General features: G+C 28.4%; 23 protein-coding genes across 35 annotated transcripts; 15 read left to right on the plus strand and 8 right to left on the minus strand.

The window, feature by feature from the left end:
- The first annotated feature begins 43,718 nt into the window (after nucleotides 1-43,718).
- On the plus strand, nucleotides 43,719-64,520 carry LOC103569791 (LON peptidase N-terminal domain and RING finger protein 3). Its single transcript, XM_008547289.3, has 9 exons — nucleotides 43,719-44,850; nucleotides 59,130-59,248; nucleotides 60,476-60,598; nucleotides 60,703-60,945; nucleotides 61,218-61,314; nucleotides 61,661-61,869; nucleotides 61,975-62,282; nucleotides 62,470-62,677; nucleotides 63,114-64,520. Exons 1-9 carry the CDS (start codon nucleotides 44,250-44,252, stop codon nucleotides 63,471-63,473), a joined length of 2,268 nt encoding a protein of 755 aa, XP_008545511.1. The 5' UTR covers nucleotides 43,719-44,249; the 3' UTR covers nucleotides 63,474-64,520.
- Nucleotides 64,521-70,823: 6,303 nt separating this feature from the next.
- LOC103569770 (circadian locomoter output cycles protein kaput) lies at nucleotides 70,824-74,768 on the plus strand. The gene is made up of 4 exons (XM_008547251.3): nucleotides 70,824-71,216; nucleotides 71,636-71,680; nucleotides 71,839-71,987; nucleotides 72,237-74,768. The coding sequence occupies exons 1-4, from the start codon at nucleotides 71,176-71,178 to the stop codon at nucleotides 74,402-74,404; spliced, it is 2,403 nt and encodes an 800-aa protein (XP_008545473.1). The 5' UTR covers nucleotides 70,824-71,175; the 3' UTR covers nucleotides 74,405-74,768.
- A 476-nt stretch (nucleotides 74,769-75,244) lies between these two features.
- Nucleotides 75,245-82,308, minus strand: LOC103569754 (protein henna). Of its 2 annotated transcripts, none has more exons than XM_008547230.2 (8): nucleotides 82,101-82,308; nucleotides 79,149-79,277; nucleotides 78,612-78,766; nucleotides 78,123-78,305; nucleotides 77,737-77,933; nucleotides 76,575-76,837; nucleotides 76,101-76,330; nucleotides 75,245-75,537 (listed from the first exon to the last, which is right to left on the minus strand). In XM_008547230.2, the coding sequence occupies exons 1-8, from the start codon at nucleotides 82,185-82,187 to the stop codon at nucleotides 75,375-75,377; spliced, it is 1,407 nt and encodes a 468-aa protein (XP_008545452.1). In that variant the 5' UTR covers nucleotides 82,188-82,308; the 3' UTR covers nucleotides 75,245-75,374. The 2 variants fall into 2 exon arrangements, with proteins under 2 accessions (XP_008545452.1, XP_053596006.1); XM_053740031.1 differs by lacking the exon at nucleotides 82,101-82,308 and adding an exon at nucleotides 80,570-80,680.
- A 578-nt stretch (nucleotides 82,309-82,886) lies between these two features.
- On the plus strand, nucleotides 82,887-99,131 carry LOC103569739 (signal peptide, CUB and EGF-like domain-containing protein 3). 3 transcript variants are annotated; one of them, XM_053739330.1, is made up of 14 exons: nucleotides 82,887-83,113; nucleotides 90,990-91,074; nucleotides 91,425-91,555; nucleotides 91,640-92,057; nucleotides 92,127-92,386; nucleotides 92,473-92,595; nucleotides 92,927-93,184; nucleotides 93,263-93,436; nucleotides 94,248-94,373; nucleotides 95,147-95,374; nucleotides 95,837-96,076; nucleotides 96,249-96,361; nucleotides 97,524-97,661; nucleotides 97,795-99,131. In XM_053739330.1, exons 1-13 carry the CDS (start codon nucleotides 83,032-83,034, stop codon nucleotides 97,632-97,634), a joined length of 2,349 nt encoding a protein of 782 aa, XP_053595305.1. In that variant the 5' UTR covers nucleotides 82,887-83,031; the 3' UTR covers nucleotides 97,635-97,661; nucleotides 97,795-99,131. The 3 variants fall into 3 exon arrangements, with proteins under 3 accessions (XP_053595305.1, XP_014296231.2, XP_053595309.1); XM_014440745.2 differs by having other exon boundaries at nucleotides 97,524-99,131; XM_053739334.1 differs by lacking the exons at nucleotides 95,837-96,076; nucleotides 96,249-96,361; nucleotides 97,524-97,661; nucleotides 97,795-99,131 and adding an exon at nucleotides 95,450-95,830.
- A 3,434-nt stretch (nucleotides 99,132-102,565) lies between these two features.
- LOC103569719 (guanine nucleotide-binding protein G(o) subunit alpha) lies at nucleotides 102,566-118,098 on the minus strand. Of its 3 annotated transcripts, XM_008547192.2 has the most exons (10): nucleotides 117,299-118,098; nucleotides 116,227-116,403; nucleotides 115,890-116,099; nucleotides 114,421-114,463; nucleotides 113,761-113,902; nucleotides 112,453-112,613; nucleotides 111,171-111,299; nucleotides 110,546-110,675; nucleotides 108,491-108,644; nucleotides 102,566-107,689 (listed from the first exon to the last, which is right to left on the minus strand). In XM_008547192.2, the coding sequence occupies exons 3-10, from the start codon at nucleotides 116,005-116,007 to the stop codon at nucleotides 107,502-107,504; spliced, it is 1,065 nt and encodes a 354-aa protein (XP_008545414.1). In that variant the 5' UTR covers nucleotides 116,008-116,099; nucleotides 116,227-116,403; nucleotides 117,299-118,098; the 3' UTR covers nucleotides 102,566-107,501. The 3 variants fall into 3 exon arrangements, with proteins under 3 accessions (XP_008545414.1, XP_008545420.1, XP_053592923.1); XM_008547198.2 differs by having other exon boundaries at nucleotides 115,890-116,403; nucleotides 117,722-118,098; XM_053736948.1 differs by lacking the exon at nucleotides 117,299-118,098 and adding an exon at nucleotides 116,497-116,605 and having other exon boundaries at nucleotides 115,890-116,403.
- An 865-nt stretch (nucleotides 118,099-118,963) lies between these two features.
- On the minus strand, nucleotides 118,964-127,781 carry LOC103569710 (uncharacterized). Its single transcript, XM_008547172.3, has 5 exons — nucleotides 127,380-127,781; nucleotides 121,047-121,285; nucleotides 120,082-120,424; nucleotides 119,873-120,010; nucleotides 118,964-119,472 (listed from the first exon to the last, which is right to left on the minus strand). The coding sequence occupies exons 2-5, from the start codon at nucleotides 121,279-121,281 to the stop codon at nucleotides 119,349-119,351; spliced, it is 840 nt and encodes a 279-aa protein (XP_008545394.1). The 5' UTR covers nucleotides 121,282-121,285; nucleotides 127,380-127,781; the 3' UTR covers nucleotides 118,964-119,348.
- Nucleotides 127,782-131,544: 3,763 nt separating this feature from the next.
- Nucleotides 131,545-147,501, minus strand: LOC103569700 (homeobox protein PKNOX2). 2 transcript variants are annotated; one of them, XM_008547160.3, is made up of 6 exons: nucleotides 146,197-147,501; nucleotides 136,291-136,559; nucleotides 135,429-135,670; nucleotides 134,997-135,173; nucleotides 134,460-134,692; nucleotides 131,545-134,410 (listed from the first exon to the last, which is right to left on the minus strand). In XM_008547160.3, the coding sequence occupies exons 1-6, from the start codon at nucleotides 146,249-146,251 to the stop codon at nucleotides 134,394-134,396; spliced, it is 993 nt and encodes a 330-aa protein (XP_008545382.1). In that variant the 5' UTR covers nucleotides 146,252-147,501; the 3' UTR covers nucleotides 131,545-134,393. The 2 variants fall into 2 exon arrangements, with proteins under 2 accessions (XP_008545382.1, XP_014296217.1); XM_014440731.2 differs by having other exon boundaries at nucleotides 131,545-134,692; nucleotides 146,197-147,500.
- A 6,617-nt stretch (nucleotides 147,502-154,118) lies between these two features.
- On the plus strand, nucleotides 154,119-158,597 carry LOC103569684 (uncharacterized). Its single transcript, XM_008547120.2, has 10 exons — nucleotides 154,119-154,328; nucleotides 154,570-154,719; nucleotides 155,161-155,427; nucleotides 155,492-155,710; nucleotides 155,781-155,885; nucleotides 155,953-156,168; nucleotides 156,466-156,919; nucleotides 156,981-157,224; nucleotides 157,289-158,371; nucleotides 158,440-158,597. The coding sequence occupies exons 1-10, from the start codon at nucleotides 154,119-154,121 to the stop codon at nucleotides 158,486-158,488; spliced, it is 2,997 nt and encodes a 998-aa protein (XP_008545342.2). The 3' UTR covers nucleotides 158,489-158,597.
- Nucleotides 158,598-158,834: 237 nt separating this feature from the next.
- On the minus strand, nucleotides 158,835-162,650 carry LOC103569681 (bestrophin-4). The gene is made up of 7 exons (XM_008547093.2): nucleotides 162,321-162,650; nucleotides 161,302-161,955; nucleotides 161,090-161,224; nucleotides 160,263-160,818; nucleotides 159,957-160,189; nucleotides 159,741-159,878; nucleotides 158,835-159,672 (listed from the first exon to the last, which is right to left on the minus strand). The coding sequence occupies exons 2-7, from the start codon at nucleotides 161,478-161,480 to the stop codon at nucleotides 158,919-158,921; spliced, it is 1,995 nt and encodes a 664-aa protein (XP_008545315.1). The 5' UTR covers nucleotides 161,481-161,955; nucleotides 162,321-162,650; the 3' UTR covers nucleotides 158,835-158,918.
- A 1,580-nt stretch (nucleotides 162,651-164,230) lies between these two features.
- Nucleotides 164,231-167,424, plus strand: LOC103569673 (RNA polymerase II-associated protein 3). Its single transcript, XM_053739779.1, has 5 exons — nucleotides 164,231-164,567; nucleotides 164,629-164,748; nucleotides 164,819-165,063; nucleotides 165,795-166,729; nucleotides 167,036-167,424. The coding sequence occupies exons 1-5, from the start codon at nucleotides 164,421-164,423 to the stop codon at nucleotides 167,119-167,121; spliced, it is 1,533 nt and encodes a 510-aa protein (XP_053595754.1). The 5' UTR covers nucleotides 164,231-164,420; the 3' UTR covers nucleotides 167,122-167,424.
- A 94-nt stretch (nucleotides 167,425-167,518) lies between these two features.
- On the plus strand, nucleotides 167,519-171,504 carry LOC103569667 (putative glycerol kinase 5). Its single transcript, XM_008547068.2, has 11 exons — nucleotides 167,519-167,793; nucleotides 167,960-168,053; nucleotides 168,643-168,742; nucleotides 168,884-169,043; nucleotides 169,179-169,293; nucleotides 169,546-169,739; nucleotides 169,926-170,157; nucleotides 170,220-170,311; nucleotides 170,376-170,539; nucleotides 170,701-170,834; nucleotides 170,923-171,504. The coding sequence occupies exons 1-11, from the start codon at nucleotides 167,698-167,700 to the stop codon at nucleotides 171,063-171,065; spliced, it is 1,524 nt and encodes a 507-aa protein (XP_008545290.1). The 5' UTR covers nucleotides 167,519-167,697; the 3' UTR covers nucleotides 171,066-171,504.
- Nucleotides 171,505-172,525: 1,021 nt separating this feature from the next.
- On the plus strand, nucleotides 172,526-182,576 carry LOC103569646 (aldehyde dehydrogenase, dimeric NADP-preferring). 5 transcript variants are annotated; one of them, XM_008547039.3, is made up of 14 exons: nucleotides 172,567-172,593; nucleotides 172,676-172,767; nucleotides 173,103-173,217; nucleotides 176,766-176,806; nucleotides 177,073-177,216; nucleotides 177,757-177,852; nucleotides 177,995-178,216; nucleotides 178,750-178,913; nucleotides 178,988-179,218; nucleotides 179,298-179,498; nucleotides 180,040-180,155; nucleotides 180,879-181,014; nucleotides 181,089-181,242; nucleotides 182,313-182,576. In XM_008547039.3, exons 2-14 carry the CDS (start codon nucleotides 172,765-172,767, stop codon nucleotides 182,340-182,342), a joined length of 1,653 nt encoding a protein of 550 aa, XP_008545261.1. In that variant the 5' UTR covers nucleotides 172,567-172,593; nucleotides 172,676-172,764; the 3' UTR covers nucleotides 182,343-182,576. The 5 variants fall into 5 exon arrangements, with proteins under 5 accessions (XP_008545252.1, XP_008545261.1, XP_008545270.1 ...); XM_008547030.3 differs by having other exon boundaries at nucleotides 172,526-172,767; XM_008547048.3 differs by lacking the exons at nucleotides 172,567-172,593; nucleotides 172,676-172,767 and adding an exon at nucleotides 172,861-173,025.
- A 252-nt stretch (nucleotides 182,577-182,828) lies between these two features.
- LOC103569638 (ejaculatory bulb-specific protein 3) lies at nucleotides 182,829-183,626 on the plus strand. Its single transcript, XM_008547017.2, has 2 exons — nucleotides 182,829-183,081; nucleotides 183,149-183,626. Exons 1-2 carry the CDS (start codon nucleotides 182,880-182,882, stop codon nucleotides 183,328-183,330), a joined length of 384 nt encoding a protein of 127 aa, XP_008545239.1. The 5' UTR covers nucleotides 182,829-182,879; the 3' UTR covers nucleotides 183,331-183,626.
- A 47-nt stretch (nucleotides 183,627-183,673) lies between these two features.
- On the minus strand, nucleotides 183,674-184,907 carry LOC103569631 (putative odorant-binding protein A10). Its single transcript, XM_008547005.2, has 2 exons — nucleotides 184,442-184,907; nucleotides 183,674-183,828 (listed from the first exon to the last, which is right to left on the minus strand). Exons 1-2 carry the CDS (start codon nucleotides 184,632-184,634, stop codon nucleotides 183,674-183,676), a joined length of 348 nt encoding a protein of 115 aa, XP_008545227.1. The 5' UTR covers nucleotides 184,635-184,907.
- A 706-nt stretch (nucleotides 184,908-185,613) lies between these two features.
- LOC103569623 (ejaculatory bulb-specific protein 3-like) lies at nucleotides 185,614-186,839 on the minus strand. Its single transcript, XM_008546992.1, has 2 exons — nucleotides 186,445-186,839; nucleotides 185,614-185,887 (listed from the first exon to the last, which is right to left on the minus strand). Exons 1-2 carry the CDS (start codon nucleotides 186,629-186,631, stop codon nucleotides 185,712-185,714), a joined length of 363 nt encoding a protein of 120 aa, XP_008545214.1. The 5' UTR covers nucleotides 186,632-186,839; the 3' UTR covers nucleotides 185,614-185,711.
- Nucleotides 186,840-189,257: 2,418 nt separating this feature from the next.
- Nucleotides 189,258-202,065, plus strand: LOC103570290 (uncharacterized). The gene is made up of 17 exons (XM_053737842.1): nucleotides 189,258-189,531; nucleotides 191,139-191,221; nucleotides 191,505-191,629; nucleotides 191,697-192,100; nucleotides 192,382-192,593; nucleotides 192,713-192,877; nucleotides 193,263-193,378; nucleotides 193,445-193,762; nucleotides 198,485-198,638; nucleotides 198,768-199,079; nucleotides 199,158-199,282; nucleotides 199,886-200,053; nucleotides 200,121-200,359; nucleotides 201,003-201,214; nucleotides 201,306-201,470; nucleotides 201,557-201,672; nucleotides 201,744-202,065. The coding sequence occupies exons 1-17, from the start codon at nucleotides 189,309-189,311 to the stop codon at nucleotides 202,063-202,065; spliced, it is 3,459 nt and encodes a 1,152-aa protein (XP_053593817.1). The 5' UTR covers nucleotides 189,258-189,308.
- LOC103569614 (ejaculatory bulb-specific protein 3) lies at nucleotides 195,703-196,158 on the plus strand. Its single transcript, XM_014440824.2, has 2 exons — nucleotides 195,703-195,982; nucleotides 196,044-196,158. The coding sequence occupies exons 1-2, from the start codon at nucleotides 195,748-195,750 to the stop codon at nucleotides 196,133-196,135; spliced, it is 327 nt and encodes a 108-aa protein (XP_014296310.2). The 5' UTR covers nucleotides 195,703-195,747; the 3' UTR covers nucleotides 196,136-196,158.
- Nucleotides 202,066-205,329: 3,264 nt separating the features above from the next.
- Nucleotides 205,330-208,823, plus strand: LOC103570271 (glutamate [NMDA] receptor subunit 1-like). The gene is made up of 7 exons (XM_053737849.1): nucleotides 205,330-205,467; nucleotides 205,994-206,070; nucleotides 206,910-207,077; nucleotides 207,256-207,494; nucleotides 208,138-208,349; nucleotides 208,447-208,611; nucleotides 208,704-208,823. The coding sequence occupies exons 1-7, from the start codon at nucleotides 205,330-205,332 to the stop codon at nucleotides 208,821-208,823; spliced, it is 1,119 nt and encodes a 372-aa protein (XP_053593824.1).
- Nucleotides 208,824-217,964: 9,141 nt separating this feature from the next.
- On the plus strand, nucleotides 217,965-219,425 carry LOC103570260 (uncharacterized). The gene is made up of 2 exons (XM_008547956.1): nucleotides 217,965-219,371; nucleotides 219,420-219,425. The coding sequence occupies exons 1-2, from the start codon at nucleotides 217,965-217,967 to the stop codon at nucleotides 219,423-219,425; spliced, it is 1,413 nt and encodes a 470-aa protein (XP_008546178.1).
- A 15,078-nt stretch (nucleotides 219,426-234,503) lies between these two features.
- On the plus strand, nucleotides 234,504-259,590 carry LOC103569606 (sodium channel protein 60E). Of its 2 annotated transcripts, none has more exons than XM_014439748.2 (21): nucleotides 234,504-234,594; nucleotides 237,409-237,629; nucleotides 241,122-241,302; nucleotides 243,848-243,925; nucleotides 245,310-245,451; nucleotides 246,013-246,147; nucleotides 246,256-246,470; nucleotides 246,650-247,125; nucleotides 247,303-247,391; nucleotides 248,025-249,230; nucleotides 249,315-249,481; nucleotides 250,171-250,486; nucleotides 251,800-251,916; nucleotides 252,398-252,556; nucleotides 252,719-253,015; nucleotides 253,426-253,580; nucleotides 253,754-254,240; nucleotides 255,243-255,562; nucleotides 255,632-255,991; nucleotides 256,373-256,744; nucleotides 258,256-259,590. In XM_014439748.2, the coding sequence occupies exons 1-21, from the start codon at nucleotides 234,527-234,529 to the stop codon at nucleotides 258,641-258,643; spliced, it is 5,949 nt and encodes a 1,982-aa protein (XP_014295234.1). In that variant the 5' UTR covers nucleotides 234,504-234,526; the 3' UTR covers nucleotides 258,644-259,590. The 2 variants fall into 2 exon arrangements, with proteins under 2 accessions (XP_014295234.1, XP_053598439.1); XM_053742464.1 differs by having other exon boundaries at nucleotides 248,025-249,219; nucleotides 249,301-249,481.
- An 8,114-nt stretch (nucleotides 259,591-267,704) lies between these two features.
- LOC103569598 (NADH dehydrogenase [ubiquinone] iron-sulfur protein 4, mitochondrial) lies at nucleotides 267,705-268,995 on the minus strand. Its single transcript, XM_008546957.2, has 3 exons — nucleotides 268,898-268,995; nucleotides 268,189-268,518; nucleotides 267,705-267,984 (listed from the first exon to the last, which is right to left on the minus strand). The coding sequence occupies exons 1-3, from the start codon at nucleotides 268,993-268,995 to the stop codon at nucleotides 267,807-267,809; spliced, it is 606 nt and encodes a 201-aa protein (XP_008545179.1). The 3' UTR covers nucleotides 267,705-267,806.
- Nucleotides 268,996-269,737: 742 nt separating this feature from the next.
- LOC103570255 (uncharacterized) lies at nucleotides 269,738-270,809 on the plus strand. Its single transcript, XM_014440012.1, has 3 exons — nucleotides 269,738-269,928; nucleotides 270,273-270,398; nucleotides 270,551-270,809. Exons 1-3 carry the CDS (start codon nucleotides 269,917-269,919, stop codon nucleotides 270,731-270,733), a joined length of 321 nt encoding a protein of 106 aa, XP_014295498.1. The 5' UTR covers nucleotides 269,738-269,916; the 3' UTR covers nucleotides 270,734-270,809.
- Nucleotides 270,810-271,974: 1,165 nt separating this feature from the next.
- On the plus strand, nucleotides 271,975-275,085 carry LOC103569578 (peptidyl-alpha-hydroxyglycine alpha-amidating lyase 2). Of its 2 annotated transcripts, none has more exons than XM_008546938.2 (8): nucleotides 271,975-272,180; nucleotides 272,263-272,808; nucleotides 272,883-273,043; nucleotides 273,131-273,329; nucleotides 273,666-273,867; nucleotides 273,991-274,191; nucleotides 274,378-274,490; nucleotides 274,573-275,085. In XM_008546938.2, exons 2-8 carry the CDS (start codon nucleotides 272,668-272,670, stop codon nucleotides 274,705-274,707), a joined length of 1,152 nt encoding a protein of 383 aa, XP_008545160.1. In that variant the 5' UTR covers nucleotides 271,975-272,180; nucleotides 272,263-272,667; the 3' UTR covers nucleotides 274,708-275,085. The 2 variants fall into 2 exon arrangements, with proteins under 2 accessions (XP_008545160.1, XP_008545169.1); XM_008546947.2 differs by having other exon boundaries at nucleotides 272,471-272,808.
- The last annotated feature ends 7,643 nt before the right edge of the window (nucleotides 275,086-282,728 follow it).

The raw sequence follows: 282,728 nt of genomic DNA on the forward strand, positions 1-282,728 counted from the left end.
CCACAAGTTTTCCGACTTAAATTTATGCGAGTTTATCGACGCGTAAAACCCGCAGAGACGGAGCCCGCGAGCAACAGTATGAATATAACCCAGGGAAAAGTTGTGAGCGCGAGTATGGCGATGACGATTAAATTTTTGAGTTATTGTATTTTATATCTGAAGGGTAAAGAGTGATAGACATATATAATCATGTTTATATATAGGATATATTAGTAGATATTTTGGTCAGTTTGAACCATAAAGGATTTAACCGGCAGAGAAACAATTTCTCGATTGGATTATCTACTATGTCGTCATGGCCACAGCGGAAATGCCATTGGCACTTGTATCTATTTATCTTTATATATATATATATATATATATATATATATATATATATATATATATATATATATATAGTGTGACCTCATTTAAAGCAAGTACGTTTTGCACGACTGCACTAGTTCTCAACGACAAGGGATTTCAGTGGCTCTGGTTCCTCCTTTATATTATACACATCCAACTGTTTCGTTTACTCCATGGGGAAATGCTACTGGGACTTTCTCACCGACTATTACTTCTCTTGATAAGTCTTACTGAAATCTTATCTCCGATCGTATACTAACCACTGAAAAGATCGATAAGTATTTGCACTCGACGAGACATAAAAAAAAATTTATAAATGAAATACAGACTTGGCCTTAAAAAAATTCCGATAAATTTTTTTCACGGGATTTTTTTTTTTTTATCGATGAAACTTATTTCGATATGATAAAAATGAAAAATATATTTTTCGATTGATTTAACTTTGAAATTTAAATAATTTACGACAATAACCGAAAAATTTATTTTTCGACTATTACTCGTGTTTAATCATGTACCTGAAGATCGGAAAATTTTCGCGCATCAAAATGAAAAAATTTTTGATTCGGCTGTTGAAAAGTGACTTAAGGAATAATTCGAGGTCGGCTGAAATTTTCAGCTGACGTGCAGAACATTTCAGAAATCTAGATCTAGATTTTTTTTTCTTTTTATTTCATTTTTGCAAAAACATGGAATGCAGCAAATACATGTATTTTTGTTTTGGAAAAACGTTGCGTTCTTCAGGCACATGTTTAATCACTAATTTAATGAAATATCAGACAGCAAATATTAAATACTCTTTAGTTATTAATTAATATTAATTAGCTATTCAATATTCTGATGAAAAAAAAATTTTCGGAGAAAATAAATTAAAATAGAGACTAATAATAGAGTAATTTAAAAAAATACCGGCATATGCTTGACATAAATTTATTGGACGAAGACATGAACAGAACATTGATCTGTACACAATATAACAAGCGTACAGTCTACGGAGTAATCAACGTGAATGCTGTGGGTATTATGCAACCTTAATTAAATCGCTGGCAGTAGAAATGAAGCCGGTGACGTCGGATGACCCGTGCGAAATCGAGAGAACTCCCGAGGGAGCTCCTTCTAACCGTGATCGCCACCCACCCGCACTACTATCGCTAACCAACGTCAACTCAGTCTTATATCTCTATGAGAAGCGATAAGGAAGTAAATAAAGAATAATTTATGGTGTAGTAACTTTTTCAATTACAAGCAGATAAAAAAAAGTTTAATCATAAAACCCGAAATTTCAACAGATAACTTTTTATTGGGCTTTGAAATTGGAAATAAATAAAAGTAAAAATAAAATTTAGTGACTGGTCAGGTGGAATAAAGTTATATGGTCATGATCAATCTTTGAAAAAATAAATTTTCTAGGTCTTATGGAGTGCAAAGGAACGTATAGTTAAACTTTGGTAAAGTGCACTTAAGGTGCTTGACCTCAATGAAACCTATGAATAGCCGTGAAGGGAATCATTTAAAGTTTTTCCGTTAGAAATATTTCTTTCACCAAATAAAAAATAAAAAAAAAAACAAGTTTGTATATGGGAATAAAAGTTTGGATGTATGTCTGGCTTCGTGAAATTAATGAATAGATAGTTGTACTTTTTTTTTTCTGGATAAATTTTATTTTTTATTTATTTCCATGAGAGATTAATTAACATGAATAAGAGAATAACAATTGGGCAGGGTAATAAAAAATAAATCACATTTTGTGATGCTCTAAATTCCAATTTACTTGAGCTTAACTTTCCTAACAAAATCAACAGGGATGAAGTCATTTATATATATGTATATAAAGCTGAAGAGGAGTAAGTGAAAATAAAGTAAGATAATCCTCGCATCATTTTAACGGATTACCGTTAGCCAATTTCGAAATGAAAACGAATAGGTATTAAGTTAAATGTTTTATATATATATATAAATATTTCATTTGAAAAAATGAATAAGATCCAAGCTATCGATATTTTTTGCAGAAAAAAAATTATGTGACGAGAAAACGATTAGGAAAAGGCTGAGCTCAAATAGCGAACTCGAAAAAATGATGAAATTGTTTTTAGTTGTTATTAGACAAAATTTTTTTTTCTAATCATATTTTGATTTTCATTCCCGGGTCGAAAATAAAACTTGATTTGGATTTGGTTTACCAGCTCGAAATTTCGAGCCGTTTTTCAGAAGACAAACTCAACTTTTTTACGGATACATGGAAAATGCATTGTTTTCGCATTGGTTTAGACTTAACTGACTTTCTTAGTCGAGATTTAAGACGAAAAAGTCGAAAATGAGTTGGGTGAGACGTATTCGATTTAAATTATAAGGCGGGAAAGTCAAAACTAAGATTAGACGTGAATAACAAATTTTAGAGTAAAAAATTCCGAGTCAAAAATAAAACGATTTAGGAGTGTTTCATATTTTTTTATGAAGTTGTCGATTATATAAAAATTTTTTCGAACATTTCCAATTATCCCAATTTGGCCGACTATTCTCTAATAAATAATGAGTCATTGATATTAATTACTAATACGGCTGTCAAAATCTAACAGAAATTAATCAATTTCACTTTGCAGACAATTATATATGCAAGTATCCAATCAATCTGAAAATAGCCACTAGCAACCGATGAATAATATATCAAGTTTCGTCTAAAGTTGACGAAAATAGTTAATTGTATTTATAACTGAACAAAAGCTTTAATTAATTTTCCGTGAAACCCGTCAGAAGTTGACGGAAATAAAGTTATTAAAAATGCTTACTCTTTTAAAGAGTCATGTTAATTAACTGACAGTGATAACATTATTTAAACTCACTGGAAAAGATATCCGACAACAAAAAATTATTCACATACTGTCTTAAAAAAATTTAATTTCATTTCGTTCCACTGAAGTTCCGTCTCAAATTAGCTATCATAATCATATTTAAATTTACTTTGTCTGCGAACGTTAATGACAAAAAATTTAATCCTAATTATAAAGATACACAATTTAATATCTAATTATCAAAAATTCAATATTCATTTTAATTAAATTTTACGTTGAAGCTTTGATTACACGAATGGCTTTTGTTCTCAATAGTTCACGATACAAAAGAACTTCATTTTTTTTCATTAACTTCTGCATCTGCATTTTCTACTTTGTAGATTTTTTTTTTTTTTAAAGCGATATTCACTTATGTGACCTCATTAGACTTTCATACAATTGAGAGTGGTACAAAAAAGCAATCGATGTTGTAATTAAGTAGGAGATGTTAGAGCGGAAAAGGTTTTATATTTGCGGAAGTTGATTTCTTACTCGTAAAGTAGAAATGAGAGCGAATTACGACTAAGTTTCAGTTTATTACATTAGAATTTAAAATAAAAATAAAAATTAGTTTTTAACTAGTGTACTGTCTGCAATAATTTGTTTATATACAGAATAAGAGAGACAAAAAGTGATAATTGTTAATAACTTTACAATTTCCTTGGCACTTTGTATGAATTGAGTCAAATTTTAACGTTAACCTTAAGGCAAATTTGCTTTTTGTACTTAGTTATATTGTATATACAAATATATACCTGTGTATATACACATTTATGTGGGTATATATAATCTGGAAAAGTTATAACGTGAGTGTAAATATAATTATATAAATTTCATGTTGACTCTCACAAAGTTAAATATTTCTAAAAGTTAAATTCTGTGATGGTTAATTATTCAATCAACTGTAAATTTGTTATTAAATATAACTTTGCCGGTAATTTTATATAAACTGTAAACATATTTGCTACTTAACATTTCATGACTAAAAAAAAAAAAGATGTCAATTTATAAAAATTATTTTGATAAAATTATAATCATATTTGGGATTTTAATAATTACTAAATTAATTTGATATTAAAAATAGTAAAGGCTTTGAAAATATATAAAGTTATATTTAAATAGGAAAAAAAATTCATTTCAGTATAATTGGAAAATTATTTTTATACTTTATAAGGTCAGTTGAATAAAAATATTTAAATTTTTATGAGAATGCTATTTTTAAATGAAAATAAGTTTTTTTTTTTCTTATATATTTATTGCAGATTTACTGGGATATATATTCTGCTAAAATTAAGTCGCAAGGACTTTAATTATCTAGATTATATTATAGTTTACAACAGGAATACTTGAATAATGTATATAATTATTTAGTGTATTCGAAATGAAGATATTTGTCTCTTGAAATGGTTGCACAGTGATAGAGCGATAACAGTTACTATTTTAATTAGATAGTAACAGATGCAGATTAAAGTTAGATGAGCATTAAATGGTACTAAGAGTAATCTCGATACACTTAGTAACGATACTCAGATCGCTTACGATACTGTGGCTATACAATAAGCATAAGTATTTTCCACTCGAGTACACTAATTAACTAATTTCATCGTTCATCCGTTAATGGATTTTCCTACAGCTCGACTGGCTTAAGAAATTATTTCCATACAAGAAAAATCGATAGAAAATATACACAAGGTCTCTTTTGGATTTTTTTGGGGGACCCCCCTCTCTCCCGTTTATTAATGTATGAATTTATTAAAAATGGTTGGAGATATATATATAATAGTAGGATTTAGTAGTATTATCTTTGTTTAATCACGATCGGGCATAAATCTCTCCCCCGGATACTATTCGAATGCTCCTCAGGATATATGTACATATATTTATGTATATATATATTTATGTGATCGTTATTATGATTATGATTGTGATTGTGACTGCATTTATATGTATATATATAAATATATATATATATATTTAAAGCTTTAGATGTATCGTATTTGGTGTAGATTCCAATAGAGGGAAAATGCAAATATTTGTTGGGTATATTTGGAATTGTCGAGAAATGTGACGGTTACAGATTATAGACAATAATACATGCTCAGCGTTTATGGAAAAATGGATTTTTTTTTTTTAATGTAACAATATTTAATGCTACTTGTTATCATTATTATTATTGGTTATAGATATTGTTATTATTGAAATAAATATAGAGATTCTAGCTGAATGGTGACTACAGAAAAATGACGTTTTGATTACATGAAAAATTTGACATCCAAAAAAAATAGTTTATTTTCTGTTGTCAAAATTTTTTTTTTCGTTTGCAGCCCAAATGGAGCAACTCAAAAAATAGATCAAAATTTGAGAATAAATCTGTTAAATTATTTTTGAATTTTAAGAATAGACGTAATTTTGAAAAAATTGTTTTTTGGTTTCATTTTAGCTTACCTCTGTCTTTTTATTAATTAATTACTTTTAAAAAAAATAAATTATTTTTCAAAAAAATTTAATCAGTAAAAAAAATCAGTTTGATATTTTTTTATAGCCTGGTTTTGATATTAAATTATAAATTTACAATTAACCTGAAGCTACGAAAACAAAGTCTTTAAATATTGTTTTTATTGTTCACTCGTTAAAAAAAAACAAGTCAATATTTTCTTATAATTTTGCTACTGTGTAAATATCTATGGATTAGCAAATCTAAATTTTATTATTTTACACAACATTTTCTTTATAGTCCTTCTATAATTTGAAAAAAATTTTCTTTTAGTCACCAGACAATTCAAGTTTAAAAAATAATTAAAGCTTTTTTTTTTCAATACAAAAAAATTCACGTCAATCAGAAAATTTTTCTATAAAAATAGACTTGTAAGTCCATTATTTATTATTTATTGACTGAACCGTATATGAATTTGTGTTTAAATCAATTTCTATTTAAAACGTATTAGCGGGTTTTTTTTAATCACCAGCTTTAATTCCGTAACCAGAGGTCACACCGATGAAAATGCAAATACACGTGTTAGCTGTTAATTTAAAACAGCCAACAGTCTTTACATAACTGGTAAATGCAATAACATGCTAAACTACTTCTATACATATATACATTTATATATACATGTATATATTAATTTATTTAATATATAATGCACACAATACAGAAACAGTTTGAATGCATATGCAACAAATAAATTAATGTACTAACACAAGACCGTGCAACAAGTATTCAAAAGTAACTTTTAATAATAAACAATACCTGGTAAACTTTATTGTATGTTAAAAAACTCGTTGAAAATTTTCGTTACTCGTTTGTTCAAAAAGTCAATTGTTTAGATTTTTTGTCCAATTTAGCTCTTAGTATTTTATTGTATGTATAGTTGGTTAAAAAACGCGGCTTTTTTTTTTGTAATTACTATAAATATCGTCTAATAAACTAAAGCCTATTGTTTATAAATTTTTATAAAATATGTTTTTTTCTCATTCAAAAATGGCCCCAGAGTCTAAAGATATGTAATCAAATATTTATGATTTTTCTGATATATATATTTGTATAGTTGTTTATTTAATGTATTTTTGGTCCGGATTTGATAATTGGTAAGTAATTGTACAATAATGAAGAAGCGGGAGACAATTATTTTAATTAAATGTATATGGTGTATTTATTCGGCGAGTAATTTCTTATTGTGCTTCTTGAAGATTTTTCCTCCAATAATAGCAGTACTGTATATATTGTATAGTACAGTGCAGTGAAGCTAATGATACTTTGCTACTACGGTTCGAGGATAATGTCGAGAGCTTTGTGCTTATGAAATAGACATTCATGGCGCCCTCTTATGATTCAATTGCCTGTAGTATACAGAAAAAAAAAATGAATAAAAAAAGCTTATCCTTTTAACTTTGATAATCACAATTTTTATATGCTGTTACGTCGAGTATTTATTAAAATTTTATTTTATTAAAAAAAAATTTATGTCAACTTATTTTTTTTAAGAGCCAAAATGGCGACCAAAAAATTTTAATATTTTATTCATGCTTAGAATTTTAAAAAATCTTTCGAATTTTGGAACGACCATTTTGCCCCCTATTACAAGGAACTGATTAAGCTATGATATTTCATTTATTAATCGTAAAAATAATTTACAGCAGAGATTTCGCCATTTTTCTCTTAGTTTTCATTTCCTCACTTATGGCGCGAAAAATTCAAATTTTAAAAAATTACTATTGCGGCATAAGTAATTTTCTACTGGCATAATTTTTTTTTCTATTGTCCCGTGAGAAATAAAAATAAATTTGAATAAGAAAATAAAAATAATATAAAAAACGAGATATTGAGAAGTTATTAAATCAAGAACGAGGACGGAAAAAATATATTGATATGAACAGAGAATAAAAAATCGCAATAAGTCTGTCAAAATCTATGATACGTTTGTCAATAAATTTGACACGGACTTGATGAAATATGTCAGCATTGAACAAGAAGATATATTCACTGGATTCCACGCGTTATTGACTCGCAGACTTTTAAAAGAATCTCAACCCATCTACCAAAAAAATAAAATATATTTTTTTTTCTTTTTTAGTTATATATTTTTTTGCTTTCTGTATTTTATTGTTATGAAAAATAAATGTAGAGAAAATGGCTGTTGTCATAGATCGTATAGATATATGTGATTTTATACTTTTTTCATCTATCACTATTATGAAGAACATGGAAAATGCCAATATCCAATTTTAGATGAAAGTACAGTCCTTTTTCGGTTACGTTCACAATCGATTTCCGATCAACTACATTTAAGCTACAAATTCGTTATCAGCAACTCTATAGATACTGAAGTCACTCGAAGTAGTTTCTGATAGCGCCGAGTAATTGAAATAGAGACTCGAGTATCCTAATTGTTAATTAGTCTGGGAAAACTAAAACTGTAAAACTCTACTCAACATTTCATACCAATTCACTTAGTTATATATTTTATTTCATCACTCATAACAATTATTGATTTAATTATATTTTAATTGAAAGTATTTCCACACTCTTTAATTATTTTCTTTCAGGTCATGTGTCGCCGTTCATCAAAGGTCAGCCGATTGATTTTTTTAAGAAAGTTCATGATTATTACTTATTTATATGTTATTCATATTAATCAAGTTAGCGACTTAATTATTTATGAGTTGATCAAATATGGATGAGCAATTGAATATAATTTATTCATAGAGCTGAATTGAAAAAAAAAATTAAAAAAAAAAATCAATTAGTAGTTTCACTGTCGAATCCGTGTTTTTGGGTCACGGGTAATAAATAAAGGTCAAGTAATTTATTTGTGACCTTTTAAAAAAAAAAATTGAGGTTTATTATTTAGGGTTGGGTGAAACAGGTGGATATTTATAAAAATTTTCATTTTGACATTCCCGGGCAAAATAAAAATTTATTTTCAGCAGGTTTTCTTTTTTATAAATTAAATTAACAAAATTTGTTTTCATTAATTAGTAAAAAGTACTAATTTCGAGCAAAAAACAAAAAGTTTATCATGGTCCATTTTACCCAGGTCACATTATCTATCAATTTTCCATTGACTCACAAAATATTTAAAAAAAAAATTTGAATGAGTAATTTGCGCGCCTTTTTTTAAAAACCGTAATTTGATATTTTTTAGAAAAAACAAATTTTCTCAAAAATTATGTCCCATTTCACCCCTGATTCTTTTACTGTCACATTTAAAAATTTTTTAATTTAATAAAAGGAATTTTTTGTAATTTGACGACCGAGTAAAGTAAAAAAAAAAAAAAATCAAAGCCTTCGAAGAATAATGACTTTTTAATTGGTACGTTATTAATGTTATCTCGATTTATTAAAACCTCCCCTAAATGATTCGTGAAATGAAACCTGTCTTATGAAACTTTTTGTTAAGATTAATATCTCAGTAATTTGTAACAATAATAATAATAATAATACCAACTATGATTTTCGAATGATTAATCAAAGCGAAATAAGGTCAATTGTAAATAAAATTAGTGCTATTTAACAGGAGGACTCGACAGAATCCGAGTATACACTCACGTACACGTATATTTAGTATGCAACCTGTTTACTGATTCCCTTTCGCAGAATCTCTGATGAAAAAAAAGACCAAGGAACGTTACTTGGTTACATAATTCAAGGAAAAGAACATTTATTTATTCGAGCTCGATTTTGTCACAAGACAAACAAAAAATTACGTCCCGACAAATGAAGAAAAGTTTAAAGGTTTAAAATAAAAAATTTATATGTACACAAGAAATAGAATTATATATATATATATATATATATATTGGGCAATAAAAGTCTAATGAAAATTACTTGACAATTGAATAAAAAATAATTAAAGTATCAAAGCTGCAATGAAATTTAATTAGCTTTGACCTGTTTTTACTTTCACCCTCATCTTAAATTTAAAAAGAAAAAAAAGTCGAAGAAAAAAAATCTTTGGCTCAAACAAACAAAAAATATTGAGAAAGAACGTTACTCTTTAATTTTTTATTTTTATCATCCCCACTAATGAACTATCATTATTAGTTCCCATAAAATTGACACAAATTGATAGAAACCTTGTATGTTCTTGTTCAATTCAATAAATTGTTGTAATGACTCAGAGATAAAAATAGAAGAAGTGAATAAGAAAAAGTGACTAATGAAAAGCTTTACGACAATTTTAATTTTACAATCTCACGGGATCTTTACTTGTGATTATTACGTGATCTCAAGACTTGAAGGCTGTGACGTCACAGTTTTTTTTTTATTTTTTTAATTAAATATCGGAGTGATAATCAAAAAGCATCGAAGTTATCTTTGATTTCTTATCGTTAAAACTTTTCTTTTCTTATTTCCTTGTGATAATTATTTTTATGTCTTAATTAATTTCTTACTGACAGTCGCAATGAGCGGTGAGTAGTGAGAAGCAAGTGGTGAATATTAAGACTGGGGATTTATCTGTGAAAAAAAAAAAAATAAAAAAAATAAGGTAAAGAAAATGCTGACAATAGTCTTCCGGACAAGTTTCTATTATCGATGTCATCATCGATGATGCTTCAATAATGAAGAAGGAAATTGAGAGATATCGGCTTGCGGCTTGAGATCTTTGAAGCCTGTCTCCTGATAATATTATAAATCGATAATATTCAATAGGTCATTTTTTTTTATTATTTTGTGATAAATATTACGAATGGACAGAGAGTATTTTTAGTGAAAATCATTTTATTTTCTTCAAAATATATTTATTATTATTGTTTTTTAATTCTCAAAAAATTATAGAATTTATACAAATCTATAAAGCCTTATATCTTTGACTTTTGTCAAAAAAAATATTTTATTTTTAGAAAAAATGGGGGTGGCTTTGAAAAAAATAATTGAATTTAAAAAAAAAAATTTGGAAAATAATTTCTCTGTATGTAAAAAATTTTCAAAATTAATTTTTGACGTTTGTAATAAATTCATATTAAAAACTATTAATTTTGATAATGAAAAAAAATGTATCAAAAATTTTTGGATTCAACTTTTGGCCAGCATATTTTTAAAATTATTTCTCAATGAATCGATACTTGAAATAATAAATTATTAATTTCAATAATATTTAGAACGCGAATAAAATAAAAAAAAAAGTTGATATTGTTAATGAAGTTAATTTGAATTATAATAATGAATATAATGATAATAATTTATTAAGATAAAAGAGAGGAAATTCACCTGTTGAATTGAATAAATCAAAATGTCAATGTATGTATACATGATAGTGTTTATTCACTTCCATCAAAATACCGCATGATCGTCAATTTTATTGTGGCAATAAATCGACAGTGATATATATTTTTGAATCTATACAAAATATCTAAGCATTGAGTTGTAAATAAACCGAAATCAATTTGCAATCTATGTGTGATTTACTTTTCAAAATTTATCTCACTAAGTTCACTTTTTTAGTCGATTTTTACCTTTGTTTAGAAATAAATTACTAATCTCGAAGGTAGAGAGACATATTTCTTGTTTTATTGACAAAAAAAGCCGCAGATAAAATATGGTAGACGAACATTGACACCGCAACTTTTTTTTAGTTTTATTTACTTTCAGGGTAAGTGACTTGTCGATTTATTGACACTTTGATGCTCGTAAAGTCGACAGAATGTCATTCAATGAACAAATTTTAACCCAATCAAAGATTAATTTTTAAAAATCATTACAGTCAACCTGAGTTATTTTTTTCCAACCAAAATAATTTGGGCTTCTTTCAAAATTATGTTCAAATTTTTTTACTCGAAATTTCGGTAAATTTGGGTTCTAAACGATCAGTCGATTACGTATAAAAAAAAAAGTATGTGTCATGTCTAGATATTATTTTTTTTTTTGACGGATAATGTTACCCTGACAGGCCGAAATTACCCAGATTGCCTGTATATTGATTCATTAAGACGTTGATAACAAAGAAAATAATAATTATTACTTTCTAATGTGAACGAGGGGAGAATTTAGGGTTCCGATGTCAAAGTAATAAAAGTCATTTTTTTTTTATCACGAATTTATCGTGATAATTTGCTACGTGATAATTACAGTTATTATATAAAATTCCGAAGATTAATAACTGTAATAAAAATTTTTTTTTTCGGTGATAATGTTTCGACTTAATGTAAGGTATCAAGTATTTTCAATTTTCGTGTTCTTTATTTTTAGTAATTATAATCACGAGTTAAGTACTAGAGCATTTATAAAATTTTATAGGTCTGACTTAAATCTGATACTGAATAATGGAGTGAAAAGTATTATGTGAAAGGTCGGGCAAAATGGAGATCCTGTTCTCTTTAAATTAATTTGTGAATATTCACTAATTCATTTTAAGCGAGTAAGTAAAAAATTTAAGTTAATTTTGAATACTCTAATTTTGTGATAATTATGATAACGTTACTGCTACATACGGCAAAAAATTCGCGGTGGATGACTTTTTATTTATTTACTCCCCTTTGGAGTGAAATTTACTCCGAATGGGAGTAAACGCAGGTTGAAATAAAATCTATGTCACTCCGAAATCACTTTGCTCATAAAAAAAATCCCTATTTACTTCACATGATTTTTTTTTGAAACACCGGAACTCCGAGTGACGGAGTGAATTTTGATCGAAATAGAATCCGAATGTAATTCCGATTTTTTTTAATACCCATGAAAGAATTGTTATTTATGGGACTTAAACTGAACGACTCGGGTAACTTTTACTTGTCAGCATAATGGTGCCACTACAAAAATTAATATCCAGCAATGACTTAAATAATTTTCTTCTACAATTGTAATCTGACGATCTAGATTCTAGAGAAATTTGATTAAGATATAAAAGAAAGTAAGTATACTTCTAACACGGAATACTTTTCTTACAGGGCTAAAGTTACCCAAGGACTTTATTTATTTTTTTTTTTTCCACAGATTAGAGAGCAGAGAATTTTCTATTTCCTTTGGCTCAATAGCGTCATCTGATTGTACATTGATCATAAAGTAGGGATATGAACGCTTGTCTGATAGTAAATTTCATGAGGTGATTGCTCGCGATTAATAGCTCAGGGGTGAGATAACTTTATCAGTATATAAAGTATGTATTTATAAATATATATATATATATTGATAATAGAGAAAAAGAGGGCAAAACATGCTCCCTAAAATTTTTCATATATCTAAATATTTTTCTTCAGTCGTACGAGGGAGCGAAACAGAATCTGAGGTAAGTTGAACCGGCATAAATTTCCAATAGAATATAAAATTTTATAAAAAAAAAATATAAAATTATTTAATTTGAATTTTTTCCAAAACTTGACAATTTTATTAAAATATTTATGTCAAATTTTTTTTTAAATCTTACGTCTCATATTAAAATTTTCCGACCCGAGATATGTAAAAAAAATGTTTTTGTCAAATAAAATCCGTTATAAATAATAATGAAAATAAATAAAAAAAAAAAAAAATAACAAGATGAAATATCAAAAAAAATATGATACTGTCAATAGACTCCACGTAACATGAGTACATTTATAACAATAATGATCGAAGAAATGAATAAAAAAAATTTTTGTACCACGGTAAATTTTTCACATCAAATACATCTCTATTTTCTCAATGTAAATTGAATAACCATGAATATGTAACAAACATACATTTATATCCCTATACTGAATAGATAAATAAAACCTAAAATTTTTTTAGTTTAAAAATAAAAATAATTAAAAATTGTCAGATAAGAGTATCAATTAATTTTAATTAATAGATTGATTACGAAACCACTCGACGTACAGCATATATATTGTTATATTTAATAAATGTGATTATGTAAGTTGATTATTTAGTTACCATTTAACTTCCCTCGATGTTTGTCTCTATTCGCAATTCGAATAATTGATAAATAGGTCGATTATATTTACTGATTTTTAAAAATAAAATGAAGAAATAGTAAATTATTAATTAGCGTCTTCGTTAACAGTCTATACACTATCATTAATTTATTTAAAGCCTTTCTACCATAAGCATCGTCCGTTATTTATTTTCACGGTACACTTAAAAGTTAATATGTTTTTTTACACACGTATACGTTAATTAATCTAATTTAATACACACATATCAATTACACGTACAAAACTATAATTTACTTTGGAAATAGGATACATGAAAATATGTGTCTATTAATAAATTTTAAAAATGCCTTTGCTGTAAATTTTTTTTTTAATAAGAAACTAAATTTTCCCTTCCCTTGGGTTTATTTTTTCCGGCTAGCAAATAAGATCTCGAGTGAATTTAAGCTGCGCAGACACTTTGTTATTTAGACAGCAATGTGTTAAAAAAAAAAAAATATAAAATTTAAAAAAATAACGAGTAATATAAAGGCTGAGTAAAAAGTAAGACCGAATAGAACGTGACACAAGATGGCGCACTCGTCACGAAGTCGTATAAATGCCCACAGGTGATTTTTTTTTATCAGAACTTTTTCTCAGATTCGTACCCTATACTCATTTATTTTGTGCAGTCCACCTCAGACTATCATTCTTTTACCCCACATTTAACATGGATACATAAATTTATATTTCTCATTCAGCCTCTATTCTTATATTTTTTTTCCTAGTCCTTAATTTATCTCATCCCACAGTCACGTAGAAATTTTTCACGAAAAATTCAACAAAAATACCCTAATTTTATTTTTATCCCAGGTACCTTGTGATCGATGTCTTGTTCCTTTTTTCCTCAGTATATAAAACCTTTTTCTTGACTTTGCCATATGACACCTTAATTATTTATTTAAATTCAATATAAGAATTTCCGGGTTCTTGTTTGATAAATATTTTTTTAAAATTTTCACTTTGGTTTTTTTTAAATTTATTGACTTAAAATTGCCATTGAAATTCTATATTATCATTTCAAATTATTATTATTATATATATGATCTTAAACTTGATAACGTTGTGCTCACGTGCTACTGCGCGCGTCGTCATCGAACGTATGTGATCACAATTATTCTTTTAAAATTTTTACCGGCAATATTTTTTAAAAAATTAAATAAAGTTAATAAATTATTATTATCAAACAATTGTAAACAATTAGAGTCAAGAGTTTGAAAAATAAATTGTTTTAAGTCAGGTACAAAACTACAAGGAAGACAATTTTTTTAGAGGAAGCGTCGTTATGTCCATAGGGATGACCGTTACAAGAAAAAGGCTAAAATAATTTGTCTGTTATTATAATTAATGCTGATGTCTGATATGAAAATTGTTTATGTTGTTGTTATTTTTATAATGGTAGTTGTTGTTATTGTTGTTGTTGTTGTTGTGATAAATATTAATAAGAATAAACGTGGAAACGGGGGTAGCGGGTGGCGGGTGTCGAGGTATTCGCATCTCGACGACACGAAGCTTCGGGGACGACTGGCTCATAGCGCGTTGGTACCCACGATGAGCAGTAGATCCGCCTCCTGGTCCTTTACTCAACTGAGTATTCCGGCGCAGACGCCTGTCCAAAACAAATCTCGCGGTTCAGGGCACGACACTGGTTGCCTGATGCCGACTCACTCACAACTACGACTGATAGCTTTCCTTCATTATTATTATTTTTTATATTTTTTCATATTTGTCAGAGGTAAACTTTGCGAAATTGCCGGAATATCATTGGACATGTATGTTATTTACAAAAAAAAAAAATATTTAAAAAAGTTTATAAATGTTTTACCCTCGATATTCAAACATGGGTTTGTACATTTTTTTTTTTACTGGTGCACGAAATTTGTTATTTGATTTATTTTTAGGTAATTACTTATTTTTTGTACGAGAGCAAATGAAAGGTAGTTATTAATTTTTTTTTTTTTTTTTTTTTTTTTTAATTGAATAGAAATGGTAAAAATTTTAGTGGGTATAAAAATGTCAGTTTTTATATTTATTGCTGGAGATATAAATAAGAAGAGGTGAAAATGAAGACAAACATTTTTTAAGTATTGAATTACATGAAAAAGCTTTTCAACTGTAAATTACACTTTTTCAGATTAAAAATTGAAACTCCCAAGACCGTAAAAATCGACACTGAAAATTTTTGTTACGATGCATTTGTAGATTAAATTTTTATACCTACTTTTATGATCCTAATACTGTCGGATTCGATACAAATATAAATCACTTTTAAATGGTGAGAAAAAAAAAATTAGTCGTGTTTTAATTTTTTGAAAGAATGATTAAGTAAAATATGTACTCAAGTTTTTTAATTAAAAAATGAATTTAAATTTTTCAGCGGCTTCCTTGTGAATAATTATGATAATTGTTTTCTTAACTGATTTACCGAAAATTTTTACGAGTTTGTTAACTAAATAAGTAGTTATATTTAATTAATGCGTTTTTTTAATGACCCGGCGGATTTGTGAAGTTTGCGAAAGGATGTAATGTGAAATTAGTGCGGCCGGAGTCACTAACTTGATAATAAAGTTAACGCGAAATTCGATGGAGCTAAAAGTCTTGTTTGTTCAGAAAATCACAGTGAACGTGAGATAAAAGTGAATTTTACAAGAAAACTTTTTTTTTAAATTTTGTTTACTTTACTTTTTATCTTTTCTGCCAGTCGGGTTTTAAATTCTCAAGAATCAAATCTCGTATATTTAGAAAAAATAAAAAATCCAAAGAATAAGTTTAGATGCATTGCTACTTTGAACCTAAATGAGCATTGAAAACTTACGATAGACTTTTTCGGACATCATTGTAAAAGCTTGAAATGAACCAACTTACTATCAAGGGCATTAATTAGACCTACAAAGACATGTATCATAAAACGAGCGAACGGAATTTTTAAAATCGACCCTCTGTTAGTCCCAGGCCTTTGGGACCCAATCCACCCTTGGGTATCATTAGCCTACGGGAGAAACGGCTGGATCGCATCAATTCTCCAGTCCGCGAATTTAGCAATCTAACTTTTTTGTAGTATTCCTGCAAGTCCGATCTGTTAAATCTAGGTACGTTCGTTTCACGATTTATGTTTATACAGGTCTAATTCACGCCTCCATAAGTCCTGGTAGGTTCAATTCAAGCCTTTGTAAGTCTAAGTAGGTCTATTTCAAACTTTTATAATTATTATGTTCTGAAAAGTCTAATTTAGGTTTTTGATGTTTGTTTAGGTTCAAAAAATGCCTTAGATATCGACTCGGGCATGTATTTTAAAAATGAGTTTTAATTTCACTGAGAGGACGGATCTCAAATTTCGATGACTTTTGAAATCGTTCAACCTAACCAGTTTTCAAATTATTTAACAAAAATGAAAAATATTGTTAACTTATAAATTTTTCGTTCGTGATATGTGCCAAAGTATTAAACCGATCGGAATGATTCTCCCAGAAATTCAAAGAGTTTGGTGAAATGGAATTGATAATCAACAAATTTACCGATTGAGATATTTCCCACAACAAATGAAAACGTTAACTAAGCATTGGAGCTGAATAGATTTTGATATCAATCGATTGATTATATTCAGTGTAATGAAAAAAAAAAAAAAAAATATATTTCCAAATTGAATTTTCCGAATAACTTAGAATTCACTTATCAACGATGTCAATTTATCGTTAAATCTAAGTTGAGATAGACCCATTTGATTCCCGCACAAGCCATATAAATCGGTTGATTTTTTCAAGAGACTTTTTTCACACGCAGACTCACGGATGTCGACATTATCCTAAAAATAGCGATAATATTTTCTTAAGACCTCAAAATATTGAAATCTGTTGAACTCTTCTCGAATTAAGAAGATCAGACTCTAGCGTTTTTTGAAATTTTCAATGAAAAATTCAAAAGAAGAAGATATGAAGATAATTATGATATATAAATATATAGATTGAGATTGAATTCGCAATGGTATATCAAGTGTTTTATGTCTGCAATAACTCAATGTTTGTAAGATCCAATTACTTCATATATTTAGCAAGTTACAGGCTATAGGATCTCTAATATTATTATATGATGTTGCTAGCATTTCGACCTACCATCATTTTACGGTGGATAAGACTGCCTAAATGAAGATTTTATTACCCAGGGGTTCTACAGCGAATAATTTAGCGTCGAGCTTAACCCTCCGGTCGGGTGTTGGATACCACATAAGACTCTGTTAATAAATCGTTAAAATCTATATAAATAATGTACTGAAACATTTTATAAAAAAAAGTTTATACTGATGAGAGATTTCAGAGTAATGCTTAAAGTTCGCTCATTAATTTTAATAGGCAGTTCTAATTTCATTATTTTTTTGGTTTTTTTGAGCCGTGGTTTGAAGTAATAAAAAAGAACGCTCATGATAATTAATTATGATAAAATAATCCGCACTTGTGGAATTAAATTCTTTTCTTTGGAACCCAGCAACCCGATGCTAAATATTTTGACAAAATTTTTACTATTTGCTGCAACATCGTTCGAAGATTGTTCAGAATACTGTTAACATATAATTTGTAGTAATTTTAATTTCAGTTTAACCTTTTTCAGTCTGAAATAAAAAGTATCGTAGTCTAAACTATTAAAGCAGTCTAGAGACGTCTCTTTTAAGACATGTGCTCTGTAACGTTTTTTTTTTCAAACTTAAATCCCACAAAATCAATAAGAATTTTTGAAAAATCACGAGATTTCACTATTTCTGAAGAATGCATTTTTTCAAAAAATCTCTGGCGAATTTTCAAACTGTACATTTATATTGTTTGAAAAATGAACTACAGTAATTATTAAATCAAAGTGTAGATAACACAATATTTAATTATTTTTAAAACTGATAAAGTTGATAAAATTTTTTTTGCTTTATAATAAAAGGAAAAAAAATTAAACTATTGTTGTTTGCTCTACATCTGTCAAAATAATAATAGGAAATAGATAAAAGATCGTGCGACTAAACGAATGTTCTGAAAACGCTTTTCAATCAAAAAAACATGGAATGATAATATAAAAGTTAATAAAAACTAGTCAATGGAAATTAAAATTTTTTTTTTTGCAACTGTGAGAGACTTGTGATATCATAAAATTTATTCATATTTACGATATTTACTTAGGATTGGTAACTTTTCCCGGTCGTGTAATTTATATTTAACTTTTAGTTTTTTTTTTATTTTCAAGAGCTTTCAGTTTACTTAGTACAGGATTTGAAAAAAATTTCTATCTATTTTATAATTTTATTTTTGTACCCAGGATTGAGAGATTTTAAACTTCCAAGCGTAATATTTTAATGGAGCCAACATATTATATCCTAAAAATACGGATTAAATGTACTCAGAGGTTTTGAAGCCTTCAAGATAAAATATAATAATAATAATAATATAAATTTGAATAATTTATATTTGTCTTATTTTTTGACTTTTCAATGAAATTTCATGCGAAATATAATATCGTGAATTTGAATAATTGTAAAAAATTTAAAAAAAAAGTTTTTCGCGTTTCTTTCATCTTTGTCATGAAATTTAAACTCGTATAAATAAGAATGCTTTTTAAACTATAACATTTACAAAAAATTTATATTTATTACGAATTCAAGGAGGTCACGTGTTCAATTTTATTTTCTCAAGGTAAAAATGTGAAAAATATAAATCATTCATTTTTTATTATATATATTTTGTATCTTTCGCACAATTCCCAATAGATTTCTGACACCTAACATTCGATATGTAAATAAGACTTAAATTTGAATATTATTTTCGCAGGTATTACTATAAACGCATTTTTTTTTTCTTCTACTAAAAAATTTATGAATAATTTATAATAAAAAATTACAAAAGATTGATAGTGAAATAATTGAATTCACCATTCAAATTATTTTTTTTCCTTTACAGAGAAAACCTCAACCCGCAACCGCAAAATTCCAGTAATTCGTCGACGATAACCAATAGGTAAATAATCCACAGAAATTTGATATTTTAAATAGTTGTGAAGTAGCCAGTAGCTTACAATTATCAATTTGGATAAATTACTGATGTTTGGTTTAGTGGAATCGGATATAAATACGGGTTAAATATATCAGCTATTAAATTATTTACTTTGACAACAAGCACCTGTGAGAAATCTGACGAACATAATAGCAGTCCCGCTTGTACAAATGCCCAGTCGATAAGCCGAGAAAAATTTTTCCACCCGACTACTGTAGAGCTTCTACTCATGGTATCCTTTCATCCTTAGCGCGACGTTTGATCTACTTTATCAACAATTTCCTCCCTGTACGATTAAGGGTGTAATGTTATATCGACCAGTAAATACAGAGTCCGGTTTACTTTTTCTCCTCAATGGATAAAAAAATATATCCAGATACCTATTGCCCGTTTTTTAAATTATTCTGATACTTTTTCTTTACCACTCATTTTCAACTGTCATATTTTGTACTTAATACTTATTTATTTTATTTTACAATTATCAGAAATTTGAAAAATTTGAATTTTAGTATACTAGATTTCTAATTAATTTTTTTAATAAATATATTTACTCACATTAAAAGTACAAAAGTCCACTCACCTGAAACAAAAAATATTATTCATTAGAAATTTATTTATAAATTTTATTTTAATTAAATAGATAGTAAATTTCTTTCATTAATTTGTCTACTTTTTTCTTATTCTTAGTTTATAAATTTGAAAATTTTAACGGAGGCTTACAAGGAGCTACTTGGGCCAAATCTCAATAAAGTAGTGAAGTAGGGGAAGTTTTCCACCCGGTAACTGCTGATTGATGAAAACAGGCTTATAACGAGTCGACTGTGTATAATATATGTATACATATATTTATTAAGTAATTATATTTTATAAATTACAGTTAAAATTTGTAACTTGTATACATTATTTTTTCAAATTAAATATGATGTTAAGTATTTCGCTTGAAAATTAATTTCGCTCTGAAACTAACAGAGTTCAAAACTCCTTCATACATTCACTTAGATTTTCCCATTCATGAATAGCCCAAGTTTTGCATAATACTATTCAAATTCAGCGGAATGGATTCAGTACATAATTGTGCATATGAATTGACTTAATGTATCGAGTTTCTCAAAGTTATTTCTGACAGATATCTAAAGGTCTGATGACCACAATTATTTAATAGATTTTCAGAATAAATTTCATCAATGAAAATGTAATTCATATATTTGAGCCTTTTGATTCTTATAAAAAGATTAACCCGGGACTTTTTTAATTCGAATTTAATTATATTATGCAAAACTGTTAAGAACAGCTGAAGATTACTCTCTATAAAGAAGGATTAGGAATAAAAAAGGGAGCTGTAAATCTTTTGAACTTTGGTTTTCGAAACGAAAGTAGTTGTCATTTAATTTTATGCTTCATTCAAGTAGTCAACTATCGCCTCTATTACTACCCAGTTTATAAATTATTAGTACACTTGTCAAATACTTTTTTTTTTTTTAATAAAAATTATAAGGATTTTTTCGATTTTTTCAATACTTTCAGACTATCCCTAGACGATCGTGACATTTTCCGCACGCATAAATTTTTTTCCACTTCGATTCAATGGGTTTCCCATTTCGATAAACTTAAATTGCTGAGTCGTTACACAGGAACGATAGTCCGAACTTTTAACAACTTAGAACACCCGAAAAGTTAAAAAAAAAAATTTATTTTTCCGCTCCAACTTTTTGATTTCATCAGAAATTACATTTTCAACTCCAGTCTAATAAATATATTATTACTCTATAAATTTTTAAAAACAAAATACCAAACTTCCGAAATATATGACAGGGTGATGTATTTTTATTCAATACCCAATTTTTAATTCAAAGCTCTACACTAAAAAAATATGCAACAAAAGGCAATTTCTGTAGGTCAAGAAAAAAGTTTTTAAATTAATTTGCATGAAACAAAGTCCATACTTTATTGATGACAAGTTTGGTTATTATTATTATTATTATTTTTTTAATAAATAGTCGATCTCTGATTGGTGAATCTTTAAAATCAGCGAGCTATTATATGCAGATGATAAATAACGAGCGCGTTATGAAAAAGCAGGTGAAATATAATGGAATAATAAATCAATCATGACGAAATGAAAAAAAATGTTTATTGTAGAATAAATTATTACATTGTGTTGCCCGATTGGAGGAGGAACAACTCAAGTTTGCCATTGTTGCATACCTTCCAACCTCATCCACACTAGGATTACAGCTTTTGTAATCGATGTCTACTCATTCAGCAAAGTATGTATCGAAAACCGATGCTCTAGCCAAATGTCAAATGCACATATTTTTTTTTAAAACTATTTTTTCACATGAGCGCACTCTTAAATATATTTACATTCATAAGAAATCGAATATTTTCATACAATATCTTCAGCATATATTTTTTCAAGCGTAAAAAATAATTTATACAGGTAAGGTAAGAGACCCTTTACCCGATCAGGGAGCTGCTACCCGATCATTTATATATTTTTATATTTATATTTAGTAAATATATTTGTACAAATACATGGAGTGATCTAGATCTTTTACTTTACTTGTGAAATTTTTCACTGAAAATTATAAATTAATTTTTTTCGATAACAGGAAAAATAAAATTATTAAAAAAAAAATTTTTTTTTTTAATTTAATGATACAAAAGAATTCAAAAGTGAATGACATGAGTAATTAGAAAAAAATTTCTGTTAAATATTACTCCAAATTTTTTAAATTTTTTATCTCGAAATTTCGGGCGCGAGTTTCTCATTAATCTCGATCTAGACTACAGCGGATCATAGTAATCTTCGATGTTTTTTGTCATTACTTATGCGATAATTAATGAATTCAAAGATTTATTTTTTTATTCCTTATGACAAATGAAATAAAAGAAACTAAAGAAATGGTTTACGTGGCCCCATTTGTCCATTAAAAAAAAATTGATTGTCAAAACAAAATTGTTTAAAAATTAAAAATTCATTAAATTCAAGGACTGGAATATGTTTGTAGAAGCAGATCATTAAACTCGTTCTATTTTTTCGAACCCTCTTAATTTTTAGGGTCAAGAGCCTGAAAGCTTTTGGATGTAAATTTACCGGAATACAAATCCTCAAAAATCCATTTTTTATTTCGTTAATTTCAAATTTCTATGCAATTACTTTTGGATTTGATTCAACTTTAGTTTTTTTTTTTTTTTTTTTTGAGAGTTTTAAAATGTGCAAAAAATAACTATTCAGTATTTTCGTTTAGATAAAAGTTACCGGAAACCGTTTAAAATAAATTAAAAATTTATAAAAAAGTTAATTTATTTTCTTTCACTAATTTTCCAATTAGTTAATTTCCGACTATTATTACTTTGAATAAAATTTTTTAATTATACTCTTCATTAAAAATAAGATAGAAGTAAATTATATTTAATTACACCCTCTGCTTTATTAGAAAGTCTTTTCATTGACATTTTGAAAATGAAATTTTTAAGACAACATTTGGTATTCAAATTTACTGCACATTAATTATTTTCCACTTTTGAAATGAATTTTTTTTTTTCGTACCAAAAGTAATTTTTCCTCGATTTAATAAAAATGACAAATTGCTATAAAAGTACAAAAAATGTACCTTTCATCAAGTCGAAATGAGCATCGTGACAAATCACCCCAAGCACTCATACTCCTACTGCGTCTCCTCATGGAAGTGAGTCTGCTGCTGCTGCGTCTTCGTGTCATTTCAAGATTTTCTGGTTCAAAGCAAACTCTCGGAGCAGAGTGGACCTTTTGAGGAAGCTCTTTGGGTGGTGTAGATGACGGAGTGACACCACCTGTCGGTGTATGGATATCCGACAATGCTTCGTACTCCCACCCCATGGTTGACATTTCAAGCAGCGGCTCCGAGGACGCATTAGATCCGCAAAGTGGGTCCCGAGGTCTTCGATGATTAAGCAACGAGTACTCAGTACCATTTGATTCACCATAGTCTTCCATTATTCAAATCTTTGTCACTCGCCGCCACTTTGCATTTCATCCCATTTTATTTTATAAATATTTGAATATATATAACCACCCTCTATATTTATTTTTCCTTCTCCTCCATCTTCATCTTACATTACCACCACAAATTAACACACAAATAGTACTCGTACACCTTCAGCAGCATAGTACTTTGATATTATGTATCTCGAGGGAGAATTGGAGCGAAAAGATCTTATCATACAGTCCAAAGTACATACAATGGTAATGTATATATAAGTACAATTATCTGAGGTTGCTTGAAACTTGTCCAAGTACACTTCACTAATTGTTATTAATTTAATTATTTAACAAATTCATTTGTTTCAATAACGACTTAACGAACTTGACATTTTAAATTTAATTAAAGCTAACAAACAATTTTTTTTTATTTTAATCAACAAACTAACGGTTAATAAACAAGTTTAAGTAGCAACAATTAACAAATATCAGTGCAACAATAAATGCTATCAAACTATCGAACGTCAAGTTTGGAAGCTCCCGCATTTTATTTATTTTTCAAGGCTAATTAAAATTATATATTGCAAATAAATGTTTGAGCATTTTAGTAACAACCTTTGATATATTTTTACAACCTTTCATTTTTATTATTTATTTTAAATTGTAAAAAATTGCTTTTGATTGATAACAGTTTTAAAGTGTGATAAAGATTTTATTTGTTTGTGATAATTGATGAGGTAGACGAATCCAGGAGTAAATTGACACGTGGATATTAACGGTTGTATAAAAAACAAAAAAACACATGTTTTCGAGTACTGTAAAATTACTATTGACTCGCGTTTCTAGTGACCTTCAATACAAGCTAGAAGACACGAGTCTGTCGTGCGCACCTTCATACCAAGGTCGCTAAACACCGCGATTTACATGTCACTGAGTCCTCGAAAATTATTTCGATACAAAATGTCACATTTTATAAAAGTCTTCATTCATTCGTTGAATTTAATTTTCTTTTTTTTTTTTTATAAGAAAAAAAAATTAATTAATTATACGTTGATCTTAATTTTATTAAATAATTTATTGTCCCAGCTGATCTCGAGTATGTCGGTCTAATGAACAACATCGCGTGTCTGTAACTGCAGTACATTTTCAACAAGGGTTTTTTTAATTCAACCTTGAAACCAACACTTCAATTATTATTTTAATAATAATTATATTTATAGTGCCATTTTTTTTAATCACTTATTTAATTTCATTAATAATCAGTCCTCGATTTTTTTAATTGCAATTTCAATTATTAATATAATTTTTTTACATCACTTAATTTTTTTTTTATTTAATTAATTAGTTAATTAAATATTTTAATTGGAAATAAAAATAATAAAAATCACAAACTGATCACACATGGTGTTATAAATAAATAAACCGTATAATTAAATTTATCACGCGACATTTAATAGATGATAGCCACTATTTATTAGTTTGGAGGGACGTCGAGTTAAGATAAACATAATAGGATAATAAATGATCTAATGGTAAGTGATAAAGTGATGTGTTGAGTCGATGAAGACATAAACTCTATTAATGAACAAATAATAGAGTAATAACGCGTGACATTTTCATGATGACACACACGAAGATGAGGACGACAAGTAAAGGAGCCAGTTGGCCCCGAGCTCGACACTACTGCGGTACAGCAGTTTCCTCATGAAATCCAGTTTCCCCTCGCGTCTCACACTAGAAAACCCCAGCCGCACCGCACCCATGATTCGCTCTCACACGCCATGGTCCACATCTTTTTCCACTTAAACTTCCATCTCACTTATAACTATTCCATGTCCATTCCACCCCTCTCTATTTAACATACATACATTCTCTGTCATTGTCGCTCGGGCTATACTTACCCCCAAGTAGATACGCGCACACATGCACGTGGCGCAGTTGCTGGTTCCGCGACTGCGCCAATAGATACCGGGACAAGAACCCGCGCTCTTTATTATTTTTTTTTTTTTTCATATTTTTTTTATCAGCACTATCGCGAATATCTTATCGACATAATTAATTGCATAGGATATTTATAGAAAAATATGTCGGTTGTTATTTGCTAATGGATGGAAATTAAACTTTATGTGTCCATTAAAATTAAAATTTATCGATTGTAATTTTAATGAGTAATTTTTTTAAGTGGAAGGTAGTGGTAGAGCTCGATTGAATTTTTAGCGATTGATTTATGATTAGATAGGCCGAGATAATGAGGGACGAGAGATATGGGACTGATAAGTATAAAAAAAAGGTTGAATGAAGCTCTGGAGCACAAATCATCGATTTATGCTATATCAGCAGAAGGGAGCTGCTGCAGAAGGAGTCTGCGCATTAATGGGCTTATCTACTAGCGCGAAAAAGCTTTCAAGTGGTCACGGCCACGTGTTATTCATGTCATGTGTCACGCAGCATAATGCGATCGGAGTAACATCACTATTTTTTTTTCTTTTCTTTATATCCTTTTTTTACTGATTATTTAATATGATACATTTTTTTTTTTAAATTGTCGTCATATTTTATTTTATAAATATGAAGGTGACTTTCATATTTTTTACTATAAATTATTGAATTAATTTATATTAATAATTAGTATTATTGGCGTATCGAAAATTTGATACAGAGGGCTCCGGAGTCCTGATAATCTTAAAAAATTTTTTTTTTATATTTAACAATATTTCAATTTTTTTAACAAAAAAATAAATATTAAAAAAAATTTTTTGAAAAATTGCACGTATAGTTTATCAAATTTTCTACATGTGCATTTTTTTAGAAACGTTTTTTTTTTATTATTTATCTGGTAAAAAATTTGTTTAAATTTCAAATGTCTGCTAACTTTACTGTCATACTGAGAATTCAAATTTTGATTGGAATTTACGGAATCACAAGTGATTTTATGCGAAAAAAATTAAGGACCGAATTACAGAAAAGCTGAAAATTGTTTGAATGACGTAATTTTTTTAATTGGATACTTTTTTGTTTGAAAAAAAATTGAATACAATGGAGTGATTGTAAGAAGGAGATCTAATTGATAAGAGAAAGCGAAAATAGAGCGACCTCTCTATCTAATAGCTGACCTGTAAAGCTCAGATCTGAAACAAAGAAATGCTTTTGGTCGTTCTGCGCACTCTGTTGTGCCTGTTGAGCACTCGGAACTTGATAACCACTTACTTTTTACCTGCTGTGTTAAAATCTCTGCTGGTATATACTCTACTACAGAGTAACAAAGTACTGTCTATATATCGTTCTCTTTGAATTGATTTTGCTCTGATAATAGACGACTCGAGACTGGAAGATGATTAGTAGCGATAATTTAATTATGTAACGAAAAATATCATTTTAGTTTATAATTAAATTCATTATCACCAACTTATTTTATCATCAATTATATTCGCGTACCTCCAGTTTTTAATTAAAAAATAATTTACTGTCAGTTTTAATAAATTAAAAGTTAATAAAATGTTTACTGGAAAAAATTCACGGGTTTTTAAATTTCCGAGCAAGATCACTGGGGATTTTGAGATTAAAAAAATGGGGAAAAATGGGCATTGATATTAATATTTTGCGTTGGCAACAAAGCGGCTAAAAAATGATGCATATATTTTTTATCTTTTGTTTTATCTGACAGCTTGTTTCACTTCTTTGACTACAAAACTCGCGAAATAAAAATAAAAATTTTTTTTCATCAAAATCATAAATAAAAAAATAAAAAAATAGAGGAAAAATTTTTAGATGCGGATTTATCAGCATCAATTCAATAAAAATCAAAGTTGATTGCTGATGGAATTCGACTTTTTGCTAACGCGAAAGTTAAATGATGGAATGCTTTGTGCTGTTTGAATCCCGCGGGATAAAAATAAATGTCCTATATTTCCTTTTACACTCGGTGACAGAATAGGTGAAAAAAATTTTTCTCACCGTGAAATCTATTTTAAATAGTTGCTCTATTTACTCATATTTTTATTAACGTTTATTGACAATCGAAATTTTTCTTTTTTAATTAAAAATAAAAAAAAAAAATTCGTTTATCTGAAATTAAAAGCTAATATTTGAAGGTAATAATTTTGCGAGCTCTAAGGAAGGTCTGGTAACGCAGGTATGTAAATATATAAACACAGTGACGAGATAAAAAAAAACAACACTTTAATCCTAGGATAATTTTACACATATCCTAAAGCTACATGTGTATCAAAAATAGAAACTACGGTCGATATTAATTGTGTCAAGTGTAAAACACTCGGGCTTCTGCGCGAAATATAAAAGACAATGCCTGAGGAGCGTGTCAACATCTCAGTGACATGCTGACATTAAAATTAACCGCGACAATTAAAAAAATGATTATTTTGCGGTAACTCATTATATTTTATTCAGCAAAGTAGCCAATGAATAAATAAATAAAGAGACTTGATGGGAGGTAAATGAGTGATTGAGAGATAGATAAATACTGATTGGAAACTGATGAAGAAAAAATGACTGATCGATATGAACGAGAGACGATGTTAATTGAAATGATGAGAGCTTAACATTCATCAATTTTCATCTCAATAGACGAGAGTCCTCGGTCAATTTTGAGAGCGAATGATACCGGCATTTGATGAATTGATTAATACTCGATGCTTTATTATTTTACAAATTTATATATTTCATATCGAATCATTCTGATGTTATTATTATTCAAATAATGACAATAGTTTTAATCAATTGATGCATTTAAAATTTCAACAGAAAAACTGGAACGATTGGTTAGAAAATAATTAATGACACTAAGAGCGTAAGGAAATTAAAATTTAAAGTTTATGTCTGTCCTAAAAATACGCTACGGAAAAAAACAGACACGATTTTTAATAATACAAATTTTTGTTCCTTAAGAAATTTTTTATTACTGTTCAAAAATCTAAACGAGGTAAATTGACATGGAGTAAAATGGATGAAAAAATTGTAAAGTGAAAATTCTACTGGATGACCAGATTTCTGAGATGTTTCGCATATAGATCCTGGTATGTCACCCTTAAACCGGAACTACCTCTTAAGCTGTCAAGTTACAAATTTTTAAATTTTAGTCCCGCGAAAAAGTCTCGATTTTCAAGAACATAAAAATACACCCCGAAATTTTCAGTACATTTTTTTTTTTTTTTTTTTGGCAAGTGAAAACGAGTAAATATCGCTCTAGTATATTGTCAAGTGTTTGCAAGTGTCCTGCTATTAAAAAAATAGAAAAATTCTGCTTAATCTCTAACCTGAGATTTTAAAATAAATTTTCAGAATTTTCATTTCGAATAAAAAAAAATTCTAGTATAAAAAAAAAATTTATATGCATCTCAGGATAGTAAGACATCGCAACCTGAGTTTTGTCATTCAACCCCGATGTTATGTCCTACTTTCTTCCCTAAGTACGTATTGTACTCTGGTAAAATTTTAGAATGACCTAATCTCGATCGATACGACGGTGAGAATGAAAATTAGGATGAAAATAGTATTTTCCAAACATGTGTACGTCTTATTTGACTCGATGATTTCACCCGGTCTCATCGATTCATACTCAGGAGTAATTAATAAAAAATGAAATTCGGATTTTAATATCGATAGTATAAAAATAAAAATAATATATTTAGTTTATTTTTTAATACTTTTAATATCCTCGTAAAAATAATAGCTACTCATATAAATATAGTCTTTTGATGTTTCTTGATGGAAAAAATTTATGAAGCGTAATATAATACGTGGTTATAAAATAAAAAAAACAATAAATATAAAAGCCAGTAAATTGTGACGACTTCACCACCCATAGCAAAATAGTTTTCATACTCATACAATTTAATATCACTCTAAATTAAATTTTTTTTTAATGGCATTAACGAAGAACAATAGAACTGTATTTAAATACAGAGTAGTAATGAGAAATATTTGAAAATAGTTTTTACAAGTAAATAAATTACTGCCTCATATTCAGTTAAATTAAAATAATTATATATGAGTTGCCTACACTGTAATAAGAAGGGAGTGAATATATGGAAGGGGAACTCCCCTTTAGTGAAATTCACTCCGAGGAAGTTAAATAAATAGTCATCCACTTCGCGGTTTTTTTTCTCCCTGTAAATTTTGGACTGTGCATCAATAAGTTTATTCAAAATATTTACCTTTCACCATCGTCATTGAATGCATAATCACCGAGGATGAGATCTCTCAATCGGTACCTCGGTGGCAAGAGTAATGGCAAGCATGGTTCCGGCTCGTTAACACCGTAATTCATGGTGTAGAAAGCTTCTCTAGTACCGGAAGTATTCGTAGTTGGTATTCTTTCGTGCAATTAATTATGTCTTTGAAGCTTTCACGTCACTGCCAAACCATTTCCACTAAACACTACCACTATTATTTCTAACCGATCACGCGATTTCATTTTACTCTTTTTCCGGCCTTTTTATTTTTCATTCAGTTACAGAAAAATAAATATTAGCATTCAGAATTCAAAAAATAAATTCCATGTCGATATTTTTTTTTTTTTAATTTACTATTTTAAAACTTAGTTCTTACTTTTTAATCTTCAGTCTTTAAATACTTTGTACAGACACATTATCGCGTTAGAAAATCACGAATGAGAAACACGAAAATGCTCTCATGACTATGACGTGCTCTATTTTATTTTAAAAGGTACCCTAATTTTCTTTGACGTATTAAGGGCCAGTTTTATTTTAAAAAATATTTTTTAACTTTTTACTAAGAAAAAAAAAAAAAAAGAAAATGATAAGAAAAATTTAAATCGCGGAAAATAAAAAAAACAAAAGAGTTTAATAGGATTATTAAAATTAATAACAAACTAGTAATAAAAATATATGAATAGGATTAAATCTGAGTGGTAGATTCAATTTAATTCAATACTTTTTTTTTTAGTAAAAAAATTTAATGACTTAAATAAAATGTTGTTTGAGATAAAACGAAAATATTTAAAGTAATTGAAAATATTATAATTTATTTTTTCAACGTAAAATATCTGAACCCCAGAGGAAATTAATTTTATCGGAAAGTGTCACGAGAGATGTTTCGAGTCCTTTGATCATAACGTCAATACAAAACTTGTAAAAAAAATTTTCTTAAAAGTCAACATGACGTATTTTCGGTAATACGGAATTTCGGATTTTAAATCTAACTTCAGTATACGAAAAAAATTCATGAAAAAAAGTATGACAATTGATTGTTGCTCCAAATAACTTTTTATTCTTTTTGAGAGGGCGGATTGAAATAATTTGACAGATTCAAGAGACATAGAAAAAGTTTAAATTTGATATTTTTATCAGCTATTCTATCATAGACTCAATCAAAGTTCGCTCGCGGGACGCGTCTTTGAACGAGTTATTCATTCAGTGCACTATGCCCTGAATAAATAATGATTAAGGATAAGCCATGTTTTCTGTACTTTAAATTTATATTTATCGTTTTATATTAAATTTTAATTTAAATCCAATGATAACAGAGATCTCAAGTGAATGTGGAGTTCAGTCAAATAATTATTTCGCGCGAAATAAATCAACGAAATAGAATTCCGCGAAAAATTATCATAAATAATAATTTTATCATTCGTAATTATTTTATAGAAGCGGGAATATATTTTGAAATTTTTGATCGTATTGAAAATAAAAATTCGCGATTTCTACGGAAAAAAAAAAATAAATTTCAATTATTTCGGTGTAGATTAACTATCTGATCGTAATAATCAAAATAAATATAGTGAATTTTTTTTTTTATGTGAGAAATTTTTTATCGAAAAGAAAACATATTTTAATTCAAAATAAATTGATCCTATATTTTTACGAAATGGAAGTAAATATTGAAATTTGCTGAGAAAATAATTTCCAAATTAAAAATCAGTCGTAAAAATCAAGTGTAATTTTTTTTATAAATTATGTAAATTACTATAATTATCAAAAATCAATTTTTTTCCTTTTTCCAAACTACAATAGAAAAATTTTTTGAGTAGCTCTGGAATATTTCCACTGTAATGACACTTCAAGCTTGATTACCGTCCACAGTAATAACAAAAAAATTTTTTTTTTCAACATGATTTTGTCTACAACTATAAAATAATTCAATTACAAGTCTATTAAAAAAAAAATTCAGAAAAATTTAAAGTAGATAAATTTAAAAAAATTTTCACAATCAGTAAATTTGAATACGTTACCGGATAGTTAATCACCAATAGTTATTTATAAAAAAAAAATAAAATACCGATAATTAAATAAAAAAATAAAAACCATCTGTGTAATTTAAAAAATTGCGTTAATAACCATAATAATAATAAGAGATATTATGAACACATGCATTATCATAATTATGAAAACACACAACACGTGTACATGACGATTCTTCCGGACGACAAAAAAATCACGAGGTGAACTCACCGGTGTCTCGCGTTCTAATGACGCGTCGGCCGGTTCCAACATCACTAACCCCTTATCCGTAAAATCCCGCCCACCCTCTACAGTCTTACACCCCGTATATACCCTCAGTTTTTACTCTTTCTTTTTCTCTTTCTCTCCTTATCTCTCACACATCACTAATTCACTTTATTTCTATTCTCTCAGAGTTTATAAATCCCTACACGTATGAATTATATAATTCGTCAAAAAAGCTTCTCAGGTTTTACTCTCTTTGCTACACAAACTTTCTCTGCCTGTGTTTTTACCCGTAAATTAAACAAATTCTCAAATAAACGCAAACATACGACCCACGCATTTAAATTCATATATGATAATTTTCACGGCGCGATTGAAACCTGAATATATTTTAATCTGTAAATGACTTTCCGTTTATTAATATATTAATAATAATAATTATTTAAATATAAAATTCCATACAATGAAAATTTAATTTTCGTTAAAACCCACTCATATTATGTCGGCCTATATAAATAACGAAATTTAATTTTAATAATTAATAATACTGGGACCAAGTATGGAGTTCAGTATTAATATTAAATATGTAAGAGAATGTAATAGCCAACTTGTAAGATAAGCCTTGTTACGTACTTGGAGCTAATCCCAAATTAATATTCATGGAAATTATAGTTTCAATATAACGACTTATCAACTGTAATCATTACCAATTTAGTTAATTATTGTCCTCTTGGGTAGTTGTAATTTCTTAGTTAATTAGGAAATTAATTAGATAAAAAATTATATTTATTATTCATCACACCCTGGTTCAGAGTGAAATTGACTTCGAAGGGAAGTTTATTTTAATATCAAAAGTCCGAATCGGAGTGAAATAAAATCGAAATCACTCTGATGGAAATTTACTCCGTATGCCGAGTGATTTTTTGTAAAAACAAGACTCCGATTGACAAAGTGAGTTCAAATTCAAATAGAATCCGTAATCACAATTTTTTACAGAGTTATAAATAATTTTCAGTAAATAAATTTACGAAAAAGTATTGAGTTCATTTATTGAACAGAGATGAAAATAAAAATAATATCCACAGTTGAGTTTAATGAATCCCATTTATTTATTACGGAATCTCAGTGATTTACTGAGGAATCTTCTTGATTTAAAGCAGAATCTCAGTGATTAAATTAGCGGCTATCATTCGGTTAAAATTAACTGTAAGATCAGTATATAAGCTCGATTCTAAATCAGTTACTTTGCTTAATCTTATCTTGACAGCACTAATCAATTTATCAGTAACCGACTTTTGAGTCGGACTTATTTTTTAGGGGTCTCTAAAAATACGTAGGCTCTGTTTTAAATTTCAAGAGAAGACGATAATAAATTAATTTAAATGTTTTAACAGACAGTAAATTCGAATGATTTACAAATAATTTTATTCATTTAAATTGAAATGAAATTTTTTATGTGCACTAGACGTCATCGAGATGTCAAATGTTTTATATCAATTTTTGAGTTAAAATGTTGTTGACAAGTTGCGGCTAACTTGGCTATCAAGGTAAACATCAAATACCTGCCCGAGAAACCAAAGTTTTAGCTTAAAAATTAAAACTAAACTTTTGACATCTCAATGATGTACAATGTATATAAAAAATTTCAGTTTAAACTTTTTAGCTCTCTTACACATAAATTAATATTAAAATTTTCGTTTACTAGACGTCACCGAGATGTCAAATGTTTTATGTCAATTTTCGAGTTAAAATGTTGATCATCTAGTGAGCTCTCATCAAAGTCGATTTTTGATTTCACGTATACGTCGGCTACCGATCGTCGACTACAAGTACATTTAGTAAAATCTCTATATTATTAACAGCTGATTTAAAATAATTGAACCGCCTTCTCTCTTTCCATCAACCAGTAAAATAAAATTACATAAGATTTCACAAAAAATATTATAAAATCATTTTTATCATTATTCATCGATTCAAGATAACAATTATCACATAAACCCATTTTTTCAATGTTACTTATATTTAAAACACTACGTCATGCAATAGGTAACTCATAGCTTAACAATAAAAAAATTAAAAAAAAATACTATACTTTATGTACTTAATCTTACTCGAATGAAAATATTTACTCATGATTTGAAACAATAATATAAATATTTAATAACATATTTATAGACCCAAAAATATCAGGCAATAAAATTTTTTAAGTTAAAAATTAAGATTCCATTTCACCCAAATATATCTTTTGATAAATTACTAATTAGAGTTCAAATTCCCCCGTATATATTTTTGTTAACAAATAAAACCAAACATCAAAATTTATATGATTATTCTGGTATCCGTCGCAATTGCTCGTTCGCGCATATAAAAATGTTACATAAACGTTTTAGCATTTGCCCTGAGTTTGCGTCTTACTTACATAATTCGTATAATACTTCTCGAGGCATCGAGAACATTTGACGTTGCAGCTAAATAATAATATTACAATATTGTTGTTTTTATTACTCAATACCAATTCACCTATTAATCTTTAATCCGTAAACTATTTTATTGCCTACACATATATTCATATATATATATATATATATATATATATATATATATATATATATATATATATATATATATATATATATATACTACAGCAATTTTTGATTTCATGGCACGTAAAAAATAAATAACAATAATTACTGCAGCTGGAAACTGCTTCATATAAATTTGAAAAAAAAAAAAGAAAAGAAATTATTTATGTATATTTGTACATTGTATTGAGATAAGTGGTAACGGTAATGTTGTGTATCATGTCCCTTGCGATTGAGCCCACATGGGATATACACGACAGCAGAGTAGAGTAGAGGGATTTCGTCACAACATTACTCCGATATACCGACAATAGAAATGCGCATGAACGGTTACGTATTTCTTCCACCGAGAGTTATGAAATATCGGGGCAGGGCTTGATTCCCTATCATATATGTATATATTTTTCTCTATGTAGTTTTTTTTATCTGAGTGTACGGATAATAGGGAACAAGCAATCTCTGGCTCAATTTATTCGAGTACGTCGCTCTAGAGTAACATAGTAACCAATAACAGTAAAATTTGAATTCAAGACGGAATATAGACATGGAAAACTAAGTACTAAATAAAATATTACTGTTGATCAAATGCTTCATCTCTTTATCGATCATCATAAATTTATAGCCTTCACGAGCAATGACCTCTTCACTTCTATTGTTCAATTTTTTTTTTTTATTTGAATGAAATTTTTTTTTTTTTAACAATAGACGATAATTTCATATGTCAAAAATTTTTTAATTTTTTAAAAATTTAAATTTCCCGCGTTGAAAAAAATTTTTTGATTTATTGAGTAATTAAATATACTGTTATTATAGATTGGAAAAATAACAATAATAATGAAATATTTTATTGATTACTCAATTAAGGTCACATGTTATGACCTTTTAAATATAAAACACTAAGAATGTTTATCTTTTACAGTTTGACAATATTTACCGAGACAACTCTCATGCAGTCAGTGTACATATACCGTAAAGACTCAAAGGACTTATTAAGACTCTTTTTATGTCATCCTTTATATATTATTATTTACTTTAATATCAAAACTCTTGAGAAATACATACATTACTCTACACAATATATTTTTTTACGCAACCAAAAGTAAATTACACAATTAAGGTACGAAATTATAATAAATTAACCATTTACGGTGTAGATTAAAAACATTTCTTGAGTAACGTGTCATAGTTTGTTTTTAATTACCGAAAATACGTTTGAAAGACGATAAGTATTTTCACGGCTGTAATTTCTTTGTTTGAATTTATAGCGCGATACAAACTTGCCAGCGTGACGAGTCAGCAAGGTTAACTAGTTTCAGAATGAAAAAAGATTTTTAAAAATAACAATAATAGTGAGAGTAAAAATAAGGAAGAAAAAAAAAAAAAAAATTGAAATTAAAATAAGAATGAAAGTAGAAAAAAAGTAATAAAAATTTGTTGATGGAATAATATTTATTTGAATTTGTTTTTTTTTTTTTTTAAGTCGTCTGACTGGTAACACACGTGTGGGGAGTTTTCACTTGGATTTATACTCCCACTTTGTTCCGTTTCCTTTTCGCGTAAATCTACTTTTAGACTAAACTATAATTCCATACTGTACACAAATACTAAATACTCTATATTAAATCCTTTGTGTATAATTAACAAATCAATTCAATTAAGTAATTAATTATTAATCAATTACGCGAAATTTTTTAATAATTATAATTTAATTTAATTTTAAAATAATTAAAAACAAAAATTACATTAACTAAGATTGGATTTTAAATATATTTTTAATAATTTTTTTTTTTTTTTTTTTTTTTTTTTTGATAAAAAAATTAAATAAATTTTTAATTTTTTTTTTAAATAAAAAATGTTTGCATTGATATTGCGATAAACATAATTATATAATAAAAAAACGTTTACGTAAAAAAAAGATAAAAATATAAACTTGACTGAAAAAAAATATAAATGATGTATCGATATATTTGTATAAATATATAGATATATATATATGAACATTAGATATTAAATTTGATAGATAAAACTAAAATCACACGAAATCTCAAAGCGTCTCGAGATTCCCTCGCACACGTGTCAAGTGGGTCGCACACGTAATAGCGTGGATCTTATATAACTTTATTATAACTATATATATATATATACATATATACATATATATAACACTAAACAGCTCGGTAAAGTTCGCGTAACCAAATATCCAGCGTTCTATCATGTCACTGTACTATAACATCGCATAGCTCTTCAGCTCAATACACATGTATAGTAGATTTATATATATATATACATACATATTAAATAGCTCTAAGCTTTACTCAGTATCCTACTCCAGTTAGTGAATTTAAGTTTGCGCATATGTAGGTTACCAAAAATTATTAGATTACAACAAGTATAAATTTGTGTACTGCTTTTTTTACACTCTACTTTTAACCTCCACTAAAATAAAAAATAATTATAATAATAAATATGTAATGTTTACGTATTCAAATTTATTTAAATAATGATTATTAGAAATTTAACGTTTCATAATAAAAAAAATAAAATCTCGAAAAATACCTTTACACAATAGATAAATAACTTACGTGGCAATACGGTAGTTGTACCTTTTTTATAATACTTATATACTAACTTATACAATGTACACTCGATAATTCTGCTTTAAATCACGTAAGTTAACTCGTACCTCTTATATACACCTACGACTTTTTGATTACCGCACCAGTCTTTCGACTGTTCCCAACCGAGTATTTATTTATTTTTACTTTATTTTGTATTCGTCTTTGTCAATTGTTTAATGATATATCTTGTACGCTCATTAAATTAATTTTTTATTTATTTACTTTCGTAAAATTTTTTTTTTTTTTATTTAAATGTATTGTAAATATGACGGATATTTAAGTGAAAAAAATTTTATCAGAAAAATAATATTTTGGTAAAAATAAGAATACATTTTTTTTTTCCTCCTTCAAAAATAATATTTTTAAAAATGTTTTTACAAAAAAAAGAGTTTAATAGTATTTTAATTTTTGTAATATTGATTTTTAAAAAATTAGTTTATGCAACTGACCATGTGCTAGTATTTTACATAACCGCTGCGTATTGTCGGCATAAGTCAAGTAAAAAAAAAAAGTCGTGGCAATTTAATTGAACTCATCTCTTACTATGTCTTCTGAAGACTCGATCATACCAATTCAGGATTTTCATTTAATTTAACAAGTCCTGTCCAATTTAAGATCTCCCAACATGTATTGCCTTGTCATTTTTTTTTCACTTGTCCTCAACTATTTTATTTATATTTTTTCAAGATGTATTGACACATCGTGTGTAGTCTTCGATGACAGAGTTTAGCTCCCACAGATCGGGAATCAGTTGAGTGCTTTATGTAACACTGGAGATTGTATTAAACGTTCTCTTTGCCTTCGTGCGCTGTATATCCCCCCTATTTTATATTTGTTGATCTCTATACCCACTATTACCACAGCGTACGTTTGATATCGCGATATACACACACAGATTTATCAATTTTTTTTTTTAAATTAATTTTCATTTATTGATTAAACTAAACTAGTTATGTCACTGTCGGGTGTTTTAGCCTGGATCGTAAATTGTCTAGATAAAATTTAAATATTTTTCATAAATTAAATACCTGGAGATTTTTATTTAGGGTAACAGCTAAATATATTGGGGACTTGACTGAGTTGTCATTAAAAAAAATTATGATGATTTAACAGCGACGCTGTGATCATGTAAGTATATCTTGGATGGTATAAAAGACTATTTACTTACGACGTTACGACGTAACAAAATAACCCAGGGGGAGGAGAGAGATTCTTAAAGCTTGCACAACGACACTGAGTACCTTCGTAATAATGCAATTACGAAAATAGCGCGATTACGCCTTCTTAAGCGTGCGTCTTTTGCTACAATCTATATATATATGTGTAAATATATAAATATACTGATATACAACATTTTAATATGAAATTTGCACGATATCAACATCAGTTTGTTTTCCATCTCGATTGCAGTTAATTATTTTTTTTTTTTTTTTTTTTTTCATAATTAATACGTCATTAAAATTTTAATTTACATTTGATTTATCTATCAACATTATTTCAATCAAGATTGATTAAATCTTTATTGTTTCATTAAATTAAAAAATTTTACGGTTAATTAATTTGACGTTGACTTTTAATTTTTTGAATATTATTATTTAATATAAAAATTTTATTTAAAAAAAAAAAAAAAATAGAAAATTGTAAATAAGGAAAAATTTTAATGATAAAAAAAATATCAAGTATAAATATCACTTATCAGTTTTATCAAAATAATCGTGAATAGAATTAGAAGAGCTAATTAAAATTTTAAGAAAAAAATTTTATATTAATAAAAAAAATTTTTTGAAATTTTATATATGAGGCTTTCACTCGAAAATTGAAATGCAAATATTTCAAAATTCAATTAATCCATAAATTATATTTTTAAAATTTGTCAAAAATAAAAATTTTTTTTTTTACTGGACCCTCTATAGATTTATAAATAATTTTATCCTCCAACAAAAAAAAAAAAAAAAAAAAAAAAAAAAAAAAAAAAAAAACAATTCTCAGAGTATTTTAAAATAGATTAAAATAAAAAAAAATGTAAATTGAAATTAGTGATTGACCTGAGGTTTACGCAACAGAATGATTGAAATATAATTATTTATACGTCTATATAAATATCAGTTATTTATAAAGTTTTATAAATAATTTAAATAACTTTTATTATTAGTTAATAAATATATTTAAATAATAAAGCGTCGTGCTGCTCCACGTGCTGTTAAATCGCCAAGTATATTAGTAAGTATTACAACTACTTATGAGCGACATCAGTATCAGTATCAGTATCAGTATCAGCCTTAGCAATGCAAGTATTAATACAAGTACATGTTCATCGTGAGAATTATGTAATGAAATTCTATGTAATAAAATTTTGTCTGACCGGCTTGGAAGCACGTGTTGTACTGTCAGTGCGTGAATGTGAATGTTTAGTTATTAAGCACGTGCGTGCGTGACAAAAAATCTTTCATCTAAAAAATAATTCCGCGTAATTTTAAATTTGCTTAATACTCTAATTTAATTATTTTCACCAAGTAATTAAGTTAAAAATTTTTAATGACAATAATAGTAACTGTGACAATAACATATAAAGATTAACATTTAGATAATAAGATATTAATAAAGCTGCCAACAGGTTCAATTGAATGGATAATATGACGATTATTATTTACTATTTATTGTTTTAAACTAAAACGCATATTAAAGACAAGATATTCATACTCATTCATTATATAAATGCTTGAGCTGTGTTTACCGAGACCGGCTGTATTTTTAGTCATACGACACGTTGCTTTATTGTACGTTGCTAACTATTTAAAAGCCAATTTAAGTTATTGCATTTAATACAGATGACATTACACTGATTCATGCAATATGACTATTAAACATTTTATTTTTTATTTTTATTAACTTTTTTTTTTTTTAATTAATTTAACAATGGAAAAAAAATTAAAAAATTTTTAATTATGACTTTAAAAAATTAATGTAAAATAATCTGCCAAATATTAATTAAGAACGGATAAACATTTTTTTTTTTTAAATAATAAAAAAAAAGTATTTATCTGTAATTGCATAAAAGAGTTACATAAATGTTTGCACAGTGATATTATATATATTTATTTTTTTTTTTTTTTTTTAATATATTTGTTATTTACAATTGGAAATGAATGATTGTTATTTTTAAAATGCATAAGATGGTGATTGTGGGGTCTAACAAATAGATTAACGGATTAACGTATTGTTAATATATAAATAAAATAAAATAAAATAAAATAAGTTGCAGAAAATAATATGAATTAGTAACAACAAAAGTTGTAACTTATCCTGTGAGAATGTGTCATTTACGTAACTGAGATACGCCTTATTTCGATGATTAACAATTTGTTTTGCGATCAGCAAAGGTGACTCTTTGTAAGAGACAAATAGCTTATATAAGAACCAAAGATAAATTCTCATTCCTACCATACGTACCCCAGCATATGCATTTACTCAGATTAAATACATTTTTTTTTTTAAATCCCAATGTCTATATTTGAGTTTAAATTTTTTTAATTATTTGGTAACTATTTTATTTTATCTGAAAAATTTATTATCTTGCTTATAAAAAGAAAAAAAATGTCAATTGAATTATTTTTCAGTAGTTATTAAAATAATTAATGTTCTTATTAATGGTTAGCCGATTAATAATTTTTGGATTTTTTAAAAAATAATAAATTTACAAAAAAAAAATATTTCAAAAAATTGCACCTGTAGTTTTTTAAATTTTCTACATGTGTATTTTTTTAGTTTTTTTTTTTTTTTAATGAAGTTGTTGAAAATAAAATTTGAAAATTTTTAATTGTTTGCTAACGGGATCATATTTCAATGATACTCAAGTTATCTGACGTCTATTAAATTTTGAATTTTTGAAAAATTGATAAATCAAAAAAATTGCACCTATAGTCTTTTAAATTTTCTACAAGTGCATATTTTTTTTTTTTTTAATTTTAATGTTAAAAAAAAATCCAAAAAAATTTTAATAATCTGCTCACTCCAGAATCATTTTTATTAATTATGTCAATTATTTTATTCCTTTTAAAAATATTTTATTAAAAATTAATAATAATAATGATTTTTTGTTCGTAATTGTATTAATTATTTTTAATTAAGCAATTTATGTAACAAAAAAATTAATTAAGAAAAAATAGTTCATTATTTAATTAAAAAAAAAAAAAATGTATATTTATATATAATTATTTAATATGAGTATTATTTATACTTGAATGAACAATGTATGTAAAAAATATATAAAAAAAAAACATATGTAACAAGTAACTGCACATGCGTAAGCCCGGGAACTGAGGGCGAAGGCTCGTTGCTCGAGTAATTGATCCGAGTGGCACGCGAGTTCGCACTCCAATACAATTTTTTTTTAATCCTAAACATTGCTTTGTAAAATAAATATATGACTGATTGATTATCGCATTCATACAATAAATCCTGACACCCAACTCCTGAGTCCTGAGTTCAATTATTTGCAATCCACGCGAATAAAAATTCAAATTTTTAAAAAAAGAAGGAATTTATGTCAGACCGCAGCTTCGTATTTATTTAATTACATTTAAAATTTTTTTTTTTTTCAGATAATTTAAAATAAATTAAGTAATTATTTATTTTTAATTACTTGCGAGTGATCTTAAAATTTTTTTATTACATAACAGCTATTACTTCACTTAATAATGATAATAATAATTATAATAAGTGATAAAAAGATTATTAAAATATCAAAGTACGGCATTAAGATTTATCGATAAGTTATTATTAATAATTACATTACAAATGAATTACCTAAAAAAAAATAATTATTTAAATTCATGGCGTTCTTATATACACTAGCCCTGGGTACGATAAACACAGTACAGTATATAGTATAGTAATATAATGTTGCGATCACGAAACTACGGGTTACAACATCAAGTGAGGAAACACAATGATTACATAAATATACAAAAAGTGCATATTACCACCAAACTAATGTCAAACGTTAAGTTTTAAATAATTTTTTATCGCGGCTACTTAAATATTTTTTTTTTATTTTTAGTTACCAAGACAATAGAAATAATTAAATTCACAGTAAACTTAAATATCGGGCAAGATTGTATGTAATAAAATTTATTGAACCGCGTTTTTATAATTAATTAATTAAGTGAGTATTTTAGTTGAGAAATAATTATATATATAATTCGTCATATAATAATTTCAATCTACTATAAATACATAAAGACACAAAGTGTCAAATAAATAGAATTATTACGTGAAAATTCGTTACGAACATACTCTCCTAATCATCTTAAAAGACGTCACATTATCTTTGTTCATAATTTTGGCGTCGGCTATCACTTACGTCTTTATCCCATTAATTTAATTTTTTTTTTTTCAATAACAATTAAATTTTTTTTATTTTTGGAAGGTTAAATTTTTAAGATTTTAATTTGAAGTAAAACCAATAATATATATGTATGACACATACTCATAAGTTTCAGTAGGATAAAAGACGCTCGTTTAAATTTGAACCCTTATCATTAATATTAAGGACTCCCTAATTGGGATTTTCTATTTCCCATTCAAATACCATGATACAAAAAATTTCAAATTTGGAATTTTATATCGCAGTGGCGTGTTGTAAAAATAAGGTTAGGGTATAATTTTATAGAGAATTTAATGCTCTACAAAAAAAGTCTCTTATCATTTTTTGATAAATCCATTTATTCAAAAGTTATTTGATGTTAAAGTCAAATTTTCAGCAAACTTCGAGATCTTTTTACTTTTACCCCGAAACTATCAGACTTATCACAAAATATCATAGATTATTTTTTGTAAAGAATTTTATCCTCTACAAATATTTTCTGATAAAATTTTCTAAAATTCCTCATTTTTTTCTAGTTATTTTCATTTTAATGTCCAGCTCTTGAAATTGATCAGAAAACTATTTTTTTTAAGAGCTTGACATAAAAATGAAAATAACTAGAAAGCAATGCAGAATTTGAAAAAACTTTATCAGAGATAATTTGTAAAGAATAAAATTTTCTACAAAAAAGATCTTATGATATTTTGTCATAAGTCTGATAGTTTCGCTGTAAAAGTAAAGAGATCTCAAAATTTCCTATAAATTTGACTTCAACAATAAACTTATTGATCTATTGTTGTTATCTCATATATTTATACTCATAATTATTATATATTTTTAATTCCTGTTCATAAAAGATGACAACTCGCATTACCTTTTTCTACTTTGTTTTTCATATATTTTATAAATATACAAAAAATCAACATCTGGATTAATTTCAATGATCAGGAAAGTTTAGGAAAAAAACCTAATTAGATATATATTTTGATATTTATATACATATATTTATATATATATAAAGAAATAAGCCGTTCACTTGGCGCGTCTCATCCCTCGAAGTTACCAAAATCGCCACACGAAATCTACCATAAAAACCGCGGCGAGAAGTACGCAGCGGTGGCGCTGAAATCGACTAGTAGTCACGCCGTTACTCGCTCGCGAGTTGTACTACCTCCAATTCCTCCGATCCGGTCAGCAAGCCGTCAGTGCGCCTCTGACAGCCGAGACGTCAGTGAGCAATATTCACCACGAGTATTTAACTATTTTTTTTTTCACAATATTTTTTTATTCTACCTAACATTACGCCCACCGTACTACTAAACCGCGTGGCGCGTTCAACTGTCAAACGTTACTCATATTTTTTTTTATTACTCCAATAATAAAAATTTTTTCTATACATTTTATTTATAATAGTTATTTTTAAACTTGTCATCAAACTGGATTACTCTTTTAATTTAACAGTTACGTAAAAAAGTGCAAGTGATAATTTAATAATAAATATATAAAATCGTTATGGATTTTTATTAATTAAATTTCTTTTTTTTGTTAATTAAAAATGTCTAGAGGGTTTAATTTAATGAAATGTGCTGGGAGTGGATTTTATCGTGAAGATTTTAATTTTAAAAGTTGAAGTTATTTTTTTCTTTTTCTATTTTTTACTCAAAATTTGGTATTTTTATACAAATTAATTGTTAGTAATAATAATAATAATAATAATTATAATGATGGAGGCAGCAAAAGAAGCATTCGCGTCATGCAATTACGGTCTTGCTGTTGAAATGTACGAGCGTAGTATGAAGCAGCAGTCGCCGAATCTGGAGCTTTTGATTGGATATGGAGACGCATTGGCGCGATGTGGTCGAATTCGGGATGCAGTTGACGTGTTCGCACGATGTGTGACCCTGGCACCGTTACCCCTAGAACGGCTGAAGCATTTAACCTTAGCTCTGCTGGAAGATATAACGGGGGCCACACCGATCACCACGGGGACGACGATGGCCGCGGCGACAGTGATGGGCAAGCGACTTTTGTACGAGACATCCTTTTCCTGTCCCACGTGTGAGGGTACTCTTAGCCAGCCGGTGACCAGCGGATGTGGTCATACCTACTGTAGAAACTGCTACGAAACTGGGAAATCCTGTCGCGCGTGCGGACAAAAGCTCGGTCCGGTCGCAGAGACCAATGTACTTGTGCAGAGACTTGTGGAAAAGTGGTGGCCAAGGGAGGCCGAGGCCACCAGGGCGAGGCACGAAGGTGATCTCCTTTTAAAGGATGGACATCCGGCTCAAGCTCTCGAACGTTACGATCTTGCAGTGAGACTCGGTAAATATTTATTTATTACCATCACTAAAATTTACTTTTATCAATCAAATTTTATCAGTATTTTATCAAATTTACTGATTTTGGGTAAACAAAAATTAATTAAAAATATATCGCGTATCTGATCTGAATTTAAAAAAAAAATATATTTCAATGTCAAGAGCAGTGAGATATTTATATAAATATACAAATGTTTTTTTTTTTTTTTTTTTTTTTTTAAACCAGTACAATAAAATGTAAATGTTATTTTTTTATACGTCTGATTAATTCGAGGTCGTTAGGCCAGCGTTTTTTGTACCGCGGAGGTCGTGGACCTCGATGCACAACGCATAGTTCTTTGTCTTAGTACATCGCGTTTTATACTACTTACATTTAAGCGGGCGTATGCTACTACTACTTACTACTTGATCTATGCACCACCTACTCTACTAAGCGATGAAAAATTAAACTCTGCAAAATTATTTGTTTTTAAGTACACAAGTAAATAAGATCAAGTTGAAGTTGAAGAAAAAAAAATAAATATCGGAGTGAGTAACTGACGTTTAACATGCGCATGGGCAATAAACCACGTGGATATTGTGATTTAGATTAGACAATCACACATTGCTTGATAGGATTTTATATATTTTATTTATTATTATTAATATTGATATTTATATTTCGTTATTATATATCTTATCGTAACAAATAAATTATACATATATTGTATGCATTAAATATACAGATATATATTAATTTATTAATTTATCGAGACATCATACGTTGTAATTTATATTAATGAAAGTGCATTCTTTGATACTGATATCATAATTTAAAAATATTATTTTGTTAAATAAATATTTTTTTATCTCATTTTTTAATAAAATTAATTTAATTTTTTTTTCACCGAATCGTTTACAAAAAAAAAAAAAACCCAAAAAATGCACATGTAGAAAATTAAAAAAACTACAAGTGCAATTTTTTCAAATATTTTTTTTATTATAATTTATCGTTTTGAAAAAGAATCAAAAAATTATAAGTCGGCTAACTTCAGTATCATGATTTTTAAAAAATGAAAACGGACTTTATATATATATATATATATATAATATATATAAAATAGTGTGTAAAGCAAGTTCAATGCACTCTGCAATGTATTACACCTGATAATCATTAAAACGCTATTAATAAATAAATCGCACGGTGCATTAAATATTTCAACGGAACTAAAAAATTTCCATTGGGAAATTTTTTTTATTATTTTTTTTAATACTTTAAAATATGCTGAAAAAATTTCACAATAAATCTTTTGTAATTTTTTTCAACTTCTAAAAAGCATGAAAGAGAATGTGAAAGAAAAATATTTCGACGTCTCGAGACGTCGGATTGGAATAGCGAAAAAAGTTAAAAGAACGAAAATACCGGGTTGCAATCCAGTCTTTCTGAAATAGTGCAGCCGACTTAAAATATATAGCTGTGTAATTTGGTGTGTGGTGTAGAGGTATGGGTGAGAGTGATGGTATAGAGAAGTTTGAGCACGGGGATAAAAAAAGTAATTTTTAAAATAAAAATAAATAAAGAAAAAGGGCTGCAGCTGCTCTTAACTCGTCGTTCGGTCGGCGCTTAAGTTCACGGCCAGTCTGACTAGCGAGCCAGTCTTATGTAACATGACGGGAGAGACTATACAACTCACATCAGTATAGATATAAAATACAATACCAAGCGAATGGAGTAGTGTATATATATTTATATATAATAGTAGCAGTAGAAGTGGTAGTAGTAGTAGTAGTATATTATGTAGATAGCTCAGTAAGAGTAGAGAGTAAAAGACCGGATAGCGAGAGATGAAACTTTGGATCCCCAATCTCCAGTCCTCAATTCCCGATCCCGTCCCTCAATTCCCTTATGATACACAGACAGACATTGTATAAAGAGCGCATACTTATAACTTGTATTGCATTAACATTAACTGCTATGGATATTACGCTACATTGTAAGTAACAAGACACGGTTGGTCGCGCACCAAAGAACAAAGAGGTTCGTCCAACGAACTCGGTATTTTCTTGTCTTGAGAATTCATCTCGTGTATATGACCAAGTCTTTGTCTGTGTAATTAATTATTGCATTGCGATTAATAGTTGATGTCAGACACTGAAACAATAGGTGGCATGCATTAATTGCGTAAATATTTAATGCAGACACGTCAGAAATTATTTTGTCATGACTAGTACACCTGCATCATCGGATTTCTCGAGTTTCATTTCTTGTTATGATTATAATTAGTCATCAAATTTTCGACTATTAAATCATTGCTTATTTATATTATATGATATTTATATTACATGTTTTTTTAAGTGCTCTATAAATCAAAGTTTTGATTTTTTGAATGGATGCTAGTTATTTATAATTTTTTTTTTACTACCTTGGACTTGACAATGAAATTTTAATTTTTTCGAAATAATTATTTATTACACTCAGATATAATAATTTTTTTAAAAACCATACACTTAAAAAAAAATTATTTTAAAAAATTGCACATGTAGATTTTTTAATTTACTACAGGTGCATTTTTTTAGTTTTTTAATTAAATTGGTAAAAAAATTGTTAATTGTCTGCTAACTCAAGATCATAATTAAAGTGGCTGAAGTTAGCCGTCTAATTAAAAAAAAATTTTTTTCGAAAAATTGCACCTATAGTTTTTCAAATTTTCTACACGTGCATTTTTTCATTTTTTTTTTTATTTTTAAATTAAATAGCCGAAAAGAGAATTGAAAAATTGTCAATGGTCTGCTAACTTCAGTATGATTAAAACCTAATTAAAAATAATTATCAAACAATTAAATAAAAATTCCATACGACAATTATAAAAAAATGTCTCAGTACTCAGGATAACGGATTACTCATTGAAGTATGACGTTTCACGTCATCGTCCTCTAACGTATATTATTATCTTTATTCTCAGAACCTAACGACTCATATCGCTCATACACCTCCACAATAAATAAAATAAAAAAAAAAGTTATCAATCACATTCTCAATATAAATTATCTATAGATAAAAAATATGAATATTAATATATTATTAAAATCCTTGAATAACAATATATCAAATAAATAAATATATAAATATATAATAAAGTAATATTATAACAAATCGACCTTTTTAACAATCAGGGCATTTAATTAACCCACTTTGTTTCATAACAAACTTAACATGACCTTCGAATACCCGATTATATCACTAGTTTCTTTTATTAACAAATTTTTTCTTCAATTTTAATATCACAACTCTCATACATTGCACACATATGAATATCCATCTTCGTCAATTCTTTTCATCTCACATCATGTAATTCTTTATCGGTGACCATATTAAAACTTATGTAACACATTCTTCTCTTTCTTTCTCTCTTTTTTTCAACTCCATTATTATACATATATATATATATATATATATATATATATATATACATATATATGGTATGTAAAAATACCTTGCTTCGAAAATTCTTCATAAAAAAGAATACAAAGGGTTTCAATACGTAATAAATTATCAAAGTATTCTTACATAAGAATTAAAAAAAAAAAAAAAAAAAAAAAAAAAAAAAAATTAAGTGCATCTGCATTGAAAGCTTTACTTTAAAAACACCTGCGTTTATGTAATGAAAAAAAAAGTGATTACATACTCACTACAATTTAAGTTAATTGTTTAAATAAATTAAATTAATTGATAAATAAAATGAAGATCGATAATTGTTATGTAAATTAAATAAAAAAAATTGATTACATAAAAGAATGTTTAAATTTTAAAGATACTTAAAACACTTGCGATTGTGATAAAATACCGGCGTGTTGTCTCTGAGCGCCAACGGGTTGCTTTTAAATACGATATACACGGATATAATTAACTTGGCGCATGAAACACTAAACTTTGATGATGATGACAAAGAAAATTAACTAATGATTCAACCTTTTAATTTATTTTCATTAATTAACTTAAATATTTTTTATTATTATTTTTTTTTATTGTCTAAATAAATTAATAAATTTATTTTGGGTTTGAAAAATTAAATTTGAATTATATAAATTTTTTTAACGTTACATAATTTTATATATCGTAAGGTCCCTATGTGAGATCATATATCTTAGTTTTCATTGAGGCTTTGTTACGTAGGATATTACGAAAAAAAAAAAAAAAAAAAAAAAAATACAACCTTGATTTAGGATCGATATTGAAGAAAATATTTAAAAAGTTACATAATATTTATTTTTTTAATGTATTCTGTGACTCAAACATGATTCGTTTACTTTATTTTAAAAATCAATAACTAATTTTTTTATTTTTTTATTTAAAATAAATTAGTTATGTAAAATTGTTGATGTTTTATAAATCAAGAGAGCAGATAATAAGTTTAATCAGAACACGTCAGTTAAAGGATGTATGTATATATATATATATATATATGGATGTAAGAGTACTGAGTATTGAAGAGTTACTGGGTAATGTATCAAGTGCATGCATAATATAATAGTGGTAATGTTTCACGGATAAAATGAGCATGGAAAACAAGAAACACTGGGAGCTTTAATTTATTTGCGAGAGGAAAGAGAGTAACGTGTCATGGCCACGAAAACAGAGGTGGAGGTCATTTTGGTCTTATTCTTTGTCATTATTTATTTTTCCATTTTAAATAGATTTTAGTTTAATTTTAAGCTCTTTAAAATAACAATAATAATATCGTGATATTTTTAGAATATATATGATCCTGAAGTTAAAAGACAATCGGCAATTTTTGGGATTTTTTTTTCAACAATGAAATTTAAATAATAAATAAAAGGAAAAAAAATAACTAAAAATATGCACATGTAGAAAATTAACAAAGTTATCGGTGCAATTTTTCAAAAAAATTTTTTTTTGTAATTTATCATTTTTTTTTTAAATTCAAAACTTATTAGACGTCGGGTAACTTCAGTATCATAAGACAATTAGAAATTTTCGGATTATTTTTTCAACAATGAAATTTAAATAAAAAATTAAAAAAAAAAAAAAAACTAAAAATATGCACATGTAGAAAATTGAAAAAGCCATAAGTGCAATTTTTTGAAATATTGTTTTTTTTATAATTCAGCGTTTCTATGAAAATCCAAAAATTATTAGTCGGCTAACTTCAGAATCATAAATATTACGTCATAAAAAAATGTATATCCATAATTAGTTTTTTTGTAACAAAAATATTCCGTGACTTATATTTGAGTTAATGGCTGACCTACATATTTTTTTATTAAATTATTATAATTATTATTATTATTGTATGCACACAAAGAAAGTTTCCGCATCTCATTTTCTTGGGTTAGTACTTAAATGTCTTGGAAGTTTTTAATACAAAGTACATGAGATATATAAACATGAACTGACCTACTAGCCTCGGACAACCGAGTTAAACTTGCTGCAACAATTAATCAAAACGTGTATAATACCGTCGCCAATTTACCGCATTTCTACACTTTTTTTTATTACATATTTTTCTGGCTGTTTTATTTTTTCGAAATTAAATCTTACAATCCAATTTATTACTTAACGACGTCCAATAATTTATATTCAATTATTCTTACTCATAATACAAGTTAATTAATCGAGTCTGATTAAGATTATAAAATTAATTATTTATTTCTTATATTTTTAAGCAGAGGCATGACATAAAAATATCGGAATGTTAATGTGACAGTTGTTAATAGATTGAATTTTAATCCGAGGAATGTCCGTGACTACCACATTGTAAATTCGCGGTTAGCTTTGATTTTACATATATATATATATATTTATACATGTGTAAATTACGTAAGAAAATAACCTAAACAAAATCCGATGGTTTTATAGACGATTCACACAATATATGTCACGGTAAAAACTCGGACCCAGCTTTTGCGCAAAATCCATACCGCCCCTCAACTCCAGGACTTTGAATCAAGGACAGTGTCTACATTCTGTGAAATCAATGAGCCATGTTCGAAGGCCAGTTAAATATTTGTTTAACTAACAAATATTAAATAAATTATTTTTAGTATTTTATCAAGCTGTCAAAAATTACAAGTGAATTCGAAGTGATAAGAATCCGTATACGGATTTTATTGAAATTTTAATTCACTCGGAGTTCTGGAGTTTTGAAAAAAATCAGTCTGCATACGGAGTAAATAGGGAGTTTGCTTTTTTAGCTCAATGATTTTGGAGTGATCTAGATTTTATTTAAAACTGCATTTGCTCCCATTCAGAGTAAATTTCACTTCGATTCAGAGTTTTAATTAAAATAAACTCTTTTTCGGGGTAAATTTCACTCCAATTTTGTTTCATATTTAAAAAACTGCCCTTTGGAGTAAATTTCACTTCGATTTACAGTTTTAATATTAAAATACTTCCCTTCGGAGTAAATTTTACTCCGAGAGAATTAAATAAATAGTTTCGTATTCACTCTAGATTTACTCCGCATTCACTCTGCTAATTTTTTAGTGTTAAAAATTAATTTAATTATTATAAAGAAAAAAATTTATTCCTGATAAAAAAAACGATTTTATTGAAAAATATTTTTTTAAGATAAAAAGGCTAAAAAATGGATTCGAACCGCGAATTTTTTGTTTTTACTAGACGAATGTTTTTGATCACTAAGTTGCCGCGGTCATATGTTTTTCCATAATAATAATAATGATTTATAGAGATTAATGACTAAGAACAAGATGTTAAAATGACTCAATGGTGTAAAAAAAAAAATCTGTTCGAATTTTACTGTTTAGTATTTTTGGTTTTATTTAGCGGGTTCTGAGAAGCAGAATAATGTCTTTAGAAATAAATAACCAAATTTATAGTACATTGTTATAAAGTTAGTTTGGGCAGATGCCAAGGAGAGCAGTTTTAATAGTCCAATAAATAAAATTGTTTACAATGACAGATAATTTAAATAATGACAGAAAACTTACGCAGTTAAGTTATAACTTACCACAAAGTTACGTTATTTATTTCTACATACGGAATTAACCAAAAATATATATTTTTATCTGTAATAATTATCAACAATATTAATCATCAATTATCATAAATAAAAAAAATGATGTAATAAAAGTATTTCAATAAATATTACGTATAAATTCATTGAAGGACGTGTAATAATTACGAAATTATAAATACGTAACTGTCTGAGAAAAGTAAGACACAAAAATTACCTAAAAATATATATATAAATTTATCAATGTATCATATACTAATGTATCTAATTATATAAAAATAAACTACTAATTTATTTGATAAACTCTTGGGTTATATAAATGATACTCGAATTCATATGAGCCCTAATTGATTCAATCGATATGAGATGTGACTTAAGGCAGATATAAAACTCGTTAAAAATATATACATATATATAGATATATGTTTAATACAAGAAGATTCTAAATGAAAAGTAACTTGGAGTTAATGCAGATAAGATAAGAGTCACGTGTTTCTTATACTCACTGTCAAACTCTGTTATGTAAACTATGTTAGGTCCTGGCAAAGTGCCATCTATCACACTCAGATCTAGTTCCTTTTTGCACTCTATAAAATATATCGTATTTTCTTTCGTATATTTATTTTTTATATTTATTCATTCAATATTTTTTTTTATTCTATTAAATTTTTAATAAAAATAAATAATGATTCGGAATTATCAGACAACTAACAGTTTTCAGATTTTTTTTTCAGCAATTAAAATTTAAAAAAAAAAAACTAAAAATATGCACATGTAGAAAATTCTAAAAAGTCTAGGTGCAATTTTTTCAAATATTTTTTTTTTTTTTAATTTATCAGTTTTAATAAAATCCAAAAATTATTATTGCAATTAACAGATCGCTGACAATTTTCGGATTTTTTTTTCAACAAATCAATGACGAAAAAAAAAAAAAAGAAACAAAATGCACATGTAAAAAATTAAAAAAACTATAAGTGCAATTTTTCAAAATCTTTTTTTTTTCATGATTTATCTTTTAAAAACGTATCTAAAAATTAATGGACGTCGGCTATCTTCAGTATCATAATAAATAAATTTAAATAAAATTCAAAAATGACAAATTTTTAGTGAGATGGACAGGACATTAAAATTTATAATTTTGACAATAAATTCATCATCTTGTTGGCAGCTCAAAAAATTATTACCATTATTATTTAAGTGAAAATAATTTATTTAAAAAATAATTAGTAATAACCCTTAAGTAGTTTAGTCATATGGTCTACATAAATTGTTAGATATCAATTGCGATGCTTAATATAGTACGGCGTTTATAATAATATGTGTATACATATAATATTCTAACTCAGGAGAATTAGCAGCATGTACAAAAGAGAATAATAAAGACTCACAGAGCAAAAGCAAGATGAAAATAATAGATATATATGACAACATCAGAAGAGTAATTCGGAGCGCGTGAAATTGAATTTAAGCTGGATATATAATAAGTCAACTCGAGATTGTATAAACGCCGGACCGGGACTCCGGACTTATGAATCATACTCCAATCATTCTCGATTCAGTTATGCAATCTCTGTACTGCCTATTTATATCTTGCCCAACAATGCTTTCAATTGTTAATTTATGTTAAATTTAACAAAAATCTATTTCTCTCAAACGAGTCTCAAAAATCGTGCCGAGATAGGGTAGAGGTCGCGATTTTGAGCGCCTGGACCACTTTTGGACACTTGAAAAATTAAAATAAAATAAATTTCTAATTACGCATTGACGTAATTAATTTTTAAAATTAGTGCCGAGACACTTTTATCCACCTCGCGATATAAATTTTATATTTTACTGTTTCGTTAATTGAAATAAAGTATTAAATGTTAAAAAATGTAACAGCGACCACAAATGGCACTTCTACCCCCTTCTAACAGCGAATTAAGTGAGCAAAAATGAATTTAAAATTTTTTATTTTCCCGGTTTATCTACCAGACACAAAATATCGTAATACCAAGCTACTATTAACCAAATCTATCTTCTCAGCGATCACGCTAGTATATATATATATTGCGTAACGATAGATTTATATAAATGGTTACGTTGACACTAAAGTCCCAGCCGAGCGAATAGAAGCGCGTGCTGAGTAGTCACTCGTCCACGCCGCTCTGCTATGCTTGTTATTATCTAACGAAACATCCATAAAACTTAAATTCAATAATAAAAAAAATTATTAAATTATTCCGACATTATATCACTATCAATATATACGTTTATTTTATAACTAGACATAAAAAGTTTTATTTTATGATGTTAAAATTAATTCCAAACGATGAAAAATTTTTGATAAAAAATAAACGGATGTAAATTTGAAATTGAAAGTTTTTAAATTAAAAATGGAGTTTAAGCTGAACAAATAAAGTTATGGGTTGACCAATCAGAGTTGCTGGAGATTTCGTCTAATAAACGGTCCTTCGGATGGTCCGTATTAGCAGCCGTGGTCTCAATTACATAATAAAAACTGATTATGTAAGATTCGAGTAGTATAGACTGTAGTGTATAAAGTAGTATATATATGTATATGTATATAGTTAAGTATATAGTCGAATAGAAGGTATATGAAATAGAGAATAGAAGGCAAACGTCGCCACACATAAACGCTTTGTGTGGTGGCCGATGGCCCGTAACTACAACTCGTCACTTGGATAAACATTTGATCTATTATGTTATGTTACACTCTGGCTTCGTCACTTGTACACGTCAATTGTCTTTAAAAATAAACTGATATCAATAAGATTTATCTATTTTCATTATAAAACCGTGAATAATTATTTCACTTTTTTTTTATGGAAAATTTTTTCCAGTTTTGGACACTTTGATAATTTAAATAAATCAATTTATAAAAGACGCAGTGACATAATTAATTTTTAAAAGACTACAAAGATACTTTTATCACACTGTTAAACTGGAAATTTTATTTCATACTTTTTTATTAATTGAAACAAAGTATTAAATGATACTATAGGTAACAGACACTTTTAAATTTTCGGATTTCTTTTTTTTTTATTAAATATGTTACAAAAATTTAAAAAAAAAAATTGCACATGTAGAAAATTTAAAAAACTATAGGTGCAATTTTTTCAAAAAAGTTTTTTTTTATAATTTATTGCTTGAAAAAAAATTCAAAAATTATTAACTGTCCGTTAACTTAAGTATCATAATCTAACCACGCGGTGTTAAAATACCGGTGTTAATCGGGGTAAAAAATTTGAAAAATCGACCCTGCGGGAAAATCCCAAAACTTCCTGCTCTTTTCGAACTCAGAAAGCTGAGTCTAGATTTTCCGTAGCATTTCTATAGAATTTCTTAGACAGCGATTCTAAAGTTAAATTTTTTAACACTAGTAAAGACTATTAACACCGAAAATTTTAACACCTACACCACCTGGACTTACACCATTTTTTAGTGTTTTCGTACCCGTATTTATTTTAAAAGAAATAATTTTTATCATGTAACAATAAGTAATGATAGAACGTAACAAAAATTCCGGCATTTGAAATTAAAAAGCCAAAACATGAAGTAGGAAGTCAGACTCGAGGAGAGTTTATGTAATTACAGTCGGTAATTTTTTAAAAATATTAATTGAGATTCATGTGAACTCGACTGATAAGAAGCTTCTTGTGAATTGTAAAAAAAACTATTTCAACGGAGATTAAAGTGATTAAGAGCCGATAGTAATAAATGGAAGGAATATTAATATAAAAGTATATAAGTAAATAATATAAAGGCAAGAAACTTGAACGAGATTCGAGAAATATTGAGGTCAAGGAGCAGACGAGTGTCATCGAGAAAGCTGGTGGACGTGCTCGTGAGTAGAATAGATCAACGAGTGGGGCCTTCATGGAACTAAGGCTGAGGTACTTGACCGTGAAAAAAAAATCATGACTAAACAAAGCTGGGCACTGTTTTTTTTTTTTTTTTTTTTTTTCTTAATATCTACCATTCAATTCCTTTTTAATTTATAAGTATATAATTTATAAATTACTGAGTTGTATTATTATTTAATTATTTCGTTAATTTATTGTTTATTGTTATTAAATTGCTGTTTACTTTTTTTTTTTACGTCAGAAAAAGTTGTGAATACTTTTTTAATTTAATCACGTCCGGTTTCCTGCCGTGATAAAAATTCTAGTATATCAATGTGACTAAAGGAGACAAATAAAAATAGTTTTAATAATAATAATATACCCTCTGCTAATATGGAAATTAGTTTTGTTTCTAGGACTTGAGTTTTTTTTTTTATTTACTGACGTTTATAAAAAAGTAGGTAATGATAATATTTTAGCAATGCAAATTTATAGTGGAAAGAAAAAATAAATATATATATTTATAAGATATTGGACTAAATAACTGACTTTTTTAATTATGAATAAATTTTAAAAAATTAACGGATCAAAAAAAAATTTTTATATTTTTTATTCTATTGAAGATTGTCATTAATTTTCAATTACTATATTTGAGGAAATGAAATAGTTTGACAATAAATTTAACTTTACTACGAAGTTTTGATACAGAAAATAATATTTATTGCCAATAGAATACAAAAAAAAATATTATTATTAAATATAATGGATTTATTTTTTTCATAGTAAAAAAATAAAATTCAAACTCACAAAATTTCATTAAAAAAAAAATAAAAAAAAAAAAAAAAGTCCCATTTCCAGTCATTAATTAATCAAAATATTAATAAGAAAAAATTAAATTTAACAAAAAAAAATAAAAATAAAATTTTTTAATGGGAGATAAAAATGAAAAAATGTTTAATAGTTAGAATGTAGTTATTGCAGCTGCAATGATACAGATCGCATCGTGATTCGGTGTAAAAGCAAGTGGAAGAAGCATATATAGTATCATATAATATAAATACTTATAATAGTATACGTGAGTACAAACAGACTAACGTTACGTAAAGGTCGGTTACCCGGCCACGTACATTCTGATGGCATGCCTACTCTTCTCACTTGCTCATCCAATCATTCTCTACATTTTATTACTCTTCACATAAAATAATAATAATAATAATAATAATAATAATAATCCACCAGTTAAGTGTAATATAGACTATCCCTTCTTTACACGAATTACTGGGCCGTAGACTTACGAAGGTCGAATGAACTTTCATACTACCCGTCTTTTCAGTCCAATAATAATACATAGTAGTATAGTACTTGATGTGATAATAGTAAAAGACATCAAAGATACTACTTGCAACACTTTACTACTAAACTTTTAATCACCACTTGCACTAAAGTATTTACTATAAGAGTTTGAGCTTTTCTTTTATAGATTTACGGTAGCTCGTCACATAAATCTTATTCTTTGGGACAAGAATGCTCCTTGTTACTTTACGAGTCGCAGACAAATTAATTTTAACTCAGACATTAATTAAATTTTTAATCTTAATATTGCATTTCAATTGTTTGGAATTTCATTTTAAAAATTAAAATAAATCTGAAAATTTTTTGAGATAAGTTATGATTAATTAATTAATTAATTCATAGGAATAATGGGTTTATTTAAATTGTATCAATAAAAAAGGTTTTTTTTTTATTTAAATGATTAAAAAAAATGCAATATTAAGTAATAAAATAAATATATGTTTGAGCAACATGTCTAATAATATAACACGATAGAATTAAATATAGAATAGTGTGTATGTTGTACTAAGAGAGTATAAAATAATGACACGTATAATTTGCACGAGAACGTCAATTTAACGCTTCGATAATATCGACCTCGACATTCGCGCGAAAGCTACTTAGGTTCGATGTACTCCGGTCAATGTAGTTTTAATGTCACTATTTCTTACAATCTCTTTGTGTGAATTAACCAAAAAATATATATATACATATTCATATATGTATGATACTTAAGTTAGTCGACATTTAATAATTATTTGACTTTTTTTTTAAACAATAAATTATAAAAAAAAAAAATTTGAAAAATTGCACTTTTAGTTTTTTGAATTTCCTACATGTGCATATTTTTAGTTTTTTTTTTTCTTTCAATTAAATTGGAGAAAACGAAATTTGAAAATATCATACTGAAGATAGCCGACGTTTAGTAATTTTTTGATTTTTTTTTAAATAATTAATTATGAAAAAAAAAATATTTGAAAAAAATGCACTTTTAGTTTTTTAAATTTCCTACATGTGCATATTTTTATTATTTTTTTTTTTTAATTAAATTGGAGAAAAAAAACCAAAAAATTTGTAAATGTTAACTTCAAAATCATTACATATGTAGGAATATTTTGGGAGCGAATTTTTTTTTTTTTTTTTTTTTCATTTGATCAATCAATAAACTGCTGAAAGTAATGAATTTTGAACAATTAGATTTAATGAAATCCAAAGAGTTTATGACGAAATATTGTGATTGGTATATAACAGTTAATGTAATTGGTAACCAGTTATATATTAGTAGATAAAAGTATCTTGTGAAATACCTGGACCAAGTGGAACGATAAGTAACAGTTTGTTACGCAAAGTTACAAGAGATATTATGAAAGTTGGTTTAGTATTAAAACCAAACAGGATAATAATAAAACAATGCATTGTATTGCACAGATATCGCCCCCATCAATTCTCTTTTATTGTACTGCTGTTAAATTTAAATTTTATATTTATACTTTTCAATCAACTCTTGAGTTGCTGCAATACCCATTAGATATTTATATATTTATTTAACAAATATAATAAATATGGTAATTATGCTGTAAAAAATTTCTGTCATTTCCCTTCCCGGTGACATTTTAGATGATAATTTTTTTTAATTACCCATGTAAATATTTATTTTCTCATCATAGAAACAAAAGCGAAATTAGTTGAATAATTAATTCAAATTTTTATCTATTTTTTTTTTTATTAAAATTCATTCCATTTCATTTTTTCGACTCATCATTGGATCAATAAAAAAAAATTCAAATTTTGATTAAAAATACCGATTTTTTAAAAATAAGCGTCGTTGCAAATTTCAAAATTTCGAATTTGAAATTAACCGCGATTATGGAGGTGTTATAATTTTTTTAACAAATCCGCGGAAGGGTCAATGGGATTTGAAAAAAAAAAATATTTAAAAAATTGCACCTGTAGTTTTTTTAATTTCCCACATGTGCATATTTTTAGTTTTTTTTTTTTTTTTTCGTAATTAATTTGTTGAAAAAAAAAATCAAAAAAAAAATAACAAACCTCCCAAAATTACCGAATTATTAAATTTAATTAATAAAGTAATTGATAACTGATTAATTGTCATTCGTAAATTTTTTTTTCAGCGCCCAACAGTCCACTGCACTTTAGCAATCGAGCCAACGTCCTACTCATCTTAAACAGGCCGCAGGCATCACTAAACGATGCCGATCACGCCGTACGTCTCCGACCCGACTGGGGAAAGGTAAATTAAACGCAAAAAAAAAAAAAACCTTTACTTGAACCTCTAAATTTTTCCTCTTAATTGATTAACTAAAGTGCAATACATAAGTGTCTTTAATATTTATAGCAGAATTAAAGATATCCGGTTTTATAACTGTTATACAACTTCCGTCATCATAATCAGTACCGCGTAACCTTAGTCATACTCTATTGACGCGATTAATTTGAAGCTGTACATGTAATTGAAGATATTTATTGCCATATGAATTTATAATTTATCAAACATATTTATTTAATATTTTATAATTCAATTTAAATCCACAACTTGCTCGTTAACATAAAAACAAATTTTATTTTCACTGCATTCATTTATATTGCAACTGTTCTACAAATCTATTCGTTATTTTTTCACACTTCAAGTATTTCAAACATTACCAACTTCAGGAAAATAATTATTAAAAAAAAAAATAGTAATAATAATTCTTTCATCATCTAAATAAATCGTAACTCACTCAAGATTAAAATCAATAAATGACGTAATGAGTGTATATGAAGCAATAACATTTGCGTGGTAACGACAATAGTGTACTATATTATAAAGTACATATGTAGTTATGTATATATATTTAACGATTCCGTACTGTTACACCATATTTTATCAATATCACGATTTTTAAAATTATATAGATCTTGTGACCTGTTACATATTACGCTGTACAAAATCGGGAGTAAGTTCGGAGTGATACGGATTTTATTCAAATTCGAATCCACTCTCACTCGAAATTCCGCAGTAAAAAAACCACTCCGAAAACGGAGTAAATAAGGAGTTTGTTTTTTTACTGGAGTGATTTGGATTTTATTTAAATCCGCATTTACTCCGAACCAGTGTTTCAGTTTTAAAATCAACTCCCTTTTGGAGTAAATTTCATTCCAAGGAGACTAAATGAATAAACAGCCGTATGGAGTACGGAAACGGAGCTTATTTTAAACTGAAACTCCGGTTCGGAGTAAATGCGAATTAAAATAAAATCCAGATCACTCCAAAATTACTCCGCTGAAAAGATAAACTCTTTATTTACTCTATTTGCGGAGTAATTTATTTTTAAACTCCAAAACTTTGATCGATGGAGTGAGTTCGGATTTAAATAAAATTCATAGTCACTCCGAATTTACTCCTGATTATTTACAATATATTATTATTATTATTATTATTATTATTATTATTAATTTGATATTTATTATTATTTAGGGTCACTATAGAAGAGGAGTAGCCTTATCAGCTCTTGGAAGGCATGAAGAAGCTTTTGTAGCTTTTTGTACTAGTGTAGCTATTGATAAAAATGCTCAGAATATTCGTCACGAAATAACAAGAGTAAGTATATCAAATTTTTCTATATATTTATTAATACTTTAATTAATAACCGATAATTAAAATTGATTATTAAATAAATAATAAAAAAATGAATTTATTAATAGGTATTACATCGTGTGTTATTAAAATTACGTCAAAGTACAGTAGCGACGCGAGGACCATACGTTTTTACTGAAAGTAGTGTAAGATTAAGAAGAACTCGTGATTATCACCATCATCATAATCACCACTACCACAATAATTATCGCGCATCACGAGCTTTAAATTCAAGTCAACGACACCGACGTCCGGCCCTTAATTCATCGGACTGTGAAGATAATAGTAGTAGCGAAGAAGAATTTACTCAGGTAATTAATTATATTTATCATGTTTATTAATAGAAACAATAAAATATTATTAATTGTTTAATGATTAACAATCATGTCAATTATTAATAAAGTTAAGTCTCGTGCGCGGCTGCGAGATTATCGATTTCACTAGAGCATACCATGTCATACTGTCTTTGTCACCTTTTTTCCTTTGCTCTCTGATATTAATCAACCTTTCATAATTATTATTATTATTATTTTTTTTTTTTTTACTAATAGCAATAATAACTACAGTATTTTTTTTATTACAGGCAATATGCCGGAGGGTAAACAACAATATACCTCAAGGCAACGTTAAATTACATATTTTACTAGACCGTATTTATCAGGAAGTCGAAAAATTAAAAAGTAAGTTAATAAAATAAAATTTTAACTCCGTCGGAGTTTCGGAATTTTTTAAAAAAATCACTCTGCATACAGAGTAAATCGAGACTTTTGAATTTTATTTAAATCCGCAACCACTCTGGATTTAATCCGCGTTTACTTCTCAATTCAGAGTGATTACGGATTTTATTCAAGTCCGCATTTACTCCGATTTTGAATTTAAATATTAAAATAAACTCCCTTCGGAGTAAATTTCACTCCAGATTTAATTCGCATTCACTTGGCAATTTTTTTACAGTGTAATAAAAAATAAAAAATTTAAATAGAATAATTGAAATATATATTTATAGATATTTGAAATTTGTTATAGGAATTGAACCGATGCCAGCTGAAATTTTACTTCCGCCATTGTCAGGAAGTAATGCCGTAGCTACAGGTGATTTGGATTGCATTTTGTGTTGTCGTTTATTATGGAAACCTGTTACAACACCTTGCGGACATACATATTGTTGGATGTGTTTAGATCGATGTCTTGATTACTCATCAGCATGTCCGCTGTGTGTTACATCTCTCGCTGATGTAATATTCACTCATTTACTTACTTATTAATTAAATAATTAATAATAATAATTATTTCTATGAGTAAATATTTGAATAATAAAATCTAAATTTATAAAATTTCAGTACTTGGCAAGCAATCAAAAGACAGTAACAGAGTTTATAGAGAAAGCATTGAAGACAATAGCGCCAACGGAATATTCATCGCGGGCGACAAATCATAGACTTGAATTGATCCAGGACTTGGGACTTTTAGGCAACAATCAGCACAACATCGCGGTCTTTGTCTGCACAACAGCATTTCCGTGTGTCGCATGCCCGTTGTTTGTTTACGAGCCGCGATACAGACTGATGGTACGACGTTGTGTTGAGAGTGGGGTCAGGCACTTTGGCATTGCCGCTTGCCTCAATCGCGAAGCCACAGGTAGCAAAAGGTCAGTAATTATTTTTAACTACTTTATTTTATTATAAGATCTTACTTTTTATTCATCAACTAATTATATAAATACTATAATTATTATTATTATTAGTATTAAATATAATTAATTATAATAATTTATGAAAATTATTTTTTTTGCGGTTGAAAAAAAATTTTCTGAGTTAATTTTTTAAATTTTACAGATACGCGGAGTATGGAACGGTTTTGGAGATAAGAGATAGAGTTTTAATGAAAGATGGATGTAGTATTTTAAGCACCATGGGCGGAAGAAGATTCCGAGTGCTATCTGGCGGTGAGAGAGACGGTTATGATACTGCGGAAGTTGAACTAATTCGTGATTCACCTATTCCATCAGAATCTTTGTCGACTGTTAGAGAACTTCATGATAAGGTTTTTTGATAATTTACACTTTTGACTATTCATAATTAAAATGCATCATTAAAAATCTAATAAATCAAAACTCAAAAAAAAATTAAAGCCAGTAAAATTTTTAACTAGACTTCAAAGCTGATTATTCATCGTCTAATTAGTGACTATTTAGAGCATGATATAAAACATCAATAATCCATTAAATTGTTTTTTTGATAAATTGACAATTAGTCCAAAAATTTTATTTGAGTTTTTGAGAAGCCTAAAAAATTCAAAAGCTCACAGATTTTATTTTATTACCTCCTAAGTAATAAAATTTATTTTTAACTTTAAAAAAATTTAATTCGAAAACTTTTTAAAATAAAAAATATCAAATTTCGAAAAATATTTTTTTAATCGATGTATTATAATTGATTTTTTTTTTTTTGTTAAATTAATTAATTAATGTTGATTAAAGGTATGGTCAAAAGGTAAAAAGTGGTGGTCAAGTGTATCACCAGTCCAACAAGAAGAAATAGAACGAGTATTTGGCGTGATGCCAGGACCCGAAGAAGACTGGATTCGTTTACCAGACGGTCCCTCGTGGACGTGGTGGATACTGGCGATATTGCCCCTCGGACCGCAACTGCAGGTCGGTATTCTGGGTACCACCAGCCTGGAGAAACGTCTCAGGGCCATTGAAAAGACTTTGAACCACATGGAGAAGAGACAGTTAACAATAACAGCAGCTCCTGCTGAAGACACCACCACGTCTTCGAGTATTTGCCAAGACGACAATGATCTTACTCACTCTTCTGTTTCAGTCATGCACTCCTAATGCCCAATAATAACTAATTACTCTCTTCACAATCATTACTCTTAACTAATTACCGTAATTTTTATTCTGTACTATTTAACAGAATTAATTTTTTGTCACATTTATACAAGCGATAATCAGACTGACAATAGCTTCGATATTTAATTAAAATTTATTAAATTATTTTATCTATCTCGCCATAAAAAATAACGACTACTCTTTTATTCTCTTAAATAATTATAATAATAATTAAACAAATTGCTATCTTTCTCATTAGAAATATTAAACACTCGATAAAACAATAATATATTTATTATTATAATAAATGTTTTAAAAATAAATTTATAAAAAGAAAAATTAAATGGAATGACAATTGTCGATAATTAATATGTTAATTAATTAATAAGATTAATAAACAAAAAAAAATAATTAAATAAATGAATGGTACAAATTTAGTGAGACATATCGAAAATATAAATTGAAAATTTATTTATTTTTAAAACATTTACTATAAAAAAAAAAAAGAAAAAATAATAAACTGCTAATGCAATATGCAAATCTGTTCTTCCATAATTACATATTTACATTTACAATTTATTATTATACTCAATATCTTTATTACGTCTATAAGATATTAATAATAATTATGATTATTATTATTATATATTATATGTATATACATATTTCTATGTATACAAGAACATGCGCTTAATGCAACTACCACTAAACTGGAAGTAATTTAATTGGTAATGACACAGTTTTTTTTTTTTTTCTATACATAAATTTATTTTTAATAATGACATTCGATGAAAGTTTAGCCAAGTAATTAATTAATAATAAATTACTTTTTTTTTCACTTTATTTAGTAAATAGTTCTGACAATTGAACAAAATAATTGAATAAGACTTATGATTCGTTTGATATAAAAATGAAAATAAGAAAAAAAAAGCCAGTAATTAATGTCTACTATTAAAAATAATTTTAAAAAATTGTAAATAATTCCAATGAAAATACAACGATTTGCTTTATGAAAGCATTTTAATTTTTATTAATTATTATATATAATTAATAAATAAATAAGTTACTAAACAAATATTTTATATCCAATGAATTTAAACTAAAATAATTCCATCTCTCAATAAGACTTTGCATGTACACTTAGTGCATAGTATTTATTTTTCATTATTATAATCAATCACATTTTAGCACACGTTAGATAACAAAACGTCATATCAGTTTATTTTAATATAATTTGGTCAATTTTTTTTTTCATTAAAAAAAGAGATGTGCGAATAATATTTGTACTGATGATTAAAAAAAATTGATTGTTTTTAAAGATTCAAAATTTGCGATTATTAAAAAATGTTGATTTTTTCTATTGATTCAAATTTTGAATATTTAATTTTTATAAAAATTTTCCAGTCCGAATGATTCGCGTATCTCTAATTTAAATAAAAATAAAAATTCAATTTAATTTAACTAAACTCAATCAATAATAAACCTGCAATGTCTTTACCTAATTTTTAAAAAATTAATATAAAGTAATTGCACATAATAATAATATGTGCATTCGTCCAAGTTTTTGCCAAAAATATATAAACTCAGCAATTTGAAATAGAAAATAAAATAAATACTCTTTCACATCTGAGGCAAGTCTCAGACAATGTCTCACTTTTTAAATACTTTCAATGACATCAGCGTATCAAAATTTTATCAATTAATTTTAAAAAAATTTCTAACAGTTGATATCAATTGTGAGCGAAATGAAATTTGTGTAGTAAATTTTACCTTACACAATTTTAAAATTCTAATTATAAAATTTATATGAGGATTTTACTCTTAGCTCCTAATTGATGTCAACTGTAATTTTTTTTTTTAATCTACATCTCGGCCAAATTGTCCTTTTTTCAATTAGTGCTTCATTTTTTCTTCAATTAATTGATCGAATGGTACGCTTATGATAGTTGGGTCATTGAAAATTTTTAAAAAGTGGCGGGATTTTTCGAGAATGCCTTTAATAAATAATGTAGACGCACTTGACATTTTTCATACTATTTAAAAAAAAACCAATTTACAAAGTTACGAATCATGCATTGTGATATTACTCAATAGCCTTCCTTGTATATTGTTACGATTATTATTATAATATATCATATTATATTATATATGTATATTAATATTAACTATTATTATTATAATTATATAGACATTATTATATGATGCCATTTGACTTTCCATTTTTACTTCGAAAAAACATTTATATATTTATCTTCATCTCTTCATATCGATTGTAATAAAAATATATGAAACCAACATTCTTTTATTTGTTTATTTTTGAAAAATCTAACCGATCGTCATTTATTTTTTTATATATATATTTATATATAATAATAGTGTAAACCTCAATGTCCATTATTTATTTAGAAAAATATACCGTCGCTCCCGCGCCTTCAAGAGATTATTGCGGTATTAAAATATTCGCTAATGAGGTATTTAAGAAAAAAATATTTATTTGTGGTAATTAGTAATTTTTATGTAATTTTTTAAAGATTAAAATTTATCACTGGCGTATTTCTTATGGCCCGCATAAATATCCGTCAATAAATTCTTATAAATTTAACGAGTGGAGTAATAATTTATCACAAGATATTGAAATTATTTTTGGTAACTTTAAAGTACTTTAAAAAATATTTCAAAATTTCAAATTTAATTTAATTTTAGGTAAATCAGTGGTACGGAGTATTGATAATATAATAAATAAAAAATATTTATTGACATTACCACAAAATTTTATTTATAATTTACTAAAATATTTATCAATTAATGATATTAAAAATTTTTGTTTATTATCACGTGCTGCTTATCAGGTATTTTTTTTTTTAATTAAAGCAAAAATATCAAATATTGAATTTCCAGTAATTGTAATTTTTAAATAAATAAATTTTTATATTAAATTATATTTTATTTTATAGATAATAAAAGATAAAGTAGTCAAAGAATTGATACTAAAAAAATTAAAAATTGATAACAACAAAACGAATAAATCGATATCCAAAGAAATGACTTACAATTGGAATCGATTATTAGCGGAAACGAATGATATCGATAAGAAATTATTTAAAAATTCAAGGATTAAAGGATTAAATACTGAAATTATTAAAAGTCCTTATCAAAAATTGTTATCAAATCCTCAAGTAGATCTCACACGGACAGTCTCTTGGAATAAAAATTTAAAAGTTACAGTCGGAGGTTCAGTGTCTGATGATTTAATAATAAAAAATAATTCAGCTAATTTGCCAATACGGCGGGTCAATATTATCAACGTCCCATCCACGGAAGAAATAGTCAATAAAGATATTTTAGTTGATGTAAATAAAGAAAAAAGACGAACAGAGCAGCCGACAAAATTGAGAGGAAGTGGAGGGAAGAGTAAAATACAAGCTGGAGGGGATTACAAATTTTTAAAAAGTAATAAGAAAGTTATCAAAGCAGATTTGAACCCTGATTTATCAGCATTGAAAACTAACGACATTAATTTGGATGAGCTGGTCAAAAAAACTATTGATGAGTATAAAAAATCCAAAGAATTAATAGACTGCAAGTTCAGTTGGACAGATGATTTGGAGACTAGGGAACAAAGTCCTAGAACTCCAAAGAGCAGACCAGGTAGCTATGATTCAAAGGAGAGGAAATTTTTAGACCATATACCAGAAATTTCAAGATCTTCAGTCAACTTTACATTAAATGGATTGTCTTCATTAATAAGCGGTAGAGATGATAAACTTGATAGAGTGACACCTTGGGAACTGGCTAAATTACGTGGCTTTAAATCACGCGAGAGTTATTCTCTAAAAAAATCACGAGATCTAGACAAGATTTTATCTTACATCGAAGTACCAACAAACAAAGTCACAAGAACTCGTAAGAAAAATTAAATATGAAAAATATGTTATTTATTTATTGTATAGTAAATAAATATTTGAAAAATTTTAAATTTGTATAAAAAATAAATTAAGTGAACTCTGTGTGGTTCTAGCAAAGTTTGAATTTTTCCCGCTTTAATATTTGGCGCCAAGTAGATAGAAAATGACTTACAACGCAAGTGATGATAAGAAACAAAGCTAAGTTTGAATTCATAATTATTATAAAATTAAATAGTTATATAGATCGTATTGGATATCATTTTTTATAAAATATTTTTAAAAACATGCAATTGATGACTTACCACCAGCAAATGTCGCAAAGGTCCATCTTGATGAATTCCTGAAAAAAAAAAATAAAAAATAAAAATAAGCTGACATGACAGAGAAAAATTTTCAATTAAAAAATCAATATGGAGTTTAGATTAACCTCGATGGAGAACAGGAACATCAGTATCAGGATCAGGAACCAGCTTTAGATCTCCAACCACAAAAACTTCACTAAACACTACACTTGTCACTATCACTGACTACACTTTGTTTTTAATATAACTGTGAATGTAGCAGATATCATATTTAAAATTATAAATAAATAGAGTATATAATTAATAAAACGAAATGTTTTAAAAATGCACTAATTAATTTTTAAATTTTTTTAAATGCGCATTTTTTAAAAATTCTATTTTATTTATTATTTACTCTATTTATTTATAATTTTAAATTTAATGTCTGCTAATTCCAGTCATTTTTTTTTTTTATCACTAATTAAACTTGTCACTATCACCAACTTCACTCACCACAATCACTAACTAAACTTTTCACTATTATTTAACTGACAATCAATTTTTTTTAAAAATCACTCGTTAAAAATTTAAACATCGCGCCATTAAACAGTTAAATGCAATAATTGAATCGCTATATTTAAAACATTGATTATAAAAAATTTTTGAAAATAATTATTTATTAATTCATTTTGAATAAAATTCAACACAGAAATAATGAAAAAATTATTTATTTACTGAGTATTTAAATTATCCGACACACGAACTCCCGCTCAGACTCGAGAGATAACCACAAAAAATTTAAATGGATTCTAACGCGATGGCACACAATAATTTATAGTAATTATGATTTAAAAAATTCCTGACAATTTATGAGATTAATTTTGAGGATTAATAAATAAATATCGACGATGATAAACGTTTAAAAATAAATAATGCTACGGATTAGACGCTGAACGTTCTAGTGTTAAACTGTGTAGTCGAACTGTAGGTATGAAAGATAGAAGCTGGCGTCGAGAGCGCACTCTTACGGACGAGTTCTCGTACATACCGCGCACGAGTTAATAAATTAAACATACATAAAGAATAAACTAATACAAAAAACTAATTACTACATCACAACAATCACTTGAGAATATTAATTTTAATAAAACACATTTAAATACTTTTATTCCCGTTTCAAAATTTCGACAACCAATATGGCGTAAAATAACACGAGAGCTAAGCCGGCACTGAATTTAATTTATTTTAAAACTGACACTCACTAACACACAATTTAATATTTAAAAATATTCCTCATTGAAAAAATAATTATTTAAAAGTTATATGAGATTTATAACAAAGCGATACAATAATTAAACGAATTATTTTAACGAGATTAAATGAGAACGACACCGAGACGCTTGATTTAGCGGGAGACTGGCACCGAGTACTTTGAAATAAGCTCAAGGCGCACGCGCAACCCAATTTTATCAGTACTACGCAAGTCGTTCCAACGGACGCCACACTACACAACTGTTGTGTATCCAACTTCACGCCGCCACCATCTCAGTAATTCGGAATCTTTTTAGCTCGTGAATAAATAATTATAATTTACGGTTTTTTCGTTTAAATAAATTATAACTCGTGTTTCTAAATGATTTTGACCACTCATTGGTCATTTTGTAATAATAATTTAATCGGTACTCGAAACATAAATAGTCAAGAAAATAATTTAAATAATTCGCTACATCTTTTCCATTGACCAGCTACCGGTGGTCGTTGTCGTTCGCTACATAAATTTATAATCCGTGTAAATGACTTTTATTAATTATTATTTATAAACAAAAGTGTTAAAAAGTTATCAGTGATCATTAGTGTACAGTTTCAAATTTTTTTTATCAAGTGATTAGTGTAAAAATAATTTTTTTTTTCACATTTTTTTGTCAAGTGATTAGTGTAAAAATAATTTAATTTATTTCACATTTTTTCATGCCGCCATTTTGAAAAAATTTATTCAAATTATTTTTTAAATTGTGGGTGATAAATTATGTTAATATAATGATTGACAAATAATTTTTAATAAAATCATTAAATTTAAATTTTGAAATTTCGCGCCAAGTTGCCGCTACTGCGCGGCGCTGTAGTCGACGTTCAAATTTTTGCTAGAGTGGGGGCGGTCGATGAGTCGTAAAATCGATTGCGTTGTAGCAACTGACGGTTCGATAGCGGCAGTCAGTATCATAGAAAATGGCAGCAGTAGTCCAGATTCTTCTTTACGTTTAAATTAAAACTCAGTATCGCAGTTACGTCGTGTAATTATCCATTAAATTTGTTGCTCATTATTCTTTAATTAAATTGTGCAGTGCTTGTAAAATGAAAATTGTGCAAAGTGTTGAGTGAGTGTAAAGTGTCAAGTGTTGAGTGCTAGTGTGAAGTGTTGCTGATGGCTGATGCTGATGCTGACAACTTCCATGTTCCTGATCCTAATCATCTGGCATCGTCTGGTGGGGAAATAGCAGTTAAGTGACGTTTTTTAGCTGCAATACACTTGGAGCAATTTAATTCAAATCTCCAGGTGTATTAGGACACCCTTCTGCATATTATTTCCCCGCCAAGGTTTGTTCAAACACTCAAGTGTTTTTTTTTTAATTTTAAATATTTTTCTATCATATTCGCCGCCATTTTATTTTGACATACGATTTATAAATTTTCTCATTTCTAATAATTTATTATTCAAATATTTAAATTTACCACTTAAGTAATGAGAATAATTAATAAAAATAGAAAATTTTAAGTATACTTTCTAGTCTAGGTGCATTCGAAAATGCTCAAGCTCTGGCTCTTTTTTCGATTTGATTTTTCGATTTTTCAGTTTCCAGTTTTTTATTCGAACTTCTATTAATCCACGAAATCGTAATTTTTCTCGTTTTCTTTTTTCCGTGCAACTGCGCTGCAAGTAATTTCTTACCACAGCCTGAATATGCGCTCACTTCAAAGACCACAGCATCCACCCACATACCGAACGCGCTTTTTAAATCTTAAAAAATACCTATACCCCATCTAGTGACTTTGAAATCCCTGAAGTTTAATCCATCTCTGTTATCCTGTATTGCACTGTCAAAGTACCTCTATATATATATATATATATATATATATATGTACAATTTTAACAAGTGTCTAGTCAAGAACGTACTCTATCTACTAGCAATGCATTTGTCGGTATTTTTTTGTATTGCATCACTGAAATTTCGTCAGTAGTCCACGCCGTCTGACTAAATTAAATTTAACTTCTAAGTTGATTTAAAATATATATGCAATGCAAACAACGCATATATATATTTATATATAATATGACTTAAAAAAAATTGTTTAACATAATTATTAAATTACATAATGACTGTAAATAAAAAATCGGTATCTAAGTATTCTAGAGTGTTCAATAATTAGTTATTTAAATATAACAAAACGTGTGTAACATTACCGCCGCCATTGCGCATTTTAATATAATTACGCAAGTACTCTGTTATTAAAAAGTCAACAATGGCTAGTTATGTCACAATGGATTCAACACGACAGTCTGAGTAAGTGTTATCTAAGAAATTTTTTAAATAAATTTATTATTATTATTTTTAATTAATTATTTAAAACAAAAGTTCGTTTATTTCTTAAATGGAGTTTTTCATTTTTTTAACCCGGGGTCTTGACATTCTCGTATTTATTGATTAGGACGAGACCATTTTATATTTATTTTGTTATTTTTTAAATTTATTCATTTATTTTGTATGGAAAATTTAATTATAAAAATTAGTAATCAGTTTTCAAAAATAAAAAAAAAAATAAATACAAAAATAAAATCCACGTGACTTAGAATCGTGTCAGTAATAAACATGCGCGCGTTTTTTTTTTTTTTTTTTTTTTTTTCAACTTTTATTTGGATATTTTTTTAAAAATTGTATTTTTAAAATATTCCAATAGATATAATTTTTTTAAATTTTTTTAGTGAAACAATGGAGGATGATAATGATGATAAAGATGATACGAAGAGGTAAGTAATTATTTTTAAATTAAATGCCACGAAAATTCTCGTAACTTCCGGGTTTAATTGAAGATTTTTTTTTTTTTATTGATTGGGGAGTTTTTTATTTTTATTTTAATTTTGAAAAGTTAAAAGTTAAATTAATTATTGTGGGAATTTATTTTCAGGAAATCACGAAATTTAAGTGAAAAGAAAAGACGAGATCAGTTCAATATGCTGGTCAATGAGTTGGGTAGTATGGTCAGTACCAATACACGTAAAATGGACAAATCAACGGTTTTAAAATCAACAATATTATTTTTAAAAAATCATAATGGTAATTATTCATCTGTTATTATCATAAATCATGATTATTAATTATTTTTTTTTTATTATTATGCCCTTAAATTTTCTATTAAAAATCTATACCATTATCTCTTCATTAAATTGAATCCTTAGATGTCTTGACGAAATATTCTTATAACAAAAACTACAAGAAAAATTTTAATTGATCAAAAAAATGAAGTTCAAAAACTGCCCAAATACTAGAATATATTTTTTATCTAAAATAAAAAAAAATTTGCAGAAATTGCTGTACGTTCACGGGCCCACGAGATCCAAGAAGACTGGAAGCCGTCATTCCTCTCAAACGAAGAGTTCACTCACCTGATACTCGAAGCATTGGACGGATTTATAATGATATTTTCATCGAACGGTCGCATTTACTACGCATCTGAAAGTGTGAGCTCGCTGCTGGGCTACCTGCCTAGTGAGCTAACCAACTCAAGCATTTACGAGATAACTTACGAAGAGGACCAATCGCTTCTTTACAACATTCTACTCAACCCCAGCCCGGTTCTCGACCACCACCAAATAAAAGAAGAGCACCAGGTCTCCTTTACCTGTCACATAAAACGTGGAAGCCTTGATCTCCAAGAAGAGCCGACCTATGAACGGGTTCGTTTCGTCGGTTACTTCCGTTCGAACTCAGACATCGAGTCCCTTTTACCCAGCAATCGTTACTCCTCGAGCACCAGCGACTCTAAAGTCATTTTCGTCGGCACCGGTCGTCTACTTACCCCCCATTTAATTCAATACATGTCACTAGTGGACAGTACCAAGCTAGAATTTACCTCAAGACACAGTCTCGAGTGGAAGTTTTTATTTCTAGACCATCGGGCGCCTCCAATAATCGGGTACCTGCCCTTCGAAGTTCTCGGCACTTCTGGCTACGATTATTACCACGTTGATGATCTAGATAAAGTCGTCTCTTGCCACGAATCTCTGATGAAAAAAGGCGAAGGGACTTCCTGTCACTATCGTTTTTTAACGAAAGGCCAGCAGTGGATTTGGCTTCAAACCCGATTCTATATTGACTACAATCAATGGAACTCAAAACCTGAGTTCATTGTCTGTACCCACAAAGTTGTGAGCTACACTGAAGTACTTAAACAATTAAAAAAACTCAAAGATGGACCTAATCAAGAGACAACTGAATCAATAACTGCAGCAGTGATAACACCTACTGCAACTAAACAAACACGTTCATCATGGTCACCAAAATCTAGCCGCACTAAAATTACTTCACAAAATATTTACCGAGGTACTGAAGCAGATACTGCGTCTTTATCGGTTAGTCCACAAAGTTTACGACAATCTGTATCGACAACACAAAGTCCTAAATCTAAAATAATTCAAAATACTGTGAAATCTGGACCAGGACTTAATGGACAAAGACTCGGACTAAATGGACAAGGAACGATAGTTAATGGACAAGTACCACCTAGTAGACGGGAACCAGGAGCTTGTGGACAAGGTCCAGAGTCTAATGAACAAAATCTAGGCTCTGGTGGACAAGGTCTTGTATCTAGTGTACAAGGTCTTGGATCTAGTGGACAAGGGTCAAGATCAAATGGACTAGGGCCAGAGCTTAGTGGACAGAGACCAGGTCCTAGTGGACAAATATCTAGACCAAGAAGACAATTAGCTATTGAATTAGGGCCTGATGAAGTCTGTAATAATTATATTGAACCAAATTATACAGAATCAATAATATCTGCAGTTCCAGCTACAAATTTTTTATCACCAGCTCCACCAGTTACCGTAACATTACCCAGTACGATGGTTGTTAATCCTCAGTCAATAACAGCAATTTCACAAAATCAAATGCAGTCGGAGTTGCAGCGAAAGCATGAAGAGTTACAGCAACTGATAGTGCACCAGCAAGAAGAACTGAGACGTGTATCAGAACAATTATTGATAGCGCGTTATGGTATTTTATCACCGCTTATAAATACCAATTTGCCGCAATACAACGGGGCTGCTGGGATTGGTAGTGTCGGGAGTGTCAGTGTGACTGGTGCGTGTCAAGGTAATGAGGAAAGAACTGAACCCACTAGTGTCAATGATGTGAGCATCAATATTTTGCCAGTACCAGTTAGCATCCCAGTTCCAGTTAGTGTCCCAGTACCCATTTTACCCATACCTACTTTCCCGCATTCCCCGACAGTGATCCCGGTCGCGCCGATAGTCATTCCAGCCCAGGTTACTGATAATTCAGCGACGGTGCCATTTATTAGCCAGCAGAGACTTCTACAAGAGCCACGAAGACACGAAGGGATCCAACATTCCCAGCAGGCCCAGGGTCAAGGACTGATTGATGGGGAAATGATTAATTACTCAATTGGCCAACAAGATATTATTTACAACAACGCCGAAGCTAGAAATACCCATAGATCGATGATTAATCAATAGCTGGTTAATTAATTAAATTTATTTGGCCAAGTAAATTTCTTATTCCGGTATGAAAAGGTTGATAATTATCGTGGCCTTAGTGAGTGAAGATAAAAAATTTTAAATGAGATTTATAAATATTATTTTACACATATATAGACAATACTTAAATAAATTTAACAAGTAGTTAATTAAATTTTGTGCTGATTAATTTTTAATTACTGTTAATTATCCAATCAATAAACTAGAAATTGATATTAATCAATTATAATATAGAAATTGATAGTTTTGAAATTTGAATTTTTTAATTTAAAAAAAAAAAATTTCAAAAAAGTTGATCTATTTTAATCTGATTAAATGTCATTAGATATAAATTATTTTTTTCAAGACGAAAGAGAATCTTTTGGCTTACAATTAAAAATAAAATAAATTGGGACCAAAGTATGTGCAATTTTTTTATTTTTTAAATTTATTTATAATTTTTTTTAGGATAAAATGATAAATATTTTATAACTTGTAACGACATAGAGATGAATTCCATAATTAGTACAAATGTTTATATATTTAATATGATCTCTGACTATTAGAATAATTAAAAAATATATGTGTAATATATACATAAGTGTAAATATATATATTTGTATAAGTATTTATATATTTTGAAATTTATACTGTACTCATATTTAAAATGTTATTTATAGCAAAATATTTTTCTTTTGCTTAAAAATATTTGTGAAGAAAAAAAAAATTTCTTTTGTAAATAATTTATGTGTTAATTAATTTAATTATATAATAATTACTATTGATAAATATATAAATGTATATATACGAAAAATAAATTTATAAACAAAGTATTAATAAAATTGTTTTTTTATTTCTCTATATCACCAACAAATGACTTCTTTAATAATAATTATAAAAAATTTTTTAACTATAAACGATTTACGATAAAACTTAATCAATAATTTTAAATAAATGCAAGTAAAAAATATTAATTTTTTAATTTTTTAAACGCGTCCATTAATATTTCCATTTCTTGATTAACATTAATAATTAATTCCTCGATCTGATATTTGCTGTCAATTATATTTATACTCTGGGTGTACGGGTCGTATCTTACTCCAAACTTTTTAGGTATCGTTTGTGCAAATTTCCTTGAAAAAAAAATTATAAATTATTTTCATTTTTTTATATGAACAGAAAAAAAAAGTATTGCTGATATTTATCGAATTTTTTAATTTTATTTCTGTAAAATTCTAGAAATACTAAAATACTTAAAAAATAAAATTTAAACATTCAAGTCTCAGTTGAAATTTAAAAAATTCAAAGTCAAAAAAATACCCGCCTATTTTAAAATCTAGTCATTTGCTAATAAATTCAATTATTCACCCCCCCCCATACTTTGTTAAAAAAAACTTCTTATTTACTCCGTACTGAAGTTAACCAACGTCTAATAATTTTTGAATTTTTTTTAAACAATAAATTATAAAAAAAAAAAAATATTTTAAAAAATTGCACCTGTAGTTTATTAAATTTTCTACATGTGCATTTTTTTAGTTTTTGTTTTTTTGTAATTGATTCGTTGAAAAATAATCCAAAAATTGTTGATTGTCTGCTAACTTCAGGATCATACTCCATACGCGATTTTTTTTTTCAAAACCCAGAACTTTGAGTCTTTGAGTGACTCCTTCCCGAATTTCTACCAGTTTATACTTACAAGATTTTTTCTTTCCCATCCTCGAAGTCTTCAGCGACATAATAAACAGGCTGGTACTCGGTTATCGGATATTTCTGTAATGCAGTTTTAGCTGGATCAAAAGCTCGAAGTTCTGGTTTCCCACTGATGGCCCACTCGAGCTCGCCAAAAGACGACAGAAGGCCTGCTCCGTAAGCTTTCAGTTCCCCTTGTTGTCGACACAATCCGAACTCAACCGTGAACCAAAAGCACTATAAATAAAATAAATAACGCAAATATTTACTGCAAATAATGTTTACAATGAAAATTGTTTCAAAGAAAACTGAATTATGATAAAGTTCAAAGATCAATCGATAAATCATCATTGCTTGTCTGTTCAAAGGCATGATAACAATAATAAAAATAATAAAAAAATACGATAGCAAATTTGTTGATATCTCGAGCAGTAATAATGATAACAATAAATAGAGAGAAACGAAATAATCGATAACGTACAGTGGCAAGTTTTTCAATGTACTCATCTGGGGCTCCCAGAGATGCCAATCCAATAACTTGAGAAAATTGAGCAAATGCCGGATCAGCGAGCATTGGCGCGTGACCTAGAACTTCATGACAGACATCAGGCTCCGGAGTATACAATGGCTTACTGCTGTGTCTGATATATTGGGTACTATGGAACACTCTGAATGCTAGTCCGGCTAGAAAGTCACGTGAAGACAATAATCCAGCTACTGGTCGTAAAGTAAATCCGGTGCAATCTATATTTCAGCAAAAAAAAAAAAACAACAATAATAAATTCGTGATATATAAATATGTATATGACTATTAAGCACTTTAAGTGTACGAACTTTGGCACTATTTTTGAATACTATTTATTTAAATAGTGGTTTTGCAGCCATTAATTGTGAAGGTTGAATAGAATTCGCAATTATTTTCATGGGGAAAAAAAATTATGAGGATTTTTAATTTATTGTACGTCGGAAGGGAGTGTCAGAAAAATCTGCCGAGATTTAGACACTGGGTATTTAGGTTTTACAATTTTATTTTAAATATTTTCAGTTACTTGATACGTCAGATTATTTTTTATAAATATTTTTTCAAGCTTAGGTCCATAAATATCAAGTTATTAAACTTGTAAATAAATAATAACATGACTTAAAATTACGACGGTTAAAAAAAAGTATTTTTATGGTGTGTTGTTATTAATTTTCCTGGGTAATAAAAGCTCTAGATTATTTTATTCCTGCAGTAGATGTTTTAAGATTATAGAAATTAAAGCGTCACGCGGTTGCTCGTACACCGATTTAGATTTATTTAATCCCTACTTGGGTAATTAGTTAGCAAAGAGTAGACAAAATGTCCATATAAATATTTATAAATAATAAAACCCTCAAAGGAAGAAAGTCAGCAAATATTTAAGCATATTTTTTGGCGAGGAGAAATACCTCAGCCCTAAATAAAATAATAAAATAAATTACTGTCTAATAAAATCCATAAAATAAAAAATAAAACGTTATTACGCTCAAAAAAAGTTAAATTTATTGTTTAAAAATTTGAGGTCCAAGCTCTAGTTCCAGCCCTTGCCCACTTGGAATCTCGAATCCGATAATTAAAAGTTTTCCCAACTTATTATAAAATATTTAATTAAATAAATTACCTTTCAAAAAATCAGATATGTCTTGAAGCTGGGGTATATTATCAGCCCGGTATCCACAATTTTCAATCAACAACGGAAACACATGATTATGTTCACGACACGCATATTTCGGATACAATTCAGTCAGTTTATTAAAGACAACTCCCCATGTCGCTATTTCTTCTTGCGTATAATCAACGCGCGGAATTTTTTCCCCGCTGTAATTATTAATGATAAAAGTTATTTATGATGACAAGTATAACTCTCCTTTTATTAATATTTAAATTTCATATTTAAATTTACATATCGTGTGCATTTAATTAATGGATACCAAGCAGCTTATTAATTATTGTGAAGTAAATAATTACACGTGTCATAAATATATGGATTAGAAAAATAAAACTTACTGTTTGTAGTTGAAGGCTATATCTGCAAAATACTTTCTCCGTGATCGGTAAACAGGATCTGTAAAACCGGGATGATCTGCATCTAATTCAGCTCCATAAGTCAATATTTGATTTGCGAATTTATCGAGATCGCGAATTCTTCGCGGAAACCAGGGCACTGAATCCATATTATTCTTATGATTCCTTCAATAAAAAAAGTTTAATCAGCATGACAGTAATCTTCTTGGTTAAAAAATATAAAAAATTATATTGAATATCGCAATTTCAAGATAGAAAAATTTTAATTACATTTCATCTTTTCTTTTATTTTCTACGATAAATTTACATGAAAAATTTATTCACATTGTAAATTAATTTGTTAATTAATTTTCGGAATCGCGTATAAATTTGCTGTTAAGTCAATAAATATTAATAAAGTATTTTTTTAAAAAATATTTATTTTTAATTTTATAAAAAAAAGTCATTGCTTATTTTTGTTCTTACAAATACCTCGATATGATGGAAAAATATCCAGATTGTGCCTTAACAGCTTCGATAGCGGCACCGAGATTTCCCCCAGGTGTACATTCGACCACGAATTCATAGCCGTTAACTTTACGCAAAGAGCTGCGCGACTCAATGTACGACAAGTTAACTTTATGTTCCTGTAAAATATTTATAATTAATAATACATAAATGAAATCCATCTGTGGAAAAATAAAGAAACGTATAGTCTGGGTCTTGCGTGAAAATAAACATGAAAATATTATATTGCACGCAATAAAAAAAATTTTTAATAACCCGCGAGTTCTTGCTGAATGTTTCAAATTAAACAGAGAAAAAAAAATTTTAATTAGTAAAAAAATTCAATAGAACGGAATTGAAATAAAATAAAATACATATTGAAAACGTGGAGTGAAAAACGCCGTAGGGCTTAAACCCGCAGAGATGATGTATAGAATATATAAAAATAAATATATAAATAAAATGAGTGTAGAAAAAATATTGAAATAAAGTGTACATTAAATATATATCGGGAGTACATACACTAAATATCTGTAAATATTTCCCAAGAGCGCCGACTTCGTCTTCTTCTTTTGGTGAAAATATTAAACACGTACTGCGAGCTGAATCTCGCCCTTCTTTTATGTAATTCCCTCCTTCCATTAGTTTTGGCTGTAAATTCAATTATTATTATCATTATTTCATTTTTTTATTTTAACCATCATTAAATCAGTATTTTTTAATCGTGACCCAAATATACAGTCACCCTTTTTACAATCATATATATTTATTGACAATTTTTGTATAAAAAAAATTATCCGTATGACAAATTATCTATTTAGATCATCCAATTTTAAATTTATTTTCGGGGTCAATGCAATTATTTAAAAAGTAGTTATCAATATTCCCATCCGATGCAGTAATTAAATTATAAATAAAATTGTTTGTTATATTGCGATGCGAGTTCATTCTAGTTTTAGTCGAATCGCTCGGTTAATTTACTTGAATTCATGCTTTTCTACGATCTCAGATTTTTTTAGCGTAGCTCAATTTAAATTTCGCGCCAAAAAATTATTTTTTTCTCTAAAAATATATCTAAATGAAATTGTTAGTTGTGATTTATTTTTGTTTAGAAAAATCAAATCTGACCCAAGTAAAGTACAAAAAAAATTAAATTCAAAAATTTTTATGGTTTAAATAATTTTATGACTGTTATTATATTTTTTTAAAATTTGATAAAAAAATTAGTATTTGATGCCATAAGATTATTTAATTAGTGTCGAAATGATCTACGGTGGTTAAAGTTATGGTTCGAATCTAGAGTTTGGTCAAATTGGGTTAGAAATCCAGAAGTTTAGTTCTTCAGAGCATGGGTTCGAGCCCAGTGCTGTGCACACCCACCAAGTGACTGATTACGAGTAAAATTTCAATGTTAATTTTTTTTAACTTCCCTCTAGAAAAATTGAAAATTTTTTTTTATGAAAATGTATCTTTTAAATTCCACCATTTATTAAAGATTCAAATAAAAAAAAATGAACGGCAAAAGATACTGTGAAAAATTCCCATTAAATTTTACTATGGGTGCATTGTAACCCCGGACCATAAGAAAACTGGTACAAAATTTACAAGTATCCCATAGTAAACGTATGCGCAGACGACACAATTGGGACCTATGCGCATACGTTTACTATGGGACACTTAAATTTTGTATCAGTTTTCTTACGGTCCGGGGTTACATTGCACCCATAGTAAAATTTGTTGGAAATTTTTCACAGTGTAGTAGATAAGTTTTCATATCGAGAAAATTCTCGAAAACTCTTCGATATTTTAAAATCTACACCTCGAGATGTTTTTACACAGGCAATTTTTTTTGTTATTTATTATTATTATTTGTTGTTATTGTTATCATTAGAGTCCCTGTTGTAAATCCATAAATATTCTGTTTCATAAAAATTATTTCTTACTTCAAAAGTATCTACAGACATCATTACTTATAGAGAGTTTAAAAAATAAAATCCAAAATAAATAACAAATTATCACTCACAACTTTTTTCTTAACAACATATACTTAAAAAAAAATTTATTTTCTCGCGATAGATTAATAATTTATCACGAATAATATATAAACTAATCTTGTAATCATGTTTTACCAGCTAATTTATAGACCAATATCCCTACCATTATTATATTTACCCACTCTAACTACATCACTCTTTTCCCACTTGTTTAACTTTTTTTTTAAAACTATTTATTTAAACATCCAGTTGACTTTCATCAGCTCTTTTCGACATCGAGATCACGAGATTGATGTGTAATATAATTACTTTTGACATAACATGTGTTATTTTTCATTACCATAAATATACGCTCGATAAGGAAAACTCAATCAAGGTTAACATATTTTCTACATGTACTTTGCCATCAACATCAAAATAACATCATATAAGACTGGGAATTATACTGCTAATTATTTATTTATCTATTCTGGAAAAAAATAATTATCCGTATTACCTTGTTTTACATTATTTCGTAATTTTACCTAAAGTGATTATGTGACCTTGATATTTTTTCTTATCTCTTTTTAGTGAAATCTGCTGATGTAATTTCACAATTTTATTGAGTCAGAAAAATTAACTTTACCAGAATGGAAGTTTTTTTTTTTTAGAAATTTTTTCTTTCATTTAAATAATTTATCACTTATTTTTTTATTATACTGTATAAAATTTAGGAAGTGGACGTGAATTTAAATCCGGAGTGAATGTGAAACAGATGACTTTATTTATTTAATTCTCTTGCAGTAAAATTTACTCCGAAAGGGAATTTATTTTAATATGAAACTCCAAACCAAAGTGAAATTTACTCCGAAGTGGAGTTTACGAAGTGAAATTTACTCCTATGGGGAGTATTCAAATATTAAAACTCTTAGTTGGAGTGAAAATTACTCCGAAGGAGAGTATTTTAATACAAAACTCAAAATCGAAGTTAAATTTACTCCGAAGGGAAGTTTATTTTAATATAAAACTCAAAATCGGAGTGAATGCGAATTTAAATAAAATCCAAATTACTCCAATTAAAAGACAAACTCCCTATTTACTCCATATGCAGAGTGATTTTTTTGTAAAAACTCCGACGGAGTAAATTTAGATTCAAATAAAATCCGTAATCACTCCCGATTTCTTATACAGTATAAATATAAAAAAAAAAACAATAATAACAATGATAAGTATTTATTTATTGATTTCAATGTCAATAACGAGAAAATATTTAATTGATTTTCTTCATACAGAAAGAATAATAAAAAAATTTTATATAATTCATAACAATTTTCCTTCGAGGAAAACATAATGATGCAAATTTATAAAATAACATCCGAACAAATAAACAGAAAATGATTGTGTAACAATAAAATTCATCGAATAGATAATTAATTCCAAGTCGTATTAGAAATAATAAACAACAGCAAGAAATAACAGCAAGAAAATAATTTGTACTCACTTTATCAGGTGGTGAACTACTGAGTAATTCTTCACCATTTCCATTATTTTTAGCTCGAATAATATTTTTCCCATAACTTGAATTCATTTTCACAAATGAAATTTAAACCAACAAAAAAAAAGAAAGAAATTTTTTGGTGCAATTAAAAAAAATTGGGAACGTGTAACTGATGCCAAGTCAATAACAACTAATCCCATTCATCAGGGAGTCAATTTATTTTATTCATAACGAAACAAGAACTCATTGTCAAAACTTGCGAAATGTGATATTATATCTTTCATATTAATATGATGATAATATATTGCGTTATAAGGTTAAAGATACACTATTAAAGTTATCAACTTAAATAAAATAAACATTTTTTGTTATTTAATGCAGCGGCTTGACAATTTATTATATAAAAAATATAAAAAAGCTCTTGATAAAAAATTTTTTAATTAAAAAAAATAATCTGGATGAGTGTATGAGTATATTTTCAACATTTAACATCTCAAAAAAAAAATGTATATATATATATATATGTATGTATTTTTTTGAATATTTAATGAACGCAAGGGCTGTGTTGTCAGAAGATGAGAAGTGGAGCAGAAGGAGAAGCTGTTGTTGACCAGGAAGTGGATGTTGCCAGATACGATGATGCTGCTGGAGAAGGGACTTGATATGAGCATTGAGCAGGCGCCTGGAATACCAACAAATATCTTCCTATATATATGTATGTATATATATTGTAATCTCGGTGCTGGAGAAATATCTCGAGATTCTAAACTGTTCAGAGCCACGCGAGTGGCCGCGCGATACGTTTCGCGAATACTTTATATACTAATATATATTATTACATATATATTCTTGAAAAATTATGATATAAATTATTATTATTATTATGAATTAATTAATATGAAAAATAATAATTAATCGTGTTTAAATAAATAAAATGGTTAAAAAAAATCCACTCGGTATTTTGAGGATTAATTTATTATTATTGTTTATTATACTAGTTTTTTCTATCACGTGTGGTAAGTTGATTTTTAGTTGTTAATTTATAAAGTAATTAAATATTTATGAGTAATTAGTTTTTAAATAAATATTCGTGACAACTGTTTATGAGTTTGAAGTTAGCAGACAATTAGTAATTTTCAGATTTTTTTTTCAACAAATCAATTACAAAAAATGAAAAACTAAAAAAATGCACTTGTAGAAAATTTAAAAAACTACAAGTGCAATTTTTTCAAATATTTTTTTTTTTTCGTAATTTGAGTTTAAAAAAAATATTAGACGAGCTTTAGTATCGCAAATTTAATATTATTAATAAATAGAGTTAATAATTAATAAAATAAAATTTTGAAAAAATGGGCATTTAAAAAATTAAAAAATTAAAAAGTGCATTTTTTATAAATATTTTTTTTTAATTATTTACTGTATTTATTTATAATTTTAAATTTATTTGATGTCTGCTATATTTACACTCATCAACAGTTTTTATAAAATAATTATTTATGATTAATTAATATGTGTCATGATATTTTTTTATTAAATAATTGATAAAAATAAAATGTATTAATTATATAATAGTGGAATTTGTTTATTTAATTTCGGTGATAATTAAAAAAATTAATGATAAAAAATTTTTCGATTAAATTAGCAATTAAATTATTAATAGAAAATTTATTAAAATTTATTACAGTTTCAAAATTTAATTATAAGTAAATTAAAAAATTAATTGGCTAATTACTTTTATTGAAAATTATTTATCAATATTTTTTAATTGTGATTATTTAATTAACTATTAATTTTAAGATAATTCAATTAAGCGGTACAAAAAAATTGATTAAATTTTTTTTTAAAGTATGCAATTTATCGAGTACTTGAAAACATAAATTTTGTTAAGTAATTGATAAAAAAAAAATATTTCATTGAGTATTTTAAAAAATAAAATACTGCGATTAATAAATTGCATAATTAAAAAAAAAAAAATTTAATAAAATAAAAATTGATAAAAAAAAAATTTTGAAAGTCTAGTATCAATAGATTATCTGTAATTCTAGTAATTAAATTGATTGGGTGTAAAAATAAAAGAATTTTTCAAAGTTGAATTGAATGGTTCATCATTTAATTTGATTCAACTTCCAAAAGTTTAAACTTGACAATTAAACTCAACAAAAGATAGTTTAGTTTTAGTTTTTAGTAAAAAAATTTTTGAGTTAACGAAAAAAAATATAAAAAATAAAAAAGAAACAAAAGGTTTTTAATGAAGTTCGGAGGATTATTGTAGAGGAATAAAATGAGTGAGTTTAGTCTTTGTCATTAAAGTTAAAATGGACTCGGGTCATAGTCAAAAAGGCCAGTTTGAGTATCGCTCTGTAGTGTGTGAATGTGTGGGCGGGCTGAGGAAGGACAAGAGTCGCAATAAGGGATGAGAGGGAGAAGAATAAGAGAAGGGTTGGAAAGGCAGAGTGAGATGCACTTGGCGTGAAACGACCACTTTATATCAAGTTTACACGTGCAGCGGTGCATCACCAATGTCCGGTGCAGAAGCACCTTTAGCTTCGCTTAAACATATTCAAAATTCTAAAGTATCGGACAAACGTCTGTATAACGTTCGTCCATTATTGAATATACAAAAAAGTCCATTTGTATTTCAATGGACATTTTATTTGTGCTGGAGCCTTTTCTTGGATAAACTCAAAGCACTTTTTTCGATGGAAAAATAAAAAATAACTAAAGATATGGTATTTTAAAATAAAAATATGAATAAAATAAAAACCGAGCATTTATATATATAGTTTTTGCTTGAATATTAAAATTTAAAAACGAGTCAAAGCACACAAATGACAAAGAATACGTTTTATAGACTGAATATATTATAATATATCCATATAAATATGAAATTTATATTGTAGTAATAAATATCGATAAAAATAATATTTAATTAACGAAATCATTTTTTTTTAAATATACAGTGAGGGAAAATGGGCAGGGTGAAAAAATCATTAACATAAAAGTATTCAAATTTGAATATTTTCATTTCAATGACGATTTCAAGACCTTTCTTCATACTTTCTATTGAAATTTTATTTTTTACCCATAGATGAGGTAGAAATTTATTAATAATTCAAAATTTTGTCTTACAAAATTCAAAACACATTTTTTTCACTTTTTAGTCCTGATTATTTTTTTAAAAATTTTTTAGTTCCCATTATTTACTGACTTATTAATTAATTTCTTCAATGATAAAAACATTGGCAATATTACCCCTGAAAAATGAATTATGTGATCACATATGAAAATTGGTCATATATATGATCCTTATATGAATAGGGGAGGAACAAAGCCTGTTTAAGAAAAAAAAATGAGTATGCGAATTTCGGGCCCCCCCCTCCCTCTTTTATATGTTTAATATATGGGCACATACGATTCATTTTTCACGGGTATGCAACGATTTTGTTAAAAAAATGTAACTTTTTTTTTTTTACATAAATTTCAAAGTACTCAATTCTATTGAAATTCACCTTTCACCAGTAATTGTGATTGATAAAGCAACAATATATCTGAACATGTGGTTTCGAAACCATCAGTTTTAATGTTACGACAGCTGGTACTTTACTCCAGTAATTTTAACAACCGATTTAATGCACAACTATTTGTGCATTATTCGTTATTCAGCATCGTTATTAACAGCAGCTATTTTTTTACGTCAAGTAAACCCCCAGCACAAGTGAAACTATTTTTTTTCATTTTAAAATCCTTTTAAATATCGCACTGTAAAAAATCGGAAGTGAATTCGGAGAGGTTTAATTTTATTTAAATTCAAACTTACTCCGTCACTCGGAGTTTAAAAAAAAACTCAATCTGAATACGGAGTAAATAGGAGTTTATTTTCTATCTGAGAGATTCGGATTTTATTTCACTCAGGATTTAATCCACTTCCACTCCGTATTTTTTTTTTTATGGTGTAATATGAATATCAATATGGAGGAAAATTAATCTGTTGATGTTGTTTATATTTATGTATTTGTAATTGTGATTGAAGATTTGTGTACATTTACACATGACAGAATTAAACCGAAACCTCAAAGAGAATGATGATGGAAAATGGAATCGAGAAGACGAAGGCAATTTCTAAATCCACCGGAACAATCTAAACTAGAATACTAGTATATAATAGTAGTATATACATATAGATATGTATATATGTATATATTTAACAGTATATAAGGTATATAGAGTTGTAGTTGTAGTTATCACCTCCGGAGAATAAATATCGGAGATTGAATCGTGGATTACAAGTACTGTCGTTAACTCAACTGAAAGCGCTCACTTGAATAAAATTACTTTCCTACTGGACTAAGATCACGTAACACAATAGATATACATAATATATTTCATCATTAATTAATTTATTTCACTGAATTAAATATTATATTTTTCACAGAATAATATTATTTAAATATTTACACAAAAAAAATTTTTTGACCCAAAGTGTGAATGAAAATTTACACCGAGAGAATTTTACACCATTATTTCACACTGTAAGGTGGTGTAAAATTCCCCGGAACGATTTTTACACCGAAATTTCTGACAGTGTAGTAAAAAAAAAATTTCCACGTAATTTTACGAGCGAATTTTTAATATAAAATGAGTATAAAAAAATTATTGATCGTTAAATAGAATAATGAAGTCTATATTATGAATATCTGGTGTTAAAAAATATTCATGACGTGTTATGACCTCGTAATTTATTTCTCTACTTTAATGTTCTTCTTTTTTTTGTATAATTTATTTGAGGGTGAGAGTGAGGATGAGGAAGAGGATGAAAAAAGTTTATAAGACGGTCTCTATTGAATTAAAATGAAAAGTTTGCGTAATTGTTCTGATTGTATATAAAAGAATTTGATAAGATCGTTTATTTGAATGGTAAAAGTCTTTTCAATTAAAATTAAAGTTTATTAAATCCATTAAGAGCAAAGAGACTGATAATTTATTTTTACTATTTGTTTGTTTTTATTTCTGTTGTTGAAAGAAAAAAATACAAACGCGTTGAGATTTAATAATGGCACTTGATAGCGTGAAATGAAATATTTTTAAGAGAACTTTAAATCCATAATGAATTTTTAATTAACAAATAAAAGTTAATGAATAATAAAATTAACCAGATATTTTTTTCGCTGATATGTAAATATAGTATCATTAGAACAGCTGTTGCTTAATTAAAATTTCTTAATGAAAAATTGATTATGAAAATTAATTTTAAAAATTTAAAAATAGTCAGGTGTCATAAATTAAAATTTTATTGAAATACTTGAAATTTTTAATTAATCTTTGGAAAGTATTTAAGTTTGTGAAATTCTCTAGTGTACAGAAAATATAATCCTATGATTTAGAAGCTTTAAAATGAATTGTCAGTTTGTTTTCGGAGGGTCTAGAGCTGTAATAACTTCTCGAAATTAGTAACGAGCTTCAAGTATCCTTTGAGGGTACATTCCACTGAGCGTAAAAAATCAAGAATTCAAAGAATTCTCTGTTGACTAAACTAAAAAAAAACTCACATTGTTAATTGATTTTACGTAAAAAATTTATTATCATTTAATAAAAAAAATTTTATGTCAACTAATTTTTAAAGTTCTCATTAAATAGCAATTAAAGTCATAGTAAAAAAATTCGAAATTTTAATTTTAAAATTAACGTAAGGATTCGGCAAAATGGAATTCTCTCGAAAAGATAATAATAAAAGTGTAAAAAAAAAAATTCTGTAAAAATAACTTCAACATATCTTATATTAATTGAAAATAGTTGTAATTAATACACTGTAAAAAATTATCGGGGTAAATTGGGACTGAATGCGGAGCGGATGACTGTTTATTCATTTAATTCCCTCGGAGTGAAATTCACTTCAAAGGGGAATTTATTTAGACATTAAAATTCCAAATGGGAGTGAAAAAATTTAAATAAAATCCGTAATCACTTGGGATTCATTCGAAATTTTTCACAGAGTAAGTTACAATTTTAAATAATTTTTTTTCTAAATTTTCAAATCCTTTATTTTTTTCCCGCTAAAATTTTTTTCGTAGTTGACATTTAACTTGCAATTAATCCAGCTGACTTAACAAGTGATTTCGGTCAGTGTTTAAAATAACACAATCAATAGACCACATTTGTTAACTTAGTACATTTGAATTGTGCAAAGCTAATGTGTCGATCTTTCCGGTGGAGTTTCAAAACCACTCTCAAATGTTATATATCCATATGTATATAGTGTTTCAGTATACTAGCCTCATGTGGTTTATCGATTTATTCGACATTGTAAGCAGCCTCCTCAGAGACTTGCTATCAGTGCGATCCTCCAATAAAACATTATACTTTATTCCACATCTTAACACATATAAATATATAACCATGCACTAAGTGTACAGGTATAAATGTTTAATTACCTGTCAAATAATTTAAAATATTTTATTCGCTTATCAAGTTATTTGGTAAAAACTAAAGGGACGGAAAAATGTAATTCTTGGTAAAATAATAAAAAATAAAAATAGTTTATGTTCAGACGCATGAAAAGCTCCAATGAGATAACAGAAACACGGATAAACGACTTAGTTCTCATGTGGAAAAAAGATCTTGATGGAAAAGTTCCATTATGTGTTGTCAACCTATTATTTTTATTATTTTCGAGATAAATTACATTTATTTTTTTTTCTGCCCTTTTTTTATTTAACTCTGACACATTTATTTAGTTTCACTATTATCATTATTAATTTTTTATTTTTAGTCAAAAGACAGAGGTGCGCCCATAACTCAAGGAATTATTGAAGCGAAATTTGGTAACTTTTGTCCTTTTTTTTTATCCAACCCCAGAGAATATATTGGAAAAACATAATTTTAAAGTAAACGATACACTGCACTCGTTATTTTAGAATATAAGTCGATAAGCTCAAATGTTTTCCGATCTCCCTGTTCTCTACTACTGTTACAGTTACCAGCACTGCTACTCATGATTGACTGCCCGAATAGACACATGTCTATCGCTCCTATCACTTTTTTTATTTCTCCCCAAAAACATTTGTTACTTTTTTTTATCCGAACGACAAGAGCCTGATAAAAATATTGCGCGCTTTTTTTTTACAAAAAAATGTATAGATTTTTTGAAGGCTGTTGAAGGAAAAAATTTATTTTTAAGAATTTCGATAATCTTTTTAAAAAATGAATTTATTTTATAGGATAATTTTAATTTGAAATTTTATGAAAATTTAAAATCCGATAAGTTTCGAGCTATTTTAGTTTACGAACGTACAGAAAATTAATTAATAAGTTTGTTAATTTAATTAATTAAAATTTTAATCCGAAATTGTCGTAAAATCTTAACTAATTATCGGACATGCGCTAATGGACAAGTTATTAAATTGTTCAGAAATTGTTTTCTAAAAAGTAACAAAACAAAATAAAATACTGGGTAAAATAGGATCTCAAAAATTTGAATTTATTTTTTTTTTGGATAAAAGTAATTAATCAAAATTTTTTACTTGCATAATTATTTTTCTAAAAAATATTTTCAACTAACATGAATTTTTTTCCAAAAAAAACAATTTGATGACAATTTGTCGCATTTCATTTGAATCTGAGTAAAAAAAAAATAAAAAGACTATTCAGGATAAAAACCTTTTTTTTTCTGAGGTTCCCATTTCACCCAGCCCTTATTTCAGTTAATAACAAATTTTCCGGAAGTTAAATATAAGAAAAGTCTTTTAAGTTAAATATACCCCCACTTTCAATTTTTTTTCATGTAGCAGTCGGTCTTATTAAAATAAATAATGGAAATAAAAATATTTTTACGTTGAAGTAAATCCTGACTAAATAAAATGATGTCAAGTAACGTAAAAAAAGACACAAATGAAATAAAAAAAAAGGTCGGTGACTGAAAGAGGATAAACTTAACCACTAGATTTTTTTACAGCATTAAAATGCTTAAAAAGTCATGCTTTTAACAGAGCTTAAAACTATTCGTCGAAAGTTTATCCTTAGGACGGCGTGTGTTAAAGAGGAAACCCGTTTTAGAAGAAAAATTGCCTCGTTAGTAAAAAGAAAATCCTAAAAAAAAAAAAATAACATTAAGAAAAGAAAAGAGTAAAAGAAAGGGAGTAAAAAATATTACTTTGTTAGTAAAAAAAGATTACGTGTCTTTTATAATTCAAAAAGTATTTGTAATTTAGCCTGCGCCGACGTCGCCTATTATTCACGGCAAGCTTTCGGCAATTGCTAAACTTTTTAATGATATTGATCTTTGTCTGGAAACCGACGTAATAAAATTACACCGTGACACAGTTAATCTCGTAAGGATCTTTTTTAAATCTACATTGCATCAGAAAATTAACTTGCGTATGAAATCGAGTAATACCAAGTTCCGTTTAAACTTCAACAAGAGCTAAAGTGAATAAACTCTAGTATATAACTATATCTATATCTATATATATTAAGTATAAAAGGTGTTTTACGTCATCATGACAGCCCTTATAGAAAGCAATGGTTATATTACTGAGATTCTATTCTCTTCAATCGAACGGACTTGAGAAACTTAAACTTGTAACTCCGGAATGTAAGAAAACTTGTACGAGGAACGATGAGAGCAAGATGGAGAAGACCGAGAACATGGAGACCAAGAACAAGACCGAGAACAAGATGGAGAAAGAGGGGAATAGGAAGAAGTGAAGCCAGAACTAGAATAAGTAAAATAAGAACAAGTAAATGAAGAAGGAAAACTTTGGAATTGTTGTCAGCAGGATCTTGACTACCAGAAGACTTTTTTTTTATTATTATTTTCAATGCTTCTCGTTACTAACAGCGATCACTTAAGAATAAGTAGCATAAAAATAACTTCAAATTCATTTTTTTATTTTACAGGTTTTACTCAGCAGCCCAAGTACCGAGATCGCGAGAGCATTTCTAGTCAAAAGTTTAAGCGCCTCGAAGATTTCGATGAACCGACGTAAACTATATTTTTTTGATACTTATCTACTTTTGGGTTTTATTGTTATTACGTGTCTGTATCTTATCATTTTTTTGTTTTTATTGTTATTGATGTTATAACTTTTTTTTTTTATTTTTCAAAGAAACAAATAAATTTTTTTTTAAATTTATTTTTTGTTTTCTTTATTATTTTTAAAAATTGGGGCATCGGAGTTACCTCAGCAAATACTTAAAAATATTTTTTACAAAATTTCTGAGGCACTCCATCATGTCCCGGACTTGAGAGTTTTTTATCTCTCTTATTTTTATTACTTGTTAATTACTATTATTTACTAATTAATTAATATTAACACTAATAATAAATTTTAGTTGGAAATTAATTCTATCAGATGAAAAAAAACTAAAATTAAAAAATGACACAAATAAATATATAGATTTGGTAATAAAAAACTATACAGTAGCGCCAAAAATAAAAACAACAAATGATACAATTAAATTAAGTGAGTACTAGAATCCATGTATTCTATAATTATCTTCACTGAAGTAAATTAAAAAATCTAAAAAAAAAAAAAAAAACTTTCCAGTGTCAAGTGCAGCGCGCGGTAACATTAAAAGAAAATCTAAAACGAGAAGTCACAAAAAGTCACGGGGAAAAATACGTCGTCTGAAAAAAGGCAGGAAGAAAATGAAAGATGAATTGAAAGGGGAAAATTACCAGGAGATTTTCAAATCCGTCGATATTAAAAATTACGAGGATGAAAATTTCGAGCAGCAGCTGCTCAAGGATTTGCACGAGCAAGTTATTAAATCCAGGGGTTCAATCATTTCTAATCAGAGTCAACTAAACAATAATTATAATAATAATAATAATAATAATAATTTAATTAAAAAAAAAAAATTGTTTGAATATATGGATAATTTAAATGAAGGCGACTTATCATGTATGCAAGGTGATTTTATTCCAGCGCCACTTGTTCCTCATGCTTTAATAAAATATGTTAAGTAAGTTAATTAATAAATAATTCATAAAATATATAATAAATAATTTATGAATTAAATCAAAAACAAAAGGTCATCGAAACCACACCAGGAATATCTCGAGGCAAATTATGAGTGTATTGAAGGTTTTGTATTGTCGTCAAATACAACGCGACTGTTGTGCAAAAATCGAGAATGGGTTGGAGCCGCAGTGCCTTCATGTACACCCAAGAATAATAACTACCATGAAATATGTTCTCGTTCATCTTGCGATCAGATTTGCAAGCAAGTTAACAATAAACCGACTTGTTTTTGTTACGAGGGCTTTTATCTCGAGGACAATAAGTGCATTGGTATGCAAAAAAAGCAGGTTAACTTAATTTTACTTTAAATAATAAATCCCAATTAAAAAAGGTTTTTTATTTGTTTAAATATTCAGACATCAATGAATGCAGCGACACGAATGGTGGCTGTCAGTATAAATGTGTAAACACGCCGGGCAGCTATCGATGCGAGTGTCCAAAGGGGATGAAATATGCACAAGACAAGTCTAGATGCGAAGGTAAAAATAATTGCTGATGGGTAATTATTTATGGGAAAATTGTATGATTCTCAAGTTAGCAGACGATTAGTAATTTTTGAGTTTTATTTTTTAACAGACCAATTACAAAAAAACAAAAACTAAAAAAATGCACATGTAGGAAATTTAATAAACTACAGGTGCAATTTTTTAAAATATTTTTTTTTTTATAATTTATCATTTTTACAAAAGTCCTAAAATAAGAGGAATTTTTTTTTAAACTCCGGAATTCCAAGTGAGGGAATGAAATAAAGTCCGGATTCGCTCTTGATTTTTCTCGTGTACTGATATTTAAGATAATTTATTATTAAAGATGTGAATGAATGCTTGGAGAATAATGGACGAGGGCCGTGTCAAGATATCTGTCAAAACTTGGAGCCTGGATATTTGTGTGGGTGTGATGGGTTACCGGGTACGAGCCTTTCAGCTGACAATCATACATGTCTAAACACAAGTCCTTGTGCTATAAACAATGCAGGATGCTCTCACACTTGTCTTTCAACAGTTGGACGTGTTTTTTGTCTCTGTCCGGATGGATTTATGTTGCAAGATGACTGGAAAACTTGCCAAGGTTTACTATTTATTGGTCTGGTAATTTAATTGTCGGTTTAGATTCTGATTGAGACAAAGACGGGAATATTTGTTGCAGATATTGACGAGTGCGCTGTCCCAGATTTGCAGAATGAAGTTTGCAAGTTCGGGTGTGTTAACACCCCGGGTTCTTACCATTGTGTTGAGCAGGGTCTGGTTAATGATCAGCCTGACGATAAAATTGATTCATGTCCTAAAGGATATCACCCGTCGACAAGATCAACTTGTGTTGGTAAATTTATTTGTTTATTTTATTTTTATTTTTTTTTGCGCAGGTCAGTAGTAAAATATTTATATTAAATCAAAATTATGACAATTTTTTATTTTTTATTTTAATTTTGATTTTTTATCAGGGTACAAAAATTTTTCATGCGGTAGGGGTAAAATGGATCTCAAAATTTTTTTAATTGCAGATAAAATAATACAGACATCATGGGGTAAATTAGGCATCATGGGATTTATATTGATTTTTTTTTTTGGGAGCCATTTTGAAAATTTTTTGTAGTGTAATTTAATTATAAATAAATTTGAAATTCTCACAATAGATCGATATTTATTATCTATTTATTAGAAAAAAAAAAAATGAAATAAATTTTCCCACAACAAGAAATGATTTATGATGTAATAATAGAGAGTATAGAGTTTTGTTGAAAGAAATTGAAGAAAGATTATTGTAGCTGATGGTTAGAGGACTAAGCGTCGAATGTAATAATGGGGAAGAAAAATCAGTTGTGTGGAAAAAGCTTTGTCAGAAAAATCACTTTTTATTTTATTTAACTTTATTCTTTTTCGTTCGCGAGTCTACCAGCGATTACAGTGACAGTAACAGTTTGTATTGAAAGGGATTCAATTGAAAGCTCTCTAAATAACAAAACAAATAAATAAAAATAAAATAAAGGCTTTTAATTTTTTAGTCCGGCGGAATAAAATAAAATAAAATGTATAGGATGTAAATGAAAAATGAAATTAACGTTAAAGCTTTTGTTTAGATGTAAACGAGCTTGGGTGAAAAAATTTAATTAACGCTTAAATCTTTTGTTTAGATGTAAACGAGTGCGAGGATAACAACGGAGGGTGCAGCGAGGTGTGTGAAAACACAAATGGTAGTTATTTTTGCGCCTGCAACGGTGATGAAAGGATTTTATCGCCTGATGGAAAATCTTGCACGGGTAAGTGGACGACAGGTTATTACCTTCACAAATTATTTTAATTGAGTTTCGGTAATAACTCTATTTAACAGATTGTCTTTCAAATACACTCTTTACTCTAGCTCATGTACCAAATAATTAAATACCACTTTCATTATTTTATAACTTCATTGTGTCCGTTAAATTTATTAACTGTAAAAAATTTGGATTTTATTCAGAGCGATTACGGATTTTATTTAAATAAAAAAACTCCGTTTTGAATTTTCAGTCAACCGAAAATTTTAATTTATTATTTTTTCATCAAAAAAATTTTTAAATAAATTGTTTATGTCCCTGCTGAATAAATAAAATTCAAAACGCAGTAGCTTTTATTCAAATTGGCGTATTGAAAAAAAAACCTAATTATTTATTTTTTTTTTTTTATTAAAATTTTTTTGGTAAAATCTGCTGATTAAAATTTAAAGCTAGAGCTTAAACTGTGAAATGAGTTTTTCATGTCGTACTATTATTTCTCGCTGAGTTGTGATAATTTTTTTATCAAAGTCCGTTCTTTGTTTTATCGATCAGTAAAACGGACAAATTGCAGATAAAATTTGAAATAAAAAAAAGTTAATTTAAGATCGAAAATAAAGTTCAGATAAAATTATCACTACGTAGCTATAAAAAATTTTTTTTACTCAAGTATCACGAAAAAAATATAAATTTCATAAATATAAAGTCTAAAAACTGTAATTTTATTGCCAATGAAAATTTAATAGACCTGAGAAAATCAAGTGTTGACTTTTTTTTTTAAGATATAAATGAAGTTTCATGTTCGTCTTTGGATGTACCAAAAAGGGGCACATTAATCTGCTCGCGTCAGTCATCCCGTAGTGTGTGGTCAGCAAACAAAGCACTTAATAATCTTCCCGGTACTAAATGCTCCTTGAGATGTCCACCAGGGTATTATATCCTCGGAGAATACGAGCTCACGTGTCGTGAAAATGGAAACTGGGACGGCATTAAAACCGGCCAGTGCACAAGTAAGCATCTATTTCTCACTACACTGCAAACTACTTCATTCAATTATCGTCCACCCAACCACCCCCTTTTTTTAGTTACTCATTTACGAAAAAAACTACTGAACACCTAGACATTTTTTTTCAATAATTATCACCCACTAATCAAGTAAAGAAGGCCGGCAACGACAGCGTATATCCGGAAGTAAAAAACGAAAGTTGAAAATTTTTCTAGTATTTAATTTTTTATTTTTTTACTTTATAGAATTATACAGCCATCAATTTTTTTTTTAGCCTTTGATGCTGAAAAAATTTATTAAATTTTTAGCCAAATTGGCGCAGTCAGTTGTGAAAATTTTTTTTTGCTCGGAAATTAATTGAACGAAGCAGCGGAAAATATTAAGGGTCTTAGTTTTTAATATCCAACATATTCACAAAGTATAAAAAAAAAAAATTGTTCATAAATAATGATAAAAAAAAATTTAGGATGTCCGACGGACATAAGAATAATAGAAGAGGAAATTTTCCTAAAAATAAACAAACCAACGACAAGTATTGTATTGACTCAACAATTAAAGCCATTGGAGCAGCGGCGTATGCGTTTGTCGGTAAATTTGGACCGCGGACTCCACAAGATTATTTTCTTCAAAAATCCGTCATCTCCATCTTCAAGTTCAACGTCAATTAATAAGCAATTAAACTGCACAATCCACACTAATATCAAAGGTACAACTTTGCGTAATGAACTTTGGTAATATCTATTAATTAAACATTCAATTAAAACATTCCATCTCTATAGAATTCAGGTCAACTTGATTTTAAACCGTTTAAAATTTCACTTTCTCTCTCTCAAATTAATTTTAAACAATTACTAAATTTAAATATTTTATTATTTAAGACGGCGAGTCTCCAAAAATTTACAATTGTCCAAATAATAATAATAGTCCACTAATTAAATGGAGTAAAGAAGTATTTGCTGATAGTATTGAAATCACTTATATTAATAATGAGGTAAAGTATATTTTGTATTTCATATTTACTACCACGGAAATTAATATTGATAATGAAAAAAAAAAAAAAATAATTTATGTAACGGAAATTACAAGCGATAATTTAAATGTAAAAATAAAATAGACTATAGACTAAGAATGTCACTTTTATCGACATCAAAAAAACTTTCTTTATTGTAAGGTATGCACTATAAAAAATGGTATACATGAAAGTAAATTAACTCGAAGCAGAATATTAGGATGTGAGTATGAGTGTTTTTAAATTTACAAAACAGAAAAAAATTATATTTCGTTTAAATTACGAAATTATCGTCAATGAGATAAAGAAACTTTTTTTACTTATAAAGTAAGAAATGTCACTTTTATTTAGCTGACCACTAATGAAATTTTTTATCGCTTATCAAAAATATTTATGAGCATTATAATTATTTTTATCATCTGTCAAGCTTTTGAAAAAAAGTAGTGTACTGATTTCAAGAGCTTGACATTAAAATTCAAATAACTAGGAAACAATGCGGAATTTAGAAAAACTTTACTAGAGACAATTTGTAGGGAATGAAATTGTCTACAAAAAAGACCTTATGATATTTTGTGATAAGTCTGATAGTTTCGGCGTAAAAGTAAAAAGAACTTGAAATTTTCTAAAAATTTCCTTCAAGCTCCAATAACTTTTGAATACATGGATTTATCAAAAAATGATAAGAGACTTTTTTTGTAGAGCATTAAATTCCCTATAAGAATATGCCCTAAACTTATTTTTACAACATGCCACTGCCGAGGTATAAAAGTTTTCTTTTCCCATGTTTAAATGGGAAATAAAAAATCGCGATACGCGACCTCTAAATATATGAAGAGCTCATTTTTTAAAAGACATCTTATTTTACCTACCTGGAAATATAGTGCGTTGAAAAAAAGGCCTTAAAATGACGGCCCTAATATATTTATATATACTTAGCTATTCATAGTAATTTATGTTTATGAAAATGAATGTTCAGATCGATAATTTGCTGACGGAGTTATTTAATAATGCTTTCGTTAACTAGAATGGCATTTGTGTTGTCGTGATATATATCCATAAATTATTTGATAAGATATATATGAATGTATAGGTATATCGGGCAATAGATGTCGGAAATTAATGAGCATTTCTCTAATGCCCGCAGAGTCTTGATGAAAGGTCCTTTGATGTCGACTGGAATACCACTTACAAGCCAATTGACGAGGATACTTGGTCATCTAATTGCACCTTTACTGTTATTATTAACGAAGATTAAATTATTTCTTTTTTTTTTTTTTTAATGGTAAGGAAATTTAATTAATAGTGAGGTAAATGGCTCGCTTACTTACCTTTTAAGATAATAAATGTGTTAGTCTAATAAGTATGGTGGTAACTTGGTTACGATAATTGAGGGTTGAAATTTTTTTTTTTTATAGTCCAGTGATTTTGACCCAGAGGATTAGTAGGATCAGTTTCAAAATTTTTTAATGGGAGTTTAGGTCAGCAGACATTTAATATTCATGCGAAGCCAAATTTCGAATTGTTAGAAAAATTTTTATTTTTATATTTGTAGTTAAATTTAAATTTCCGAGATTGTAAAGTAGAAGTATCAAAAAAATTTTTTTTTATTTTCTGGAATCTCGAATACGTGAAAAATAATTGTGATAAATTACAATTACAAAAAATTGAATTTTACTTTCAATATATATTCATATCTATGAAGGCGGTCTTAAAAAACTGACAATTTTTTTTTCTCATTTAAAAATTTTTCGATTTTTGGGATTTGGAGATTTTCAAAAAATTGTTACAACTGAAAAGTTTTCATTGTCGAAAGAAAAATTTGAAAATTTTTCACGATACTTTGAATACTTGCTATCAACTTTTTCATATAAATATTTAATTATTTGCCAAATATTGAAATGTAACTTTTTCAGTTTGAAAAAATAATTTTCAATTTTAAACAATAGTAAAATAATTTTCAGCGGTGAAATTTCACCATAACCATTAATTTTTAATGCAGAGATTTTTTGCAACAAAAAAATTTGACAAAGAAAATTAAAATTTTTGAATATTTAAAAATAATAAATTGTAAGGCAGAATATTGCTTACCTAAACACGTGATATAGACGTAACACTCTGTCCTGTCGAGCGAGAAATTAATCACGAATTAATCTGCGGTATCAGCGATCACAGAACGCAATTAGCAACAGGTGTAATTGATTAAATTCAAGCTCGACATCCGATAGATTGTAGTAAAATATAAGTAAAATTGACACAAGAGAAGAAAAATGAATGAATGAATGAATGAGCAAACGAACGAACGATAAATAAAAAATAATTGTCATGTTCCGTCTCGTTCTTTTCGCTCTTCAATTTACCATCGACTTTTATATTTTTAATTGCTGCAGTAATTATTTTATTGCTCGCTAATTATTTTATCTCATGTCGCTCGAGATGGAAGATTGCAGCCGAGGAAATCTGAAGAAATATATTAAATTTTTTATTTTTAATTAAAAAATAAAAACGAAGCGAATGAGTTAGAATACTCGGTACTTAGTCTTCAATGTACTAGACAGCCTGAATGAGCTAATTGGTAATTAGCGAAGCTATTTCGTTAATTAGGAAACTCTGACAGTATTAACGTCATTCGATTGACTGATTCTCAGCATCAATTATTAACCGACGTCCAAATGGAAATTTCGAGTATCGAATCCCGAATTCCGTTTCATTTTTTTTATTTTTATTCATTGTAATTAACTGTCATTTATTTATTTATATTGTAATTAATATTTATTAACAAATAATAATAGTTATAGATTTTAGAGTATTTAAAATATGAAATGCTTTATAAATAAGTATGTAAAAAAAATTTTAAAATAAAAATAAAATAGATTCTTGGTCAAAAAAAAAAAAAAAAATTTTGTAGCTCAATTGAATTTCCTCGCCCACACATGTAATCCAATAATTCGTTGACGTCCACAAAAAAAATACGTCAGCAAAAAAATAGACTTGAGTACTCGTGTGGTTATTGCTCTCGATTTCGTCTTTCTATTTTTATCTCTTACTTTTTTTGGACTCTCGACAGCATTAATATCACTGGTCCGGCGATCATTTATTACTTATAAATAAAATTATATATATATGAAAAAAAATCCTTTCCTCTAGAGAAAATAAAATAACCCATAAATATAAATATATATGAAATAAGACTGAGTTGCAAAAAATACAAGAGTGGGCGTCCTCATATCAAATCGCCGTGGGGTTATTAGTTTTGCAGTTGCAGGTTAAAGTTTTAATAGACAATCAAAGTCAATATGCATTTCGGACACATTGTTTGATGATAACTTTTTAACTGATGGACTGAGGGTAATTTTGCTCAGGACCTTTTTTGTAGAGCATAAAATTTCCAACAAAAAACTATTGAAATTTTTTTTTGTAGCACTGATAGTTTAGTCGTATCGAGCGTTTAAAGATTTTATGCAAAAAAAAATCGGTTCAAGTTTTTAAAAATTTTATTAAAATTGAACTATTTTTTACTTTTGAATTTAGTAACTTTCAATACTGAATATTTTCCAGATCTTGATCTCAAAAAAGGTTTCTTCTGTGACAAATTATCTTGACTTACTAATTTATCAGGTTTAATTTTTCTACTGACCGATTTCCCGACTTTACTCTTATTATTTTTAATTTTACCTTTACCCCCACTGTCATCCCCATTTAAATTATCACTGACAGAATGTTTTAGCTCCAACGGGGGATTTTTGTCTTCCCCTTTGGCCTGACAGTCGGCACTAAACGGATCCAGCATGTCAGCCGTCATGTCAAAAGTCAAATCAATAATGCTCTCAAGGACCGGCAGCACGGGGTCTGATTTCTTTCGATAAATCTGCGGGTTCGCGGATCTCGGTCTTCTCATCCGCGTCGGAGTTGTAGGAGTTTTACTTTCATTTTTATTCTCTTGAGAATTATCATCCGACCATACTTTACCTGAGATATCAGGAACTTCCCAAGCGAATCCGCCGCCCGATGAGCGCGGTCTTGAGTTAACTTTTGGCGTCAGATGTTTAAAAGCTCTTGTGAGCACACCACTCGACGTGTTGGGTCGCGAACGTTTTTCAATTTCTCTTTGCCCTCCATATCCGATTCCACTCCCACTTCCAGCCCCAACCCCATCCCGAGCTCCGACTCTCGTCACAGTTCCAGTCACAGTCGCAGTTCCTGTCACACCTGAACTCCCGTAGTAACTTTGCGAACTCAATACATCACTTACTGCCGCCAAACATTTTTCTACTTCCACATCCTTCTTTACTTTTTCTTCTACTTCTTCATTTAAACTGCATTCGAAATTTTTTCCACTCTTACTTCCACCCCCACCCTCAACTTCACATCCATTTCCCGTGAGATTTAATTTATCATCCCCGTTAATATCATCCCCCAAATTATTCTTCGAGCCAACATTCAATTGAATTGTCATTGAACTTATTTTTCTCTCGAAACTTTTTAACTCGACCTCTGAATTATTCAAATTACCACCGACTCCACTATTCTCTTCGATAATCAACGAGTCATATTGCCCACCATTATTACCATCATCACCTTTAATTAAATTTTTATCTGAACTAATTTCTTTAAAATTATCAATTCCCGCCTTTATTTCCCGCCTCTGCTTTCGAATCTTCTTAACTTTCCCTTCATTTAAATTCTTGGCAATTTTTCCCGAACTGGATCTCGGACTCGAATCGCCATCAGGACTTTTACCCTCTTTAAACGGACTCATAGGCCGTGAATTGAATTCATTTGAATCAATTTTAAATTTAAATACTTTGACGTTGTCATTTGATGACCTGTCTTTTTTTATTCGATAGTTTTTTATTTGTCGCGGGCTCGGAAGTCGCTCCTTGAGTTCGCTGTCATCTGTATCATTATTGTAATTATAATTAACATTGCTAATAAAAAGAGTCTCAGTGGATTTATCAACAGACTCGTGCCTCCGAGCCCCTTTCCTCAGAAAATGATCCCGCGGATGAATGATCGTGACCAATTGATCCCGTTTTTCTTGGTACGGATCCGCGGGTTCGGGAATAAGTTCAAAAAAACTGTGATTATATTTTTCGCTCAACCGTAAGTCCGTTTGAGAGTCGATTGAACTGAGATGCAGGGAATTGAGAACAACATTTCCGGGTGCCTGGTTACCGTAATGTTGTTTTAAATTTGTCTCTATCAATTTGTGTCTGTAGTAACCGTAGTCGTATGCGACTGAAATAGGATAGTCGGTAGAATTGTAATTGTGGCCGTGGTGATAAGAAGGATTTATGTCCATGGTAAAAGTACTTAAATAAGAATTTTTAATGTCCGGTGATGAGTTTACATGACGTAGGGGGTAACGGCTTAGGCTTTCGTTGGATCCTGATGTTGACGAGGATATCGGCTCGTGGATGTGACGTCGGGGGTTGTAGGGATCAAAGGAAGCGAGTGGCTCTTCTACATAACCCTGATTTAAATATATTATTATTATTATTATAATTATTATAATTATAATTATTATTATTATTTGATACGTACGAGGAAGTACTGAAGCCGGGTGATCAAAGGGATTGATAAGAGGAGCGCTATTGTGATAGCGAGAATTATTTCAAGGAGAAACGGGGGTGAAGATTGAAGTGTCAAAACTATTTGCTTTGGTACTGAGTTCAACATCACGGTGATTTTTATATTTATACTGTGATAAATTTTTTGATAAAGAAAATACTGACTTCATTATGATCTATGCATTTAATTTATAACTGATATTTTTTTTTTTTTTTTTTAAGAAAAAAATTATGAATGAGGTTACAGATAATTTATTTATTTGACTGAATATTGTCTTTTGTTTTTAATTTTTTTTTTTGTGAATTTAAAAAACGGGGTAATTAGAATTTTTGAATAGCGAATAATCGATTAGGAAATTTGAAGTCTGGTATTATGTAGTTCTGGTGATATTTTGACAAGTGAAAAAAAATATATATGTAGGACATATAAATCAGTAGATATATGTAACATATATATTTTTTTATCCGGGGAAAAATTAGAACCAGTTTCCCATACTATAAAAAATCGGAGTAAATTTGAAAAAAAAAAAAATTTCAGGAAATTTTTTTTAATCTGACAGTTTCTGAAAAAAAAACTATGGATAGATATTTTTAATTTTTTTTTTATTAGTTTATTCTGACATTTTTAGGATGTATGGACAATTATTACATAATTTTCATATAATGAGAGATTTATTTATTTTTATTTCAATAATTTATTTATTATTTCTTAGTGGTACTTCGTAAGATTCGACTTGTGTTTTAATTCAACATTTAATCATTTTATTTATTTAGTTTTTTTTTTTCTTACTCCTCTTTTAAAATTCTTACACAACACTCTTTCACAAGATAATTAAAACAAGATGTCAATACAATGAGTTCTAAAGTAATAAACATTATCATCATCATCATCATCATTATCATCATCATCATCATCATGAAGTAATAAATGAATTAATTAAATACGTGCGCTTCAGATTCATCAATAATCAATTAAACATTTATCTTTAATATTACGATCATTATATTATTATCATTAATCATTAATCATTACAATTACAATTACGATATAACGCTATAATTTTTTTATATCATCATTTTTTTTTTTTTTTTTCATTTTTATTTTTTTTTTAAATATTAATATTATTATTATAATTATTTTAATTACTGATTTAATTGTATTTTTTTCATTCATTAATGATAGAAATTACGTTACAATGCAGTGTATGTATGGCGAATATTCACAAAAAAATGAAATTTTTAAACTTTACCGCGAAAAATTTGACACCGCGTGAGACGTAAGTCTTTGTCGTTAATAATAAATTATTTGATTAATTAGGTAAACAAAAATAGTAATTAGACCGCGGAATGTTAAATTAAAAAAAAAAAATTGCTGAAAAAAATTTAATTAGTAAGCTGCCTATTTATTTAGAGTAATTAAAAATAAATAGATATTTATATTACGGAATGCTGTAAATATAAATTAAAAATGGAAGCATATAATTATTGTATAAAATAGCAAATGTGAAAAAAATTTTTTTTTTATAGATTTTTAAATTAATTGTTAATTAACTTGCGCACAATTTTACTATCACGTTGCAATTGTGCAATTGAATAATAAATTTTTCCATTCAATTAGAGTCAATTAATTAATTACTTAATTTAAAAAAAGGCGTGTGCGTTAATGGTATGCGTGTCGTAATAACAATTTAATGTGACTAGAAACACGAAATATGACAATTATTTTAAATAATAAAAAATAATTATTATTGATTAATATTTATTTTGTTAAAGTGTCAAAAGTTATTTTCATATATGACAATTATAATTAACAATTAAAATTAATAATACTAAGTTTTTAGATTCAAAAAATATATATATTTAAATTAAACTTTTTTTTATGAGAGTGAGTGTAGCAGACATCAGATTAATTTAAAATTATAAATAAATAAAGTAAATAATTAAAAAAAAAATATTTACAAAAAATGCACTTGTTAATTTTTTAATTTTATAAATGTGCATTTTTTTAAAATTTCATTCTATTAATTACTTACTCTATTAATTAATTATTTAAATTTTGTCTGTCTGCTACTGTCATACTCATTTTTTTTAAGAATGTTTGTAGTGAAATGCATTTTTTTTTTTGACAACTCAAGTAAAAAAAGTTGTGACCCTATTTTGGGACAAGAAAATTCTTATACTCGAAATTTAAAAAAAATTTAATTTAATATTTTAAATTATTTATTAAAAATTTGTGACCTATGGCACGAAAATCATCAATGAATGTTTTAGACAAATTTAAAATTATAAATAACTAGTGTAAATAATTAAAAAAATAAAATTTACAAAAAATGCACTTATTGATTTTTAAATTTGGTAAATGTGCATTTTTTCAAAATTTTATTTTATTAATTATTTAGTCTATTTATCAATAATCATAAATTTGTCTGATGCTATATTCGCACTCATTAAATATAGCAGACATTAGACAAATTTAAAATTATAAATAATTAGAAAAAAAATATTTTTAAAAAAACGCACTTATTAATTTTCAAATTTTGTAAATGTGCATTTTTTTTAAATTTTATTTTTTTAATTATTTACTCTATTTATTAATAATTGTAAATTTGTCTGTCTGCTACATTCGCACTCATGATCATCAACTTCTCAGACATTAATATTAATAATAATAAACTTAATGCGTATATTAAATGCTCTATAAATTTTTTTTAGTAAAAATATTTGTCTGCAATTGCAATTTAAAAATAAAACTAACGGTAACTGATATTAATTTATTTAATAAATTAAAAATTAATGTCACAATTATTTCAGTAGAATGGTAACTTGCAAAAAAAAAAAAAAATAGTTAGACTAGATAGAAATTGTAAGCATTGGCGTAACGTAAATCTCAAAACCTCATATATATTTATATTTATATTAATAAACCCCAAAGGTCGCTTATTAATTTAAAAAAAAATTCCAAGGCTTAATTATAGAACACCCTCAAGAATTTATAAATAAAAAACTTATTATTAAAATTTTTATTTAATTCGCAACCTTCAGGTCTCCATTAAATTTAAATTTAAAAAAAGCGCGGGATAAATCGACGATTCAGCAGACTTACGACTTACGACTCGCGACCGCAATTTTTTAAATAATTGTCTAATAATAATAATTATTTAAAGTTCTTCTCCACCGATCTAGCAAATGATGGCACATTTACATCTCACACTTAAATAACCACTCATACATTTTACAATTTAAACTAGTGTAATTAATAATATATTTTTTCTCATGTATACAGAGACATCACTTACTCAATTTTTTTTTTTTTAATATTAATTAATCAATTAATTATATATTTATATATTTATATATATTTATATATAAGTAAATAACGCAATGATCGGTAGATTCTTACAAATATATTTTTATACTTCGCCTGTTATAATTATTATTATTATTTGGAAACAACGTAGTTTTTTTTCCTGTCTGATATTTTTTTGGTATTCCTTAAAATCCATATTTTATTATTTTAATTTTTTTACCCACCATTTTATCCGCGACGTTTACGCGTCTATTCATTAGTTTAATTTTTAATTATTTTAATTAAAGATCCATTATAATTAGACAAAGGCATGGATCAAAATCTTCCATTGAAATGCAGGCTTATTGTTTTTAAATTACTTATTTTTTTCGAGATACCTTAGTGGTCATAATTTCGGTAAATCGGCAAGCGTGGCAGTTTTTTCTATTCAAATTTTTAAATAAAATAATAAATCAATGTAATTAATTATTTAATTAATTAACAAATTAAATTTATAATTTTATTAAACTTTAGCCCGCACTTAGTACTCAGTATAATTCAGTTCGTTTCCGTTTTAATAATTTAAGTTAGTGCATTTTTATAATTGTGCTTTTCAACCATAAATTTAACCGACATTCGAGTTTATTATTTGTACGTTTATTCAATTAATTTAATTTAGTTTTAAATAAATTTAATGAAGCCTTTTATTACTCAATATAATTCAATATAATAATAATAATAATTTCATGCTCATTGGCACGTTTTTTTTTCATTCTTTTATCACGTGAATTCAAAAAAATAATTATTAGTATTCAATTAATAATCAATCAATTAAATTTACTAGAAAAAAATTTGTGCATTGTGTGCGTTAATTGCATAAATAAATAGTAAAACAAAAATCTGTACTTTTTTTTGTGTATTCAGCACTGAAATTGGAGTTTCAATGCCTATTTAACCAAATTCTCACCGAAAATTTCATCCCCAGGGTAGAAAACATCAAATTTCTGTCGCTTAATTAAATTCTTTCATTTCGGTCTCGTGAAAATTAAATTTTTTTACAAACCTTAGAACAATTATAATTATAATTAGTATTCTTAATTAAAAACTTGGATTGAAACCGACTGAAATCATAAAAAAATTTCAAAGGGGTTCAATCGTAATTTTCAATGGGAAAATGCGCTATCGGTCTGAAATTTTTTCTTTTAACCGACTCTAGATGTTTGATTGCAAGTAATTATTTTAAAAAATACAGAGAATAAAAAATTTGTGTAAAAATCAACAAAACTCGCGTGTAAAATCGGTCAGCAATTTTTTTTTATGTGTGATACTGACCAGTGTTAATTTTCTAGAATCTAACCTCAAATTTTTCATCCATTCAAATTCTGCCACAAAAATTACCCACTAATTTTACCACAATATTGTGTTAAATTTACACACATATGTTAAATATTTAACTAAAAATTTTTGAGTCATGTGGCGCGCAATAAAACACAAATTCAAATTCGGTGGCAGCAGTCGCCTTCGGCTCAAGCTAACCTCGCTTATAAAATCGTGTGGTTTTATCCTTCAGCATACAATTTTCTGTTTTATTATTAGAAATAATTAAGAAATAGAACAAAGCGTCAATATAAATACATAAAAATAAAAATAGTAAATGACAAGAGATAAATAAATATAACCCGATGTCGGTGTGCCCTTTGTATTAATTAATTAGCGTTTGTTCGACGCGGATAACAAACTTATCCATCACGATTGGATCAAGGCGTGTTTATTATTATTATTATTAATTAAATAAATAAATTTTATTTATTTTATTTATTCCGTACAAAGCAACGGTAAAACTCGGCTTCGATAAATAAAATATTTAATGCGATTGTCCTGTATGTTTTATTTTTATAAAATAAAAATATAAATAAAAATTTTAATTTAAAGCATTTTAAGTCCTTGTTAAATCTTTTTTTTTTTATTTCATTTCTTTATTGTTAATATCATTATTTATTTTTATTTACTGAGAATTAGAAGCACGAGTTACACGTGCGATACTGATTGCAAGTAATTAAATTAATTACTCGCGTGATGACAATTAATCGATTAGCACGCAGATAAACCGTAGCTGCTAGACGATCGATGTTTTCTTTTTTTAAAAAACATACGTCTGTATTTTTCTCGCGCTTACTGTTTTATTACCAAATAATAGTTGTGATAGTAATAGTTCATTATTATTATTAATAATAATAGTTATAGTAATTATAATAATTATAATAAATTTCTAATAAAGACCGCAACCACGAAGATTATTGGCGATAATTACGTCTGTTACTGCGTCAAACACAAATTGAATGTTGTTTGTGTCCGTAGCGCAGGTCATGTGGCAGTAGATCTCCTTTGTGGTCGACTTATTTTTCGCTTCAAATTGCGCCTGAATGTACGCCGCAGCTTCACTGTACTCTTGAGCTCCTGTTTATTAAATAAAATTAATAATAAATTTTGTTTTCGTGATACCAGCAATGGAACTTTAAGTTTCAGTGTCAATGCCACGAATTAGTACACAGAAAAATAGTAGATTACATACCTAGGGAGAAAAGTCAGACATTCTAACCCACGTGTAATTGCCTACCTTAACCGAAGGCATTCCTACCTTTTTCCATGGTGTGCATACAATTTTTCACCAGATCTACACTTTAAAGTTCAAATTTTTGCCTCTGTTCGTGGGAAAAATAGCGCATGCGCTAATTTTAATCATTAGTTTTCTTATAAAAAGAAAAAAATGACTTTCTTCTCTATAAACAGGGCGTTAATTCAAACTTGCGGTACAGGTATGGTGAGAAATTGTATACAAGGTGTGTAATCTACTAATTCTGCGTGAAGACTAGACATTCGTAATTTAAACTTTGACACTTGTCATGCATTTAATAGTAATTTCAGAGCATGAATTTCATTTACGTATGTGACAGTTATAACTTTTAGTGTGAAAATAGTATTTATTATTTCTGCTTAATCATAAATTACACATGACAATTAACGATTGTGTAAATTAACTTGGAACTGACTGGCTGCTAACACTAAAACTTTAAGTTCCAATGCAGGTAATTAGGAAAAATATTCTGTCTAACTCGGGATGAAAGACAATTTCAGCGGGTGATGTCAGCAATTCTGGTCTGAAATCGTCTTGTTTCATCCCTTGTCACATAATTTACTATTAAATAATTTATATTGTAAATTATTTAACAAAAATACATAATGAGGAAGTAAACTCACCGTTGTATTCGGGGAAGCAGATAGTAAGCGATGACTTACGAATCTTTTCTTCAAACAAATCTTTTTTATTCAAAAATAAAATAATCGAAGTGTCCGTGAACCATTTGTTGTTGCATATTGAGTCGAATAATTTAAGACTCTCTTGCATCCGATTCTAAAATCAATATTACAGATAAAACATTCAACTGAGAATATATATATTTTTCGATTATGTAAATATTTATGTAACTGAGATAATGTTTATTAGTTTTAAAACTGCGCGGCTAAAAATGGATTTGTCTTTTTTTTCATTTTATAGCTATTTATAATAGTTTTGCAGCCATTAATTGTGAAGGTTGAATAGAATTCGCAATTATTTTCATGGGGAAAAAAAATTATGAGGATTTTTAATTTATTGTACGTCGGAAGGGAGTGTCAGAAAAATCTGCCGGGATTTAGACACTGGGTATTTAGGTTTTACAATTTTATTTTAAATATTTTCAGTTACTTGATACGTCAGATTATTTTTTATAAATATTTTTTCAAGCTTAGGTCCATAAATATCAAGTTATTAAACTTGTAAATAAATAATAACATGACTTAAAATTACGACGGTTAAAAAAAAGTATTTTTATGGTGTGTTGTTATTAATTTTCCTGGGTAATAAAAGCTCTAGATTATTTTATTCCTGCAGTAGATGTTTTAAGATTATAGAAATTAAAGCGTCACGCGGTTGCTCGTACACCGATTTAGATTTATTTAATCCCTACTTGGGTAATTAGTTAGCAAAGAGTAGACAAAATGTCCATATAAATATTTATAAATAATAAAACCCTCAAAGGAAGAAAGTCAGCAAATATTTAAACATATTTTTTGGCGAGGAGAAATACCTCAGCCCTAAATAAAATAATAAAATAAATTACTGTCTAATAAAATCCATAAAATAAAAAATAAAACGTTATTACGCTCAACAAAAGTTAAATTTATTATTCAAAAATTTGAGGTCCAAGCTCTAGTTCCAGCCCTTGCCCAATCATGCAACCCATCGCGTTCACTTGGAATCAATCTCCCAACTCTTTACTGCCTACCCCACCTCTAATTACAATTTGTCAGGCCTATTAAGTTTTAAAGTTACCATCAGAGCATCTCGATCATAAATAATTGATAATAAATATCTCGACAAGCCATTAAAGTCACGTAACACCCGAATAAACGGTTAGCTATCATGTCGACTGACAAAGCCCACACTTTACTCGATGTTAATTGGCTCATAAATATAAAAGCTGAATGAAAGCGGTCTATTAGAGCCATACAACTGACTTAGACTTTAACTGCTACACCTAATCCTGTCAATTGATACATTGACACCTCGTTACCTCGATTTTATACGTTATAATGTAATACGTGAATGAAAGTCTTCCCACACGATCTGACCCAGCTAATTGATCCCTTCATTACGATTCATTCTACTCACTCTCCTACGAGCTGTCTCACCACACACTTAAATACTCTCCCACTATTTTTATTACCATAATTAACTATAAATAATTACAAAAAAACTCTTCATTCCATCTCATAAATTTATAATTATCAATTACGATAAATTATTCCATACATAAAATTATTTTGAATGGCCAGTGAAGCTTGGGCTTTAAAATATCATTTTTTTTCCAACTATAAGACACATCACGGAAAAGTGTCTCATCTATAGACTATAATACACAAATAATATCTACATATATTTATATAAATATAAAAAAAGCAGTAGAGTAAATCCAGAGACATTTGCAGCCTAGTTTTTTTATACTATAAGAGACTCTAGACAATGACGTACATAAATTATAATTATTAAAAATATTTATAAATATATCTCATTACTAATTCCAAGAGAACATATTTTTATACGCCTTAGACTATTAACGCTGAAGACTATTTTAGATTTTCAGTGTTTTGATAAAAAAAAATTGTACGCCCTTTGGCTTTAAAAGCAAAAGGGCATTTAAATATGTCCTTTTATAATTAGTGGTGTGATATGTTATTAATTAAATTAATTGATTATTAATGTAAATAAATTACCGTAGTCTCATCTTCATGTAAAACTTGATCATATTCAGACATTGCCACACAGAAGATAATTGCCGTGACGTCTTCAAAGCAGTGTATCCATTTTTTACGCTCACTTCGCTGACCGCCCACATCAAATAATCTGGAGACAAAATAATAACACATATTATATATATATATATATATATAAGCCCATAAACCAACTTGCATATCTAACAAATTTATTAAGCAACCAATTATTCTATTTAACATTTCACCGCTCATACTACTCATACTATTTATAACATATATGAACACTGAAAAATTAAAATCCAGTTTTTACGCCCGTACTTGTTACACATGAAAATTATTTTAATTGTTCAATTAACATAATTAATTCATTTAATTAGAGGGTTTAATAATTTATTATCAATCAGCAGATTAATAGTTGCAATTAAATAATTTTATTTTATTTAAAGTAGTGAAATTAATTGAAAATATTTAAATGAAATTATAAATTGTTGGATAAAAAAAAAATTTTGTGGTGTTGAAAAAGTTTTAATGAAAGATCTGAGGTACCAATAAGTCAGTAGAGGTATGAATATTTATATTTATATAGAATATGTATATAAAAAAGCACTTGAAAGAATGAACTTACTTAAAGTTGAGGTTCTTGAAAGAAAAGTGTACTTCAACGATTCCCGTTGTTTTGACTCGGGTCCTCAAAATATCTTGCTCCGTTGGCTGATAGTCTTTGGCTCCTAATCGATCTAAGTCGTCCAAGAAGCTGTAATAAATCAAATTTTTAATTACTGCTCTAAAATAATTTAACTCTTCACTCTCCAGCTTAAGCCTCAAACAAAGTCTATATTTACAAAAGAAACGACTGAGTAGACGAGTATTAAAAAACCATAAGTGAAAGTAAATCGATAAGAGTAAGACGTCTTCAATCAAGTGTTACAGCTTCCATATCAATGAGTCAAAGTAAAAGCTAACAAACGTGACAATCTTATATTCTAAGACATACAATCACGATCTGGATGACGTCTACGTGGCATCAGCCTCCAGTTGCTTTCCATGCTGCCCCCAACCCCCTGTGCCAGGTAATTTATTACCATTCCCAGTTCCTGGTTCCTAATTCTCATATTTTTTTCCTCACATAAATATCAGGATCTAAAAATCATCAGCCCAATAAAATAAAAACCTTCAGGTCAAACCAGCCCGGAATTCAAAGTAAAGGCAAAGGGTAGGGCGGCGCCAGCATCAGTAACTTCACCACCACGTGACACGGGCGTGGCGTGACGTCATTCCAGATCAATACAACAGACTCCTATCCACTGTGCTCAACTGCTCGACTCAACTCTTAACTTATCTATATATATATATATATATATATATATATATATATCCACGCTCTACATTTCTACATGCAATATTATACCATCCATCTCTATCCTTTATATTTCATCCGAATGCCGTTCCGGCATCTCATCTTCATCTTTATCCCCGATAGATATATAATACCCAGACCCAAACCCACCTACGCTTGACATCCACCTACGCTTCCTACTGCCACAACTAGTGTAACGTACTGTAAAGTTAGTAGTGTAGTATACTAGCAATAGCAATAGCAATATCACTTTACATCTCAACCGTACGTTTCTCACTCTAAGAAAATTAAATGTCGTACGGGATTTACCCTACTCCAGAGCTACACCTACCGGCTTCAAGGGAACGCGGCCAACAAAATCCCTTGATAAACTTCTGCTACAACTCTTCATTTATATACATCTATATATATTTATATACTTAAGTCGCTAGTTGTTTTGTTTTTCATTTAAAACTGACACACATGGAGTTCATGGACCAAATTTCCCAACCACACATGACCTTCATGTATTAAAAAAAAAAAATACAATGTAATTAAAAAAAGAACGTACTATTTAGCAGAATCGTTCAATTGGTACTCATTACTTCTTCCAAAACATTCTTGCACACCGGCATCAGCCCACAGCCTCTTCATAGCCGCTAATAATTCTTCACTAAATGGTTCTGTGTCTTCCATTCGCTGGATGACGTCAAATACCATTTTACCATCAGTCTGAAAAATAAATAAACAAATAAATAAATATTTTCTTTCCTCGCTATTTAATAACTCGAGTTTATTATTTTTGAACTTAATCTCGAATGACTCCGTCCCTGTTACTTTTAAGTGTACGTGTACATACACTTGGTATGTTATAATATATATATGTATATATATTATAGAATTGAATGCTTCATTCATAAGTTAAGATAATCGTCGAAGCGTGGCAAACCACATCCACAACGGGACTCAATGTCTTAGCGCCGCAATGAGTAATCATTGTAATGTTTTTTTTTTTTTTTAATGTGAGATTAACTAAAAAACTCGCTCATATTTTAATACCAATATTGCCAGCACTTTTTTTAGCTACTCAAGTAGTTTTTTTGAGCTTAAGTTTGCTAAGTAAAATTGATATCAAGTGTGTAATTTATTTTAAAGTGATAATTATAATTAAATATTATTATTATTTATGAGCGGACATCAGACAAATTTTTAATTATTAATAAATAGAGTAAATAATTAATAAAATTAAATTTTCAAAAAATGGGCATTTGAAAAATTTCAAAATGAATAAGTGTATTTTTTGTAAATATTTTTTTTTTCAATTATTTATTTTAAATTTGTTTGATGTCTGCTACATTCATACTCATTGATAATTTTCGTCCGCAAATTATTTTTTAATTTCGAGTATTAATTTTTTTGTCCCAAAATAGGGTCACGATATTTTTTATTTGAGTTGATAAAAAAAATAAAAATGCATTTTACTACAGACGTTCATAAAAAAAAAAAAATGAGTGAATGTAAGACAGACAAATTTAAAATAATTAATTAATAGAGTAATTAATTACTAAAATAAAATTTGAAAAAAATGGGCATTTAAAAAATATCAAAATTAATAAGTGGATTTTTTGTAAATATTTTTTTTAAAATTATTTATAATTTTAAATTTGTCTGATGTCTGCTACACTCACACTCGTTAATTATTTACTTATACCGTAAGTAATAAATTTATAAAATATAAAAAGGGCATAACTTTAAAACGGTCGAAGACCTTCAACCTCGACCGTGTACTTGCTAAAGTTAATTATTTCACCTGTTGCAATTGCGCGCTTATTTAAATAAATTTCTATATTAAAAAAAAAAAAAAAAAAAGTGAAATTACCTGTCGTTCATTTGATGAAAAATTAATTTCCAAATTTGGCATTGCTCTTAAAATAGCAACTAATGATTGTATCGTATTGCTGTACACAACAGGCCTGTACTGCTTAAAGTCTTCCGGTGTAAATCCACTCTCGTGAATGATTCTATTAATAATTTACATATACATTTTAATAACCATTAATTCCATACTAATTTTTTATTTTATTAATATGAGTATTGAAAATTTTTAAAAAATAGACAAGATCATAATTGTCATTAGTAATTAGTCATAAGTGATAATAGACATGTTTTAAAAATTTATATGAATAAAAAGAGAATTTACGTAAAAAAAAGTCATATATATATAAAATAGTGATAATTTTGAACATAAAAGTTTGTCGAAAAATATTATGTCGCGTGTTTTTACAAGCATGCTTCACTACAACTGCTCACACTAGACCTCAAGTGCTAGTCTATGTGTCTAGTTATATATATGCTGGAATATAACGTGTTAATATCGATCTCTTCTTTTATATTCGCGGCGGTAATATAAGTAGAGGATGAGTCCGCAACAGTTTGTTCGTTTATTACAAACTCTTTGTTATCAAATATCTATTTTTGAGCTTAAACCCTTATCTAACTAATCAATACTCATATTAATTAATTTATCTATCGAACATACTTCATCTGTTTCACGATCGTACTTTTCCCAGACTCTCCAGCTCCTGAAAAATAAAAAAATAAATCATTAGAAGACAGTCAAAAGTTTGAGAATTCGAGCAAAAAATTTAAATATTAATGGAGTAAAAAATTTCATTGCTAGTGAATTTGTTTTATAGGCGGATATGACGTAGAAGCGGAACTTGCTTTCCTGCTCACCGCAGTCTCCCTTTTTTTTTATTTAAAAAGCTCTCGGTTAAGTTGCCTTCTATAATAGACTATCGCAATTCTCAATTCTCATTCTCATTCTCATTTTACATTAAGCTTTACTCTATTCTATTCCAATACTCGATTGTAAATCCGTGTTTAATAAATAGTAAATAAATATCATTTATTTAAAAAAAAAAAAACAATAAATTTAAACCGGAATAAAAAATAAAATTTAAACACGTTAACATTAAATATAAAAGATATAAAAATATGTTTTTTTCATGTAAGATTTATCGGTATTGTTATATATTTTTACAGACGACCTTCATAAATTTTTATTTAGAATAATATATGTAATAAAAATTTTAAATCTCGATTTCATAAAACGTCTGAGAAAAAAATGATAAATTTTTGACTGCAAATTTATTAATTAATTAAATGAATTTATAATTAATTAATTAGTGATTTGAAATGAAAAATTATTTATTTTATTATTTTAAGAAATTAAAATAAACGGAAGTCAATTGGGTTTTAAAAAATAAATAGTGTACTTAATAATTTAAAATAATAATAAATATACTAAGCGAGACAACGCCGACGTCAACTACGTCGACGTAAACGTCGACACATGCTAACAACATGTTATGTATTTAAGTTGAGATTTTTTTTCCCTTTTTTTAAACAGTTCATACAATTCCCACATAATGGCTTCATACTTTTCAATACCTATAGTAATAATAATAACAATGAAAAAAAATCGTCCTAAATAGATCATTAAAAATTTTAACTATTGTATGAAATTTTTTAAAAATGAAGTAAAAGACCTAATACCCGGTATTTATAAAGAATAATCCCATATACTAGGTCTTTTATCAGGATACTGAAGTAAACCGACGTCTACAAATTTTTGGATTTTTTTTTATAAGTGATAGATTACAAAAAAAAATATTTTTAAAAAATGCACTTGTGGTTTTTTTAATTTTCTACATGTGCATTTTTTTATTTTATTGATTTATTGAAAAAAAAATCCAAAAACTGTTAATTATCTTCTAACTTCAAAATCATTAACCACGATACTGCTCAGCTTACGTTTATAAATTTTTGGAATTTTTTAATAAACGACGGATTAAAAAAAAAATATTTTGAAAAATTACACTTGTAGCTTTTTAAATTTCCTACAAGTCCATATTTTTAGTTTATTTTTCTTTTTAATCCCAAGATCATAAATTGTCTGTTAACCAGGATCGCCTTTAATCTAAATTAATAATTAATAAAAAATACCAAGAAGTAGAAGTTTGATGTCCTTGGCAGCTTGCAATCCATCTTCCTTAAGATTTTTTTCGATCTGTTTGCTGCGGGCCAAAGCGGCCCGCTCTTCCGCAGACATGGCACAGCCCATTTTACTACACGTTGCTTTCACAAACGCCACCCCCGTCTCTTTTTATTTTCACCCCTATCGCGGGACGGCAGAGCCCCCGCCACTACGTACTCCTAGTAACACCACACCAACACCACTCTTTTATTTTATTATATATTTTACTATATATTTATTATTACTATTATTATATTTAATATATATATATACAATATAATAAAGAATACACAATCGCGCACGCACCTACGGCACCTACGTGACGTCTCTCCTTCTCTTTTCTTCCTACCCCTGTTACACCCGTACTTCTTACTACCCTATTCAATATATACGAATATATATGTATCAATATATATGTCGTGCACCTGATTCACAGAAAAACTTCTTCAAATAATCATTTAGTCACCCTTATGTTTTATTGATCTGCAACAAAAAAATGACAATTAATTAACCGAATTTCTTCTACTAAAAAAAAAATTAATGTGGAGCAAGTGGGGGTAAAAAATTATGGGTTACCTGTTGCAAATAAAATATGTATATATGTATATATATGTAAGGTGTGTTGCAATAAAATTATTTAGTGTTAAATGTTAAAATTGTGGATTTAAACGTCTGCGTACTGTGAAATGACCTCTTGTATTCGGTAAAAAAAAAGTTAAATAAAAAAAGACGGTAATGGAGAAAAATATAAGAAAGAAAGAAAGAGAAATGGTATTTAGTGCGCATGAATGCAGTCAGAGCGACAGTAGAACCAAGCGGAAGAAAATAAAAGAAATATATCTATAGATATATAAGCGTCGAAATTTTGCTTTTTTTTTTTTTTTGGTTTAATTGACCATGCAGGGGTTCTATGAAAATTATGCGATGACGTTCAATTGTGATACTGAATTTACCCTACGTCTGATAATTTTTAGATTTTTTTTGAATAAAATGAATTTTGAAAAAATTGCACCTGTAGTTTTTTAAATTTTCTACATGTGCATTTTTTTAGTTTTTTTTTTTCGTAATTCATTATGTGAAAAAATAAATTCAAAAATTACAAACTTCAGGATCATGTTTAATTATGATACTGGTTCCCTGACGTCTACTAATTTTTTGATTTTTTTTCGATAAAATAAATTTCAAAAAAATTGCACATGTAGTTTTTTAAATTTTCTATAAGTGCATTTTTTTAATTTCTTTTTTTTTTAATTTATTCGTTGTAAAAAAAATCCGTCAATTTCAGGATCACGTCTAATTAATAATTTAACCGTAGCTAATTAGTTATTCAGTTTGTGAATAAAATGACTATTTTAAAAATTACTGATTGATAACTCACTTGATAAAATCATTGGCAAGTTGGATTGGTCCGCGAAACCCCCGATTCAAATAAATGTCACGTCAATATTTAAATACGCGATACATTTGCACGTTAGCACACACTGCACTTGTTTAAATATTTAATTATTTAATAATAAATATTATTATTATTATATTAATTGGTAATTTGTTATATTTATTAAAATATAAGGGGTAGTTTTAAACTCGGTGGTTAGTGTGTTGTATTTGATCGATAATTCAGAGGAAACTCCGGACCGGCACAGCCCCTCGACGTTTTTCTCTCTGTCACCAATCGCTCAAATAATCTCCCGAGTTTAATTGTACTTACTTACAATTATTTATTTATTTATTATTAATTAAACTGGGGGTAATGTATAAAAAATAATATCAATAGTATAAATATAAATAAAATATAACTCACTACCGAACAGTTTTACAATAAACTAAAACTCCTCGCACCGTTTCCCCACTCAGTGATTAATTTATCCATTTAAATATTTAAGTAAAAAGTCACCCCCTATTACTCGCGAGCCGTCCACGAGTACGACGGGTGTAAGATGGATTTTTAAATTTAAACTCTCCTTTGACACTCACGAGATTCAGAGTAAGATGAAGATCAAAATTTATTATTACTGTTATTTAATTACCGCTTATTAATTTAAATTTGAATTTCAATTTTAATTTTAATGATAATAATTTAAAATTTATAAGAGTTGCGGGGAAACGGATAGGATATGATACAATAGGAGAGATAAAAAATCGACTCGTGAACTTTTGACAGCAGCAGTAGCAGCAACACCAGCAGCTAGTGCTAGACGCGTATATTCACTGGAGATTTCACGACTGGAGCGACCTCTCGCCCCGCCCCACCCAGATCTTTTTTACTTACATCCACATACACACCACCCACACATATATTCATATATATATATATAGATATTTAAAATTTCATAAGTATATTTAAACTCATACATGCGCCGATCTTTGAAAACTGATATATGTAGTGTAACAGATGCGCATACATTGGAATATAAATATATGTGTATATATATGTATATATATGTCATATATGGGGAGATATGGATGTATGTGTGTGCAGATGTTCATAAAACTACGAGGGGTCTGTATGTATGAATAAAACCGATAGTACGGTATATATATGTGTATATGTATATATATATATATGTATATATATCTATGTGTGTGTAATGTGCGCTTGTGTGCAAAGAGTGTGTGTCATCCCGACAACGCGGCGACGACATCGATCGATCCCCAGCCAACCCCTGTGACTAACCATCTCATGTTAGATTGGTGAACTCAATTCACTTCATACAATATATATATATATATTTATATAGATGTATATAAATATATGTGGTATGTCTGTAATGTAGAATTTATAAGGATGTATAGGAGAATGAATATCAGCGCCACTTATTTTTAAACCTCGCGCGGGAATTTAAAATTTGAATTTCAAATTTCCCGCCAGATTTATAATAATTGTTTACTAGTGCGATTTAACAAAAGAAATGGGTTTTTAATATGAAAATAAGGTAAAATTTAATGAGAATTAATATTTATTTATTTTTTAATTAACTATTTAATTAATAATTATTTTTATGTACAATTATTGATTTATATAAATATATAAATAGTTTAATAATTAAATATGGCATTAACAATTTTTATAACTTAATTTTAATATAAATATATAATGATTATTATTATTATATTTTATATAAATATGAATGTTTACATTAGATCATCTTTTAATTATGACTATAGTAATAAATTAGTAATGCAAATTATTATTTATTTAATAAATAAAATAAATAAATAAATAATTTTTTTTTTTTTTTTAAATTACACCTGAGCTTCATCGCCACATTGTGGCCGCAATTATTAACTATAAATGATTATTTTATTAAATATGACAAGTGATCTATACAATCCCAAACTTAATTTTAATAACAACAAAGTAAATACTTAATTAATAGATTAATTAATTAATCACGTATTGGTAAAATAGTTTAACTAAACTACAATATTTACATTGAAGGATTTATCATATACTCTTGACTCTGTCTGTCATAATCTGATACCTTGGCATTCTTTTGGTCATTTATTTTATTATCATCACTTTCTTCCGATTCTAAGTCATTGTTATTTTTTCTGTAAGAAAAAAAAATTAATTTAAAATTTATTTTTACCGCCACCTCATTTTCACCATAAATTTTTTTCAAATTTCGCGGTATCTGCGTTAATTATTATAAACTTCTTTTAATAAACTTAATAACTAATTAACTAATTTTTTTTTTTTTTTTAATTAACTCAACAAAAGTTTGGTCTATTGCCCAATTAATAAATCAATTTAAAAATCCCGCGTGAAAATTAAAAATAAATTAATAAACTTACAATTAATAAAATATAATATTCAAAAATAATTTATTGACTGAGAAATTTGAAAAGTGTTTAATTAAATAAAATTGGATTAATTAAAACAATCAAAATTAATTGGTGATGATAAAATAGTCCTTAGGTGGCCTTTAATTAATTGTGCAATTATACTTACGTATATCGATTTGTCGAGGGTAAAAATAATGACTTTGGACAATTTTTGTAATAAGGCCAGCACTCGCCGTGAATTTTTCCACGATTTTCAGCTTCGACGTACTCGTTAAGTAAATTTGCAAATGGTGACTTGCTTGCCCTATTAATAAATAATTTATTTAATTAATTGTTAAATTTAAGAGTAATTAAATGAATAATAAAGATAATTACGTGAAAAAGAGCTTGAGCATTTCTCCAATAAGTCCAAAATTACTGAGCGGATGGCCTTGAACTTCGCAAATAGCGCGAAGTAAACAAGCTTTCCCATCCATGCCCAGCGTACTCAGCATTTCCTCAGCAGTTATGTATAGTAATGCACGTTCTCCGCCATGAAATGCATTTTTAGGCGGTGCTTCCTCTAAATCACGTTTATGTAATCGTCGTTTTATAAACGAGGCTATAAAATCGGCCATCATCATACCGGCTCTTCTACTGTCCATTCCTCTGCCAAACACTGGCGGCAATGCACCGTAAGGATTTTCATTGTCTGTCAATCCCAGTTTATCGAAATCAACTGTAATTATTATTTTTAAAATATATATAAGTAACTGTTCATTATTAATTATTAGCCATTTGTCATTACCATAAATTAATGGCTATTAATAAATAATTGTTAATTAAATTTCTTTAGAGAATTTGAAATATTGATAAAATTATTGCGTAGTAAATATAAAAGTTCAAATTTATTATTAATAAAGACTACGATTTAAAAATTCGTAATTTTTTTTTTTTTTTTTATTTGTGATGAAAAAATAATTAGTCGGTAATTAAAAATGACATTTTGTCAAAATTTTGAAAATTGAGTATTTTTAAAAATTTTTTTAATGTTCAAAAATAAAAAAAAAAATTACAAAACTGTAAAATAAATTTTTTGGTCATGAAATTTTTGACAGATAAAAAATATGATCCTAAAATTAGCAGACAAAAATTTTCAAATTTTTTTTTACAACAGTTACAAAAAAAAAAAAAACTAAAAAAATGCACATGTAGAAAATTAAAAAATCTATGGGTGCAATTTTTTAAAATATTTTTATTTTAATAATTTATCGTTTTAAAAAATAATCAAAAAATTATTAGACGTCGGTTAACTAGAATCATGAAAAATGATTTAATTACAAAAAAAAATGAATACGTACTGGTAAAAGGAAGACTGATGGTCATATTGCTGAGAAATCCATGTGGAGGATAACGTACGAACGGTAGTGCCAGTGTGGGAGTGATTGTCATTATTGTACCAGGAGGCAGAGCTATCCTTCCATCATTGGTGATCCAAAATACTCGTTTCTGTCGATGATGGGGTTCATTTGCGCTATCGGAATTTCCATTCACTCGGCAACCCGTCAGCAGCGCTATCAATATCAATCTTAGCATGATTCTGTAAAAGATAACCACACACACATATGTATAAATATAAATATACAATCCTCGTAAAAAGATAATTTGCATTAAATAAAGTTTTAAAGAATGTGATGTAAGATAAGTGATAAGTATATAAAATAAAACAGGTTGTCTTCATGAGGTTGGTGGGTCGAGTCGTACGCGCCATAGTAATGATACACATCATGCTCATGATCTTGTCACTATGATGATGATGGTCCACTAGCTGAGGGTCTACCGGTAAAATCCTACTTGCTCAGATGACCAGTTTTATTTTTTTTTATCCTATCGTATCATTTCAACGTAACAGTATATATATATATACATATATATAAACTGTAAAAGTTCGTTACATATGGAATGTTCATCAATGAAAAAAATACCGACATTTATACACGTGACCTTTAATTTAAATTTAAATTTTATATTTCAACTCAATTAATTTTTTTTTTTTTAATTAATAAATTATTTAAAAAAAAAAAAAATAATTTTTGTAATAGTGCCAGATATTGACCAAGTGCCATTCAATGACCGGATACTTAAATACCCTTAAAAAATAAAAAATTAATTAATGAAAAATATGTAATTATAAATTTTTAATTTTCCATCAATTAAAGTCGCCAATTTTTGCTGCTAACTTTATTGTCATATTTTTTCGAGTGTGAATGTAGAAGACATCAGACAAAATTATAAATAATTAAAAAAATAAAATTTTTAAAAAAATGCACTTATTAATTTCAAAATTTTGTACATGCCCATTTTTTTGAATTTTATTTTTTTTAATTACTTCCTGGATTTATTAATAATTTTAAATTTGTCTGTCCGATACATTCATACTGATAAATTTTTCCATTTTTAAGGTAATCAGGTACCCAGTAATTAAATGTAATTTGGTCAATATTTGGTACTGTTACCCTAGATAGAATACTACTGATGATAAAGATTTGTTTAATAACCACAAAGAAAAAAGTTAAATAAATAAAATAATTTATAAGATGAATTGACTGCATCCCGCAACGGCACTGTAAGATTTTTCCGATCCGTTACTACAGAGTACAGGCCAGTCCGGCGTTTTCAGAAAATTAGCCATGTGATATAACACGTAACCGTTAGTTGCTGCCGCGACTGGTTGTTAATAGCTGTTGAATATCATGTTGAATTTTTATATCACGTATCACGTGAATATCGCAGCACAATTTACCCACTTTTTTAAAACATAAATTAGCCAAAGTTTTTATTGCATTTAAATTTTGACACCAAACAAAATCTGAATATTTTTAAATCTTAGTATACCACCTCGTTCACCTGGTAAACTAGTTTTTCAATAAAAAAAAACTCCTCAATAAAATTATACATGACTGTAAATTCGGTAACTTGTGAACGCGACCTATTTCATAATTTTTTTTTATTGTCTACAATTAATAATATTGAGGTACGTAATTTTTTTAATGAGCGACGAAGGCCAAGAAAATTGGAGACTCGAATTTAATAAAATGCAAATAAGATCCGTTAGGCTTTTTAATTTATTCGAGATTCCATTATACAATTGGGAGCGACATTTGGTATTCTCAAGTGCAACGGCACTGTCTTGGGTCTGTACGATCGAAAGAAAATAAAAAAATAAAAATATAAGAGAAATATAAATGGATGAATTAATGAATAAATAAATAAAATTTTTACCGGACACTAGAGTAATAATGCAGAAAATTTAAATTATTTAAATAGCATAGGTGCTGCTGGCAATTGGCTATTTACTGTAAATTAATCAACGAGGCTGAAATTATAAATAAGTACGACAATTGAATGTAATTATAGTGTGTCAATTGCTTTAAGAATACTGATTAATGTCCCATTTTATTTATTTTAGTGACAATACATCCTACGTATTGATATGCAGTGTCAAATTCTTTTTTTTTTTTTTTATAAACAGTTTTCTTTACTCGTATGAAAATTTAATCATCTGCATTCAAAATCATTTTTTATTCAAATTATTATTGGAAATTTTAGTTTTTTAATTTTTATTAGAAATTTTTGGTTCAGATATTTTGGTTTTTGATTTTTATCAAAAATTATTATTCAAAATTTTTGGATTGGAAATTTTGGTTTTTAAATTTTTATTAGAAATTTTTAGTTCAGATATTTTGGTTTTTGATTTTTATCAAAAATTATTATTTAAAATTTTTGGATTGGAAATTTTGGTTTTTAAATTTTTATTAGAAATTTTTGGTTCAGATATTTTGGTTTTTGATTTTTATCAAAAATTATTATTCAAAATTTTCGGATTGGAAATTTTGGTTTTTAAATTTTTATTAGAAATTTTTGGTTCAGATATTTTGGTTTTTGATTTTTATCAAAATTATTATTCAAAATTTTCGGATTGGAAATTTTGGTTTTTAAATTTTTATTAGAAATTTTGGGTTCAGATATTTTGGTTTTTGATTTTTATCAAAAATTATTATTCAAAATTTTTGGATTGGAAATTTTGGTTTTTAAATTTTTATTAGAAATTTTTGGTTCAGATATTTTGGTTTTTGATTTTTATCAAAAATTATTATTCAAAATTTTCGGATTGGAAATTTTGGTTTTTAAATTTTTATTAGAAATTTTTGGTTCAGATATTTTGGTTTTTGATTTTTATCAAAAATTATTATTCAAAATTTTCGGATTGAAAATTTTGGTTTTTAAATTTTTATTAGAAATTTTGGGTTCAGATATTTTGGTTTTTGATTTTTATCAAAAATTATTATTCAAAATTTTTGGATTGGAAATTTTGGTTTTTAAATTTTTATTAGAAATTTTTGGTTCAGATATTTTGGTTTTTGATTTTTATCAAAAATTATTATTTAAAATTTTCGGATTGGAAATTTTGGTTTTTAAATTTTTATTAGAAATTTTGGGTTCAGATATTTTGGTTTTTGATTTTTATCAAAAATTATTATTCAAAATTTTTGGATTGGAAATTTTGGTTTTTAAATTTTTATTAGAAATTTTTGGTTCAGATATTTTGGTTTTTGATTTTTATCAAAAATTATTATTCAAAATTTTTGGATTGGAAATTTTGGTTTTTAAATTTTTATTAGAAATTTTTGGTTCAGATATTTTCGTTTTTGATTTTTGTCAAAAATTATTATTCAAAATTTTTGGATTGGAAATTTTGGTTTTTAATTTTTATCTGAAATTATTAATAATTTTTTTTTAAAAATACGTGTCCTAATTTTTAAATGAGTTTTTATTCCATACATTAAATAATAAATACTAAAATATTTAATTAATTATTAAGAATTAATTTACAATTTTTTATGGAATAATTTAACAATTTATATTTGGATTTTTTTTTATTTAAATCAGAAATGTCAATTAAAAAATTTTTATATACTGCAATTATTTTTAAACTTCTTACATATTTAAAAAATTCATTGTTTTCAAAATTCCACTTCCAAAATCATTAAAATCAAATTTTTTCCACAATTCTTACAGATCTTTACTTTTCAAAATTTTTATGAAAATTTTAAATAAATAAATTAATCAGTTTCATTGGATATTTTTTTAATTAACAAAAATTTCGATGTTTGCAATGAAAAAAACCAGTTAGTGATACTTAAAGTCAATGTGCTTCTAATAAGTACAGGGCGTAGAAAGTTACAAACACTCTCGATGCGCTTATAATTAATTAATTCATTTCCTTGCACGTATATCATTCTTACATATAATATAAACATATATATAGACATAGAAGTATATAAAAGTAACCGAAAGTCGATGGGACATTCGATCGGATAAAAATTAGTCAGGTCATTTGCCTACTAACCGATTAAAAAAAATTTGTCGCCTACACATTATTCAAATTTTCCCCCCAAAAATAAATAAAAAAAAAATTAATAAAAAAATTGTACTAATATTTATTCAATTGAGACAATTAAATCTTAATTAATTGAATAACATAAAAAATAACAGTAAAAAATGACTTAATCTTGATTACGTATTAATAGGATTCAAATGAAATTATTTATTCTCCGTATATTATTATTTTTTTTTAACGCCTCGATGCATTTACAACCTTTACAGCATCGCTAGAAAAAAAAAAACTATCAAATGATAAATGTAAATGCTACAAATTCTTGACCCAGTGACTCTTTTACAATCGATTATTTTAGCTAACGGACCTAACATCCATATCAATCATTTCTTTTTTTGTTACAGTTCCAAATAAATAAAAACTTTGAACTTGATAACATAAAAAAATATATATATAATATATATGTAAGATTTATAAAATGAACGCTAAATAAAACTTTTTTGGCAAAGTTATAAGTCACTTGCTCGGTATAAAACAGGTCACTGTAATTCATTGAAACGTGCTCAGCAAACAGATCAATTTAATGTTATTATTATTATTATTATATTGGATCATTCACAGAAACTTTTTTTTTTTTGCTTAAATTTTATGAACCGTTAATTTTAACATTCTGATGTAATTTTATTTAAAAAATTTCTTATATAATCATACGGTTCTACGATGAACAAATTTCGAAATTTGGACTTTAGTATTTTGAACTGTACGGTTTTTGGTAAAAGAATTTTGAGTTTTGGATAAAATTCTAGATTTTTTTCATAAACGAATATTATAACTATCAAAATTATTATATGATTTTTTACAAAATTTTTCATATAATTATATGATTCCATAAAGAACATATTTCAAAATTTGGACATTATTAATTTAAACTGTCCGGTTTTTGGAAAAAAAGTTTTGAGCTTCGGATAAGATTCTAGATTTTTTTTTCATAAACAAATATTACAATTATCAAAATTATTATATGATTTTTTACAAAATTTTTTATATAATTATATGATGCCATAAAGAACATATTTCAAAATTTGGACATTATTAATTTAAACTGTCCGGTTTTTGGAAAAAAAGTTTTGAGCTTCGGATAAGATTCTAGATTTTTTTTTCATAAACAAATATTACAATTATCAAAATTATTATATTTTTTTTTTACCAAATTTATATAATTATATGATTCCATATGAAACAAATTTCAAAATTTGGACATTATTAATTTGAATTGTCCGGCTTTTGGCAAAAAAAATTTGAGCTTTCAATAAAATTGTAGATTTTTATAATGAACAAATATTACAACTATCAAAATTATTATATTAATTTACTATCATTAGTAAATTTAACCATTCATATAAATTTTTTTTACTTAAATTTAATCCATATTAATTTATGAAGTCGTGAATTTTAGAATTCTTAGGTAATTTTATCTCCAAAAAAATTTTGTACAAATTTTCTAGTATAATCATAGGATTCCAAACCAAACAAATTTCGAAATTAGGACTTTGGCATTTCAAACTTTACTGTCTTAAAAATAAATTTTCGAATTGTCAAAGTGATTACAATAATTTTTTTATCATTATTATTAATATGAGCACGTCAAAAAAATGTATAATAAATGGCGCCAATATTTGAATTCAAAAAATAAAAATTTACAAAAATTATCAAATTTCTTGTATCCAGCCACCGACTATGTATGAAAATTCATATATATGTATATATATTATAATTTTTATTGATAAAAAAAAAATATATAAAATTTCTCGGATATTTTCCTTTAAAAAAATACTCGTAACTGTAAAATAAATCAAAGATTGACTGATGAAAGATAAAGATTAAAAATCAGTAATTTCGATAGACAATAAAAAGTAAAAATAATAACAAAATTAATAAGGATAATAACGAAACAAAGTATATGATTAACGGTGATAGGAAGTAGACAGAAGCTGTGTATTGCATCTTAACATGATGACTATGCCGGTAAATTATTTTCTCGCCACTGCCAGAGGATGTAATACAGAATAACATTTAATAATACACTTACATACTGCAAGTATTACATATACTTATATATATAAATATGAATAAATTACGAATGACCTTGGCGCAGGTCACAATCAATCAAAAATTCATTTTTAAATTAACAAAACATTATTCCATTATTTAAATTAATTCATAAAAACATTTATAACGGGTTAATTAATTTATTAAAAAAATAAATGTCAATAATTTAAAGGTAAAATGAACTTACCGGTAATAATATTTGTAAGGCGTAAAGAAACGTATAAAAATTAGCGCAGTGACTATGACGGTGTAATTTTATTTTTTTTACACGCTAGTTAACAAAACTATGGCATAGTTATTTTTTTTTTTAATTAACTAATCACACTTCCTTATTAATTTTTTTTTAATTTATTTAAATCAACCCGCGGTTGTCTTGGCGCCAAAATTTAAATTTTTTAAAACTGGTGTTCAATTTATTGGTTTTTTTTTATGAAGGAGTAAGAAAAAATTTTAAATGTCAGATGGACGGACAGTTGAGTACTGGTTACTTAGGGATATACATTTTAGCGGGGGAATTTGAATTTTAAAAAATTTAAAAACAGTAATAATGAGATTGAAGCGGCGGTGACGAGTGTAACTGGAAGACTGACCGCATCTGATTCATGTTCACGTTACTATCTTACCCCACTGGATCTCCCCTTCTCTTTTTACCTTTTAAGTATTAAGTATATGTATATATATATATACATATATTTTTATATGTGATCGTGACTACCTTGTAAGGTGTAATAAAGTCATGTTTTATTGATAATTTTCTTTATTACTAGTGACTAGATTAAAAAATAAAAGCAAATTTAATTTTTATTTGGAAATTAAATTTTGATTTAAAATAAAACTTTTAGAGTTCAATGTTCTTTTATTAGTTTAGAAAAAACTGAGGTGGTGTCGATTTATTAAATTGGAAAAGTAAAAAATTAAATGACAATTATGTTGAGATAACTTTCACTAAATAAATTTTAAATAATCTGTCACTTTCACCCACGTGGAGCCCTTGACTATAAATTTTAAGTTTTAGAATATCAAGAGGACTAGCATTGGATTTGAAATTTTTTGTTAATTTATTGTTTTTATAATTTTATTTTCAACAAGACAGTTATGGGTAATTTTACTTTTTTCTAAAGGATAATTTATGGGATTATTTTTAATAGGGTCGGTCATGAAAATTTTAATTTCGAAATTATGTTTACTAATTTCTAGCGCCTTAATTACTGGGTTTAAGTACAAAGTGATAAGGACCTTTTTTGTAGAGAATTAAATTTCCTAAAAATTTGTATTCATTAATTTTTACCGTATTTTTAATAGTTTCTTCAGAATTTTAAATTATAATTTCTAAAAAAAATCAAGTGACATTTTTTATAAAAAAATATAAATTTTACGTTCGATAAGGTCTAGCGCCTTAACTACTGGGTCTACGTACAAAGTGATAAGGACCTTTTTTGTAGAGAATTCAACCCTCTACAAAAAAGGTCTCATACATTTTTTTCATATCTCCAATACTTTGCCCATAATTTATATATTTAGGTGAAAGTAAAATGTAACAAATTTTTCATGACTTAGTTCCCAAAAAAATTAAAATACAATATGACTTAGATCGCTTATTATATAAAAAAAAAAAAAAAAACATAAGATATAAATAAAAAAAGTCATTAGTTTTCACTCCATAAATGTTTTTTATTCAACTAAAATTATTAATTACGTCACATCTTAATAATTAAAAAAATTCATCGCTGGATACATAACAAAGTTTGCGTATAAGAAAAATAATAATAATAATAATAATAATAATAATAATAATAATAATAATAATAATAGTAAATAAGAAAAAAAAAACAAAAAACAAATTAGCATAAACTTAAATCATAAAATTTAAATAATGATATCAATAATCATTATTACTAATTTATTTTATTTCAAAAATTCTCTCCCCTCTTTTTCTTTCTCTTTCCCTTCTCCAAAGTCACTCATACTCTCATACATTTATATGGCACCTGTACATGTTTTCTCAACTTCATTCATCAAGTTAATTTTTAATTATAATTATAATAATAATAATAATAATAATAATAATAATAATAATAATAATAATAATAAATCAATTATTGTCTATATAACTTATTAATAATTATAATTACAGTTAAAATTAAAATTACTATAATTATAATCAAAAATTCAATTTTCATACATCTAATTAATCAGTAATTGAGCGCAGTTCCAGAAAACGCATACATCGTCGTAATTTTTTTTTTCATCATTATTATTAATAATAATAATAATAATTATAAACATTACTATTAATTATTACGTTTTTTTTTCGACACATTAATTAATATATAAAAACTGCATTGTTTAATGCATTGCAATTTAACGTGAGCATTTTTTTTGTTTCAATTTTTTTTATTTTTTCAAAACCTCAGTTTTGTCACAATAAAATATAATGCTTTAATTAACCATTAATAATTATCTAGATAAATATTTTTTTTTTAAATTTTTTATAAAAAAAAAAAAAATTACGTATAAAAGGCATCGCCAAATTTTATTGACTTATTCTTTATTGCTATTACTTTAATTACATTTTCGACAGAGCATTTTGGTAAATATTTAATTAATCATACGACTAAAGGTACCGCGCATTTATTTATTTATTTTTTTTTTTTTACTTAATTACTAAATTTATTTCTAAATATCGAAGTAAATTGGAAGCTCTAATTTTAAATTCTATACAAAAAAAAAAAGAAAAAAAAAATAGACTTAGAAATTCTAATACAAATCCCACTGCCTATTTAATCGTCCGCCGACTTACGTTAATATCACTTTACAGTTTTATTTAATTAATTAATTAATTAACAAAAAAAAAAAAAAATAAATAAAACTGAGGACTTAAAAAATATTTATAAAATATTAAAATTAATTATAACTTATTTAGTATTTTTTTTTTTAGCGAAAATAATAATAATTAATAATTAATCATTTATAAATGATAATTAAGTATAAGATATTAATTATTAAGACACTTCGGACCTGTGGCAGTGAGTCTGGTTGTCTGCTAAGAACTAAATCAATAGCAATTCATTTTCATACATATATGTACAATACCTCTCATACTTTCACTCATAGTCATCCATATTTTCCATTATTTATTTAATGTATACGAATAATTAACAATATTTTTAAATATTTAATTTAAACTTGGCCAATAATTAACAGTAACGGAAAAAAAATAATTTTGTAAATTAAAGTATAAATTCGCCTTCTTTTTTAAGTCCCGCTTTTTAGGCGCGAATTTTAAATATTATTTTATTTATCATTAAATGGCAACGTTTTATTAAAAGTATACGATAATATTTATAATGAAAAAAAAAAAAATATTTCTCACTCGTAGACACAACTGATAAATATTCCAATCCATCAAACACATCAGGTACTAAATTTTATCTAAATTATTTTTTTTATATTTAATTTTATAAAGACACCAGTATTTTTTTATTCATTACACAAAATTTCAGAATTTTTGAGTATTTAAATTATTTGAATACTAATGGAAATTTAAATTATTTTATTGCTGGTACCTGATATTTTTTTTGTTTAAATTTAATAAATAAAATACTAGTGTCATAATAAATTAACAATTTTTAAATAAATTGTTTTTGGCGCCTTTTTTATTTTAAGTGATACCAGCACCTGATAATGTTACATTTCAATTATTAATCAATTTTATTACATATATAATTTTTTTTTTTTTTTTTTTAATTTATTTCTCATTAACTCACTCCTCATTCTTACATATTTAAATAATCATATATTTGCTTTATCAATGAAATAATAAAGCGCCAAACTTATCGAGTATTAAATATTTTTAAAAAATTATATGGTAATTTTTAGTAATTTGTACATTGATTCAATCATTTTTTTTTTCTGTATTAATTATTCATACGGTTGAAAAAAAAAATAATCACTAGTTTTATTTTATAAATGTGAAAATCTACATAATTATTTATTGTGTAATTATTTATTATATTTTTAAGTCTTTGGTGTTTGTACCAATTTATTATTTCATGATATTTTAATAATCAAACTTACATATTTTTTTTAAATTAATTATCAATTATTTATAACAAATTTTTTAAAAATCAAAATACTTTTGTTTACAAAAATTTTTTTTATAAAATTTTATTACATAAATTTTTTGTATTTTTTTAAAAACTTTTTTTGTTTTTTTTTGTTTTTTTTTTTTTTTTTAATTTACATTTTATTACGAAATAATAAGGATTTAATTTTATAAAAAAAAAGTAATTTTAATTGTATAAACCTTAGTAATTAATTATGAAAATCTTTAATTAGGTCGTGTACTTCTTATATATTAATAATTATAATAATGATAATAATAATAATAATAATAATAATAATAATAATAATAATAATAATATAAATTGTTGATTATTGTAATGGAAGAAAAAATACGAAATCAAAGGCAAGGTACAAGGAAGTTTTTTTTTTTTTTTAATTGAGCATATTTTCGAAGATTTTTAATTGCGAGTTACGTTTAAAAAATTTATTATCATTATAAATAAATAAATATTGTAATGACTGTACTTATAATTATCGTTAAATATTGTAAAATAGTAAAGAAAACTAATACTGAAGTTAACTGACGTCTGAAGATTTTGAATTTTTTCAAAATGATAAATTATAAAAAAAAATTTGCAGTTGTCTGTTAACTTCAGGAGCATAAGAAAAAATATGAGTATATAATTGAGGCACTTGATAATATAAAAATAATTATTTTGTAAACGGGTTAAACAGTAATTTATTAGAGTAATACTGTCTAGATTTTATTGATATGTCAATTTATATCAATAAATTTCCGTGTAAACAAAATTTAATTTTTTTAGAACTGGGAAATTTTGAGAGTTCAAATATTTTATTTTTTAAAACTTGAGAACATAATTTATTTATTTATTTTACTGGTGGTCAAAATTTTAGAAATTTTTAATCTTGACTTTTATATGAACAAATTTTTATATAAAAAAAAAAAATTTAACTTAACACTAGTCAAAATTTGTTCATATAAAAGTCGAAATTTGTCCGCATAAAATTTTAAATCAACTTTTATATTCTTTTAATTTTACTAGTTGATCAAAATTTTAGAAATTTAAAATTTTGATTTTTATATGAACAAATTTTTATGTTTGTATTAAAAAAAAAAAAAATTAACTTTGTACACTAAAGATTAAAATTTGTCCACATAAAATTTAAAATAAATTTTTCTCAAATTTCCAAAGCCGCAATTTAACACCGGACAAAATTCACAAGTTTTATCCGCGAAATACTTAAAAATTTTTTTTCACACGGAAGTGATTCTAAAATAATCTGAAAAACGCGGCTGCTCTTTCTGCTCCAGAATATTAATTACTTCTAGTACTCAAAATATCCCGAGTTCTCTGCCTCAACTTTTTAATGCTCCAATTTTTTAATTTTTTTTTTCACTATCTACTAATTCTATAATAAAAAAATTCCACAAAATATATCATAGTCATTACAATATTTAAACTCAATCCATTGAAGTAGACAAATAAAAATAATTATAAATTAAAACCACCGAAATTGCGACGGTAAAAATAAAAAAACCTCAATTTCAATTTCTATTAAAAAATAAAAAAAATATTATGAATCATGAACCAAAAGTTTTAAACGTCTCGCCTGACACTAGTGTAAACATCACAAAACTATAAATAATAATAAAAAAAGAAAAAAGAAAAAAAAGTTATCGCTATTTTAAACACGAATATTTAATGCGATATGCGAATTAAAAAAAAACCTACTTACAAAATAACGTTTATAAACGTTAAAAAAAAAAGTCATACCTTATACTTGATAATAATTATAATTACTATTATAATTATAATCATAATCAATTGTTCATATAATTATAGTGATAAGAAACGTGTATTACATTATACTATTTAAATTTACACACGTGCAAAGACATTTTTTTTGCTATATATATTTATATCTTTGCTGACTTATTGATTTACTTCCAGTACATATATATATATAAATATACATATATATATATATAACGTCGTGTCTTAAGATAATATAATAATAGTGTATCAATTTAAAAACATTTAGGCACGTTAACGAGGACCGTGACTAAGTTACGATAGTCTAATTGACGCACAAAAGGCACACGTATCGTTAAATCGTGACTGATTATTCATTTTTTGTTTCTTTCTTTAATTATCATTATTGTACTCTGTCTACATTGAACTATATACCATTTTTTTACGTGTAGTCATTTTAATAATATTAATGTACCTGAAAATCGTAACGTTTTTCGCGCCAAGAAATTTAAATAAATTCAAGTAATTTTACTGCTTATAGGTGACTTAGGGGTAAATGGATAGCTGTTTCCGGCTGACATACTACAGAAAAATTTCAAAAATCTGAATCCAATAGAAAATGGTCCAAAAAAAATATATTAATTAATGACGATCTTAAAATTAGCAGACAATTAATTTTTAATTTTTTTTTGTTCATTTTAATGAAAAAAAAAAAAAAAAAACTAAAAATATGCACATGTAGAGAATTGAAAAAATTACAAGTGCAATTTTTTAAAATATTTTTTTTAAATGTATCGTTTTAAAAAAATATCAAAAAATTATTAGATGGCTAATTTTAGCATCATAATTAATGGGGAATTTTAAATAGAAAGAATGATCTAGTTGGTTTTGAACCCAAGCCTCAAAAGCCTAATTTCATTAACAATATAGTTCCCGGCCTGGATAAACCCGAAATCATTTCCGACATTTTTTGCATACAGATGATGGTATGTCAGTTGAAAATCTTATACCATCTCCAGAGCTATTCCTCAAGCAGTCAAATTCCCTGAATTTTTTAATTTCATTGCTTGAAAAACGTTTTAATTTTCAGGCGCACAAACGTTTCGATTTTTAAATACATGAATAATAATAATTAATTAACTAATGATAGAGAACAATTTAAAAATCAGTAAAAAAAAAAATCAGACGGTTATTGAGTAATAAAAAAAAACTGAATAATGAATGACGTTAGCGGTTGATTTAAAAAAGTAAATAGTAAATAAATAAATATGAATTTATTTACATATTATTATTGGATCAGTCGTGATTGAGATACCTCTCTTTCATCCTATCAAGAGCGATCGCTGTCTCAACAAGTATCATCAATCCCTGAAATTTACTATTATGGTGATAGTTATAATTAAAAGGGATTGTAGTGCGATAGTTACTGTTATCATTTACAGCTGAGTCGGGTGGTGTAGGCGGTGGTGTTTCGTTGCCATGACTCAAATTATTGTTTATTGTCTCCATAATAGTGCAAGTACTGCTTTCACTAGCACTGGTGCTGCTGACGCTGCTACTACTGCTCATGCAGTTCTCCGACTCTTGGACTTCCGAGATTGCGGGTAAATGCTGTCGCGGTGCGCTCCAGTACGCCGATTTACTGACCATCATTTCTTCACTAAAAAAAAATAGCAAATGTATAAATTTCTTAACGATATCACGAAATCAGTATTGAGCAATTGAGCATAATAGAAAAAAAAAAAAAAATTATTTATACATGATAAAAAAAAAGTTTTAAGTCAAATAAAAGATAGTTGGCGCCCGGTGTATCAAAAATAATAATCACTCTTATCGCAACTATTACGCAATTGGTTAAAACATTTTTTTTATCTTTAAAGATATAATATTAAGTAATTGTAATTTTAAGTAGTTAATGTTAAAATATAAATTAGGATTATTTTAAAAATAGTTTTAATTCTTACCCTCTTCTTGTGGGATGATTTACTGCCTCGTCGTAATTCAATTCATTCGACGGCTCGACTTTTGTTTCTGAATATTGCGGGTAAACGATAACACTTGACCATTTACGCATTTTTGACGGACGTTCTTCTTCGCTATGACAACTACTTTCGTAATCATTCGGACTGTCTTCTTCACTTCTATAATAAAAAGATTAATAAATTAATTTATGAATATATAATAATTTTTATTTAAATAAGTGTTGAGGTGACAGCTGTCTATCTTGAGGCGACTAATTAATATAATGATTTGAAATAATTTGCCGGAGTTTGTGTAATTTAACGATCGTTATCAGGGAAATAACCATGAGCGAATGTAAAATAATTTAGTTAGCAAAAAATGGTGTTGTTGTTATTATTATTGGTAAGGTAATTGGGGGCATTAAAAAAGCTCACCTGTACATAACGCGATCCTCATAATCACGGCCGTGGCTACGTGGTGTAGAGGCACTGTCAGGCATTGTCGTGTCCCAGTCGCGATTCGCGTTGGGACTCAACCCAGCCGCCTGCTGATGATCATTTCCACCTGGCATCTTTTTGCCGCGACGTGAAATTGTGTACTTGAGAGGATCATGACCCTCACGTCTTATCATTTCCGGAAGAATACGACGCCTGGCATTTATAAACCAGTTACACACCTGTACATAATCATTATTATTATTATTTTAGTTATAAATATATGTCGATCAAATTTATATATTATTATTTTATTTATTTTTTGTAATCACATTTTAACAAATTTTTATTTAACTTTAATTAATTTTATAAGTTTGAATTTATAAAAAAAAAATATTTTAAAAAATTGCACCTGTAGTTTTTTAAATTCTCTACATGTGCATATTTTTAGTTTTTTTTTTTAATTATAATTAATTGAGTTTAATTAATGATACTGAAATTAGCTGACGTGTACTAATTTTTGGATTTTTTTAAAAAATGATAAATTATAAAAATAAAATATTTGAAAAAATTGCACCTGTAGTTTTTTAAATTTTCTACATGTGCATATTTTTATTTTTTTTTATTTGTAATTGATTTATTGAAAAAAAATCCAAAGATTGTTAATTATCTGTTAATTTCAAGATAATATTTTATTAAAACTAAATTTATTTTTTTTTTATTTTTTGGATGAAATCCAGACTTGATACGTTTTAAAAAAAAATTTATAAAGTTAATTTATGATAAAACAAAATTATAATAAGCGCCAGTATTAATTAATTAAATATTTGCATTAAAAAAAAAAAAGAAAAAAATAATTTACCTGAAGATTTGTCAATTTAGCTTCTTGACTAAGATAACTTTTTTCAGTCTCATTTGGGTAAGCATTAAAACGATGCTCAAATAACCATCTCTTTAATATTTTAACAGATTGTTTAGGTAAATTCCCACGACGTTTACGTACTCCATGTGAGTCCGAGGAGTGTAATAATATTCTCTGATTTTTACGACGTAATGACGAGCTCTCGGGATCTATATCCGATCCACTTTGATCGTCATCAGTGCTGCCGGATGATTGAAACCGTCCTCTCGCTGCAACAAATAATAACAGTTGTTTAAAAAAAAAATGACATAATTATTATAGTTGTTGCTGTATATTAAGTAATTAATCATCTGGCTTTTTTTGTATATAGAGATTGCGAATCGGTCTGTCAGTTAGGCAATGGCATGCCAATCGCATTTTATATCAGGTCAACAGAACTGTCGGATCGATAGTTCAAAGCTCCGTATTTTGATTGCAACATTATATATAAATATACATATTAATATATATACATACATATTAGAGTAACGTTTTTTATTTTTATTTTCAATGCTGCTAAAAAGTTTTTAAAAATTTTCAAAGAACGCGGATTAAATTCGGAGTAGATGACACTGTATTTATTCGATCCCTTTGGAGTAAAATTAACTCCGGAGGAAATCACTCATGGAAAAACAAACTCCCGTTGTAAATCTCTTTTTACTCACGAATATTTTCAAGAAGTAGCAAAAGAAAATATGACTCTGAAGTTAGCAAACAAATAAAAATTTTCAAATTTGTTTTTCAGCAAATTTTTGACACGAAAAAAAAAAAACCAAAAATATGCACATGTAGAAAATTTAAAAAACTACAAGTGCATTTTTTCAAATTTTTTTTTTTTTGTATAATTTATCGTTTTGAAAAAAATCCAAAAATTGTGACACGTCAGCTAACTTAAGTTTCATCAATTAAACTTAAAAAACTAATTAATCACAATTAAAAAAAAAAAAAAAAAAAACTAAAAATATGCACATGTAGAAAATTTAAAACACTAGAGGCGCAATTTTTTCAAATGTTTTTTTTTTATGATTTATCGTTTTGAAAAAAAACCAAAAAATTATTAAACATCGGCCAACTTCAAAATTATAAAAAATAACGATTTTTGGATTGAAAACTATAATTCTTTTTTTCACAACCCGAGAATTTTTCAGTTACATAATCTAAGACAAATAGTTTCGCCTAAAAAACGTGTAAACCCGATCATTTTTGTTGAAAATTTGAAAAGTTATTTAAATATGAATCACCAAACAAAGGCAATAAAAAAAACGACTACTCCAATATATAAGTATGATAATGGCAGTATTAACTATGTCTGTAATAAAAATTCTTAGACTATTGGTTCAGCTAAATAAATACGTGAGAAAATATTGCTTGAGGTTAACTATTAAACAAAAATTAATAGTTTTTTTTTTTTATTATTATTTAAAAGTCTTTAAAATTAATATCTATATAAATCTCCTAATGTATTTTATATTACTTACACAGTTAAGTACTCAAAGTACACAATCATTACGACATATTTAAAATTAGACGTTAAGAAAAGTAATTTTTGATATATTTAAAATTAGATGCCTAGATAACATTTTCCAAGAATAAGTAATGTATACATATATATATTTAAATTATAAACTTTGACAATGAAAATTTAAATATAAATTTTAAACTTTCGGTATTTCGGATACAGATGAATAGAATTTGTAATCAAGGTTTGAATAAATTATCGTTTACCTGCTTCATCAAAAATTTACTCAACCATTTATACACCTTCCTAATACTCATATATATGTTTTTCTATTTCTATTCATTTTATTAGTGGAGCAACTAAATAAAGAATATTCTACGCCCTTGTGATCTTTTATTCCTTTCTCAGTACCCGAAATTCTTTATCTCCCGAAAAAAAGAAGAAAAAAAATCTACCATGGGGGAACTTAAAATCTTAAGGACTCTAAGGACCCATATATGTGTAATGCTATATTTATTTTTTCTCCAAATATACTTTCTCTTGATCTACTTAATAAATATACCCGAGTATATTTTTTTCTTCACGAAAATAAAATCATGATCCTGGTTAGCAGATAGTTAAAAATTTTCAATTTTTTGTTTTCAACGACTTGATGTAAAAAAATAAAAAAAATGAAAAAATACACATGTAGAAAATTTAAAAAACTATAGGTGCAATTTTTTTGATTTATCAATTTTTCAAAAATTCAATATTTAATAGACGTCAGATAACTTCAGTATCATTCAAATATAATCCTGAAGTTAGCAAACAATTAAAAATTTTCAAATTTCGTTTTCAATGATTTAATTTGAAAAATTAAAAAAAATAAAAAAATGCACTTGTAGAAAATTTAAAGAACTATAGGTGCATTTTTTTTAATTTATCAATTTTTCGAAAATTCAATATTTAATAGACGTCAGCTAACTTCAGTATCATTAATTAATAAATCATTAATATATTCAAATATTCGCGCGTTGTAAATAATAATCAATTTAAAAAAACCTTAAAGTTGATTAATAAAAATAAAAAAAAAAACTTTTTTTAATGATGGGAATTGCAGCAGATGTAACGGCACGTGTACCGGATATTAAAACTCCATTTTTATTAACTTATTTAATTATTTACAAAATACTGTTATTAAATACCCGATAATTATTTAATAACAATATTTATCTTATTCATAAACTAAATGTTTTTTTTTTTTTATAATAAAATTAAATTACAAGTTGTAAATTTAAAATGTTATGGTGATGGGAATAAAACTATGGATCAATTAAAATGGTAATTTGAATGAAGAAAATATTGCGGAACAGCCGGAACCGGGAGTTCTTGACATTTGACCTGATTAGAAGCCATTTCCTAAAGTTTACGATCTTTAAAAAAAAAAGTATATATATATATATATATATATATATATATATATATATATATATATATATATATATATATATATATATATATGGTTTTATTTATGCGATTGATAAATAAATAATTAAATGTTATCAATTATTGTAAGTGTCGATAGCGATAGTGATAGTGATAGTGACAGAGATAGGGGCGGGGATAAATTTTAATTAAATGGAAAAAGCTTGGAGCTGTAAAATGTATTTTAAATAAAAAAAGTATATGGTGGTGAATAAATTTACATTAGATATTGTCTTTCGTAATACGAAAAAAAAAAAAAAAAAAAATATGACGGAGCCCGGTCTGGATGGTTGGTAAGGTAGCAGAGACCTTGGTTCACATACACGTGGGTCTGTGACGTTTCTCGCGACTTAACTTTTTAGTTTTGTATAATATTTTACTTTTTTATTAATATGCGACTCTATAGACGATGATCGAGGCCAGACTTTCGGGTATCGCTAATAAAAATCCAAATGTCTGACACCTTTTTAATAATTTAATATTTACTCAATTTTGTTTAAAAAAATATACGTACATATATATGTATGTGTATCTGTATATATTTAAGAAGCAATTGATAATTTTTTTAATCTATATTTTACACGTGTACATTGTTATCAGATATAAATATTAGCAACTATCTCCGAAATAAGATATATGATATAAAAAATAAATAAATAAATAAATTTTATTCATAAAAGTATCGAAGATTTAAAAAGTTCGAGAGTTTATCAACTCGGATAACAATTTATCGTCCTGCTATAGACGTCTCTCTAAAACGATCTAGCTAAAAGTCGAAAGTTTTTGGCAACTATCCCAAGTGTCATTACACTCTTTTGAATTTATTTTCATTTTTTTTTTTTTTTTTTTTTTTTTTTTTTTTTTTTTTTTTTTTTTTTAATTCCATGACTCAATATATAATTAAATTTATTCTGAGTGTTTCTTCATATCAGTTCCAAAAAAAAAGTCACCGAAATAACTTTTATTTTTTTTTTAATTAATAAATTATTTTTTTGAATTAAAAAAAAAAAAAAAATTATTTTAAAAAATCTAAATAAATAACATCAAGATATTGTTTTGGGTGTCACGTGTTTCCGGCACGTCTTTCATCACATCTACATACTGTTAGACAGTGGTGTGACAACAGACAGTAGACATCAGTAGACATCAGTAGACATCAGTTGGGTAGACACGAGTGGAGTCAGAATGTGCTGTGTTATAAATACCTGGATGTCCAGCAACAATAATGTCAGTCTTGGGTCGTATTAAGACGAGATTATACTAGACTAGACTCGACTCAAAGCAAAATTAAAATTAATACCGAGACGGAGATAGAAACGGAGACTCATTAGACCCAGACAGTCGTTGGAGCCAGGGGCTGATATTTTTTCCAGGGTGTATGCTAATGCTTCTACGGATAGATAAATATATTTATGAGTATTATATTGCGAGTGGAGGTTCGCAAGCTGTAAGTTTGCTTACTCAGTGACCAACATAGACAGATAATGTCGCAAAGTTAGAACACTGGTAGAAGATAGAGTTAGAAATTACACGGTACCAAAATAAACCCACGTTGCCGCTCGTTGTTCCGTATTTAGTCCGGGATATATGGAGATCAGTGGATAGACGTGTTGTATACTAGTTGCGTCGGCAATAAGTGTTTTAGTATGTACCATTATATATATTACACATATCTAAAACCACACACACACACATATATATATATATATATAAATATATATAATACTGGTTTGGTATCATTACCGACAAAGCTTGACACCTAATACTCCGTAACCGCGGGCTGTCAATTTTAACGATTTGTTCAATGTCATATTTTTTTATTACACCTATTATCACGATTTATGTTTCTAGATTTATCAATTAAAAGGAATTAAAAATATACTTTTTAGAAACTTTGATTTTTTGTTACAATCGTTAGACGTCAGTTTCAAATATAATCGGCCCATTTAACCCCTTCTTAAAAAACGACAGTTGATCAAAATCAATGGGTTTTATTAAAAATAAAAAAAAAATTGTCAATGAAATTTGAACGGCTGATTAGTCAATGAGCAATTTGATTAATTAGTAGCCGGCAGAAAGGAGTTTTAAAAATAAAATATATTAATGAAAATAATAATATGACGGAGACGGTTTTTATGGATGATGCCAGGAAGTTCCTCAAGCATCAGACGGCGCCTGTGTGCGAAAAATTACGTAAGGTCCAGTAACCCTCCGGGGTAATTTTAGTCACTAAGCTAAAGCTGTAAGCTCTTCTAAGCAACTTGCTAGCGCGACCGGGCAAAGCGGCTAAACCACATATACATTCATATATATATATATACATATGCTGACTGACACACAGCTAAATCATCATACTGTAGAATAAGTAACACGTTTGTTGTCTACAGTCGGCATCACAAGCAAAAGCCAGTTACATCCGTCATATTCACGAGTGTCGCGTTTCGACTGACCTAAATGTTGCGTGCGAACTGTCAACGATCAATAATATATATACCACTCATTTATAGACACATATATGTATATGTATATATATAACAGTACAAATAATAATATACATATTTGACAATAAAACTATCCTTCAGCACCTGAATCAACTTGATCACTTTTATCATCTCAGATCGATACCAAATTTAAATTTTAAATAATTTTTTAAATTATAATTCTTTTTTTTTTATCTATCAAGGTAAAGCTCAAATAATCCTATCCCAATGAAGATAAAAAAACTTTTCTCATTTCAAATAAAATTTATTTATTTTTTAATTAATTGTAATAGTAATCTAATCGGCTGTCTATTTCCTGGGCCATTATCGCGTTAAAATATTAAAAAAAAAAAAAGAAAAAAAATTTACTGGTAATATTTAAGCGAGATAAAAAGTAATTAAATGTAAAAAAAATGTGGGAACAAAAATTTTTTCTATTTTTATTGCACAAATGGACGCAACGTCGAATATGTAATGCGGTGCATTTATGTATTCATATGTATATATATATATATATATATGTATACGTTTGTTAAAAGGTAATAAGAGACAAAAGTGACGTTGGGAATGACAGGGCGATAATCGAGCCTCCAGAATTATTATCGTTTACTACTTATCAAACGTAATACAATAAGTGGCGGGAAAATTTTTTTCGCGTGCATATGCACTTAAATACTCAGTAAATGTATTTATATTTACGAGGATAAATATATATGTCAAGTTATAACTCTTTATTATTATTATTATTTATAAAATATCTAACTGTACTTTAAGCTCCTCTTATCTTATTTAAATAATTTGAATTGAATTAGCGCGCGATACTAATTTTTAAAAATCATTTATTTTTATTACAAATATATATGAATAAAAAAACGAGACGGAAGTTAATAACTTCCGTAGTAACCTTGCCAATTCATAGAAAAAGTAAAAATTATTGAATGATCGTACTCGTAATGCAACAATTAAAAATATCTGGCATCGCAACAAGACGTTATATTTTAAAACTATTACACTTTTCAAAGCAACATATCATAATATATATAAATAAGAAAATCACGAGACCATTATATATACCGGCCGTCACAAGACGGACTTATGTCATATTAAAAAAAAACGCAATAATTGGTTAATTATTTTTGAACAATAGATCCGAGATAAAACATTAATTAATTTTAGTAGTTTATTTTATCCAAAGCGTCATTAAGTGGAATGCTGTGTCTTGGAGACATATTATCCATCAAAGACCTCGAGAAAGTAATTGAACTCAGTTGACTTAATAATCGCCGCTTACTCACTACACTGTACTTTATTTTTACAATACAATATGTAATTCACTGTCATAAATATTTGATAATCAATAAGTTATTTTTTAAAAAAATACTTAATCTCTTAAGTAAATTTATTTATTTTAATAAACAATAAAATAAAAGTAACATTTAATCTCGGATTCTGTTCTCATAAAAACTTATTTCTACTCCAAAGTGTTACTGTAATTAATATAAAGATAAAATCTTGTTTAATAACAAAGCCAACAAAGTACAATAAAAAAATCACATATATGTACATATATATGTATATATGTACCAATGAAAACGATTCTACTGACACGTATACACTAACCTCCTTGACATCTGCTTGCGCACGCGGTTAATGTTTTGCATTGAATATAACTCGGATGACATTACAACCTTAAATGTGAATGGATATGCGCTATATACATTAATCATTCGACTATTACTCTTTCTTCTTAATGGACTTGCTCGATAATAATAAATATAAACAACAATAATAGTATAACTTTATCTAAGTAATAACTGATAAAATAATTTTGTAATCTAATAGTTTCATTTGAAATAATTTAATTTACCTATTAAAATCACGAGTTAATTAATATTTCATAAAGTATATGTCTGTAAGTGATAAATTACTTTAATGACAAATGATAAACATGTGCATTGACATACATGTGTCTCTACACATGTACACATTAAACAATATGGGTAAAGAGTTTTTAAAAATCTCAATCAACATGTGTAACTCATGTACGAGTTATAACTTGTCTCTTAAATATATATGTATATGGACATAATGGACAAGTTTTTAAATTTGAATTTTCTCATGCGGCGTCAGTGGCATCACCACGTGGCGGACGTCTGGATTTTGCCGCTGTCGGTTCTCGGTTCACTACGGGGTCTACATCATCGCTCACACGGTTTACACATACGTGACAAATATATATGTATATACATATATATGTGAACGTACACTTGTGTCTCAGAGCTGAGACGTATAAGCGGTGTTATATATATAAGCAATAGAGGAATAGAACGCGGTTTTCACCACGCGGTCACGCGTTTCTCGGATCACATCGCGACTACTCTAAATTCAAACCTTACATCCTTATCGTCTACTTCTATTTCTATATCTATTTAAGCTAAAATAACATCATCTACATTCTTCGTACTTTATTTATATACTTTTTTTTTTATTTTGTTTTGACTTGGACATTTTATTTTTAAACTCTAATTATCAGACAAATTTATCGCAAATGTCACAATGACATTTGTCAAAATAATTATTTATTCAAAAATTTTTATATATAAATATATATTTTTTTTTTGTTGACAATTGAGATTATAAATTCCTGATGACTATCCTGTTTATTTTTTGCGCGGAAGTGACTGCATACAAGCAATCAAAAAAAAAAATTACTTTGGAAGGAATGTTTTTTTTCTAGACGTTCCCTTAGACTTTTTTTTATCCAAATAAAAGATAAAAAAAAGTAAATGTATATGTATTTATATAACTGAAGTGTGAAATATAAAAGATTACACATCTAACGTGACCTCCATGGACAATTAATTATCCGAGGACATGAAAACGTTTATGATTTTCAGTAGAAAAAATAAAAAAAAAAAATGTTACTCAATATGATAAATTATTAAAACTGTTAAATGTATGAAAAAGTATATGATATAGAAATGCCATGGGTGTCGCGGACGAGTAAATAAATTAAACATGGGGACGAGAGTTGTCTAAGTTGCGGTCTCAAGAACCTTCGACTTTGTGCTCATACTCGTTCGATATGAGTGCGAGAGTAAATTCAAGTCAAGTAAAGTCAAGTCGAGTATGAGTATCAGGCAAAATGTATGTACCATTTTTACACGCAGTTTAATAGTTTAGCATTTAAGTCAATGCTCACTGGAGTAAAGTAACTGTCGAATTACGGACAGTTGATTAGTAAACAACATCAGCAAGTATTTTATAATAATATATAATAATATCGGAGGTATTATGTATAAGAGTGTTGCCTAATCCCGTCACACGATCCTATCACCGTCACCATCAACCTCTACATCCATATCCATATCTACAAAAGCGTTTATTTCGTTCCACGGACTTTGTCCGGTATCCAGGAATTATCCAGCTTTTTTATTTGTTATCTAACTTAACTATTTTATTATTACATTCCGTCATCGAACGTAAGATAAAACGCTCCCCATAATGTCCCTAAGAGATAACGCAAATGACAATAATTCTTTTAATTAAATCAGTGAGATATCGAGTTAGCTGACGTTTAATAATTTTTTGAATTTTTTTTTAAAATGATAAATTATTAAAAAAACAATATTTTAAAAAATTGCACTTATAGATTTTTTGATTTTCTACATGTGCATTTTTTTACTTTTTTTTTTTTTTAATTGCTTTGCCGAAAAAAAAATTTGAAAATTGTTAATTGTCTACTAACTTCAAGATCATAAGTTAGCTGACGTTGATAAATTTTTGAATTCATTTTACAAATAATGAATAAAAAAAAAAAAAAATATTTTGAGAAATTGCACATATAGATTTTTGAATTTTCTACATGTGCATTTTTTTATTTTATTTTTTTTGTAATTGATTTGTTTAAAAAAAAAATCCGAACTGTTAATTGCTTTCTAACGTCAGTATGATTAAATCGGTTGAAATTTTTTTTTTCCCACTACCGCGGCTCGAGTGATAGGACACCAGATACCGGCAAATCTTTAGTACATCATATCCAATATCCCATAATAAAAAATTACTCGACTCGTATCGTCTCAACGGGAAATTCGGGATAAAAAAAAGCATCATGACAGCTGCGCGCGGGATGTGCGCACGCGAAAAAGGAAGTTGCTAAATGAGTGGGGGCACACGCACACAGTTTGGCGAGTCGTCAACGTATACCTGCACTTTTTTCCAGACGCCAGTATACATATATATTACAAAAATTACTAAAAAAAAAATTAATAAAAAAGAAAACAGTCATTTGTCAAAAAAATGACAGTCTAAATTTGAAACAAAAAATCTAAATCTATGAGTTAAAAATTCAAATTCAAATTTCTGAAATTAGCCGCCAAAAGTCGCGAGCCATGACAATGACAATTACTAATTATTAATATATAAATATATATATGTATGTATAAAAAATGTTAATTGACATACCTCTTCTCTCCATCGTTAACCTCTGGTCGTCGTTAACAGCTGCAGACGCTAACATCGTGATTGAAGAATAAGAATAAGAATTTAAAAAAACAAAAAAAAAAAAAAATGATTGTGTTCTTGTAAACCTCTTGCGAGAATTGCCAACCGAATTTAGTCCCACCAACACTCTTGTCTTTGCCGTGAATTTACGAAATCGTGACCGTTCTTTGTGTCAGGTAGACAGCAGCTCTCAAGGCCGCTTTCCGGGCCCTCACAACCACTTTTAAAAATCACAAAAAACTATTTTTTATTTATAATTATTATTATTATTATATATATTTATAATAATACTATTATTTAAAAACCCGCGTTAACCTCGAACGCGCGGCCGGTCTCACGTGCTGTCACTTTAAATTCAAACAAAAGTACATTTATTCAAATAATATTTAAATCATAAGTATTATCAACCGGCAATATTCAAATTATTTAAATATTTAAACTCACTGACAGTTTTATAAATTTAAACCAACTTAAATTAATAACTTTGTTCACTTTGACACGGCAACACGCGGGTAAAATGACGGCGTCGTAGCAGTTGATCTGAGTGACGCTGAATTTGACATACCGCACTTTTGTAACTATCAAGTTTCATATATATATATGAGTTAACAAATATATATATGAATAAATTGTTAGATATTTAGATGGTAGTTGTAATTGCTAAGTTTAAATGTAAGGTAAGACTGTGACGCGTAGAGATCCCAACAAAATGAAACAAAGTCTCAATGTCGGGAGGTTGTGCTGATACGAATGCCGAAATGCGACTGAAGCTGAGTGAGGTAGCACGCCGACGCCGGTTGACAGGACAGCTAGACGCTGAATTCACAAGCCCCCTACTCCTTAACAACCGTACTGACAGTAGAGCTTATCCCTACCAATTGGAGCAGCCATTGCCAGTTGGCGGGAAAATTTATCCTATGACAGCTGCCCGGTCGCACTTACACTGAAACTCTGTTTGACCATGTCGCCCCACTCTTCTATGGATAATGGATATGAGTATGGGTAAGGGTAAGTACGAACATTACAAGATAATTACATTGTCTCGTAATGGGTACTTGTAAATGTGATTTTACATTAAGGAACAAAAGCCCTAGACTGACCTGGGTATTGGGGTTCGATAATTTTCACAGATTCAATCCGACCCAGCACCTTAATTTAGAAGCTTAGCTTTGATTCTTGGAAAAATTATCTCAACAAATGGCCCGCATGTGAGAGTATGACGTAGGCCGCTGTAATGGCACGAACTTAAAATTTAAGAACAATCAACTACTTAAGGTGTGAGTATAATTTACAATTTTAAATTTATCGTAATGACAATCGTTCATTTATTTCAAATTAGTTTTTGAATTTTCTTTTCTTTAAATTACACATAGGCATTAATATTTATGGTGTTTATGATAAATATATAGTAGTTATTGTTAAGTATACGTTGGGAAATTTTCATAAGATTATTTGTTAGACGGTACTTTTATTATTTTGTCTAGTAGATCTGTACCTTGAGATTACGGACAACATCTGTCAGTATTATTTAAATAATGGAAATGTATAATGATAATATATATGGTAAGACTAATGTGCAATTACTGACAATGTAGTCGACAATATTACAATGTTGATAATTTGTGGCTATAGACGATCCAAGATCGATAAATTCATTACTGAGAAGACATTTAAATAAAAAGACATTTTCGTCATTACTTTTAAAATTAATAATCACTCGTCGTAATTACCCGAGTAGGATTAACGAAAATTACTATGCGGAAGTTTGAATCTAATTAAAATAAATTATAATTATTGATAATTATTAAAATAATTGATTAGCGATTACCTAATTTGAAATTTAGATTTAGGGAAACTGTTAATAAGGGAGCGATAGACTTTTGACCGTTTCGCAATCGGTTGCGTAACTAAATAGAGATATGCTAAATGGGTAATAACCCCTTCCTTATATTTATTCATACATTGAGAACTAAACACATTTAGCAATGCGTTAAAAAAATATAATATATGGTGACATGTTAAAGAGTACGTTAATATTTAGCCCTTGGGCGAAGCTGCGAGGGTCTGCATTCCCAACTTCCCGGCAGTCTTAAGAATTTTCTTCTCTGTGGGGATCTATCACATGTTTTACGCTAAAAAACATCATATATATATATATGTATATATTTGTCTAAAGAAAAAAGATAAATAAAGAGGAAATCATAAACTTTCTCATCTTCTCTCCTCTCATCTCATCTCAAGTCATCTTATCTATTAATATTTTTTTCTTAACATCAACTGCTGTCTATTTTACTTGAGTAAGATAAAGTCATGTCCGTTTTAATGTCGATTATGTCCTTGTAGTGCACAAAGCCGTAACGTAATTTACACGCAACCCAATACTCGTCTTTGTATACACATATACATATAAATTAATATATAAAAAAAAAAAGTATATACATATGTGTAGATTGAATCGTCTAGTCTCTAGTCTGTCCAACACTAGCATGATCCCGCGTGCGCTGGAAAGTAGCGTTTTATGAATGGAGCAACGCCCACGAAGCGCCGGAAGCCACTTGTTTTCCACGTTAGTCCTCTTATAGTATATATGTATATATATATAGACATAGATATAGATATAAATATATAAGTACCGACAAGAAGCTTTACATCGAATACAAACTAGCTGATCTGTTAATATAAACTCTTTTTACTATCATGATTATTTATATTTTTTAATCTCACGTACAGCACGTTGGCATTAACATATTTTTAGAAAGAATTTTTATTAGTAATAGCTATCATTATTATTATTATTTTATATTGTCTAAGCTCATATCACGTGCGACGTAACTCATGTAACAACGACGACCTGTTCGGTCCTTGATTGTGTATGAAGAAATTGAGGTTACTAAGGTCATAACATCGACATCCGGACGATACATAATAATAATGATAATAATAATATATTTGTGTACGTATAGTACATATAAATAAAAAATAAAGGAGTAAAGAGAAAAAATAATAAAAATAATTCTAGCAAATTCGTTTTATAAATTCAACTACAATCATACCAATTATTTTAATTCGTGTCCTACATAAGTTTATTATTATCGCATCCTCTTACGTTAGTTGTGAGGAAATTTATGTATAATAAATAATAAATAATAAATATATCCATATATATATATGCATATAAGTGTATGGATTCGATGGGGAAAATAGGAATGATAAAAATGTATATATAGAGTGAATGAAATAAAATTGAGTTAATGATTAGAGTTTAAAAATTATAAGGTTGGGTTTATCGTAGGTCGGCAATCGAGTTGACCTTATAAAAAACCTTTGCTTTTAAATGTTTAAACATTAACTATTTATATTTACATTAACATATATATATTTGTATTTATATATATTTAGATGGAACTGTTGTTATCTTAATGACGTAGATTATCATGTTGATACTGTAACAGTTTTACGAAAAAAAAAATTACATTTATATGTATGTATGTATATATATATGTAATAAATTATCTAAGAAATTTTTAAAATTTCATTTTTTTGAGTGCGTACTTATCTGATAGTACAGAATACTCATCAACATCTCCAACGTACGGCAAATATTGTACGTGTGTTATAACTTGTAAGACACACATCACTTGATGCTTCGAATGATGAATATTGAATTTTTTTTAATACACAGGTCATTACTCTTTGATATCGTTTTATCATAACTTATAGCTACATAGCAATTTTTGGACGTCTGTTAATTTAATGTACATATGTTTTTTTTTTTTTATGTACGGAGATAGAGGAGAGGAAGGGGATTAAAGAGAATTTTATAGAAAATTTATGAATGATTTTATTTTTTTTATTTTTGTTTAGATTAAATATGTTGTGATAATAATATGAGGATTCTTATTCGACTCTGATTTGTAGAGGTGGGAAAATATGAAATAGTTTTTTTTTTTTTTTTTTTTTTTTTTTTTTAATTTATTATCTTATCATCACGTTGCTGTCGTGGGATCGTATATTTAATATATTAATTTAGTACAAGACGTAGCAGAAACGTGAGTATCTTGACGATAAGATGATACACTTACCCCTCTGACAAAAAATTTTAGTTTATTATTATTATTATTTTTTTTTTTTTTTTAATATCAATATATGAATGGTTCGATACTATGACTTTTAGTATTTAAAATTTCGTATCATAAATTATGAATAAAAATAATCGGAAAGGGGCAAAATGGGTTATTTGCTAAAAATTTATCTGCACTATTTTTATTTTTTAGCCGGCAAATAATCATTTTTTAATATGGCCTAGTTATTAAATAAAAATACACATTTAGGGGTAAAACGGGCCGCTCGAAAAAAAATTAATTTATTTTCTATGAAAAATTGAATTCCTGGCCTCATTATTTTTCATAAAAATTCAACCCCTTTAAAAAAAAATTTAATTTCCAAAAAAAATCAATCAAATATTTAATTCCCGCCATAAAATTACAAAATTCATTTTTTAAAAATATAAAAATAAATATTGGCATACATGACCTCACGACACAATAAAAGTGAAACTATAATTACCATAGAGAAAAAAATAAAAAAAAATCCCCATAAATAATAGCGAGCGATTATTTAATTATTTTTAATCACTTAAAATAAGAGTGTCATGACCTCATCTGAAAAAATTTTTTCTCGTTATCAGTGGCGTTGAAACGTGACGTCTCAAGTAATAGCCGTTTATGCAACCTACCGTATAGTACCTGAGACAAAGCAACAATTGGTTACAAGAAGGAACAAAAAATAAAGTAAAAGACACAGGTAAATAAATATGACAATAGTATATAATGAGAAAAAGGTATTGAATTAAATGAAATGGCGCCGGTGTCTTGGCATCAGAAATCGTTGAATGTGCATCTATACTACCCAGTGTCTCTAGCCTGCAGGCCTCGTCGTCGTCGTCTAAGTTTAGCATTAAAGCAAAAGCATTCGTTAAGACGAAGACGAATTCAATGTGTGTAAGTCTACATATATATACATATATATGTAATATGCTATGCCGCACCTCTTTCATTTAATTCTTTTTGTATGGTCGGTAACCGCGACCTGCATTACGCACTCGACGAGCACGTACTTACGTTTCGTTGTACTAAAGTACACTACTAAAATACATACATACGTCCGTCCACATAACATACACACATATGTACATATTTATGTACAAAAACAATGTACATGTAGTAACGCAAGATGAAGGAACAAAAATAGTTGCAACCTGCAAACTCTTGCCAATACAATTCATCCAAATGACTCATGTTTGGTCTGCTCGTAAACTAAAAACATTTTTATCTTTCACGCCTTGCCGATTACTTTTTATTATTATTTAAAATTTTTTGAACATATACTCTTACATATGTTAAATAGTACACGGCTGTTTACTACTTGATACCCAACAATAAAGTAAAAACATAAATAAATATTAAAAAAAAAAAAAAAAAAAAACTCGGTATTATTATGGTTAATATTTTTTAGCGAGAGTTTAATTAGTAGGTGAATACTAATTAGGCTTTAGAAAATAATTTCTTTCAACAAATTGTGAGTTGCATATGGGGAGAGTTTGCGTGCTTGTTAGTCCATTCGCGTCAAGTGGTTACACGCTGAGTGTCGAGTATTTTTCTTCACTCTTACCACTTTACTAATGGTAACAAGGACGAAAAAAATTTATCAACAGATTAGTACTGACTCTCAACCAAAGATAAATTATTTATATAGAATTGGTATATTTAACTACGATCCTAAACTAATTATCAATCAAACATTGCCTTTTTACTTTAACTTTAAACTTAGCGCTTGTCAATGAGATCAAAGGTCATTATTTTTTTTGCCAGCACTTTCTAATCATCGGCTATCAAAATGGTTCATTTTTTTTGTATGGCCGTCATAGAACACTTGCAAGAACGCTTGTAACTTTTAATAGACGTAAAATATTAAATAAATTCAATTTTTAAAAAACCGCGGGAATTTCAAATTTTTGTTTTTTTGAATAAAAATTGTTTTTTATTAAAATCATGTATTGGGTATCAAATTGAAGCTCAAGATCGATAAATTTTTACAGCAGAGGTTCAAAAAATGTAAAAAAATTCAGGGTACGTCGGTCATCAAATAGACTAGGGAAGAAATAAAATAAGTAAATATTAAAATTGCATAATTATGAGAACTATAGATACTCCAAATATCCCTCGGATTTTATGACAGTAATAAAAATAATTGTGTGTATAAAAAATAAAAATAAAAAAAAAGTATCTATATTTTGTTTATCTTTTCAACTGTTTTTTATAGCAAATATTTTTTTATGAACTAATATTGTCGTTCGAGTTATCGTAAGTTCTCACAACGTTTACACAATGACAAGCCCAAGTAATATACCATGTATATTTATATTTATATATTTATATATGAGCAAGCTCGACGGGCAAACGAACCCTTATGAGATATCGTCGTCAAGTGTACCTGAACATTTGCGTCAAGATATTTATTTTTATTTGTATATATGTTTATAATGTTAACGGAAACATAAACCCATGGATACTGCATACTAAAAAAAAAAAAAAAAAACATAAATATGCGATATAATTTTTTATTTGTACTAAACCTACTGAAATTTACAGAAATCAGTACAAGTTCACTTAGAGCATAAAAAGTGAAAGCGAGATATTAACACGTTTACACAAAGATAAAAAAATATAAATAAATATATGTAAAACGTTGAAACCTTAAACCGGAAGCAATAATTTTTTTCAGTCTTAATGCTGTAATTTATATAAATGTTTTTTTTAATAAATTAATAATGTCGTATAATTAAAGGCGGATTTTAGTCCCAATAGGCGGGAGGCGGGAAGGGAGCACAGAATATAAAAGTTTGAGTACGAAAGCGACGTCGCGTGTAGAATATTTTTTTGGACGACTAGATAAAACAATCGGGACGGAAATCAAAGGTCATGGCATTCCTGATCGGTCAGGACAATTTTAGCTAACGGCCTGCTCGTCATTCGACGTACTTAAAACTTGCTCTAACACTCACTCAGACTTGAGACAGATTTAAAAAAAAAATATTAAAAAAATATAAAGTGAAGCAAAAATACATGGCGTCAATCAGAAAATAGATCACTTCATCTTACTCGCGTTTATCGCGTTATTTCAGGCATTTAGGTATTAAATTTAGTGATAATGATAATATATATACATATATATTATCTTGCTTGGTTATTATTATTATTATTATTTCTTCTACCTACATCAAACATCTAAACTCATATTTATCGTATTACCATCTGTCAGCGTGTCACTCGTAATATAATTCTACTTATCATTATTATTATTTTTATTTTTATATTTTTATTTATAAAAATAGTAATCTGACTAGTCAATGAAATAATTTAAATAGTTAACTTACCGATCGTTTAACTTGGAGGATTAAATATATATATTTTTATATTTATTTATACACTGAATTATTATTATTTCATTTTATAACCCGTAAGCCGTATAAACGTCAAACAATTTCTGGCTCTGGTTACTTTCTGGTGCCAAATGACAACCAAACGTCTTTTTGACGTTTGTTTTATATTTATATATTTAAAGCGGGAAATTTAAACAGAAAAACATTTGAATTTTTCATTTATTTATGGAGTGATTTAATTTAAAATAAAAAAAAAATGAATTTCAATAATGCCCATTGACTGGCGAGTAATTCAAGCGATTGAAATGTCAGATGTCATAATTTTTATTGCGTAAAAAAATGATTTGTTTTATTTATTTATGAATTTGTTTACTAAATACGAGACAGTATTTGTTGGATTTTTTTATTTGTCAGTAGTGATAATAGTAATTGTAAATTAAAAATGTCTTTCGCGGAGTATGGCTCGAGTATATTTTTTATGGGTAAAATTAAAAAACCATTTGATCAAGGAGATGGATTGTCTAATAATAATAATGACAAGTACTTTGGATGTAAATTGAAAATGATTGATTCTTGTAATGATTTTCGTGCTTGGAGTCCTGACCCTTTTGAAAATTTTAAATATTTTCGTGAAATTACTGAAAATGGCGATGTATGTATTTTTTTATTTTTTAGTACGGTCTCATTTTTTTTATATTGAGCAGCAGTCAAAATTTCTTACATTTTATTTTTTATTAAAATCTGCTTTTTTTTATTTTTGCTAATCTGAAGATTTACTTTAAGTAAGGTCGCACTTTGGTGTAAAAATTTTTCAATTGCAATAATTTGTGAAGCCGTAGTGTAAAGTTAATTAGTATTTAAGTTAATCAACTAATTTTTGATATATTTCATAGTTAAAATCTAAAGACGTACCAGATCTATCAGGAATAAATGTCGTAGTTGATGTTGATACAGAAAAAGAATTAGAATTATTGAGACATGAATTAGCTAAATATAAAGCACTTAAATTAACGCCTGAACAAAAAAAACAATTAGGAGAAATGGTAAGTAAAAAATAATTTTTATTTTATGTTGGGAAGGACAAAAAAAAATTCAATTTTTGAACAAAATGGAGCCTGAAAATATAAAAAAAAAATTATGAAATTTTAAAATTTATTTTTTGAAAAAAAAATATTTGAATTATTTAAGAGTAAAAAAAATTTAATAATAATTTTTTCGTGTCCATTTTGGTACCGCTTAGTCATCCGCGACAAAATAACCGCAGAAAAAAAATTAAAGTTTTTGTTTACATTCACTATTTATTTTAAATTTTACTTTTTCACTCACTTAATTTTTTTATTAAAAAGTGAAACTGCTATTTTATAATCGGATTTGAATATTATTTTTCCCGCCTTTTTTTCCAGATACTTTATTATGAAACCGTCCATATTGCCCAGCCCTTTTTTATAAAATAAATTTACTAAAAAAAAAAAAAATTGTTTCAGAATTTTGGCGAAGCATTTTCCAAAGGCGACTGGAATATCGGTGATTTTATTCTGGGCACATTAGAAAAACTAACAAATTACAAAGAATCGATACTGGGAACAAGCCCAACTAAAATAAAAGAAATAGATAAAAATTTACAATCACCTCGTTCGAAGCCAATTGCACGTAAGAATAAAAAAATAAAAAATATAGAACGTAAAGTGAGCACCGATATTTCCGGTTCTATTCCCAAAGATTCTACTAGCGAGTGCAGCTCCAGTTCTCAAGTAATTTTCTCTATTCAAATTTATACTTTATCATTAAATCTACAAAATCTATTTGTTTATTCAGATCGGACTCGTTGAATGTCAAAGTGATTCGAGTTCTGGATCCAGCCAGAATAATTACAATTACAAAGTAAATAAAATAAAAGCTAATCGTAATCGCCGTAATGTTAATGACAATTATAATTACAAGAGCGATGAAAGTGAAACTGCATCTGTCGATTCAAATAAATCCTACATAATTAAATCCGAATCGATAATTATTTCATTAGAAAATGAACTAAAGGTTTTTAATTAATTATCAATATTTAAATTAATCAATTAAATTTTTTTTTAACTTGAATTTTATTTTTCAGACGAAAGAATCTGAATTAGATGAACTGAAAAGTTTGAATCACGATTTAAAATATTCACTGCAGAATCGCGATGCGCAGATTAAAAATTTGAAAGAAAATTTCACAGTAATTAATTAATTAATTAATTGATTGATTTATTTATTTGTTTGTTTGATGAGTAATTGTGTTTTAGAAAACCCAAATGAATTTACAAAATATAATTGACCAACGTAACAATGAACTGGACCAATGGCGGCAGAAATCAGAGAGCAGTAAAATTTTAATAAATCAAATAAATCGTAAATTAGAAGAAAGGAGGCAAGAATGTTACGTATTGATGCAGGAAATAAATAATTTGAAACAAGATGCTAATTTACAAGCATTGCGCACAGAACGCGATTCTTTGGCTGTTTGTATAAATTAACTTTTTTTATTTAATTTAAATTTGAAATTAATTTTTAAATTACGCGGCTCTAATTTTTTTTTCATTTTAATTAAATTTTATTTGAATCGATACCTCGGTAATTAGATTCTGTAATGAAATTATTTTTAAGTAACCAGTAAATAAATTGAATTATATTTTTTTTTTAATGAAAATTTTAATGAATTTTTTTGGTATCGATTTAAAAAAAAATTCAGGCTAATAAAAAAAAATAATTAATTTTAAATAAATAAAATATATGATTAGATTTTTTTTATTTGATAGAAAAAATTGGAAGAAATAGGAAAACTAGTAAAAGATGCAGGAAATTATGGATCTGGTGTAGAAGGAATGAAAGCGTTGATCCGAGAACGAAATGAATTGATTGAATTGAAACGACATTTCGAGGTTCACTGCAGCGACCAGGAATACGAAATCGATCGGCTTAATAAATTAATAAACCATATCAAGGAAGACCACGAGTCCCAGCGAATTGAAATGTCACGAGTAACTGAAGAGCTGGAGGAAGAGTTGAGGATTAAATCCGATAAAATTTATTACTGTGAAGAGCAAATTAATCATTACAAGAATCACATGATGGAGTTGAAACATGAATTAGAGGAAAGTAATCAGGCTAGAGAAAGAGAGTCGATTGCCGATAGAGATCTTGACAGTACACTGGCCCAGTATTTGAAAAAATCCAGTGAACAAATTGATCAGTTGTCTACTGCACTCCATGGTAATTTTATTTATTTCAGTTAATTAATTAATTAATTAATTTAAATAATTGGGATATGCAGGCGCGGGTAATGATGTTGAGAAAAATAAAATGGAAATAGATTATCTGAAAAAACAGATATCGAAAAGTGTACAGGAAAAATTAGATAATGAAAAAAATTTTTCATCTAAATTGGAGCAGTGCCAGCAGACAATTAAAACTCAGATAAATGAAATTGAAAAATTACGTAAATATAATTGTAAATTAAGTAAAGACGTCCAGCATAACGATAACTTGAAGTATGAGCTCAATGAAATGACTTCCAGGTGAGTGATGAATTTTAAATATTATTTTTTCGCGGTAAAATTTAATTTGAATAAATTTTTTTAGAGTCGCTTCAATGCAGAAGGAACATTCAAATCTGATGAACGAACTGGAACATTTGAAAGAGTGTCTGGAAGCAAAAAACTTAGAAGTCGTTACTCTGGAAGAGGAGAAAGAAAATTTGAAAAGAAGAATCGATTGTATACTCAGGGAGCTAGAGGATAAGAACAATAAGATTAGTGTATTGGAACGCACGAACTTTGATATTCACAAAAAATTATATGACACTGAGAAAAATGTTAAGGCGGTGTCGGATGAATTGCAGTCGATGAAATATGAAGACAAAAAAATATTACAGATTACGATGTTGCAGCGAGATTTGGAAAAAGGTTGCAAGGAAAAACGAAAACTGGAGGATGCGGTCAGCAGTTTACGTAAAGAATATGATTCTTGTTGCAATTTAAATAAACGTCTTAATGATAGTTTAATGAATAAATCGAATCAAATATTAATTATAAAACGAGATATTAAACGGCTGACTAGTGATTTTACTGATAATATTTATTTCGATGGTAGTATTATTAAATTACCAGATAAATTACATGAGAGCTTGAGTATTTTGAAGCAGCACATTGAGGCTGATAACTCCAATGAAAAAGGCTCCACTGATTTAAATGACAATGATTATGATAATTTAAAAGATAAAATAGATAATATTACTAAGACATTTAATCATTCAGATAATGATCAGTCAATAAAATCAATGACAAGCGAAAATAAAGATTTAGCAGCCATGAGTGCCGATCGCGCGATCCTCCAAGAGTTCAAACAAAATTCCGAAGCGGCATTCAAATTATTTAACAAAAATCACACCAGTTGTGTATCAAAAAAATTTGACACACGATTTTTTGACAACGAAAGTGGATTTATAAGCGACGCTAATGATTCATCAGTAAAATCACCCAATGACAATAATTATCATCCATTTGATAGCATTCCAACTTATTTAAATAAAATAAAATCACATTCACCCAAGCATACCGATTTTAATAATGACTTTAAACCCGACAATGATGATCACAAAAATAAACATGATGACAATCGGCACAACGTTTTTTCTAAATACCACAGCGATAAATCACGCCAAAGGTATTTATTACTAATCTATCAAAAAATAATATAAATATTTTTTAATAAACAATTGATAATTTTTTTAGAAATACTCAATTTATGCGGAATTGCTGTGAACGTTCGAATAAAAACTGAAAGTGGCTACCGTCAGTCAAAATAAAAAATTATCTAATAAAAAAAACAAGAAAAATTACAAGTTAAATTATAAAGTAATTTTGTTAATAAAAATAAATTAAAAACCCATTTGAGAGCGCGAGGAATTTTTAAGCCGAGTACTTACCGTCTGAAAACTCGGTCGTCTCGCCAGCGGTGGTATCTAGAGTCAGTCACAGAAATCACGTGGTCGAGTTAAACTCGCGGTAAGTACCGACACCGATGTGACTTTATATCTGACATTATCTCAATTTATTTACATAATTTACATGCTTATTAATTTAAGTACAATAGTATAAATAAATAAATGAATACAAGCAGTGTTCATTCCAGCACTGGATAATACTGAATTGTCCATATAAATTTAAATTTAATTATAAGTATAAATAAAAGCAGGGATTTACTTTTAATCTCACAGATCAATGTCTTTATTAAAAAGATCTAACGTGTGGTCCCTGTCTTCAGAAGCCGCGCGAGTGGGAATAATGACTTGGCTGGATGTGAGACTCTCCAAATTTGGCGAACTACTTGTCTGAGGAATTATTTCAGCAGCAGAAGGTACTGAGTCGACTGTCTTGCGTCTTGACTGGTTTGAACCCAGTGGCCGTTTCCATCGGAATATTTTTCTCTTCTTGCTGCTGCTGACGGAACTCTGTCGTCTCACTAAAAATCTCGACCTGGGCTTTTTCGGCTTCACGACGCCAGAGCCCGGGTCCTCGCAGACTTCAAATGAGTTTCTGTTGGTACCCGCAGGCCTGTCAGTATCCGGAAGATGTTCCTGGGAGAACCCGGAGTTGAAGAACCCGTGGAGGTCTTCGTTGGGTTCGTCAGAGCCGCAGCTGACGCTGATTGAAGGAGGCGGGCTCTGGATCGAGGACTTGGGACCAGACTCGTAAGACAGCGTACTTTCTTGGAGATTCGTTGCACTAGGCCAAGGTCGGACGTTAACTTTGGCCAGCTTCGATGTAGGAATGAGACGCTTGCGATTTAGCTCCAGCCACTGGAACGATCGGGAATTTCTTTTCACTGGACCGGGAGTGTGCTGCCGGTCGAAGGATTGCTCTGCTAGAGGAGGCTCTATTGGTTCTGAATTGTCCAGCTGAATAATTGTTTCGGTAAAGCTTTCAGTCTTTTTTGGAGTCGCTGAAGGCGACCCAATGATCTGGCTAAAACAAATGTTGATAATTTTATTACTTATTTATTTACTTATTATTTTATTTATGATGATGCTTACCGCCTATTGGTAACAGGACTTTCATTTGAATTTGTCGCTAAACTAACTGATGATGTCTTAGGTGTAGGCACATGGGTATTTTCATCTTCTTCTTCCATAATATCTGGTAAAAACATTGTTTGCTTTTCTTCAGGAACTCTATTTAAAAAAAACTTATTTTCAAAATTTTTTCCGAGACTTTGTGTAAAAAATTAAAAAAAAAAATGATATATTTACGTCATATTAGCAACACTTCCACGATAAGTTTTACGTTTATAAGCGGCAGCAGCTTCAGTGTAAGGTAAAATAATATTTTCAGCATCAAAATAAAAATCTTTAACAAGAGGCGGGCATCGATTCATAAGAATATCGACCCCTAAATATGACACTTTGGTATGACGATCAATCAGCCAATTTAATTCAAAGTCTTCGTCGTCGTCGCCGAACGGATTAATCAACTGCTCGGCAACCTAGCAAAATAAAAAAATAAAAATAAAATAAACTTATTATTAATTGCATGAAAAAAAGTAAACTGTTGCTTACTTTGAGCAGACCCATGTAGAAAAAAAATTGTAGGATGGTAAAAATTGGCAAGTAGGCGTCGAGAGGCATTTGAAAAGGTTTCTTGGAGCCCTCGATGTACTGCCGCCCTACGAGAGCCACGACGAAGAAGCTGTAGGTGGCCAGAGTGACGACCTGGGTGTAGACAAGCGGAATCGAGACCCAGTCGTAGCTCCAGAGTAGTCCGCATTTAGATCTGAAGTCGTTGAACTCCTCCATTATTATTTTGAGGCCCTGGGGGTCTGGTAGTCGGTGAGTGCGCCGCGCTTCTTTGAGTAAATTTATAAACCAGGTGCAGGGAATCCAGTAGGTGTTGAATTCCAAGCTCGGGACTGACTGGAAGAGCTCTAGTTCAAGAGCAGTCATGAAACCCGAGTCGACGACATGCTCTAGGGTCGGGAACCGGCGTTTTACTGCTGAACTTATAGATCGCAGGACTAGGATCAATGACAGGTTGAGGTATCGCATCAATGACCGGCGTAACATCCGTCCATATTCGTCGTTACCTGTCACGTATAAGGCTACCAGGTGCATCACTCTGTAAATTATTTTTTTTTTTTTATTTATAGACCTTAAGTATTTGGTTTTAATTAATGAAAAAGTGTAATTCTACTTTTTTTAATCTCTAAATAAATATTCAGTATTTGGGGCAAAATGGGTCGTGTTAAAATTACAAAGTTTTAGGTAGAATTTGCCTCTTGTTTTATTTATTTATCAATAGAAAATATTTTTTACCGAATTTTAATTTAAAAAAAAATGAACTGTCAAGTATTTTATTAATTATAAAAACTATATAATAATTAACTTACTTATCAGGCCAAGGAATGGCCATATATTGTTGCCACCACCGTCCAGCTACATAAGCAACATAAAATCCCAGAACAAAACTCAGCGGTATAAGACTAACAAATGTATCACAATAAATAACAAGTTTCTCGAACTCCCTGTAAAAAATAATAAATCATAAAAACCAAACTCTCATTTAATTTAAAAAAAAAATAAAAATAAAATAAGAAGTTACCTTTTGTGAGATATCGTCAAAACATGTCTATAGATAACAGAAATAATACCAAAGACAACCAAAAAAAGTATTAATTCTCTGTAAATTAATTTGTAGAGAGAACCGCGCCACATAAAAAGCAGCCTCGTAAATCCGCCGCTCGTCGAGCTTGCGACCTCGTACTGATACGAAACCGTCATTATTTACAATTATTAATAATTTTTTAAATTCAAATTTATTTCTCCCATCATAAGTAACACCCGCTCCAAATACTCCGTTCATCATGCCATTAAATTTTTTTAAAATTTTTTATTTAAATCCCATTTAATTTATTTAAAATAAAAAACCTCCATTTGCTTTTCACCCGGCCTATTTTTCCTTTACTTTATCAGTTTCTTTTATATATTTTAGTTATTTTTCCACAACAGCCGCAGACTCTGTGAGCTTTTGTAAAACACAAAACCAAGTGGGAGTCGCTGATATCACGTCATTGTCCTCCTCATCGAGCTTCAGTTTCATTTTCAACCCACTTTTATTCATCAACAAGTAAATCACTATGTAATGAATATATAACCGTCCATTAAATAGACTACCTATGTATATATTTTACCGCAAAATCAATTTATCACTTCACTTAACATTTAAATTGTATTTTTTTTCCATTTTAATCCAACACTATTTAAATAAAATGAAATAATCACGAGGTGCTTTAAATAATTGCTTTAAAATAGTCGAAGGTTTAGAACAGTAATTTGGCCCAGGCATCAAGAATTAATATATATATATATATAGAAATATAAAATAAGATGAGATGAAAGACTGGTGGCTCATTAAAGATCAGCCAATGTCGTACTTTTTAAATAAAATCTTTAGCTTAAATTTTGAAAGTAAACTATTTGCCAAAGCACGTGTCGACACAAGAATGTCTGGTCAATGAAATATTTCTGTAGTTTATTTTTAAAAATCAGCATAAATATAAATAATAATAATTATAACTGTGGATTGTAATTTAAAAAGTGATCTGTCATTAATAAATTTACCTTTGAATTTAAATAAAAATTTAACTTTTTTATCCTAGATTAAGGATCGCGGTAATACAAGGCTTGGCAATCATGCCAGTATTCAAATGATAAATATAGCCAGAGGTACAGACACTGTCTAAGTCTATAATATAAATATAAATATATAAATTTATATTTAAATAAATTATACAGGTGCATATACTAATAAAAATAAGTTACTTTTTTTTTAATCGATTTACCCGCGAACTGAGCCACGAACTTCAATGCACTGACTTGAAAATTACGATCACGGATTCATGATATATATATATATATGTATATGTATATATATGTATATATGTAATAAAAATAAATATTATTCATTTGTTATGACATTTGGAGTACTGCAAGTTAGTGGTTAAAATATTATTTCATGGTAAGATTAGATATCCGATAAAATAATTTACCCATGGAATAATACAAATTTATCAATCATTTATAGAGTCTATGATAATAAACACACATGTAATAATATTTTATATGGCTTAGATATTTTAAAATCTAGATCAACTATTTTATTTATAATTTTAACCACTTGATTTTTAAAAATGACTTTTTAAAACTTGTTCTTGTTTTTAAAATTTTAAAATTTATGAAATTTAAATTTTAAAATCGGCACTAGGACTGTTTAGAATGATTTTAAAAATAAAAATGAATATGGAATAGATATGAGAGTATTTAACAGCCGCGAATTCAAACAACAACTGTCGCGTTCAGGTTTCGATCACTTACCACCTCTCATGATCGTTTTAATCTTTATTCTACATTACAGTACATACTACGTACCGATATACGATGCTATTACTTACTCTAGATCACTATAAGACTAGACTTCTCTAGTTTAACTAGAGTATAACTTTTCTTGTTCTGTATTCAGTATCTTCTCTATCTTGAATGTTTTGTGGCAGAAACCCAAAAGCATAAATGTCAAGCTCAAATGGAGATCGTGGGTGTCGATATAATTATTTTTATAAATAAAATTAAATAAAACTGCGGTTTAAATTTACTCCATTCTTTTATTGTTTATTATTTATCATTTGTCATATTGTTTTTTTTTTTTTTTTTTTTTTTTTATTATTATTTATTGTTATTGTGTAATACTGAAGAAAATAAATCGCCTTTAGATATATCGAGTTTAGATCTTTAAATTATTATATACAAATTTTAATTATTATTTTTGTTTAGAGCAATTATAGTTTTGCTAAAGGCGAACAATCGCTCTGAGCATTTCGATTTACTTATACTTGTAATTAAAACTTGATAAACTTTCATGCTTCAAGGTATTTAATACTTTCATATATATCTACATATATCATACTTATAAGTTTAGATATATTTGTTATATTTATTATGACATTAATTTATTTGTGTAAAAAAAATATTTCATTTTGAAAAGAAGGTGAGGGTGTGAAAACAATAAAACATATTTTATTTTATTTATTTAATAATAAATTATAAAGATGGAGAAAAATTGGGCCATTTTAAATTTATCTTTTAAATTTTTAGAAAATATTAAATAAATTTTTTTTTGAAATTTCTGTTTAATAATAAAATTATAAATTAAATATTTGAATACAAATTTTCAAATAATATTTTTTTTAATTAAAAATTAATTACAAAAAAAAAACAGTAACAATTGTTTTTATTTAAAGTAATTATGTAATTAAATTAATTAAAAGTTATTTAATTAATTAATAATTGAAAAATATTTGTATTAATTTATCAAAATTATTTAAATGATTATGAAAAAAAAAAGCGCACACTTTTAAAATATAAAAAAAATTGTAGAATTTAAAAAATTTGAATTTTCGCGCGCTTTTAAATTTCTGCTGTCCGCCAGAAGAGAGCAGAGTAGTAATTGTTATTATTGTTATTATTATTTGTTCTTTTGTTTTTTAACCGCAACGTAAAACTGAACTTGGAATTTGGCACCTGGTTGTCTGCAATAATAACAAACAAATTATTCGATTATTTATTAGTCTTATAAAATACAAAAATACATGTCAGTAGCTTATATTCTGAAGGTTAAAATATAAATAATTAACTATCAATAAACTACAGTCATAAATTATTTAAAAAATGAACAAAGATAAATCAATTGAAATCCAAAAACAAGTTCGCGATAATGCGGTTGATTTGCAAAGCGAATTTTTGGATATGAAAAATTGGGAAGAGCAAATGAAAAAAAAAGACGAATTAATTCAGTCCACTGATGACACTTGTCAGGTAATTTCATTTTATTTAATTAATTACCAATTTATTTATTTAAAAAAAAAAAAAATTTTAGGTGTTGCCGCCAGTGAGAAAGAAAAAAAGTTCAAGAATAAAATCGAAGACTAAAGAAAATGGCACTAAAGCTAAAAGAATAAAAGCACATGATTATTCTGCTTGGGATAATTTTGATGCGGTAATTAATTTATTAATTAATTAATAAAGTAAATTATTAAATTTTTAATTTTTGTTTAAATTTGAATCAGGACAAAGCCTGCGAAGAAATAGACAAAGAAAATGAATCTGAAGATTCTGGTGACGAAGTATTCAGTAAAGAGGAACTAGAAAAAAAACATGAAGAAGCTACAATTCAAAAAGTACTTGGTAATAAATATGTTACTGAAAAAAAATGGGACAAAGCTATGGCATGTTACAATGAAGCCATTAAAATATTTCCATATGACGCAGTATTTTATGCCAACCGCGCTCTCTGTCATTTGAAAATGGACAAGTAATATATATTTTGTTAAGGGTATTCTCAGACTGCTCCCCCCTCCCCACTTTTTAAAAATATTAATTGCAATTTCGCCGAGATATAGAATTAAAAAAAAATTACAGTTGATATCAGTGTGGAGTTCAGCGAAATTTTAGCCTACAGAATTTAAAAGGTTGAATTATAATATTAATATGAAGGTTTCCCGGGTAAAAAATATTTTGCCGAAATCATAGAATTTTATTCAAAGGCCGAAATTTTGCTGAAGTTATAGAATTTTATTGTAAGAGGTAGAAAGTTGGCCGAAAACAGACCAAAATTATGATACTGAAGTTAGTCGGCGTCTAATAATTTTTGAATTTTTTTAAAAATGATAAATTATGAAAAAAAAGTATTTTAAAAAATTGCACTTGTAGTTTTTTAAATTTTTACATGTGCATTTTTTTAGTTTGTTTTTTTTTTTTTTTTTTTGTTACAAAATTTGTTTAAAAAAAAATTAAAAAATTGCTGCTTGTCTGCTAACTGCAGTATCATGACGAAATTTTATTATTTCAAATAAACAGACCGGAAATTAGCTGATAAATCGAGTCGATTTTTTTTCAGGCCTAACTTTCGGTCATTTTTCAGCCTAGTGTTCACTACCTGGACCTTTTTTGACCTAGAAAAAATTTTATGCGAGTCTGAGAAAGTCCTAAAATTCTAATTAATTGAACTATTCATTTTTTAAATTTTAAATTAATTATTTTCAGTTTGTATTCAGCAGAATCAGACTGTACTGCAGCAATACAACGCGACGAGCACTACGTCAAAGCTTATCATAGACGAGCTACAGCCAGGATGGCATTGAAACAGTACGCAGAAGCTATTAGTGACTTAAAAATATTATTGGGGCTAGAAAACAACAATAAAGAAGCTAAAAAAATGCTGGAGACCGCGTTGAAGTGTCAAAGTAATTTGGAAAATAAATTTAGTGGCACTTTAACGATTGCTGATACTCCGCTAACGGGAGAAAGTAAAAAAGTAAAAGTTGAAGATAAAAAAATAGAAAATAAAATTGAAGAAGTAGAAAATAAAAGTAAAGAATTAAAATTAAAAGAGTCTGCGGACGTAAAAAATGATAAATTTCGTAAATGGTTACCGATTGTTGATGAAAATGTAGATATAGTCAAGCCTATCACCAAATTACCTCATCAAAGGATTAAGAAACCGCTTAAATCAATTCCCGTGACTGTAACAGATTTTACTAAATGGCCGAACGTTGATCCAGAGCCAGATAAAAATTGCAAAGTATCCAAGGATACAAAGTCATCCGTACAAGACGTAGTTGTTGATAATAAGAATAAAAATACTGGTACTGGTACTAGTAATACTGAAAGTATAAAAGATGAAAGTGATGTTGATGTTATTCCGGCGGTTCCACGTACTTCTGTTCAATTCTGCATCACCTGGCGCAAACATAAATCACCGGAATTCCGATACAAATATTTGAAACAGTTACCTCCAGACAGTATTCCTAAGTTATTTAAAGATTCTATGGAATCAGATACATTTAGCGAAATATTAACGACTCTAAAAACACATTTTATTGCTAATAATCATCCAGTCTATGATTATCTCAAATACTTGAGTGAAATAAAACGATTTAGGACACTGACTATGTTCTTAAGTAAACAAGAAAAAGAGGGTAAGTTGCAATAATAATAAGGGTGTGCAAATAATTCGAACTTTGAATTACTCTTCAATATTCAAACAACAACAATTCATAAATTTTTAATTTTAATATTTTTATTTGAATTTTCGCACACCTTTAAATAATAATAATCGTGTAAAAAAAAATTTTACAAGGAATTATGATATTTATAATCCGCAAATTATTTAAAATTTCTAATTTTTTTATGCTAACTATTTAAATATTTTTTTTTTTACACGTATAATTAATAATTACAACAATAAAATATTAATTAATAAATATCTAAAAATAATTTTTCAGATCTAACAACTTTATTCAATTACTGCAAGTCAATTGAAGGCCGCACCGACACAATTACTGACCTGCGTAAAAAATACGAACTTTAATAATCACTACTTTTTTTTTTTTTTTTTTTCGTCAAATAAAAATCTAAACTAAATTTAAAAATTGATAGCGCGGCCTAATTTATAATTGTCATCATTTCCTTCTGAAAAAAAAAATAAAAATATTTTATCAAAGTAATTGGGCTGGTATTTAAATTAATTATCGCTAAATTACAATAAAGCAAAATTAAAGCGCATGTGCAGTATGTGGTGTAACTGAGTCACTGGTATCTTTAAGGAGATTATCAAGTACATTCAGCAAATAAGTTATAATTCAAATAAATAATTATTATATTTGTAAAATAATGTCTGTCGGGTTTTATTATTTCACCTTGTATACATTTAAGTTAGTCAATTATTTAACCGCTAAGTAAAAGCTGTTACTCTACACATCAGTGGGGTATAAATGGGTGTAATATCTGTAATATATATTTTTTATTACTGCCTCAACTCGCGGCGTTCAAACACACTAGCTAGTTTATCTCTCAACCGCGCGTACTCAGCATTTACTTCGAATACTCCGTCTAGTAAACATTTATTTTAATTAGTAAATTTATTATTTTTATTTTTATATTAATAATGAAATATATTGCGGCATTAGATGTCGGTACCACGACTATAAGATGTCACATTTTAGATAGCAATGCTGTTACCATTGCTTCTGCTACTGAAAAGGTATTTTATATAAATAATTTCATTCATTTATTTAAATTACATTTTTTGTAGAGATTACAAAATAATCTAGGTAATAAATTGATGTTAAGTTACATCATTTTTACGAAACATAAAAATTTATTTACAATTTAAAATAAAATAATTAATGGTTTTTTTTATGTTGAAGGTCGAATTACTTTATCCAAAACCCGCACACGTTGAAATAGATCCAGATCAACTTTGGATGTCAATTATTAAAGTTTTAAAAAATGCTGTGCATGGTAAATTATTGTTAATAATGATAAATTTTTAATTATTGAATTTTAATTTATGATCCTGAAATTAACAGACAATTAAAAATTTGTGGATTTTTTTTTTAATGAATCAATTACAAAAAAATAAAAACTGAAAAAATGCACATGTAGGAAATTTAAAAAACTACACGCGCAATTTTTCCATTTTTTTTTTTTTAATTTATTGCTTAAAAAAATAAATTCAAAAATTATTAGACGTCGGCTAACTTCAGTATCATATTTTTGAATTTTTTTTTTCAGTTAAATTGATTATTATTTAAATCTTCGCGCTATTTACATAAAATATTTAATTATTTATAATTATCATTAAAATATTGATACAAATTAATCAAGACAAGTTTTTTCATTAAATTTTTTACAAGACAGCTGACATCCAACTGATTAATTAATTAAATAATAAGAAAAAGTTGGAGCTATAAAAAAAATATTTTGCGCTAAGCTAGCCGCTGGAGTTTCGCTTGTAGTTATATTATATAAGTCCTATAGATAATAGATAATAACTGATACAAATAGCCGTAATATAATAATAATTAATTAAAATAATTGTAAATTACAGCGAGTAAAGTTGACGTTAAATTAATAGCGTGTCTTGGAATATCAACCCAACGCAGCAGTTTTATCTCATGGAACTTTGAAACGGGAAAATATTATCACAGGTATTATTTACATAATTATAATATTAATCGATAATAATACATGCCTATATATATTTTTTTCTTATTGATTATATTTAATATTCAAATAAAATAAATAAATAAAATAAATTGTAATTAAAAATTAAATATATATTTAATTAGAATAATAACATGGAAAGACTTGAGAGCAGATTCAATGGTACGTGAATGGAATTCATCATTAACAATGAAGAGTTTAAGAATGGGATCTCATATTCTTTATACACTGTCACGTAACAAAAGATTTCTTGCCGGCAGTGTATTAAAATTAATGAATACTCAGGTATTATTTCATACTCATAAAATTATTTTATTTATTTAATTGCGCGCTAGACTTAATGGATTCAAAATAATCAGTCTACCCATAGTAAACTTTGACACAAGAATAAATAAATAAAAATTTATTTAAATGTTTTAGATGACCATGCGTTTAATGTGGGCCTTGCAAAATATTCCTGAACTTCAAGAAGCTGCTCAGAGTGGAAATGCGGTTTTTGGTGGAGTCGATTGTTGGCTTCTTTACAAATTAACTGGTAATTCAAATAATTTTTTAATTATTATGAATGAATCTATTAGACATCAGACAAACTTACAATTAATAGAGTAAATAATTAATAAAATTAAATTTAAAAAAAATGGGCATTTACAAAATTTTAAAATTAACAAGTGCATTTTTTGTAAATATTTTTTTTTTAATTATTTATAATTTAAAATTTGTCTGATGTCTGCTACATTCACACTCGTTAATTATTTGAATTTATTGATTGAAATTGAATGTTAATTAGGCAAACATATAACCGATGTATCAAGTGCATCAGCAACGGGCCTCTATGATCCGTTTACAATGAGCTGGGCACAATGGGCAATTAATTTATTTAAAATACCATCCTCGATGTTCCCACAAGTCGTTGATACTGCAGGAGATTTCGGTACTGTTCCAAAAGATATTTTTGGTGTATCGATACCTATTACTTGTTGTGTATGTATGCAATTATTTATTTAGACACTCCGCGATATCGCTGCCGTAAGAATAAAAAATTTTCAGTCCTTTGGCACTCGGGAATCGGAAGGGCGGATAAAAAAATTTGTGTTCTTCAATTTTTAACTTAGATAAAAAATCTATTGGGTTCCAAATAAAAAAAATTATTACTGTAATTTATTTTAGATGGCCGACCAAGCAGCCTCGTTATTTGGATCAACATGTTTCAATCCAGGTGACCTAAAAGTAACAATGGGCACTGGTAGTTTTTTGAATGTCAACACCGGCACAGAACCCCATGCATCAGTCGCGGGCTTGTATCCTCTAGTAGCCTGGAAAATAAATTCCGAGGTAGTTTATATGGCCGAAGGTGCGTCCAGCGACACCGGGACCGTAATCGAGTGGATTAAATCACTGGGTAATTAAATTCCTAAATAATTTTAACATTTTTCATAATAAAAAGTAAAATTAAAATTCCAGGTATCATTAACGAGCCCCATAAAACGTCAGATCTAGCGAATTCAGTTGACAGCTCGGATATTTATTTCGTACCAGCATTCAGTGGGTTGCAGGTAATCAAAATTATGATTGTCACAAATTAAAATATTTAAATTACATAAATTTAATAAAATAAAGGCACCGATAAATGATCAATCAGCTGCTACAGGATTTCTAGGCCTGAAACCAACCTCTGGACGGGCACATATCGTACGGTCAGTGCTGGAAGGACTCGTATTTCGTATTTTACTTTTGTATGAGTCATTATGCACTGAAACTTGTCGTAATTACAACAGCATTAGGTAAAGATAAAAAAAAGATATATATATATTTATAACTTAAATAAATATTTAATTTTTGATAATGAGGTCGTTAGCAAACAAATGTAAATTAAGATGCTAATTCTTATTGTTTTAAATTCATTCAGATATTTTAATGACTATTTATAAATTTTGTTATTTAGGGTAGACGGAGGAGTGTCGCAAAATGATTTTATACTGCAATTACTATCTGACCTCACTGGTTTGCCTGTCGAGCGATCAACTAATCCCGAAATGTCTATACTTGGCGTTGCTTTTCTTTCCGGTCTTCAGTGCGGTAATTAAATCAGCATTTATTTAAATGCTTATTTATGAGGTTTATTTTATTGTGAGGTTTACCTTGATGTATATTTATTTATTTTCAGGTATTTGGGAGAATCGACAGGAGTTGTGTAAATTAAGACAAGTTGATAAAGTCTTTCAGCCGGATATTAAACGGGGCAGAAATTATTTGTCAGTAGTCAGTCAATGGAAACGCGCCGTCCAAAGATTTAAAAATTGGTATTAATTTTTACGGTCCACCTTCATTTAATAAAATACCAGTACCAATTATTGACACTTAGAAGTATCAGACATTATTATTCTACTGTAAAAAATTCATAGTTAATTTGGAGTGATTATGGATTTTATTTAAATTCAAATTCACTTCTCAGCTCGGAGTTTTGAAGTTTTTTAAAAAAATCATTTCGCTTATGGAGTAAAGGGGCAGTTTGTTTTTCCAGGAGTGATCTAGATTTTTATTTAAATCCAGATTTACTCAGATTCGAAGTTTTAGCATTTAAATAATATTTTTTTATAAGTCAATTATAGTCTGAAGATTTTCAATAATAAAATAAATTTCTCTTCAGAGTGAATTTAATTCTTGGAATTTAATTCGCATTCACTATGAAAGTTTTTTAAAGTGTAAATATAAATGATCCTGTAGTTAAGACAGTTTATAATTTTCGGATTTTTTATTTTCATTAAATCTATTATAAAAATAAAAAATAAAAAAATGCACGTGTAGGAAATTTAAGAAACTATAGGTGCAATTTTTTCAAATATTCTTATACTAGATCTTTATAAATAATAAATACAATTTTTTTATTAAATATTTAACCACTCAAGTATCAACTATAGACATTCCATAGAAAATGTATTTCCTGTTTTAGTATAAAATTATTTATATTTTTTTGTACATATTTTAGAGATTGTAAAAAAATTTATACAAAATGTGTCAATAATTGGGTCTATTTTTATAAATATGTAATTTAGCAGCTCTCTTACTTTCCAGATAAAAATTTTCACTTTTGTATTTTAATTACACTGTAATTAATTTAAAAATTTAAGGGCAATCCGTCACTTTGATTTTTCAAAAATTTAATTACCTATAAATTTATTAAAAAAAATATAGTTGTCATATTTTATTTTAAAATAAAAAAAGTATTTCTAATTATTTAAATGTGGATCGTAAAAATGAACTCTAGTACCTGGTGTAAAATAAAATAAAAAAATAATTGACCTGTGGTCAAAATAATTTTAAAAAAATTTGATATATTTATACAAATCAATATATTTTTCGAACAATTAATTTTATAATAATAAATGTGATATTTAATTGCTCACTAGTGCCTTTAAATAAAATAAAAAATAATTTTTAAAAACTCAACTATAATGAGATTAAAAGAGGACTAATAAATTTTGTAAAGCCGCTAATTATAAATTATAATTACTGAGAATTAATAAATGAATAACAATAATAAATATGATATGATTGATGTCAATTGTTGATCAATAAATGAATTTAAATAAAAGGTAAAAATAACAAAAACAATATAAAATAAAACCGGTACTCATTATACTTTACGCTTCGGATAATCAAGCGAATCGCAGTGTTATATACAAACTACCACTAAGACAAAATGTAAATAATGATAGTAACGATGAAGTTGCGATTTTATATTTAATATTATTAGAAATCAATTCATTCTTTATCGTGACACGCAACAACGATCCTACAATTGTCTTGTGATATAATTTTAAATAGTTTGTTTCTGGTCGGTTACTTTATTGCACTTCCTGGTTTTACCTGACCGGTGTCTGAGTACTGTGACGTTAATTATTATTTTATTTTATTAGAAAAGGAAATCGGTTACCTAAAATCTCGAAAGAGAGTAGTCTGGTTTTAAGGCTGGTTCTCGCAGACTCAACTGGAATCCACGACTAAAATGGTACGTAACTTTTTATCCCGCGGATGGATTTTTTTTTGTTGGATTATTTAACTGCACTCCCTTCTTAACTGGTTCTGTGCTACAGCGGCCTTCGTTTCTCATCTCGCTTCTTACTCTGATCTAGACTCTGCTAAAAAATACAAACGGAAACTCAACCTGCATTTGTTGACAAAAAATTCATTAATTATTTATTGTTTTTTAAGTGGATTTTTTAAAAAATTAATTACAACTCTAATAAACTTTTTTTTTAATTTAATTGTAAATTAAAATTATTACTAATAGTTGTGTTAATTTTTTTTCTTTTTATTTAATTGTGGTGTTTATATTTTTTTTAGGCGACTGAAGTTGTTGTAGATATGGTCCCCGACCAAGAGTCGGAGAGTAAATTAAATCATCCAGTAGATGATAAAGTCGCTCAAATAAATATTGAAATTGAGGATACGGATTCAAGTAAGTAATTAATTTTTTTTTTTTAGTTTTTTTAAACTGAAAGTAGAGGTGATTTTTTTTCCGGACTATCGAGTCGTTAAATACCGAGCCTTAATTTTAAAAATTACCCATAGACTACTAAATTTAAAATTTTTACTTCTTCCAAAATAATTTCTAAATTTTTCGAAGCTTTTATTACACAAATTGATAATTTTTTTATTTGAAATAAATTTTTTTTTAAATTTATCAATAATTACAGTTAAAATTTTTATTGATTTTATATACATTGAAGTCAAAATATATAAAATAATTTATCATAAACGTATTGATAAAAAATTATCTTTTGCAATTAAAAAAAAAACTTCTTATCTCATTACGATACTTATTAATATAAATTTATCAAATACTTATCAAAGATTCATTTTACAATAACTCTTTTAAGTCTTAAATAATTATTATATTTAAATTAAAACCCAGTAAACTTCACTTACAAAGTAATTAATTACTTGCATAAAACTCGTGAGTTATTAATGAAATTATTAATTTATAAATTAATTGAAGTAATTTACTGTAGAAAAATAAATATCCCATATTGATTTGTCGGCGTAATTACGTATTAATAGTCTCGTTACGTTAACTGGGCAATCGATGCTAAGTGCCGGTTAATTCTGCCTAATAAAATATTTAAAAAAATCGTCACCGTTTTACGAGAAAAAATAACGTGTCAGCAAAATCCTTCAACAAGTTTTACTAACTGGCTTTAATACTTAATACCTCTTATTACCGTAAGTCAATAATTGTTTTTTTTACGTACACACATCTATGCTTCCTGTATGTGAATGTTAATTATTTTTTTGTGTGCAATGGACATGGAAATAACGTCAAGTCAATGCCAGTTATCCCGACTCTACAGTAATTCGATTATTTATATTTATATTTATATTTTTATTATTATTATGAAGGGTAATTGTCGTAAGGACATTTTCATTTTTTTTATTCACGATTCAAACGTAACAGACGTTCGTGAATCTTCATCGCGATAACAACTCAAACTATTTTTCTTAATCTATTCAATTTTTTTTCTCGTTTATTCATAAACGTGAAAATTTACTTTTGAGATTTTAAATTAATTTGAATTTTAAATTTTTTTACAATGTCGAGTGTTGTGACTATCGATGTTGAACCTTCGGAAAAAATTATTATCAACACTGATTCTATTAATGGTAAAAAAAATTTATTAATTATTAAATGATTTAATTGAGGGTTTTTTTATTTGAATTTAAAAAATATATATGAATAGTGATTTTATATTTATATATTTTGATGAGTAAGCTAGTGAGTACGATAAACTAGTAAATGAATACTCAGATTTTTTAATCTTATCAATTTAGAGAAATTTGAATAATTGTAATTGAAGATCTTGGAAGTATTGTTTAGACAATTGTGGGATAATTTGTCGGGAGATTTGGCGGCGTATTTGAAAATTTGAAATTGAAAGTTGACCTAACATTTTAATTTTAAAATTGAAATAATAGTTTTCCATTATCAGTAGAAAGATTCGAAATTATCACATACGGATTTTAATTTTATTCTGTAAATATTTAAAAATTTGGAAATTTTTACGGTTCTAAAACTCAAATTTATAAAATAGAACTAAAAGCGAAACTTTATTTCATTTATAAATTTAATTTTGAGCGAAAAGTTTAAAAAATGAAAATTAATATTTGAATTTTTAAAATTTTAATTTTTTCCCGCTTTTTTGCGAGATCTACAGCTGGAGCATTAAAATGTTCATTTATTTGAAATTTAATTAGTATTCATTCATTAGACTGTCATCTTATTATTTAATTATGATGAAATTAAAGAAAAAATATATATAAATATGTAAATATATAATTATGAGATTTTAATTAGTACACTCTGGACAATTAACAATTTTTGAATTTTGTTTTTTAACAAATTACAAAATGAATAAAAAAACTAAAAATATGCACATGCAGAAAATTTAAAAAACTAAAAGCGCGATTTTTCAAATTACTGCGTTAGCTAACTACAGTATCATTTACTTTACACTCAATTATTCACAATTAAAAAACCATAATAATAATAATATAATTTTAATTATGTTACACTTTTTAAATTAAATAATTAAAAAACAAATTCACTAAAATTATAAAATAATTATTCATAATAACAAACTATTAAAAAAACTAATTATAATTGTTAACAAAATTAACAAATCGCAATTTATTGCTAAAAAAAAAACTACATATAAATTATTTATTACTACATATAAATTTCATATATTAAATTGTTTTCCGGTAATAAATAATATTTAATTGCATAAAAAAAAATGACAATAATAATTTGCATTTATGTGAACCCATGAGTTACAGTATACGATAAATATATAATAAAATATGAAAGTAACATCAAGTGAAAACGAAAACATACATTCATATATTTTATCATATTCTTTTTTTATTTTTAAAAATACAACAGAAACAGAAAAAGTGAAAGTGAAAAATTACACATGTATACTAGTGTAATCTTACGGTATATTTTAGAATTAATTTTATCTTAAATACATATATACATATATATGTATATATATATATTTATATACAAAAGTGGGAGAATACTTTAACTCCTTTAACTGCTCCTACTTTTTCAATTTCCACCAATAAAAATATATACTAATATATATATAAATATATGTATTTATATATATATGAATGTATGAAGTTGTTATGAAACAAGTAGTTTTATTATTATTATTTTTGATGACTTATTAAAGTTAGATGTTACAGCTCGTGTTCAGAGTGACATTTACATACAAGACGAGTACATGTGTTATATATTTATAAATATCAAACATATTCAAAAATAATATCAAGTTATACATTTAAATTATTGATTATTTGTACCATAATTAAACAATGCAATACAATAGTTTTTAACGATCGGTTTCTGTGTGTCATTTTGACAGTTCTATTGTAAACAATTGCTAAAAGTAACAACGGTATGTACTTAGTACTTGCAAAAAAAAAAACAACAATTTTTATTACTCCTTTTATCTCTTATCTTTAACGACTAGTTTTTTTTTGTACAAAGTCTGGAATATAAAAAAAATAAAATGGAAAATTGAATAAATGTGAATGTAGCAGATATGAGATATATTTTAAATTAAAAATAAACCAATTGAATAATTAAAAATTTGAAAATTAAAAAAATGCACATATTGATTTTGAAATTCTGTAGATGTGCATTTTTTAAATTTTGTTTTATTTAAATTTAATTCGCTTATTTTTAATTTTATTTAATTGACAGTTGTCAGCTACATTCACATTTAAAATTGACAGATGATTTTCGGATTTTTTTTTGTGATTAATAATAAAAATAAAATAAAAATAAAAAAATGCACGTGTAGAAAATTTAAAAAACTATGGGTGCAATTTTTTAAAATATTTTTTTTATTTAGTCTAGAGTAACAAGGAAAATATAATGAATTAATTGAAAATGACATTTGATAATTAAAAGTCATAGTAACAAAAAAATATTTTTTTCAGCCACGATGAATGGAAAACCTGTTTTGTTAAATCACGCTGACGTAAGTTTTTTTTTTTTATTTTGATAGTTAATTTTTCTAAATAAATATACGATGTGTTAATAATTGTATAAGTTGATATATTATTTAAAAGTTTATGTAGAGATGGTTATTTTATTCTGGTGATGGGTTGTCATCACTATTATTATTATTATTACTTATTGCAGTGGAATGGAGAGTGTGTCAAGTTGATTTAGGTGTTATGAAATTTTCGGAGTTTAATTAATATTCATATTTACTCAGCTGTCTTTTATTTAACTTGCTTTCAGATGGTTCAAAAAACCAGAGACGCATTTTATAGCGGAAAAACACGAGCTTTGAAATGGAGAATTCATCAGATAAAACAGCTCAGGAGGATGCTGGAAGAAAATACTGAGCAGTTTCATTCGGCATTAAAGTCTGATTTAAGAAGGGTAATTTATTTGATTAACTTCCGGCAATTTGATAATTTAAATTTATTTATCATCAGTGCAAAAAAAATTTGGATGATACTGAAGTAGCTGGCGTCTAATCTTTGGATTTTTATAAAGATGATAAATTATTTTTAAAAAAATATTTGAAAAAATTGCACTTATAGTTTTTTAAATTTTCTACATGTGTATATTTTTAGTTTTTTTTTTTTTAATTCTTTTGGTGAAAAAAAAAATCCAAACATTTTTGATTATCTGATAACTCCGTAATTTTTCTATGCTTAGTTTTAATTAAATATTTATAATTTAATTACTGAAAAATGCTCATTAAAATATTTAAAATAATTTATTATGGAGGTTTAAAAATTTCTTAATAAAATTTCCTAATAAAATTTATGAGTGATTACAGGAAATAATTTAAAAAATACCTAAATAAATTTATAATAAAATTGAGATGTAAAAAAAAATAAATAATAAGTTGAGGTAAAAAAATGTAAATTCAAATCAAAATAAAATCCTTATTATGCTATATATATATTTCAGAGTAAATTCGAAAACTGTTGCCTTGAAATAGATTACACATTGAATGAGATCACGCATATGCTGAGGCACATAAAAGAGTGGTCAGCTGTCGAAAAGGTAAAATTTAAATATAAATTACCATAAAAATAATAAATAACATATAACACCTTTAAACTCTCTTCTATAAATATCTTTATGTATTTTTTTTATTATTATCATTACACATGACGTTAAATAATTTGAAATTATAATATTTCAGCCCCCAAAAGATCTAGTAAACATTCTTGACTCACCAGAAATTCATAAAGATCCTTATGGTGTTGTTTTAGTCATCGGAGCATGGAATTATCCGCTGCAATTATTATTAGTACCAGTTATTGGTGCTATTGCTGCGGGTAATTGCGTTATTATGAAACCATCAGAAGTATCTCCAGCAACTGCTGATACAATTGCCCGTTTGGTGCCGAAATATTTAGATACTGTGAGCTTAATTAATTACTTTAATGATCATCAAAAGAGGGGAGGGGCAAAACGGGATACTTAAGGAGGGAAAGAAGACTAAGATACAAAAAAAACCATATTTTTGTGATTTTTTTTTTCAGAGTATCTTCTTAATTAGAATTCTTAAAATTTGTGATATTATTGAGCATCATTCCAAGAATATTCTGTGAAATTTTCATAAAAAAATATTTAAAAATAAGCCAGTAGTAGTGGGGAGAGACAAGTCATCAAAAAAAGAAATCTTTTTGGTTTTTTTATTTCAAATGAGGCAGTCATGGGTTATCCTGCCTACGGCATTGAGACTTTTTTTCTGATGTCTCTCCCCACTACCACTGGCTTATTTTTAAATATTTTTTTATGAAAATTTAGCAGAATATTCTTGGAATGATGCTTATTAGTGTCACAATTTTTGAGAATTTTAATCTAGCTCGTTTTGCCCCAACCTCATATATTTTTATTTAAAGGTCTAATATTTTTTTTAAAATAAATAATTTTTATAAAATATATAAATAGGAATGTTATCATGTCGTACTCGGTGGTGTTGCTGAGACATCTGAATTATTGAAGCAAAAATTTGATTATATATTTTACACTGGCTCTGGTAATGTTGGTAAAATAATTCGAGAAGCTGCTAATAAATATTTGACACCAGTGACACTTGAACTTGGTGGTAAAAGGTATTAATTTATTTAATTACTTTTTATCTTAACATAATTAATAAGTTTATTTATTTATTCATTGGTAATTACAGTCCGGTATGGATTGATAACACAGCAGACCTAGACATTACAGTGAAACGTGTACTCTGGGGTAAATTTATAAACGCTGGACAAACATGTATTGCACCGGATTACGTTCTTTGTACAAAGGAAATTGAAGTTAAATTTATTGAACGCGCTAAAAAAATAATAAAAGATTGGTATGGCGACAATCCGAAATTGAGCATGGATTTGTGCCGTATCATAAATCAGAATCATTATCAGTGAGTTGTTGACGTAATTTGTAATTGGGTTTATTTAAGTATTTCGAGAAAAATTAATTTAATTTTCTTTTGACTGTAGGCGACTTGCTAATTTGTTGATAAACAGCGGGAAAGTTGCCGTGGGAGGAGATTTAGATCCACAGGAAAATTATATATCACCAACGATTCTCGTTGATGTTAAACCGAGTGATCCAATAATGCAACAGGAAATTTTTGGACCAATATTACCTATCGTTAATGTATCGAATGCGTATGAAGCCATTAAGTTTATTAACGAACGGTAATTATGTTCATTTATTTAATTTATTTATTTGAAAGTAAAAAAAAAAATTTTTTTAATTTTTATGGTGAACTTTAGAATTCCGATATTATTTTAAAATTGTAAGCGAAAGACATTTAAGAAAACTAATAAAACTTTTAATGTTGCGCTTAAAAAATTGAAAAAAAAAAAATTCTAGAACTGAATTTAAAAAAAAAAATAGTTTTAAGAATTTTTATTTTTCTTTTTTTGCAAGAGACTAAATTAATCTTAATATATGAAAATCTACCGGTTATTCATTTTTAAAGTATCAGAAAAAATCATTAAAAAACAAAAATGTTTACTTTCCAATTAAAAAAACATTGAAAACCGACTCAAGTTCACCATGAACTTAAAAATTTTTTTTACACTGACTCATTAAATCGAAAAATATTTAATTTAAATCATCGTAAGATCTACCTTCCACCTTTAATTAAATTGTATTACCAGAAGTAAATTTAGATGAAATTAAAAATAATTAATGCCTTTATAAATATAAATAAATATTAATTTGCACATACAGCGACTGTCCCCTCGTAATGTATATATTTTCCAAGGATCGAGAAACACGCGATCTGTTTATAAACCAAACGCACAGTGGTGCCATTTGCTGCAATGACACAATAATGCAATATGCCGGTGAGTTATCAAAGGTGGAGGGTCAATATATGCATATATTTACTTCTTCAAAAAAAAAAAAAAACATTAGCATTTAAATATAAACTATGAAAGCTTCATCTATAAATCTATCTTCTCGTGGCTAATTAACGCTTATCTCCAAATTTACCCCTTCAACAATTTATTTACCAAGTCATTTATTAATTTTAATGTTAATTAATATTTATTATCTGTTATATTTTTACATTCTATAGGGAAAAACCATTAGCCATGTATTTATTTGGCAATGATCGTAAAAGTTTAAATTTATTTACTGCATGTGCCTCTAGCGGTGCTGTTGTACTTAACGATACTATATTGCATGTTACAGGTGAATTTCTTAAACTATTTATCTTCTCACAATTGAATAAATATTAGAGGTGTGCGACTTGTTAAACGATTTACAAATTTTTAAAGTTTTTAATTTTGATCTTTTATCGGATTATTAGAAAATTCGAATTTCGAATCGAACACATTCGCGCACTTCTAATAAATATTTATCATCACCTTTTAATAATAATTATTATTATTTATTAATCACTACCGCGATCACTCTGCCGCCTAATTATTAAATTATTACTTTAATTATTTATAAATGTAATTAATTAACCCAGCTTTCAAACTGCAATTAGCTTATAAATAATTAATCTAGTGAGCATATGTACTTCGAAATATAAATAATATATTTTTAAAAAATAAATTCAGTTGACTCCCTGCCATTCGGTGGAGTCGGAGGCTCTGGAATGGGAGCTTATCATGGTAAATTGACTTATGATACATTTACACACAAGAAAAGTGTACTTGTAAGAGATACTAGTTACCTTGGAGAAGTACTTGCTTCGTAAGTACTTTTTTTAAAATTACTTTTCCCGCGAAAAAAAAATATTTATCACTAATGGATCTTTTTGGGTACAGAGGCAGATACCCGCCGTACAGTGACAACAAATTGAAATTCTTGAGTCTGCTCTTGGCCAAGAGACCCGACATACCCGGGATAAAATACTTGCCGCATTTAATTATGTTCGGATTGGGAGTGCTGGCTACTGTGGGGGTCAGAGCTGCTATGAAGGTACACAAATCAGCACACGCATAGTGGCTTAGTGTCATTTATCTATATATATTTTTTTATTTTATGTTGAAATTATTTATCAATTTAACGCACTAACTGGACACATGGGTATTTTATTATTATTATTCGTTGAGTTTAATAACTTGTTAATATAAATCTATATAAATGTTTACTGTGTATTAATATGTAAATTTATATTTTTTATATCTTTTATTATTATTATTATTATTATTCATTGACTCGTATATAAAACGACTTATAATGTAATATAAAATATATAATAAATAATATATAGTGCCAAGTTTAGATCATGTAATTTAAAAACCTACTTTAGTTATTTATCAAAGGGATTTTTTTTAAGTACATTCTCAGACAGTGTCCTTCATTTTTTGAAAATTTTTGATGACTCTACTGTCATACGCGTATCAAAATTTTATCAATTAATTAAAAAAAAATTTAAGTATTACCTGGTGGATCCGTAAAATACAGTATTTATATGACAATTTACTGGATTTTTACCGTAAGTACCGTATGTTTTTTTACTTTTACAGTTTTTGCAGCGCAAGGCTTCACTTTACGGTGAAGTGCCGAAATTTTACAGTAAATTACTGCTGTCTTACTGCAAATTTGTGGTAAAAATACTGGATTTTTGCCGTGAAACTTTGCTCTGTTAGATTCAAATTGCGGTAAATCCTATAATTTGCCGCAATTTACGGCATGCGAATGAATTACGGTACTCTACAGTGAAACACGTCATTTTTACCGCAAATTTGCAGTAAGGGAACGGTAATTTATCGTAACATTTCGGCAAGTCTGCGGTATTTTATCATAGAGTGAAGTATTGTACTGCAAAAACTGTAAAAATAAAAAATATACGGTAAAGAGGCCGTAAATTGCCGTATTTTACAGTAACCCACTTTAAAATGCCGTAAACTACCGGATATTAATGTAAATTGCTGTAAGATGTGGTAATTTACCGTTCTTCGAATCCACCAGGGTGTGTTTAAATAATATTTATATATTTATAAAGTAATCTTCATTGAAGATAATAGACCATAAATATTTTACAGGAATATGGATCACCAGATGACCAACAATAAATCTGATAAAATAAAATTTAGTATTGCACTAAATTTACCTCATCTGTCACTGAAAAATAAATCAATCAAAAAAAAAAAAAAAAATAAAAAATAAACAAAGGGACCAGTGGATTTTCACATTTAGTACAACTAGTATAATAATTATTAAAAGTTAATTTACAAAATTAGTTGTCACTTGTAAAATATTATTATAAATAATTTTTTTTTTATGAGATTAAAAATTTATTTACACAATTACAGACAATTGAACTTCTTTTTTTATTTATCGCCTTACTTATCATTTTACGTGACCAGGAAATATAAATATATTTAAATAATGAGACTAAATACATGCGGAAATGTGTTGAAAATTTTTTCACTATCTATTTAATTTGTAATTTGATAATGCAGACAGAAAAAGAAATAAAATTTTCTTATTTTATTTAAAAACAATGAGAAGATTATAAATTAACGAGTATATAAAGACTGTGTTTGGTAAAAATTTTCTTTGATAAAAAGTCGACTCTTGAGTTCTTTTTTTTTTTAATTGTAATATTAATGAGAAGAGTGATGTGTAATTTTCCAAATTTACTGTTAATAATTCCATTGCTGAGCTCATTAGTTTTGAGCGAAAAATTATCTTTACAAAATGTACCTAAAGACATCACAGTATTTTTGAAAAACGAACGAATTTTTGATCAGTATATGAATTGCATTTTTGAACGCGGTCCTTGTACACGAGAAGGTCACCGACTTCGAGGTAAATAATACAATTTTTTTTTTTCGCATGTATAATTTTTGATAATATTTGTATATTAATATTTTAGAAATACTACCGGATTTTTTTGAAACAAAATGTTCAGACTGCAGTGAACGCGAGCAAGAATTGGCTAATCAAGCATTGACGTACATCAGAGACAATAAACCAGATGTTTGGAACAAATTAATGGACAAATATAATCCGCCAAAACGACCACGGTCATTTTTTCAAGCATTATTTGGATTTTAATAACGAACTTGTCAAAATTTTAAAAATGCGGACTATGAAATGAGAGCGAAATCGGGGAACTTTATAAAAATTTAAAGTTACTTTTAATTGGTCGGTTTGTTAGAAGAAGATGCCACCTACCGGCCAAAAAGAAGATCTAGATTTTTCAAATAAATTTTATTATCAATTAAAAACTGTTTTGAAAATCATGCATTAATAGTTAATACGAAAAATTGTTAACTTTTTATTTTATTAATAATATATATATTTATATATATAACAGAACAGTTTACAAACTTATGGACTAGGCTTGAGCATCAATCAGAACTGGATCATGTTAGGTTATAAAATTCAAATTTTACCACTAATTTTTCGAGTATTTTTTAATTGCCATGGCAACGAGAGCATTGTATTTGTCCAGCTCATGTGTAGTGTACCAATCTGTTATTTTATCGAAACTAGCCAACTGTTTTTTGGTGCATCTTCGACAGTTCGTCACAATTGCTTCGGGAAAGTGATCTGTGAAAACGCATATATTAATTTAATATTTACTAATTAATTAACAACTTTTTTTTTATGAATGTGCACTAGTTGTATCGTTAATTATCTCACTAATTTGAACCATCAAAAGTAAATTTTTGAGCGAAAGTTGAATTGACGCTTCGCGTTTCAAGTGTCCAAAAAAATTGTGGCGGCTATTTTTAAAAAAATGTAATTTCGTACACGAATTTAAGTTTATATATTCAAAATTACTCTGTTTGATACTTTGGTGTATAAATAATTATGCAAAATATTTAAAAAATTTTATTCATTAAATTGTAAAAAAATTTTTTTGACGTTTAATTTTTTTTTCCAATATTTTAATTTATAAAAAATTGTTCTTATGTTTCAAAATTTGAATTAACAAAAGTTGACTGCTGCGCAGTATTAAGTCAGCGCGTAATAAAAATATTAATTAATTAATTCTTTTTGAATTAGCCGACGCTTCGCGCTCAGAATGTGTCAATTTAAAAAAATTTTTTAAGTACACAGTAATTAAAGTTTAAATATAAATATTAATTTTGAAATAATCTTCTAAATAAATTGTATAATTTATTAAGTAACAACAGTAATAAAAAATTTTTTTAATTACCTCGGAAAAATTTAGCGTCTGCTGTTATACAAGGCCCAGTTCCCGCGAAACATTTGTAATAAGATTCCCGCTGTCTCGCGTTGTTCAAAATTCCGTCCACATCAATGTAATCATATTTGTCTGAGTAAAGTTTTTCTTGGGCAAATCCAATGCCAGCGCACATAAGAACAAGGATAAATATTTTCAAGTCCATGTTTAATTTAAGTATTATAATTAATATAAAACACTGAAGTACACTTAAGTACAACAAAAGATCTGATACGAATGTGACAGGAAACAAGATTTCGGGAGGTATTTATACCGTTCTCGTTACGTTCTTTCTGCCAAGACTTCCACTGACGTCATGAACAACTTCTTCCCAGAGTGTTCTTGATTATATATATATATATATTTTTAGTCGTTAATTTTTTCCAATGTCCTCCGAAGGACGACCGAGCGACGTACGATTTGGTAGTTTATAAAATAACCATTTACTCTCACTTACGGGTTACTTGAGCGTTAAAAAAATTTTTAGTAGTGATTGTAAAATATCGAGTTTTACACTAATCGGTAAAAATTTTTTACCGTAATAATTATTCATACTTCGCAAATTATGGAAGACGCAAAAATAAGTTAAGACGCAAAAAATATCGACTTGTAACATCAACAAATGAAATCATTTCTTACATATGAATTAAAAAATTCGAGTTTTTAGTTTAGCTGGGAGACCTTGATCGTCTTAAACTTTTTGAAACTTGGAAAAAATAACCCTGACATTATAAATATTGGTTATTATTAATTATCAATTTTTTATACATTTACTGACGGGTAATTTATTTAATGGAAAATTTAGAAATTCTTGCAACAAAAAAAATAAATTGATAGCCTTGTTACCTTGACTTTTTTATTACAAGTTCCTCTACCAATCACGCGTATTAAGATTTTTATTTTACGTTTTGTCCGAATAGCTTACGAGACTTGTTGCCTTATCTTTGAGAGTCGAAGGATAACCGGATGGGTTGAATGCTTTCGTTATAGTTCTTTTATATACTAATTTTATTTCATTTTATTACTTTTTTTTATCGAATTTATTAAGAGAAAAAAAAAACACTTTATTATATATTTTATTGAGTTAATGTTCTAAAATTAAATTCGCGGTCCGCCGTTAAATAATCATGACTTTTTTTTTTAGGAAGATTTATTGATACCATTGTGACAAAATCAATATACAGAAAATTTAAAATTATTATTGTTATTAGTAACTAATTGGTGATTGATTAATTTGCTTTAATCATTTCCTGCTATCGTCGATGTTTCGGGCTTTGGCTTCTTGTACCATTTTGTCAACAAACAAATTCCAGTTGTCGGGCTCGTGGGCGGTGTACCAGACGGCGATTTTGTCAAATGCTCCTTTCTGCCATTCGGTGCATTTTCTGCAATTTGTTGCTATCGCTTCGGGAAAATTACCTGGTAATTTTTATCAAAAATGAGTTGATAATAATAGTTTATGTTATATTCTTTTATATTTCTAAGAGAAAAGTTTACAGAAAAAAATAATTTTTTGGCGCGAGAAATTTTTTTTATTATGAATTGAAAAGAAAACTTTTAAGACGAGAAAAAATTTCTTGCACCAAGAAATATATTTTTTGTCTAAAAAAAAAAAATGAAAATTTTTGAATTTTAGTTTTAGAAAAATTTGAGTGGCCTTTCTTACCCCATTTAATATTTTTATTTATTTTATGATTTTAATAAAAAATTTTTTTTTAAAAACTGGCGGGATTTTCAAAACTTTGAAAAATTTGAAATGTTTAGAGTTTTGATCTTTTTGAGATAAAATTTAAATTTCAAATAAAAATTCTTTTTTAATTACGTAAAAAAGTTTAAAAGTAAATTGTATTGTTAGCAATTAGAAAAATAAAAAAATAAAAAATTTGAATTTCCAAAAATTTGAATATTTATCTCAAATAAATAAACTGAAATAAAGAAAGCAATTATTTGCAATTGAATTAAAAATAAAATTTTACTTTTCCAATAAGTAGCGTCTTCTCCACATGGTCCTTTATCCATAAAACAATTAAAATAAGTCTCTCTTACTTCGGTATTAGCCAGCGCTTCATCAACATTCAAATTATCATATTTATCTGAATAAAGTTCTTCACAACTGGCTGCTGAAAAAATAATCGCAATCACCAAAAATCCCAAATACTTCATCTCTAATTGAAAATTTTCTCTTAGGTTTCAAAAATTACTGATGGCTAAGGAAAAACTAACAGAAGATTTTTTCAGGCGGACTATTTATAAGGACTCAACAAAGGTGTCCTTGATTACACGGATGTCAATTTTTTTTTAAATTATGTAGTTAAAGTAAATATAAATGTTGGTTTATGGTACAAAATAAGCGACTGACGTCAAATCCAGGTGAAACATAATTACATGTAATAAAAAATGTGTCAGTCATGACAATAAGACAATATTTGTTTATTGGTTTTCCATTTTCTTGAGAAACAGCTAAATTATCTGTTATCTGGTAGTTAATGGTATGAGTCATGAGTATGATTTAACTCTGATAGTTAATTTAATAACTGAGGTATTAAATAACATACTGTGATAAGTAAACAAATTTATAAAATAGTTATGTACTTACATATTTTTTTTTCATCTTTGTTGCATTTTCTTCACAGTCATTTATGCAAAATTTCGAGCACATTTTTTTTAATTGAATTTTTAATTTCGTATTGTTGGTATAGTTTTCAAAAATTTTTATATAAAGAACTGATTTTGACTGATTGGAACTAAAAAAATTTTTGGAAAAATTTTTCGGTTACTGTGTTTTGAAATTGGGCAGCCGAGGGGTGTAAGGGAATATAATGCTAAAAATTCCTGTACCCCCACTTTGCAAGAGTGTGAGTGTGGGGAATATCTTCTATAGAAATATGTCAATGGACTTATAACGCGATTCGGTCGTAGTTCAATTTTTTACGCGGTTTCAAAAAAATGCTACGATTCATATTTATTTGAAAAAAAAAAAAAAAAAAAAAAAAAAAAACAAAAAAAAAAAAAATAATTTTACGCCACTAGTAAATAGAACCTGTTCTGCATACAATTTTATTCAAATTTCAAAAATTTTTTTTTCATACAGCAAAAACCACAAAAGTTAAACTTGTTATCTACAAAATTCAGATCAAAATTTTTACCAAAAGAAAACTTTTCCATTTCGAAAACTAGAAAAAATAATCGGACATTCAAATTAATATCCAATTTTTTTTTTCGAACTACAGTAAAATTTTCACACAATTTTTTTTCACTGTATCGATAATTCAAATTAATTAAAAATTTCTCTATTAATTTTATTCTCTTGTAATAAAAATGAGGAATAAAATAATTTTGAATTTGAATTAAAGTTACAAGGGATGATATCGATAAGATATTACTTTGAGTGTAAGCCGAGTAGCTTTGAAAATTGCACATAAATGGTAATTAATATGTATAGACTATCTACTACATTTAATATCTCTCTATAAACTTCATGCGCAATTACATATAATATGATTCTGAAGATAAGGGGGTAAATTTAACAGTAGCACTAAATATTATAAAATATCGATCGATATAATAATATAATGTTATCTATCTACGGTAATTTTCCAGTGAATCCAAATTGCCAGTTATCATAAAACAGACGTAAATTCGCAGCTCGTAATAACTAGTTCCGGTTTGGGCTTAAACTGATAGTTAAGGGAGTGGAATTAAATCATTTATTGAAAATTATATATCATCGCGTGTTTATTATTTATGTCAGAATAACAGCCGTGTAAATAAGATATTGTTGTTGGGGGTTTCTCGGAGTCATGAAGAGCAACTTCATTACTTCGATGGCGACTTGTGTAAAATGAAGTCACGCTCTTCAGCTTATTTGCTGTTCATTATTTTTTTGACTTTATCACTTTCGGCGATTGAAGGATATGACGTACTTGCTAAATTTACTGGTGATTATTTCAACAAATTTTACGTTAGTCAGATTGTGGTTTTTGGGTGTTGGGAAAATCATAGTAAGTATTTTTTATTTTTGATAAATTAATAATTTTTTTATGTAACCGCGCAAAAGAAAATTGATAAGTTAATTGGGATTTATTAATTTTTATTTTTTTTCAGTCAGTGTAAAATTTAGTAAATCAATAATGACGAACACGCATAATAAATTGACGTATGTTAATATAAATGATGATTTGAATTTGAACAAATTGTTGAAAGTTGACTATTGGAGTCTGGGAATTGTTTTGGATTTAGATTGTCAACGGAGTCATATTATATTTAATCAGGTATTAGATTGTGATTTATGATAATAATTATGAATTTTATTTGTTAATGGAAAATTTAAAATGAGCTTTTATGAATTTTTGAATTTTTTTCGTCGTGAAAAATTTAAACTGCGACAAATTCAAATTATGAATAAATTTTTTGTTGAAATTGATACATGAATATATATATACATATTTATGTATGAGTATTGAGTTCTTTAATGAAAAAAAAATTCGAAAATATTCAAATTTTTGTCTTGCGCTGGGACTCGAATGCTAGACCTTTCACTTGCGTCTAAAACCCAACGCTTTAACCGAAACGGCAACGGCGGGCTTTTTTTTTTTTAAATTGAAATAAAAAATTAATGTATAGTTTTTTTATTTTTTTTATTTTACTTTTTGAGTGAGACATCACTACATTTTTCAAAATTTAGTGTACTATGAAATATTTTCAAGTAAGAATTGAAAAAATTATCTTTCAAACTTTCAGAATATTTAAAAAATTTATCTCTGTCAAAGTACTAAATATTTTTTAAAAATTAAAGTTTTCAGAGCAAAATTTACGTCACAATGAATCTTACTTTTGGTTAATGCCAACGACTAAAGAAAAAATACCAGATTATTTTCACAAACTTCCACTGAATATCGCTAACGAAATGACTTTGGCTGTTCGCAAAAATAATGATTTACATAACAGCGGTAATGACACTAATAAAAATATAAGTTACACACTCTACGACGTTTACAACCCCAGTTACCGTCACGGCGGTAAGCTCAATGTCACTTACATGGGAAACTGGAGTCTAAACGATCGTGATGAAGGTAAAAGTTATTTCAATTCAAATTAACGATATTTAAATTAATAATTAATAATCAAATTCAAATTTTATCAACATGATAAAAATTTTTTTCGTTCTCTCGAGAACTTTTCAAAATTTCATCCATCTGAGCTGTGAAAACTATTTTCAAAATAGCTATATATTTCTTCATGTTAGTATGCCTACAAAAAATAATCATTTGAAAAATTTTTTAAAAATATTAATTAAAAAAAAAATAAAAAATATCTTACGCAATATATGATGAGGCTTTTTTGACAGCTTCTGACTGACGTCGTGAGCATCGATGACAATCTTCTCCAAAAATCTCGGCGATGATTTCTGCATAAAATATTAAATAACTCGTGTAAAAAAAAATTCATTACAAAAATTTTCATGACAGTAATCCAAAATTGTCAATTCAAATAATTTTTTATTAGAAAATTTTTTTAAAAAACCCCCAAGAAAAGCCCACACTAGTTGAAAATTTTTCACACTTCTGATTATTTAAAAGTTTCAAAAATGTTTAACTCAAAGTTCGAAATTGAGACAATTTTGCAAGTTCACTGTCAGCAACGTTTTTGGAACGAATTTTTTGTACCCGGAAAGTTCTCTATTTTAGAAAATTTTCAAATTGTCAAGTAATACTTACGTTTAAGAACTTTGCCCTCGTCTGTGCAAGAACCTTCGCCTACCAAACACGAATAATGACGAACCAAACATTGTTCGTCTTCTAGTAATAACGTTACGTCAACAATACCCTGATAAAGTTCATCGTAATAATTAGCTCTTTTTATATATATCGCTTCAGGATCATATTTATCGGTTATATTTTCGTAACCCCCTGGATAATTAGTTCTTAAATAAAAATAAAAATGAAAATTTTAAATTTTTCAAAAATTATTATTCTTTAAAAAATTAAAATTTTAAAATTCTTACTTAATAAAATCTATCGAAGTTTCTACTAATTTTTTTAAACTAGGTCGGCATTTGCCGCATTTAGTTGCAACTATTTCTGGAAAACATCCTAGAAAAAAATAAAAATTTATTAATTACACAGAAAAAACCGATTTCTTGTGCCAAAATTTTTTTTTTCTGTTTAAAAATATTTATTTAAATAAAAATTATAAGCTTACTTTTGAATGCAGCCAATTCAGATGTACACTTATTTTCATTCATAAGACATTTGTAAAAAAATTTAAAATATCTTTGACTCTTTAAAATGTCCCGGTAGTCAAGGAATTCGCCGGAAAATACTGGATACGGATTTTCATCTTCAACTTTTTCAGCATCAGTATTAATTATCACGATACAAATTACCAAAAGTAAATAAAAATATGACATTTTGTCTTCAACTGCTGACTAAAGAAATTTTTTTCATATTTATATCACCCGTTCTGATACCGGCGCATATAAAATTTCTATTAATACGTTTTTAATTTCGATTTACTTACAAAGTGTTTTAAAAAGAATAAAACACAGCAGCATATTGTTAGAAAATATATCAATTAAATAATTTATTTTTTTTTTTTATGATGAATAAAGGAAATAGTTATTGGTCAGGTTGTCGCAATAAATTAATTAAAAATAAATTTAATTATTTAGGTACTTTAACAATTTCCTTGACGCAGTACAAGTACAAAAGACGTGGAAATCTTTATGGTCTTGTTTTAAATGCGTCGATTGTTGTAAGAATTTATTTAAAATATATATGGGTTTTCCATGTCAAATCGACAAAATTTTATTTCGTTTCCTTTTATTGTGAACGAAAAAAAATCAGCATCCGCTCAGGGTTCCTGATCGTAAAAAAAATAATTAACATCAAAATTATTAATTAGATTTATTTTTTTGAGCTCTGAGTATTTTTGAATGCAGGAATTTTTTCGTGCTAGTGTTGATTTGAAACGTAGTAACCCATACATAAATTTATATTTATTACCCATTATCTTAAAAAATAAAATTTAACTACAGATTGACCATCCCCCGGTGCCGGATTACAATACATACATTCACAATCCGATAAATCCTCATTTAGATACAATGCATCGATACAATTACGCCCTGACACTTCAATTACGTGATTATTACAATTTTACGTTAGTATTCAATTATTAAAAAAATTTAATTTAGATATGATATTGAGTGATAATTAATTGGCACTAGAATGAATTTGAAAAGAGGAACGACTTGGGGTTATTTGATAAACGGAACATTTAATGGAATAATTGGAGACATGATGAAAGGGCTCGTAGACTTTGGAGCGACTCCATTTCAGTACAAACCCGAAAGACTTGATGCCGTTGAATATACGGTTCAGGCCTGGATGGCGAGACCCTGTTTCATATTCAGGCATCCTACGACCAATGAGCTGAGCAACCCGTTTTTGAAACCCTTTGAGATGAAAGTTTGGTATGTAATTGGCATCTTTGCTGCTGTCAATTGGATATTTTTGTACACGTCTGTCAAACTCGAACACAAGCTGGTTATGAAGCAGCCTGCTTGTACTTTGGATACTTATCCTGCGTCAGAGATTATTATGATCACTACTTCTGCCATTTGTCAGCAAGGTAGGGTGCAAGATTCGAGAAATTTGGGCCAGCTAAAGATTTTACGTATCATTATTATTTTTATTGTCATTCTTTTTTTAGTATTTCCGGCAGGAGCCAAATTTTTTATTATTTTTGTGGGTCATTTCCCCTCAAACTTTAGATTATTTTTTAATGACTGATCAAAAAGTGGAAATATAAAAAATATCGTGCTATAAATTTATTTTTAGGTGGTCCATTTTTCCCTTCTTACTACATTTGATACTTTAACGACAGCTAAAAATTTAAAAATAATTTTTTAGGACTGAGTGACGGGCCACGATTTTACGCAGGACGTATTGTCTTTATATTTCTCTTTATATGGGGATTTTTACTTTATCAATTTTACTCAGCTAGTATCGTAGGTTCTTTGCTGGCCGGAAAACCTAAATGGATAAATACCTTGCAAGATCTTGCTGACAGTAACCTAGAAGTTGGTATCGAAGATATTGCATACAATTATGATTTTTTTGCAGTAAGTTTTCTTTTAAATCATTAACAGAGAATTCGGCTGCCCAATTTCAAAACAGAGTAATTGTCCCTTACTGTGTTTTGAAATTGGGCTGCCGAATTATTGACAAGGGTTTTTTCCAGACGACAACGGACCCTGTAGCTCAGCAGCTGTATCGCGAAAAAGTAGCCGTCAATAAAAAGCGTAAACGAGAGCCTTATTATACAATTGAAGAAGGTCTTCAAAGGATGCAAAAAGGCGGGTTTGCTTTTCATGTTGACGTCGCGACGGCTTATAAAATAATTGAAGTAATTCAAGATTTATTTTATTATTTTACTTAATGGAAAATTTGAATTAAAGCTCGGCTTGAAAACTCTAAAAATTATGACGTCAATTGTTACGTCAAATTTTATCATCTTCATAAAATAATTAACAAAAATAAAAAAACTTTTATTGTATTAAACTATCTGTAATCTCTTCCTAATACTTAATTTTTGTCGTAATCGTAATGTAATATTGAAGGTAATTAAGGAAAGAAAGCTCGTTATACGTTCATTAAAAATTACTGGTTAAGTTCAGTTAGAGTTAGTTTTTGTAAATGATTTAACAATTAGTCAAAATTTTTTTTATTACTCTACAATTATATTTCTCTGAACGAAAAATAAAATATTGTTATATTTATTTTTCATATAGGAAACATTTGACGTTAATGAAATATGTGATTTAGTTGAAATTCAATTATTCCCGCCAAAACATACGGCAACAGCAACGGCGAGGTTTTCGCCTTTCAAAAAAATGGTCACTTATGGGTAAAAAAAAAATATATATTAATGGAAAATTTTGTCGCTTAAATGATACTGATGATGGTTTTTCAGATTGAGACAGGTAGTGGAGCACGGAATGGCCCGTAGATTGAGAAATGTATGGATGCATCGAAAACCAGAGTGTCCGGAAAGTCACAAAGACGATCCAGTCCCTATAATGATCACCGAATTCAGTCCCGCGTTATTTCTTATGTCATGTGGGTGGTTTGTGTCGGTATGCATTGTAATAGGGGAAAAATTGGCGATGAAAAAACAAGAAATTGGAGAAATGAGTGATGGCGATGCTGATGCTAATGCTTACGAAAATCCAGAAAATTTTGATCGAGAAACGGCATCGACTAATTCACAGACTAGTAGAAAGTCTGGATAGTTTTTATTTTGATAAATGATTAATTTATGGAATTTTATATTTTATAGATAAATATATTTTTAGCTATGCATTAATGATTCATTTATTGTACAGAAAAGCGAGGTGAGATGATGAATACTAGAATTTTAAATATTTTTTATTTTTTGGTTAAGAGTCGGGTATAAACATGAGATTAAATTTTAAAATTCAACGGTTACTTGATAAGATTTTTTTTTTTTAAGTTTATTGTTCAGTTATCAGAAATTTCTATAATTATCAACTTTGATAAAAAAACACACCGCCTGATCGCTTTTAATAATTACTTTTTTAAAGCTGAGTGTGAATTGTTTTTCAAAAATTAATTTCTTCTGCCAACGTACCCATATACTAAATTTAATTTTAATTACTCTCATTGAGCCTTTTATTTCGATCTATTTTTTCTTTAGAAAGAAGAGAGAAAGTCTAAATTTATATTTTTCATTCATATTTAAAAAAAATATATAAATTTTTTGTTGGTCTACTGCCGAAATCGGAGAGAAAATTGGCAAAAAAAAATTGCTAACATTGACCAACAAAATTCGAGTCAAATTAACTCTATGCTCGATTATTTAAATAATTTGACGTCAAGTAGCAGTACTAGATCGATGCCAACTTACTGTCAACTTGCTTACCAGGATCATTGATAAAAAAAAAATTTCAATTTTACCCCAATAGCCAAGTTAACAGCAACCTACTGCAGCAAAAGTTGGCTTCCTTTAGTTGTCTTCCTAATGGAAAGTTGTCTTCAATTTTCTCAGAAAGTTGACGACAGATTGTTGCCAATTTTATGGAAAAGTTGACAACAATTTGCAGTCAAAGTTACAAAGGCTGAAGTTGTCATCAACTTGATCGCAACTAATTGACGTTTATTTTCTTACCAGGAAGCTTGCAATCAGGGGTTTTAAATAATAAAATTAATTTATATCGATTGTTGCGATCAAAAAATCCTTCTTTGATGATTGCCGTCAACTTATCACTTATCATCAGCAGATAAATTATCGCGTTTCAAATTCCATCCCAATTCCAATTCTTAGTTTAATGTTTCAATTTTTACTTATTATTCTCATCAAACAAAATTCAACTCTAAAAAAAAAAATGAAATATTTATATCGACAATAATAAAAAAAAAAAAGTAGGAATTATAGAATCGATTGTTGCGTACAAGAAAAAATAAATAAGGCCACAGGAAGAAAGTAGGTCGGAAATGATAGCGAGATAGCATTAAACGCTGAATACTTTTCCAAGTTTTTTTTTTTATTATTTTCTAACGGTACCGAACATGCATTTGCCATCACTACCTCGTGTTGAACATTTAAATTACTGCGATAGGTCATGAATTTTCCACAGTTATATACAATTTCAACAATTAACTTTGAACTTACGAGTTTTGAAATAAAAACAAAAGTCAAAAGTTATATTTAAAGTTGTAATGTTTTGAAATATATATATTTTATAAGAAAAAACATCTTAAAAAATGTAAGCTGCTGAAAACAATTAAAATATAATTTCCTAGGCGAGGTCGCGTCAATGATAATTACGTTTATTGTCAGGAAAGTTACTATCAGCAGACAGGATCTCACTTGACGCCTACAAAATTATTACATCTCGTTACTTATTACTCATTACTGATGTTTGTTGTCTATTGCATAACATTAAGATCATGTTAATACACCAGATTTATTATTCACAAATATAATTATAATTATAACGAGAAAATTACGTTTGTTTGTCGATAAAAAAAAATTTCCATTGGAAAAAAAAATTCAAATGATTATAAAATAAAAAATCGCGCTGTCGGGTAAAGATGAAGATAAAGAATCATAATTAGTAGGGTATTAAAATGATTAAGTAGACTGTGAATCGATAGAATAAAACAAAAGTGATGGGATAGGATGGTGTGGGATGTAATTAGCCGGTTGGTATAAATGCGGTTGTGAAGCTCGGGATCGGTTTACTTGGTTGCGAAATGCACGACAAGTTGTTTAGTTGTTGTCGTGCGCTGATGCACATCTCGGTTGTACTACTGTTAGTTATTCTCAGTGCATCGCAATGTTATCAGCGGCCCGTGTCAAACGGTTATATGACGCGTTGGGACAAAATTAATCTCGACGAAATTTTTGAAAATAAAAAATTGCTGCACCATTACTTCAACTGTCTTATGAACAAGGGACCCTGTCCACCTGATGGTCGCGAGTTAAAACGTAAGTTGTTTTTTTTTTGTATTTTTGTTTTATTTACTTACTGAGCTACTTATTATTTTAGGAGCATTACCGGAAGCGCTAGAGACCGAGTGCTCGAAGTGTTCAAATAGCCAGAGAGACGGTGCGATTAAAATAATTAAATACTTGAGGTAATTATCAATTTTTGGGTTTACTTAAATGAATGTAAAGAAAAATTGAACTAATTTTTGAAGACACTGACGTGGACAGGAACCACCGAAATTCTAGAATTGTAAAATGAAATTAATTTATACTGTAAAAAATTATGATCCTGGTTGAAAGACAATTAACAATTTTTGGATTTTTTTTTTTTTCAAGAAATCGATTACAAAAAAAAAAAAAAAAAAAAAAAAAAAAAAAAAAAATATGCACATGTAGAAAATTTAAAAAACTACAGGTGCAATTTTTTAAAATATTTTTTTTTTTTTTATAATTTATCGTTTTAGAAAAAATCCAAAAATTATTAGTCGGCTCACTTCAGTATTATAAAAAAATCGGAGTTAATTCAATTCAAATTCACTCTCTCACTCGGAGTTTCGGAGTTTAAAAAAAAATCGCTCTGAATACGGAGTAAATTCGGAATTTTTTTTTAGCCAAGTGATTTAGGAGTAATCTGGATTTTATTTTAGTCCGCATTCACTTGATTCCGAGTTTTCATATTAAATTAAACTCCCTTTGGAGTAAATTTCACTCCGAGAAGATTAAGCTCCGTATTAACTCCATATTTACTCCGGTAATTTCTTACAGTGTATGAAAATTGAAAGTTCGGATAAAATTCGGAGTAAATGCGGAGCGGATGACTGTTTAATTCAATATTTTGTTGAATATATTGAACTCCAAATCAGAGTAAATGCATTGAAATAAAATCTAAATCACTGTAAAATCACTCAGCTGAAAAACAAGGTCCTTATTTACTCCATATACAGAGTAGTTTTTTTTAAAACTCTAAAGCTCCAAGTGACGAAGTGAATTTGAATTTAAATAAAATCCGAATTGACTCGTAATTTTTTACACATTGTACAGTGCACATTGTATTTATTTGTTTTCATTGTTTATATTATTTACAGAAAATATAAAACAAAGGAATTTGAAATACTTGCCAAGAAGTATGACCCTGATGGAATATATCGCCGTAAATATTTTAATTCAGATGAAAATTTGACGTAATTTTATTTTCAAAATATTAAATTATTTATAACCGTTTATTTATTTTGTTAAAAAAATCTAAATATATGAAAATATATTTTGTTTTATATTGTTAACTGACTTTGATATTTATTAACTGTCAGATTGATTGTAACTCGAAAATGTCGAGTGCAGTCATCGAACTTTCAACTGTTTGGATTTCAGCCAAAGTAAATATACGAATTCAAAGGTACAGCTCACGATATGTATAATATATAATATATATAAAGATAGCATATTATCTTAAATGACAGCCTTACTGATTGCACCCTTCAGCGTATGATTTTACAAGTCGAGTTTACAGTAATCGATTAATTTAATAGCACGTATAAAGAGCTAATAATTTCCTCCTACAATAATTTGCATACAATATTACCAAAGTTTAAATTAACATGCGAAATTTATCTTACGTGGTTCTACTTCTACTTCGTCAATGCTCCAATAAGCTCATATTTACTATACTTACTACTTATCGCGTATTGAATTTCATTTTAATACGAAAATATATATTTCAAAAATGGATTTCAAAAAGTATATACTACTTTTGTCTTTGCTCATACGATTGATAAAATGCGATCGTTTTTTTGAAAAATTTATCCGCGACTACTTTGACAGCATTTACATCTACCAGCTGGTTTTCTTCGGCTGCTGGCCTGACCAAGGTAATTTCTAACATTTTTTCGGTAAAATTTTTTCAATGCAGAATACGACGTTTTTATAAAATATATGTTAACTAAAGTAAATGTGTACATGGATGTAAGTATACTTTTGAAAAAAAAATGAATGAGTTTGTAAAATATTTTTTGACTTTGGAATAATATAACGAATTTTAAGAAATGATGATGAAAATTTTTGATACAGTCGACTACCCGTTATAAGCCTCATTTATTTTATGTGATTTTGAACGTCGTATTTACGTTTTGCTACATGTTATCCCGATTTTTCTGATGCTGATTGTGCTGAAATCCCGAAATATATAATAAATTGTCATCATTTACTTGTTTACTGTTTTCTACACTCAATGTATGATTTTGATAATTGGACGGAGAATTATTGGGGGCAGGCTTATGACGAGTAGTCGGGTTTCAGACTACAATTCACATGAATGAATTTATAAATGCGTGAAAAATATATATCGTGAATTGATTCAATGTTTAATTATTTTTTTCTACGCGTCTATGTTCCAAAATTACGATTTCAACTTGATTATATTTTTTCAATCAAAATTTTCAACGACCGCCTACTGTCTTATTCCGTATTTTATAATAGTAATTTTAAATAATTTATAGAAGTTCATAATTTAACGAAAAATTTAATGCAACTTGATACTAAAATTTCGTACAATGAAATAAGCGATGATTTGAATTTGAAAACAATACTGCGTCTGAATTTTCAAAATCTTGGAGTCATACTGGATTACGACTGTCCAAATAGCGATGTTATACTAGATCAGGTACATTTACTTTTATTATTAATTTATGAATGATAATTAATCAAGAGATTAAGTGATTAAGCAGTTGATGAATTGATAACCTAAGATAAATTAGATTTAAGATGACGAACTAATAGACCTTTTAAATAGTTTTCCAGTCAACTGGTGTTCAATGAATCTTATTACTGGGTCTTGCTATCAAAGTCATTAGCATTACCGAGGATGTCGCTACGTGATCTTCCACTTTCCGTGGCGAGCGAGATGACCCTAGCGATTCGAGAATATGACACTTATAAACTTTACGACGTTTATAATCCGAGTTATCGTCACGGAGGTCTTATCAATATTACGTACATGGGTAATTGGACGCTCGATAATAAATTGATAAACAATTTCGCCCATCAATATAAATACAACAGGCGGCAGAATTTTAATTTGTTGCCGCTAAATTTTTCGGTTGTGGTGAGATTACTTAATGAAAAATAAATTCTGTTAGTAGTCAAAAATAAAGAAAAAAATAAATATTATTAATTGATATAGGTATTGGCTAAGCCGTTTCCGGATTTGGAAACCTACCTAACGACACCCATAAATCGTCATGTCGATACGATGTCTCGCTACAATTATCAACTAATATTACAATTGAAGGATTTTTATAATTTTACGTGAGTCAAATTAATTTAGTAAATTATTTAGTAATTCCCTTCATGAATCAAAGTGTGAAAATGTCTTTAAATTACGTATTATTTATGAATGACAAATTATACCATTCAAAATTATTAAACAAAAAAAAACATCTTAAATTTGGTTCGATCTGCCCAAAACTTTCGGTCGTTTTCGAACTCTTTGAACTCGAAAATTCCTTAGCTTCCCATATTTTTATGAGCGATTTTTAAATATTTATTTACAATCATGCTCAATGGAATAAATGTATTGAGGATGAAAGCAATGTTCGTGATCAAAATACAGATTTAAATGAGTTTTGACTCTGATCAAAGCGATAATATAGCGACTGATCGATTTCAAAATCGATTAATTCGTTCCAAAAGTATCGTACGACAAAAATTAATTTACGGACAGACGGACAGAAATAGTCAAAATAGCTTCCTAGGATCTCAAAACGTCGAGATTTGCTGAAAAATTGATTCTAGAAAATCTTGCAAAATCGCGGAAAGTGAAAAAATGAGATTAAATAAATTTTTTTCTAGACTTAAGTGACAGAAACTCGATTTTCTAAAAGTAACTAAACCAATTATTGTTTCACACAGAATAAATTTGAAACGTGATGTAAGTTGGGGATACAAGATAAACGGATCATTCGACGGCATTATTGGCGACATGGTAAAGGGTATTGTTGATATAAGTGCTACGCCATTTCAAGTCAAATCCGAACGTTTTGAGGTGTGTGAGTACACAGTAAACGTACTGGATATTAGGTAAATATATGAATTAATCAGTAATTTCGAATTTAATTTATAAATTATTAAATTTGAAATTTTTTAGATCAGCGTTCATTTTTCGGCATCCACCGAAAAATGATCTGCAGAATGGATTTTTGAAACCGTTCGACAAAAGTTTGTGGTTCATAGTACTCGGTGTCGCAGGTGTTTATTGGTTTGTTCTTTTCTTGACAACCAAAGCTGAATTGTACGTAAAGGGCTCGAAAATTCCTGACAATTCTTTGATGTCATTACCAGCGACTGAGACCAGTCTCATTACCATGGCTGCACTTTTTCAACAAGGTAATTTTTTTAGCCGCAGATTTCTTATGTATTTATGTACTCAATTAACGCGGGATTTCCCATTTACACTTTTAAATATTTGATACTTCTAACAACAATTAGAACATATAATACTCAAGTGTGTTGGCACCACTCGCCTAAGGTTCGTGTCCCCAATCCGAACTCACAGCGGAATACTCATTTCCGTAATATGTATATATATATATAGAAATACTATTTAAATATCAAAGCGATTATTAGAGAAATCGTCATAGAAATAAATAAATTTTTTTCGAATTTGAAAATCGGAATTTTTATGAAAAATTCCTGCAGTAATTTTTCTAGACGAGAGTAAATTGTAAATATTTTTCGACTATCGATCATTTGAATGTCTAGTCAACTTTTTAATGAAATTCAAACCCCATCTTCTAGAATTTTTAACCAACGACTCAAAAATTTGGGATTGAAATTGAATTCTTGATAAATTTTTATAAACTTTTTTTTTTTAAATAAAAATACGCATCGTTTAAAAAAAATGAGAAAAGAATAGTGATTGTATGAGCAACAATCGATACTACCAACGTTGGCAATTAAGTTTTGTTAATGATAAAAAAAAATAAAATGAAAAATAATTCAATTTTGTTTTGTTTACGATAAAAAAAAGGAGCAAGTGATGGTCCGCGCATTATTTCTGGGCGCATTGCTTTTTTATCTTTGTTCTTGTGGACCCTTCTTCTCTACCAATTCTACTCTGCCACAATTGTTGGGTTTCTGTTGGCACCTCCAGCCCGCTGGATCACTACTTTAAAAAATCTAACAGACAGTAGTCTAAGCTGCGCTATGGAAGACATGCCGTACCACAAAGACTTTTTTGCCGTGAGTATGAAAATAAATAATTGTTATAATACTTGTAGATCGCTGTATTGATAAAATTATCTGTTTTCTTAAAGTAAATATTCAATTTCAGACAACGGACATGCCTCTAGCTCTCGAGTTGTATGAGAAAAAAATAAAGCCCACAAAAAAGTTACCCCAGGGATCGTACTATTCGGATCGCGAAGGAATGCGCAAAGTCAGGGATGAAGGAATAGCTTTTAGCATTGATACTGGTAGAGCCTATAAAATAATCCAAGTATGAAGATCACATATATATAAATTAATGATACTATTATCGTCACTTGTTTCGGATTGATTTTAAGAATGACTACATTATCGCAGGATACATTTACAGAAGATCAAATCTGTGAGCTTCAAGAAATACCAATACGGAAACCGCGAAAAACATTCGTTGGAACTGCAAAACATTCACCATTTAAAAAAATGACAACATATGGGTAACTCCATACTTATTTTTAAATTTCGCTCTTATAAAAAAGAAAAAAATCAAATACTATTATTAATCTAGGATAAGAAAAATTCTAGAACATGGACTAGCTCAGCGTCTCAAAAGATTGTGGATCCACAAAAAACCAACCTGTCCCGAGAGCCACAGTTCAAAACCGATGCCTGTTCTCATGAAAGAGTTTTATCCAGCACTGCTGTTTCTCTCAATGGGTTTTGCGCTATCGCTACTTATTTTTTTCATAGAATGCATTTATCACAGTAAATTTGATCAAGAGCCGAACGAAACTGATAACCAATCAATCACCGCAGCAGACGAAACAGAAGAACGAGAAATAAAAAGCGTTGATGATTATGATGAAACATTAGAACATGTTAGCGCTTAAAGTTGCAACAAAAAAAAATAATTGATATCACACACCCGTAGGCAGGAATATTCACCGATCAACGGAACACTTATTGTCGTTATTAAAATTAGTGTCTCTTATTATATAACCATCTAGTATATCATAGAAAAATTTAAACATAACATAGTATATAAACAATAAAAGACTCACGTTTGCTAAACTATTTATAAATTTATCTTATCGTTATTCCTATACATTTTTGGGAAATTTCAAAATTCCATTTTCAAATTAGTGAAAAAAAAAAGAATTAATTGAGCAAAGAATTTGTTAACTATTTTTTTTTTTTAAATAATAAAGTTATTTTATATTGATTGTTGCGAACAAAAAATCCTTCTTTGATGGTTGCCGCCAATTTATCACTTATCGTCAGCAGATAAATTATCGCGTTTCAAATTTCGTCTCAATTACAATTTTTAGTTTAAAGTTTCAATATTTACTTTTTACTCTCATCAAACAAAATTCAGCTCTAAAAAAACAAAATTAACTAATTACACCGACAATAATAAAAAATAAATAAGGCCACAGGACGAAAGTAGGTCGGAAATGATAGCGAGATAGCATTAAACGCTGAATACTTTTCCAAGTTTTTTTTTTTTTATTATTTTCTAACGGTACCGAACATGCATTTGCCATCACTACATCGTGTTGAACATTTAAATTACTGCGATAGGTCATGAATTTTCCACAGTTATATACAATTTCAACAATTAACTTTGAACTTACGAGTTTTGAAATAAAAACAAAAGTCAAAAGTTATATTTAAAGTTGTAATGTTTTGAAATATATATATTTTATAAGAAGATACATCTTAAAAAACGTGAGCTGCTGAAAACAACAAAAATATAATTTCCTAGGCGAGGTCGCGTCAATGATAATTACGTTTATTGTCAGGAAAGTTACTATCAGCAGACAGGATCTCACTTGACGCCTACAAAATTATTACATCTCGTTACTTATTACTCATTACTGATGTTTGTTGTCTATTGCATAACATTAAAATCATATTAATACACTAGATATTATTCACAAATATAATTATAAATATAACGAGAAAATTACGTTTGTTTGTTGATAAAAAAAAATTTCCATTGGAAAAAAAAAATTCAAATGATTATAAAATAAAGAATCGAGTTGTTGGACAAAGGTGAAGATACAGAAATATAAATAGAGTCTTACAACGATTTTTCGGGTAAAAAAGACTGTAAATCGATGAAATAGATGTGACGGTATAAAATCACATGCAATGGGCAAGTTGATATAAATGCAATTGTAGAGCTTCAAGTTTTACTTCAGCTGTGTTATGAATATGGGACTTCGTCCATCTGATGGCCGCGGGTTAAAATCGTAAGTTGATTCTATTTTGAATTTTTATTAATCTACTGAATTATTTGTTTTAAAAAACTGATGTAAACTCGGACCACCAAAATTTATGTATATGAGAATTGAAGTCCGGCAAATTTAATCAATACAGTAAGACACAATATATTTATTATTTTTTTTTTTATCACTTGTATTTTTTACAGAGAATAAGAAATAAAAGAGTTTGAAATACTTGCCAAGAAATTTGATCCTGATAGAATATATCATCGTAAATATTTCAATTCAGATGAAAATTTGATGTAATTTTATTTTTAAAATATTAAATTATTCGTAACTGATTATTTATTTTGTTAAAAAAATCTAAATATATGAAAATATATTTTTTTTTATATTGTTAGCTGACTTTGATATTTATTAACTGTCAGATTGATTGTAACTCGAAAATGTCGAGTGCAGTCATCGAACTTTCAACTGTTTGGATTTCAGCCAAAGTAAATATACGAATTCAAAGGTACAGCTCACGATATGTATAATATATAATATATATAAAGATAGCATATTATATTAAATGACAGACTTACTGATTAAACCCTTCAGTGCATGATTTTACGAGTCACGAATTTCAAGTAATCGATTAATTTAATAACGCTTATGAAGAGCTAATAATTTCCTCTGACAATAATTTGCATACAATATTACCGAAGTTTAAATTAACATGCGAAGTTTGGCTTACGTATTTCCACTTCTGCTTCTACTACTATTTCTGCTTCTACTTTCCTTTGTCACTCGTCTACTAAACTTCTCGTCATACTACCAATCGACTGTCGCTTTCATACAAACACAATATATTTTAGAAAATTTAATAGATGGATTTTAAAAAATATATATTATTTTTGTTTCTGATCATTCATTTAATTAAATGCGATCATTTCCTAGACAAATTTATTCGCGATTATTATGACAGCATTTACGTCTATCAACTAGTTTTTTTTGGCTGCTGGGATAATCAAGGTAACGTTCAAAAATTTTTTTTAGTAATAAATTGATATATAAAAAAAGTAGAGCTGAGAAAATAATAAAATATATTATATATTTAGTTAAAAGTATGAGTAAGTGATATTTATATGCATGCTAGTGATAACTACATAGGAGAGCTTCCATATGTGACGAGAGATAAATTTTTCAGTGCAAAAAGAAAAAAAGACAAATTTCGAAATTAGTGAATATTTATAAAATTGAAAAAAAATTAATTTTACTGAAAAATAAATTCGAAAATCGATCATGAGCGTTTGTAGTGAAGGGTGGAATTGAGGTGACAGAACTTTGATTGATAAGATTTAATGTCAAATGGAGATTTTGAAAAAACTAACTGAAAATTTCGAAAATTTATTTTTTATTGGAATAAGATGAGATTTTTTAGGTATTTTTCAGTATTTTCTGAGCAAACATTGAGGGATTTCATTTAAAATACGTTTTCTAAGTGTTGATTGAATCCGAGTGAATGCGGAGTGAATGATTGTGTATTTATTTAACCTCCTTGGAGTGAAATTTACTCCGTAGAGAAGTTTATCTTAATATTTAAACTCAGAATCGAAGTAAATTCAAATTTCTATAAAATTTAGATCGTTCCGAAATCATTTTTCTGGAAGAAAGTATTCCCTATTTATTCTCTATGCAAAATAATTTTTTTCTCAAACTCAAAAACTCTGACGAAGTGAATTCAAATTAAAATAAAATCCATAATTACTCCAAAATTATTCCCGATTTTTTACACTGTATCTTATCATAAAAAATTTGTATTCCGACAGTTTTAACTTACACTGTAGAGATTAAAAATTTAGAAAATGACTTTTGGAACTAAGCAATTCATGGAATAATAAAATAAAATAATTTATAGAAGCCCATAATTTAACGAGAAATTTAATGCAACATGATACTAAAATTTCGTACAATGAAATAAGCGATGATTTGAATTTGAAAACAATACTGCGTCTGAATTTTCAAAATCTTGGAGTCATACTGGATTACGACTGTCCAAATAGCGATGTTATACTAGATCAGGTACATTTACTTTTATTATTAATTTATGAATGATAATTAATCAAGAGATTAAGTGATTAAGCAGTTGATGAATTGATAACCTAAGATAAATTAGATTTAAGATGACGAACTAATAGACCTTTTAAATAGTTTTCCAGTCAACTGGTGTTCAATGAATCTTATTACTGGGTCTTGCTATCAAAGTCATTAGCATTACCGAAGATGTCGCTACGTGATCTTCCACTTTCCGTGGCGAGCGAGATGACCCTAGCGATTCGAGAATATGACACTTATAAACTTTACGACGTTTATAATCCGAGTTATCGTCACGGAGGTCTTATCAATATTACTTACATGGGTAATTGGACGCTTGATAATAAATTGATAAACAATTTCGCCCATCAATATAAATACAACAGGCGGCAGAATTTTAATTTGTTGCCGCTAAATTTTTCAATTGTGGTGAGACTGATGTTTAAAAGAATTCATATTATTATAAAAAAATAAATAAAAACTGATGAGTAATATCTAATTATAATTGTCTTAGATAACCAGCGAGCCGACTCCCGACTTTGAAACCTTTATATCAACACCCATAAATCGTCATCTTGATACGATGTCTCGGTATAATTACGATATAATATTACAGATGAGAGATTTTTTCAATTTTTCGTGAGTTTTATTATTTGCTTACTCATGTCAAAAGTATTTTTGTAACGGAAAAGTACGGAAAAAATCAGTTGCAACTGGCGATTAATAATCGCTGGCAGCTACAGATTTTTTTCCGTGCAGAGGACACAATATATAACACAAATTGTTCGTATTGTGTGAAAGTATTTCGAACAAGATCTTAACAAGACCTATCTTCACCCATCCACCCCTCTTGATTTATCCCAATCATGGTCTAATTCCGCAGAATGATTTTTTCTTAGGACTTTTTATGGTTGCTCCTACTAGAGGGCATCATAATAAACAAAAAACGTTTATGGTATGATGGGTTATTCCCAACAGGAGCAAAGTTACGGGCTACTCTTCAAATAAAGACATAGACAGTGTCATCTGCCTGCATCTGCCCGTATCTGCCCGACGTCGATTACTCAAAAAATAAATTATTCCTAGAACTTTTTATGGCTGTTCCTACTAGAGGGCATCATAATGAACAAAAAACGTTTATGGTGTGATGGGTGATTCCCTATAGAACAAAAGTTACGAGCCAATCTTCATAGGAAGACATGGTCAGACCTATTCCCATTTACCGTTATACGGATCATAAGTCCAAATTCAAATTATTTTCAAAATCTTTCCGAATTCTTACCCTTACAACAAATTCCAGATCACTCCGAATTTACTCTTGGTATTTTTCAATGTAAAATGCCAATTAATACCTAAAAACTAATAAGTTTCTAATAAAGAGTCTTGTTATCGATAATTTTAACTCGTTTATTCATTTAAATTTCATAAAGTATCAACTTGAAGCGTGATGTAAGTTGGGGATACATGATAAACGGATCATTCGACGGCATCCTTGGTGACATGGAAAAAGGTATTGTCGATATTAGTGCTTCGCCATTACAATTTAAACCAGAGCGAATGGAAGTCTGTGAGTTTACAGTACACATCCTGGATGTCAGGTAAACTTAAAAATCAATTATTATTTACTACAGAACTATAATTGTAAAATTTGAGCTCTGCACTAATTACTGGATTTCATTCCGAAAAATTTCCATAAATCGTAATACATGACAATACTGTTTACTTTCTACTCAAGTGAACATCAACTGTTAAATAAATTACACACTAAAATTCCAGAACAACATTTTTTTTTCGACATCCAACAAAAAATGATCTGCAGAATGGATTTTTGAAACCGTTCGACAAAAGTTTGTGGTTCATAGTACTCGGTGTCGCAGGTGTTTATTGGTTTGTTCTTTTCTTGACAACCAGAGCTGAATTGTACGTAAAAGGCTCGGAAATTCCTGACAATTCTTTGATGTCATTACCAGCGACTGAGACCAGTCTCATTACCATGGCTGCACTTTTTCAACAAGGTAATTTTTTTAGCCGCAGATTTCTTATGTATTTATGTACTCAGTCAACGCGGGATTTCCCATTTACACTTTTAAATATTTGATACTTCTAACAACAATTAGTACATATAATACTCAAGTGTGTTGGCACCACTCGCCTAAGGTTCGTGTCCCCAATCCGAACTCACAGCGGAATACTCATTTCCGTAATATGTATATATATATATAGGAATACTATTTAAATATCAAAGCGATTATTAGAGAAATCGTCACAGAAATAAATAAATTTTTTTCGAATTTGAAAATCGGAATTTTTATGAAAAATTCCTGCAGTAATTTCTCTAGACAGGAGTAAATTGTAAATATTTTTCGACTATCGAGCATTTGAATGTCTAGTCATCTTTTTAATGAAATTCAAACCCCATCTTCTAGAATTTTTAACCAACGACTCAAAAATTTGCGTTTGAAATTGAATTCTTAATAAATTTTTATAAACTTTTTTTTTTAAATAAAAATACGCATCGTTTAAAAAAAATGAGAAAAGAATAGTGATTGTATGAGCAACAATCGCTACTACCAACGTTGGCAATTAAGTTTTGTTAATGATAAAAAAAAATAAAATGAAAAATAATCCAATTTTGTTTTGTTTACGATAAAAAAAAAGGAGCAAGTGATGGTCCGCGCATTATTTCTGGGCGCATTGCTTTCTTATCTTTGTTCTTGTGGACCCTTCTTCTCTACCAATTCTACTCTGCCACAATTGTTGGGTTTCTGTTGGCACCTCCAGCCCGCTGGATCACTACTTTGAAGAATCTAACAGACAGTAGTCTAAGCTGCGCTATGGAAGACATGCCGTACTATAAAGATTTTTTCGCCGTAAGTTTATGTAATATATATTAGATAACCAAAATAAAAATAGTCTTCATCATAAATTATATATATCATTAAAATAAATATTCAATTTAATAATCAGACCACGGATTTGCCACTCTCGATTGAGCTTCATGAGAAAAAAATAAAACCTACCAAGAAGTTGCCTCAGGGATCTTATTTTCGAGATCTAGACGGAATGCGCAAAGTCCGGGATGAAGGATTAGCTTTTCATATTGATATTGCCAAAGCTTATAAAATAATCCAAGTATGAAGATTAAGTATATATGATTAAACCACTTTATTATTGTTTAAAGTTTCCACTAATTTTGAATATAATTATTATTATTATTTTTTTAGGATACATTTACAGAAGATCAAATATGCGAACTTCAAGAAATAGATATACGGGAACCACGAAATGTATACGTTATAACTTCAAGACATTCTCCATTTAAAAAAATGACAACATATGCGTAATATTTTTCTGTGTTCAAATTTTGGAGTTAATTTGGAGTTCATTTATACCTTTAATATTTATTTCCCCGACTAATTCATAAATAAAATTCTTCGATTAGGAATATACTCATTTATTTTCATTATAAATATTTTTGGCTGTATCATGAATTATTAATCCAACGGAAATTTACAAAAAATTTTCACGCCCTTATTCCGTCAATTAAAGTCATAAAAAGCTATAGGTGTCTTTATATGTGGACATAACAAATATTAGATTGTTCATCTTTGGCACCGGAAATTTAATTCACTTCTCAATTATTAAAAAATAAATTCAGTTCTCAAATTCATCAAGAATTCAAAGTCATCTTTATCCAGGAAATTATATTTTTTATGTGCTGAACATATATATATCTATACTATCATTTATCTATGATATATGACCGAAAAAAGTCTATATATATGCAGCTGATTTGCTTTTTTGATTAATCGGTCTATCGTTACCATTTTTTTAAAAGGTCGTAACCCACATATAGAAATTTTTCCATGCGTTGGAAACTATTGGAGAATATAGCGACCAAGATAAATGAGAAGTGAAATTTTTCAAAAATTCTTAAAAATAAAATTTGATGTCTAAAATTTTGAATTATTCTGAAAATTTGATTTTTCCAATAATTTTTCAAAAATTTTCAGGTTACGATTTTTAAAATACTGATACATTGATTTCAAAATTTTTCAAAAAAAGATCAGTTTCAAAAGTTATATTTTACTCAAAATATATTTAAATCACTAATTTCTTTTTTTTAAATTCAAATTTAATAGCGGGAAATCTGACAGTAACTAAAATTGCAAGGACTTGATCAATCTTTGAGAATTTTCGTTGTCTATATTAAATAATAATTAAAAAAAAAAAGTTATAATTATACTTATAACGAAAATTATCTCAAGTGCCAAATTTTCAGTAAATTGAATCTGTTCCAATATAAATTAAACTATCTCCCAAAACAGTTTAAACTTAAAACCACTCGATCAAAGACACTCCTCATTAACTCCGTAATTTGTTTTACACTCAATTACTATCTGTTATGAAAAAAATAATTTTATAATTTATCTAGAGTAAGAAAAATGATAGAAACCGGACAAACTCACTATCTCAAACAAAAGTGGCATTACAGAAAACCAATCTGCCCAGAAAGCCATAGTTCAAAACCGATGCCCGTTCTCATGAAAGAATTTTATCCAGCGCTGCTATTTCTATCAATGGGTTTCACGTTATCGCTGTTTATTTTGCTCGTAGAATTTATTTATCTAGCTAAATTTGATCAAGAGCCGAACGAAACAGACAATCAATCAATCACCGGAGCAGACCAAACAAAAGAACAAGAAATAAAAAGCGTCGATGATTATGACGAACCCGCGGAACACGTCAGCGCTTGAAATTATTCAGTTAAAAAAAAAAAAAATTATCTGACATGTATCAAAAATCTCGATCATGACTTTTGTAGTAAAATGTTATCAAAAGCACAACTGTTGATTTATATACTGTACATTAATATATATATCCCAGTCAGCTCATCTACAGTTCATTAAACTAAATCTATATAATCCATTTATATATAGGTATTCAAAACTCAATAATTGAAAATAGATGTACGGCGAAAACAAAGGATTATCTTTTGAATTTCCATCCATTCAAAGGAGCACGTCAACTGTTGTATACATTCTCTCTGTATATATATTTATACATGGATACATAAATTATATTTAACGATTTACAAAGCACTTGTTATCGTTAGTAAACTCATTACAGGCCTATCTAAGCGTCTAATGCCGTAGAAAAATAAAGTAGGCATTGTGTTAAAAATAAAAAATTAACATAAAAGCTGATGGTTTTTTCTTTTTTCTAAATTATTTATAAAATATATGAGAAAGCGCAACAATGAGCCATGACCTGATACTGCCGCTCGATAATCGATGCCGGCTTTTTTCTTTTTTATTTAAAAATAATAATCTGTCTTGATTAATCTTAACATTTACTGTGAAATATTAATTATTGCGAATATTCAATAGTTTATATTTAAGGCAGAGTGAGTAGATAATTATTTTTAGTCGTAGAAAAATAAGACACCGGTTTAGAGGATTTTTTTTTCACGTGTAGAATTTTTCCGAATTAAAAAAAAAGAAATGGCTATTTTACCCCATGACTAACTTACCCCACTAAACTATTCGGATCTCAATTATATATTAATAGAAAAATAAATCATTCAAAAAATTAAAATACACTCCCATTTCGCACTGTTTTTTGAATTTTTAAATTTTCCCGCGAAAAATTTAAATATTTGAATTTAATTGAATTAAAAAATGTATTTTCTTGAATTTGAATATTTATTGCATACAATTACACGGATGAGTAATTACTAGGACAGTTGGTAAGAACATTATCATTTTCAAATAATTCTGAATAGAGCTGTCTTAAAAAGAGTAACTCATGCGACTGCACCTGATTCTGCTTTTCTCTTCACTTCTTTGCTGTTCCCTTATAATTTATTTTCCGATGCTGAACAGCTTCAATCACTGTCCTACCCCTTCGAAAATTTATCTTAACGATTGAGTGCTCGCACTTAAGCTCCAAATTACTTAACATAAATTTTATCATGCCATTTATTTTTTTTTTTATCAGTAAATGTTTCAGTTATTTTCTCCTAATAATTAAATTATTTACTAGGCTCAGTCTGGTTTTCTCTTTCTTGGTTTGAGTAATTCTCAGATAATTGAATCTCGCGGGATTTAAACAAAAAATAAATTAAAGCCAAGTACATATATAGATATGAAGATATATATATGCTGGTTGTTAAAAGAGTCACGTATTTTTGATGTAGTGGTTGAGAAACATACGAATGATGCTGGTGGAGGGTAAAAAGAGCAGTGGCAAGAGATGAACGTGAGAGAGATGCTTATGACAGTGCATTCAAAGTCACAGTAGAACTAAAGACCTAGTACAATAGACTTATTGATGTTTCGAGTGCAACATGTCGTCTCTAATGCTTCTCTATTGATACATTGATGCTTCAAAGTATTACTACCAGTAGCTATACTCTACTCTACTCTTAAAAAACAACAGCCAAAATAATGAGAAAAAGGAAAAAAAATCAATGAGTGAAATGTTGTTTTGAACGCTGGGTTCCCGTCCTCAGGCGATTTTAAAAAAAATCACGGCTCGTTATTTTCGCGGGTCTTTTCTATTGTTAACTAAAAAAAACGAGTTTTATATTTCCACGGGTAAAAATGCCGGAAAATTTTTATCTGTTAAAAAGTATCCGCGTGAAATCCGATCAAACAAATTTAAATTTCGCGGTCAATAAATATAAAACTTTTGTTTCTCAGTTTTATTTACTAGACGGTAAAAAAAAATTTGTAAACTATTTTAACTTTTAATTATTATGTCAAAAATTTCTTGAATGATATTTTTAGTCACTGGTTTGATGTAGGGGAGAAAAACTGTTTATTTGTGTCATGGATACATAAACGTTTTTTTTTTTTTGACAAACTAATCGAAAACAGATGTCCGTGAGGATAAGAGTAATTACCCATGACTGAGCTTATTACCGTTGATTTACATCGAGGGTCGAGGGTCAAAAAATAACTAGGGTGTAAACTATACAAGTGTTTATTTTTTCTTAACGTTAATTATGTAAACTTGCAAAGTAAGATAATGAAAAAAAATAAAAAAAAAAAAAAAAAAAAAAGGTAAATAAAAATGAGCTAAGTAACAGGTAGAGATTTTTAGTGTCATGAAATAGGGTGAGTTTGAATTGTGTAACGAGGTAGAAATCGAAGGGTAGAATACAGAGTGGGGTACAATAGAGGGGCGAGGGAGAGAAAGAGAGAGAGAGGAAAAGAATAGATTTAAAGAGTGAAATTGTTTCGTAGTGTTAATCGACGCTCAACCGCGCAAAGACAAGAAAATTCTCAACTACTCGGTGGTTAAAAGCAAGCTCTGTTGAAGAGAGAAAGAAAAGCTACATCCCCTTCGATCAATACAACCGAGTCCGTGACGCGGAGATGACGTAGTTGGAGCACTGGTGTACGATATATTTGTGCCACGCGTGGGTATGTTAAGAGAATCATATGTATATGTATAGATACGGAAAGATTTATGGTAACAATTACTATATATTATGGGAATAGTTCCCATATCGTATGGTAACAGGTTTTTTTAAAATATCAATTATAGAAATGGCCCCATAGTACTTATGGTAACCATTCCTATAGAGTATCGAAATAGTTCCTATAAAAGTATGGTAATTGTTCTCATTCTACTATGGTAACCATTACCGTATACTATGGTAAGCATAACCATAATATCATAGTTATGGTTACCATAATTAACATAATATCTGGAAACAATTACCATAATATACATACGGTAATGATTACCGTAACAGTAAAAATTACTCATATTATAGGAATAGTTACCATGATGAATAGGGCTTCTTCCCATAGAACTGTATGATTATGGGAACTATTCCCATGAGTATGGTAATCATTACAATACGGTATAAGAATTATCACCATAATTATAAGAATGGTTTTTACAGCCATGGAAATTTTTCTTAGACATTCTGGGCGTATCTCATAATTCCTGGTAATTATTACCATAGCATAATGTTGCAATTTCATAGACGTACTAGGAACGGTTACTATAATTTTCTCTCCATGTAGATGTAGATCTACGGAGATGTATGCGCCATTTGTATTTGTATTCGTCTGCTTGTTTATGTATGCAAAAGGTAGAGAAATAAAGAAAAGTTGTGAGATCGGGCAGCAGGTAAGTAGTAAGTTGGCTACGATTAACGCGCTTGGATTAAATACATGTCGCTTCAGTAATATAGCTACTGAAAACTACTGATTTTAAAGTTTTACTTGCTCTTTATTTATGGCCGTATACCCGAGCTTTGTAAAGCTTAATTCACTAATGTTTTACATCCGTATTTTTTTTTTTTTATTTTTTTTCAGAAAACTGTTGGACGGAATGGGAAAAAAGTAATAAACAAAATTTAAAAATGTATACGGGTTGAAAAGCTTTTTCGAGGCTTTGGAAGAATATATTTTTATGATTATTCCACTCGGATGAGTCGGTGACAAATGCAAGTAATTAAGATTTGTTGTTTAAATTTATGTTTTTTTTTTTTTTGTTAAATAAAATTTATATTTCAAAATTCTATGAACCTGATGGTGACAGACAATCAGCAATTTTTGGACTTTATCTTTTTCAAGTCAATTATAAAAAAAAAAAAAAAAAGAAAAAAATGCACATGTAGAAAATTTAAAAAACTACAAGTGCATTTTTTCAAAAAAATTTTTTTTTTATAATTTGTCGTTTTTAAAGGAATCTAAAAATTATTAGACCTTAGCTAACTTGACTATAATGAAATTTTGTATAGTCGAAGAAAATTAAAAGCTGTGAGTATGACTTTTTTGAGTAACCATTTGCATATTGTTTGCATTAATATGTAAATGTAAACGCGGGTTTTTTGATGTCAAGAAAATAACGCAGTTATGATAATTAAATTATCTTTGTTTACTTTTGGCTGACACCGTAGATCAATTTTTTGTTATTTTTCAATTTTTGGTTTATATATTTTCAGAGTCTTATCGTGAATGGGAACAAATCCTGATTTGTGGGCTTTTTTATCTGTTTGCATCGCACTGAAAACATTACGGTTTTTCTTTTAAATCCATACGATGTAAAATAAAAAATTGTGTTTTGAATTAAAAATTAAAATTAAATTGTTTTAATTAGTACCATTAATTACGTAATTAGTATTCAGTAACTAGACAAATTAATTACAAGGTAAAAAAATTAAATAAAAAATTTTTACCGGGTAATATTTACAATTGAGCAAGGAATCGATATTAGGTAATTTTTTAAATTGACAGTTACAAGAGTCAATGGAAAAAATTTATTTTTCAGATGACAATTAAAATTTTAAACATTTTATTAATAAAAAAAATCCAGAGTTCAAATCAGGATATGAGCAAAAAATAATACCGACTCCTGGTGTCAAGAGGACTGTTTTTTAATGGCTTTACTCAACATTTAATTTTTTTTCTTTTTTCAACGACACGAGAACCCTTTAGAGAACTCGGCATACGCAGTTAGCTTTTAAAAAATATTAATTTGACTCCAAGCCGGTTGCCGTAAAAATGAAAAAAGAAAAATCAGCCAGCACAAAAGGCTATTTTTATTTTTGTCAGCAAATTATTCCCTCGGCTCAGGATATCTTTATTAAAAATAAACAAAAATTAAGCTTTAAGTTCTACATAAATTTTTCAACCCTTATCCTAATATTTAAAAATAAAAAAACAAATCGACTACAAAGCTTCTCGTCAAACATTCGAGGAATATTCAGCCGGCTCAGCAGTTTACTCACCCACCCTCTCCGCAGCTTATTCCGACACTTGCACTTCTCTAAGGAGGTAAAAAATTTTCAAAGTCCACTCTAACATGAAATTAAAATAATTTTCCCAACATAAACACCCAACATTCTCTATTTTCTTCTCCGAGTTGCTCGTCTCTATCACGTCTTTAAATTCTTGAGCATCCGTAAGCTGAAACCAGTGGCGTTCTATATTGACGGTTGGCAAACTCTTCAGACATCATCCATCTACACCCCGAAGTTTCTATTAAACTATCTTACAGTTTATCTTTTATCCTACCCACTATTACTATTAGTATTATTTACTCGCATCCACCCCCTCTTCTTTCATCCCCATTATTTTCCTATATTTTAAAAAAAAATTTTCCTCGTAATTTTTATCGTCATTTAATTTGAATAAATTATTAAAAGAATACATAAAAGCCGGAGAGACTTATCAAAGTACAAAAGACACTGAAAGAATAGAGTTACAAAGATACTTAAACACAAAGAGTCAGAAGATGTTTGAAGAGTACATCGACCCAACAACTTTTCATAATTTTTTTACGGACCCAAGAGTCCAGTAACTTGTTTAAATTTTTTTTACAGTATTGTTTTATGTATTACATTGTCATGTATTCTTTAAATCCCGACAATGATAGCAACAACAATAAAAGATGATAAATTAGGGGCGCAACTGCTGCCTCCTGGTGGCCGGTCTCCGGGGGTCTGATGTAGATCTCGAGCAGAGGATGACTATACTCCAGGTAGGCCAGTAGGTATAGGGTAACGCCGATGGCATGGTGGTATGATGGCATTAGTAGGAGCAGAGTATAGTAGAGTAGAGCAGAGCTGAGCTGAGCCGAGGAGATGAAGGTGGTGGTGGGTCGGTTGCTCGGTCACAGGGGTTAGTTTCGAGAGCTGTGTGCAGGTGGGTGGTGTGTGACTCTTTTACTCTCTCCGGTCTGTATATACATTCCCCCCTGGAACGTCGTCTACGTTCAATAACGCGCGCGCGCCTACGGAATCGCCTGGTCGACGTCGAGCAGTGCCGCCAGAGCTCTCGAAAGGGACGCCCGTGATTTTGCACACCCCCCCGCAACAACCTCTTTCTATAATATATACATACATACATACATACTTAGACATTAATATACATATATACATACATATATATGTGTGCATGTATAATCATTGGGGTACACTCGCGGCTCATGAATAAATACACCACGTACCCGCCCCGCGATCACGATTAACACCGAGAGACTGAGCTGGTTAAAGTTTAAATTATAAATTTGTATTAGAATCTAACGACAAAGTAACAAACGTAATGCATAAATGCCGGAAGTCAAAGGTCACCGAGGTAACCTAGTGTGTAATTTAGAGTGATAAACCAGCGGAGGATCAACAAGGGTGAGCACGACCCTCGGAGACAAGATGGAATAAAGTGAAGACCGAAGGTGACAGTTGTCGCGTATTTAGCAAGTGGATACTGCCGATTATGTTGGGAGGGTCAGGGTGTCTAAGAAAGGTCTCCGCACTGCGTGTGTCTCTCCTTACGCACACTCATCCGCGGGTCCTCTGTATCCGGTATCAGTGTCCTTACCCTCGTCCTGTCCCGACTACTACGGGATTTTATTTTGTAAACTCTCTTTTGTAAAAACCCCCAGGCTTTACCAGTGACTAAGTGACTTAACTGTTTATATGTTTTGTTCCACCGTTCACTCGAGCAAGTGCTTTAGATATTTTTATGTACTGCTAATTATCACTATTAATTAATATTTATAATAATATTATTATTATTATTATTATTGTTGTACGTAAGAGTATAAATATAGAGACAAACACTTGTTTTAATGAAGTATAATTGGGTGAATATTCACTAGACCTACATGAGGATACTTGTCGAGATAACAAGTGTGGGAAAAAAAAAATTATCATGTAAAAAATATAATTATTTGACTTTTTAAAAGAAACATATGTGTGTATATATATATTATTATCATTATTATTATTATTATTATTGGATAGTAAAATGAAAAAATATTTAACTAAATGCTCATCCGATGACTGTGACTAGTTAGCGCGGAACTGCTTCTAAAACTAATACCCGCATTAAATAAATAAATAAACTGATTGATAAATTGTATAAGTAATTAATTAATAATTGGTATTTAATAATAAATAGTAATAAAATAAGGGGACGATTAGGAGGAAGTATTATCTGATTATAGATAAAATAAATTTAGATAGACAACTGACAATTCGCTGGAGATTAAATGAAGTGATGGTAGAGGAAACGGGTATTGGTGTTAATGTGTGAGAGTTTGTGTGTGTGTGTTGCCAGCTGATGTGCAGGATCGTTAATGTAAGCTGTTACTGGGTATGGGAGTAAGTGAGGCACGAGGTCATGAAGATCGCGTGTCTGATGATGTTGTGAATCAGCGCGATGAGTTTGTGGTATTGTAGATCCGATGCGAGCTGGAATATCTTGGCGAGCGGCTCGAGGTCGCGGTGCCTGTGCTGTCGAGGTCGAGGACCCGGGACATCGGTTTGAAAATTTCGGGAGTGAAAAATAGTTTGGGAAGAGGATGCTGATGTTCCTGGCGGTTGTGATGTTGGTGATGACGAGGATAGTTAAAATAACGAGTGTAGAAAGGACATTTGTTAGTGAAATAGAAATGATTATTGTTAAGAAGATGGAAGGACATGTGTGGATGAGGACGAGCTCGAGTGTGCAGACCCAATGACATCTCGACGAGCCGGGGGCGAGGGGTCCAATGGAAGAGCTCCTCCAAGTCCCTCGAGCGGTGGGTCAGAGGACAATGGATTTGTGAATCGTCCAAGAGTTATTGGAGTATATGTTAAGAATTTAAGTCGCCAGGAGTTGGATTGCTTCGTTGAAGAGGATATTTATGGACTTTCTGGCAGTCCAAGTTCATCTAATACTGATACTACCACAGCTACAACTTCAACTACGACTACAACTACAGCTGAAACTACTGCTGGTATTACTGCGAGTGGAAGAGAAGGTGCGTCCCAGTCATCATCATCTTCTACGTCACCATCATCCACAACATACTCAATATCTACGAGAACATCTCTGTCGGGCAGGAGGTTCAGTCAGAGTACGAGGAGCTCGAGGGAGTTGAGAAGACGTCGGCAGGAAGAGGCCGAACGTCTTCGGAGGTCTGCTGATACTGGAGATGATAGGAGGAGTAGTGGCAGAGAGAGAACCGAGATGGATGATCGACACGAGGAGCTTGATGACCCACGTGGAAGATCCTCACAGAACAGCAACGAGCACTCGGAGGACGACTCCTCGAGGCTCTCACCCAGTGGCTACGAGGTTTTTGACCAGGAAGACAGTTCCGAGAGGACGATACGTCAGTACGCTGATGATTCGGAGCCGGACATTGTTCTGGAGACTGACGTGAGCGAGAGGAGAGACGAGGGGAAGCGAGCTGATAAAATTGACCACGAGTCGGATTTCTCAGGGCTGTTTCCGCGATGCTTGCCACGATCTCAGCAAACGCTGGATGACGATGAGCCTCATCCGATGGATCGTGCTGTTGATGACCTGGACAAAGGTGGAGAGGTCAGAGTCAAGTCGCGGTTCCGGTCCCAGGACAGCACGAGACTGAGACCTCCGTTGGTGGGCACTGCTGGCACCTCTGCTGACTCGGGTACTGGGGACTCAGCCAGTGCTGAGATCCAGGTTGACACTCTCGGCACGCCGCAGCAAACTGCCGGGGACGTGGGTGACAACGAGGAGGAAGACGAGGAGGAGGATTATGACGAGGATAAGGCTGGAGGTGACAATACACCTGGTGATGATCCTTGTGCCAGTGCTGGTGATTATCGTAGTGCTAGTGGTATTGGTGGTGCTGGTGGTGCAGGTGCTAGTGTCAGTAGCAGTGGTTTTGGTTACACTGGACCTAAATCTGGCAAGCAAACTGTTAAACCATTCACTAAAGAAAGTCTTGACAGACTTGAAAGCAGGACTGTCCAGCTTGTAAGGGAGTACGGGTTTCAGCCGAGGAGAAAAACTTCTGTCGAGGATGGCGCCGTGCTTCCCAATAAGTTCGAGCCTTTTCCGTCCGGGCTTTATGGCAGGCCACTTGAAGAGATTGATAATTTTATCTACGACGAGGTAAAGTCTACCTTTTTTTTTTTTATTTTATTATCGACTATTTTGCAGATATGAGAATTTTTTTTTTAACTTTTAGTTACTCCGCCATTTACTTTTAAAGACGTCTTTATTTTAAATTCAATAAAAAATTGCGGTTTCATTTTTAGCTAAATATAAAATGCCTGTATGCACACTTAGCGTGTTTATTTTAATTTAATACTGAGTTATTTTTTTATAAACACACTGTGTATAAATTTATTTGAATAATTTCATAAAGCAGAAACTCGGGCATGAAATAATTATTTGAATTTTTTATACACCAGAAGTGTAAAAATTAATAGACAATTTTTATTCTTGATTAAAAATTTATCATTTTAATTATTTATTTATTCACTTTTTTTTTAGTTTATTAAATTTTTCAATTAGCGGCTTTTAATAACTTCTTTTTTGTTATCAATATCCCAGTAGAATAATTTATAAAACCCGAACTTGAGCAGGCTCGGGGATTTCGTTTCCGTAATCCATAAATGCGTAGGTAAGATTAAAAAAATAAAAATAAATATGTAAGCGGCCTAACGGGTTTTTTTTGTGTTCAAAAATTTTATAAAGGCTCAAAATAATCATGTAAGCTTCTTAACCACTTAAAAAATATTCATAAATAAAAATAGGGGGAGGGCGAAATTGGTACCCGTTTTTTAAACATTCCAAAATTTTGTAAATATAATTGAGCATTATTTTGAATTTTTTCTGTTGAACTTTTTCAAAAATCGAGTGTCAGTCGTTAAAAATAATTAGTGAAAGGCGCAATGACGAAATTAATTTTTAAAATTCGTTCAAAGATACTTCTGTCCTACTATTAAAATGGAAATTTTATTTTATACTTTTTCATTAATTAAAATAAAGTATTTAATGTCCAAAAGTGGAGCAGTGACCACATATAGTACTTCTACCCTATGTGAAATATAATTTTTCTTTATGAAAATTTCTTACAAGAAAATTCAATTTCATAAATTTTATTTAGTATCAAAAATTTTTTTTCTACCTTTTTTAGAGGGTATCCATTTTGCCCGCGAATGATGAATTTTTTTTTTTACGGCAACCGGAAATTTTTTCTATTTATTTTGAATATCATAAAAAAAGAGATTTGACGTTTTTGAGTCCCCGAAAATTTTGTATTTCCTTAATTATCCCATTTTGCTGCCCTTCCCTTGTCCTTTACACTGTAAAAAATTTGCGAAGCGAATGACTGCTTATTGCAGATTTAAGTAAAATTCGTACTCACTGAATTCACTCCCGATTTTTTACAATGTGTAAAACAAGTGTCCAATAAAATTCAAAACCAATAAAATATCTAATTAATTTACTCGAGGCACTTAATTCACTTTCTTATAAATATACAACTTGTGAGAAAACCGCGAAGATTGTTAAATTTTTCATCCGCGACTTCATTGTCCGAGGGGCCATTTTTTTTTTTTTTTTTTTTTTTTTTTTTTATATACTTTTTTCTACCAACTATTTTATAACAAAGAAAAAGAGATAAAAAAAAATAATAATGAAACCCCAGCTAAAGTAGGGTGGAAATAGCGCTATGATTTAACGAGTATCCAGATTCTTTACTCCAATATACCATTGTCCCAATTTCAGCGATATTCATTTCATCTAGATAGTAATGATGCATTAAATTCAGAGTATCATATTCATTTGATCTTTTATAAAGCTTAAATATTACTATTTAACTCTCTTTTCTCTTTGGATAAATACTCAACCAACCGTATCTGACGTTATATATCTATATAAATATATATATATATATATATATACATGTATATTAAAAGTATTACGTTTTGCTCTTTTCAATTTTTCCTGCCGCAGTGAGCTCATTCCAAACGTTGCAGTTAAGATCCACATTGCACCATTCACACAGAAAAGTCGACTTTTAGTAACTCGAGAATAAAAAAAAAAAAAAAAAAAAAAAAAACAAAAAAAAAATGTATACCGCAATATAGGGGCGTTATATTCGCTATTGAAGAAATCGCGTCGGAAACGCGTGTGAAAAGACTCAGTAGCTGCAGATTTTCATTCTATATATATGTATATATATATAATATACAAATGAATAAGTGAAGCGAACATATTTGAATTCTATATTCACATATAGCTAAGCCAATAATACACCCAATGATTTGCCTACATATGTATATATTTATATATATGTCGACACCTTGACTTGTGGCCAGAGGCATTATTTTATTGATGCAAGTCACGAATATTGTCCTATTCCACACTAGATAAAATCGCGAAAATGATCCTCAGTATTGTGTAAAAAATAATAATAATATTTATAATAATTAACGGAATGTTTTTAACGGATGAATAATCGGGTAATGTAAAAGATAAAATGTATGTGGTTGAATGGAATCGCTGACAATTTAATATGTGAAATAAATCTGGTATTTTATTCCACAATAAATCCGCAATGTTTCTGCTCGGATGAGAGTGTTATAGATGTCCAGGATAGGTGTGTGTCATATATATTTTTGGCATGTGGGGGTGTGTGAGCAGACGAAATGGCGAGAAAATGTTAGCGGAAATATGTCACTTCCCATTTGGTAAATCGTATCACTTTTTAAAAAATAACAAATTGACTATTCGACGACTCATTTGGTTTATTCTGTTTCTATTCTATCACAAAAATAATAATAATGGTAATGGCAAAAGTATGGAGGTGTGGGTACGTGTGTGTGCATGAGTAATAGCATTATAAAATGGATATAAAATAATAAAAAATATATATGTATATGAATTTCGCGAATACACATGTTGCTCGTTGATCATTTAGCGAATATTAAACACCGCAAAATATATAGGCTGGATTGGTAGTATGCTGTTATAAAAAGTATTGATTATCTCAAGTATTCTGCTTTATATTCGAGCTAAACTTTTTTGTTATTATCCATTTTCTCGCATATAAAGTTGAGCCAACAGCCAAATAAAAATAGTATAAGTATATAACGTATGTCTGTAGTTGTATATATATATCACTAGTGAAACAAATACCACGACTTTACTTCCCCTTGCCAACACTCATCCACTTTACTCCTATCACTTGTTCTACACATATATATATATATATGTTTAACTTGATAAAATTTTAAAATCTACAAGTCTTGTTCATAAATTGGCTATTGGCCATAAAACAACTACGATATATTGTTATTACTTTTTTTATTTTATATTTTTACTACCTATTATTTATTCTTATTTATTATTATTATTTTTATTTGTACAATTTATTGGCAAATAATTTATATCGAGTATTGTGTTAGAAAAGAGGAGTAAAATTTTCTTTAATAGAAACTATGAGATGGATTGATTTTTTTTTTAAATTATGGAGACAAAGCTAGTGGGGTGACATGGGCCATCAAAAATTTCACGGATAAAATTGAGCAAAGTAATAAATTTGAGGTCGATAAAATTTATTATAGCAGCCCATTTTGCCTCAGATTAAAATTTTTTTTTTTTGCTGGGTCATATTAATACTGAATGTTTACTTAAAGGCTAAAAAAGTAGGACTAATAAAAAAAAAAGTCATACTATTGATGTTTATTTTTTAGAGAGTCCGTTTTGCCCTCTTTTTTTAGGCATAAATAAAAATTAATTTTTTTTTTAGTTCTGCAATTATTGTAACCGAATTATTCTACATCATTTCATTTTTATTTTTATTATTATTATTATTATTATTATTATTATTATTATTATTATTATTATTACTATTATTATTATTATTATTTAGGATATAGCAGGTGTATATGATCAGCTAAAATTATACAAAAAGGATATAATTTATTATATACGAGGTGATGCTGATGTTGAATTGCAAATATAATATGTGCAATTCCAGTATGTGGAGAAACGTGTGTGTTACCGCACTGCGTCTGCCATCCGCATTTACAATGACACATGAGTTTACTCACGGGGATTATAATATCCATCGAAAACCAGTAACCAAAGGTCATTATTAGTTAACTGCCGCATTTAACTAAAAAAATTCCCATTCAATTTCCAAAAACTAAAAACAAAGCAGGTACTTTGTACTTTGCTTTACTCTATCCCCAACTAAAACGACTTCTTTCACACGCTGACATTAAGCTCGAGACGAAGATCGCTCGGCAAACATCGTAGGATGAAAGCACACCTGAATATTTAACCGAGTCCATGGCCTGCTTTTTTTCATCACTATCAAAGTTCACACAATTTTAAAAAGTAACCAAGTCGACTAAATAAATAAAAAATAATAATAATAATAACAATAAAAATATAACTAAATGGAAAAATATATTTAAATAAATAGTATATAAAGTAATAAGGACTTGTTGACTGTCCATTGAATCAGATTGTTCGTGTTGCCTTTGAGACGTCGGCAATTGTGAATCCCAAGTGGGTCAGGTTGCGCGGGCGTTGTAGCATCGCCGATTGAGAAATTTTCCCACAGTTCCTGTTACTGCTGCTGGTGTAGCTGCTGCTGCTGCTACAACTGTTTCAGCCGGTGCTGATTGGAATTGATCTGTTACTTGGGAACAAGTCGGAAAATGCAAAGACCAGAGCCATAACATCAACCCGAGAGAGACCGAGGGAAAAAGACTGAGTCACAAAGCTCGATGATGACCCAATAATGGTCGACACAGTTTCCGGAGCGTTCGTGCGAGCACCAGGTGATGGATAGCTGCTAGGAAAACTTTTATATGTGGGACGTTATACTGTCCGTTAAGTATATATATATATAAGTCACCTTTATCATTGTATGTATTTATAAATGTGTACATTGGATTTGAAATCTAGTATGTGTTAAAAGTAGCAACACATTGAGTTTTAATGCCCGTATCGATTAATCGATCGGTTTAAAAGATTTAACCAATTTCCTGGTGGCAATTGAACTTTTCGATATTACTAGTCGTGTTTATTCTGTGAGACGAGTCAAAGATTAATATACTGAGTTAATTTGCTGGAGTAATAAAAAAGTAAATTAAATTGAATTAGAGAAGGGAAAGTAAGGGAAGGAAGAGAAAGAAAAATATTTGGAATTAGTTTGGATCGGATATCGATAGATTGAAGAAAGCTGAGAGCTTTTCTGACGGAACTTGTTTTTTATCATGAAATAGAGACGTTTCTCGATGCCTGGTATAATATATATAAACCGAATGTAGTGTGGCGCACTTAATGCCGTGTATAAAATAGTCTGCGGGTTGCGATAACAATATATTTATATATATATATATATACGTGCTTTCGTAAAATATTGATAAGTTGAAATAATAAAAATAAATTGGAGGGAGAACGTGAGAGTGAGATGGAAACGCCGTAAATATAGACAGCGAAATAAAATGGGCGCTGGGTTTTTTTTAAATAATTTAAGGTGAAGAAGGTGCGCAGCAATCTTGTAGCTCTCGGGCTCGAGTCTTACATCTTACATTCGGAGGCTTCTTTCTACAGGGCAGTCGAGTGGGAGTACAGAAGCTCTGTTCCTCAAATTACTCGTACACTGCACGAGGTGGTAAACCCGAATAGAGGAAGAAGCCTGAAACTCGGGTAAATCCACTGGGTATCATGTACTTTTCATACATTATTTACGGTACTGGACTACACTAACCTTCCAGCGGGATTAAAATCTTGATTTTAATTTTTTTTACAAAAAAATAAATTACTAACATTTATTATTTATTATTTTCCCATAGTTATTGAAATTTTTCACAACTACAGTAATAATACCCTGTAAAAAAAAGGGTGAAAGTGGTAGGTGTTAAATTTAAACACCGAAATATTCGAATTTTTTGATTATTTTTATTTACTCGGTCACTGTAATTAACACAGTGTTTTTATTAATTAATTAAATTATTGGTAATTAAAATAGCAGACGTAAAATTGTGTAATTTTTAAATAAATTACGTATCACATAAATAAGTACATTGAAATTTCCAAAATTGAAATTTCCTCCCGATAATATTCATTAATTTTTTTTTACACCGTTTTAACACCGCCTACACCGTTATTATTTTATTTTAACACCACGTGGTGTTAAATTGAGTTTATTTTTAACACCTCTTTTTTTACAGTGTAATAATAATAATAATAATAATGATAATAATAATAATAATAATAATAATAATAATAATAATAATAATAATAATAATAATAATAATAATAATAATAATAATAATAATAATAATAATAATAATAAATAAGTTTATGCAGCAGCAACACTTGGATTTCTGAGGTCACGTCGCAAGCTCGCGCGCAAGGGAAAAATATCGATGTTTTATAGAGGCAAACACGAGTACGCGTGCGGACATGACGTCATGATATCGTGCCGCATCAAGCGGCATATACACTTTACTTGGTTATACAGTACACAGTATACAGTACAAAGTACAAAGTATGTTCATCAAGCATTGAGTATAAGTATAGTTGTACATACACACCGGTACATACTTTGTCCTTGCACTTTTTTTACATCATTTTACTCAAACTCATTTAATTATTCAAACTCTATACACCCATATATATTTAACAATATTTATATTTATGTATTATAAATAGCGACACCAGCTATAACTGTAAGCACTTAAAGCAATGCTCGGCACAAATATTATTACAAGTCTTGTTTCAGAACTTGTCGCACAAATCGACAAGCCGTCGATATTGCGAGCATTTAAGGTGAATAAACCTCTGGCTTTAGAGATTATGCAAATTGTCAGCCATTAGGCTGAGAGAGGGTACATCCCGATAAAGCTACAAGTTAATCACGACAGAGGTTCCCTACGTGTCTACAGTAATTCCATCTAATGCCAAATAAATTCTTACTCCACTTCTAATAAGCATAAACCAGCACGTGCCAATTGACGACAACGACATTTAAACTCGAGCTCGAGCACGAGAACTGGCACAAGTGTGAGCACGAGTAGGAGTACCAAAACGACCGACTTCCTTCTCTCGATTACAGAGACGAGACAATTAATTTTTTTAATTACACTTTTAATGTAATTTAAAAAGCACGTTTGACTTGACTTCAATCCTAAAAACTCAGAGCTCGAATCAGTAATCGCGCTCTTAAAAGCTTTGATAAAGTAATAAAAAAAAATTGCTGACGTAGCAATGCGGCACTACTTCTACTCAACATTTTACTGAGCTAAATGACTAAAAAAGTCATAGATCAGTACGTCAGATAAATAAATAAATAAATAAATAAAATATATAAGCTTGGAACCAGAGAGTCTCCATTGAGATCTTGATCTCAGAGACCAGGAAGCTGACGAGTGTTGGGAGTGTATTGGCAGTAGTTGGTGTAAAAGTACTGGTAGTAAAGCCAGTAGCTGATATATATGAGAGCAAACATGTGCCGGATGTTCACAGGATAAAACCCCAGACCATATGTAGATTCACAAAACGTTATCGGCGCTGGCAAGTCGCCAGTCTGCTCGAGTCCTGGTACCTCAGTCTGCAATCACGGCAAAAATTTTCAGTTTCTCTTGTGCGGTCTCCCTTCGTATGCATGTAGGGACTGGTAACACAAAACACTGGTTCAACACAGCACACATGGGCATGACGTTTGTATCTGTGTCACTGAAATCAGCTCGTTTGTATGACCCACAGACATTGTAACCGATGTTTTAAAGCTGGAAGTAGTACTGGATTACTGTTGGTCAGACTTTGTTTTCATGCTGAAGCAAAAGTTTTTATTTAAATCTGTAAGCTCCCGGGTATTTGTCGAGCTGCATTTAATGACAATGTGGATGTGAACGTAACATTCTGATAGTTTAATTTAAATCAGTTAGCGTTACCTTTTGGTTTAATTATTAGTCGATAGCAGTAATTAGCTTACGTCTTGGGATTCTGGCGAATACAAACAAGGCTGGACTGACTAGACGGTATAAATTGCTGGCAAGTTGATTGGGGTGTTCATGATTTCGCGGACAGCCACCGACACGCAATGCACCCTGGGCTCTCGACTGGGTAATCGGTTTGTAGAACTATTTGCAATTTCATTTGCATGCTTATATTACCTCTAAATGCATCTATCTATTCAAACATATCTACATATATATGTATATTAGGAATTTGAGGCGAAATGAGATTCCACTTGAGGAAATACAAAATACTTTTTTTAAAAAAAAATGTTTACTTCCGAAATTCAAGAGATAGAGGGGAAGTTGGCTACCTGGAGCAAACAGCCGTAAAATTTTTGTCAAAACATATTTTTTTTTTTTTTTTTATGAGAGTTTTTGTGACTTGAGGTATTTTTAGATTTTTCTGGGGGAAACTGGACAGCGCAAAATTTTTTTTCGAGTAATTTATATATTTTTGATTGACATTACTTTCTCGAGTATCATAATTATGTAAATTTTTTTTTTTTTTTCAATATTTTGACATTTTGTAGCCGTTAATTTTTCAAGCTTATTAGTTCGTCTTAAAAAAAATAATTAATTAATTTTTATAGGCCTCACTTTATTTTTTACTTTCGAAAAAAAATTCAAATAATAAGGCGGCAAAAAAAAATTTCTAATTCAAAAAATGTCGCATCCGCTTCACGTACACACACACCAGTTATCAACAGAACGATATAAGCTGACACCATTTCCGATCAATTTAATCTACTTGAGCATAAATTAAATTTGTACAATCCATAGTCATTTAGCAAATAGTCAGTACCGCCAGCTGTCAATGGCTGTGCAATATTGACCTAAAAGATGTTACAAATTATTAAAATGTTCATTGACAGTCCGCACATGTTTATAAACTAAATAAAATCTATAAAACGTCAACCTTGACAAATCAATATCAACACGTCATTCATGTCCGACAATGAACAACTACTGCCCGATAAATATTATTGTTAGATGTATATTTATCCTCTTATATATATGTGGTTTAAACTCCCCCGCTAGTAGCAATACCCCGGGTATATTTGGACTTGTTGCTCTTCTTGACTTTTTGCAACAGGTTCCACTCGAGAATTACGATTCGGTCATGGTTGAACCACAAACAACCTTCTTGACGTTATCATTGGCCTCATCTAAATGGATACAACCATATACAAATATCATATACATATATGTATAAGTATAGGGCGGCTGATGTTGATGTAAATGTAAATGTAAGTACACATTTATGGACGTCAATTTACTATTTAGCTCACAATGGTGTGATACTAAGCGAGGCAATGGCAATGATATGGTATCATTATTCACTTCACTTTACTGCTCTTCACTTCGTCATAGCAGTTGACAATGGACAGACGTCAAGAATAAATCGTGTGGCTGTGGTATGCATTGAGTTGTAGCGCGTTGATATCTCGCGGCATTTGTCGTCTGCTATCGTCAACAATAACTATGCTTTCAAAGTCTAATAGAACGCACGTGTGTCAAAAAATGAAAAAAAATGAAAATGAAAAGTAAAGAGAAGTTTTTTAAATAAAACAACGGAAAACACATCCGGAAGTGACAAAACGTTGATGATGAGTTGAAACCGCAAGTCTTTATGCTATGCCACTAGTTCTTGGTATTGTCGTCGTTATTATTGTGCACCGGAAAGAATTGTCGTGGAATCGATATGTCACTTTTACATACTTTCACTGACGATGCCACCTTGTCGTTTGTGCGTAAAAGGTGTGATCGCGCTTACTATAGAGCGAGAAGGTATTGCAGGTTTAATTCGGCTCACACTGACAGTAAGCGAGATCTGTGGTGGCTTTATATTGAAAGAATTGATGAGATTAAAAGTGTTCTTAAAGATGAAAAAAAAATTTTTAAAACGTGGACTTGGGACGAAATTGTTTTACCCAATGTAAGTTTTTTTTGTAGATTTATAATACATGCAGTAATTAATTACGTTCGCAGAAATTCTGCATGAATTGAATATTTCCAAAAAATTATCAATTGTTAATTAAAAAATATTTATATTATTTTTTGATAGATTAGTAATAAATACCTTTGGCGTGATTTATCGCTGTGGTATTTAGATAAAACGTTGTGCCGATTATCATTATGTTTATTTTTGTGATCATCATTATCGGGTTTACAGTCATTATTAAAATCGGTATGCTTGGGTGAATGTGATTTTATTTTATTTAAATAAGTTGGAATGCTATCAAATGGATGATAATTATTGTCATTGGGTGATTTTACTGATGAATCATTAGCGTCGCTTATAAACCCACTTTCGTTGTCAAAAAATCGTGTGTCAAATTTTTTTGATACACAACTGGTGTGATTTTTGTTAAATGATTTGAAAGCCGCTTCGGAATTTTGTTTGAACTCTTGGAGGATCGCGCGATCGGCACTCATGGCTGCTAAATCTTTATTTTCGCTTGTCATTGATTTTATTGACTGATCATTATCTGAATGATTAAATGTTTTAGTAATATTATCTATTTTATCTTTTAAATTATCATAATCATTGTCATTTAAATCAGTGGAGCCTTTTTCATTGGAGTTATCAGCCTCAATGTGCTGCTTCAAAATACTCAAGCTCTCATGTAATTTATCTGGTAATTTAATAATACTACCATCGAAATAAATATTATCAGTAAAATCACTAGTCAGCCGTTTAATATCTCGTTTTATAATTAATGTTTGATTTGATTTATTTTTAAAATTATCTTTAAGACGTTTATTTAAATTGCAACATCATATTCTTTACGTAAACTGCTAACGGCATTCTCGAGCTTACATTTTCCTTGCAAATTTCCTTTAAATCTCGCTACAAATTTTTTATCTACATATTTTCCCATCTTCATTCTTGATCGATTGTATCTCACCCTACCGCCTTAACATTTTTCTCCTGTTCAATTTTAAAAATATATTCCCAAGTTATCACGTCTCAACTAAACACACATCAGAATACTTATCCTTCAATTTCTCAAGCAAATCGATTCCTTTCAACAAATTTTTTTAATCTCAAAAAAACAATCTAACATTTTTTCCAATTAAATATTAATTTAGATTACAACAAAAAAAGTAATAATTTAAATTACTTTTTTTAATTAAAAAAACATTTATTACACGAGAACACAGAATTAAATGTTCGCTGGAAAAATAATCCAAGTGTGAATTTAAAAAGACTGAATTACTTTTTTTAATGAGAATTTTTAAAAAAAATATATATTTTTCATCAAAATATTATGTAATATTCATAAGTCAACTTGACGTACAGAATTTACTGAAAATTATTATTTTTTACTATTTCTCATTATTTAAATTTAAATTTAAACTATAATTTTCATTTATTTTTTTTCTCAACATAATTAAATTTTAAATTTAACTTCCGTTAAAGTCCATAAATTAATAATTCAAATCCTGAGTTCTTTCTTTATGTAATGATAGAAATGAGATATTAATAATGATGAAAAGTAAAAGGTCAAGAGCTCTGTATATTCAACATGTTAATTTACAACTTATATGTATACATATATATATATATATATAACATCTGGAATGACTTATGTCGTAGTCGTTTTATGACTGAAAGAAGCTTTTTATTAGCACGTGGCCTACTTTCACTAGAGGAAATAGAGTTACTAAATAACAATCCGCTAGTTGGGTTGGTATAACGATCAATATACATATATATAGATATATATATGCTCATATAATATGAAAGAGACGTTTGTCGTTGATCTAGAGGATGAAGAGAAAACGTTAGCTGTCATACGATAAAGGACTTGTAGCCTGAAGTTATAATGAAGATCCATTGCACAATAATTCTCAGGTTATTTCCTCTTGTCTTCGATATTTATTTAGAATATCTATAAATATATAAGTGTATTTATTTATAAATACTCTATTGACTTAGGGTATTTGTACTATTGGCTGTTTTTCCGGTGGTTCGACAGCGTCTTTCAAATTTTTCCATCCCCTAAGTAGGTTACTCGACAATAAGAACGCCTTAGAAAGCGGTAGGGGGAGAAGGGGGTAAAAGTTAAGAATAAAGAGTAGTGAAGGAAATAAAAGAGAAAAGGACACTCGAATGCTCGTACTTGGTGAAAATGGGTCGATCTAACAACTTGCTGCTAGACGTTCAACAAATCGCGTGTCCTCAATCTCTCTCTAGGAATCGGTTTCCACTCTTGTATGAATCCGAACAACAAGATCGCTTATAAGACAAGTTATAAAATAAGAAGTTGGGAATTTTTTCGAGGTGAAAGACGACGGAGTGAAGGCCAAGGAAAATCGAGAGTTCGATATATGCTGATTCGAGAGTCGATCTGCCGTTTAAGCCGTCTTATGTACTTTTAGGTATAGATACAGATAAAAATTTAGATAGATATAGATGGTCTTGCAGAATAGATTTTGATAAAAGATTTAACTGGACGCGGATAAGTAAAAGTACAAGTAATCTGTTGATCTGCTTAAGAACGTAATACTGATGAATGCTTTTACTGCTGTGTATAGGGGAAGGGAAGACAAAAAAGGACCACTAGATTTAATCCGCGTTCATTCCCTAATTTTTTAGTGTTGAAAAAAAAATAATTGAAGATAAGTAATTTATATGAAATTTGAAAATATAGCGAAGAAGTCACTGTGTGTATTTTTTGTGACCAACTATTCACTGAATCGACTAAAAAATTTCCGAAAAAGAAAATTTGAAACACGCGAAATTGTACAGAAATAATTATAAGAGTCGCAAATGGCGACGAGTAAAAAAAATTTTGGAAAAAAAAAATTTCTACCAAATTTCTGGAGTACTTCGTTTTTTTACCCACCCGGTCGTGTTTCGCCCGTCATTCCTCTATATATAATGGAGTTTCTGCTTCTGTTTCTACCAGAAATTGTATTTCTACAAATAAAAATAAAACACGACAGAACTTTAACAGACGGTATGAATATTCAAAAGTCACTCGCGTGATTATTGAGTTACGCTTTCGCTATTTTTTTCTTCCACGATATTCAAATTATTGTTTGCTAGAAATATTTATATCGATTCGATTAATTAGTACTATCGACTTCTTTCATATTTTTCTATGTATGCATGTAAATTCGCTCGGAAAATCTTTGTCTGAATTTAATGCCTCTGACAACCGGCTCAAAAATAATTCTTTTGTTCAAAAAGATATTCATGAGTCAATCGATGATGTTTATCGAGTACACCCTTTTCCAATAATTTTCTTCCAATTAACCACAAAAGAGGTAAAACAATCAAGTCAACTTTTTTAATTTTCAAGTCAAACTTTTTTGATTAAAAATTTATAATCCTTTTTTTTCTAACCAATGAGAATTCTAAGAGAAAATTATTTTTATTATTAAAATATATATATATATATATATCTTAAAGTCCGTCAGTATATTCGTAATTCAAAATAACTCATGTGAAAGTTTCCTCATTTGCATGTTGATTTCAGGCTAGTAAAATTTTCTTTGTTTTAGAAAAGGCCTTTATTACTACTCTGTATTGGTAGAGAAAATGTTTCAAATGAACATCAAAAAAAAAAAAAAAAAAATTAAAGAAATTTTTTTTTTTTCATTTTCGTCGAGATTTTTTGTTTGAGCTCACAGCAACAGGACTTAAAAATACCGGCGTTACAAAACTAGGTAATAAAAAATAAAATATGACAACGTAATAAGACGCGATGAAAAAAAATATGACAGATAAGACTAGAGGGATTTTTGTTGTTTTGTACATAAAAATATGTTTTTAAAAAGTTTTCAGTGTGTCGGTACTTACACACTAGAGCAAGACAATCCAAAAGGTGACTAAGTGAGTGAGAGTGTGAACGAGTGAGGGAGAAAATAAGAGGACAACGAGCTCCTACAGACATTGTGACCCAGATAACTGAGAAGAGATATGCCTCCTCGTTCCCTTCGGCGTCCTCTCTGTATTTCCTTCCTCCGAACTCTCTTTAAAGAATCATTTTCGCTGTAATGCATCGGTTTGCTGTTAAAGTTATACAAGAGTAAGAGGAATAGAAGATGTGGGATAGAGTAAAACGAGTTGACGAGAAATGGAGTGCTAAAAAAAAAAATAAAAAATAAAATAAAATATTCTTCGCACACTTTTCTTCTACTCCTTTTACCTCCGCCTTCTTCTTCTTCTTCTTACACAACTTTTACGTCTACGTCTACGTCTACGTCTATGTCCATGTCTACTTATACTTATACTTCAAGTTCTACTTGGTCTCTCCAGTACCTCGACTTTCAGCCGTTCGAACAATCTTGTCAGGACATTTAACGTGGCTGATATGCCCAAGAGCTTTTATTCAATTTCTATTTCATTTTCACATTATCTTTACTTTTTACCAACAGGAAATTCGAAATATTTCATTGAAAAATACAACACATTATTTATTGTTATTATTAATATTATTATTGTTGTTATTATTTATCTAAGACATAAAAAAAAGTATTTTAAAAATAACTTTTCATATGAATTTTTTTTAATTGACACGAACATGAGATTTTAACTTGCGATAGTGATTCATTTTTTAAGGAAATTCTCACAAATACATTTAGGTCACGCATACGTCCTACTTTTTAAAATTTTTTTTTCTGCTCTATATTTATTTTTGTAATTATTTTGAAATAGACCCGGGAGTTTTAAAAATCTGGATAAATTTTTTTTTATTATTTTTAATCTGGAGAGTAATTACCGCGAGACAAAACGACTAGTGGGTTGAAAGAATTAAAAATGTATTTAAATAATTGTTGGATTGAAACTGCAGTTATTTGATGTGTTGGTAAAAAGTTTTTAGAAGAATATGAAATTAAAATTTGTACGCAGTTATATAATTTATTTTTTTAACCCTGACTTCCGTAGATCTGAGATCTAGATACGAAATTTAGATCTGCGTAATTACAAAAAACTAATAAAATGTGTTTCTTATTAAGATTTAATAATAATTCGTATCCTTCAAAGTTCTCCCCTTATAGATTTTATCAAAACTGATTTCCGGTTGCTCATAATTACAAAAAATTCAATTGAAGTTAAATAAGACGTAGTAAAGTAGATTCTAACCTGAAGTAATAAATGATAATAATTTTTGATTACAGACGTTCTGCGTAGTGTCCAAAAGATTTCGCAAGAACTACATTCACAGATTCACAGCAACAAATAGTTGGTTTATATTTTCGCCTTGGAATCCAGTTAGACGTTGTTGCATCTTCCTAAGTACGAACCAGTACTTTGATTACATGGTTATGCTGACCATTGTGCTAAATTGTGTCTTCCTCGGCATGACCGAGCCGATCGAAGAAGCTGAGTAAGTACTAATTATTTATTCAATTAATCATTCTATATTAATTAAACCCGCCCAAATTATTCAATTTAGCTGTCTCCATATATATAGGGGAAAGATAGATAAGACCGCTAAGAAAATAATGGATTGTTGCATTAGTGAATAAAGATGCCAAAAAAACTAAATTACAGGAAACAAATAACATAAAAAATTTGAATATACTGAAAAATATTCCGTATATATTTTTTGTGATCAACAATATTTTGAATTTAGTAAAAAATTCTGTAAAAAAATTTTTTTATCAAATTTTGGGATTGTGCGTTTTGCCCACCCAGTCCTATTTTGCCACACCACTTTTGCATATATATGCATATATATATAATCATTAAAATAGTTAAATATTATTGGTAAAGTCCAAAAGTCAACTTGACATTTTTATGTCATGGGCATAAAAATAAAGTCGCGTGTCGGCCAAAATTCCCAAGTGAACATTCAACTATCAAGATATCATCAAAGTGACCAGAGTTATACTAACACATATACATACTTGATATAACAGCTGAAAGCGTGGAGTCAAAAATATGTTACAATCACGATTTCTTCATTACTATTATTATTATTACAATAATAATAATAACGATTTTATTTTTAGTGAGAATTTTCACCCTCCAAAGTCGTGCGATAAATAAATCTATCAAATATTTCATCATGATAATGATATTAAATTTCTTAATCCATTAAGAATAAAATATTAATAAAAAAATGTCCATAAAAATAAAAATGATGAAAATTTTAAAATAAATTTACAGAAAAATAATAATTAATTCGTGCGCTCAAAACTTAATATTCTATTGAGGGTAATCTGGCTCTTGATTCAAATGCGCTGCCACCCGAAGAGTTTAAATGAAAAGAAATAATAAAAAAAGTCGATACTACTGCAGAGAATATTTAAAGCGGGAAAATCGTAAGAAAGATGCTCGAGACTCGTATTAAATATTCAGGAATACAAGACTGCCAAATTCATATCTTCACTCGTATAACTTCGGTTAAGTCAAGCGTTAAAGATACATATCTGTATCTAAGCTACTGTTTCGTGGTCTGGTGAAGAATTTATGATTATCGATTTTGTCGAAGAAAGCATTCGAGATGCCCGTAACAAGAACGAACTATAATAATAAATAATAAATAGCAAAAAATATCCGACAAAGTTTTCTGCAATTTTTTTTTAAAACTGGAGACATGTTTACTTTTTCATCTAGGTATGATATGTATATTTAATGTATATGATAAATGTATATATATAAGCGCAGAATTTTCAAATGACCCCGGGGAAATTTGAAAGTATTACTTGCATTCGGATCTTGTTCGTTAAGTCGTCGACGTCGTCATCTAACCAGAAAATGAAGACGTACAAATTTTCCTGGGAATAGAGAAGATAAATTTAACATTAAATCCATCTCTTTATCATCAGCTAATTTAAATTATTCTCGAGAGTTAGTTTTATCATTTTTAATATCAATGACGTTTTACCACAAAGGCGGGAATTAATTTTTTTTTTAAAACCGTAGGAAATTTTTTTTCAGCTTTTGGATAATTTATAAGTGTCCTGACTAATTTTACAAATTGGATTTTGTTAATATTTAAATATCGTGACTTTTTTACGGCACTAGAGAAATTAGTGGATGGCTCAGGAAGATTTAAAACCACAGACGGAATATTTTAAATGTTGAAACTTTGAAAATTAGTTAGATATATATGGGATTAGGGCGAAGTCTAATTGAAAAAAGTTTTGTGATTTTTAATGAGTGAAAAATGAATTTTACTTCATGCTTAATAAGCGATGGTTAAATTAATGGTTATCGATAACGAGGGAGCGAGTCTAAGTACCCAATAAATTTATAAAATTTTTGAATTAATGAACCCAATCAGTATTTTAATTAACAACCTTCTAATTTTTATTCTTCCTGGGGTTGATCGTTAGATAAATATTTCATTTTAATATGACCCAGTTTAAAAATCCACGGGGTAAAATGGGTTGTATTGAAAAAAATAATAAACGATTTTTAATTATAAATAAATTAATTTATGAAAAAATCGATTTAAAAAATTCTACACTAAAAAACAATTGAATAAGAAATTTACTTGACCCAAGAATGGGTCTAGACTTAAAATAACCTTAAGAACTCATTTCAAGAGAATTGATTTCTTCGTTTTGAAATAGAGCGCAAACTCTCAAATTTTGACTAGGGACCAAATTCTTGAAATTACAGAATACATGGCAGTAGATTGACACCTCCCACTTTTTGTAACAAATAGGGGAGGTGAGGGTAAAAGGGAGTGAAAAGTTATAGATTTCATTGCATCCCCACCTGAATATCCGTTCTATGGAGAATAGGGAGAGCACTACATTATTTTTATAGTATTTATAGTTCAAATTTTATGGTTCTTTTCGTCAGCCTAGTGGGTAACGAACAAGTTTCTTAACCCAAAGGCCGCGAGTTCGATTCCTTCCGACGTCAGTGTTTTTGAAAAATAAACTACGATTATAAAAATATTGATTATCATAATGTTGACGAGTTTTTGATGCAAGTGAAAATTCGAATAAAAAAAAAAACAAAATGGCGGAAAGACAATTCAGTTTAGAAAAAAAAAATTGACTCAAGTAAAAAGATTTTTTTTCTGTATATTTTTGGTGGCCCATTTTGTCATAAATGTGTTTTGCTTCTCCATATAAATAAAAAAAAAATCGAGGCTTATTTTGTCTCGCTTTTATCTGAAGTAATAAATTAATAGTGGGCATTTATAAATAGATTAAATGGTATTTGTATTTGTTAACAGATATATCTTCCTAGCAATCTACACATTGGAAATGGTGATAAAGTCAATAGCAAAGGGTTTTATACTCAACAAATATACTTATCTGAGGAATCCATGGAATTGGCTGGACTTTGTCGTGATAACAAGTGGTTACGCTACAATCGGTATGGAAGTTGGTAATTTAGCGGGTTTGAGAACATTCCGGGTACTCAGGGCTTTAAAGACCGTCTCTATTATGCCTGGTAAGTTTTTTTAAAACTATTTTCTTTATCTAACTAATTTACTTTTATTTTTAATCCTTCAATCGCTGAGAATTTTGTTACGACAGTAAAAAAAAAAAAACAATCCAGTGAATTGATGTTTAACTTTAACTGGACTTGGAAACAATAAACAATAAAAATTAATTGGACTTAATTTAGTACGACAAGTTTACTGTTCAATAAAAAAATTAATAGTCTCATAAAAAAAATTATTACCTGTTCTTTTTTACGGGTAGGAAACAAGTGGGCACGATATTAGCTATTACGTGACAGATAATTCCACATTATTTGCAACAATAAATTCTCCTGATAATAACAATAATAAAAATAATAATAATAGTAATAATATATAGATATAATGGCGAATTAGTAATTGATTAATGATTATTGTTCCATTTCTCTTAGTAAGTAGCCATATAGCTTACAGTTAATTTGATTCACCAATTGGATTAATTACAAGGACGAGAAACGGTGGGTGGCACACACTAGTTAAGCTACAAATAGTAATCTATAACACACAGCTATCCGTTATTGTACACTTCCCGAAGGACTTCCGCTCCTCCTCTTTCTCGCATAAAGGACGATCAATTGTCCACCTCCATCACATAATCAAGATAAATTACATTTACTTAAGCATTTTTGTTTCTGTCAAAAACATACTCTCCAACTATTTACTAAAAGTATATATATATATATATATATATATATATATATATATATATATATATATATATATATATATATATATATTTATATATATGTTATTTTATAACTCGATTATAACACTTATTTTTCAACAATTTAATTTGATAATTGAGTAATTTAATTTCTTCAATTAAAATCAATTAAATCGGTAACTTGTTGGTTTGAAAGCAAAAACAGTTGGAAATTTTTCGTTAATTAGTAAAATAAATTTGTTAATTTTGGTGGTTAAATACTTTAATTTAGTCAATGAGTGCTCGGAATAATACAAGACATTTAAATTAATTGACTTTTATTCCTGATGACTTAATTAGTGGGTTTAAAAAAGTCTTACTACTAATCTGTGATGAAGACTTAAGTCTTTTTTAATTTTTAGTGCAATCTACTCAATAGGTTAATTATTATTTTAAACGAAATCGCAAATTCTAATAAAAAGCGCGAAAAATTTTGAATTTAAAAATATTTTTCGTTTTCGCGTAAAATGGGAACACGTTAAACAATAGACATGTAGAAAATTTAATTTTTAAATTTAAGTCAAAATGGCGGGAAAACAAATTTTTCAAAAGTAAATTAAAGAAATATGAAAAATTTGTGAATTAATTAGAAACTTACAAAGTAACAATTTAAAAATGTATACATTTTAACTAAAAGTTTTCTCTAACTATCCTTGCAATTATAAAAAAAAATCATAATTCTTGGTAATTAATTTACCATAAAATTAAAAATCTTGCCGCAAAAAGTTACGAAAAGTAATTTCACGGTTAATATATTTTAAAATAAATAATATGAACACGTTGTTGTGGTTCCTGGTAATCAGAGTTTCTTTAAAAAGTTTAAAAGTAAATAATAAAAAAGAAATTTATATTTTTTTAAGTAAAGATGTTAATATCCCGACTTATTGCATTAGCATATGCATGAGTGTGAAGATGAGTGCGAAGCGAAAGAGGTCAGTGTCGGAGATCAGAGAAACTAATAACAAACTGGCGATGAGGATTATGAGCTACGTGACGTATTATCTGTACAGAGTAATTACACACGAGTTGTGTCAACGCCGATTTGTCTCCGTGAGAGTGATTTAATATATACATTCACCGTAGCCAGAACCTAGATCAAAACCAGTGCTGGGCGTCAAAGTACACTGTAGTATAAACGTCCCAACAATAATATTGAAAATTAACCTTCCACTTTCGTGAACACACAAGCACGTATATTAACACATATTTTGATTACCTCTCGTATAATTAAATCATCAATAGCCAATCGCGATTTAAATTAACAGTTTGATAATTAATAATTAAATTAACATTATAAATAAAATTAAAATGAACCCAACCGTTGACATTCGAAATACGACATTTTTTAAATAGATGTATACACACGGAGTTGAATTCACGGTAAAAATTACAATATATCATGGGAATCGTTCCAATATCGTATGGTAACAGGTTTTTGTTGCAATATCGTTGATACTGTATGGTAATGATTACCATAATATTATGGTAATAATTACCGTAATAGTATGGTAATAATTACTGTGATAATATGATAACCATTACTATATATGTATTATTTTCCACTTTTGAGTGCTAGCAATATTTTAGAAGCCTTGTCCAAAGCTTCCATAGAAAATACAGACTCAGTACAGACTCAATACAGACTCGGTGTTTGATATTGGGAAAAATAATCATTTTCTTTGATTTTTATGTTCTAGCGCGATTTTAGAAGCCTTTACTAAAGCTTCCATAGAAAATACAGACTCAGTACAGACTCAATACAGATTCAGGGCTTGATGTTTGAAAGCATAATTATATATTATGGTGATGATTTCCAAAATAAAAGAACTTTTTAATGAACATGGTATTTTGTACCACGAGATTATGGTAATATTTACCTTGGTTTTATAGTAATTATTTCTATAATGGATAGTAATAATTACCGTAATAGTACATGGTAATGATTACTGTGATAATGTGGTAATGCTCCTATAATATATGAAATTTTCAATGATATGGTAATTGTTACCGTGAGAGTATGGTGATATTTCCCATGATGTCATGGTAACTATTACGGTGATAATATGGTAACCATTACTATTTATTATTGCAATAATTCTCATAATATAAGGAATTTCTAAATGGCACGGTAATCGTTACTATAAGATTATGGTAATTGTTACCATAATATCATGGTAATACTTACTACTCCCATACGTACCTAGGAAAGGTTCCAATGTGGACATAGCATTCATTACCATATGACTACAGGAACTATTCTCAGAACTTGTAGGCCCATATTCCATAACCCCATGTAATTTTTACCATAACATGGATTGAATTTTCAAAATCATACTAGGAACATTTACCAAAATTTTTACTCCGTGTTCCGATACATAAATATAATAGCTCGTCAGTAATAAAACAATGCATCATAGAATTCGATCTTTCTTCAGCCATCAGCTCCCACTCAAAATGATTCCAGCGAATGAATAGTCTTCTAATGACTCGCTCAAGTACCCACACACTCGAGAAAATAAAAAAAAAAGTAGAAAAGAAAAAAGTACTAGGTCAATAGGACATTTGAGCATGTTATATATTATAACATACAATATATACTAAAAAGTATACATCAAGGAATCAGAATGACTATTCGACTTTTTCAGTTCTTGATGACTTGTCTGTTTGCTGACTATGAGTATAAGCACGAGTGCTCATAAATCACGAGTCTTACATACTGAAGTGAACTTTTGCACATCAGATGTACTTTTTGTTACAGGCCTCAAGACCATCATCAATGCCCTCTTGCACAGTTTCAAGCAGCTCGCGGAAGTTATGACCCTCACGATATTCTGTTTGATGGTTTTTGCTCTCTTTGCACTTCAAGTTTACATGGGTGAGCTGCGTAATAAGTGCGTAAGACATCAACAGCCTAATGACACCCAGGTCGCATGGAATGAGTAAGTTTTACTTTACGTGGGTTCATGTTTTTGGTTACTGATTTCCTTGGAGATTTTCTTATTGGGGTCACGAAGAAGTCGATAATTAACTAATGGGGTCTTGTTTGATGTCAATCAGAGGGCAGTAATTTTTCATGGAAAATAATTAAAAAATGATCAAGTAGGGTAGGAATTTTTTTTTACTTCAAGATTGAAGTTTAGTATTTCGTACAACTTTGGGGTAATTTAAGAGAAAAAAAAGACGCAGGGGTATTGGGAAAAGTTTTCAGGAAGAAAATACTTCAGAAAAGTCCGATGCTTTTATTGAAATAAAAGTATTTGAAAGGAAAAAATTTTTACAGCAATTCAGTATTTTTTAATAAAAAAATTTTGATAAATGACGGATTTGTTTTTAGAGAAATTTGATTTTTAAAAATGGAAATAAATAAATTTTGCTCAGAAATAATTAATATTTATGTAGCATGAAATTTATTGAAAAGAATAATAACTATGGCATATGGGAATTGGAGCGAATAAATAAATAAAAAATTAAAAATTCGTGTAAAGTAGAGTCGACTGTTTGACAACATTGCATGCGCGAACTGAATCGAGTCATACATTTATTTTTACAAGGTTGTATATGATAGGAAAATTTTTTTTTCTTTTTGCGATAAAACAATCTCTGAAAAATAAATATTGAGGGAAAATATTTGATATTTTATGAAATCGAACAAAACGAAATACTTGGGTGTTTACACCATCTGTAAGTAAATTTAAATTGAAATAATTATTTTTCAGTGTATCATTCTTAAATTTATTCAGCTGTCTAGTTACTCGGACTGTTGATTACTCATGTTGGGTTTGTTTTTAGTTTTTGGCTTTAAAATGTTTGAAACATACATCGGAAACTTTTTCGAGCGGATCGAGAAACTAAATGATATAATTTAAAGTCACGGGAACTTTTACCGGGTGTTAGTTTTATGTAAATGCTATAGATATATATAAGTAGGAGAGAAAAGTATGAGAAAAAAAATAAAGTATACGTGCAAAGTGTTTGGGTCACTGCGGTTGATATTCATGAGATACCTAGTTCACTATTACCCAAACGGTCACTGAGTTTCGCGTCTGCTAGGAATATGCAGGCCAGTATACTTTTTTTTTTACTGACATTATCTCCGTGGGCTCGCTTTTCGAATATTAAAACTTACATACAAGAGGACCTATAGCCATTTTTTTTTTCAGGCTTCTCACTGGCGCACTACACCAGACCACGACTTTTTTTTTTGTTTTCCATACTTTTATTTTTTATTTTTCAGTAACCTACTAACGCCGGGATAATTATAATTTACCGAACAATGAAAAAGAAAAATAGACGAGGAAAAAAAGTATCATTACATACTGCATGTCCCGTTTAATTGGGATTCCCCATACTCATTAAGAGGGCATGTGATTTTTTTTTTTTTTTTGGGAAGCGGACTCGAGAAGAAAATTTTTAATTTTTTACTACCGGACATACGCATTAAAATTTTATTATTTTTATTAATTTATTACCATTAGTTTAATTTTAATGGGTTCAGTTTCTGTGAAAAAAAATTAATCCGTTTTAGTTTTTAAATTAGTGGTTACGGCTTATTAAGTAGTTAATAGTAAGACGTAGCTATGAATCAGGCGTAACTATTGACTGCTATTTAAATTTAAAAAATAAAAATAATGCAGATTTGTAATGAATTTTTTTTACCATCAAAAATTTTTAGAAAAAATGTACAAGTAATTTTTAAATTTGCAAAAGTATCACTTGTGTAATTAATTAATTTATTTAACAAACAATGTTATAAAAAAAATTACTTTTACGACAGGAAGTGTTCTAATAAAAAATTAATCTATCAAACTGTCACTCACTATTTTTTAATGTAGGAATAGAAAGCGCGTTTACTGAATTACGAGTTGATATTTTTTAATAAAGCAAAAAGAATGTATACTAACAAGATGAAAAAAAAATTTAATTAATTAATTAGTTTTATGCCTTAATAATAAAGTATTAAATAATTTCACTAGACGTTTATTGGCTTTTTTTTTATTACGGTTTTATGAGAAAATGATATTGCTCAGAACTAGATGAGGTTTGTTGCGATAGTTAACGTTAACCGATAGTTTAAGAATACTAACCGCCGATAGTAGATATCGATTTCTTAAAACTCAACGTTAAAAGTTATCTGATACTTTCTTGACTTTTATCGCAATATAAATGTCTTACGTGAGTAAATTTTTATCATTTTACTTTTTTTTTGCAAGAATAAAAAATAAAATAATCTCACTCGAGTGTAAAAAAAAAAAAAAAAAAAAAAAATAAGCTAGAAAATGTAATAAAAATATATTTCTCAAGTGCATCAAGAACAAACAACATTTTTCTTTTCCATTTCATTCAAGCTCAAGTAACTTGTGTACATATAACAAGTCTTATATATATAAATATATATATAGACATATATAGATATATATGTATACATTGTAACAACATTGATCTATAAAATTGTAAAGAAAGATTTATATTCTTCACTGCCAACAGGTGGACTTGGAATTCGTCCAATTGGGCATTCGACGAGGACGAGAAACCCATCATCTGCGGCAATGTCACCGGCGCCAGGTTGTACTTTTTTTTATTTGGCTCATTATAGATTATAAACCAACCGGCAAACGAATATTTAATTTACAAAAAAAAATAATAAATACAATTGAGATGATAGATAAAAGATAATAATAACGAAGCTACTTTAACTTTTTTTTATTTTTTATTCTCTCAAGCGAATGAATCGCAGCGATGATGCGCGAAATTGTCACTCAGTGTCAGATTCTCATCTTAACTATATATATAGACCGAGCAAAATAAGACACCATTTTTGAGGCAAAAATAAAATTGCTTCTTTGAAAAATTCTAAGGTACGATTTGTACACAAAGATTGGGCAAGTTGGTCACACTAGACCACGCGGTCAATTTGAAATTTTCTTTAGAAAAAAAAAATGATTTTTTTTAGTGTTTGATATCTAAATTATTTAATTTATAACTGGAAAAAGTTGTCTCAGGTAAAATGGGCCACTATTGTAAAAAAAATTTTTAAATTGGTTTCACTATTCGAGTTACTCGACTCATCTGATTTTTCTCTACAATTTCTAAATATTTTTACCAAAAAAAAAAAAAATTGTCTCAAAAATCGTGTTTTATTTAAGCCTGGTATTCCCTGTATATATTTCTACGTGTAAAAAACTAAGTATATATCTGTATATATATATGTATGTGTGGAGAAATCTCTAGCTTAGTTTTCGACCGTTTCCGAACACTTGGGATTTTTCAACGAGCTAAACTTTAAGCTTACGGTTCATCGGACCGCAGCTGCTCGCTAAAAAAAAAAAAATTTATATATATATATATATATATACATATATATATATACATATATATATATATACTTATTTTCCGCAAACTCAACTAACAGAGAATCGCTCTACCGCTTTCGAGATTGATCTTTATATTTATCACAAAAAAAAAAAAAAACTGAAATAAAATAAAATAAATAAATAAATAAAAAAGACCATTTCCAACTATGACGTGAATAATGGTTGTGAACTAAATTCTTTTTCACACGAATTGATTTTGTTAGAGAAATCAATTTAAATTGAATTGCCAACAATTAAGGGAACCACTGAATCAGGACCGATCGAAAAATCGACTTTTCTTTCTGTTTTATATTGGCCCTTATCCGATTTAAATACTCGGTACTTAAGCGCGTCCTGTTTAAATAAATTTTTTCAAGTCAATAAAACTTTAGAATATTATTTTCAGTAATATATTTTGATGTGTGCAATTTAGTGTCAGATAAAATTAATTGGATCCATAAAACCGTAAATTAATTCAAAAGGGAGAAATATTGAGTATAAAAAGTTTATTAGAGTTGGCGAGGGCTCTAAGGGAAAATTTAATAACAGTGTTGGGTAATAAAAAATATAATAATCTTTTATGTTTTTATTGACAGACACTGCAATGAAAATTTCACATGTCTGTGTGTCGGTCCAAATCCAAATCACGGATACACTAATTTTGATAGTTTTCTGTGGTCGATGCTCACTACATTTCAATTAATTACTCTTGATTATTGGGAGGATGTTTATAATAAGGTTGGTAATTACTTTATTGGATTTTATTATGGACAAGATAATTTAATATTAGTAATTATTATCAGCTAGTTCTAGTGGTAACCATTTAATTACTATAAAGCGGAGGTATTTAGTTATCAATTATCATTAGAGCGGAGCCATTTGCTACGAACATTCAAATGAGGAAATGACAATAATTACAAAAATTTTTTAATTAAATAAAAAAAAAAAAAAATAAACGAATTAAAATTTAAAATAATGACTATGAAGTTTAAGTCATACAAAATGGCGGCCTACTCAATTAAATCTTACTTCCGACAAAAACTATCTAAACATTTTAATTAATTATCAAAAAATTGTAATGAATTAAAAACAAAGAAACGTAACTTTGATGAAGAAAAATGAAACCCCGCATAATTTAGTGGGTAGTATATATAGTAGTAAATATATGATGATGTATGATGATATCAAAAAGATTTAAGATAATGACTGAGAGAACAAGGAGAGAATGAATAAGATATTGATCGTTAAATATAAAATATATGCGGGTTTGAAAAATGATATGTCTATTAACTAAAACAGGTGTTGTCGGCGTGCGGGCCTATCAGCGTCACGTTTTTCACGGTGGTCGTGTTCTTCGGGTCATTCTACCTCATAAATTTGATGCTTGCCGTCGTGGCCTTGAGCTACGAGGAAGAAGCTGAAATTACTAACGAGGTAAATTTACTTTTACTCCCAATAAATTTTTACAAAATAGTAATTTGTTATTTTTATTTATTTATTTTATTATTTTTTTTTTTTTTTTTTTTGAAAATTTATTAACAGGAAAGAAAAAAAGACCTAACTGATCACCGCGAAGACTCGACGTTTAGTTTCGACCCGACGAAGATCAACATCAAAACCCTAACAAAAGAAAAGCAAAAAAAAATAGACGCACGCAAGGGCGTTTTGCTGAGCAGCTACACGAGGAAAAAAACACGCAGAAGAAAACGGGGAAGAAGTTCTGCAGGGCAGGAAAAAAATGGTGGAGCGAGGAGCAGGTCCTTGAACAATAAATGCGATCAGTAGGATCATCCTTAAAATATTTATTAACCCTCACGATTCCCTTCCACCCTAATTACCTCTGTGCCAATTAAACCACTCGCACTAATTGCTAATTAGTGACGAAATGAAATTCTTAAATAATAATTACTATTATTGTTTTAAATATTTAATTCAGATCGGCGACACCTAGTCCGAGTCCAAGCCCAAGGCACTCAAATGTCCGGCCATCAAATCTACCTCTCCAGGTGGCTCCCCCTCGGCCACCGGACCCGATCCACCGGCTGGCACCCCACAGAGGGATGCTGCACTCGCGGCAAGCCAGCAACAACAGCAATCAGCAATCCTCGTTGGATGACTCGGGTGTCGTTGATGATCACGATGGTGATGACGTTACCTCGGCTGAAGAGCACGAGCGTCGTGAGCATCACCATCGTGAACACAAGCACCGCGAGCACCGCCTCGAACGCCAGGAAAGAATGCAAATGGTCACTACGACCACTGGCGAACGCACTCTACTTCCTATTGCACCGGTCACTGTCTCCGTCAGGAGCAGGAGCCGGGAAATTAGGGTACTAAAGTGCAATGGGGTTAAAACTAAAAAACAAATGTACACATTACCTCCGGAATACTTGTCACATATTGTCGTTATTGGTAATTATTCATTATTTTAAATTATATTAATCTATACTGTAAAAAATCCGGAGTAAATTCGGAGCGATTACGAACTTTACCTCAATCAGAATTTACTCCTTCGGAGTTTCAGAGTTTTAAAATAAAATTACTCTGGATTTTAATTCGCATTTTTATTAAATTTAATTTTTTTTGTAGACGATCTTCCTGACAGAAATTGCGACAAATGTATTCAATGTTGCGTCGACTATGAAGGCTGGTTACGATTTCAAAATTGTTTATATAAGGTAATTAATTTTCATATCAATTACATAAAATTTTTTTACGCGGCACTATAAATTAATTGCATATTTATTTATCATTAATAAATGATGGCTGTATTCAATATCGAAAATTATTTATTATTTAAAATTATTAGTTTTCACCAGAACATCGATTTCAATTCGAAATTCTAATGATAAGATATGGCCGCCCTGCTTTAAATCTTCCTTTGATTATTCCATTGCAGTTATATTTCTTAATTAAAATTTACACCGACTGATAGAATTATAATCGATAAAGTTTACTATCAGTAAAATTTAAAGAGCCATTTTACTTGCATTCAATTACTTTTACCTCAATCGATTTTATTTGTTTTTAATTGTTTTAAATAATAATGAAAGTATGAAGTTTTAATTTTTTTAAATAACTTTTGAAGCCGCGGTATTAATACTGACACAAATTTAAATTACCCGTCAATTGATTTTTTATTATTTATTAACTGCGATAATTAATTAAATTAATAATTTTAAAAAAATTTCCCAATAACTTATTTTGAATGAGTATGTAATTAAATAAATTATCAAAAGTTTAATATCGATTGTCAGAGATAAATTTAATCAAAGAAGATAACTATCTGTTAATAATAAATGTTCGATTAGGTGGTACGAGATCCATTGTTCGAATTAACCATCACCCTGTGTATCGTATTGAACACCGGATTTCTCGCTATGGAGCATCACGGCATGAGCGAAAATGTACGACAAGCTCTTAACATTGGCAACAAAGTCTTCACAAGTATTTTCACGTTCGAGTGCTTCCTTAAGTTGCTCGCACTGAGCAAAGATTTTTTCAACAATGGCTGGAACAACTTCGATCTTATAATCGTGTCCGCGTCGCTCATTGATTTAACATTTGAATTAGTCGACGGTCTATCAGTATTACGTGGTCTGAGGTTGTTACGAGTGTTGAAGCTGGCGCAGTCATGGACGACAATGAAAGTTCTTCTGAGCATAATAATATCTAGTATTGAAGCGCTGGGTAACTTGACTCTGGTGTTGGTAATTGTCATCTACATATTCGCCGTTATCGGAATGCAATTGTTCAGCAAAGATTACACACCCGAAAAGTTTTACCCAGACCCAGTTCCACGGTGGAACTTCAACGATTTCTTTCATTCCTTTATGATGATATTTCGGATACTCTGCGGTGAATGGATCGAGCCACTGTGGGACTGCATGCGCGCTGAAAAAGATGAGGGACCGGAAACGTGCTTTGCAATATTTCTTCCAGCATTAGTTATGGGTAATTTCATGGTTCTCAATCTCTTCTTGGCCTTGTTGCTCAACAGTTTCAATTCCGAAGAATTGAAGCAGAAAAAGCAAGAAGTTGGTGAGGATTCAAAGCTGGCGAGGTCATTTGACCGGATTAGGTCAATTGTTCGTAAAAAACGCTACCGAAAAGAGCGAACGGAGAACGAAAAAAACACACGATTGGAGCAAATAGTACGGGAAGTCATGGACAAGTCGGACAAAGAAAAATACGCAATACAGGAAACCGTTTTGAGCCTTCCTAAAGACAATATTTACAATAGATCGTATCAAGAAAGTCTGAATCAGCCGGTGTTCACTTACGAGCCGATTTATCATCGGCAAGCGACTGTGACTACGTACAGCCACAGCAGCCAGGAGACGATAAAACCTGCGGGTAAGTTGGACGAGGGTAAGGGTGACAGCAATGAGACGAATGCTGAAGAAAGCATCGAGATGGAAGTACTCAAAGAATCGACGGGGAAAATTATCGATGATGAAGAACACTCGGCGATGCTGCCACAACAGGAAAAAGAGAAACAGACGAGCAATAATGAGGCCATGATGCTGATGTCCTCGGTGACAATGATGACGACAATGAGGCAAGACGAATTGCAGCAGCAAGCAGCGGCCAAGGGACAGAAAAGACCTTGGCACGCGCTCGTTAGCTACGTCGACGAGCTCACTGTCGGTGGAAGACGCGATAGCAAGGGACGTTACGTTGACGGCATGGGCTCCTTTCCAGGATTTGGTAGAAATAAACCACATAAAGTGCCACAGGATTGCTTTCCTCAGCATTGTTATCAAAAGTAAGTCATCGCGGGTTTGTTTTTTATTTTTTATAAATTTTATTGATGACCAAGATTCTGATATTCATTTCATTGGCTGGAAATTTTTTGAGATCTTTCTTCAATTTTTTGTCGTGTGACAAAAGGTCAAGATGACCCATTTAAGATTTTTTTCAAATTTTCAACTTCCAAATCAATTACAGCAACAATCAAAATTGAAAATCTTAATTGGAGTATAATTATAAGCAATAAGAGTATAATTTTAAACTTTTGAAATTTTCATAATGAAAGTAAAAGCTCTAATTATAGATAATATAAAAAATAGTTTAATTTATTGGCCATATTTAATAGCATTGATAGATAAATTTATTGGATTCTCTGACTGGATGCCTCAGCCAATTAAATCAGCCGTTTCCACTATAAATTCATAACACCGCAATAAATATAAAGCTTTTTAAATCATCACTCTCATGTACCAATTATTGGCATGTCACCCGCCGTCCTTTCCAAGCCATACACAATATAAATTCTTTTAATATTCCAATTTCTTGCTTAAAAATATTTAAAACACCCGCGAAATTTAAATTTAAAACCCATTAAAATTATCATTCGGAAACAAAATTTGACTTCTACCTCTTGAATTCTGTCTTACTCAGGTCTTAAAAATCAAGTCTTTAAAAAAATGATTAATAAATAATTGTATTTAATAGATGTAGTTGCATTAATCAATGTATGGCTACGGATTTGGGTCACAAATGGACTAATTTACGCACATTCGTGTTGTCGTTTGTCGACACCCCGGCATTCGAATGGATGATACTGGCATTTATATTTGCCTCGTCTGTCACCCTTTGTTTTGAGGACATTTATCTTGACGACAATCAATTCCTCAAGCGCATTCTCTACTGGACAAACCTGGTCTTCTGTTTGCTATTCAGCATCGAAATGTTACTCAAGTGGCTTGCGCTCGGATTCTGTAAATACTTTACGAGTTTCTGGACAATCTTGGATTTTATTATTGTTTTCGTAAGTAATTTCCCTACGTGCCTCACTATTAATCACATTACTATTAATAGTAATAATAATGATCGTTATTATCACTATTATCATCATAATAACAATACATGTGTGTATTAATATCGTTACACTGTTGTTCTTTATTTTATTTTATTTTGTACTTCATGTCTCTATAACACGCTACAAACTAACGGCTATTGTGTTATTGTCGCATGAGATGACAAATTATTATTAGTTCAACGGTCTTAAGAAAATAATTTAACGTTAAAAGCAAAAGAATATCTTTAAAAACAAGTGTTTAACTAAAGATATAGCAGAATGTAAGTGTCTTTTTTATGGAAAGAAAAAAATTACGTGTAAAAAAAAATTCCTCTTGAATGTTTATATTTTTTTATTTCTATATGTATTACTCTATATATGTTTTATGTGTCGCTTCATGGACCCAGGTACGTTAATTATCTCAGTCAGTCCTGATCCTTTTTAAATCCTTTTAATTATTAAAGGAACTGCTGGCTTTTAAAAAATTTTTGACATTTAGTTTTTTTTTTTATGTTTGGAAATAATTCGTATGAATTTTTTTTTAATTAATTCATTTTTTCTTTCAGGTTTTTGTTTAAAATTGAAAAATTACTTGGCGGTAATTTTTTTGAAATTCAAATCTCGACTAAAAAAATTTCTAATTTTTTGACATAAATGGAATTATTTTAAATAGAAATTAAAATTTGAATTTCATTCGGTAAAAAAATTATCGGAATTTTTTTTATCCTATATTTTATTTTTTAAAAAAGTTTAAATAAAATTTATTTTTTGTATTTTTCTTTAATTTCATTTTGCTCAGATAAAAATAAAAATATTTTTTGGTTTAAAAAAATTAAAAAAACTCATATTTTTGTTAGAAATGGAATTTCTAATAAGAATATATAAAAAAAAATTTAAAAGGTAGCAGTTTCCTTAAAGAATGAATCCCTTGCCCATAAAAAATAACCATCTAGTAGATTTGATCGTGTGTTGTACGATGATTTGAAATTAAAAATTTTAAGTCAGACGATAAAATTTTTAATTTTTTGTCATCTGTTAACAAAAAATATATTTGTGCTAAAAACATTCTTATCTTCACAGCAACACAATTGTATGGATAGATCAGTGTATTGCATGTTATCTGTTGAAAAAAATATTTATACATATACATATATAGTATAGACATATATGTAGATGTATAAATATGAAATAAAAAAAGCTCTGACATATTTGTTCATAAGAGCTTTAAAAAAAAAATATAAATAGGTAAACAAATCAATAAAATTAAGTGATTTGCTCAACAGGTTTCCATGTTTAGTCTTTTGATAGAAGAAAATGAAAACCTCAAAGTACTGAGGTCGTTGAGAACACTCAGGGCATTGAGGCCACTCAGGGCAATCTCAAGATGGCAAGGCATGAGGGTAAGATCTATTGAAAACGTCTTCTCTTAATTAGTTTTCTATCGACAAATAATATAAGTTTTTTCTTCTCACTTCAAAATTATTTATGTGCTAAAATATTTTACTACTACAGTAAATTTTCGGGCAATAATTACTAGCAGGTACTTGGTTACCGACTTAAACTTTTTTCCAATTACTTAATTTATTCAAAACATGAATTGCTAATGACCATTTAGTTGATTTAAAAGATTCTTTTTTTCCCGCGCTCTGAAATAAATTGGAGTAAACGTTTCCGGTGGATTTACATTAAACTCACAGCAATTATTTGTCATATTAATTGTGTAGTTAAATAAATTTTAGTAGAAGGCTTCCATAAATTGGGTCAGATAATTAATTTGAAAAATAAATAAATATTTTTTTTAAATTCTCGAAATAATATCCGGTTTATTTCTCCAAATGTCACCGCAGAAATATTTTTAAAAATTAATAATATTAATTACAGATTGTAGTGAACGCGTTGATGTACGCAATACCTAGTATTTTCAACGTGCTCCTCGTCTGTCTCGTGTTTTGGCTAATATTTTCTATAATGGGAGTTCAATTTTTCGGTGGAAAGTTCTTCAAATGTCTAGACGAGTATGGTGAACTGCTAGACATTTCGGTGAGTAAAAAGCAATAGACATAACACTTGACATCCATTATTATTTTATTGCCCTCAAAGAAATTAGCTGCAGATAAACTGACAATAGTTCTGTATATTCTAACATTCCTCTTTGGAATTTTTTATTTTATGTTTTCCGATTCCCTGTCTCTGTTGATATAGATAGTGAACACGAAGAACGATTGCCTGAGTGGAAATTACACTTGGGAGAACAGCAAGATAACTTTCGATCACGTTGGTATCGCTTATCTGGCGTTGTTCCAAGTCGCGACCTTTGAGGGCTGGATGGAAGTTATGGAGGACGCTGTTGATGCGCGGGGCGTCGACCTTCAACCTCAAAGGGAAGCTAATCTATGGGCTTACATCTACTTTGTTATATTCATCGTATGCGGTTCATTCTTTACTCTCAATCTATTCATCGGAGTTATCATTGATAATTTTAATATGCTTAAAAAAAAGGTAAGTCTGCTAACACTTAAAATATAAGAGAGACCGGGGCAATCCTCCTATTTTTAACCTGCTGTAAAAAATTATTCAATTAATGCGAGTAAAGTTTGACGTTTATTTTTTTTTCTAAACATGACGTTCATTTGCACAGTGAAAAATATTTAACAATTTGTTTTATTACGAAAATGTAAAAATAAAAATAAAAATCAAATCTGGACCCGAAATTGGACGGTAATTTTTAGTACGAAAATAATCGCGCTATTTTTGAAAATTTTTAAAATAAATAAATTTTACAAAAAGTTAAAAATAAATACGTAGTACAAGACGTTATATGACTCTGTAGCAAATATGACCCCGAATTACCCTATAACTGTAAAAATTTATTATATTGTAACATTATTTTGTAATCTTTATGTTTATAGTACGAAGGTGGCGTGCTAGAAATGTTTCTGACCGAAAGTCAGAAGCACTACTACACAGCCATGAAAAAACTAGGTCGTAAAAAGCCTCAAAAAGTAATAAAACGTCCGATGAATCAATTCCTCGCCATGTTCTACGACTTGTCCAACTCCAGGAGGTAATAAAATTTAAAGATAGTTGATTACTTAATATATATACACATACTATTTTTTATACAGCTGTCGTAGTAAAATTAACGGCTGAATAATTTGAATACATATTGAATGCTAAAATGTAAAAAAAAAAAAAAAAAAAAAAAAAAAAAAAAAAAAAAACGTTTATTGTGCACAGGTTTGAAATAGCAATATTCGTATTGATATTTTTAAATATGCTGACAATGGGTATTGAGCATTACAACCAACCGCATCCGATATTTTTTATTTTGGAAGTGTCGAATGCATTTTTTACAACGGTCTTCGGATTGGAGGCGATTGTTAAAATAATAGGTCTACGCTATCACTATTTCACGGTGCCGTGGAACCTGTTCGACTTCATCCTGGTGCTGGCGTCGATACTCGGAATCCTCATGGAGGACATAATGATAGACTTTCCCGTGTCACCGACGCTCTTGCGGGTCGTGAGGGTGTTCAGAATCGGCAGGATACTGCGGCTTATCAAGGCTGCCAAGGGTATTCGGAAACTGCTGTTTGCGCTGGTTGTCAGTTTACCGGCGCTGTTTAACATCGGTGCTTTGCTCGCGCTCATTACATTTATCTATGCAATTATCGGCATGTCGGTCTTCGGACATGTACGCAAGCAGGGTGCTCTCGATGACATGGTTTGTGTTAAAAATTTATTTTATCAATTACTATTAACTACATTGCGCATCTCAAAAGCTTCACATCAGCAATTTTTTTTATTTATTTTTTTAATTGTGCTTGATTGTGGAAGTGCGATTTTTTAAATTTTTGCAAAAAAATTATCAGAGAAAATTGAAAATTAATTTATTGGGAAATTTACTTGGTAATTTAAATTTTAAAAAATTTCGAATAGAATCAAAAATAAATTCAACTTTCCTTCGAGTCCTCAATTTTTTTTTTTTTTTTTTTAATTATACTTTGACAACTTTATAAAAGTTTATCTTTAAGCTTCAAATCCTTTTTATTTCAAATTTTTACTTCACATCAAACGTCAAAATAAAAATGGATTGTTAAAAGTTGTCACAACTGTTAAAAAAAAAAGTTACACAGAGCTCAACAAGCTCTTGTTCTAAAACAGAAACCAGCCTTCAAACTCTCGATTATTGAAAACTAAAATTTTTTCCAAAAACGACCCAAGACAAAAATTACAAGAAAAATTTTCCCAATAAATATGAGTAATTAAATTTCAGCTTCATAATTTTAAAAATTTGTTTCCGTGACAAAAATTCGCGGTAATTTAATAAAAATAATTAACCAGCAATGTCTGGTTAAAGAGTAATCTGGAGCTGATAAAAAAAATGAATTAAATTCATCATGTGTTCAGATTTAATTGCGTTTTCATATACGAGCATGCGAACAAAGTTTGGCTTTAGAGACATTAATTAATATGAAATTAAGTTTTTAAACTCAACATGTTTGACACATTAAACGCAGTTTAAATTGAATTAATCTATATTTTGAATTATCCGGTTCGCAAGAGCTTACTCTACGTCATATATATTTTGTTATTGCATTATACGAACTGTAGTCTACTTAATCCGAATGCATCGCGGCAAACTTTGAATCAGTGTAAAGTCTGGCTTGGAGATGCGCAATAGAATATTGCAATAGAAAATAAAATATATATAAAATATGAAAAGGTGAACTTCGAGACCTTTGGTCGGAGCATGCAGCTGTTGTTTCGCTTGATGACGTCGGCAGGATGGAATGACGTCCTGGAGTCTCTTATGGTTCAACCGCCGGACTGCGATCCCACCCCCACCAGCCGGCAGTTGAACGGAGACTGCGGGTCACCCCTCCTAGCCATTACGTACTTCACGTCCTTCATCATCATCAGCTACATGATAGTGATCAACATGTACATCGCAATTATCCTGGAAAACTTTAACCAGGCGCACCAAGAAGAAGAGATCGGCATTGTCGAGGATGATCTCGAAATGTTTTACATCAGATGGTCAAAGTAAATTATATTTATTATTTAATTGGTTAATTAATTAATTGATTTATTAATTAATGTGTTATTGAATAGATATGATCCTCATGCAACCCAATTCATACGTTTCTCACAACTGAGTGACTTCATAGCGAGCTTAGACCCTCCGTTAGGAATTTCAAAGCCCAATGTCGTGGCATTGGTGAGCTTTAATCTTCCTATCGCCAAAGGAAATAAAATACATTGTCTGGACATCCTACACGCACTTGTCAAGCACGTCCTTGGACACGTCGAGGAGTCGGAAGATTTCAGAAAACTCCAGGAGCAAATGGACGTTAAGTTTAAAAAACAATTCCCGACGAGGAAGGAACTGGAAATTGTCTCATCCACGAGGATCTGGAAGAGACAAGACAAAGCTGCCAGACTTATTCAACGCACCTTCCGCGATTATATTACGTAATCATTTTTTTTATTAGAGTATTCATTCGCTTTACCTGCAACAGTCACATTTAGGGCACTAATCATGTTGGCATATTTAATTTTTTAATAAAAAATATCTGTAACTTTATTAATTTTGAATATTTTTCAATAAATCTTACGGCTAAATTTTTTATAAATATCTCTATAAATATTGAGATATTGAAAAAATTATAAGAAACCTTTTTTGTAGCGCTTTAAATTTCCTACAAAAAATGTATCTTATAATTTTTTCCAAAACTCCATAGTTACCGAGATATTCGAAGTTGAAAATTGCCGTCTTCTAGAGCCCATGTGACTATCGGGTCAAGTGAACAATTTAATTAGTAATTGAGTAATAATTTGATTGACTTTATGTAGAATGAAAAGAGAACGTGAAAGAATAGCACATGAGGTAGATTCTCAAACACAAACGTCGAGTCCGGGTGGCATGGGAAGCGAAGGCAGAGGCGGTGGGTGGGGTGGTAAGTTATCGGCCCTTCTCCACGTTCATCGCGGAAGTAGGGCCAGTAGCCGCAAGTCCTCCAGGGCCAGCGACGCCAGCGACCTTAGCGAGCTAGGGACAGCATCGGCTTGGTTATTCCCAAATTTACCGCTGCTGCTTCTCTCCGGCGCCACCGGGACCCATGAGGACCTGCAACCACCCTCCTTAACCGTGTCCCGTCCCTCGCCCACCATGGAACAGCCCTCGGCTACCTCTAGCTCCGGCTCGGACTCTCACGTCACTGTCAGGTAACTTATCCATTTATTATACTCTGATTTTTTTATCACCTCAAGACATAGTATCGCACATTTTTTTTATCACTTTCATAATAATTTTTATTTATTTATTTATTTATTGAAATTTTTTCTTTGCAATTTAAACCTCCGAAGGCAGTTGATGCTATAGGTAAACAAGTATAAAAAAAAACGAAATACTGTTGACGGCTGTCGTTTATTCTTCACTCGATAACGATAGATAAGATCAAGTTTTATGTAGAAACTTTTTAGCGCGGCTAGAATTTACTTCACCAAGGGGACCGCTGGCTTTCAAATTATTTTACTTTTTTTCTATTAAAAATTTTACTGTGTACGAAAATATGTAAATTATTTTTTTCCGCGGTATAAATATTTAATTAAATTAGCAAAAAAAAAAAAATTTTCAAAGCGCAAAGCGGAAGTCTCAGTATTTTAGTTTGCGAGAGAAGTTAACCGGAGGTTAACAAAATATTTAATTTCCTAAACTCAAATGCTGAATACTAAAATAGTTATGAAATTAAAACTATTTATCGCCTGGAAATGTACCGCCACATAAATTATTATTTAATTAAAATTAATTGTCATCAAAAGCCTTGTTACATATAATTAACAAATAAAATTTAAATAATAATGTAAAGAGTTTAAAAGCCAGCGGTCTCCTTAAAAATAATAAATAATAAATTTCTCGCTGTATTTATAATTTTAGTACTTCTGTACAACTCGAGCTAGACAACTCCTGCTTCCTGTACTATAGAACAGCTTTAGTGAATAAAATTTTAAATAAACTTATGAATTAATGATAATTATAATAATTAAAATGCTTAATGATTTTTTTTGCTTAAGGATAGCGATAGAACTAGTGACTAAATAGTCTAGAATTTTTAAAAAATTATCCGAATTTTCAATATTTTTTTTTTTAAGGGGTCGCTCAGCATACGCTTTTCAAAAATAAGAGTTTTGGAAAAAATTTCAATGCATATATTCCACATTCTAATTATCCAATAAATATTCAAATTTTATGAAATTTAATTCTAATTCTTAGAGACTAAATTTTTTTTTTAAAAAAATAATAAATTCTGAAAATAAAAAAAATTTCTGAATAAAAGTAAAAATTGAAGAATAATAATTTTGTCTCCTTAATTTTAAAAAATTGATCCTGAAGTAAGCAGATCATTAAAAAATTTTAAACTCAGGGAGCTGAGCCTAGATTTTCTAGAATTTAAAAAACTAAACATATGCACATATATAGGGAATTAAAAAAACTATAAGTGCAATTTTAAAAAAAAAATTTCATCGCATAATTTATTGTTTTTAAAAAAAATTCAAAAATTATTAGACGTCAGCTAATTTCAGTATCACCAAAAACGCTCCATTCAATAAATAAAAAAAAAAATTTGAAAGTCCAAGTAATTAAATTTTTTTCCAAAACTCGTTTTTTGAGCGCGAAAATAAAAAGCGACCCCTTGGTAACTGTCAGGATTAATCTAATTTAAAAAAAATTTTAGATCCTCTGGTGCGACGCTGGGTCGTCAAGACGCCGTCGAGTCGTACCCAGACGAAGACGTGCTGAGTCCGCCGACATCTAAACGCAGCTCGATAAGGCCGAGTGGTACTGCATTGTCATTAAATATTCTACAGCGCGACATTAAAGAAGCAATAACACGCCGCTGCGGTAGTTTAAGGGGTAAAAAAAGTGTTCCTGTCCCAGAACCAGCACCACTACGCATACCCGACGCCAGTGATGTCAGTATACTGGTGACAGAACCAAGTCCCGAGACAAATATACCGCCCGTAAGACCGCCCTTGCTTCGACAACAGTCTGAAGCAACGGTAGTCCACGTTCTTGTTCACCGCGAGAGTGAAGAGTATCAAGATGCTCATGACAACAGCTGATCTTAGTTTGATTGTATGTTCATAATAAAAATTAATATCTTTCCTCCATTAATCATTTCATCAAAATTAGGTTATTTATTATTATTATTAATTACGTTTTATCAGACGCGAGTCTTCCGCAAATGCAATACTAAATCAATAATCATGAATTTTAAATAAAATAGGCGACGATTTAATTTTTATTATGCATCTGTAGTCATGAATTTAAATCTTGATCTTCGTCTTACCTCATTCATAAGTATAATTAATTAATTAATTAATAAATAAATAATTAATCACGCCGATTAATCGGCAGTAGAAGCCTGAAGATGTACTGCCTCGTATTGTAGAAACAAAGCACACGCATCAGATCGACGAGAAATTGTATTTCAAGAATAATTAATTTTTAATTGATGGCAGATTAAATGTCAATTGGAAATTATTTAATTTCTTGTTGATCTGATACGGATTTCTAGTAATTTAAATAAATGTTTATTGTAATAAATGCGATTGTTAATCAGAAAAACCGTCACACGGAACAAAAAAATATATAGACTAAGTTTTAGTTATTTATTATTATTATTATTATTATTTTTAAATGAAGTAGGCGCGTTTAGCTCTCTGCTTCGGAAGTATTACGGTGGGTTATATATGACGTTTTATCCCTAGTGTATGCGAGAAGACTTTTCCGTGGCCATCTAGTGGCGGTGTGCGGAACTGTCCTTTCTAAGAAATTTATCGTCATTTTATTTTTTAACTACCGATGGTTGTGATTTTTAATTATTGGCATTTTTTAATTCATCAATTGGTTTTTTAAATTTTATGAGTTTAATTGTTTTTTGACTTAATCTAGTAAATTACTTAGTGAGGCTATGCAACTAGAGTTTTATTAATCTGTTATTTCTTCCGATCTAATAGGAATTTTTCATAGAAAATATTGAGAAGCAAATTAATTAAAAGATTTTTGAATTTGTATAATTAATTTTTAATTACTGCGTTGTAATGTAAGTGATCTACTATTTTTAAAAAATTAAAAATTTCAGGTACTAGTGAAAATAAAAAATAGATTTTTAAAAAAATAATAACAATTTCTAAAATTTTGAACTTTTATAAAACAGATAAAAATAAAAATTAAAAAAAAATTATTTTATTAACTACAATATTCACTTTTTACAGAATCAAGCTTAATTGCTTCATTAAAAAATTATAAAAATACATTTTTTTATTTATTTCAAAATTTTGAATGCTCACTATTTGAAACTAATCGACCGATTTAACTAATCTTCAAATCTGATAAAAAATAATTAAATACCCGGAAAAAGTCGACAAAATAGAATCTGATAAGAATTGCGACCGCTATCATGTTTACAAGTCGGACTCCGTATATAAATACAAACTTTTGAACAAATGAAATTTATCAGAACCTCTCGAATTAAAAGATCAGAAAAATTTTCCCAAAACTTCGGTCATTTGAAAAACTCAATAGATAGATTTAAAAAGTAACTTAGACCAAAATAATCTTTTATTCAACTGACCTGCCAGCTGGCAACTTTTAGCGACAATAGTTTTATATATTTTTGACGCCGGCATTTAAATTTTTTTCTTATAAACTTTATTGAATTTATACACATTTAAGTACAAGTTGCATAATACCCTCGATTGCGCAAGTAATTTTTTTTTTTTGCAAAAAGTTTATCAAAGTTAGAATTTAGGGAAAAGTTTAGCGAAACTCGGTCTAGTCCCGGTCGATTGACAACAAAACTCCCAAGCGAGCGGTAATTTATAAAACTCCTCAATCCTAATTATTTATTCAAACTCTGCTTGCATAGTCCGCTTATACTTAAATAAAAAAAAATTAATTATCTGATAAATTTGCATTCAAATAAAATTTTTAGTCACGTTTTTAAACAACGAAATATTTATTTTATTTATTTACTTCTTATTTCGGAAAATCAAATATTTTTTTTTTTTTTTTTTTTCATTAATAATTATCGTGGTTTCATAAAAAATTAATTAATGACGATAAAATATGTCAATTAATGATCTAATTAACAGATTTTGATTCTTTAAGTTTGAAATTTAAAAAAATTCTTAAAGTTTTAACAAAAAAAAAAAAAATTATAAATAATAAAAATTACAAAGATTGAAATATAAACAAAATATAAGTGAGAAACTGTACAATCATGCGAGGGTACTTTTTTGCATCACCCGTATTAGTCGATTATAGATAATTACAAATAAATAAATTAATTAATCAATCGAGTCGCGAGCGCTTTGAAAGCGCCGGTAGTTTTTATTGATAAATAAATAATAAAACGCGCGTTTAGTTACAAATTAATATAACATACAAATATATGACTATATATATTAATTTTAAATAAAATGATAAATTAAACGTAAGTAGTATTAAAAAAAAATTCGATGAAAATAAATTAATTGATCAATTAAAAAAAAAAAAAAACAAACTATCGCGCTATTTATTTAGATGATAGTAAAAAAAATCCGTTGCGTGGAGGATAATTAATTTTCCAAAGCAAAAAATAAAATACAAACTTTTCTCTCTTTATAACAAAAAAAAAAAAAAAGAAAAAAAAATTTTTCGACTTGCTTAATCTTTTACTAATTTTAGATTTATTAAATATCTTCACATAATTTTATTGATATGAATAAATAATAAAATATTAATTAGTAGAAAAAAAAAGTAAATGTGAGTTAAAATTTTGTACATGACACGTTTATGAAAAAATGTATTAAGAAGAAAATTCTCAGGCTGACGATACGTGAACTTATCACACAATGAGCTTTCAATTTCAATTGATATTTTAAATATATATATAATATTTAAAACCGCGCTGAGTTTATTATTATATTTATATTTTAGTTTTTTTTTTTTTTTTTAAATAAATAAGTGACTTTATTTATTAATTTATTTATTAATTGAACTAATGGGTGACGTTTATTTCAATTAGTATATGCTATACATATACAATTGTAAGCAGAGCAATTTAAAAAAATATTAATTGGTAAATAAATATATATATGAATGTATGAATTTAGTTGGATTACAATCTGTATAGCATATCAACGAAGATAAATTTATTACTCATAATAATAATAATTTATATTTATTATTATTATTGATGTTGATATATATACTAATTAACTTCCACAGTTAAAATTTTGAATAAATTAAAAAAATTAAAAAAAGGCAACTCTCAATGTCTGAAATTTTTTTAAAAAATAAAACTTATTAATTATTAATTATTAATCAAAATTTATTTTAAAAATTAATTAAGCAACCAACACTTCTTTCATTATCTCCAGTATTATAGTTAAAAATAATTTATAATTAAAAAAAAAATCCTAATAATTTAAAAATTAAATAGTTGGCCTTCATAAAAAAAAATTACGACAAAAAATAATCGGCGCATTTATATATTTCGCTTGTAAGTCAAGGGAACGTACTCTCAGTAAAATGATTAAAATAAAATTAAGTATTTCACAAATAAAAAAAAAAAAAAAAAAAAAAAAAAAATAAAACTCTGAGCTTTTCTATCGAGCTAGTAGAAAAAGACTATACTAGTCAGCCTTAAGTATATATACATATATAAGTATACATAAAAATATATACATACATACATATAAATATAAATATAAAAAACTAATTTCTCTTTTTGAACACTTTTTGCTCCAACACACGAGTAAATCCTAGTTCCCTTGATATTTAAAAATAAAAAAAAAAAATCGTCATTGACAATATTAATCGCTCGAAATGTGTAAAATAAAATTATTAATATTAAGACCAATGTATCGGGTGAGTTAACGTATGAGAAAAAAATTAATGATAAATATAAAATATGATAATTAATATATTATTTAATTAAACGTAATCACCCAGTACATCGCGATCTACAATCAATGGCCTATGTAATACGTTAGTGAATGTAAAAGTGTGGCGTTAATTAATGTCTTCAATAATAATAATTGACCTTTATAAATAAATAAATAAATAAATAAGTAGCCTTTTAAAAATATTTTAATTATTTATAATTCGCTAATTTATAAAATAAAATAATCCGTAATAATTATTAGCGAGTAAAAATACATTTAAATTCGTAACAATATTAATAAATTGCAGTGTGTCGATAACCGAGACCAGTAAAATGCAATTAATGTATTAATAAATTATTATTTTAATTATTTATTTAAATACCGTAATAAGCGGCAGTTAATTTTGGTAATTAAGTATTTAAATCGTAATAGTTAACTAAATAAATAAGGGTAATTAATATTTAAAAAATTATAATTAGATGAATGTGTTGAGTTAATAGTCATAATTAATGACAATTGTAATTAATTAATTAATTAATAATTTTATCATTTATTATTTAAATAAAAAAAAATAAACAGAAAAAAAATCTTTTGGCTCAGAAAATTTATTCTCGTTCCAAAAAATTTTTTTTTTTAATTAATCGGGCGAATCTAAATTTTTTGCGCCAAGAAATCCTTTTTTCTGTATATATATACGTAGAAAAAAAAGTTATCTTGAGTCAAGAAGATATTTTGAAATACAAACGTTTTCGAGAATTAAGTAAAAGTTTTTTTTTGAGCCAAAATTTGTCGGCCAACGAAAATTTCTACATTATCCGAAAAAATAGAAGTTTCAAAAAAAATTCTTGAATCAAGAATATTTACTTTCAATTGAAATTTTTTTTCTGTGTAAATGTATATAAATATGTAAACAATCGTCATGCACGTGTGAATGATTGAAAATATTTATCACGTTATTTTATTTTCTCACAAAAATTAATTTAAAAAAATTTGCAATTTTCAAAAGTTATAAAATTTAAAAATTAGTACGCAAGTTCAAATATAAATTAACAATTTATCAAGTTGATTATTAATATTTATTTAAATAAATAATTTATCATTAATGCAGTTGTCAGATAATTTCGCTGTACATACTATCAAAATTGTGTGCAACACACGAAATTAAATAATAAATAATTAGCTCAAGCATGTGTAGATAATTAAAAAATATAAAAGTAAACAAATATATGAATTCTTGTTGGCTTGTGATATATATTTAATAATCGATCGGTTTACAAAAACACGTGCATTCAAGCCTTCCTCTCATTAAATCCTCAATACAAGCAAAATAGTTTAAATAATTATTTAAATTAATTACTAACATATTTAATTATTTAATTATTAGGAAAAATACTAGAATATATAAATATATAAATATATTGTCTTTGTTATATTGTTAATGGCGAGTGAATGCACAAGTTTTTCTGTGAATTGCGTGATGAAATATAAAATCCGATATCAATTTAAATTAAAAAAAGAAAAATAATTATTTAGAATTTTCTGATTAATATTTGATTTTTTTGACTTTAATTGAGCTACTGTTTATTTATTTATTTATTAATTAGTTTGAGATAATTAATAGCAAGTGAAGATTTTAATTTATGAATAAAAGATTAAATGATTAAATATAAAGTTTTGATGATAAACGAATAATAAAATAAATCAGCAATACTGTGCGCGGTAGTTAAATATAAATAATAAATAAATTAATTGATTACTGTACTTATACTTTAATAAATGTGTAATTAAGGGTGCAACTTGGATGCGAAATAAATTTTAAATATTATGTAATTATTAATGATAATTATATTGATAATAATAATATTAATAATAATTATTATTATTAATATTATTATTATAAGGAAAAAATATATAAATGAGTTGAGATTTATTAATTATCTAGAGTAAGGAAAGAATATTATCGTCTTTGCTTAATGGTTTTTTCTTTAAGTATAAAGGAATAGTTAATTATTTATGGAATATTCATTGTCATATTCATCCGTTCATTGTTATGTCATAGTTATTATTTATTATTATATTATAAAGAAAGAAACACATGAAGAATAAATAAATTTAAAAAATTGAATTTTGTTGTTTAATTTATGATTCATTTAATCCTTCAGGAAATTTCAATTAAGATTTAAACTGTGAGAGACTTGGTTTGCGCGGCAAAATTGGAATTTTGAAATTCTAGTTCCCAAAAGAAAAGATGAAAAGATATAAACAGATAATTTTATAGATAAACATCAAAATTAAAATTACAATGTGAAATTCCAATATCTAATTATCTGACTAATTGATTTAATTCCTAAGATAAATTTATACACAACAATTGGGACAACCCATACGCATACCCATACACATAAGTCTGAACTGTTCTAGGTCTCTATAAATTTTTTTCCTCCAGTATATTATATCATTTTACTTTGAGAAAGTCACAGATATAATGTCAGATGGTAATCACGAGGAAATATGAGAAGAAAATATGAAATTGACAGCCAGAGCAGATGCCCATACACATACCTAGACACAAACCAGACACATGCCAGACACATGAGTCTGAGACTGGTCCAGGTCCCTAAAAATTTTTTTCCTCCAGTATTTTATATTATTTTACTTTGAGAAAGTCACAGAAATGATGTCGGATCGTAATCAAAGATAAATAAAAAATAATACAAGTATATTTTAAACAAACGATGCAGTAGTTAGCCGACGTCTCACAATTTTTGATTTTTTTAGAAAATCGATAAATTAGAAAAAAAAAAAAAATATATATATATATATATATATATATATATATATATATATATATATATATATATTTAAAATCAACGCACCTATAGTATTTTCAATTTTCTTCTTGTGCATACTTTTATTTTTATTTATTATGATTCATCGTTCCGAAAAAACTCAGAAATTGATTAAAAATTGGAGACATATTAAAATCTATTTATTAAAACATAATGTCGGCAGAATATGATAAAAATATTTAAATTATTAAGAAAAAAAAACACTTGAGTGTTTGAACAAACCTTGGCGAGGAAATAATATGCAGAAGGGTGTCCTAATACACTTGGAGATTTGAATTAAATTGCTCCAAGTGTATTGCAGCTAAAAAACGTCACTTAACTGCTATTTCCCCACCAGACGATGCCAGATGATTTGGATCAAGAACTTGGAAGTTGTCAGCATCAGCATCAGCCATCAGCAGCACCTCACACTAGCACTCAACACAACACTTTACACTCACTCAACACTTTGCACAACTTTCATTTTACAAACACTGCACAATTTAATTAAAGAATAATGAGCAACAAATTTAATGGACAATTACTCGACGTAACTGCGATACTGAGTTTTAATTCAAACGTATCGAAAGATCTGAACTACTACTGCCATTTTCTATGATACTAACTGCCGCTATAGAACCGTCAGTTGCTACAACGCAATCGATTTTACGACTCATTGACCGCTCCCACTCTAACAAAAATTTAAACCTCGAATACAGTGACGCACAGTAGCGCCATCTTGGCGCGTAATTTGAAAATCGAAATTTCATCATTTTACTAAAAATTGTTTGTGTCAATAATTATATTAATTAGGATACATTCGAAAATGATCTAGCTCTTGCTCTTGCTATATGACTCCGCTTGGCTAGAGCTAGAGCTATAACACTTCTGAATGCACCCATAATTTAAAAAATTATTTGAATAAATTTTTTCAAAATGGCGGCATAAAAAAATGTGAAAAAAAAAAAAATTATTTTTACACTAATCATTTGGTAAAAAAAATTGAAAACTATACACTAATGATCACTGATAACTTTTCAACACTCTTGTTTATAAATAATAATTAATAAAAGTCACTTACACGGATTATAAATTTATGTAGCGAACGACAACGACCACCGGTAGCCGAATAATGGAAAAGACGCAGCGAATTATTTAAATTACTTTTTTGACTATTTATGTTTCGAGTACCGATTAAATTATTATTACAAAATGACCAATGAGTGGTCAAAATCATTTAGAAACACAAGTTATAATTTATTTAAACGAAAAAACCATAAATTATAATTATTTATTCACGAGCTAAAAAGATTTCGAATTACTGAGATGGTGGCGGAGTGAAGTTGGATACACAACAGGCGCACTTGTGGCGTCGGTTAAAATGACTTGCGCAGTACTGATATAATTGGGTTGCGCGTGCGCCTTGAGCTTATTTCAAAGTACTCGGAGCCAGTCTCCCGCTGAATCGAGCGTCTCAGTGTCGTTCTCATCTAAACTTGTTAAAATAATTTATTAAATTATCGTGTCGTTTTATTATAAATCTAATACTACTTTTGAATTATTATTTTTGTAATGAGGAATATTCTAAGATATTTAATTATGTGTTAGTAAGTGTAAGTTATTAAATAAATTAAATTCAGTGCTGGCTTAGTTCTCAGGTTCTCGGATTATTTAGCGCCATGTTTGTTGTCGGAATTTTAAAACGGGAATGAAAGTAATTAAATGTTTTCTTTTATTATAAATAATATAATTAAGTGATTGTTATAATTTGGTGATTAATTGATTGTGATAATTGAATTTTTTAGTACGTGCTTATGTGTTTAATTTATTCATTTCTTGATCGTAATGTACCAGCTCTGGTAGCGAAAAATGAAAATGGCGGGAAGCGTGAGTAAATTTAAAAAAAACTATTGATTAAAATTTTTTATTGACTAATTATAATTATGGATCAAAATTCTAACAATTATAATATTATTTTTTATTTTATTCAATATAAATATTTCATTAATTTGTTGGCAAAATTAAATTTCAAATCTTCCCTCGTAATTTTAAAGAGGGCGCTATAACCCAACCGTCAACATAAACAAATCTGATACATTTGTTTATTTTTATATTTAAAGATAATTAATTAATTTGAAAATATGAATCAATAAAAAGAATAAAGTATAAATAATTAATATTTAAATACAAGCATTCATACTAATGATTTATGAAAAAATTAGCGACAATTATTTATTTAATTACTAAGTATTAAAAAAATTGATAAATTTCATGTAAGTAATTATTTAATAATTTTATTAATTAATATTTATCATATTTTTATCAGAGCTCGAAAATCTAATGCCCGTCAAAATACGTACCAACATGACATCCTTATTTTTCATATTCTAACATATATATTTTTATACAAGTAAAAATATGAATACTTAATACAATATGTATAATTTATTAATCAGTACACTACAATTTATTATAATTACAATAATAAATTTATTTAATTATAATTATTATTATTATTTACTATCTCACTTAGTTGTTACCCGTGTACGTTTGTCCCAGGAAAAGTTTGCACCATACGAGCGAGGTTTAGGATCATCAACATTTGGCTTTTGAATAAAATAATTCCATTTCATTTTTTTACAATGATCGATAGCTTCATCCACCGATGCGAAATCAACTTTCACATTCGACATTGGATCCCCGCTAATTAATTCAAATCAATAAATTAATTTATTTACATCTTAAAATCTCGACCTAGACAACTTTGGCTCCTTGGGAAGACATTGAAAAATCACTAAATTTTTTTCGTAGTCTAAGAACTGGTCCAAATTACCCAGATCGCCAAAGATAACCAGGTCGACTAGTCAATTAATTAGTGATTAGATTATAAACTAAATAACAACTTACGTTGATGACCAGCCCATCAAATTATTTTCCCAGCGTTCGCGGTTATCAAAGTCGATTTGCCAGAAATTGATATTATTTGTACCAGACTGCATTGCATTTTTAGCTGGTTGGTAAATACGAACTGTGCGGGTTTTTATGTGTTCTTCGGGTACCCCAGATACAATCGAAATATCATCTGGCTCATCAACCGTTATCAGCTGACGACGATCCGCACGTCTGAGCTCTTCAGCTTCTGGACTTGTTAGTAAATTATGGACATCTTTTGGTACAGGGACTGGTTGCTTTGCTTTGTCTAATTTAGTGGAACTTAGCGACAATGCTCGAGTACATCTAAAAAAAATGTCAATTCATTATTTGATATCGACACTAGCTGACGTCTAATAATTTTTAGATTTTTTTAAAAAACGATAACATAAAAAAAAATATATTCGGAAAAATTGCACCTGTAGTTTTTTTAATTTTCTATTTGTGTGTTTTTTCAGTTTTATTTTTTTTTATGATTTGTTGGAAAAAAATCAAAAAATCATTAATTGTCTGCTGACCAGTATCATATTTATTATCTAAATGTCAATTATTTTATTATATTTAAATTTGTAAAATCAGCTGGTAGCTGAACCTTACGTAAGTTAGGTTATAAATTTTGGAAAAAAATAACTGAGCGCAAAAAAAAAATTTTGATATTTGTAAACAAATTTTGAGATTTACTTACTCGGTACCAGATAATTTAGTGATACAATTTTTAATTAATAGTCCGGAATTCATTTTCTCAACATGTAAACCGTAGCGTAGAATAACAGAAGCCGCCATTTTTTTATTCTGTCACTAATCAAGGTCGTTTGTGCGCGCATGCGCGGAAATTAGTACGCGCGGCGCGGGATTTTTGAATTTAAAAATCTGGAAAGTTTTTAATTTTTTAACTGATGTTTTTAGGAGATGTAGATTCCGATAAAATAGAAATCGAAGTGATAGATCATAAGTATTCGAGTAAAATGACTTTTTAAATTCCAATGATATAAATGTTATCTATTTTTTTTTTTTACTGATAAATTACTATCAAAATTTTGAAATAATTTCTCACAACTTTTAAATCAAAGATTTATTCAAATGACTAAAAACTACAAGCGATTATAAAAATTACGCAGATTTTTTTTTCGCGGGCTTTTGTAAAATATTTAAAAATAATTTAAAAAAAATCTTTTATAAATTAAACATTGAATTGGATTTTAATTAACATAACAATATTCAAAATTTGAATAAAAAACTTAAAAAATATAATTTTTAATCCTTCGATTATTTACCAAAAAAAAAAATGTCTAATTACATTTACTATTCAAATTTATCTCTATTAGAAAAATGTAATTAAATCAATTTACCTTATAATTAATTTAAAAAAAATTCTCCCTTAGTAATTAAAAAATAAATAATATTAATAAAAGTATAATTAATAATCGAATTAAAATTTTATGAATATCAATACGCATGCCCGTATCCTTCGACTTTTCGTAGTAAAAGTGTTGACTTTTCTCTCAATTTTTCCGGCGAGGTAGTAATGGAGCAAAAAATATATAAAGTTTAATTGAAAAGTCGACATATATTTTTTTGAACATATATATTATTACCAGTACTAATACAGAAGAGATTATTTGTCAGGTGGTTTTAATGTGAGAGCTCGATAACAAATGTTATCGCACAAGGACAAGGAGTTTGCGCTATAAAGGATTTTAAAGTATGGCGGATAGTGTAAGTGATGTAATAATATATCTATATCAGTCAATAGTTTTTTTTTTTTCACTCATTGTCAATATAAATCAATACACTGTAAAAAATCCGGAGTGAATCCGGATGTCATCTGAACCCAAATTCACTTCGTCACTCAGAGTGACTCCGATTCCAGAGTAAAAAAAAACTCCGTACAAGAGTAAATAAGGAGATGGTTTTTACTCCCATTCGGAGTAAATTTCACTCCGAGGAATTAAAATAAACAGTCACCTGTTCCAGGTTTAATCCGCTTTCACTCTGAAAATTTTTTACAGTATACCGGCCATTGTTATTACTATTGATAATTATATTTATTTTTTTTTCAGGATGCATTTGTAAAACGATTTTTACTCATATTTATTTTACTACTAACGATAAATTTAATAAACTCACGACATATTATTACTAAAAGAAATTATAGCGACCAAAGTGTACGAGGATATTTAGCAGAAGTAATTATTTTTAAATTTTATTGTTTTTTTTTTTTTTTTTTTTTTGAAACAATTTTTCTAAAATGTAGGCAATTATTGTTCTAATTATTAAATTTGGATGTAAATAAAATTTTGAAATTGAATATTAATTAATAATTATTTATGATAAATAGAGAACTTGTTGGTGGAATGAAGTATGCAAAGAAGAATTTCACAGCAAATTTCGTTGCCGCTGTCCTAGATATTCTTACTGCCGTGCACCAGGAAAATATTATGACGCTCGATGCAGTATAACACTCACTGGCTATATATGGACACAACCGGAAATGTCGATAGCAACAGAAGCTGATAAATAAAACGCGAAAAAAAAAATTATTTCGTATGAATCTTTCGATAATCAAAACAATAATCACATAATTTAATTGTATTAATAAACTATCAGCAACTACCCTGTCTTTCAAACGTAATTATAATTTTAATGCATGTATAAGTAAGAATAATAATTATCCGTTGGATAAAATGCTTAGTACGTAATCCTAACGTACACTGCCTGTGATTTGTTCTAAAATTCTTCATGTTAATAAATTTGTCTATTGTTATGTATTAAATTTTAATAAAGTTAATTTACTCGTTGAGTAAAAATAATTTATTGTTAATTACAAATGTAAGAGTTAAATAAAAATTCAAAAAAATAATTATCGGTCTTATAAAAATTTTTTTAATTTACTACTTTTATTAAGGTATTGAAATTAGTCTACTAATTTTTTTATTTTTTTTAAAACCATAAATTAAAAAAAAAATATTTTTAAAAAATGCACTTGTAGTTTTTTGAATTTTCTATATGCGCATATTTTTTATTTATTTTTTTTTTAATTGAATTATTGAAAAAAAACCCGAAAATTGTAAATTCCCTGGGAACCTCAGGATGATTTTGAAATTAACAGACAATTGAAAAGCTTAGAATTTTTGTTTTGACAATTTAAAAAAATGCACATGTAGAAAATTAAAAAATCTACAAGTGCATTTTTCATAAATATTTTTTTTTTTATAATTTATCGTTTTTAAAAAAATCCTAAAATTATTAGACATCAGCTGACCAATATCATACCTCAGGATCATATTTTATTTTTTTTTTCACAATTTAAATTATTAATTAAAATAATTTCTACGTAATTTTCAATAAAAAAATAAATAAAAATTAACCAAACAATTAAATTACAGTGGGAGATATTTCTAGATCTCGAGCTCTATTGATCGTCCTAATGTCCTTGGAAAGACCCTGGACGGGTGCCAAGTGCATAAAATCACGTGACCAAGTACTTCAATTACGCTCACATTAATTAACTAAATAAATTGGTTTCAAAATTAATTAATTAATTAAATTTTAATTTTTTTTGAGCTAAAAAAATAACTAAAACTACAAGATATTCAAAGATATATTTTAAAAAATAAATTGCATTAAATATTGAGCTAAAATACTCCTGCGCAATAGTATCGATTAAACTGAGCTCCTGGATTTTCCGGAAGAACCAAGGGCCTGGTGGGTTGCATCTGATTCTGGACCGAGTGCAGTTGGTCACGAACAATCCATGGCGCAGCTTGTTCACCAACTGCCACTCTTAGTTTTTTGTTTTCTTAATATATTTTAATAATTTATTAACTTACTGCTTTTTTTAAAAATACATTATTTTAAAATTCAATTTTATTTATTTTTAAAAAATGATTTTTAATTTTTAATATTCAAATTCAATTATCTGGTTTTCGACGTAAAATAACTTGGAACTTACATATATTCATCAGTTAGTAAGTTGATATTATAAATAAATTTAAAAAAAATTTTATATATTTATTTCTAATTACTGATTCATTTATTTTATCATTATAGAAAAAAAATATAAACTACCTCTCTTGATCATCATCATTGAGCTCAAGAAGAAAAAGACTGCCATGGATGTCTTTGTCTTCTTGAGACCAATGTCTGCGACACTAAAATCTTCTCGTTAAAATAACAAATCATCGGTTAATCATTCATCTTAAAAAATAATTCATTACCACAATATCACTCGTCTTAATTACTTTACTTGTCTAAATAGTAATCCAAATAAAAAAACCTAAATTAAAAATCAACCAAGATACCAAGGTACATTTGGAATAAAGTAATTGAGCGCCTGCGTGCATTATTGATCGCACCAGAAGTGACTAGTCCTTTGAAAGCGATCTGCGTCATAGCAGATCCCCAGACCCAGTTAAATATCTGGGAGTTGTCACCAGTTGCTGATAAACTACGATCATGAGTGCAAGGAAAGAAAAAAGTATCGTAATCTGTATCTTTTTACTGTTCCTTGGACCAGTGTCTAGTTATGTAATTAATCCGTATCGTCATCCTGAGCTCCTGTCGAATGTCGTCGATGAGCTGCTGGATCTGTTGACTGTAAGATTTTTTTTATTTTTTATTTTATTTTATTTTATTAAATTAAATTAAATAATTCATTTTTTTTTTTTAAGGACAAAGGAAGAAAAATCAATGAACAGACTCAGCAGCTGTATCCTGAAGAAAATACCATATGGAAAACACCCAAAGGTCTTGGACAAATAACTGGAGTTGGAGTTGATCCTGCAGGTAATCCTGTGATATTTCATCGCGGTGATAGATCCTGGGATTATGGGTAAGTAATTTTATTTTTTTTTTTTTTATTTAAATTATATTTTATTGACCTATGGGTTATTTTTTTTTTTTTTTTTTTTTTTTTAAGGAGCTTTGATGATACGTTTAAATTCCGTGAATCATTTAGAGGACCTATTACTCAAGACACTGTCCTCACATTAAACCCACGAAGCGGCTCGGTGGAGAGTTCATGGGGTTCTAATATGTTCTATTTGCCCCATGGACTTCACATCGATTCTCGCGGCAATGTATGGTTAACAGACGTTGCACTGCATCAAGTATTCAAAGTAAATTTTTTATTATTTTCTATTGACCTATTGACCTCTAAAAAAAAGTTTAGCGGATTTTTATTTTTTAGGGGTTGAAAAAATTTTTTTTTAGTGTATGGAAATAAATCTGATCAAATAATTCATTTTAAAAAAATTTTATTGCAAAATTAAATTTTCAATTTGACAATTTTTTTTCTTAAAAAAAATGTCTAATGAAAAAATGGAGTAAAAAAAAATTTATAACTATGAGCCTTAAAAAATATTCCGCTAATTATTTCATGGCCATTAATGGGTTTACAATAAAAAAAATAAGCTGAGTAAATAAACAACTGAAATATTGATACGTATGTTTAGTTCACACCCGGTTCAACAAACCCTGACTTGATCCTAGGCGAAGCATTAACCCCCGGTTCAGATAATGACCACTTTTGCCAACCAACATCTGTCGCTGTTGCTAAAACTGGAGAAATAGTCGTAGCTGATGGCTACTGTAACAATAGAATTATTGTATTTGATCCATTCGGAAATATCATAAACATTATACCACAACCTGGAGGTAATTTTAATTATTTAATTATTATCATTATTACTAACTATCTAAATTTTTCCATTCGAACCCTACCGCCGGTAAAAAAAAAGTTATTAATCAGATTTTTTATTTTACAAAATAATTTTCCAGAATTTGTAGCTCTCCGAGTACCACATGCTTTAACGATCCTCGAGCAGGGTGACGTCTGCGTAGCTGATCGTGAGAACATGAGGGTAATTTGTATGTCACTTCGTGAAGGTTTTCCACCAGATAACGACGAGGATAAGCGAGGACCACCCTTAACGCTTCATGCACCTGATCTCGGTAGAGTTTTTGCTGTCGCTTCTCATGGTATGTAATAACACTTACGCATATATACATATATATAATATATACTGGGCATTACAGTGCCCAGTAATTCCATAGACAATGTTTCTGGCTCTAATGTATGAGCATTAAAGCTTGAAACTATTAAAGCAAATAAAAGTTAATGTCTTGCATACGTATAATTTCTTTAACTTTTTATTTTTTTTCAAGGTAACACAATTTATGCTGTTAATGGACCTACTTCGCCTATGATTCCTGTCAGAGGGTTCATCATGGATCCCAATAGCGAAACTGTTTTCGGACATTGGGCTCCCACTTCAGGCGTAATTATTTTTTTTTAGTTTTAATTGAACACAAGCAATTAGTTATTTAATTAATTAATATATTTATTTATTTATTTTACAGATGTTTACACAACCTCACGCAATGACGATTTCACCAAACGCTACAGAACTTTACGTAACTGAAATAGGACCCAATCGCATTTGGAAATTCGACCTTGTAAAAAATTCATCACAACAGGAAACACCTCTAGAGTAAAAATAAAATCTTTAAAATAAATAATAAAAGTAGGGTAGGGTATGACGGGATACAAAAACCGAAAAACAAAAATATTAATTTTTTTTCAGGATCAGAATTTTTTTTTTTGATTTTACGATATTCAAAAGATACAATTTTTTTTTTAAAGAAAATTTTCCAAAAAATTGAACTTTTATCAAAATCAGTTACCAAAAATTATTTGGGCTGCGCCCGTATTCCGTCGGCCCGCTCGTCTAAAATTACTAAATATTTTTTATCATGATTTTGATTATGTCTTTTTCGATCAATATCATGCATTTACATCTCACTGAACTCAGGAAATTATTATTATATATAAATATAAATATACGTCTAATATTAATGAAAAAAAAAAAAAATCAGGTGCTAAAAATTAATATTTAATGATTACATAAATTAATTAATTAATTAAAAAAAAATGATTATTATTTTGATTGTAATGAGTGAAAGTATGTACTCTGGGGTTATTATATTATATTATATATATTTGAGCATGTTATGTGATACAAGTAGTTCAGGAAATTTGAAATTTTTAATTAACATAAGAAAGTATAATAATATTAATAATAATAATAATAACAATAATAATAATCATCGTAATCACGTCACATACGGTTTCAAAAACTTAAAAAAATACTGCAAGAATTTTTAACTAATAGAATTGTTGTAATTTTTTTTTGAGTTTTCCGCTTTCATGTGACGTCAGTATTTTTTATTAACAAAGATATTTATTTTAAAATGGTGCTTCAATGAAAAAAAAAAATAACAATACAATAAAATAAAAAAAAAAAAAATAAGTGATTTCGATGCAAAATTAATGAATAAAAAAAATTATATGAAATAGCAGTAAATAAAAAAATTTTAAAAAATTAGCAGAGGTAACAGGTCAGCAAACTTGATGCAAAATCACGTCTTATGAGTCTTGAAAAATAGAATATATCAAGATAAATATTGAAGTTGGTAAATAAAAAACAGTCTGAAGAAAAACGTACTGTCAGTTTACTCTGACGCAGTCGTTGCGCAGTCGGAAAAAAATAACAAAAAAAAAAGTATTTAATAATTTAAAAATTTTTTTTCAATGTTCGGGTGAGGAAGTGGTTTTTTTAATTTAAAAAAAAAAAGTTTTGAGTTTTTGTTAAAAAAAAAAATTAATAAACCGAAGCTGTTTAAATTGGAGCTGAAAAAAGTGAATAAATAATTAATTGTTTAATTAATTACTAAGTTAAGAACACCTACTAATAAATAATAATACGATTTAGCTGATAATTAAAAATTGTAATTAAACAATTAATTATTTATTCTTTTATTCTCGCTACAATTTTTTCTTCCGGACAGCTTTGGTAGAAATAAGGATTTAAGCATCAAAAGGGCATTAAAACCACTTCTGTATAAAAGTTACCAAAGTAGACCGATAAAATGTAATGACATTAATTGTAAAATAATTAGTGTCATTGTGTTTTGTTGGTTTAAACAAAAATAAATTAATTAATTTAAAAAAGTTAAAAAGATAATAACAACTACACGCACACTTATCGCACACGATTGTCACGTGGTAAACTTGCAAATTTATTTAAAATTAAAAATGTTAAATTGGAGTGGAATAGCAAGTTTTCGCGTGCGCGTTAACGCACAGAAGACATAACATTTTGTGTATTTATTAGAATTTCGATCTTTATTATTTTGAAATTGTTTGTAGGAATTTAATAATAGAAATTCAGAAAATAATAATTAAGTGAAAATTTTAATTATTTTTTTTTTATCACGTCGCCGAAAATTAATTGCTCATGGTTTCTGTGAAAAGTTTTCTTTGTAATTAGAGTTACATCATTAATTAATAATTAACTTTACTAAAATCCGTTGACATTCTGAAAGATTAAAAAATTCCATAAAAGAAATTAATTTGGCAGCAAACTATAAGGCGACATTACGCTACTTGTCGAAAAAATTTAAATGTGAACAAAATGTCCGAACCTCAATGTTGCCAAGTTGCTCTTTTATTCAAAGGCTTGCATTAGTTCTTCACTGTGTCGTGCTTGCAGATTTGGCAACATCTGACTCAATTTAACACCGCGGCGCGCTCACTATGCGAGTGACAAAAAGCGGGAAAATCGAGCGAGTTACCAATAGGATTAATCAAAAAGGAGAGAATTAATGTCATCAATAAAATAATTTTAAAATATTCAGAAAACGCTTTAATGACAAAATATATGTCATTGGAAGATTATATCTTTGCAACATAAAAAATTTTCGGAAAATGCTGGAAGTTTTTTTTAAAAATACAGTTGCTAAGATGATGCTAAAACAAATGAAATGTAACACTTTCAACCATACACCTTCTCAATCACATCTAAAAATATTCATGAAACGCTTTAATGACAAAATATATGTCATTGGAAGATTATATCTTTGTAACACATAGAAAATTTTCAAAAAACGCTTTAATAACAAAATCCAAATCATTAGAAAATTGCAGCATTATTAAGATCAAAGCTTGAAGTCTCGAATAAATCTCTTAGCAAACAAAATTTTGGGGTTTAAGGCTATTAAGCAATAAGAAATAGCTCGAGACAAAATTTTCTAATTGTTTTGGTTTTGCGAGTGACAAAAAGCGGTAAAGCCGAACGAGTTACCAAAGGGTTAACCTAAAAAAGATGATTAATGTCATCAATAAAATTCCGAAAATGCTTTAATGACAAAATAAGTCATTACATTATAGCTTTACACGGAGAAAACGAGTCTCGAAAATATGCTTATATTTAATATTACTAAACGTTTTAATTTATTTCCATACTTAAATAATAAAAATTACTAAATGAAAATAAAAATTAAATTCTTAAGATAGTAACAATAACACAATTTCAATAGTGATTTGAAATCACTGAAAATGGTATAAAAATACAGCTGCTAAGATAAAATAAATGAAATCTAGCACTTTTAACGACACACATTTTCAATTACATCTATAAAAAATCCTGTGCATTTTTTAATAGAAAAATTGAAAAATTTGTGTTTCGACACAATAAGGGCCAGTTTTTCAAGCCGGGTCAAAATTTGTATTGCTGGTATATCTATTTAACTAAAATGAACTGAACTCATAGATGTACTAGAAATATAAATTTAAAAACCCGGATTGGAAAACTGGCCCTGAAAACGATAAAAAAATCTTGAGATAGAAAATAGAAAATGAAAATATGGCTTGATATCTTCCATTCTAGACAATAAATCTCACAAAGTCATATAACAAAAATAATCCGAGTAATGAATTAAAAAATGACGCATCAATTATTTTGAACAGTGCCACTAAAACCGATGCCACCGCATTCAGATAATTGATTGAAAATGGATACCGATAATTTGAAAGATTAGTGTCGGGGAGAGATCATTTAAGAAATAATTTTCAAATTTTATTTGAATTATTTTATTTTAATATTATGATTGGAAGATTTGTTACTGTAACTATAGTAATCTGTAAAAAGTGTAAATAGTAACAAACACGGAAAATTTGAAATCCGACTGATTTCTGAGCAGCATCGTAACTACTTGTGTGTTACACTCGAATGGTTGCTGCTTATAACTAAGTGCGGTCAAAGAAAATGTCAACAATATTTTCAAATATTTAAAATATATTTTCACACTTAAGTGTAAACGATGGTGAAATATATTTATAAATTTTCTACTTACTTTCCTTAATATTCAAATGCTCTTTCCAGACAGTATATTTGAAATATTTTGAAATATTGAGGTTTTGTGCTTTGGGAGTTTGTTGACATTTACTTTAACCGCACTTAGTTGAAAACAGCAACCGTTCGAGTGTTGCACGAACCAGTCGTGTGCTGCACAGGAACCAGTCGGGGTTAAATTTTTCCATGATAAAGATAGAAACTAGAGATATAACTTTTTTATAAAGAATTGTGAGAAAATACTTAATCGTTTATAGAAATCTGCAAGGAACCAATCGGGTTTCTATTTTTCCAGAGAAAACTTCATAATTAAAGATATAACTTTTTTATAAAAGTATCTGTGGGCAAATATTTAATCAATGAGAGTATAATATTGAACATCTATTATCATATTATTATAGATATATATGTATTTCTGACCGAGAACATCTTACTACTTAATATTAAGCTATAAATGTTTATGAACTTTTTAATTGTTATACACATCAAATACTTCGAAAATTAGTAATTAATCGGAATTAAACAAGTTCAGTATCAAGTGGTTATTTATAGATGTTGCTAATTTACGTAGATCTCAAATCGTATCAGTTAAAAATTATAATTCCAACTGCATTATACTGAGAAATATGATTTGGAATTTTAGGTAAATGTTACTTTATTCAAGTTAATATACTATTGTTTTTATCACAATAATATATTTCCTTGATAAAAAAAATGTCCATAAAGTAACTGTTTTACTTCTATTCACGAATGACTTTCTGAGTGCAGTATATCCTATGTAATAATTGCACTAATTACTCTTCTTATTGGCAGTAACTATTGCAAATATTGCAGAAAATTTTAGTTAAAAAAAATAACGTCAAATGGGTAAAAAATGGACAATTACTCATTGACGAGACGAAACCCTGATTAGGAGAGATGAATCGAAATGATTTGATATTATTTGCGTTGAAATCATTTTAAATCAGCTTTCCTATTCCGGGGAATTGAGGTGGCGAATTTTCTCTAAATGTCAGTTGGCGGAAATTAGTAAATATCAACTATTTCCTAATGAATTTCGCTAATTAACTTTTGAGAAAATACTATTGATAAATTATTTGATGAAATTTTCTAAATTCTTTTATTTCATCAAATAATTTTCTAATTGACTCCAATAACCATTTGTTTAAAATTACCCATTAATCCTATGCGACAGAAACCTATTGACAAATTATTTGATGAAATTTTCGTAACTGTTTCGTTTCATCAAATAATTTTCTAATTAACTTCATTAAAGTAACCATTTATTTAAAATTACCCATAAACCCTATGCGACAGAAACCTATTGACAAATTATTTGATGAAATTTTCGTAACTGTTTCGTTTCATCAAATAATTTTCTAATTAACTTCATTAAAGTAACCATTTATTTAAAATTACCCATAAACCCTATGCGACAGAAACCTATTGACAAATTATTTGATGAAATTTTCGTAACTGTTTCGTTTCATCAAATAATTTTCTAAGTAACTTCATTAACGTAACCATTTATTTAAAATTACCCATAAACCCTTTCTCATATTTTTTTATGGGAAAATTATTATTTTACTCCTGTATAATTTTTGTCCCATAAAAATATAAATTGACGGCCCATTTTACCCCTAAAAATTATTTTAACCAAAGAGCCGTTTGACCCCTATCTTATATTGAATCAAAATTTTTTTTATAAATTAAAAAAAATATTTACGGTTTTTTAAAAGAAATCGAAATATTTTTAGTTTGAAATTGAATTATTTCGCGGTTTTAATGCATGTGTTCATTAGCGTTCGTTTTGAAGAATAATTAACGAAATTTATTTTACGATGAAAAAAACAGTCTTAACTACAATAGTACTTTAGTTTCTGGGTAATGAGAATAATTGAATGAATTTAATTGAACAATAACTGAAAAAATAAAAAATTTATTATTGTTAAGAAATTAAAATTATTTTTTATTTATATATTTATTGAAGTGTTGATCACTGATATATTTTATTAAACAATTTTATTCATAATTAAATTAAAAAATCGGTCTGCAGTTGACCCTGCAAGCCAGCCCCAAAACTTCCCGCCGTTTTCGAGCTCATCCGTTCAAAAGTTATAGATATTTAAATATATACGTACGTACATACATACATACATACATACATACATACAGTCGGACATCATCTTGAAATTAGTCAGGATAGCTTCTTAGAACCTCAAAACCTCAAGATCTCTTTGAAATTCGATTTTCGAACATCGGACTGAAACCAATAACTTGCCGAATTTTTGACAATTTCCAAATTTCGGGAAGTTATTGTTTTCACCCCGATTTTCGGAAATCGAAATTTTATCTGATGTCGACGTTTTGAGGCCCTAGAAGCTATTCTGACTATTTTCAGAACGATGTCCGAGTGTTGTATGTGTGTAGTGTGGATGTATGTGTGTATGTATGTGACCGGTCTATATCTTTTTAACTAATGAACCGATTCGAATTTTTGCGGCAATCGAAAGAACTTCTTGGCCATAAACTTTTCTATCGCGGGAAAAAAAATTAAATTTAAATTACAAAAAATTAATTAACCACCAAAAAAACTTGAGTAATTTTGGTCAAATGTAATTAAAATTAATTTTATTACCGACTTTAAATTAACAAAAAAATACTTTCCTTTACTCAATTCTATTTAATTAATTAATTAAACAATTAATGTTAAAATAAATTACTAATTTACTTAAAAAAATTTGTTACAAAAAATTTATTTTGTAAACTTATGTTAAAAACAAAAAAAATAAATTACTTTTTTTTTTAAATTTATAAAAATTTATTTAAATACAAAATATCCTATAATTTGGTCCACTTCAAACGAATCCTGAAAGCCCAGCCCAACTTCAGTAGTTTATATTATTATTTTCTCCGTCTGTTTCTCACCTGACAGCTTCCAGAGCGCATCAGCAGTTCTGCAAAAAAAAAATCAGCAGTTTGCGGATGTGGCTGAAGTTCTTGTGAAGATTGAGGCGCAAGAACCCGAAGCCCAAGAGTACGAAGAAGAGCAAGAAAAATGGGCAAGTAAAGCAAAAAGTCAATTCGACGCGTCTTCAAGGCAATTGTATCCGTTCAACCAAAGAACATTACAAAAACACAAAATAACCGTGGAAAGTTACGCTTCTATTCACTAAAACTCAATACACTACAACTATACGGATAAAAATAAAACCAACCGTTCCTCTATAATTTCTCATTGGTTCCAAACAAAAGGAAATTAGTTTCTCTTAAAAAATTAAGAGTCTGCACTTTTGTCTTCATCATACTCAAGTCGGCAAACGGCAACATCCTGATAATTATAATTGTTGCACTTGCGCAGTAAATGGAAACTTTCCTCGTATTTTTCTCTCAAGCAAATTAACATTTTTTAAAAATTAAACCGTAATTTGCTAGATTTTATGGATAAATTATTCCCGTTTGAAATTCTATGGTGTCATAGTAAAGTCGGACCGTATTGGCCACCTGAAAAAAATTACTATGGTCAGAAAAATAATCAACGATTCTATCACTAATTTTGAAGCAAATTTTAAACGATAATAATTTCTCCGTACACAGAAAAAAAATATTTGGCGCGAAAATTTTAAATTATGAAATGAAAACAAAAATTACCATATACGTTCCTTAAAAAAAAAAAGAAGGCAAAATTTTTTTAACTTCCACGTTATGTAAAATAAATTAAAAAAAAAAATGAAAAGCCATCAACATCAATAAGACATCATTGTCAATGCTGGTTATCCCATAAAAAAGTGTCAGTGTATACTCATGTAAATTACAAAGCGTGCGAGGACGCTACGGTCCAGAGTAATCTCAACGAACCAACCAACAAACCAATACAACTACATATTAAATGAGTATGTGCCATCTTATATATGTGTAGTATTTTTTCTTATTAACTCTACTATACCCGTACATACTAACATACGAATATACGAACAGTCTTTTCAGTCGCGCCATTACATTGACGTGACCGGGATGCTGGACTAATGAAGACGTGCTGAACCAGTCTCTTCTTTCTCTCTTCTTCTCAAGCCCTAAGCCCAGTTCCTCTTTGTCTCGGCGGTCTCCATACCCTCAACCGTCTTCGTCACTCCATTGCTCATTTCCGTTTAAAACCAACAGAATTCAAGTCGCGCGCTATGCGCAGTACTCATCAAACTAAAGCCCTTACCCTTTTATTTTTTGCGCCAAAACATAGCCCTCGGACCTGCCTTCAAAATATCTCACAGGTTCTCATCTCTTCCAACATCAAATTAACTAAACTTTAAACTGATAACTTCATTT

The sequence above is a fragment of the Microplitis demolitor genome, chromosome 1 (genome assembly GCF_026212275.2).
Source record: "Microplitis demolitor isolate Queensland-Clemson2020A chromosome 1, iyMicDemo2.1a, whole genome shotgun sequence".
Taxonomy (NCBI): domain Eukaryota; kingdom Metazoa; phylum Arthropoda; class Insecta; order Hymenoptera; family Braconidae; genus Microplitis; species Microplitis demolitor.

Excerpts from the sequence above, each read along its gene's own strand:
- LOC103569614 (XM_014440824.2), top strand. The coding sequence starts at position 195,748 with ATGCACGACAAGTTGTTTAGTTGTTGTCGTGCGCTGATGCACATCTCG. Across the intron at positions 195,983-196,043 it reads TGATGGTCGCGAGTTAAAAC|GAGCATTACCGGAAGCGCTA; the intron begins GTAAGTTGTTTT and ends TTATTATTTTAG.
- LOC103569739 (XM_014440745.2), top strand. The coding sequence starts at position 83,032 with ATGGTTAAAAAAAATCCACTCGGTATTTTGAGGATTAATTTATTATTA. Across the intron at positions 92,387-92,472 it reads CGAGGACAATAAGTGCATTG|ACATCAATGAATGCAGCGAC; the intron begins GTATGCAAAAAA and ends TTAAATATTCAG. Across the intron at positions 93,437-94,247 it reads GACAAGATCAACTTGTGTTG|ATGTAAACGAGTGCGAGGAT; the intron begins GTAAATTTATTT and ends TCTTTTGTTTAG.
- LOC103569598 (XM_008546957.2), bottom strand. The coding sequence starts at position 268,995 with ATGGCGGCTTCTGTTATTCTACGCTACGGTTTACATGTTGAGAAAATG. Across the intron at positions 268,519-268,897 it reads ACTAAATTATCTGGTACCGA|ATGTACTCGAGCATTGTCGC; the intron begins GTAAGTAAATCT and ends CATTTTTTTTAG. Across the intron at positions 267,985-268,188 it reads TTGATGGGCTGGTCATCAAC|CGGGGATCCAATGTCGAATG; the intron begins GTAAGTTGTTAT and ends TGAATTAATTAG.
- LOC103569791 (XM_008547289.3), top strand. The coding sequence starts at position 44,250 with ATGATGGAGGCAGCAAAAGAAGCATTCGCGTCATGCAATTACGGTCTT. Across the intron at positions 59,249-60,475 it reads TCCGACCCGACTGGGGAAAG|GGTCACTATAGAAGAGGAGT; the intron begins GTAAATTAAACG and ends ATTATTATTTAG. Across the intron at positions 60,599-60,702 it reads TTCGTCACGAAATAACAAGA|GTATTACATCGTGTGTTATT; the intron begins GTAAGTATATCA and ends ATTTATTAATAG.
- LOC103569578 (XM_008546938.2), top strand. The coding sequence starts at position 272,668 with ATGAGTGCAAGGAAAGAAAAAAGTATCGTAATCTGTATCTTTTTACTG. Across the intron at positions 273,044-273,130 it reads GATAGATCCTGGGATTATGG|GAGCTTTGATGATACGTTTA; the intron begins GTAAGTAATTTT and ends TTTTTTTTTAAG. Across the intron at positions 274,491-274,572 it reads ATTGGGCTCCCACTTCAGGC|ATGTTTACACAACCTCACGC; the intron begins GTAATTATTTTT and ends TTTATTTTACAG.
- LOC103569631 (XM_008547005.2), bottom strand. The coding sequence starts at position 184,634 with ATGGACTTGAAAATATTTATCCTTGTTCTTATGTGCGCTGGCATTGGA. Across the intron at positions 183,829-184,441 it reads AGACGCTAAATTTTTCCGAG|ATCACTTTCCCGAAGCAATT; the intron begins GTAATTAAAAAA and ends GCGTTTTCACAG.
- LOC103569681 (XM_008547093.2), bottom strand. The coding sequence starts at position 161,480 with ATGACGGTTTCGTATCAGTACGAGGTCGCAAGCTCGACGAGCGGCGGA. Across the intron at positions 161,225-161,301 it reads TTGACGATATCTCACAAAAG|GGAGTTCGAGAAACTTGTTA; the intron begins GTAACTTCTTAT and ends TATTTTTTACAG. Across the intron at positions 159,879-159,956 it reads GGAAGTGTTGCTAATATGAC|AGTTCCTGAAGAAAAGCAAA; the intron begins GTAAATATATCA and ends TTTTTTAAATAG.
- LOC103569770 (XM_008547251.3), top strand. The coding sequence starts at position 71,176 with ATGGCTAGTTATGTCACAATGGATTCAACACGACAGTCTGA. Across the intron at positions 71,217-71,635 it reads GATTCAACACGACAGTCTGA|TGAAACAATGGAGGATGATA; the intron begins GTAAGTGTTATC and ends AAATTTTTTTAG. Across the intron at positions 71,681-71,838 it reads GATAAAGATGATACGAAGAG|GAAATCACGAAATTTAAGTG; the intron begins GTAAGTAATTAT and ends ATTTATTTTCAG.
- LOC103569754 (XM_008547230.2), bottom strand. The coding sequence starts at position 82,187 with ATGAATTCAAGTTATGGGAAAAATATTATTCGAGCTAAAAATAATGGA. Across the intron at positions 79,278-82,100 it reads GTAGTTCACCACCTGATAAA|CCAAAACTAATGGAAGGAGG; the intron begins GTGAGTACAAAT and ends TTGAATTTACAG. Across the intron at positions 76,838-77,736 it reads CATATCTGATTTTTTGAAAG|ATTGCACCGGATTTACTTTA; the intron begins GTAATTTATTTA and ends GCTGAAATATAG.
- LOC103569700 (XM_014440731.2), bottom strand. The coding sequence starts at position 146,251 with ATGTTAGCGTCTGCAGCTGTTAACGACGACCAGAGGTTAACGATGGAG. Across the intron at positions 135,671-136,290 it reads CTAAATTGACAAATCTTCAG|GTGTGTAACTGGTTTATAAA; the intron begins GTAAATTATTTT and ends GATTATGTACAG. Across the intron at positions 135,174-135,428 it reads GAGGATCGCGTTATGTACAG|AAGTGAAGAAGACAGTCCGA; the intron begins GTGAGCTTTTTT and ends TTTTTATTATAG.
- LOC103569719 (XM_008547198.2), bottom strand. The coding sequence starts at position 116,007 with ATGGGCTGTGCCATGTCTGCGGAAGAGCGGGCCGCTTTGGCCCGCAGC. Across the intron at positions 110,676-111,170 it reads TTCAAGAACCTCAACTTTAA|ATTATTTGATGTGGGCGGTC; the intron begins GTAAGTTCATTC and ends TTTTGTCTCCAG. Across the intron at positions 107,690-108,490 it reads CTGCTTCCCCGAATACAACG|GAGCTCAAGAGTACAGTGAA; the intron begins GTGAGTTTACTT and ends TTTAATAAACAG.
- LOC103569638 (XM_008547017.2), top strand. The coding sequence starts at position 182,880 with ATGAGAAGAGTGATGTGTAATTTTCCAAATTTACTGTTAATAATTCCA. Across the intron at positions 183,082-183,148 it reads AGAAGGTCACCGACTTCGAG|AAATACTACCGGATTTTTTT; the intron begins GTAAATAATACA and ends TTAATATTTTAG.
- LOC103569623 (XM_008546992.1), bottom strand. The coding sequence starts at position 186,631 with ATGAAGTATTTGGGATTTTTGGTGATTGCGATTATTTTTTCAGCAGCC. Across the intron at positions 185,888-186,444 it reads AGACGCTACTTATTGGAAAA|GTAATTTTCCCGAAGCGATA; the intron begins GTAAAATTTTAT and ends AAAAATTACCAG.
- LOC103569684 (XM_008547120.2), top strand. The coding sequence starts at position 154,119 with ATGTCTTTCGCGGAGTATGGCTCGAGTATATTTTTTATGGGTAAAATT. Across the intron at positions 154,329-154,569 it reads AAATTACTGAAAATGGCGAT|TTAAAATCTAAAGACGTACC; the intron begins GTATGTATTTTT and ends TATATTTCATAG. Across the intron at positions 155,711-155,780 it reads CATTAGAAAATGAACTAAAG|ACGAAAGAATCTGAATTAGA; the intron begins GTTTTTAATTAA and ends TTTATTTTTCAG.
- LOC103570271 (XM_053737849.1), top strand. The coding sequence starts at position 205,330 with ATGCAACATGATACTAAAATTTCGTACAATGAAATAAGCGATGATTTG. Across the intron at positions 205,468-205,993 it reads GCGATGTTATACTAGATCAG|ATAACCAGCGAGCCGACTCC; the intron begins GTACATTTACTT and ends TAATTGTCTTAG. Across the intron at positions 207,078-207,255 it reads GTACACATCCTGGATGTCAG|AACAACATTTTTTTTTCGAC; the intron begins GTAAACTTAAAA and ends CTAAAATTCCAG.
- LOC103570290 (XM_053737842.1), top strand. The coding sequence starts at position 189,309 with ATGCCAACGACTAAAGAAAAAATACCAGATTATTTTCACAAACTTCCA. Across the intron at positions 191,630-191,696 it reads CGTGATTATTACAATTTTAC|AATGAATTTGAAAAGAGGAA; the intron begins GTTAGTATTCAA and ends AATTGGCACTAG. Across the intron at positions 193,379-193,444 it reads AAAAAAATGGTCACTTATGG|ATTGAGACAGGTAGTGGAGC; the intron begins GTAAAAAAAAAA and ends ATGGTTTTTCAG.
- LOC103570255 (XM_014440012.1), top strand. Across the intron at positions 270,399-270,550 it reads TACGAGGATATTTAGCAGAA|AGAACTTGTTGGTGGAATGA; the intron begins GTAATTATTTTT and ends TATGATAAATAG.
- LOC103569606 (XM_053742464.1), top strand. The coding sequence starts at position 234,527 with ATGGTTATGCTGACCATTGTGCTAAATTGTGTCTTCCTCGGCATGACC. Across the intron at positions 237,630-241,121 it reads GACCGTCTCTATTATGCCTG|GCCTCAAGACCATCATCAAT; the intron begins GTAAGTTTTTTT and ends TTTTTGTTACAG. Across the intron at positions 249,482-250,170 it reads CCTCAGCATTGTTATCAAAA|ATGTAGTTGCATTAATCAAT; the intron begins GTAAGTCATCGC and ends TGTATTTAATAG.
- LOC103569667 (XM_008547068.2), top strand. The coding sequence starts at position 167,698 with ATGAAATATATTGCGGCATTAGATGTCGGTACCACGACTATAAGATGT. Across the intron at positions 169,294-169,545 it reads GCTTCTTTACAAATTAACTG|GCAAACATATAACCGATGTA; the intron begins GTAATTCAAATA and ends AATGTTAATTAG. Across the intron at positions 170,312-170,375 it reads CAGCATTCAGTGGGTTGCAG|GCACCGATAAATGATCAATC; the intron begins GTAATCAAAATT and ends AATAAAATAAAG.
- LOC103570260 (XM_008547956.1), top strand. The coding sequence starts at position 217,965 with ATGACATCTCGACGAGCCGGGGGCGAGGGGTCCAATGGAAGAGCTCCT.
- LOC103569646 (XM_008547030.3), top strand. Across the intron at positions 176,807-177,072 it reads TTTTGTTAAATCACGCTGAC|ATGGTTCAAAAAACCAGAGA; the intron begins GTAAGTTTTTTT and ends ACTTGCTTTCAG. Across the intron at positions 178,217-178,749 it reads TGCCGAAATATTTAGATACT|GAATGTTATCATGTCGTACT; the intron begins GTGAGCTTAATT and ends ATATATAAATAG.
- LOC103569673 (XM_053739779.1), top strand. The coding sequence starts at position 164,421 with ATGAACAAAGATAAATCAATTGAAATCCAAAAACAAGTTCGCGATAAT. Across the intron at positions 164,568-164,628 it reads CCACTGATGACACTTGTCAG|GTGTTGCCGCCAGTGAGAAA; the intron begins GTAATTTCATTT and ends AAAAAATTTTAG. Across the intron at positions 164,749-164,818 it reads CTTGGGATAATTTTGATGCG|GACAAAGCCTGCGAAGAAAT; the intron begins GTAATTAATTTA and ends AATTTGAATCAG.
- LOC103569710 (XM_008547172.3), bottom strand. The coding sequence starts at position 121,281 with ATGCTAAGATTGATATTGATAGCGCTGCTGACGGGTTGCCGAGTGAAT. Across the intron at positions 120,425-121,046 it reads CATCAGTCTTCCTTTTACCA|TTGATTTCGATAAACTGGGA; the intron begins GTACGTATTCAT and ends TAATAATTACAG. Across the intron at positions 120,011-120,081 it reads ATGCTCAAGCTCTTTTTCAC|GGCAAGCAAGTCACCATTTG; the intron begins GTAATTATCTTT and ends ATTTATTAATAG.